Source organism: Salmo trutta, chromosome 6 (assembly GCF_901001165.1).
Source record: "Salmo trutta chromosome 6, fSalTru1.1, whole genome shotgun sequence".
In the NCBI taxonomy this organism is placed as follows: domain Eukaryota; kingdom Metazoa; phylum Chordata; class Actinopteri; order Salmoniformes; family Salmonidae; genus Salmo; species Salmo trutta.
Genome location: NC_042962.1, coordinates 24,032,854 through 24,321,211, shown reverse-complemented (window position 1 = coordinate 24,321,211; position 288,358 = coordinate 24,032,854). Strand labels below are relative to the sequence as shown.

Below are 288,358 nucleotides of genomic sequence, written 5' to 3'. Positions count from 1 at the left end.
TTATGTGTTCCTAATACAATGGATTTGGGTTTATTGGTCTCTATTGGCAAAGAGAATAATGCAGGATTATCTAAAATTGTATGGGAAATGTACCTTCTTTGTTTCACTAAATATCATAATACAATCTCTTTTTTCTATTGGTGAATTGGAAATGTTAAGACAGTTTCAGAATTCTAATAGAAGGATCCACTGCCTTTCAATAGCAAAAGCCAGTGCACTTTCTTTAGCAGAAACAATCCCTCAACCTTTGTGAGGATACTGCAGTACGACATTAGAATGGCACTCAATGTTCCAAGATGGTCAATAACCTGATATGGTAGGCAAACAACGTGAGAGTAGAGTGACTTCTTCAATTAAATGATCCCTTTTAGTCAAGGGACAATTTTCAAAAAGATTTGACAGTGAAAGCAGGAAGCGTAGGGTCTCAGGAACATTGGTTAATTCTTGATTCATCAAAACATTATCCAAAGTTTTTCTACCTTTGATGAGATGCCACCGACAGTGACTGCTTGCCCTAAACCAGAAACTTAACAAAATGTTCCCCTCTCGTGTCCTATATCTAAAGCATTTGAAATTAATATGAAGAGAAACTTCAGAGCGAGAGTACAGCGTGGGTTGGCTACCTCACTGACTGGCTCACACATAAATACTGAATGGCCTAAGAGGAAAGAGTTACTGGGTTGAACTTCTGAAGAGGACATCATGAAAAGTTGATCTGCTGAAATAGAAAAATGTATAATAAAAAGATGGAGAGGAGTAAAGAAGAGAGGAGAGGCAATTTAAGAAAAAAAGGGGATGGTGGGCAGAAACTTCAGAACAAAGATCGAGAAGGCAGGAAAAAAATATGATGGAAGAGAGGGAGGAAGGGAGATGGGGGGGGCTTTGAATCCTGTCTGATCACAAGTTGCTGTCAGATCAGTTGCACCAGCTGATGTCAGCACACTTAAAACAGCAGAACCCTCCATGGCACTGGGTTTCTCACTGGGTCCCTGAGGATCTTTGGAGCGGGGAATAAGAAACAGAAGAGCGACATCTGTGGTCTTAAAGAGAGGAGAACTATGATTTAGGATACTGTAAGTACAGTAGGATCCCTCTTTACCGCATATCAGAGCCTGCTAACACATCGTATTGTCATATGAGCCAATATGTGTAATAATGAATAGCAGGGTCAGGGTCAATTCCAAATTCGAATTCCAAATTAAATTCTGGAATTCAAGCAGGAAGTGGAGAATTTACTTGGAATTGAATTTGAATTGCAGCAATCTTGAACATATTTAATTGTAATTTAGATTTTCTGAATTAGAATTGAAATTGTAAAATAAAATCATCACAGGAATTGAAATTTAGATGGTCTGAATTGGAATTGAATTGGAATTGAAAAAAAACTCATCATTGGAATGGAATTGGAATTGAAATTTAGAATTGTAAAGGATGCCCCGGCTAACTGTAAGTGCTGATATAATTAGAAACGTCTAGGAGCAACAGCCGTGAAGTGGTAGGCCACACAAGCACATAGAACGGGACCGCCGAGTGGTGAAGCGCGTAGCTCATAAAATCGTCTCTCCTAGGTTGCAACACTCACTACCGAGCTCCAAACTCCCTCTGGAAGCAACGTTAGCACAAGAACTGTTCGTCGGGAGCTTCATAAAATTGGTTTCCATGGCCGAGCAGCTGCACACAAGACTAAGATGACCACGCACAATGCCAAGCATTGGAAACACGTTCTCTGGAGTGATGAATCACTCTTCACAATCTGGCAGTCCGATGGACGAATCTGGGTTTGGCGGATGCCGGGAGAACGCTTCCTGACCAGATGCATAGTGCCAACTGTAAATTTTGGTAGAGGATAAATACTTTTCTGGGGCTGTTTTTCATGGTTCCATGAATTGTATTTTTAAATTGACTTAGACTTTGAAATTCATTTCATTTAGTGAATTGATGTGGAAGAATATTGAACTGGGAATTTAGTTTTGAATTGACTTAACATTTGAATTTGAGTTTAATTGACTCTGAATTGATTATCTGCTATGGAATTTTGAATTGAATTGATGGAATTTGAATAGAATTTGTGCAATTGAACCCAGCACTGCTGGAATTGTTTATCATACTTATGGAATTTTCATGAAGAGGGAATTTAATTTGAATTTAACTTGTGGAATTGACCCCAACCCTTATACAGTAACGAACTAATCAATTACTACATGAATGTACCTAAACATGTAAATGGATAAATGCTGTCACTTTTTTTCTACCAATTACAGTAACAGCAGTCTGATTTCATAATAAATGAAAGCATTGAAATATTTTACAAGAGGAATGCAGTGCAAAAAAAAAAAGATAGAGAGGAGGGAAGATCAGAGAATGTGTGGTGTGAAAGATCAGAGAATTAGACGTGTTTTCTTGCATAACTATTCTGCCAGAAGCCAAGCAGTAGTTTCTCAGAGCTTCTTCAACACCCCACTATCCTCCTAGATGCCGCAAATGGGATGCGGGGAGAGGGAGGATGCGGGGGAGGGGAGGGGAGGGGGGGGTTGTGTTTTTATACCATTGCATGTGCAGGCCACACTTCAGAAGGGTATGTTTTAAATTGTTGTTAATGTCAGCATGAAGAATATGGGTGTTGTGATTCATGGGAAAAATGATTTTAATTAGCAACATGTTCATAAGTGAAACATAATTCATATCCATTTAAAAACTTAACAGGCAAGAACAAAGTGAACACATGAAGACAGTGTGCCTTGAAAATAAAGTCAAATACAATTGTGCTCAAGGTCTAAAGCAAATGCAGCAACACTTCAGGAGGCATAACCTGTGCGTATGTAAAATCTTCCTCGGTATGGGCAATCAGTAACTTATTTCCCAAGTCAAACATGTACAGAGAATATAGCTTTTTAAAACAATTTACCAATGATTTAAGGTCAAATACATATATTTGTCCTTTTTCACTGCATGAACAAGTGGGTAACCTGTACGAGTGTGAGCTGTGAAATGGAAATGTATTTTATACATATTCCAAATCCCCATGATAAACCCTCGGAGAATCAGGTCACAGCCAGGTTTTATGTACCATGATGAACACAAGCTTGTATTAGGCTGCAGAAATTCGTACCTGCTCATCACAGATAACATGCAACAACATGTAACACCTTTCCCCCTCAGGAGACTGAAAAGATTTGGCAGGGGTCCCCAGATCCTCAAAAAGTTCTACAGCAGCCCCATGGAGAGCATCCTATGCGGTTGCATCACCGCCTGGTATGGCAACTGCTCGGCATCTGACCGTAAGGCGCTACAGAGGGTAGTGCATACGTCCCAGTACATCACTGGGGCCAAGCTTCCTGCATTACAGAACCTATATAATAGGTGGTGTCAGAGGAAAGCCCAAAACGTTGTCCGAGACTGCAGTCACCCAAGTCATAGACTGTTTTCTCTGCTACCGCACGGCAACGGTACCGGAGCGCCAAGTCTAGGAGCAAAAGGTTATTTTGCAGCTTCTAGCCCCAAGCCATAAGACTGCTGAACAATTAATCAAATGGCCACTGGACTATTAACATTGAAGCAAGGATATGCATTTTCTTACCATTTGAAAGGAAACACTTTGAAGTTTGTGGAAATGTGAAAGGAATTTAGGAGAATATAACACATTAGGTCTGGTGAAAGATAATACTAAGAAAAAAACAACCGTTTTGTTTGTCGATTTTTTTGTACCATCACCTTTGAAACGTAAGAGAAAGCCATAATGTATTATTCCAGTCCAGGTGGAATTTACATTTTGGCCACTAAATGGCAGCAGTGTATGTGCAAAGTCTTAGACTGATCCAATGAACCATTGCATTTCTGTAAAAATTTTTTTTATCAAGACTGCCCAAATATGCTAATTTGTTTATTAATAACTTTTCACGTTAAAAACTGTGCACTCTCCTCAAACAATACCATGGTATTCTTTCACTGTAATAGCTACAGTAAATTGGACAGTGCAGTTAGATTAACAAGAATTTAAGCTTTCTGCCATTATAAGATGTCTATGTCTTGTGAACTTTTCTTGTTACTTACAACCTCATGCTAATTGCATTAGCATGATCCAAGATGTCCAAGATGGTGTAGCAGTCAGACGTCTTTGTCCTTCGTCTGTCGTGTCCCATGTATATATCTTTTTAGATATTTTTCATCGCATATCTTTTTAATATTTTTCGAAACCTCAATTTCAAAATACTCTCCCGCAACCCGCCTCACCCAATGAGGTGGAGATCTGTTTTTTCTAAAGTATTTTTATTTACCTCGGAACCAGAATCCCCCAACAGAAGCTAGCCAACAGAAGCTAACAGAAGCTAACAGAAGCTAGCCAGCTCACTAGCTACTAGTCAACTAACCACTGCTAGCGGTCATCAGCTAACCTTCAGCTCTGAAAGCTCTGGCCAGTTTGTACAATGCGATTCAAACCAGAGCATACTGGACCTATTTTCTCACCATATCCCCAGATTCCTACCGCATGCTCTGAACCTTTTCACCTGGCTCATCGCAGCTAGCTAGCTGTTATCCGAGTGACTACTCCTAGCTAACATCTGTCCCGAAGCAAGCACCAATTAGCCTGGAGCTAGCCCATGCTAGGCCCATTCTCCCGGCTAGCTGAAGAGGCCCATTAGCCACTCCTGGCCTACAATACCCGGACCCCTTCTACTGCCGGTATGGGGCACGGAACCCCGCCGATCCTTCACGGCTGGACTACGACGTAATCTGCTCGAGGGGGTACTCAACTGGCCCCTACATTGCGACGTCCCCTGAATGCCCATCTGCTAGCCTGCTAGCCGCGGCATGCTAGCTGCTAACAGTGGCCCGCTAGCTGTCTAGAGCATATTGGACTGTTAGCTGAATAGATCCATCGGCCAATTTCTTGGGCCACTATACCTATTTTGCCAATTGGACTTGGACCCCTCTGCTACTCAGAAACCTACTAATCCATCACGACTGGTCTATCGACGTCAGGCTAAAACAGACTTTCCTCCGTCAAGACGTCCCTCTAAGGCCCTTCTGATAGCTTGCTATCCCCGGCCTGCTAGCTGTCTGAATCGTCTACAGCCAGCCCAACCACTCACTGGACCCCTCTGATCACCCGGCTACGCATGCCTTTCCCTAATATCAATATGCCTTGTCCATTACTGTCCTGGTTAGTGATTGTTGTCTTATTTCACTGTAGAACCTCTAGCCCTGCTCAATATGCCTTAACCAACCATTTAGTTCCACCTCCCACATATGCAGCGACATCACCTGGTTTAAACATCTCTAGAGACAATATCTTTCTCAGCATTATTCAGTGCCTAGGTTTACCTCCAATGTACTCACATCCTACCATACCCTTGTCTGCAAATTATGCCTTGAATCTAATCTATTCTATCGCACCCAGAAACCTGTTCCTTTTACAATCTGTTCCGAATGTACTAGACGACCAGTTCTGGTAGCCTTTAGCCATACCCTTATCCTACTCCTCCTCTGTTCCTCTGGTGATGTAGAAGTTAATCCAGGCCCTGCAGTGCCTAGCTCCACTCCTACTCACCAGGTGCTCTCATTTGTTGACTTCTGCAACCGTAAAAGCCTTGGTTTCATGCATGTTAACATTAGAAGCCTCCTCCCTAAGTTTGTTTTATTCACTGTTTTAGCACACTCTGCCAACCCGGATGTCCTAGCCATCTGAATCCTGGCTTAGGAAGACCACCAAAAACCCTGAAATATCCGTCCCTAACTATAACATTTTCCGACAAGCTAGAACTGCCAAAGGGGGTGGTGTTGCAATCTACTGCAGAGAAAGCCTGCAGAGTTCTGTCTTACTATCCAGGTCTGTTCCCAAAACAATTCGAGCTTCTACTTTTAAAAATCCACCTTTCCAGAAACAAGTATCTCACCGTTGCCACTTGCTATTGACCACCCTCAGCAGTGCCCTGGACACCATATGTGAATTGATTGCCCCCATCTATCTTCAGAGCTCGTGCTGCTAGGTGACCTAAACTGGGACATGCTTAACTCCCCGGCCATCCTACAATCTAAGCTAGATGCCCTCAATCTCACACAAATTATCAATGAACCCACCAGGTACAACCACAAATCCGTAAACACGGGCACCCTCATAGATATCATCCTAACCAACTTGCCCTCCAAAAACACCTCTGCTGTTTTCAACCAAGATCTCAGCAATCACTGCCTCATTGCCTGCATCCGTAATGGGTCCGCGGTCAAACGACCACCCCTCATCACTGTCAAACGCTCCCTAAAACACTTCAGCGAGCAGGCCTTTCTAATCGACCTGGCCCGGGTATCCTGGAAGGATATTGACCTCATCCCGTCAGTAGAGGATGCCTGGTTATTCTTTAAAAGTGCCTTCCTCACCATCTTAAATAAGCATTCAAAAAATGTTGAACCGGGAACAGACACAGCCCTTGGTTCTCTCCAAACCTGACTGCCCTTGACCAGCACAAAAACATCCTGTGGCGTTCTGCATTAGCATCGAATAGCCACCGTGATATGCAACTTTTCAGGGAAGTTAGGAACCAATATACACAGGTAGTTAGGAAAGCTAAGGCTAGCTTTTTCAAGCAGAAATTTGCATCCTGTAGCACAAACTCAAAAAAGTTCTGGGACACTGTAAAGTCCATGGAGAATAAGATCACCTCCTCCCAGCTGCCCACTGCACTGAGGCTAGGAACCACTGTCACCACCGATAAATCCACTATAATTGAGAATTTCAATAAGCATTTTTCTACGGCTGGCCATGCTTTCCACCTGGCTACCCCTACCCCGATCAACAGCCCTCCACAGCAACTCGCCCAAGCCTCCCCCATTTCTCCTTCACCTAAAAAAAGAAATTGGATGCAGTCTATCACAGTGCCATCCGTTTTGTCACCAAAGCCCCATATACTACCCACCACTGCGACCTGTACGCTCTCGTTGGCTGGCCCTCGCTTCACACTCGTTGCCAAACCCACTGGCTCCAGGTCATCTACAAGTCTCTGCTAGGTAAAGCCACGCCTTATCTCAGCTCACTGGTCACCATAGCAGCACCCACATGTAGCACGCTCTCCAGCAGGTATATCTCACTGGTCACCCCCAAAACCAATTCTTTCTTTGGCCACCTTTCCTTCCAGTTCTCTGCTGCCAATGATTGGAACGAACTGCAAAAATTACTGAAGCTGGAAACTCATATCTCCCTCACTAGCTTAAGCAGCAGCTGCCAGAGCAGCTCACAGATCACTGCACCTGTACATCTGTAAATAGCCCATCCAACTACCTCATCCCCATACTGTATTTATTTATTTATTTATCTATCTATCTTGCTCCTTTGCACCTCAGTATCTCTACTTGCACATTCACCTTCTGCACATCTACCATTCCAGTGTTTAATTGCTATATTGTAATTACTTCACCAGCATGGCCTATTTATTGCCTTACCTTCCTTATCCTACCTCATTTGCACATACTGTATATAGACTTTTTCTACTGTATTATTGACTGTATGTTTGTTTATTCCATGTGTAACTCTGTGTTGTATGTGTCGAACTGCTTTGCTTTATCTTGGCCAGGTCGCAGTTGCAAATGAGAACTTGTTCTCAACTAGCCTACCGGGTTAACATCTCTTGGGTAGGGGGCAGTATTTTGACGTCCGGATGAAAAGCGTGCCCAAAGTAAACTACGTGTTACTCAGGCCCAGATGCTAGGATATGCATATAATGGTAGATTTGGATAGAAAACACTATAAAGTTTCTAAAACTGTTAAAATAATGTCTGTGAGTATAACAGAACTGATATGGCAAGCAAAACCCCGAGGACAAACCATCCCACCCCAAAGAAATTCAGCCTACCACTATTTTCAATGGCCATCACTTTTATTATAAGGCCAAGTTCTCCAAGATTGCAGTTCCTAGGGCTTCCACGAGATGTCAACAGTCTTTAGAAAGAGTTTCAGGCTGGTTTTTGGAAAAAATGAGCCAGAAATTGTAGTTTTTCTAGGTGGCTCCCATTTTGGCTGTAGTGTTTCCAAGCGCGTGGAAGAGAGCGCGTTCTTTGGTATTTTTTCTCCGGTAAAGACAATAACGATTCTCCATCTGAAATTTTATCATTTATTTACGTATTAGGGTACCTAAGATTTGATTATAAACGTTGTTTGACTTGTTTGGAAAAGTTTATTAGTAACGTTTGGGATTCATTTTGTATGAATTTTGATGGAGGGAAACTGGGTGGATTATTGACTGAAGCGCGCCAGCTAATCTGAGTTTTTATGGATATAAAGAGGGACATTATCGAACAAAAGGACCATTTGTGATGTAACAGAGACCTTTTGGAGTGCCAACAGAAAAAGATCAAAGGTAAGGCATATTCTATATCGCTATTTCTGACTTTCGTGTCGCACCTGCCTGTTTGAAATATGTTTTCATGTGTTTGTATGTGGGGTGCTGTCCTCAGATAATCGCATGGTTTGCTTTCACCGTAAAGCCTTTTTGAAATCTGACACAGCGGCTGGTTTAACAAGAAGTTAAGCTTTATTTTGTTGTGTTACAGTTGTGATTTTATGAAAGTTAAATATTTATAATACTGTAGTTTGAATTTTGCGCTCTGCAATTTCACCGGATGTTGGCCAGGTGGGACGCTACTGTCCCACCTGCCCATAAGAAGTTAAATAAAGGTGAAATAAAAATAGCCTTTGTTAGCTCAACCGTCCCGCAGGGGACCCACCGATCTTGAAGTTTTAACTTTAGCTAGCTATGACAATCAATTTGTATTGCTAGTACTCAATGGATTGGGATTATGGTTCATTGTTTAGCTAGCATGTCTAAACAAATGACCCCACTTCGCCAGATGATTACATGACCCGTCAATTTAGCCAGGTGTCTGACGGTGATAACGGCTATCTATTGTATAATAATGCCAAAATATTTATATCTGGAATTTGTCTTTCAGCATCAGTAGAACATGCCTGACTCTCCTCCACCAGTCATACAAGAAGAATGGTCTAATGCCTCCCATCAAAAAGAGCGCTAGCCCAAGCAAGCACAGGTTACATCTGAAGCATGAGGACTTGCAGCGAGTGGTAAACTTCATCAACAACTACGAAGAGGATAATGCAATAGTATTACCAGGACACCACCCAGGACACAAACACTTTGTTGGAAAGCTGCGGCCATCCCATGTGACAAAATCAGCAGTGTGGCATCTCTACAAGGGATCGATGACAACACTTGGTGTATGAAGCATAAACAACACGTTTTGATTATTTAATTGACCTCCAACATGATTGTCACTACTTTTATTGATCTTACATTATTTCTGTATTTTCCAGAGGTACGTGTAGTCAGGCTGTGCATTATCATTTTAACTTCCAGTTTCTAAAATTAAGTTTCTGTATGCAGTGTTGCTGCTTTGCACATTTGTAGGTAAGTGAAACTTACCTGACAATGATGCATTAAAAAATGATATTATGTTTTACGTTACATTTTCCTTTCATTAATTTATCTTAATGTTATTTTGTTGTTTGAAGGTGCACTATCTTTCTGACCATATGCAGCCAGGTCCCATCTAGTTTTTAACTCCTCACAACTCCAGTGGGCAAAACAAGGACAAGTTTGTGCTCTGGTATCGCACCTGGCGGACCATGCACAAGCTCCACCACAGTCTGGACCTTCAGTTCCTGATCACAGGCCACACCAAGTTTGCCCCGACTGGTGCTTCAGAAAGACCAAAGTGAACACTTTGTCTGAGATTGCTGTTGTTGTGAATGACAGCACTGTGACAGGGGTCAACATCCCACAGCTGGTTGGACTGGAGGATTGTACATTGCTGATGGAACGCTATGGCTGGCAACAACACCTGACTCCGTACTTCAGACTGCTGCCACAGTTCATTCAGTACCAGCACTTCAGGTGAATATAATTTTCATTGCATTGTATGAGATTCTTCTTCTTATCTAAACTTGGGAGGTGAATTGATGTTGTGCAAGGTTGTAATGTCTTAAAAAAATATCTGGACACTTTGTTTACCTGGAATTGTTTCTTATTGTAGGCTCCTACTTTTACCACTTTTAGTCTTAATCTTTACTACACTACTCACTGTTTAGCACATGACCTCACATGTGAATCCTTAAAGAGATGGGTGGAGCTGGCTTAAGAGGGTGTAAACAATGCTGAATAGGTGTAGACAAAGTAGTGCTCTCCAGTAGGTACCAAAGCATTCAAATGCCATTTTCTCAAAAGTGAGTTCACAAATGTATCAACTTTCAAAGCAGGATTACTTTCCCTTTGTTCCTAAAAATGCAGTGTATGATATACCATTTTGTAGCTCTGAGTCTCTACTTTTATCCAATGTAAAAAAAAACATGATTTCAAATTTTGCTACATAAGACCAATTTGAGCCGGTCACAAAATATATTTTAGATTCTTCAATGTAGCCACCTTTTGCACACCGTTGGCATTCTCTCAACCAGTTTCATGAGGTAGTCACCTGGAATGCATTTCAATTAACAGGTGTACCTTGTTAAAAGTTTGTGGCATTTCTTTCCTTCTTAATGCGTTTGAGCCAATCAATTGTATTGTGACTAGGTAGGGGTGGTTTACAGAAGATTTCTATTTAGCCAGGCAAGTCAAGTAAGAACACATTCTTATTTACAATGATGGCCTAGGAACAGTGAGTTAACTGCCTTGTTCAGGGGCAAAATGACAGATTTTTACCTTGTCTGCTCGGGGATTCGATCTAGCAACCTTCCGGTTCCTTGCCCAACGCTCTAACCTGCCGCCCCAGAAAGTCCTACAGATAGTCCTATTTGGTAAAATACCAAGTCCATATTATGGCAAGAACAAGCTCAAATAAGCAAAGAGAAACGACAGTCCATCATTACTTTAAGAAATGAAGGTCAGTCAATGCAGAAAATGTCCAGAACTCGCATAAAACATTAAGCGCTATGATGAAACTGCCTCTCATGAGGACCGCCACAGGACAGGAAGACCCAGAGTTACCTCTGCTGCAGAGGATAAGTTCATTAGAGTTTCCAGCCTCAGAAATTGCAGCCCAAATAAATGCTTCAAAGAGTTCAAGAAACAGACACATCTCAACATTAACTGTTCAGAGGAGACTGCGTGAATCAGGCCTTCATGGTCGAATTGATGCAAAGAAACCACTACTAAAGGACACCAATAAGAAGAAGACTTGCTTGGGCCAAGAAACACAAGCAATGGACATTAGACCGTGGAAATCTGTCCTTTGGTCTGATGAGTCCAATTTGAGATTTTTGGTTCCAATTGCTGTGTCTTTGTGAGAGGCAGAGTAGGTGAACGGATGATCTCTGCATGTGTGGTTCCCACCGTGAAGCATGGAGGAGGAGGTGTGATGGTGTGGGGGTGCTTTGCTGGTGACAATGTCGGCAATTTATTTTGTATTCAAGGCACACTTATCCAGCATGGCTACCTCAGCATTCTGCAGCGACACACCATCCCATCTGGTTTGCGCTTAGTGGGACAATAATTAGTTTTTCAACAGGACAATGACCCAACACACCTCCAGGCTGTGTAATGGCTATTTGGCCAAGAAGGAGAGTGATGAGTGCAGCATCAGATGACCTGGCCTCCACAATCACCCGACCTCAACCCAATTGAGATGGTTTGGGATGAGTCGGACTGCAGAGTGAAGGAAAAGCAGCCAACAAGTGCTCAGCATATGTGGGAACTCCTTCAAAACTGTTGGAAAAGCATTCCAGGTGACTACCTTATGAAATTGGTTGAGAGAATGCAAAGCTGTCATCAACGGAAAGGGTGGCTACTTTGAAAAATCTGAAATATAAAATATATTTTGATTTGTTTAACACTTTTTTGGTTACTACATGATTCCAAATGTGTTTTAACATAGTTTTGATGTCTTCACTATGTCAAAAATAGTAAAAAAATAAAGAAAACCCTTGAATGAGTAGGTGTTTCCAAAGTTTTGACTGGTACTGTAAATATATACCTATTTTCCTTGTTTGTTTTCGTGGTGAAAGTGTGTTATGGGGAAGGTTTTCTCTGGTCACCGGGAGTAGGGATGGGAGGTTGGGGGGTCTGGGGGATGACTGACAAGGAACCCCAGTTCCTTGTGGGGGTGGGAAGGGGTGGGATACTTGGTTGGCTGGGTGGGGTTGGGGGGTTGAGAGGTTGGGGGTGGAGGCCTACTTATTTATTATTTATTTTTATACTGAATTTATTATTACTTAAAATGTATTTCTTATTTGTTTTTCTTTTGAATGGCAGCCCAAGTCAACATTTTATATAAACTGAATAGATTAATTGAAAAGGATATTGTACCTTTAATTTGTTTTTTAAACGTTGTACCAGCAGTTACAATGCAATGCCTGAAACTCTTTTTATCCTGTTCATCCTTATTCTTTCTTTTTGAGTCCCAGATTTATACCTACATTCCATTTTAGCCAGAGCTCCGATTTTTAGCTAGCTAGATCCTAAAATCAGGGGTGTAAAGTATTTAAGTAAAAATACTTTAAAGTACTACTGAAATATTTTTGGCACAATCTGCACTTTACTATTCATCTTTGACAACTTTTACTTTTGCTTCACTATATTCCTGTCACGTCCTGACCATAGTAAGCTGCTATTTTCTATGGTAGAGTAGGTCATGGTGTGACAGGGGGGGTTTCTAGTTTAGTTTTTCTATGTTGTTATGTTCTAGTTTTGTATTTCAATGTCGGGTTTTGTTTGGGATGATCTCCAATTAGAGGAAGCTGGTCATCGTTGTCTCTAATTGGAGGTCATATTTAAGTTGGTGTTTGTCCCACCTGGGTTTGTGGGAGATTATTTTTGAGTAGTGTATGTTTCACCTCTGCGTCACGGTTTGTTGGTTTTGTGAGTTCAGTTTATTGTTTAGGTATCGCATAGTTTCACGCTGAAAATAAAATGTGGAACGACACACGCTGCTCTTTGGTCCGCTTCTCCTTACGACAACCGTGACAATTCCTAAAGAAAAGAATGTCGTTTTTACTCTATACATTTTCCCTGACACCCAACATTTTGAATGCTTAGCAGGACAGGAAAATGGTCCAATTCACGCACTTCGCAAGAGAACATCCCTGGTCACCCCTATTGCCTCTGATCTGGCAGACTCACTGAACACAAACGCTTAATTTGTAAATTATGTCCAAGTGTTAGAAAGTGACCCTGGCTTTCAATAAATAAAAAAAACAAGAAAATGGCGCCGTATGGTTTGCTTAATATAAGGAGTTTGATACTTAAGTATATTTTAGTAATTACATTTACTTTTGATACTTAAGTATATTTAAAACCAAATACTTTTAGACTTTTACTCAGGTAGTATTTTACTGGGTGAATATCACTTTTACTTGAGTCATTTTCTATTAAGCTATCTTTACTTTTACTTACACTACCATTCACAAGTTTAGGGTCACTTGGAAATGTCCTTGTTTTTTAAAGAAAAGCAAATTTTTTATCCGTTAAAATAACATCAAATTGATCAGAAATACAGTGTAGACTTTGTTAATGTTGAAAATGACTATTGTAGCTGGAAATGGCAGATTTTTTTATGGAATATCTACGTAGGAGTACAGAGGCCCATTATCAGCAACCATCACCCCTGTGTTCCAATGGCATGTTGTGTTCGCTAATCCAAGTTTATCATTTTAAAAGGCTTATTGATCATTAGAAAACCCTTTTGCAATTATGTTAGCACAGCTGAAAACTTTTGTCCTTCTTTAGACTAGTTGAGTATCAGGAGCATCTGTCACACCCTGATCTGTTTCAACTGCCCATGTTATTGTGCTTGTCTCCACCCCCTCCAGGTGTCACCCATCTTCCCCATTATCCCCTGGGTATTTAAACCTGTGTTTTCTGTCTATCTGTGCCAGTTTGTCTTGTATGTTCCAAGTCAACTAGTGTGTTTTTCCTGTGTGCGGTCCGGTTATGTTCTCTTTTGCTAGTCTTCCCGGTTTTGATCTTTGCCTGTTTTCTGGACTCTGTACCTGCCTGCCTGACCATTCTGCCTGCCGTGACCTCGAGCCTGCCTGCCACACTGTACCTCCTGGACTCTGAACTGGTTTTGACCTTTTGCCTGTCCATGATTATTCTCTTGCCTACCCCTTTCGGATTATTAATAAATATCAAAGACTCAAACCATCTGCCTCCCATGTCTGCATCTGGGTCTCGTCTTGTGCCCTTATAGCATCAGCATTTGTGGGTTCGATTACAGGCTCAAAATGTCCAGAAACAAAACTTTCTTCTGAAACTCGTCAGTCTGTTCTTGTTCTGAGAAATTAAGTCTTCCATGCGAGAAATTGCCAAGAAACTGAAGATCTTGTACAACGCTGTGTACTACCTCCTTCACAGAACAGCACAAACTGACACTAACCAGAATAGAAAGAGGAGTGGGAGGCCCTGGTGCACAACTGAGCAAGAGGACAAGTACATTAGTGTCTAGTTTGAGAAACAGACACCTCACAAGTCCTCAACTGGCAAGTTCATTAAAGAGTACCCTGTAAGTACTTTTTCCACCACTGCCTAAAATGCATTATGTGAATCCATGGCAATGGACAAATGTGCCAGTGATGGAGTTATGTCACGCTGGCCCGGGTTGAACTGGGCAAAGACCAGTCACGACATTGGGCGAAAGCAGGGAGGGAGGAGCACCCTTTAACCCAAACATTAATCTGCGCAGTTCTGTTATTTCATCAACAAGGCAGCATGAATCATCATCCAGAAACAAACATATCTTTTCCATAAAATAAATGTTAGAATTGTTAGAACTAGTTTTCATTAGGAAGGCAGATACAAAACCACAGAATCCTACTAATTACAACACATGCTTAACAACATCCCTTTTGTTTTGAGCCGACTTCACCGTCAGACAGAGCGGGGCACCTGGCTCACGCCAGGAGGCAGCCTGATTCCAAATCAAGATTGATCGAACGCCCTCAATCATATGGGTGGTAATATACATATAAATCAATGCCAAAATACCTATTTTCTAAACTTAATATAGTAATCAACAACAAAAATAATATAATTATTTTCTGCTTATTTTTTCAATGATATGACAAATGTTCCTGTGGGACCCACTCATTGAAGCTCCACCCTTGTGTGTGTATTTGTCCATAAGAGAGAGAGGGAGGTCCTCAGTCCTCTCCTCCACTATCAGTCAGTGTGTAATAGTGCTGGTGGACATGTGTTCACAGGAGATAACAGGGAACTGGCTGAGGAGGAATGTCTGACAGACAACCCTAACAGACTGGCACTGATGTTCCAGTACTGATCAGTCTGTCAGGAGAGAGAGGCCCACCAAGATACGTGGGAGGTGCTGGTCTGGGAAGACATCTCGGAGATGAGCTAGACTTATTTGGACTACTCTGCCATGGTAGTACGATGCATTAAAACAAATTGGGGTCATAGCATTTACATAGAAGTAAACGGATATGTGACATTGCCTCCTGTCCATATGTTCCTACACTACTGCATGCAGGTACATAGCAAATTCTCCAGTGTTAAAAAAATGATACAATTACGTGTTGAGTGTTAAAGGTCCTGAACAGTCATTCTGATTTCAATGTAAAATAGCCTTTTGATTGACTAAATTATCACTCATGAATATTTGTTTTGGATAGAGATGCTAAACATTTTAGAATAAGTTATTTTCTCTCAAATCTAACTACCAGGAAGTTTGAACAGACAGGCTGAGTGGGCGGGGAACTTATATTCATGAGCGCGCCTTGACTGACAGCTCTTTAAAAGCCTATGTCAAGGAACTTGGATGCAATGAGCAGTGAAATCATCTCAAACAAATTTGGTGATACACAAAGCAACTCAAACAACATTGAAACTGCATCAATGACGTCAATTTTTCCATACATCGTCCGTTTGGCATGTCTCTTGTGATGCGGTTCACAGCAGTACTGACAGATGTATTGACATGACAACTGCATCAGAGTTTTGAACCACCCTTCTCCCCCTTTTGTTCCATGCTGGCTTAAGACCTAGCTAACCAGTAAATAGCTAACACCGGATACAGATGAAAATAGCAACATAGAAGTATCTTTACCATAGATGAATAATGTAAACTTTTAATTATATTTGCTGACAACCTACAGTCAAATTTTGGCACCAGTAGTGTAGCTATATAGTTATATAAACACTCGTCAAACACGCCTTCTCCAATGATGGTTACAAGGCAGTACTTATTAAAATTATGTAAGAGAATATCATGTTACAATTGTTATATTAAAATTAGAGTTAGGGTGTGTCTCCCTATCTCCTTAATAATCCCGCCTCCTGAATCCAAGTGTTTGACATTGGGGAGGGGACCAGTAACTTTATGATCAACCTTCATCAATGTAGAAGCAACACTCTTTTTCATACTTTGATCTGATTTCATCCAAATATCATCCAGTTTCATGAAAAATATGTTTTTACTGTTCCTGACATTTAAATACACTATATATACACAAAAGTAGGTAGACACCCCTTCAAATTAGTGGAATCGGCTATTTCAGCCACACCCGTTGCTGACAGGTGTATAAAATAGAGTGCACAGCCATGCAATCTCCATAGACAAACATTGGCAGTAGAATGGCTTTATTGTAGAGCTCAGTTACTTTCAACGTGGCATCATCATTGGATAACACCTTTCCAACAAGTTTCTGCCCTGCTAGAGCTGCCCCGGTCAACTGTAAGTGCTGTTATTGTGAAGTGGAAATGTCTAGAATCGACGGCTTATCCTCAAACTGGTAGGTCACACAAGCTCACAGAATTGGACCGCCAAGTGCTGAAGCGCATAGCTCCTTAAACTCGTCTTTTCTCGGTTGCAACACTCACTACTGAGTTCCAAACTGCCTCTGGAAGCAACATCAGTACAATAACTATTCGTCTGGAGCGTCATTTCCATGGCCGAGCAGCCGCACACAAGCCTAAGATCACCATGCGCAATGCCAAGTGTTGGCTGGAGTGGTGTAAAGCTTGCCGCCATTGGATTCTGGAGCAGTGGAAACGCATTCTTTGGAGTGATGAACCACGATTCTGTGCTTCCAACTTTGTGAAAACATTTTGGGGAAGGCCCTTTCCTGTTTCAGCATGGCAATGCCCCTGTGCACCAAGCGAGGTCCATACAGAGATCGGTGTGGAGGAACTTGACTGGCGTGCACAGAGCCCTGACCTCAAACCCATTGAGCACCTTTTAGATGATTTGGAACACCGACTGCGAGCCAGGCCTAATCGCCCAACATCAGTGCCCGACCTCTCTAATGCTCTTGTGGCTGAATAGAAGCAAGTCCCCGAAGCAATGTTCTAGTGCTAAGCCTTCCCAGAAGAGTGGAGGCTGTTATAGCAGCAAAAGGGGGGTCAACTTCATATTAACACCCATGATTTTGGAATGAGATGTTTGACAAGCAGGTGTCCACACACTTTTGGTCATGCGTGCGTTCACCAAGTGAGGTCCTAAACATATTTGTTTAGGGTGAAGTCCTTAGGACCGAAAATGGATGAATACAGTCATAGTGGTAACTCCACAATTTACTCAAAAGGCACTCTGGGAAATATTTGAATAAGCCTTTACACTAAGCAGTGTGCTAATTTAACACTGTTCAGGTGTCTATATAGGTCCACAGACTCAACAGTGTTGATTTAACACTGTCAGACTGGATAATTTGCTGTGTACCACTAATGTATAAACTATAAATTCAAAAAGGCACACACGTTCTGATCACTCAGTCAAATGATTGTGCTGAAAAGGATTGAGATCTGATTCTGTGCCAGGTGAATCATTGCATTATTCCTCTCAATGCAATGCAGTGGAAATTGGTCAGTTTGTATCGAGAGCTGACTAAACTGGAATAGCAGAGGCTTTGTTTGCTATGAATTATATTTCTATTTGGACGGTTGACTCAATTTTGACACTGTGCCCACAGGCTAATGCATGCTACAATGAATAATAACCATCTAAATGTTAATCCTTGGATGCAAGTGTCAGGATGCGAGAAAGTCATTTAAAACTAATAAAAGAACATGCACGGCTCTTTAAACAGCAGTGTTTTTAAACAAACAAACTTTCTGTTTCATTACATGCTGTTTATTAGTGAAGGGCTGTTGCGTATTGAAGATATTATAAAACGCTACAGGACAATTATTTATTGCCATGGTGTCTAAATTATTTCTAAAGACATTTAAAGCAACTATAGCTCCCAAAGAATATGAAAAACATTAGGCTTACGAGGTTCCAATGTGGTTCCAAAGTGTTGATTGAAAGAAGTTCACCGTATTGGCTTCATTCTGTTTTGACTGACGACACAGATGATTCTTGAACATAAGAATCTCATTTGTCCGCTTGGATGGGTGCTACTACAGTAAATTACGCTTCTTGCGTTTTATAAAGACGGTGTTCATGGATTTGTGCAATGCTAGATCTGCATCATTGGCCATGTTCGCCAGAGGTGAAACTATTTTTGAATGATAAAGCACCTGATCATTGACCGAAGTATATGGATTGTACTCTGTCTATAACTGTATCAATCTGGTGTGTAATGGACCTGGACTTCCAGAGGGTCCCTGTTCCCCCACAGTCATTTGGCGAAGAAGTCGAATGGTGACACTTAAACCTAATAGATCACCTCCTATGAAGATAAATTCTAATTTGTTATGGTATTGCTACATGGATAGCTATTTTCCCCATATGTGTGATTTGGACTGCTTCGTTTCGTCTGTTTTCCTCTCTACCCCTCTTTCTTTTGCTCACTCTTTTTCACACTCTCTTGCATCTCTCGCACTCCTCCATGCCTCCCTGACTCTCTCATTTCTCTCTTTCCCACACCACACACACACACACCCACATAGGCAAATGCATAAGTAAGCACACATACACACACACCTGACTCATAGCAGGATTGATTTCTTGGCCATGAACGTACGCTGTAGTAATGAGATTACTGAGCAAGTTCAGGAAGAGTACAGAAGGCTTAACAGCTCAGATGAGAAGGGGAGAATACACCCCTCTGTGCTCTACTCACACTGATACAATAATATTGTAATATAGACTATATATTCCTTTCAGTGATTGTTGTAACATAATTCAACTTGTACAAGCAAGAAGTACTCTTCTTGTTTGTACAAGAAGTATTGCTAAAATACACTATATATACAAAGGTATGTGGACACCCCTTCGAATTAGCAGAGGCTGTTATAGCAGCAAAGGGGGGACCAACTCCATATTCATGGCCATTTTGGAATGAGATGTTCGACGAGCAGGTGTCCACATACTCTTGGTCATGTAGTGTATTTATACCAAAGGGGGGAAATACAGTATGTTGTACAATAAATGCAAAGAAAGGAACTAGTCCCTGAGCAAGAAAGAAAGAGATGGTTTGGGAAGTTTTGAAATGGACCTGGAGCAATCACAAATTTTTATTATTTGGGCTTCTCAGTTTGTTAACGCCCTACAACCTTGGTAGATAATGCTCAAATGTTTTTCTTTTTCGGTACTTTAGAATGATAGTTAAAAATAATTACAATATCATCTGGAGTCATACATTGCATATGGGTACAGATTAAGAGAGAACAAATTATATTTGAGAACCAAATGGCAACTCCATTACCTAGCACTGGCAGAACAAAAGGTCATGGTGAGAAATGTTTCACATGAAACACTAAGGAGTACAGCCGATACCAAGAGAGAGTACAGGGTTCAGAACCAGGTCACCGTCAGACAGATTAATTAGCAGAGATATGAATAATTAAATCCTTCAGGAAAAGGGGTGATAGGGCATGCTAAAAAGGAGAGGCGTGAGGTGTGTTTGGTAATGAGAGAATGTGTTGCCTTCAATATTCATCTTACTAGAGTCTGTCTATTTTGTCATTCCCTGCTAATCCCTCGGTATGTTTCTTTATCTATGTGCTCTTACTACTACAGACCACAGAGACACTACTACACATCAACATTTCAATGCATATCCTCAGGCCATATTCAAGCATACTCAAAAAAAGAGACATTCTATCAGTGGGGAGTAGTTCAGACCCCTATGTTCATTATCTGTTGATGAATTTCAACAGTACATCAGACTCTCAATCCGGATATGTCAGGGGTTTTATACATCCTATTACAGTGTGCTTGTAGTGAATTGATTTTTTATTTAACTAGGCAAGTCAGTTCAGAAAGAATTCTTATTTACAATGATGACCTACCAGGGAACAGTGGGTTAACTGCCATGTTCAGGGGCATAACAATAGATTTTTACCTTGTCAGCTCGGGGATTCGATTCAGCAACTTTTCGGTTACTGGCCCAACACTCTAACCACTAGGCTACCTGCCTTTTATGCTAACAACCAAGCTATGAATGCCAGTCTGAATAAGTCATTTACATCAGGCCATTGTGCTATTTCCCACATACATTTTTTTTTACAGTTTACTATAGAATACTACAGAAGTTACTATAGTATTCTGAAGTAAACTGTAGAATACTATACTACACTCTGTAGTATCCCTATAACATGTGTAGTACTTACTATAGAATGCTGTAATATGCTGTAAAATACTATATTAAATACTACAGTATTATCCATCCAAAACAACACTAGTAAATACTACAGAAATGTACGCAAAAACACTGCACTTTTTTTAAGCTATAGTAAATACTACAGTATTGAATTTACATATACCCTGCCCATTCCCCTCCCCCATTTTCCAATTTCTGCCACCCATCAGTCAGAAACCTACATTCCAAGTATAGACCATATTTTGTGTTCATTGTAAACTTATAAATGAAAAGTGCTGAACTATCAATTCATACTACCTACCTACCTACAGTATCTGTTAACCTGTCTGTTATGGAAAAAGATAATAAAATAAAAATGCTGTGTTGTAAATCCTAGTGATGGGGAAATTAAGCTTCTTTAAGCATTGACCATTTCCAGACAATTGTGTTGAAAATAGCTTCATTACACAAGGCTTTGCTCAACACAGTGTACAGTAGTGCTACTTGGTTGTCAAAATAATGTTTGACAAAACGTAGCTTCGGACATCGTTCGTTCATGTGCTTCTGATAAAGTGATACAAGCATCAACACACTGCTTTCAAATAAACTGCTTAGCTATTTCGACGCATGCCTCGGAGCTCCGGTATCAAACGTAACACCACTAGTAAATACTACAGTAATGTCCACAAAATCACTACAGTAAATACTACAGTATACCACAGTCTGCAAAAATGTTACAGTAAATACAATGGTATATTACAATTCGTAAAAACACTACATTAATCACTATAGTATATACTAGTTTTCTTTTACTACAGTATTTATACTATATTTAAAGGACATGAAATTGGATGATATTTGAAGGAAAAGTATGAGAAACGACTTGCTTCTACATTGATAAAGTTTGATCATAAAGTTATTGATACCCACCCTCATGTCAAACACCTGGATTCATTATTAAGGGAACAAGGTGACCACCTTAACTCTCATTTTAATACACCAATGGTAACATCGGAGAAGGCGTGTTTGCAGAGGGGCGTGGTTTAGATCGCTAGATAGCTACTCTTCTGGTGCCAACATTTTACTGTAGGGTGCCAGCAAATATAATTCAAAGTTTACCCTATTCATCTATTGCAAAGATACTGTATTTATATGTTTCCCCTTTCATCTGTGTCTGGTGTTTGCTAGTTACTGGTTAGCTAGGTCTTCTGCCAGCATGGAACAAAAGGGTCGGGAAGGGTCATTCAAAACTCTGATGCAGTTGTCAAGTCATCCGTCAGTGCTGCTATGCACTGCATCACAAGAGACATGCAAAATGGGAACATTTTTTTTCTTCCAAAAAATAAAATAAAGGTGTATCCTTGATGCAATTTCAACGTTGCTTTGTGCATCACCAAATTTGTACTGATGGGGAAACAAAGCTTCCTGGAGTATTGAATATTTCTAACCAATTGTGTCAAAAATGGGTTTGTTAATTGAGGCTTTGATCAACACATTTTACACTAGTGGCACCTGCTGGTCAAAAGAATTTAGAACAGCCAAATTACTATAGATGACATCACACACGCCAGAGCACACGCGCAGGGTAGCCATTTTGTCTTATACTGAAAGCAATACCAAATCAATCAGGTGGTTGTTCGACAACACAAAGCTTCGGACGTCATTGATTACGTGATTCTGACAAAGTGATACAAGCATCGGCACACTGCTTCAAAGTAAACTTCTTAGCGAATTTGATGCATGCCTCAGAGCTCCGGTATCAAAAGTAACATCACTACAAATTTGCTTGAGATTATTTAATTGAAACACAGCTCACTGCATCCAAGTTGCTTGACATAGGCGTCTCAAAGAGCTGTCTGTCAAGGCGAGATCATGAATATAAGCTCCACGCTCACTCAGCCTTTCTTTTCAAACTTCCATGCTTCTACACCTGCATTGCTTGCTGTTTGGGGTTTTAGGCTGGATTTCTGTACAGCACTTTGATACATCAGCTGATGTAAGAAGGGCTATATAAATACATTTGATTTGATTTGGTAGTTAGCTATGAGAGAAAAAGTCATTTTCAGAATGACTGTTCAGGACCTTTCACTGTAAATACTACAGTATACTACAGTAAATACTACAATATTCACTGTAGTGCTTTTGCGGACTAAAGTCTGCAGTAAAGCCCTCTAAAACACTACAGTGACTACTAGTACTTATACCATGGTATACTGTTGTATTTTTTTCATGTGGAGAGATTTACCGGGTAGTTCTATGACTTGTGTGGGAGGTGAGGTTGGTGGAGAGATGTACTGCATGTGTCTATCCATCATATATCTGTATCCTCACCCTGATGTATGCCTTCAGCTGCTTGCTGAAAACCCACTGACACAGATAGCTAATCAAGAGAACCATGTAAGGTCAATACAGCTAGAAAATGTATGTAGCAAATTTAGTGAGTGATCGTGAGAAAGAGCTGAACCAGAGATCCTGCACCAGGGACTCTGCACTTATAAGCACAAGATTTTGTGTCCAACAAAATCGTCGAAACTGCCTCCCTCCAGGACCAAGAGATCCACTGCTACAACAGAACCACTGAAGCTGGACTCTTGGGTATAGGCTGAAAGATTATTGCAGCATTGTCTGCAGAGTTGGTGCTGCCTTATTGTGCGTATAACTGAATAGAAGCAAGAGCTAATTCTATAATCCTGATGAGACAAACCTTGTAAGCATAACTTTCAAAATAAATATATATTTAACAAGAAAGGACACCATCGGGGGAGATGCCTTTGTTGGCAGTAAAATAAGAATTCCATCAATTTTTATGAGTAAGATAATAACAAAAAGAGGTTTAAAGGCAAGATTTCTATGTCAGACTTTTTCAAGTCCCCCCTCCCCTACCTGGGTGCACATTTCAGTTTTTTTACCCAAGGACTACACAGCGGATTCAAATAACCAACTCATCATCAAGCTTAGATTATTTGAATCAGCTGTGTAGTGCTAGGACAAAAACCAAAATGTGCACCCAGGGGGGCAGGGGCAGGACCGAGTTTGGGAAGCTCTGCTTTAGAGCCAAAATAATACATTTACACCCAATAAGATGTATCAACTTATATTTAAAAAAATCACAGATCGATTCAGGTTCTCAAAGGGTCAGTATTACATTTTACAAGAGAACTTGGCACAACTTTTAATGCATTTCCCAGCAATACTTTAATGAGAAGATCAAAGGGTGAGGCACAGTTTAAACTGGAATTATATTATCTATTGGCACTGTGTTCCAGCTTTTTCAATATAGCTTTATTTAATTGATTCCAAAATACATTTATGAAACACAATTTTAGAATGAAAAAGGATTTGCTTGAATTTTCAGAGCTGAGAGTTGTAAACAGTTGCATTAATTCAGGCTTAGAACATAATTTTGTCATTCTCCCAAAATAATGGTTTAACATGTAATAAAGTAAGTCCAAAGTCAGTATTAGACTTATCAAGGTCAACTTCAGTTGTAGAAGTATAGTTTAAAATGTTCCTCTCAATCCTGAGGGTACTTGCTATTCACTTGCCCTCCCAGAGTGCAAAGAACGTTAGCTTGGCCCTGGACAACACCCTGTCGATCTCTGCAAACCTCAAAGCAGTGACTCGCTCCTTCAGGTTCTTACACTATAACATCCGTAGACCTCACACATGAAGCGGCGCAGGTCCTAATCCAGGCACTTGTCATCTCCTATCTGGACTGCTGCAACTTGCTGTTGGCTGAGCTTCCTGCTTGTGCCATCAAACCCCTGCAACTTATCCAGAAAGCTGAAGTCTGCCTGGTTTTTAACCTTCCCAACTTCTCCCATGTCACCCAGCTCCTCCGTAAACTCCACTGGCTTCCAGTCAAAGCTAGCATCCACTACAAGACCATAGTGCTTGCCTATGGAGCAGCAAGAGGAAGTGCCCTCCCTACCTTCAGGCTACGCTCAAACCCCTCACCCCAACTCGAGCACTCCGTTCTGCCACCTCTGGTCTCTGAGTCCTCCCACCCCTATTGGAGGGCAGCTTCTGCTCAGCCAAGTCCAAGGTCTTCTCTGTCCTGGAACCCCAGTGGTAGAACCAGCTTCCCCCTGAAGCTACAGTAGGACAGCAGAGTCCCTACCTATCTTCCGAAATAACCTGAAACCCTACCCCTCAAAGAGTATCCTAAATAATCCCTCTCCTCACCTTGACACCGTTCTAGCTCTGACTTTGCTACATTATTGAATAAAAGTGCATTTACTATGCCTCTGATATGTGGTTATCCCACCTAGCTATCTTAAGATGAATGCACTAACTGTAAGTCGCTCTGGATAAGAGTGTCTGCTAAGTGACTAAAATGTAAATGTAAAATATACACTGCTCAAAAAAATAAAGGGAACACTTAAACAACACAATGTAACTCCAAGTCAATCACACTACTGTGAAATAAAACTGTCCACTTAGGAAGCAACACCGATTGACAATAAATTTCACATGCTGTTGTGCAAATGGAATAGACAACAGGTGGAAATTATAGGCAATTAGCAAGACACCCCCAATAAAGGAGTGGTTCTGCAGGTGGGGACCACAGACCACTTCTCAGTTCCTATGCTTCCTGGCTGATGTTTTGGTCACTTTTGAATGCTGGCGGTGCTTTCAATCTAGTGGTAGCATGAGACGGAGTCTACAACCCACACAAGTGGCTCAGGTAGTGCAGCTCATCCAGGATGGCACATCAATGCGAGCTGTGGCAAGAAGGTTTGCTGTGTCTGTCAGCGTAGTGTTCAGAGCATGGAGGCGCTACCAGGAGACAGGCCAGTACATCAGGAGACGTGGAGGAGGCCGTAGGAGGGCAACAACCCAGCAGCAGGACCGCTACCTCCGCCTTTGTGCAAGGAGGAGCAGGAGAAGCACTGCCAGAGCCCTGCAAAATGACCTCCAGCAGGCCACAAATGTGCATGTGTCTGCTCAAACGGTCAGAAACAGACTCCATGAGGGTGGTATGAGGGCCCGACGTCCACAGGTGGGGGTTGTGCTTACAGCCCAACACCGTGCAGGACGTTTGGCATTTGCCATAGAACACCAAGATTGGCAAACTCGCCACTGGCGCCCTGTGCTCTTCACAGATGAAAGCAGGTTCACACTGAGCACGTGACAGACGTGACAGAGTCTGGAGACGCCGTGGAGAACGTTCTGCTGCCTGCAACATCCTCCAGCATGACCGGTTTGGCGGTGGGTCAGTCATGGTGTGGAGTGGCATTTCTTTGGGGGGCCGCACAGCCCTCCATGTGCTCGCCAGAGGTAGCCTGACTGCCATTAGGTACCGAGATGAGATCCTCAGACTCCTTGTGAGGCCATATGCTGGTGCGGTTGGCCCTGGGTTCCTCCTAATGCAAGACAATGCTAGACCTCATGTGGCTGGAGTGTGTCAGCAGTTCCTGCAAGAGGAAGGCATTGATGCTATGGACTGGCCCGCCCGTTCCCCAGACCTGAATCCAATTGAGCACATCTGGGACATCATGTCTCGCTCCATCCACCAACGCCACATTGCACCACAGACTGTCCAGGAGTTGGCGGATGCTTTAGTCCAGGTCTGGGAGGAGATCCCTCAGGAGACCATCCGCCACCTCATCAGGAGCATGCCCAGGCGTTGTTGAGAGGTCATACAGGCACGTGGAGGCCACACACACTACTGAGCCTCATTTTGACTTGTTTTAAGGACATTTCATCAAAGTTGGATCAGCCTGTAGTGTGGTTTTCCACTTTCATTTTGAGTGTGACTCCAAATCCAGACCTCCATGGGTTGATAAATTGGATTTCCATTGATTATTTTTGTGTGATTTTGTTGTCAGCACATTCAACTATGTAAAGAAAAAAGTATTTCATAAGATTATTTCTTTCATTCAGATCTAGGATGTGTTGTTTAAGTGTTCCCTTTATTTTTTTGAGCAGTACATTATACTAAGTAATGCACATGATGAAAGGATTCTATAGCGTGTAGTATAATACAGTCTACTAGACAATTCTATAGTAACTACTCCAGTATTCTATAGTAAACGCTAGTATATTTTACGTGGGAGGGGACCTCTACCTTCATCAAACTGCAGTGAAAATTATTGCAGAATCACAGAATATTGGCCCTTAGTTTTTTCATGTCAGATTACATTCGGAGATAAGGCTTGGGAGGATAAATAATTCATAAATTACCACACTAAATAACATCTCTTATAAATACATGTCACAGAGAATGTGTATAGGCTATACTCAAACACAGTTTTTCCATCTGACACGTCCCTGGGTACAGCACACGGCATATGCAGATGTGCCAAGCAACCCTCTTACAAACCCAGGACCTGCATTTTTATGACAGTCACACAGAGTTAACGACATCTGAAAAGAGCTAAACAGGAAAGGGGATGGATGGGGTGAGAGCTAATAAGGGTCAGAGTAAACTCGGGTCTCTCTAAGCAGCAACTAAAATTAGAAATGTTAAAGAAAATGTTAACACGCACACACACGCTACCAGAAATTCATAGTTGCACAAAGTAGGGGTGCTGAGGGTGCTGCAGCACCCCCTGAAAAATCAGAATACATTTTTGAAATGTATATTATTATTTAACTTTTTTCACAAAAGTAGTGCACTGGGCCTTTACTAGTCCTTCATTAGCGGAACGTTATAGTCATATTTTTCAATTGATTGGGTTATTCAAAATGCTTATTTTTTCTAAGTGGTTTGACAGTGTTACAGCTTAGACATATGTGACTTGCTCTATCATAATCAGTCACATTGACCCCAAAAACACAGTTGGAGTTTTATACAGGCTGGAAAGAGGAGAGTGTTACAATTCTAACTAGACCAACATGATCTCTCTACTCCAAATATCAAGCGAGTTATGTGCCATTACATGCTGAGTGTCACCAAACCGTGTTTTTGAGAAAAACGCAGTCAAAGTTTGCAGTTACTTTTAAGACATTTGGAGATAAGGCTTGGGAGGATAAATAATTCATAAATTACCACACTAAATAACATTTCTTATAAATACATGTCACAGAGAATGTGTATAGTCTATACTCAAACAATTTTTTTCCATGGGTACAGCACACGGCACACGACACTCAAATAATGAATAACGACTATTTACTTAACACAAAACACAATACATGAAATCCATTGACATGAGTGCCCGTGTTCTTTCCATTTCTCTTTCACACGCATACGCACACGCTTTTGCCATGATATGTGCGAGGACTGCATGCGGTGTGCACGTGTTTGTGTGCACCCGTGCACGTCTCATATAGTCCTCGCACATATCATGGTTGTGGCCCTTAGTTTTTCCATGTCAGATTACATTCGGAGATAAGGCTTGGGAGGAGAAATAATTAATAAATTACCATGTTAAATAATCTCTTATAAATACATGTCACAGAGAATGTGTATAGGCTATATTCAAACACATTTTTTTTTCATCTGACACGTCCCTGGGTACAGCACACTGCATATGCAAATGCTCCAAAGCAAACCCAGGACCTGCATTTTTATGACAGTCAAACAGAGTTAACGACATCTGAAAAGAGCTAAACAGGGAAGGGGATGAGAGCTAATAAGGGTCAGATGTTAAACAATACAAAGGAGTGAACAACTTCCAGCTAGCATCAACACCTTTGATTCCGTTCCAGGTAGCAAGTGTGTTTCATTTGGTGATCTCATGAAGTACAGGAAACACACATAACGGTATCTCTTAAAGTGTACATTTCCCAGCTGTCAGGTTTACATCTAAATATTGTGAAAAGTATGTGATTAAACATGAAACTGTTTGTGAAAAGATGTAATGAGATATTAGCCTTCTAAATGAGAGTATGGATTTTCATATAAAGATTAACTTGTCAGTGGCCACACCCCCGTGAGCACAGACATCACATTAGGCGTCATGGACCACACTTTTCTACCCTTACGTATAAAACCCACTACTGATGAAATTCACTTCAGACTAAACAAAACCCAACGTGAGGTTGCAAATGGTTGAATTTCTGAGACCAAAACAAGCCGGGTGACGCTGGTGTGTGAAGTGGTTTAAACTACAACTCTACCGAAGGACAAGACTATTTCACGTGGAGAATTGGCAGCTGGAAATGGTTAAACTCTGAGACTATTGATCCCTACAGAATAAGAGCAAATCTTAGACACAAATTACTAGTCTGCAGCTAGAAATTATGTAAATCAAGGACGAGAATACAGGCAACCCCCGAAACATCTATCCTATGAGAAAGTTTCTGAATGATGCTCTGAAGTATCTATTCTAACCCTGAAATACTTTGTGACTTCCATGACAGTTAACCAGAGAGACTGTCGACTCTCTCCTGCAGACGGACCGGATTCCAACAGAGAAGACAATAACGACACGTGGCCGTAAATATAAATTGCAATTTCTTTTCGAATGAGCTGCCGTTCATGGGCAAAGGATTACCATTTCAATTAATATAATTATAGATGGTGTGTAATGAATCCATGTTGTCTTTCTCAGTCCACACCCCCTTTGTCTACCAAGCTGTCATATCGGCTTAGCCCACTAGGGACTCGATCTCATCATTGTTAGTAACCAATATCTACTGTTTGTTTGTTACGTATTTCTGTGATTATTTAGTTAGTTAGTAATAAATAATTAAGCCAATTTGTATGTTGCTGATTCATAAGTATAGGCTGGGTTCGTGCAGATTACCAAGAATTTTACGACATTTGGAATGAGAACGGATGAGGTAATAATGAATTAGTAGAGACTGTACTCGATAAGATATGAAAATATCTTTAGAGTCGATTCGGGAAATAGACTCTATAAACATTCTTCCGTGGTGCCCCGACTTCCTAGTTAATTAAAGTGTACATGATTAGTTTAATCACATAATAATAATTACATGTAGAGAATTGATTTGATAAAATAACAGTCTTCACATTTAATGACAAGTCAGAGACACAACATTATTATTGGCGGGGGTTTAGAGGTACAATATTCAAACAAGAAAGCAAAAAGGAAGTGGGCCTCCACCCCTAACCTCTAACTCCACCCAGCCAACATGTCTCCATCCAACCGACTTTAACTTTAACCTCAGTAGTCTTTCTCTTCGTGAAATGATAACCATGCATCCCCCAAAAAGAAAGAAGCAGTACTACAATGTGAAGTCATCTATAAATAAGGGTGAATGCCTTTTGTTATCCAAACACTGACAAAAGCTGTGGCCGAAATCGAAATGTATCTGTTTGTCCTGACTGCTGTTAAAAAAAATACATTAAAACTTAAAGAATATTCCAGTGAGTGTAAGTTTTTCCTTTCACCAAAGCAACCAACCATGTGTTGTGGTGTGTGAACATCCCTTTGCCAGCCATGTCACATGGTGTGTGAAATGTGATTAGCTGCCACGTAGGGCAGAGTCGCAGAAAGCAAAAGAAGATTTGCCATTTTAATTGGTAATGAAAAGTGTAGCAAATTGCTGAGCTCGTGTGTATTTAAATCTCTAACTGTATAGTATTATATGTTTAATCAATAAGGCCCGAGGGGGTGTGGTATATGGCCAATATACCACGGCTAGCACTCCGCTTTGCATTGCGCATAAGAACAGCCCTTAGTCGTGGTATATCGGCCATATATCACAAACCCGAGGTGCCTTATTGCTATTATAAACTGGTTACCAACGTATTTAGAGCAGCAAAAATAAATGTTATAATTGCAATTATGAACTGGGTGGTTTGAGCCCACAATGATGATTGTCTGAAAGCTGTGGTATATCAAGACCCTATAACATGGGTTGCCTCGTGCCTAAGAACAGCCCTTAGTCATGGTATATTGGCCATATACCACACCCCCTCGTGCCTTATTGCTTATTTAGATGGCCTATGTTATATACAGAGACAAAAGTGCTAATTAAGTCATATAACAATCAATAGAATAGAATAAGGTTACAGGTTAACCAAGGACAAGATAGTTCTGGACATCACACTCACAGGAGTCACGTCAACATGTCAAAGTGACTAGCTAGCAGATCCTTAAATCTCTTATTCAAATGTATTTATAAAGCCCTTTTTACATCAGCAAATGTCACAAATTGCTTATACAGAAACCCAACCTAAAACCCCAAAGAGCAAGCAATGCAGACGTAGAAGCCTGGTGGTTAGGAAAAAGTCCCTAGAAAGGCAGGAACCTAGGAAGAAACATAGAGAGGAACCAGGCTCTGACAGGTGACCAGTCCTCTTCTGGTTGTGCTGGTGGAGATTATACAGGTACATGTCCATTAAGGCTAGATAGTTCTTCAAGATGTTCAGACGTTCATAGATGACCAGCAGGGTAAAATAATAAACACAGTGGTTATAGAAGGTGCAACAGGTCAACACCTCAGGAGTAAATGTCAGTTGATTGTTTATACCTGAGCATTCAGAGGTCAAGACAGCAGCTGCGGTAGAGAGAGAGAAAGAAAGGGAGGGAGAGGGTTAAAACAGCAGGTCCGGGATAAGGTAGCATGTCCGATGAACAGGTTAAGGTTCCATAGCCGCAGGCAGAACATCAGAAACTGGATCAGCAGCACGACCAAGTGGACTGGGGACGGGGACAGCTGTCTCCCACCCCTTCTAATGCAACTAGCCCTGATGCTCCCCCCTCTTTTTAAATAACAAAAATATATATAAATAAAGGAGTCATCAGGCCAGGTAGTCCTGAAGCATGGTTCTAGGACTCAGGTCCTCCAGGAGGGAGAGAGAGATGGGAGAATTAGAGGGAGCATATTTAAGATCACACAGGACACCAGATAAGACAGAAGAATTACAACAATGGAAGATCAAGTCAGTGACTCAACCCACACAAGTCGAGTATAGCAAAAAAAGCCTGGTAAGACATGATGCACCCTTCCTATGGTGTACAGAAGGACCAAATCGGAGAGATAGGTAGGAGCAAGTCTATGTAATGTTTTGTAGGTTAGCAGTAAAACCTTGAAATCAACTTTAGCCTTATCAGGAAGCCAGTATAGAGAGGCTAGCACTGGAGTAATATGATAGAATCTTGACTGCAACCCCAAAATTGTAACAGCCATATTCAGCACTAGCTGAAGTTTATTTAGTGCTTTATCCGGGTAGCCAGAGAGTAGAGCATTGCACTAGTCTAATCTTGAGGTGGCAAAAGTATGAATTAGCTTTTCAGAATAATTTGTAGAACAAAACATTTTTGAAATATTTTTAATATGTTCCTCAAAAGAGAGATCAGAGTCCAGAGTAACGCTGAGGTCTTTCACAGTTTTATTTGAGACGACTGAACAACCATTGAGATTAATTGTCAGATCTAACAGCAGATCCCTTTGTTTCTTGGGACCTAGAACTAGCATCTCTGTTTTGTCCGAATGTAAAAGTTTAAAAAAATGCTGCCATCCACTTCCTTATGTGTGAAACACAGGCTTCCAGGGTAGGCAATTTTGGGGCTCCACCATTTTTCATCGAAATGTATCATCTGCACAGCAATGAAAGTTGACATTGTGTTTCCAAATCACATCACCAAGAGGTAGACAATCTACTGAAAATAATAGTGGTCCTAAAACGGAACCTTGAGGAACACCAAAACTTACCATTGATTTGTCAGAGGACAAACCATTCACAGAGATGAACTGACATATTTCTGGCAGGTAAGATCTAAACCAGGCAAGAATATGTCAGCATTTTTCCATCTCTCCCCAAAAAATGTATTGATGGTGTCAAAAGTGGTCGAGGAGCACGAGGACAGACGCAGAGCCTTGGTCTGACGACCATTGAAAGGTAATTTACCACCTTCACGAGTGCAGTCTCAGTACTATGATGGGGTCTAAAATCAGACCAGAGCGTTTCGTATACATGACTTGTCTTCAGGAAGACAGTGAGTTGCTGAGCAACAGCTTTTAAAATATTTTTTAGAGGAATGGGAGATTCGATATTGGCCGATAGTTTGTAAAATTTTCAGGAGAGGCTTTATTACTTTTAGTGAGTTTGGTACACATTCGGAGGATAGGGAGCCTTTTATTTATCACACACAAACACACACAAATATCGACAGTGCCATACAAGGAAGTGCAACATTCAAAGAATGAACACACTGTGTTTTGCCATGTTTTAGACAAAGCACTGGGCATGGTTTGAAGATGCTGGATGCTTGTCTTCCCAATTGGCAGGTGCATTGTGGCTATCTCTAGTCCATATGGAAGGATTTAGAACTGGAATGGGAAAGGAATGAAAGAGAAGAAGGGAAGAAAATACCAATTTTGTTGGCGAATGGTTTTGGAGGAGGTTGATAGTGTGTAATTGTTGGAGGGAGAAGGGCTTGGCACTGTAGTGATTTGAACAGGTGTGGTGAAGATAAGGTGAAAACATGCCACTGCTTCTGCTGTGAAAAGGTCACGCTCGTCTGGACGCACAGAACCGTGTTTTAGGGGCTCCTGTTTTGGTGGGGGAGGAAAACAAGGTTACACAGGGTTGGGTTGCAGTCAAATGAAACCACATACCTAAGAGTAAAACAGCTTTAATCACCATTTTCATACAGTTACGTTGCATATTATTTTTATACAGTTACGTTGTCTATGAACATCGCTCCTGCTTCTCCGACTCTGAATGGGTCGATTCATATTTACAGTGTTGGGAAAGAAAGAAAGGTTGTTTTAGTAAGAAAATATACACTGTCCCTACAGGTCATGTTCTAGGACAGTTGTTAATATCAGCCTTGAAGAACTATAAAAATAGCCTTTTAGTTGGTGGACCCAGCTTAAGAAACTACATTTCATATGGCTGATTAATATGCACAAAATATTTACAATATAATTACCTCAAAACGAATTGAATATGTATTGCACTCTAAACAATACTGTCTGGGATATGCAAAGAAAAACTGCTGGATAATGTTATTATGTACTATACATAGCCCTGCTTTATTGAAGTCCTAATGCTTTCTTCTTGTTCCAAGCCTGGAATATATGAACAGAGCACAAAGGAAAATAGCAAGTCTCTACTGTATTATACCACATGTTAAATTACTTCTGTCTTGCAGTATGTTAATGTTTTGCTACCAGTCTTTCTCATTTTGGAGTGATACATACAACTGTAAGGACTTCGAAGGGAACTTGGGGGATTGTACCACTGCTACATCTTATATTTTATTTTCTTAAAAATACAAAATTTCTACTCTAAATATATCAGACAAAATCACTAGGCTATTTCAGTTTCTCAGAATTCTAGTCACCGAACTGGTGGTTTTGCCATTTCAGATCTCTTCAGAACAAACTTTGAATCAATTTGTTCTTTGATTATTATTTCATACTGTATTTGTGAAACCTTTCAAGTCATCCATTAATAAAAATGAACTTTGATACCAACAGGCATCTTCACAGAGACTGTCTGGGATCTCTTCAAGGTGCAGACAGGCTGCTAATCCTTCTGTCTCACATCTCTAAAATCAAGGCTTATTTTTCATCCTGCAGGGGTTGTTGATGTTCATGAGCTTGGCATTTTGTGCCTGCAGTGAGATGAACTGCAGAGGAGGTGATGGGGATTGGCTAGACAGAGTGTTCTAACATGCATTAAATGTAGGTATCCATTGCATACTCCCTTCCTTAGTTGTCTATGGTTGTGGTTTACCGTTTTCAACTTTTCAGCTCTGTGATATTTCCCTTGTCTGTTCTTTTCAAATAAAATAGAATATCTTATTTGTCACATACACATGTTTAGCAGATGTTATTACGAGTGTAGCGAAATGCTTATGCTTCTAGTTCAAACTGTGCAGCAATATCTAATAAGTAATATCTAACAATTTCACAAGAAATACCTAATACACACAAATCTAATGCAGTATATACATATGAGATGAGTAATGCAAGATATGTAAACATTATTAAAGTGACTAGTGTTCCATTTATTAAAGTGGCCAATGATTTCAAGTTTGTGTATGTAGGCACCAGCCTCTCTGTGCTAGTGATGGCTATTTAACAGTCTGATGGACTTGAGATAGAAGCTGTTTTTCAGTCTCTCGGTCCCTGCTTTGTTGTACCTGTACTGACCTTGCCTTTTGGACAATAGCGGGGTGAACAGGCAGTGGCTCGGGTGGTTGTTGTTCTTGTTGATCTTTTTGGCCTTCCTGTGACATCGGGTGGTGTAGGTGTCCTGGAGGGCAGGTAGTTTGCCCCCGGTGAAGCGTTGTGCAGACCACACCACCCTCTGGAGAGCCCTGTGGTTGTTGTCGTTGCAGTTGCCGTACCTGGCGGTGATACACCTCAACAGGATGCTCTCAATTGTGCATCTGTAAAAGGTTTTAGGTGACATGCCAAATTTCTTCAGCCTCCTGAGGTTGAAGAGGCACTGTTGCGCCTTCTTCACCACACTGCCTGTGTGGGTGAACCATTTCAGTTTGTTATTCATATGTACGCAGAGGAAATTAAAACTTTCCACCTTCTCCACTGCTGTCCTGTCGATGTGGATAGGGGGATGCCCCCTCTGCTCTTTCCTGAAGTCCACGATCATCTTTTTTGTTTAGGTGACATTGAGTGAGAGGTTGTTTTCCTGAAACCACACTCCCAGAGCCCTCACCTCCTCCCTGTAGGCTGTCCTGTCATTGTTGGTAATCAAGCCTACTACTTCTGTGTCGTCTGCAAACTTGATGATTGAGTTGGAGGTGTGCATGGCCACGCAGTCATGGGTGAACAGGGAGTACTGACTTTTTCTGACTCTGTGCAGCATGCCGCTGTTTGGTGATGAAAGTCTATGTACAGCAGGGTTATTTGTCCTCATTCTTCCACTCAGGGCAGTGTGTCTGCCTCTGCCACGGTACTGAACACTGGAAACGGCATAAGCTGGGCTGATAGATCGCAGCCAAGCACCGGTGCTCAGCTCAGCTCTCTGCGACACAGTGACACCCTTTAGCCCAGAGGTATGGCTTAGTGTGCTGCTATTGGAGTGCCCCTGAAGATTTAATGAGCTAATTACAGCACAGTGCTGAACAGCTGATAAAGTACAGCATGTACTGTTAGGAATGTTTCATTGTGGTTGGGGGAAAGGACGTGTGCAGGTCTTGTTTAGCAATAGCCCTTTTAACACCCAGTGGCTGGTAAAGAGATCTGCACTTAGCTTTTGCTCTAGTTGGGTAAAACATCCCATTGTATCTTTTTCTTCTGCATCCTGCCAATTGAAACAATGCCAAGCTGTAATTCTCTCCTCTCCTCTAGATCCCCTCACTGACATCAAGTGAAACAAGTCAATCTCTCCTGTCTCCGGAGGCAAGCTGCCAATTGATTCCATGAACATGTCTCTGGAGCCAGGAGGACTGAAATAAAAGTGATGGAACACATGCACCGAATTATCTATTTAAGTGGAGAAGTACTCCTAGAACGTATCACTGTTGGTACACTTACAAATAACACAGCCTAAACAACGTAACAGAAACATAGGGATATAGTATTCCAACAGTTTAGAAAGGTACGGCTGATAGAGCTTGCCCATAAGCACCTGCTTACAATACATCGTTTTTGTTATTTTCATGCAGGTAATATTACCTGGAGGGTGCATAACTGACAGTAAAAGAGACAATAAGTCTTGCTGTACAGATGAAACAGAAACAGACAGAACCAGCCCAGATGTGCTCCACCCTAACTGTTAATTAGCAGTTAATTGAAACAGGCCCAGTGGCCATCATCATCATCATCAGCTGTTCGGGTCTTGGAAACTCCTGGTCTTCACAGAGGTGTCACATTAATGACCTCTGATTGGCTACACAGCCTCTGATCCCCCCAACCCCTCTTCCCCTAGTCACCAAGCTCCAATCTGTCCCTTTCTGTTAATTGCATGTACACTCTCAGTAATCACACTGGACCAACAGCGAGCCAAAGGCGCTGCTGACCTCTCACTCTCCACTACACTAAGTGTAGTCATTATAATGCAGTATGTGTATGAAGACTCAATATGCTTTATGTGGTTGCAATTATTGTGCAATGAGCACCCAGCCTACTACAAATGGACAGTCCTAACAATTACTGTACTGTATACACTGAGTGTACAAAACTTTAGGAACACCTTCCTAATATTGAGTTGCACCCCATTTGCCCTCAGAACAGCCTCAATTCGTCGGGCCAAAGCGTCCACAGGGATGCTGGACAATGGTAATTCCAATGTTTCGATTAGTTGTGTCAAGTTGGCTTTATGTCCTTTGGGAGGTGGACCATTCTTGATACAAACTGTTGAGCATGATTTGTAGTTTTGACACACTCAAACCGGTGCACCTGGCACCTACTACCATACCCTGTTCAAAGACACTTGAACAGGGTATGGCACACTGAATGGCACACATACACAATCCATGTCTCAATTGTCTCAAGGCTTAGAAATCATTCTTTAACCTGTCTCCTCCCCTTCATCTCCACTGATTGAGGTGGATTTAACAGGTGACATCAATAAGGGATTTGTATTTGTATTTATTAGGGATCCCCATTAGTTCCTGCCAAGGCAGCAGCTACTCTTCCTGGGGTCCAAACACATTAAGCCACTTACATCACACATTAAAAAAAAGACAAAACAGTACATCATATAACATTATTACACCACTTTACGTCTACAATACAAAATGTATAAAATCACCATGTATCTGTGCTAGCGTGTGTGTGTGCACATGCATATTTCTGTATGTCTCTTCACAGTCCCCGCTGTTCCATACGCTGTATTTTTATCTGATTTTTAAATCGGATTCTAACGTTTGCATCAGTTACAGTACCTGATGTGGAATAAAGTTCCATGTAGTCATGGCTCTATGTAGTATTGTGCGCCTCCCATAGTCTGTTCTGGACTTGGGGATTGTGAAGAGACCCCTGGTGGCATGTCGTGTGGGGTGTACATGTGTGTCATAGCTTTCACCTGGATTCACCTGGTCAGTCTATGTCATGGAAAGAGTAGGTGTTCCTAATGTTTTGTACACTCAGTGTATATCTTAAAATCCCTATAAAACCTCCTTTGGGTATTTCAGCTCTGCCTTGTATAGAGTGTTAATAATTCAATGCGTTAGACATGTGTAATAAGGCAAACATTTCTAGCTATATCACTACAGTACATCTTACAAAATGAAGAAAAGATGAAGCGCACAATGTCAACAACAAAAAAAATGGTTTTTTTTTAAATTCTGAACATTGCTGGTGGTTTGGTGTAACTATCAAGACTAACATAACCTACTTGAATTAGTGTTTAGCTGTGAGATGTGTTGTTATACACTGTATAAAGCTTGCCTAGGCTATATATTGCTATACATGTGCTCGATGTTACATCCTTGTAAAGAACCACAGTCCTAACGAGGTCTTCAGTTCCTATAGTTTAGCCAAACTCTGTCACTTGATCAACAGTTGACTTATCCATCTGTGATGAAAGACACTTGACATATGGCTGCCTAGTTAGCTCTGATTTATATACAATCCACCATTGGCCAATGCTGACTCACTACCTCAGTGATGAAAGCCAAACAGATTTTTCTGAGACATTGTCCTCTCTTTCAGTCTACTTAGCCCCATAAAATTGTGAGATATTCCTCTCGACTCCTGTTAGTGTGGGCCATAGCCATTTATAAAGCAACGGCACAATTGACAGGGAATGCCTGAGTGCAGAGTTGGATGTTAAAACCATTGGGAGCATTTTTGTACCCTAAAATAAAGCTGTCTTATAGGAATAAATCTGTATGAAATAAAGGAGTTAAAGCTAGTTTATGTTAAATACCTTCAGAAAGTATTCAAACCCTTTGACTTAGTCCACATTTTGTTGTTACAGCCTGAATTCAAAATTGATTCAATTAAGAAAATGTCACACTTATCTACACACAATACCTCATAATGACAAATAGAAAAAATGTTTTTAGAAATGTTAGCAAATATATTGAGAATGAAATACATAAGTATCTCACTTATATAAGTGTTCACACCCCTGAGTCAATACATGTTAGAATCACCTTTGGCAGCAATTACAGCTATGATTTCACATTATTCTTTTAAGAAACTCTTCAAGCTCTGTCAAGTTGGTTGTTGATCATTGCTAGACAGCCATTTTCATGTCTTGCCATAGATTTTCAAGCTGATTTAAGTCAAAACTGTAACTAGGCCACTCAGGAACATTCAATGTTGTCTTGCCTAGCAACTGGCCTTGTATTTTAGGCTATTGTCCTGCTGAAAGGTGAATTTGTCTCCCATTGTTTGTTGGAAAGCAGACTGAACCAGGTTTCGTCTGGCTGTGATAGGACAAAACTGAGGATGGATCAACAACATTGTAGTTACGCCATAATACTAACCTTTTGCTTAGCTCAATTCCGTTTATTTTTATCCCCCACAAAAAACTCCCTAATCTTTGCCGATGACAAGCATACATGATGCAGCCACCACAATGCTTGAAAATATGAAGAGTGGTAGTCAATGATGTGTTGTGTTGGATTTGCCCCAAACATTACGCTTTGTATTCAAGACATAAAGTAAATTTCCTTGCCAGATTTTTTGCAGTTTTACTTTAGTGTCTTATTGCAAACAAGATGCATGTTTTGGAATATTTTTATTCTGTACAGGCTTCCTTCTTTTCACTCTGTCATTTAGGTTAGTATTGTGGCGTAACTACAATGTTGTTGATCCATTCTCAGTTTTCTCCTATCACAGCCATTAAACTCTAACTGTTTTAAAGTCACCATTGGCCTCATTGTGAAATTCCTGAGCGGTTTCCTTCCTCGCCAGCAACTGAGTTAGGAAGGACGCCTGTATCTTTGTAGTGACTGGGTGTATTGATTTAAAATCCAAAGTGTAATTCATAACGTCACTCTGCTCAAAGGTATATTCAATGTCTGCTTTTATTTTATTTTTACCCGTCTAGCAATAGGCGTCCTTCTGTGTGAGTCATTGGAAAACTTCCCTGGTCTTTGTGGTTGAATCTGTGTCTGAAATGCACTGCTCGACTGAGGGAGCTTACAGATAATTGAATTTGTGGGTTACAGAGATGAGGTAGTCATTTAAAAAATCATGTTAAACATTATTATTGCACACAGAGTGAGTCTATGTAACTTATTATGTGACTTGTTAAGCACATTTGTATTCCTGAAGTTATTTAGACTTGCCATAACAAAGGGGTTGGATATTTATTGACTCAAGACATTTTAGCTTTAAATTTGTAATTAATTTGAAAAATATATTTAAATAAAAACATAATTTCACTTTGACATTATGGGGTATTGTCTGTAGGTCAGTGACACAAATTCTCAATTTATTATGTCCTAACCTGGGTATCTTTAACCTAGAGTGACTATGAGTGTGGATAGGGACTTACAATGTGTCAAACCAAGGAACAACATAAAATGCCTTCAGAAAGTATTCACACCCCTTGACTTTTTCCATATTTTGTTGTGTGTGAATACTTTCTGAAGGCATCTTCAACCTATAGGTTGAGTGAAATAGGAAGTGGGTGTGTCAGTAAAGGGAGAAGCCATCTTGACAGAATTCTGTGGTTAGAAATATTTGGTAACTTGGACAATCTTTTTATGTTTAAAAGCCTAGTTTTCTCAACTCCATACATCAAGAGAAGTTTCCATTCTGTGGACTATTAACTTCCAAGAACTACCAACTGGGCGCATACTGGTTGAATCAACGTTGTTTCCATGTCCTTTTAATGAAATTACGTTGTACTAAGGTGGAATAGGCATTGAATTGACGTCAATGCCCAGTGGGTAAAGTGTGGAAGGCTATTTCTAAGTCCAATTTATATATTTTGGGGGTTTCATTTGGATTATTACACAGACTAACAAATGAACTGGAAAGATTTCTCCGTATTTCATTTTCTTGCAGCTGGATTATTTCGATTTTAGAATTTGGGAGGGATTTCTTGATGGATTTTGGGACTGAACTGAATTGAACATTTACTTTAATTGGAAGACAAATACCTTGTTGCTCAACTAAAACAGACTTGATTTTGGATTTTCATTTGAGACCGAGAGACTGAGCCTACACATTTGAGTTGATTTTGGGGGTATTTTGATTTGATTATGTATGCCAATTTATTCAACTGTAACACCTCATTCTTTTCATGACATTTGTGCCTTCCCTTATTTTCCTAATAGCAGTGTTGGGTTTAGTGCTCACTGACCATTATAACGTCATCATTGTCATCATTGTCAGTCGAACAGTTGCTTAATGATGTGCAACTATGTTCAGATTTGGGGGTTCATTTCAAGGGTCCCAGCCCAAGCAGTGGGCGCTCCAGTAAATAATGGTGCATGTAGTAACGATTATTGACCGCACATCAATCATTATTTAATTCCTCTGCTATCACTGAACACCCCTTTGTAATTGTCATTCAGCGAGGTTTCCTTATTTAGTTGGTGAGGGATGGAGAATGACTGGGTCAATGTTAATGTCTGTTGTCTGGTTATCTCCCCAGCCAACATGTTGAGCGTCTTGTCTACTGCAGTGCACACTAATTTAATTTGGGCGAGAACAAAGTAACTAGCCTAACGCACACTGACTTACAGATCGGCACGGGATTGTGCTTACTTTGATTAAAACATTTGGATCAGCACAGTATGTGAATGTCCTGTATTACACTCCATCTCCTCTGATCACATTAACTCTTGAAGCATTCAACCCAAATTGTATCTCGGGACAATAAATATTTTTGAGGTGGAGGTCTGAATGGAACAGAAAAAAATTCTGAATAGCAAGGAACTCACTTTCCAAACTTATAATTCATGTTTGAACTATTGACTGTCGAGCCATGACCATAAACATCTCTATGAATGCTTATTACATCATGGTTGATGGACTTCTTGTCACTTAGGTAATTTATATTATACATTTCTTGTCCTGAGCACTTTTAATGATGAAAACAATTCGTTTTTTAGTTCTCCGCTTCTCCATTGTTGAAAATTCCATCATGTCATAGAGTCTACTATGACACCTAAAGCCACAGAAAAAGAGAGACAGTGAGTGACTCAACAGACAGTGCTTTATTGACAGTCACCACTGATTCTGACATTCCCTCTGAAGCAGACTTCAAAGGGGAGGACAGGTTTGCAATTCTCTCACGATTCTGTGAGAAATTTCCTTTGCTTGGCATGAAGGAACAGTGGGAGCCTATATTCAGTGGGCCTGTTGTGAATTTCATCAACTATGGCTGAAAAACACATTGTGCTTCATTAGGTGAGCGCTTGAAATAGGTTTGGTCAAAACGTAAGCATTATCTGATGATTACCTAAGTTACTTTGGTTACCTGGAGGGTAAAATTCGTACATGTAATATATCTTGAATGTTGGAAATACAATCTGAATAACATTGGACTTGAAACACCCTTATGGAAAAACAACATGAATTTCCCATGTGATCACGTGATTTTGTGTGATCTCTTTGTGTGAAACGACATGTGACAACATTTGAGCACTTGAAAACCAAGGTGTCAAATGTCATTGAAAATATTTTACTTTAAACTGCTTAATTGACAGTACTTCAATTTAAACAGTCATGGCCTCATGCAGGTTTGATTTAGTTACCAGTTTGTTTCAGTGGCATACCAAGACTGTTTTTGGAACATTGTGTCACGGTTCCCTGGATTACTTGGTACTGCACCTCACTTGGGATTTGAAGTCACAGCCTCTTGGTTGCTAAGTACCTGAAGTTCCTGCTTCACCACCTGGTCTTTGGAAATAATGGAGATTGGCTTTTCATACACTGAGTGTACAAAACATAAGGAACACCTGCACTTTCCATGGCATAGACGGACCAGGTGAATCCAGGTGAAAGCTATGATCCCTTATTGATGTCACTTGTTAAATCCACAATGTAAATGAAGGGGGGGAGACAGGTTAAATAATGATTTTTAAGCCTTGAGACAAACTGTAGATTGTGTGTGTGCCATTCAAAGGGTGAATGGGTTAGAAAAAAATATGTAAGTGCCTTTGAACGGGGGATGCTAGTAGGTGCCAGGCGCACCAGTTTGAGTGTGTCACCAACTGCAACCCTGTTGGGTTTTCCACTCTCAACAGTTTCCTGTGTGTATCATGAATGGTCTACCACCCAAGGACATCCAGCCAACTTGATACAACTGTGGGAAGCATTGACATCAACATGGGTGTTCCCTGTAGAACGCTTTCGACTCCATGCCCTAACAGATTGAGCAATTGGGCAATTCAATTTTAGCAAGGTGTTCCTAATGTTTTCTACACGTATATTGCCAATAATACATTTTTGCACTTTGCCTAAAGTTTATACAACAACTTGAAGGTGTTACTTCTATAACATGACAGTATGCTGTTGCATTCTTATGTCAATTAGTGTAAAAAACAACAACCATGGTAATATGACCACACTTGGGACTCAGCCTAACCTGGGATTTGTACTTAAAACCTCTTGGTTGTTAGCAACCTAAAATGTTTAGCTACAGTACATGTCCTGCTACACCATCAGATATGTGAGCATAGAATAGATATGGCTACAGACTTATTGGCAATAATATATTCCTGTACTTTGCTAAAAGCTGCTGAGAATCAAGTAAATAATTGTCCATTGATCACCACCAACGTTGCATCAACGTAAAACTAGCAGTGCTCAACGACACTTGACATAGACTATACACTAATGCTTTGAACTTGCAACCTCCCGGATGAGTGCATCAATGTTTCTGCAGTGGCATCAGGTTGACTCTTATTGCTTGGAACATGTATTAACAAATTCAAAATATAAAGGTATGATTAAGGTACACTTCACAGGTACACATATGAACTCACATGGTACAGTTTGGTACCTTGTATTTTTCTACCCAATATTTTGTATATAAGGTACAATCATCACTGCACTTTGATAGGTGGGGGCAATGTACTGGTGGGGCTCATTAGCATATTTGGCATATTTGGGGATGTGGTCAAATATATGAGTATTTGTGCCAAACATCAGTGGAAGTGTTGTAGCAGTTGTGTTTGATGCCGATGACACTCTTCCACAAACTTTGTAAGAGGGTGGGTCACTAATGAGCTGTACGCTAAAGAGGTTATTGTGCACTTTCTTAATTGGAAACCATTTGTCAGTAAGTCCTTGTAAAGTTCACAGTAACTTGCAGGCAACTGGCTGCCACTAGCAATACATGCCAGTAACCTACTGTACCTTCACTGACAATATGCTACATTACTTGCTAAATGGCAGCATACTGTTGCAGGGGCAGCCTATCAGAATTGCATGCATGGCTTATTGGAGGCGTGACTTTCAACTACTGTAGGTCTTTTTGGTCTCCCATGAGAGGGAATGCAATCTCAGTTAATCATGTCTAAATACTAGGCATTTACACTAAGTCCATGTGATGCCAAAGAGCCAAACAATATTTCATTAATAGCTAGTTACCATCAGATTGTAATACTCACTTCACAGCCCCACCATTAGGTCAATGAGTAACAGAAACTAGAGTAACTTAATGCAAAACATACAATTACTGACTTGCAGCTAGTTGACAGCAAGTTATTGAAAATTAAACATTACATTTCTGTGAACCAGCTGCCGTTAAGCTACTAGAATATGCACAGCAGCCTATAAACAGTGCAGTTCTTGATTGCCACAAGTTCTTACACAGCTAGCATCACAAACATTGTCCAAAGAGGTGCTTAACCTTGTTTCGCATAATGATAAACCACTTAAACTCGTACATTTCCACTGACAGTTGGCACAAATACAACATATTTTACACCATGCCCCCAAATATGTTAATGAGCCCCAGACAAAACAGTAGCAACACATGATTTCATATGGAAAATGACATGATTTCACATGTGAAATCATGTGAAAACGTGTTTTCGGAACACTTCACGTGACATTTCACATGTAAAAACATGTGAAAACATGGTTTTGGAACACCACGTGACATTTCATATGTGAAAATGTGTTTCCTTACATGTGAAAGCATGTGTTTTTGGAACACTTGAAATTCCTATACACATTCATTACCTATTATAAACTGGGTGGTTTGAGCCCTGAATGCTGATTTGCTGAAAGCCGTGGTATATCAGACCGTATACCATGGGTATGACAAAACATTTATTTTTACTGCTCCAATTATGTTGGTAACCCGTTTATAATAGCAATAAGGCACCTCGGGGGTTTGTGATATATGGCCAATATACCACGGCTAAGGGCTGTGTCCTAGCACTCCAGGTTGCATACTGCCTAAGAACAGCCCTTAGCCGTGGTATATTGGCCATATTCCAAAACCCTTTGGGCCTTATTGCTTAATAATACATCTCTGCACTTAGCAAAAGAGTGCCATCTGCACTGCTATTTTAGTTATACATTAATCTGACTATTCTCTCGACATTGATTTAATTGACATATTTCAAAAATTTGAGGGTTTTCTATATAATTGTTTAATGTTGGTGGGGCATATTATTCTGATCCAATTTCATTTCTGAATCTCTATGATAAATATAATCATTTTTCTTGAGTTTAATTTTAACAAAGCTGAGATTCATTTTAAAGTCCAAACTGTAAGAATACAGGTGAAATCAGTTAGTGACACAGTTGTGGTTTTGTAGCAGGAAGATCGGAAGGCCATAAACCAAGAGGTTGTGAGTTCAAATCCCAGGTGAGGACACGTTGAATAATAATGACTGTGTAAATGAACATACACAATGCGTGTGTCAAATATGTACATTGAAAACACTATGTTAAAAGTACTGTGTGTATCATAACGATTCATTTTTGTTTTGACATTTGTTCCAAAACTAAGTTTTCACATGTGAAATGTCACATGAGAAGTGTTCCAAAAACACATTTTCACATATGAAATGTCAAATTTGAAGTGTGCCAAAAATTTCACATGTGAATTATTATTTTTATTTTTTTTGTAAGGGCAGTATTATCATATTTGTACTTTTACCTTCAAGATATATTACATTTTGTTTCCTCACGCATATACTTCATCAAGGCAACATGAGAAAAAATCTGAACCTCTGCAAACCTAATTTGTCATACATTTTACATGTTAATAGTAGTGATGGGGAGATTGGACTGTCTGTCGTGTTGTTGCTGCTAGAATAAAAGTATGATTATATTCTGAGCTTATCTTTCTTTCATTGAATTCCATCACTCTGTGAGTCATGGCAAAGGCTTCCTCATTTAGAATCCTTATCAACTTCTGCTTTTCAACTCTACTAGGCCTTTGTGAAAAATCTCTCACAGATGTTCCTCTCCCTCTCCCTCCATGCCTCTATTCCTCCCTCTCTATCCCTGTGGCATTGAAGACTACACATGATGCCCCAGACACATTACAGATGTCACATTCTCTGAATTGCCTTCTGTCTATTTAGTTAGTTGCCCACTCTTTGTTGACAGTAGCACCCCTGCAGTCTAATGTGCAACCAAAAAATAGCCCTTTGTTCCAAAATAGCAAAGACATTTAGTATGAAGCTAAGCCCAATGTTACAAATCTTAAGCAAGTGTTAGGTCTTGTGAAAGTTCCTTGCTTTACTGTAGTCGACATTAATATACCTCCCTCAGCCACTTGATTAATTATGCCTTAACCGAAAGGCAGAGTTAACTCTGTGGGGTAAACTTTGTCTTCCAGAGGCAAGCAGCTGACCCAAGTTTGGTTTCCAGTCAGTCACATATACGTTCAGAGGCCTACATTAGCAAGCCTTTTTGAGGCCAACAATATCTAATATCTACCATGTCATATGTTGACATCAGTTCCCCAGGCTGATCCGAGGCATTCACTCATTTCCTGACTATAGGATGAGCAGTCCATAATCAATTCCAGAGGTAGCAAACTTTTTTGGTGATTGATAGCGAGTTGTCACTAATGGCAAAATAATAAAAGTGTGGTACGGCTCAATCATGCCACTGGGGTACCTGACAAGCGATGGCATCTACAAAAGATGAATTCATTACACATGTCAATGCTGAAATAGTCAATGGACTGCACTGCTTCAATACATCACAATTTTAAGTAAAAAAAAGATATACAGTCCATTCGGAAACTATTCAGACCTCTTGACCTTTTCCACATTTTGTTACGTTACAGCCTTATTCCAAAATCTTTTACATTGTTTTTTTCCCTCATCAATCTACACAAAATACACCATAATTGACAAAGCAAAAACCACATTTACATAAGTATTCAGACCCATTACGCAGTACTTTGTTGAAGCACCTTTGGCAGGGCAGCGATTACAGCCTTGAGTCTTCTTGGGTATAATGCTACAAGCTTGGTACACCTGTATTTGAGAGTTTCTCCCACTCTTCTCTGCAGATCCTCTCAAGTTCTGTCAGGTTGGATGGGGAGCGTCGCTGCACAGGTATTTTCAGGTCTCTCCAGAGATGTTTGATCGTGTTCAATTGCGGGCTCTGGCTGGACCACTCAAGGACATTCAAAGACTTGTCCCGAAGCCACTCCTGCGTTGTCTTGGCTGTGTGTTTGGGGTCATTGTCCTGTTGGAAGGTGAACCTTCACCCCAGTCTGAGGTCCTGAGTGCTCTGGAGCAGGTTTTCATCAAGAATCTCTCTGTACTTTGCACCGTTTATCTTTCCCTCAATCCTGACTAGTCTCCCAGTCCCTGCTGCTAAAAAAAATCTCCAAAGCATGCTGCTGCCACCACCATGCTTCACTGTAGGGCTGGTGCTAGGTTTCCTCTAGATGTGATGCTTGGCATTCAGGCCAAAGAGTTTAGTCTTGGTTTCATCAGACCAGATAATCTTGTTTCTCATGGTCAGAGTCCTTTAGATGCCTTTTGGCAAACTCCAAGTGGGCTGTCATGTGCCTTTCACTGAGGAGTGGCTATCGTCTGGCCACTCTACCATAAAGGCCTGATTTGTGGAATGCTGTCCTTCTGGTTGTCCTTCTGGAAAGTTCTCCCATCTCCACAGCGGAACTCTTGGTCACCTCCCTGACCAAGCACCTTCTCTCCCAATTGCTCAGTTTGGCCGGGCAGCCAGCTATAGGAAGACCCTTTGTGGTTCCAAACTTCTTCCATTTAAGAATGATGGAGGCCAGTGTGTTCTTGGGGACCTTCAAGGCTGCAAAAAATGTTTTGGTACCCTTCCGCAGATCTGTGCCCCGACACAATCCTGTCTCGTAGCTCTACGGACAATTCCTTCAACCTCATGGCTTGGTTTCTGCTCTGACATGCACTGTCAACTGTGGGACCTTATACAGACAGGTGTGTGCCTCTCCAAATCATGTCCAATCAACTGAATTTACCACAATCAAGTTGTAGACACAGCTCAAGGATGATCAATGAAAACAGGATGCACACTAGCTCAATTTCGATTCTCATAGCAAAGGGTTTGAATACTTATGTAAATGTTTTCAGATTTTCATTTTTTATACATTTGCAGAAAACTCTTAAAACCTGTTTTCACTTTGTCATTTTGGGGTATTGTATGTAGATTGATCATTTTAGAATAAGGCTGTAACATAACAAAATATGGAAAAGTCAAGGGGTCTGAATGCTTTCCCGAATGCACTGTATATTTACACTTTTAGATAACTGAACTAAATGACTATCGCCCCGTAGCACTCACTTCTGTCATCATAAAGTGCTTTGAAGAGACTAGTCAAGGATCATATCACCTCCACCTTACCTGTCACCCTAGACCCACTTCAATTTGCTTACCGCCCCAATAGGTCCACAGACGATGCAATCGCCATCACACTGCACACTGCTCTATCCCATCTGGCCAAGAGGAATACCTACAGTATGTAAAAATGCTGTTCATTGACTATAGCTCAGCATTCAACACTATAGTACCCTCCAAGCTCATCATTAAGCTTGAGGCCCTGGTAGGAAACAACGTCTCCACTTCCCTGATCCTCAACACTGGGACCCCACAAGGATGCGTACTCAGCCCCCTCCTGTACTCCCTGTTCACCCATGACTGCGTGGCCATGCACGCCTGATAAGGGAATTATCTATTAAAGGTAAATGAATCAATAGACCATGATGAATTATTAGTCATACAGAATGGTTAATGAATAATCAATGTAATGATCAATGTATGGATAGATAAGTTTGATTAGTTCTGGAAAGTTCAGGAACCATGTGATAGGGAAAGGAATGTGTATATGCAATTACGAGGGACACCAGGAGACACATGTTCCTGGGAGTGAAAGCTTCAAAGCATTTCTTATCTTGAGGGAAAGAAACAGGCGAGCTCGGGAGAGTGATAAAGAGGGTGAGAAGGTTGTGGGGGAGACAGGTCACCAACAGTGTGTGTAAATGCATGTGCGTAAGAAAACAAGAACTATATAATGACTGTTTTGTTATCCTGACCTCAGAACGTTCTCTGAATAAAAGCTACAGATACCTTTTGCAGAAAGCTGAGTCCTTGCCTAATTATTTTAACCCATTGTCTTACAAACCTTGGGCATTAGTCAAGGCGAATTGATTCTTGATTATTATCATCAAAGATATAAAATTCCTTTAACAACGCCTCCAACACAATCATCAAGTTTGCAGATGACACAACAGTAGTAGGCTTGATTACCAACAATGACGAGACAGCCTACAGGGAGGAGGTGAGGGCACTCAGTGTGGTGTCAGGAAAACAACCTCTCACTCAATGTCAACAAAACAAAGGAGATGATTGTGGACTTTAGGAAACAGCAGAGGGAGCACCCTATCCCCATCGACAGGACAGCAGTTGAGAAGGTTCTCAGGAGGCTGAAGAAATGTGTCTTGTCACCTAAAACCCTCACAAACTTTTACAGATGCCCAATTGAGCGCATCCTATTGGGCTGTATGACCTCTGGGTACGGCAACTGCACCCCCCACAACCGCAGGGCTCTCCAGAGGATGGTGTGGTCTGCAAAACACATCACCGGGGGCAAACTACCTGCCCTCCAGGACACTTACAGCACCCAATGTCACAGGAAAGCCAAAAAGATCAAGCACAACAACCACCCGAGCCACTGCCTGTTCACCCCGTTACCATCCAAAAGGCAAGGTCAGTACAGGTGCATCAAACCTGGGACCGAGAGACTGAAAAACAGCTTCTATCTCAAGGCCATCAGACTGTTAAACAGCCATCACTAACACAGAGAGGCTGCTGCCTACATACAGACATGAAATCATTGGCCACTTTAATAAATGGATCACTAGTCACTTTAATAATACCACTTTAATAATGTTTACATATCTTGCATTACTCAACTCATATGTATATACTGTATTTTATACCATCTATTGCATCTTACCTATGCCACTCTGTCATTGCTCATCCATACATTTATATGTATATATTCTTATTCCATTCCTTTACTTAGATGTGTGTGTGTATTAGGTAGTTGTGGAATTGTTAGATTACTTGGTAGATATTGCTGCACTGTCGGAACTAGAAGCACAAGCATTTCGCTACATCTGCTAACCATGTGTATGTGACCAATAAAATGTTATTTTATTTTAGCACTTTTTTGCCCTTGAAATGAATGACTTGAGGGCTCTGGATATTCAGAGGAGGAATAGTATGTGCAGTTGCTATTTTAGCATGTAAATCATGGTGGGTCAAACTCCCCCCCCCCCCCACAATTTTTTTAGATGCATGCCAGAAAAGCCACTACACAGCACAACACTAAACAATACATTCAACGGTGACAAACGGTGCCCACAACACTGGGCGAAAAGTATCCATATCAGGTGATATCGTAACGTTTTGATGTTCTACAGAATACAGGCCATTTCCAATGCATATTTTGAGTTTTGTGGATAAGCACCATATCCTGACAAATTCAGAATCCAGATGTGTTTTTTAGACATATATGATATTGGGATTACTCTGAAAATCACACATGGACATTTCCTATTGCCTATTCAATATTCTGAGATACTGTATGTGACATCCTATTTTCTTTCTTCGTGTTGACAAATATTGATTGTATACATCATCTGTGTTTTCTCAGTACAGTCAAGATATTAAACTATATTAATTCCAGATATGTTTCTCTTGGCTGAGGTTCATATCCGGATTTTGATATGGTTTTTGATTTGATGAAAATAAGGACGATTTCTGATGCATTTCTGAGCTTTCAGCATATGCTCAATAATTTGTCTAATATGACATCCATATTTTTCTTTCATGCACAAATCCTTTTTGATTCTCTCCAGATATCATACATGTAATGGCCGGTTATTGACTCATTAGATATCCTGAGATCGGCTTATGTGGACATTTTATTTTCTCTATATGATGAAAAATACTGACAGTAGGCCTACATAGTATATTTTCTGAGCACATACAATGCATATGCTAAAAAAAGACAATTCCTGATGCTTGTTCGAGTTTTGTGGACATGTTCAATATCTTACCAAATATTAAATCCAAAAGATTTTTCAGACAGACGCTAAAGTTTTTATATTACACCTGCATAAAGACACAGGTAAACCCCAAGCTAACAGCTCTTGTTTTATTTATTTTATTTATTTCACCTTTATTTAACCAGGTAGGCAAGTTGAGAACAAGTTCTCATTTACAATTGCGACCTGGCCAAGATAAAGCAAAGCAGTTCGACAACATACAACAACACAGAGTTACACATGGAGTAAAACAACATACAATCAATGATGCAGTAGAAAAAAATAAGACTATATACAATGTGAGCAAATGATGTGAGATAAGGGAGGTAAAGGCAAAAAAAATGCCATGGTGGCAAAGTAAATAAAGTATAGCAAGAAAAACACTGGAATGGTAGATTTGTAGTTTGAAGAAAGTTCAAAGTTAAAATATAAATAATATGGTGCAAAGGAGCAAAATAAATAAAATAAATAAATACAGTAGGGGAAGAGGTAGTAGTTTGGGCTAAATTATAGATGGGCTATGTACAGGTGCAGTGATCTGTGAGCTGCTCTGACAGCTGGTGCTTAAAGCTAGTGAGGGAGATAAGTGTTTCCAGTTTCAGAGATTTTTGTAGTTCGTTCCAGTCATTGGCAGCAGAGAACTGGAAGGAGAGACGACCAAAGGAGGAGTTGGCTTTAGGGGTGACCAGAGAGATATACCTGCTGGAGCGCGTGCTACAGGTGGGTGCTGCTATGGTGATCAGTGAGCGGAGATAAGGGGGGACTTTACCTAGCAGGGTCTTGTAGATGACCTGGAGCCAATGTGTTTGGCGACGATTATGAAGCGAAGGCCAGCCAACGAGAGCGTACAGGTCGCAGTGGTGGGTAGTATATGGGGCTTTGGTGACAAAACGGATGGCACTGTGATAGACTGCATCCAGCTTGTTGAGTAGGGTATTGGAGGCTATTTTGTAAATGACATCGCCGAAGTCGAGGATTGGTAGGATGGTCAGTTTGTAACTGGTAGCCTAGCAACAACAATCAAATGTTTTATGATGCTGAATTCTAATTGTCATTTTTGAATTTGGGAGCCATAAATGAGTTTGGAAACAACGTGTGGTCGAACTGACAACTGGAGAAACAAAGAAGTGAAAAGCTGTAAAGAAAATACCTCAAAGAAGTGAATGCTAAAGTGAGTAGGTCATTTGAGATGTTTTATTTATCTTAATAACTAGAATCAAGAACATTAACTAATTTGGCCAGCAGCCAGTAGGGCTAGCTAGCTACTAGGCTTGATATTGGGTGAAAGCTAACTGGTAGCCTAGATCTCTATGGAGGACCTTGATGAAGAAGGAAAGGGCCAGTTATTCTCTTTACAAGTAGAAATGGACTGAATGTATGAAGAGAGAGCAAAAGGGGCATTTGTAAGATCAAGAAGGAGATGGTTGGAGGAAGGTGAAAAAAATTAAGTACTTTTACAATTTAGAAATAAAAATTCTGAATTTGCATCTATTTATAAGGTCAATATAGATGGCAAAGTAAATGAAAACCCCAAAGATATTTCAAAATAGGTTTCAGAATTCTATGGTAACCTTTATACCAGTAATGCCTGTCCTACTAGTGACATATCTGCCTTTCTAGACTCTGTCAAAGACTATGCAAAATTCATAGATGAAGACTTCCAAAAGTCTTGTGATGAAATTATTTCTATCAATGAAATAAAAAAATGTATCAGCAAGTTAAAAGAGAACAAATCTCCAGGGAATGATGGCATTATCAGTGAATTCTATAAATATTTTCAGGAGGATATTATTGAATTTATATTTAATGTTTTTAAGGTGGCAATTGATTTAGGGGTCCTGCCTGTTTCTATGACACAAGGCCTAATTTCTGTAATACCCAAACCAAACAAAGATTCTATGATGTTAGAAAATTGGAGACCAATCACATTAATGAACAATGATGGAAAGCTACTTGCATCCATCTTTGCAGAAAGACTTAAAACCTGTTACGGCTAGAAATATTTAGACAACATCCGGTTGAAATTGCAGAGCGTGAAATTCAAATTAAATTATTAGAAATATTTAACTTTCAAAAAATCACAAGTGCAATACACCAAAATTAAGCTTAACTTCTTGTTAATCCAGCCACCATGTCAGATTTCAAAAAGGCTTTACGGTGAAAGCAAACCATGCGATTATCTGAGGACAGCACCCCACCATACAAACACATGAAAATCATTTTTCAACCAAGCAGGTGCGACATGAAAGTCAGAAATAACGATATAATTCATGCCTTACCTTTGAAGATCTTCTTCTGTTGGCACTCCAATGTGTCCCAGAAACATCAAAAATTGTCATTTTGTTCGATAAACTCCTTTTTTATATCCCCAAAATGGTCATTTGATTCAGAAAAACACCGGTTCCAACTCGCCCAATATGACTACAAATTATTTAATAAGTTACCTGTAAACTTTGTCCAAACATTTCAAACAACTTTCCTAATCCATCCTTAGGTATCCTAAAACGTAAAGAATCGATAAAATTTAAGACGGAATATACTGTGTTCAATAGCGGATAAAATCAAAGTGGAGCAAGCTACAGGTCGCGCACCCCAAACAAAAGAGTCCTCTTGGCTTGACACTCATTCTGAATAGCTGTACGTCTTCATTTCTCAAAGGAAAAACATCAACCAATTTCTAAAGACTGTTGACATCTAGTGGAAGCCATAAGAACTGCAACCAGGTCCCTCATAAATCTAGTTAACCATAGAAATCTAATAGAAAACACTGAACTCAACAACAAAAAAATCCTGGATGGTTTGTCCTCGGGGTTTCGCCTGCCAAATAAGTAAGTCAATTAAGCTATTGAGTGTATAAATGCTTTCTCACATGCATTAGGTTTATCTCTGAATATTAGGAAATGTGAATTATTTGCATTGAAAAGATGTGACTTAAACTCAGTATGTAATATCCCTGTAAAATATGTGATCACATATCTTGGTATTACAGTTAGCAAAGATCGGAAAGAAAGGGCCAACTTAAATTTCTCTCCTATTGTAGAGAAAATTGGAAAGAGATTTAACTCCTGGTTATTAAAACCTCTTACGGATCCCTTAACGCTCCAATCCCTTTAGCGGGATAGATTTGACAACAGCCGGTGAAATTGCAGAGCACCAAATTAAAACTACAGAAATATAAATATTTAACATTCACGAAAATATAAGTGTAATACATCAAAATAAAGCTTAACTTCTTGTTAATCTAGCCGCTGTGTCAGATTTCAAAAAGGCTTTACGGTGAAAGCACACCATGCCATTATCTGAGGCCAGCGCCCTGCATACAAAACCATGAAAATAATTTTTCAACCAGGCAGGTGTGACACAAAAGTCAGAAATAACAATATAATAAATGCCTTATCTTTGAAGATCTTCATCTTTTTGCAATCCCAAATGTCTCAGTGACACAATGAATGATCGTTTTGTTTGAAAAATTCCTTCTTTATATCCCCAAAATGTCAATTTATTTGGCGCGTTTGATTCAGAAATACACCGGTTCCAACTCGCCCAACATGACTACAAAGTATCTAATAAGTTACCCGTAAACTTGGTCCAAACATTTCAAACAACGTTTCTAATCCAACCTCAGGTACCCTAAAATGTTAATAATCGATCAAATTTAAGACGGGATAAACAGTTTCCAATACTGAAGAAAAACAACACGGAGAGTGCTCTTGTTCAAGCGCACCAAAAGACTAGAGACCTTCTGAGTGACACATAGAAAGAATAGGACTACTTCTTAATTTCTCAAAAGAAAAACATTGAACAATTTTTAAAGACTGTTGACATCTAGTGGAAGCCATAGGAACTGCAATCTGGGCCCTAATAAATCAGGTTTCCCATAAAAACCATTGGAAAACACAATGTCCTCAAAAATACATTTGTTCTGTTATACTCACAGACATTATTTTAACAGTTTTAGAAACTTTAGAGTGTTATCTATCCAATACTACCATGCGTATGCATATCTTAGCTTCTGGGCCTGAGTAACAGGCAGTTTACTTTGGGCACGCTTTTCATCTGGACGTGAAAATACTGCCCCCTATTCCGAATAAGTTTTTAAGAGATCTTTTTTTATCTGGACGTTTACTTTTATCAAAATCTGAAGATCTGTCCAGATATGTTCATACCTCCCTTGCCTTGGATGTTCCTCTGTCAGTAACTAAAATGGTTGATACTCAATTTTTTTACTTCATATGGAGGAATAAACCTCATTATTTAAGAAAAACAGTAATATGTAGCACCCAAGGTGAGGGAGGGTTGAATGCTCTGGATTTTAAAACCGCTAATATAATATTTAAGATTAAATGGATACAAAACTATTTAAGAAATAAGGATTGCATTTGGAATATCACGCCTAATTTAATATTCCAACAGATTGGTGGTCTAGAATTCTTACTCAAATGCAACTTTGATATGGGTCAAATCAATTATTAAACAATTATTGAATAATGATGGACAACTATATGATTATCCAGAATTTATTAGAACACACAATGTTACATTCACTCCTGAGGAGTATCAAATTGTTGTTAGAGCTATCCCTGAAGGTGCTATTCTTCTTTTAGGAAAATATACCAATACTCTAAGTGCAACTGTTGAGGATTTTGTAGCCTTAATACAGTTAGAAGGAATTTACATTTTAAACTCTAAATGTAATAACATGTATATAAGGAAACTATGTCAATATGTTACTATTCCCTCTGCTAAAATGTACTGGAATGCAGCCCTAGGACAAGTGAACTGGAACAAAGTTTCGTTGTTATCTGGTAAATATTGTATATCTAATAAGGTGAAAGAAGTATCATACAAACTCATTCATAGAATCTACCCTGTAAAGACCTTTATTATACACAGATTTAAAATAGCTATTGATAACAAATGTGTATTTTGTGGTTGTGACCATTTTAGGACTGTTCTTATGTCAGAAGACGTTGGTGTGAGTTAGAAGATTTTATTTTAAAAGAAACTATAAATGTTCATTTGAAAGACTTTGACATGATGTTTTATTTTGATCCAAATGATATGGACCCTGATTTAACTTTCATTGTTAATTTGTTTATCTTTCATGGAAGATTCTTTGTCCATAAAATGAAGTGGGCAGAGAACAAACCCCTCTTCACATTGTTTAAGATAGAATTGAAATATTATTTTTAAATGATCAGTAAATGTAAAAACAAAAAAGCAATACGCACCATAAAAGTATTTAACAAATTGAAAATTAATCTTGATATGTAGTAGTCTGTAAGGTTTATGTACTCTGTTTTTTTGTATTTGTTGTGTTCATAATTTTAAATTATAATAAAATAATAATAATAATAATAACACTAACTGGTAGCCTAGCTAGCTAGCTTGCTAACAAATACAAACATTTCCTTCACTTAGGGAGTTTTTTTTTGGAACCCCTATCAAGCCTCAAGGTGACAGCTAACATTTTAAAACATTTGGGTATATTTTGTATTACCGGTTAATATAGCTAACGTTAACTAACTCATTTAGCTAGCAACTTGGCTAGCTAGCTTGTTCCAGTTAGCGTTCTCGTCATGAATGAAGCAGGAAGAGTAGCTACCTTGGGTATGGTTATGTGAAATGATAATATTTTCTTGCTATATCGACACAATTTTGATGAATGATTTATGCATTGACAGTTGGGAGTGGATCACAGACCAACACTACCACCACGTGCGTCTGGACTGCGAGTGACCACAGCCGACGTCGCTAATGACTCAATCGCATCCATCGTTGGTAACAAACAGGGCAGGCAGGGGTATTGAGAGTGTGCAACTTTTATTTTAAATAAATAAAATACATTTTTAGCAAAGATTGACCTATGTTTACATTCTTACGGAAAAACGTGTTGTGATTGTAGCTCTGGATTTGCTATGCTGCATTTTTCAAACAGAAATAGCCAAGATGTCCTTTGCATTAAATATGCCGATGTTTGCTTTTCCGTGCCTTGACGCCTCCTACTGAATATAGTTCAAATTTATGCTCTATTATGTCACCTTCATGTGAAGAAGCACAATGATTTTAGGCGCCTGAACAGGCAAAATAGTTTGGGCACCGAACATTAGCCCATTTTTGATCAGACATATGGTACCAATCAAAAGTTTGGACACACCTACTCATTCAAGGATTTTTCTTTATTTTTACTATTTTCTACATTGTAGAATAAAAGTGAAGACATAAAAACGATTAAATTACACATATGGAATCATGTAGTAACCAAAAAAAGTGTTAAAAATCTAAATATATTTCATATTCTTCAAAGTAGCCACACTTTGCCTTGATGACAGCTTTGCACACTCTTGGCATTCTCTCAACCAGAATGTGTTTCAATTAACAGGTGTGCCTTGTTAAAAGTTAATTTGTGGATATTATTGTTGAGCCAATCAGTTGTGTTGTGACAAGGTAAGGGTGGTATACAGAAGATAGCCCTATTTGATAAAAGACCAAGTCCATAATATGGCAAGAACAGCTCAAATAAGCAGAGAAACAACAGGCCATCATTACGTTAAGACATGAAGGTCAGTCAATGCGGAACATTTCAAGAACTTTGAACGTTTCTTCAAGTGCCGTCGCAAAAACCATCAAGCACTATGATGAAACTGGCTCTAATGAGGGCCTCCCACAGGAAAGGAAGGCCCAGAGTTACCTATGTTGCAGAGGATAAGTTAGAGTTTCCAGCCTTAGAAATTGCTGCCCAAATAAATTATTCACTGAGTTCATGTAACAGACACATCTCAACATGAACTGTTCAGAGGAAACTGCGTGAATCAGGCCTTCATGGTCAAATTGCTGCAAAGAAACCACTGCTAAAGGACTCCAATAAGAAGAAGACACTTGCTTGGGCCAAGAAACATGAGCAATGGACATTAGACCGGTGGAAATCTGTCCTTTGGTCTGATGAATCCAAAGTTGAGATTTTTGGTTCAAACTGCCTTGTCTTTGTGAGAGGCAGAGTAGGTGAATGGATGATCTCCGCATGTGTGGTTCCCACCGTGAAGCATGGAGGAGGAGGTGTGATGGTGTGGGGGTGCTTGCTGGTGACAATGTCAGTGATTTATTTACAATTCAAGACACCAGCATGGCTACCACCAAATTCTGCAGCGATATCCCATCACATCTGGTTTGTGCTTAGTGGGACTATCATTTGTTTTTCAACAGGACAATGACCCAACACACCTCCAGGTTGTGTAAGGGCTATTTGACCAAGAAGGATAGTGATGGAGTGCTGCATCAGATGACCTGGCCTCCACAATCCCCCAACCTCAACCCAATTGAGATGGTTTGGGATGAGTTGGACCGCAGAGTGAAGGAAAAGCAGCCAACAAGGGCTCAGCATATGTGGGGACTCCTTCAAGACTGTTGGAAAAGCATTCCAGGCAAAGCTGCTTGAGAGAATGCCAAGAGTGTACAAAGCTGTCATCAAGGCAAAAGGTGGGTACTTAGAAGAATATATAATATATTTTGATTTGTTTAAAACTTTCTTGGTTACTGCATGATTCCATATGTGTATTTCATAGTGTTGATGCCTTCACTATTATTCTACAATGTAGAAAATAGTAAAAAGAAAGAAAAACCTTTGAATGAGAAGGTGTGTCCATACCTTTGACTGGTACTGTATATATCCCCTGATATTAACCCTTTTCACCCAGTACAAACTGTTTCGGACTGCGGAGCTTTCCTTTGCGCACCATGGAGTGAATCCTTACTACCGCTACACATGGCCTCATCTGGCATCGGAACAGTTAATTCAGACTCATTTACTGCCTTTTTGAAAAACATAGCTGACATGGCCGACTTTTCTCAATAACAACCTGGTCTCAGAGCATTTTGTATTATTCTTTATGTAATTCTGAGCTAGTCCATTTAGTATGATACGTTACATTTGGCATAATTAGCAGACGGTTACTTAAGGCAAAAACGAAAGGAAGGTGGTTAGTCGAGGTGTATGGGTGCGTGTTTAACATGAATTCTAATCTCATCACGAATAACTTTAGTAACTTTTCAACTACTTACAACTTTTTAGATACTTTGCAACTACTTAGCATGTTAGCTAACCCTTCCCCTAACACTAACCTTAACACTTTTAGCTAACCCTTCATCTAACCTTAACTATTTTAGCTAACCCTAACATTAACCCTTTAACCTAACTCTTAACCCTAACCCCTAGCCTAGCTAATGTTGGCAAGCTAGCTAGAATTCGTAACATATCATATTGTCACGTCCTGACCAGTAAAGGGGTCATTTGTAATTGTAGTATGGTCAGGGCGTGACAGGGGGTGTTTGTTTTGTGTGTTTTGGGGTTGTTTGGTTCTAGGGGATTTTGGTTCTAGTTTTCTATTTCTATGTTTCTTTTTCTATGTATGGCCAGGTATGGCTTCCAATCAGAGACAGATGTCTTTCGTTGTCTCTGATTGGAAGCCATACTTAGGCAGCCTGTTTTTCCTGTGTTTTTGTGGGTGGTTGTTTTCGGTATAGCCTATGTGCCTTACGGAACTGTTTATTGTCGGTTTGTTATTTTTGTTTAACTGTTCACTTTATTTAAATAATAAAATAAGATGAGCACTTTACCTGCTGCATTTTGGTCCCCCTTCATTGACACTTGTGACACATATGTTTTGCAAATTCGTAACATTTAATTTTTGCAAATTCATAACATATTGAACGTTTTGCAAATTTGTAACATACACTGCTCAAAAAAATAAAGGGAACATTTAAACAACACAATGTAACTCCAAGACAATCACACTTCTTTGAAATCAAACTGTCCACTTAGGAAGCAACACTGATTGACAATAAATTTCACATGCTGTTGTGCAAATGGAATAGACAACAGGTGGAAATTATAGGCAATAAGCAAGACACCCCCAATAAAGGAGTGGTTCAGCAGGTGGTGACCACAGACCACTTCTCAGTTCCTATGCTTCCTGGCTGATGTTTTGGTCACTTTTGAATGCTGGCGGTGCTTTCACTCTAGTGGTAGCATGAGACGGAGTCTACAACCCACACAAGTGGCTCAGGTAGTGCAGCTCATCCAGGATGGCAGATCAATGCGAGCTGTGGCAAGAAGGTTTGCTGTGTCTGTCAGCGTAGTGTCCAGAGCATGGAGGCGCTACCAGGAGACAGGCCAGTACATCAGAAGACGTGGAGGAGGCCGTAGGAGGGCAACAACCCAGCAGCAGGACCGCTACCTCTGCCTTTGTGCAAGGAGGAGCAGGAGGAGCACTGCCAGAGCCCTGCAAAATGACCTCCAGCAGGCCATAAATGTGCATGTGTCTGCTCAAAGGTCAGAAACAGACTCCATGAGGGTGGTATGAGGGCCCGACGTCCACAGGTGGGGGTTGTGCTTACAGCCCAACACCGTGCAGGACGTTTGGCATTTGCCAGAGAACACCAAGATTGGCAAATTCGCCACTGGCGCCCTGTGCTCTTCACAGATGAAAGCAGGTTCACACTGAGCACGTGACAGATGTGACAGAGTGCTCGCCAGAGGTAGCCTGACTGCCATTAGGTACCGAGATGAGATCCTTAGACCCCTTGTGAGACCATATGCTGGTGCGGTTGGCCCTGGGTTCCTCCTAATGCAAGACATTGCTAGACCTCATGTGGCTGGAGTGTGTCAGCAGTTCCTGCAAGAGGAAGGCATTGATGCTATGGACTGGCCCGCCCGTTCCCCAGACCTGAATCCAATTGAGCACATCTGGGACATCATGTCTCGCTCCATCTACCAACGCCACGTTGCACCACAGACTGTCCAGGAGTTGGCGGATGCTTTAGTCCAGGTCTGGGAGGAGATCCCTCAGGAGACCATCCGCCACCTCATCAGGAGCATGCCCAGGCGTTGTAGGGAGGTCATACAGGCACGTGGAGGCCACACACACTCCTGAGCCTCATTTTGATTTGTTTTAAGGACATTACATCAAAGTTGGATCAGCCTGTAGTGTGGTTTTCCACTTTCATTTTGAGTGTGACTCCAAATCCAGACCTCCATGGGTTGATAAATTGGATTTCCATTGATTATTTTTGTGTGATTTTGTTGTCAGCACATTCAACTATGTAAAGAAAAAAGTATTTAATAAGATTTCTTTCATTCAGATCTAGGATGTGTTGTTTAAGTGTTCCCTTTATTTTTTTGAGCAGTGTATATTACGAATTGTATTTCGCAACATATCACACAAAATGGTCATCCACAAATTAATACATACCATACGAAACGTATACATACTGCATCATACTAAATATAGTGTCTCGGAGTTACAGAATGATAAGCAATGCTCTGAGACCAGGTTTTAAATGAATATGGTTTGTACTGACTCCTTGTGGATTTCTGTAACTCAATAAGAACAGCATTCTCCGTCAATGTTAACAAATGCCAACATGAGTTTTGACTTTTGAACCATACACTAACATTATATTTATGTTCAGTAAATTCATAATGTTTGTTATTATATCATTAAAGCTTCGCTCTAAGTATAAGCAAGTGCAAACAAGCTGCAACAAGTTAAGCCGATTCGTTCAGCTCTTTCGAAATGGACAGTTACAGAAATTCAGATAGACGTTTGATCAGATAAATTCAGCAAGATGTTGAGACCTTAACTTTACTCTTCTTTAAGTCACCACAGACAGACAGACAGACAGACAGACAGACAGACAGACAGACAGACAGACAGACAGACAGACAGACAGACAGACAGACAGACAGACAGACAGACAGACAGACAGACAGACAGACAGACAGACAGACAGACAGACAGACACTCAGCAATTAGCCTACCATTTGAAGTATTTTATTATGTGTTCTAAAAAGGGAGGAAAATACAATCACAAGGATCCATTTTTATAGACTATATACCGACGCACACACAGCGCATTGCGCAAACAAAACAACCCTCACAATATGAATTGGAATTACATGGGTCAATTACTGAACTTTTTTTGAACAAAGATATTTAAATTGAAAGATACTGTCTCTGGCAAACATGGTTATAGACCCAACAACATTATATATTATCCCTCTTACTGGCCGAAAGTTCTACCAGAGAAAGTTCATCACTTGTAACTCTACCAATGTGTGTATATGCTTACGTGCCCGTGTGGTAATGCCTACGTGGACCAAACAAATAATAATATCTGAACATAGAACTGCAATCCACACTGGCAATATTGAATATACTATGGCAAAACACTACTTAGAAGCCAAACATGGCCCATCATCCTCTTTGCGCTTTGTGGGCCTGGAACAGATCACATCCTATAGACGTGGTAACCTCCCTAAAATGCTCTCACAACGAGAGATGTTTTGGATTGATAGATTAAATACCATGCATCTTCGAAGTATAATGATGATTTCTAATTCAGACCTTTTTTTGTAGATTATAGGGCTGCACTGTGTTTTGAATGCTTATGTCACAAGCGTAAGGGACAGACCAAGGCACAGCGGGTATAGTACATATCTTCTTTTATTAATGAGTAAAGTGAACACTTAAACAAAAACTAACAAATGACAAAACGACAGTTACATAAGGTACTAAGACTATACGAAAAAACAACCACCCACAAACACAAAGGAAAAAAGGTCTGCCTAAGTATGGCTTCCAATCAGAGACAACGAAAGACACCTGCCTCTGATTGGAAACCATACTCGGCCACACAGAAAATAAACATAGAAAATGAAAACTAGAACCAATCCCCTCTAAACAAACCAACCCCAAAACACACAAAAACAACACCACCTGCCACGCCCTGACCATACTACAATGACAAATGACCCCTTTACTGGTCAGGACATGACAGCTTATGTATATCTACATTTTTGTACATTGAATTACAATCTTTGTCAGATGTAAAAAGAAAAAAAATCCCAAAGCATCTATTTTTGTAGGCTTTACTGTGCAATAGGAAGTAAATAAATGCGCCCAAATTTCTGACATTTCCTACATGTCATCATGATACCTAAATGGTATTTTTCAAGTTTATTCTGCTAATCTATGTATTTCTATATGTATTTGTAAGTATATTGTAACAATTGTTGGTTCACTAATGTTTTTATTACCACTATGTACTGCCCTCACACAGGTGTGGGCAATTGTAATTATCACCTAGGCACATTTATACCACAGTATGAGTCATAATACTCACAAAACATAACGGTCAAACAGGGAAATGGTTCCAATAGTTTTTCCACCATCAATTTTTCCCATAGGGGATTTTAGAAACACTTAAACTAAGGTCTGTGTTTTGTGAAGGCTTACCCTGGCATGACTTTTTGATAACCGTGTAAATATCTCTCAGACAAGGTGACTTTTATCAATATATTCGGCTCTATTTACTCTCAGATTCGAAAAGGCTAATTAGTATCAAAGTAGACATCATGCTTAAATCACCAAAGCTTTATTCAAATATCAGCTTTGAGAGGAGAAAAACAGTGAGCTGGCATTCCCTTTTTATCTATGTATTGTAGGCAGGCCTACATTATTTTATCCATGATTTGGTCATGCGTAAAACCCCCTCCTTGATGGAGACTACATCTGTCCATGCCCATCATGAAACAAGAGATGAGAACCTCGGTGAATACCGGTGAATCTATTTAGAAGGTATTTTCCTGTAACAATTGTTTGTTTTCCATTTCATATTTGTAAAACCCAAGCCCTCTGTAGGCTACCCTTACTTACCCTAAGGCTACTATAACGAAGGCTGGTTCAACAGCAATATGTTGTGTCGTTTTTTATCCTGCCGATTTTATGATATCATTACATTTTACATGTATTTTTTGATAATTATTCACTGACCTGGTTTCATGGTGAGAACGTTCGTGGTGCGCATGCCATGCAACTTCTGGAGAAGTGTGAATGTGATCTGTAAGATGGTTCCAATATGTGTATAAAACATTATATTTGGGAGCAGCGTAAGGGTGAGTGGACATTCCCCCTTTCTCTTTACATTGGATCTTAGTCCAGCTACTGTGAAGAGTTTAGTGTGCGTAAAACCCTCCATTCATATTATATGCCCACGGGAAGCAATTATAGTCCCTGTTAGTGTATTTAGCCTATTTAAAACAAGTTGTTTTCGTTTTGTAAAAAACATTAGAATTTTTCACTCTCTTTTAGTGAATTTAATCTTGCTTATTGACAACACTTGTCATGTTCATGCTCAGCCATAATGCAATTTACAGTAGGCCTAGCCCCTATATCAGTGTGAATGCTATGTATATATTTAAACATTGAAGCTATGCAATTACTTAAAACAGTGGTTCCCAAACTTTTTATAGTACCCCTTCAAACATTCAACCTCCAGCTGCGTACCCCCTCTAGCAAAAGGGTCAGTGCACTCTCAAATGTTGTTTTTTGACATCATTGTAAGCCTGCCACACACACACACTATACGATACATTTATTAAACATGAGAATGAGTGTGAGTTTTTGTCACAACTCGGCTCATGGGAAGAGACAGCTCTTATGAGACCAGAGCACAAATAATAACATAATCATAATCAATAATTTTGCTCTTTATTTAGCCATATTACATATAAAATCAAAAATTGTGAATAACTCACCACAAGTTAATTTGAAGGGTGTGCTTGAAAGGATGCACATAACTCTGCAATGTTGGGTTTTGTTGGAAAAAAAGTCTGTCTTAAATCATTTTCCACACACAGTCTGTGCCTGTATTTAGTTTTCATGCTAGTGAGGGCTGAGAATCCACTCTCACATAGGTATGTGGTTGCAAAGGGCATCAGTGTCTTAACAGCGCGCTTTGCCAAGGCAGGATACTCTGAGCGCAGCCCAATCCAGAAATCTGGCAGTGGCTTCTGATTAAATTCAATTTTCACAGAACCGCTTGTTGCAATTTCGATGAGGCTCTCTTGTTCAGATATCGATAAGTGGACTGGAGGCAGGGCATGAAAGGGATAATGAATCCAGTTGTTTGTGTCATCCGTTTCGGGAAAGTACCTCCGTAATTGCACATCCAACTCACTCAGGTGCTTCGCTTTATCACATTTGACATTGTCCGTAAGCTTGAGTTAATTTGCACACAAAAAATCATACAATGATGGAAAGACCTGTGTGTTGTCATTGTTAATGCAGACAGAGAAGAGCTCCAACTTTTCAATCATAACCTCAATTTTATCCCACACGTTGAATATAGTTGCGGAGAGTCCCTGTAATCCTAGATTCAAATCATTTTAGGTGAGAAAAAATATCACCCAGATAGGCCAGGCGTGTGAGAAACTCGTCATCATGCAAGTAGTCAGACAAGTGAAAATGATGGTCATTAAAGAAAACTTTAAACTCGTCAATTAAAAAAAAAGTGTAAATACTTTGGCCCCTGATAACCAGCGCACTTCCGTATGTTGTAAAAGTGTTACATGGTCGCTGCCCATATCACTGCATAGTGCAGAAAATACACGAGAGTTCAGGGGCCTTGCTTTAACAAAGTTAACCATTTTCACTGTAGTGTCCAGAACGTCTTTCAAGCTGTCAGGCATTCCCTTGGCAGCAAGAGCCTCTCGGTGGATGCTGCAGTGTACCCAAGTGGCATCAGGAGCAACTGCTTGTCTACCTGTCATGGCTTTTGCGCCATCAGTACAGATACCAACACATCTTGACCATTTGATGTCACAAAGCTGTCCAGTACTTTTAAAATATCCTCTCCTGTTGTCCTGGTTTCCAGTGGTTTGCAGAAGAGGATGTCTTCCTTAATTGACCCCGCAAAAACGTAACGAACATATACCAGGAGCTGTGCCAGGTCCGCCACTCATCCAGCTGTAACGCATAGAATTCACTGGCTTGTATGCAAAGCAGTAATTGTTTCAAAACATCTCCTGCCATGTCACTGATGCGTCGTGAAACAGTGTTGTTTGATAAAGGCCTTGTCTGTATAGTTTTTTTGGCCTTTTCCCCTAGCATTGTCCCAGCCATATCCACGGCAGCAGGAAGAATTACGTTCTCCACAATAGTATGGGGCTTGCCTGTCCTAGCCACTCGGTAGCTCACCATATAAGACACTTCTAGCCCCTTCTTATTAATGGTATCTGTTGCTTTTATCCATGTCTTGCTACTCAAAAGTTGTCTAAATTCTCGCTCAAAAAACTCCTGTGGCTTATTTTTCAAATTGGCTCATGGTTTAATTTTATTTTTGGCAGTGAAAAGAGGCTACTCAGGCGAGAAAAAAACCACACCCAAATGTATAGCCCCGTTGGAAAATATAAATAGACTGTTTGAATATGTGAAGACACTTTTTTTTTAATGTGAATCACATTTTTATTTGGCGTACCCTTGACGGCATTGCCAGTTTGGGAATACCTGACTTAGAACAATGTGGACCGCAAACAGGTTTAAGTTATCAAATTTAACAAAGATGGGTCTACATTTTGTTATTTTGTTTCTGTAAGCTTTTTAACAAACTATACTGGACTAACATTGGAATTTGAGTTGATTCCAAGGCAATACATAAAAGTCCGTAAATACTCAACTTCAAGCAACCATATATTTTGCCATGGAGCACGTTCTAATTGGCCACCCACAACTTGTTAATTCATCAAAACCCCACCCTTTCGCGCCAACGCCAGCAACTGTGGCGATAATTGTTCTTGTGAAAATAGCTCAAATATTTATGACACACCCCCGAACCTATAGCGCTCGAACATATCGCCCGGTGCTTAGATTGATCATTGCATTAGGTTTGTTCAAATAGAGCCATTTATATCGGAGTTCTCTCGAGAATGCAATGCATATTCATGGCATGAGGCTAGTAGCATAGCATTTCTGCATTGAATACAGTCCTTTGACGTCAAAATGTAAATCTGTGGCAGCACCCAAGGAGGGCTTGAACTGCCTAGCTCTCCAGTAGATTCTGCGGTGACGTAGTGTCCCCATGAGTGACAGAACCCTGAGCCAATCATGGCGCAACCAGAGAATATTAACAACGCCTATGCTCTGTGCTTTCACTTGCTGGCCCTCCACCTCAGAAAGCACTGAGCTAGGCTGAAACAGCTGCATTTTTGAGATGCCTTATTCAAAGAAAGAGTAAGTTTGTATGCTGCTCTATTAACTCAATATTATTTCTTTACATTGTTGTTTGCTGAACTGATATGTGACACAAATTAATGCCAGAATTACATGCCAAACAGACCAATTACTATAGATTTTTTTCAAAGCAGCTTCTGCCCTACCTGCCCTAAATGACAGGTCGCCACTGCAAAGGTGAAATGAAAGGCATAAAAAAATAACTACTAATGAATGAAATATGCAAATACATTCATTTTCTTTTTTAGTATGAGTGTGAATCATATCATATATTTATCTTAGATCTATATTTCATCTTGTTCTCAAGATCAATGCACACCGTGGCATCATACTGGTCTGGTCGCAAGACTTCTATTCTTCACTTGGCTTCATTGAGCATACAGTACTGCTCCAAGATTCAATTACAAGGGTGATCCAATGAATGCCTAGTGCTGCCCCTACTTCCTGGTCAATGTCACTGTGGTTATGTGTGGGCAAATAAAGAGATGCCAATCACGACCTTGTTAGCCAAGCCTCAAAGGTGATGATGACTTATTTCCCTTTGTCCCCATGAACCTGTCCTCGTGAAGGTTTTTCCACAATCCTATGAAATAATGCTAAATGAATCTCAATGACACAGAGAAGTTTCTTCTGAGAACAGCATGTGCCTTTCATCATGGCATGAGCAACAAGTCGGGCACAGTGTGGAGTCACCTAAACACTAAGTGTGCACATAAGGAAGAAGGACAACAATATCTCAAAGAAAGTGATGGCAATATAAAGGAATATGGTATGTGCATGCACACAAAATGTGCCTTTAAAGTGCATTCTGTAACTTTTTTGTCCCCAGATTCAAGTTCTAAGTAGGGGATGTGTAAGGTAATATATTTACAAAATAACTAAGACATGTAACAAAACAAAATAACAAAACTCCTGTTTTTAACATGACCAGCTTCAGTTTGTGCACGAAGTGCGCCAGACATACAGTTGTGATGCATGGTTCATCATCGGTGCAGTTCTCCCTCCCCAAGATGAGCCGTCTTACAAATCTCTCTGCTGTTTAATCCCACTATCACACTTTAGCAGTAACATGAAAAATACATTTACCCTCTAAGCTCTAACACTGAAGTTCTTTTTTTGACACATGCCTAAGGTTCTTTAGGAACACTTAATCAAGCCTACAAGGTCATTGTATTTCTAGGGAGCACTCAGAATGGTACAAGCAGATAAAACTTAAATGTTCAATTTAGCTTCCTTGCCAAACCCCTTAGTTCAATACGCAGGGCCTTATTCAATGTCATAGTTCTCTCTCATGGTGGGTGTGTCCAAGGCATGGCCTTTCGGTGTGATTCAGGGCAGACTATAGTGTCTCGCAAACTAAACTCAGTTTTGGCTGAATGTTTTATCCAGTTGTGCAATGACATAATTTAAGGATTTCTGAAATTATTTTAATCCCTTTCTGTACTCCCTTTGGTAGCAATTAATATGAGTAGAAAAAGTAGTGGCTAAGCTCCCTGTTTTTCAGTATCCCTTGCTAGGCAGTGAAGATAGTGCCATAGTCTGTCTGAGATAACTCTTTTGTCTAATTACCTTATCTTTACCTGTGGTTTCCTTTGAAGATAGCTGCCTCACAGTGTGTCCATGGGCATAATCAATTTTACATCCAGTACATGTTCTGAGGAGAACTGCCAAGCCTTTCAACTGCAATGTGTCTTTTTTTTCCTCATTTAATTTATTTCTGAGTAAAAGATACATAGTTTTTTTTTATATATATATATATATTTAAATAGATTGATTTGGAATTCAGAAACTTAAGAAAATGGTTCAGTCTATTTACACATGTATTCTGTTTTCGTCAACAGATTCCCAAGACAAGGCTAGACAAGGCTAACAAGGCTAATCTTATCTTTTAGGACAGAATTACAATTGCAAACAAGGCTGAGCCACTCAGGGGCATTTTGTGTTTTGAAGATTTGGGTGTGCCAAATAGACACAAAAGTACCTGAAGACAAACACGTCTTTGCATATTTATAAATCAGTAAGCAAAAGTCTTACACTTTTGGACTATTGTTAATTTCATGACAAGCACAATCCTCTCTCTTCTAACGATGGATCTATTGAACGTTTGCTAAACGAGGTGTTTTGGGAACCCCTTGTCAAAATGCACTGGTGTGATGTGATCCTTCATAAGTTCTATGGTACATTGTAAAGATCACTTGATATGGGATGGATCAGCTAATACTGAATCACTTGCTGTTTATTTACCTGTCCCTCAGTATATTATCATAAATTGCAATTCATTGGAGCAGTGTGCATACTAAAAAAATAAGCTTATTAGGTTTAATTAAATAGTTGTTCTCAGGCTCCCCGGTGATTGGGGGAGAGTCATTGATCTGTAGAAAACAAACCTTATTAGTACAGATTTGACTGTGATTTGGTTCACAACTAATATGTTGCAGTGCTAGGAAAAAAATCAAGTGAGAATTTTTGGATAGTAGTAGTTATATCAACTGATACTTTCATCATCAATTGGTCCACAATCATGCACTGGACCACTGTAATTAAACTTACAGAATTGTGACCACCCAAACAAAAATAATGTCCTATTCTTAGTTAAGGTTTTCTTATCATTACCTTAGTCTCAAAAGGGCTCATTCAGGCTCAGGAAATGTATGCCTTTCCTATGCACGCCTTTCCTACGCACTTCTCAGTCATTGGTATTCATGCTAACCTTATGCAGGCGCATAATGAGTTTTGCAGGCGTGGTTCCCTTGCACAGGCTGAATACATTTTATTCAACAGCTGAAAACTCTCCCACTTGCTGGCCAACACATTTTCTCATGAAGCTTTAATTCAATAGTTTTCAGTACAACTGGTTTAAAAATCTTGTAGATTATTTTGGCAAATTTTAGGATTAGGGAAGTATGTAGGACTCATAAAAAAGGTTTGGAGAGCCTTTATGTACAAATTATATTGGTGAATCAAAAATACAGTGGCTTGATTCATCCTGAAAGTTGCCATATTCAAGTTCAATCCATGAACTATTGGAAGGTGAAAAAAAGTGTACAATAGGGGTTGAACAATAGGCTAGTCCTATAAATGTACCCTGATCCTCAATCATCATGGAAGGGTAATGGCAATGGTCCAGTCATCGTGATTTGTGCGTCAGGCTCCATGTTTAATAAAAGTTTAAAGATTGGAGGGGGGGGGTACTAAGCTAACATATGGAACTGTTTTAATATGGTCATACCATGGATCGTTTAGCTATTTGATTTAGATTTTTAGGACCCCTTTAGGTATCCCCAAATAATATATAAATAATATTTGATACAATATTGAATTTGGCCTTTACTACTATAGCTCATAGAACGCATTGAATAACACGTTCATAAATGGTCAAAATTACATTCTTTATGATATTTTTTTTTACTAAGGTTTTGAAGTGTCTGTCCTATATCTAGGAGATATAAGAAATATCTGTGTTTTTTTTGTACACATATTTAACCCCTTATTTTTTGGGCGCAAAACTACCTCCATACTTCCATTCGTTTGTATGGGTTACCTTCAGATGAGTCCCGTCACACTTGTGGGGGTCGTAGAGCAAAACGGAGAACATCATCGTGAGAGTCTCCCCTTTCCTTAGTTTGTAGGCCAAACCGTTCGGACACTGCAGACGTTTTCATCAGAAGACCGATTTCCGTGATGTCTCATTGTTTGATGAACACCGCTGTTGTCACATGTGCTCCCTCTCTGGCCTCTAGGTCACCAGGCTGCTCATTATGGCGCACACCTGTCAACGTCGTTACGTGCATCAGCGCATAATGGCACTCACCTGGACTCTATCACCTCCTTGATTACCTGCCCTATATATGTCATTCCCTTTGACTCCTTCCGCAGGTGTCATTGTTTCTGTTTCAGTTTCCTGTCTGTGCGTCGTTCGTGTTTCTTGTTTTGTTTATTAAATTATGCACTCCCTGAACTTGCTTCACGACTCCGAGTGCACAGCTGTAGCTTGGTCATCTTCCAGTGCAGATGCGGAAGGCTATCATAGGCAAATGTGGTGGATTGAGATGCGGCCATTGCAAAAAAATGATATTTCCAGCATGACTGATGGATTTTGATTGGGATGTTTTAAATGTTTTTATTATTATTTAGATTGACGCATGGATTTTCAACTGTTATGTGTGTTCTGAATTCCATAATGATTCAAATAGTCTACATGTCTCAAATTATTAAACATCTTGTAATACGTTAACCTAATATGATCCACTATTGCTAGTGATCCTCAGGAACAACCACATGAACATCACAGAGGAAAGAAAGGTAACCTAACGATGTAATAGAATGAAGCAAAATGTAAGGAAACTAACATTAAAGTCAGTGGCAGTGATACATATATGTGGGTATAACTGAGGGAAAAGTCTGGGCATATAATTAAAATATTCTAGAAATCATAAATCAACTCAGGTTTGGCACTAAACTTTAATTTGCGCATGGCTACAGAAGCCTATAGCTTGGATCTCCAAATTTTACTCCAAGTTATAAGGCCAGCATTTCATAAACTTCACTGTGGAAAGGGTGATATGTTGATATGCTTCAGTTTGCTGCAATATGACTGGTTCCACATTTGTCTCCAGTGATCATGAGGTAAAATAGATCTAAAACAAGTGTAATTTATATTTACAATCACCTTATCCAAACGGCTTACTAATTTACCTAGCTCTTATCAATATCTCTTATCAATTTGTAAATTACAGTGCATGGAGAATGGTGTTAATTCTATCAGAAAAGATAAAGTAGGTGTTGTTCCACTTGGAACCGACCGGTTGCTAAACCTTATTCATTGCCCGTATGAGGGAATTAAGGCAGAGTCAGAATTCAGTCAGAATTAGGTCAGAGTTCTGCGTTTCTGTAGATACTCTTCCACCACACTTTAATTTCTTTGATCTTCACCCACAACGAATAGTGGGTGAACAGCACGCTATTCTCATGCTTAAGTTCAAGGTCAGAATACGCTAGAGAGAAAAGTGCCTAAAAAGGGAATTACATTCCATATATGCGCTTAACTCAGGTTGTAATCAGCCCCCAAAGGAACACTGAAATACTCAAATATATTTCTCAGAGGTCCAAATTAATAAAACATTTACTCTTGCATTTGACGTAGCAACTATTCATGTGACTGCTCTTGAAAATGCAGCTGAAATCAATAATTAGATGAAAACCAAGTCTCTTGTGAATGGTTAGTGTTGTGAAAACGTAATTAGTTTTTATATGTTTAATAAGCTCCAATTCTCTGCAGAGTTGAGCAGTATTTCTGAGATAACCTGCTAATGCTGAAAGACGAGCAATGTGTTGTCAGCATCTGCCTTTTGCAATAAAGCATACACTGACTTTTTTTCACTTAGAGCATATCTTCATTAATGATTACAGTCTAAACTTGTCATGGTCATCTCTTGGGATGATATCCTAATTCATTATACTGTGCTAATCAACCATGGTCCCTAACTGTCACAGGGACCAAGATGAACAAATCAGTATCGGCAATTCATGCGGGACATATTTTCAAAATGACCCTTTTCCCGATGGCCGATGCTGTGGACACGTAGGTAACTGCCCCCTTCCGCCCCACTGGAACCCTCTTCCCCAGAGCTAAAGATCCGTTTCAAATTCTGCTTGTGTTTCTTTACCTCTATTTTATTTTATGCACACATTTTTGTGGTCACCCTCTCTTCACATTTCTCACTGTCAATCATGAATGACAATGCTTCAAGTTTTACCGGTGAAATGTCCATGCAGCATCTGCATGCCAACCATTTGATCTTAATCAGTTTTATGGAAATATACATTTAGATCTACTTAGCTATGTACAGTGTTGTTTAGAAGTGGCCGACAGTGTTGTTTTGAATTCTGTACAGTGAGTGAATTGTGTTAACAAACCATAGTATACCTGTGTTTTGTTTCAATCAAAGCACATATTTTGCTGCACTGTTGAGTTGTGGCCTTATGAGAGAAATTCGCACAATCATCCTAAAATCTCATAATAAATTAGGTGGTGTTTTTTGTCTTACAGTAACATTCTACTACGCTTTTTTTATTTTTTATTTTATTGAACATACAATCTACATGCAGTGAAGCCGCTCAACATTTACATTACATTCAGTCATGTAACAGACTACCATCCAGAGCGACCCACAGAAGCAACTAGGGTCAACGCCCTGCCCAAAGGCACATCGACAGGTCTCCCACCAAGTCAAAACGGGGACCCGGCCCAAGCTCCCAACCGCCAGGCCTTCAACCCTACAAGATCCCCCCACACTTCCTTGAGAGCTGCCCTTCAACCATCTAATACCCCACCCACCTCAATTTTTTTAAATAAATAATAATAATAAAATACTTCTCCCTCCATTCCAACCCCCCCCCCCCCCCAGCCACTGTCCCCAATGCACCAACAACCAACAAAATGAACAAAAGACAAAAAAGACAAAAACAGAAAACAACAATGGAAAAGCAAAAGACATCAAGGACAACAAAAATCTAAACAGAAAGGCCAACTGTATACATTTCAGTGCATGTGTGGCACTATTTACATGTGTGTGTGTGTCCATGTGTATGCACATGTGTGCGTTTGAATGCGAGCATGTGTATATGCACGTGTACATGCGTACAAGCACCTGCACAGCATTATTCTCAGGCAAACATGCATTGGATGTAACAGCGTTGCCCCTCTGTGTCATTCAAACCAACTTTTTCGTTGAGATTATTTTGACTTATCTTTGACCGTCATTCTATCCCCCGTCCAGCAACTCCACTCCCACTTGTCTCCATTTCCACATCCCAACCCTCAGCTTCCCTCAGCTCATCCCATCTATCTCTGCTGGGCACCCTCTTCGGATGTCTACGCACCGTATATCTTTCAACTATGCTGTGATGTTTAACATACAATTTGAATCTACCTAATCGAATAGAATCCACAGATTGCGTGTTGAAGATGAATACTTTTACTAAGAGTATTAGTATATTAATAATTGACTGACCAGGTCTCTCCAGATCTCCTAACAATGCTATTTCTATGGTAAATTTTAGATTAATGTTATGGTTTTTCAGCCATTCCTGAAACAGAGACCAGAAACAGGCTGCCTGAGGGCAATACCAGAAAAAATGGTCTATTGATTTTGTATCCTTACAACAAAATCTGCAGAGCTGCGATGATTGTATGCCCCAAATATTCAACATTTTCTTGCTGGCAAGAATTCTATACAATAATTTTAGCTGAAAAGTACCAAGTCTTGAATCTTGCGTTGTTTTATATTGTCACGCCCTGATCTGTTTCACCTGTCCCTGTGATTGTCTCCACCCCTCCAGGTGTCACTTATTTTCCCCAGTGTATTTATCCCTGTGTTTCCTGTCTCTCTGTGACAGTTTGTCTTGTATGTTTAGTCAAGTCAACCAGTGTGTTTTTCCCCGTACTCCTTTTCCATTCTCTTTTGCTAGTTTTCCCGGTTTTGACCACTGCCTGACTCTGGACTACTTTCCCGCCTGCCTGATCATCCTGCCTGCCCTGACCTTCAATCTGCCTGCCCTTCGGTACCTATTGGACTCTGAACTGGTTTTGACCTTTTGCCTGTACACGACTATTCTCTTGCCTACCCCTTTTTGGATTAATAAACATTGTAAGACTCCAACCATCTGCCTCCTGTGTCTGCATCTGGGTCTCACTGTGTGCCTTGATAGTACGAACTGGCCATGACAGACCCAGCAGACTTGGACCAGCTCCGCCACGATTTTTCCCTGCAGGGAGCCACCATTGGGAGACATGAGGAGTTGTTACAGGGCCTTTCGGAAGGGCTCAGTTCCTTGATGGAACGCCACGACCATGGGTTAAAGGTTATTGTGGAGCAAATCAGGGAGTTAGCTCAGAGGCTGCCTGCCATCTCTGAAAAACCCCAATCACCCAGTAATTTTTTCCCCTATCTGTGGTGACTTTGTACAGCCTTTCTTGGCTCCCCGAGAACCCCGCTTACCTCCTCCGGAGTGATATTTGGGGGATCCTGGTACCTGCCGGGGTTTTCTTTCTCAGTGCTCGCTTATTTTTGAGCCACAGCCATCTTTGTTTCCTTCAGACCGATCAAAGTTAGCGTATATTATTACTGGGCTATGGCAGTTTGGGAGAAACAATCTGCCATTTGTGGTCATCTGGAGGAATTTATGGCAGAGGTGAGAAAGGTATTTGAGTCTCCGGTATCCGGGAGAAAGGTAGCCAGTAAACTGCTTGACTTACGTCAAAACTCCCGTAGTGTTACAGACTACGCGGTTGATTTTCGCACGTTTGCCACCGAGAGTGCCTGGAATCCGGAGTCTCTTTTCGATACTTTTCTGCACGGATTATCTGAGGAGGTAAAGGATGAGCTAGCTGCTCAGGAATTGCCAGTGAACCTCGACTCCCTTATTGCCATAACCATTAAAATCGATGGATGCCTAAGGGAATACAGGAGTGAGAGGAGGTCTGGTCTCGGGCACACTCGTGAATCCGGAAGTTTCCGAAGGCAGCTTTTCTGAGAGGATTCGAAGCCACCCAAGCCCTTTCGTGAATCTACGACAGGTGAGTTGGATACTCCTGAGCCTATGCAGTTGGGAAGAGCTAGGTTATCAGTTGGGGAACGCTCACGGAGGATGAATGGTAACTGTGGTGGGGAAGGACATTTTGGACTCTGAACTGGTTTTGACCTTTTGCCTGTACATGACCCTTCTCTTGCTGACCCCTTTTTGGATTAATAAACATTGTAAGACTCCAACCAGTCGTGAAGAGGGCACGACAAAGCCTATTCCCCCTCAGTAAACTAAATGGATTTGGCATGGGTCCTGAGATCAAGGTTCTACAGCTGCAACATCGAGAGCATCCTGACTGGTTGCATCACTGCCTGGTACGGCAATTGCTCAGCCTCTGACCGCAAGGCACAACAGAGGGTAGTGCGTACGCCCAGTACATCACTGGGGCTAAGCTGCCTGCCATCCAGGACCTCTACACCAGGCGGTGTCAGAGAAAGGCCCTAAAAACTGTCAAAGACCCCAGCCACCCCATTCATAGACTGTTCTCTCTACTACCGCATGGCAAGTGGTACCGGAGTGCCAAGTCTAGGACAAAAAGGCTTCTCAACAGTTTTTACCCCCAAGCCATAAGACTCCTGAACAAGTAATCAAATGTCTACCCAGACTATTTGCATTGTGTGCCCCCCCCCCCAGCCCCTCTTTTTATGATGCTTCTACTCTCTGTTTATCATATATGCATAGTCACTTTAACTATACATTCATGTACATACTACCTCAATTAGGCCGACCAACCAGTGCTCCCGCACATTGGATAACCGGGCTATCTGCATTGTGCCCCACCCACCACCCGCAAACCCCTCTTTTACGCTACTGCTACTCTCTGTTCATCATATATGCATAGTCACTTTAACCATATCTACATGTACCTACTACTTCAATCAGCCTGACTAACCTGTGCCTGTATGTAGCCTCGCTACTTTTATAGCCTCGCTACTGTATATAGCCTGTCTTTTTACTGTTGTTTTATTTCTTTACCTACCTATTGTTCACCTAATACCTTTTTTGCACTATTAATTAGAGCCTGTAAGTAAGCATTTCACTGTAAGGTCTACACCTGTTGTATTTGGCGCACGAGACAAATTAACATTGATTAGATCTGCCTCCTGTGTCTGCCTCTGGGTATATATATATACTGCTCAAAAAAATAAAGGGAACACTTAAACAACACATCCTAGATCTGAATGAAAGAAATAATCTTATGAAATACTTTTTTCTTTACATAGTTGAATGTGCTGACAACAAAATCACACAAAAATAATCAATGGAAATCCAATTTATCAACCCATGGAGGTCTGGATTTGGAGTCACACTCAAAATTAAAGTGGAAAACCACACTACAGGCTGATCCAACTTTGATGTAATGTCCTTAAAACAAGTCAAAATGAGGCTCAGTAGTGTGTGTGGCCTCCACGTGCCTGTATGACCTCCCTACAACGCCTGGGCATGTTCCTGATGAGGTGGCGGATGGTCTCCTGAGGGATCTCCTCCCAGACCTGGACTAAAGCATCCGCCAACTCCTGGACAGTCTGTGGTGCAACGTGGCGTTGGTGGATGGAGCGAGACATGATGTCCCAGATGTGCTCAATTGGATTCAGGTCTGGGGAACGGGCGGGCCAGTCCATAGCATCAATGCCTTCCTCTTGCAGGAACTGCTGACACACTCCAGCCACATGAGGTCTAGCATTGTCTCGCATTAGGAGGAACCCAGGGCCAACCGCACCAGCATATGGTCTCACAAGGGGTCTGAGGATCTCATCTCGGTACCTAATGGCAGTCAGGCTACCTCTGGCGAGCACATGGGCTGTGCGGCCCCCCAAAGAAATGCCACCCCACACCATGACTGACCCACCGCCAAACCGGTCATGCTGGAGGATGTTGCAGGCAGCAGAACATTCTCCACGGCTTCTCCAGACTCTGTCACGTCTGTCACGTGCTCAGTGTGAACCTGCTTTCATCTGTGAAGAGCACAGGGCGCCAGTGGCGAATTTGCCAATCTTGGTGTTCTCTGGCAAATGCCAAACGTCCTGCACGGTGTTGGGCTGTAAGCACAACCCCCACCTGTGGACGTCGGGCCCTCATACCACCCTCATGGAGTCTGTTTCTGACCGTTTGAGCAGACACATGCACATTTGTGGCCTGCTGGAGGTCCTTTTGCAGGGCTCTGGCAGTGCTTCTCCTGCTCCTCCTTGCACAAAGGCGGAGGTAGCGGTCCTGCTGCTGGGTTGTTGCCCTCCTACGGCCTCCTCCACGTCTCCTGATGTACTGGCCTGTCTCCTGGTAGCGCCTCCATGCTCTGGACACTACGCTGACAGACACAGCAAACCTTCTTGCCACAGCTCGCATTGATGTGCCATCCTGGATGAGCTGCACTTCCTGAGCCACTTGTGTGGGTTGTAGACTCCGTCTCATGCTACCACTAGAGTGAACGCACCGCCAGCATTCAAAAGTGACCAAAACATCAGCCAGGAAGCATAGGAACTAAGAAGTGGTCTGTGGTCCCCACCTGCAGAACCACTCCTTTATTGGGGGTGTCTTGCTAACTGCCTATAATTTCCACCTGTTGTCTATTCCATTTGCACAACAGCATGTGAAATTTATTGTCAATCAGTGTTGCTTCCTAAGTGGACAGTTTGATTTCACAGAAGTGTGATTGACTTGGAGTTACATTGTGTTGTTTAAGTGATCCCTTTATTTTTTTGAGCAGTGTATATCAACTCATAAACCCTGTGCCATGGAATCGGTACATCAAAAATCTCTCTTGAGTTCAACCATAATATTTGGTCTATCTTTTCAAGGGGATGAAATTGGAATTGTAACCAGGTCTGCAATGCTTGTTTGAAAGATACTTTGAAAAAGGTTTCATTTTCAATTAATCGAAAATGAGACATGGCAATCTGCACAAAGGCAAAAGTCAATTTTTAAACAATGGGTAAGCTTTTCTTAGTAATCTACTTGAGAACCATTTTGGATTCAAGTAAAACTTTTGTATAAGTGAAGCTTTTAGAGAGGTTTAGTGTGTTCATATTTAATCATCTCAACCCACCCAGTTCATATTCATTTTATAGTTAAGATAAAGAGTGCCTGTCTGGTTTAGCATCCCAGATAAATGTAAATATTTTTTGCTCATATGATATGAAAAACGAATAATCAGGAGTAGGCAGTGCCATAAGTGAGTAAACTGAGATATAACTAAGAAGTTAATCGGTATAATTGTTTCATAAATAGACAGGTATTTACCTCTCCATGGTTGCAGGATTGTGTCTATTGTTACAACTTTTCTATTGACATTCATTGTGGAGAGCTCATTTATATCTTTTGTGATATGAATACTAAGTATGTCTACTTCACCGTCAGCTCTTTTTATAGATAAACTACAGGGTAATGTAAAAGTTGTATTTATAAAGATCCAATAAGTACACTTATCATAATTAGGTTTTAGTCCAGAGAGTCCAGAAAAGTTATCTTCAATGAGAAATTGCAGGGATCTAGCTTGCTGACTTAATATAAAACTTGAGCCTTGGATTTCTAATCCTCTAATGTTATTTGATCTGATTTTAATAGCTAGCATTTCGATGGCCATAACGAATAGATATGGTGACAGCGGACACCCTTGTTTAACTCCTTTTGACAATACAAAACTTTCTGAGAACAAGCCACTATTTACTATTTTACACCTGGGGTTGCTATACATTACTTTTACCCATTGAATAAGAGAATCACAGAAATTTTAAAAAATCCAGGCATTTATATATAAAATCCAGTCTTACTTCATCAAAGGCCTTTTCAAAATCCGCTACAGTGGGGGGAAAAAGTATTTGATCCCCTGCTGATTTTGTACGTTTGCCAACTTACAAAGAAATGATCAGGCTATAATTTTAATGGTAGGTTTATTTGAACAGAGAGACAGAAAAACAACAAAAATATCCAGAAAAATGCATGTCAAAAATGTTATAAATTGATTTGCATTTTAATGAGGGAAATAAGTATTTGACCCCTCTGCAAAACATGACTTAGTACATGGCGGCAAAACCCTTGTTGGCAATCACAGAGGTCAAATGTTTCTTGTAGTTGGCCACCAGGTTTGCACACATCTCAGGAGGGATTTTGTCCCACTCCTCTTTGCAGATCTTCTCCAAGTCATTATGGTTTCGATGCTGACGTTTGGCAACTCAAACCTTCAGCTCCCTCCACAGATTTTCTATGGGATTAAGGTCTGGAGACTGGCTAGGCCACTCCAGGACCTTAATGTGCTTCTTCTTGAGCCACTCCTTTGTTGCCTTGGCCGTGTGTTGTGGGTCATTGTCATGCTGGAATGCCCATCCACGACCCATTTTTAATGCCCTGGCTGAGGGAAGGAGGTTCTCACCCAAGATTTGACGGTACATGGCCCCGTTCATCGTCCATTTGATGCGGTGAAGTTGTCCTGTCCCCTTAGCAGAAAAACACCTACAAAGCATAATGTTTCCGCCTCCATGTTTGACGGTGGAGATGGTGTTCTTGGGGTCATAGGCAGCATTCCTTCTCCTTCAAACAAGGCGAGTTAAGTTGATGCCAAAGAGCTCCAACTTGGTCTCATCTGACCACAACACTTTCACCAGTTGTCCTCTGAGTCATTCAGATGTTCATTGGCAAACTTCAGACGGGCATGTATATGTATTCTTGAGCAGGGGAACCTTGCGGGCGCTGCAGGATTTCAGTCCTTCACGGCGTAGTGTGTTACCAATTGTTTTCTTGGTGACTATGGTCCCAGCTGCCTTGATCATTGACAAGATCCTCCCGTGTAGTTCTGGGCTGATTCCTCACCGTTCTCATGATCATTGCAACTCCACGAGGTGAGATCTTGCATGGAGCCCCAGGCCGAGGGATATTGACAGTTCTTTTGTGTTTCTTCCATCTGCGAATAATCGCACCAAATGTTGTCAACTTCTCACCAAGCTGCTTGGCGATGGTCTTGTAGCCCATTCCAGCCTTGTGTAGGTCTACAATCTTGTCCCTGACATCCTTGGAGAGCTCTTTGGTCTTGGCCATTATGGAGAGTTTGGAATCTGATTGATTGATTGCTTCTGTGGACAGGTGTCTTTTTTACAGGTAACAAGCTGCGGTTAGCAGCACTCCTTTTAAGAGTGAGCTCCTAATCTCAGCTCGTTACCTGTATAAAAGACACCTGGGAGCCAGAAATCTTTCTGATTGAGAGGGGGTCAAATACTTATTTCCCTCATTAAAAATCAAATCAATTTATAACATTTTTGACATGCGTTTTTCGGGATTTTTTTGTTGTTATTCTGTCTCTCACTGTTCAAATAAACCTACCATTAAAATTATAGACTGATAATTTCTTTGTCAGTGGGCAAATGTACAAAATCAGCAGGGGATCAAATACTTTTTTCCCCCACTGTATATACTGTATATCTGGCGTGGCTTAGATGTTTCATGTTGTTCTATTAGTTCTAGTAGTATGTGTAATATCGCCAATGTATCGTTCATGTAAAAAAAAGCCGGTCTGATCAGGAGGAACAATACCTGGTAAAACATTTTTAATTCTGAGTGCCATGCATTTTGCATCACAACATTGAAATGTAAGAGGCCTCCAGTTTTTTTAGATGAACTGGATTTTTATATTTGTCACCTGGGTCTTGTTTACATAGTGGAATCAGACCTTCCTGCTGATTACCTGACAGACTACCATTTCTTTAGGTGTTGTTAAAACATGCTAATGAAATAGAATTTTATTTGTCACATACACATGGTTAGCAGATGTTAATGCAAGTGTAGAGAAATTCTTGTGCTTCTAGTTCCGACCTTGCAGTAATATCTAACAAGTAATATAACAATTTCACAACAACTACCTTATACACACAAGTGTAAAGGAATGAATAACAATATGTATATAAAAATATATGGATGAGCGATGGCCGAACAGCATAGGCAAGATGCAGTAGATGGTATAGAGTACAGTATATACATATGAGATGAGTAATGTAGGGTATGTAAACATTATATAAAGTGCCATTGTTTAAAGTGGCAAGTGATACATTTATTACATCCAATTTTTTATTATTAAAGTGGCTAGAGATTTGAGTCAGTATGTTGGCAGCAGCCACTCAATGTTAGTGATGGCTGTTTAACAGTCTGATGGCCTTGAGATAGAAGCTGTTTTTCAGTCTCTCGGTCCCAGCTTTGATGCACCTGTACATACCTCGCCTTCTGGATGATAGCGGGGTGAACAGGCAGTGGCTCAGGTGGTTGTTGTCCTTGATGATCTTTTTGGCCTTCCTGTGACATCGGGTGGTGTAGGTGTCCTGGAGGGCAGGTAGTTTGCCCCCGGTGATGCGTTGTGCAGACCTCACTACCCTCTGGAGAGCCTTACGATTGTGGGTGGAGCAGTTGCCGTACCAGGCGGTGAAACAGCCCGATAGGATGCTCTCGATTGTGCATCTGTAACGGTTTGTGAGTGTTTTTGGTGACAAGCCGAATTTCTTCAGCCTCCTGAGGTTGAAGAGGCGCTGCTACGCCTTCTTCACCACGCTGTCTGCGTGGGTGGACCATTTCATTTTGTCCGTGATGTGTACGCCGAGGAACTTAAAACTTTCCACCTTCTCCACTACTGTCTCATTGATGTGGATAGGGGGCTGCTCCCTCTGCTGTTTCCTGAAGTCCACAATCATCTCTGTTGTTTTGTTGACATTGAGTGTGAGGTTATTTTCCTGACACCACACTCCGAGGGCCCTCACCTCCTCCCTGTAGGACATCTCGTCGTTGTTGGTAATCAAGCCTACCCCTGTAGTGTCGTCTGAAAACTTGATGATTGAGTTGGAGGCGTGCATGTCCACGCAGTCATGGGTGAACAGGGAGTACAGGAGAGGGCTGAGAACGCACCCTTGTAGGGCCCCAATGTTGAGGATCAGTGGGGTGGAGATGTTGTTTCCTACCCTCACCACCTGGGGGCGACCGGTCAGGAAGTCCAGGACCCAGTTGCACAGGGCGGGGTTGAGACCCAGGGTCTCGAGCTTAATGATGAGCTTGGAGGGTACTATAGTGTTGAATGCTGAGCTATAGTCAATGAACAGCATTCTTACATAGGTATTCCTCTTGTCCAGATCGGTTAGGGCAGTGTGCAGTGTGATTGCGATTGCGTCGTCTGTGGACCTATTGGGGCGGTAAGAAAATTCGATTGGGTCTTGGGTGTCAGGTCGGGTGGAGGTGCTATGATCATTGACTAAAGCACTTCATGATGACGGAAGTGAGTGCTACGGAGCGATAGTCATTTAGCTCAGTTACCTTAGCTTTCTTGGGAACAGGAACAATGTTGGCCCTCTTGAAGCATGTGGGAACAGCAGACTGGGATAAGAATTGATTGAGTATGTCCGTAAACACACCAGCCAGCTGGTCTGCACATGCTCTGAGGACGCGGCTCGGGATGCCATCTGGGCTGGCAGCCTTGCGAGGGTTAACACGTTTAAATGTTTTACTCACGTTTGCTGCAGTGAAGGAGAGCCCGTAGGTTTTGGTAGCGGGCCGTGTCGGTGGAGCATTGAGTATAACAAAAAAGCCTTGATATACCTCAACCGGTATGCCATCAAGCCCTGGGGGTTTTCCAGACTGAAAGGATTTAATAGCATCAAAAAGTTATTCCTCTGTAATTTGGCCTTCCCACTGATCTCTCTGCACATTTGTTAAAAAAAATTGTATTACTATTTGGAAAGAATTCCTTAGAGTAATCGTCATTCAGAGGGTGAGGATGAGACAGAATAGAAAACACCTGCTTAAAATATTTAGTTTCCTATTTTAAAACATCATTCGGAGAATCATAGATGACTTAGTCTTTAGTGACAAGTTTCTGCAAATAATTTTTGGTAGGGTTCCTGTGTTGTAGATTCAGGAAGAATTTGGTGCATTTTTCTCCATATTCCATCCAGTTTGCTTTATTTTTGTAATAGATTACATTAGATCATTCTTGAATAAGTTCCTCCGGTTATTTTTGTTTTTCCTCTAACTTGTTTTGTATCTCTGTAGTACCGTTTTTATTGCTATCTACCTGTACTATTAGTTTGTGAATTTCACTTATTAGTCTTGTCTCTTTAGACAGAAACTGCTTTTCTTCTACTGATTTAATATTGAATTGAATGACCTCTGAAGGTACATTTTAAAGGTATCCCAAACAATAAGGCGATGTGCTGAACCTATATTGTGCTGGAAAAATTCAGTTCTACATTATTTTGTCTTAGTTCATTAAGAATAAATTGTCGAACAGTATACTTTGATTAAATTTCCAATGTCCACGTCCACATCGAAATTTTGTAAGAGCTTTGTGAAGGCCAATTAGATGATGGTCCGATTGCATTCTGTCTCCTACCAATACCTTTTTAACATTTTGATGCAAGAGAGAAAGGGATCAAGACCACTAGCATGATTAAGTCTCCTCCATGTATATCTCACTAGGTCAGGGTATTTTTATTCTCCAAATATACACTATTTCTAATGTGTCCATAATATTTGTGATCTCCTTAAGAGGGACAGACGTTCCGCTAGCGGAACGCCTCACCAATATCCAATGGTATAGCGTGGCACGAAATTCAAATACCTCAAAAATGCTATAACTTCAATTTCTCAAACATATGACTATTTTACACAATTTTAAAGACAAGACTCTCCTTTATCTAACCACACTGTCCGATTTCAAAAAGGCTTTACAGCGAAAGCAAAACATTCGATTATGTCAGGAGAGTACCCTCCCAAAAATAATCACCCAGCCATTTTCAAAGCAAGCGTATATGTAAAAAAAAAAAAAACACAGCTAAATGCAGCACTAACCTTTGATGATCTTCATCAGATGACACTCCTAGGACATTATGTTATACAATACATGCATGTTTTGTTCAATCAAGTTCATATTTATATCAAAAACCAGCTTTTTACATTAGCATGTGATGTTCAGAACTAGCATACCCACCGCAAACTTCCGGTGAATTTACTAAATTACTCACGATAAACGTTGACAAAAAACATAACAATTATTTTAAGAATTATAGATACAGAATTCCTTTATGCAATCGCGGTGTCAGATTTTAAAATAGCTTTTCGGTGAAAGCACATTTTGCAATATTCTGAGTACATAGCCCGGCCATCATGGCTAGCTAATTTGACACCCACCAAGTTTGGCCCTCACCAAACTCAGATTTACTATAAGAAAAATTGGATTACCTTTGCTGTTCTTCGTCAGAATGCACTCCCAGGCCTTCTACTTCAACAACAAATGTTGTTTTGGTTCGAAATAATCCATAGTTATATCCAAATAGCTCCGTTTTGTTCGTGTGTTGAGGTCACTATCCGAAGGGTGACGCGCAGGCGCATTTCGTGACAAAGAAATTCAAAATATTCCATTACCGTACTTCGAAGCATGTCAAACGCTGTTTAAAATACATTTTTATGCAATTTTTCGCGTAAAATAGCGATAATATTACAACCGGGCGATGTTGTATTCATTCAAACACTGAAAGAAAAACATGGAGTCGTCTCGTGTACACGCGTAGTGTCATTGTTCTCAGCAGGACCACTCACAAACACTCCTGCTGTTTTTCGCCCAGAGATTGGAGAGTTCTCATTCCACTTTCTGGCGCCTTCCTAGAGCCAATGGAAGCCTTAGAAAATTTCACGTTACAGCAGAGATGCTGTATTTTTGATAGAGATGCCCTAGAAGGAGAACAAATTGTCAGACAGGGCACTTCCTGTATAGAATCTTCTCAGGTTTTGGCCTGCCATATGAGTTCTGTTATACTCACAAACAGCATTCAAACTGTTTTAGAAACTTTAGAGTGCGTTCTATCCAAATCTACTAATTATATGCATATTCTAGTTTCTGGGCAGGAGTAGTAACCAGATTAAATCCGGTACGTTTTTTATCCGGCCGTGAAAATACTGCCCCCTATCCCAAACAGGTTAAGGGCACGGTGATGATAGTTTGTAAAGTGATTTCCTTTTCATTCTACTATACAATTATGTTTGGTTCTGTTAAGTAGGCCTACAATACTATCATCATGTGATCTTGCAGATATTGATTTATCTTTGATATTTATTTTATTTCACAATTATTTAACCAGGTAGGCAAGTTGAGAACAAGTTCTCATTTACAATTGCGACCTGGCCAAGATAAAGCAAAGCAGTTCGACACATACAACAACACAGAGTTACACATGGAGTAAAACAAACATACGGTCAATAATACAGTAGAAAAATAGGTCTATATACAATGTGAGCAAATGAGGTGAGATAAGGGTGGTAAAGGCAAAAAAGGCCATGGTGGCAAAGTAAATACCATATAGCAAGTAAAACACTGGAATGGTAGATTTGTAGTGGAAGAAAGTGCAAAGTAGAAATAGAAATAATGGGGTGCAAAGGAGCTAAATAAATAAATACAGTAGGGGAAGAGGGTAGTTGTATGGGCTAAATTATAGATGGGCTATGTACATGTGCAGTGATCTGTGAGCTGCTCTGACAGCTGGTGCTTAAAGCTAGTGAGGGAGATAAGTGTTTCCAGTTTCAGAGATTTTTGTAGTTCGTTCCAGTCATTGGCAGCAGAGAACTGGAAGGAGAGACGGCCAAAGGAGGAATTGGCTTGGGGGGTGACCAGAGAGATATACCTGCTGGAGCGTGAGCTACAGGTGGGTGCTGCTATGGTGACCAGTGAGCGGAGTTAAGGGGGGACTTTACCTAGCAGGGTCTTGTAGATGACCTGGAGCCAGTGGGTTTGGCGACGAGTATGAAGCGAGTGCCAGCCAACGAGAGCGTACAGGTCGCAGTGGTGGGTAGTATATGGGGCTTTGGTGACAAAACGGATGGCACTGTGATAGACTGCATCCAGTTTATTGAGTAGGGTATTGGAGGCTATTTTGTAAATGACATCGCCGAAGTCGAGGATCGGTAGGATAGTCAGTTTCACGAGGGTATATTTGGCAGCATGAGTGAAGGATGCTGTGTTGCGAATTAGGAAGCCAACTCTAGATTTAACTTTGGATTGGAGATGTTTGATGTGAGTCTGGAAGGAGAGCTTACAGTCTAACCAGACACCTAGGTATTTGTAGTTGTCCACATATTCTAAGTCAGAACCGTCCAGAGTAGTGATGCTGGACGGGCGGGCAGGTGCAGGCAGCGATCGGTTGAAGAGCATGCATTTAGTTTTACTTGTATTTAAGAGCAGTTGGAGGCCACGGAAGGAGAGTTGAATGGCATTGAAGCTTGTCTGGAGGGTTGTTAACAGTGTCCAAAGAAGGGCAGAATGGTGTCGTCTGCGTAGAGGTGGATCAGAGATTCACCAGCAGCAAGAGCGACATCATTGATGTATACAGAGAAAAGAGTTGGCCCAAGAATTGAACCCTGTGGCCCCCCCATAGAGACTACCAAAGGCCCGGACAACAGGTTATCCGATTTGACACATTGAACTCTATCAGAGAAGTAGTTGGTGAACCAGGCGAGGCAATCATTTGAGATACCAAGGCTATTGAGTCTGCCGATGAGGATGTGGTGATTGACAGAGTCGAAAGCCTTGGCCAGGTCAATGAATACGGCAGCACAGTATTGTTTCTTATCGATGGCGGTTACAATATTGTTTAGGGCCTTGAGCGTGGCTGAGGTGCACCCATGACCAGCTCTGAAACCAGATTGCATAGCGGAGAAGGTGCGGTGGGATTCGAAATGGTCGGTAATCTGATGGTTGACTTGGCTTTCGAAGACCTTAGAAAGGTAGGGTAGGATAGATATAGGTCTGTAGCAGTTTGGGTCAAGAGTGTCCCCTCCTTTGAAGAGGGGGATGACAGCAGCTGCTTTCCAATCTTTTGGAATCTCAGATGACACGAAAGAGGGGTTGAATAGGCTAGTAATAGGGGTTGCAACAATTTCAGCAGATAATTTTAGAAAGAAAGGGTCCAGATTGTCTAGCCAGGCTGATTTGTAGGGGTCCAGATTTTGCAGCTCTTTCAGAACATCAGCTGACTGGATTTGGGATAAGGAGAAATGGGGAATGCTTGGGCGTGTAGCTGTGGGGGGTGCAGTGCTGTTGACCAGGGTTAGGGGTAGCCAGGTGGAAAGCATGTTCAGCCGTAGAAAAATGCTTATTGAAATTCTCAATTATAGTGGATTTATCGGAGGTGACAGAGTTTCCTATCCTCAATGCAGTGGGCAGCTGGGAGGAGGTGTTCTTATTCTCCATGGACTTTATAGTGTCCCAGAACTTTTTTGAGTTTGTGTTGCAGGAAGCCAATTTCTGCTTGAAAAAGCTAGCCTTAGCTTTTCTATCTGCCTGTGTATATTTGTTCCTAACTTCCCTGAAAAGTTGCATATCACGGGGGCTGTTCGATGCTAATGCAGAACGTCACAGGATATTTTTGTGTTGGTTAAGGGCAGTCAGGTCTGGAGAGAACCAAGGGTTCTAAATTTCTTGAAAGGGGCATGCTTATTTAAGATGGTGAGGAAGGCATTTAAAAAAAATAACCAGGCATCCTCTACTGACAGGATGAGGTCAATATCCTTCCAGAATACCCGGGCCAGGTCGATTAGAAAGGCTTGCTCACTGAAATGTTTCAGGGAGCGTTTGACAGTGATGAGTGGAGGTCGTTTGACCGCTGACCCATTACGGATGCAGGCAATGAGGCAGTGATTGCTGAGATCTTGGTTGAAAACAGCAGAGGTGTATTTAGAGGGCAAGTTGGTTAGGATGATATCTATGAGGGTGCCCGTGTTTACGGCTTTGGGGTGATACCTGGTAGGCTCATTGATAATTTGTGTGAGATTGAGGGTATCAAGCTCAGATTGTAGGATGGCTGGGGTGTTAAGCATGTCCCAGTTTAGGTCACCTAGCAGCACAAGCTCTGAAGATAGATGGGGGGCAATCAGTTGATTGGTGAGAGACTTGTTTTTAGAGAGATGGATTTTTAAAAGTAGAAGTTCAAATTGTTTGGGTACAGACCTGGATAGTAGGACAGAACTCTGCAGGCTATCTCTGCAGTAGATTGCAACACCGCCCCCTTTGGCCGTTCTATCTTGTAGTTAGGGATGAAGATTTCAGAGTTTTTGGTGGACTTCCTAAGCCAGGATTCAGACACGGCTATGACATCCGGGTTGGCAGAGTGTGCTAAAGCAGTGAATAAAACAAACTCAGGGAGGAGGCTTCTAATGTTAACATGAATGAAACCAAGGCTATTACGGTTACAGAAGTCATCAAAAGAGAGCGCCTGGGGAATAGGAGTGGAGCTAGGCACTGCAGGGCCTGGATTCACCTCTACATCACCAGAGGAACAGAGGAGGAGTAGGATAAGGATACGGCTAAAAGCTATGAGAATTGGTTGTCTATGACGTCTGGAATAGAGAGTAAAAGGAGCAGGTTTCTGGGGGTGATAAAATAGCTTCAGGGTATAATGTACAGACAAAGGTATGGTAGGATGTGAATACAGTGGAGGTAAACCTAGGCATTGAGTGATGATGAGAGAGATATTGTCTCTAGAAACGTCATTGAAACCAGAAGATGTTATAGCATGTGTGGGTGGTGGAACTGAAAGGTTGGATAAGGTATAATGAGCAGGGCTAGAGGCTCTACAGTGAAATAAGCCAATAAACACTAACCAAAACAGCAATGGACAAGGCATATTGACATTAAGGAGAGGCATGCTTAGCCGAGTGATCATAAGGGTCCAGTGAGATTCAGACAGCTAGCCGGGCCATAGGTAGCAAGCTGGCAGAAGATGGAGGGAGGTCTGTTTTTAGCCACCTCGTCCGTTTCCGTCTGTAGATTAGTGGGGTTCCGTGTGGTAAGGGGGACCAGTCCAATTGGCAAAATAGTTATACCTATAGTGGCCCAAGTAAATTGTCCAATAGACCTATTCAGATAGCAGCCGATAAGACAACTAACGATTAGCGGGCCGCAGATGGGCATTCAGGTTACGTCGCGACGGAGGGGCCAGTTGGATAACTCCCTCGGGCAGATAACGTCGGTAGTCCAGTCGTGAAGGCCCGATGGGGCTTCGCATCGGCAGTTAAACGGGTCCAGATAGGTGATTGTAGCCCAGGAGTGGCTGATGGAACTCTTCAGCTGGCTAACTCTGGAATAATTGATGTTAGCTCCGGGACCGACGTTAGCCAATAGTCACTCGGGTAGCAGCTAGCTAGCTGCAAGATCCAGGTGTAAATGTCCAGAGCCTGCGGTAGAAATCCGGGGATATGGAGAGAAAATAGGTCCGGGATGCTCTGGTCTGAGTTGCGCTGTACAAAACTGCTGATAGCTTTTCGAGCTAAGGGATAGCTGATGACCGCCAACCGTGGCTAGCTGAACTCCAACGTTAGCCAGTGAACTGGCTAACCTCTGGCTAGCTTCTGTTGTGAATTTCAGATTTGAGGTAAATAATACTTCTTTTTTTAAATTGGTGAGGCGGGTTGCAGGAGAGTGTTTTGAGGTTGAGTTTTTTGAAAAAAATATATTAGAAGATATGCGAAGAAAAGATGTAAATATATATATATATATATATATATATATATATATATATACACGGGACACGACAAGAGGAGGACAAAGGACGTCTGACTGCTATGCCATCTTGGAAATATGATCTAACTTCCTTAAATGAGCACCAGCAGCCTGTTCTCTGGGCAACCAAACGAGTAGAGCAGAGACTGTGCGTAAAGTAGAAAATCTTGCACATGTGCAGAAACTCCAGACCTTTAGCTATTGGAAAGAGGATTCTAGAGAATCTGGACCCACAGCCACTCTGTTTCCCGATTCCCTGTGCACTAGTGTATGTGCACTAGTGTTGTGTTACGATAGACGCCACATATATATATATATATATATATATATATATATATATATATATATATATATATATATATATAAGAAAGCATCCTGAGTAATTTATGCTCAGAACATAGCATTCATGGGACAGTAGACTTCACAACACAAACTTCCCATCAGTTCAATGTTGACAACTTTACTTCAATCTATCACAACGTGACAGAAAAAACAACTATAGTATAGACTCAAGTGTATTAACCCATGCAAGGGTGACATTTAAAGAACAGTGGTGTTTCAAAATCTGTTCAAATATTCTTCAGAAAACATACACACAAAAAAACAAGGTGACCTTCAAAGAAAGTGTTGTCTTCAGTAAGGTCATCAAGCTTTAATAATTGTTGTTATTCAAACTGTTTTTATCGCAAAGTGTTTTTATTTAGTTCATTTTGTTTATATTCACACAATTCCTTTCTCACAGAGCAGCTTAAGGTAACAATAAGTTAATAACTACATGATTTATGGTTAATTAATTTAATGAATAATTCATTGATGTGTTTTTAATGGAAGTTTCCACTAATTGGCTTTCTTTATGCTTGACATCTGAACTTTGTATTTCACCTGGAATGAGCTTAAGTCTTTACCTGAATATTGACACATTAAAATGATAAGGCAGCAAATTAATCAGGAACACAGGCTGTGTCTACACAGGCAGCACAATTCTGATATTTTCCCACTAATTGTTATTTTGACCAATCACATCAGATCTTTTCACATCAGATATTTTTCAGAGCTGGTCTGACTGGTCAAAAGACCAATTAGTGAAAAGAATATCAGAATTGGGCTGCCTGTCTAAACGTAGCCATGGCCTACTGTATCATATACAGTGGTTAGTAAAATTATTGCATCAGGAGCATTGCAGAGCCCAAATGGCATTGTTGTGAACAGCCACAGTAGTGAAAAGCGTGTGCCTTTGATGTAAATATACTTTGTATGTCAATATACTCTTCTTCAACCCACTTATCACACTATAGCCTACATCTTTAGTGATATTTTTCCAAATCGAAATGGGAAGCACAGTGACAGTTCATGGGATATCTAATAATTTCCTGAAATAATTGCCTCTATGAATCCACTTGACTTTAGACATTGTAAGTCATTTTGTCTGGGGATAATTCCCCTACACTCAGCTTTTATCTTATGGAATTTGTTCATTGAAAGAATTGGCCAACTTCGTCACTTCAAGATCCATCATCACTCTGACATTTGCATTTTCTCTCCCAGGCATGCCACGATGGCTTTACATATATATATTTTTTATCCAATGTAGACCTATATTACTGATGAAGGCAGAGACTATTCTCAAAATTTCTCAATACTTTTATGCATTAAGTTTTTCTTTTTACTCTGGGCATGTTCTGAGCTTACACCGAATATGAAATGGTGATGGATTGTTTACGTCATTGGAATGATCAAATTTCCAGACAGATTAAGTCATTTAGTTTCCAAGTTGATGAAAACAAGAGGGATTGTGCAGCTCACCTACCGTTATACACTCGAACCTACCCAGGTGGGCCTTTTGGTGTTCAGAAAAGTGTTTCCCTGAAGGTGTCATGATGTTGCCAATGTGAAATGGCTAGCTAGTTAGCGGTGCATGCTAGTAGGGTTCACTCAGTGACTTCACCTGCTCGGAGAGCTAGAAGTATTTGTTTTGTGGCATGACTAGTTAACTTCATGGAGAAACATGTCGATGTGTTGATCAGAAGGTCTCTGGTTTGAGGCCAGGTAGGTGCAAGGAGAGGGGTGTAAGCAACGATGTTACACTGGGCCATTAGCAAATTAATAATGGATTTCTTTGTCTATCCAGCTCATGTAATTACCAGAAACATATCTAACAATGTTTTGAGTAGACTACTTTTATTCACCATAACAGGAATATACAATGTCATTATATACAGAAATATTTACAAGTAGGCTATGCAAGCTGCTAACTTAATGTTTTGAAGGTAATGAAATTAAAGCAGTGGAAGGTTTGAATTTAGAACATGCAGCTGTCAGGTTACCATGACAATGTTTGCAACAACAGGGTCAAAGTTGAATGTCTCTTGCTCCTATTTAAAAGGTGAATTCAGACAAGAAAGAGGTAAGAAATGGTGCTGTTTGAAAGAAACATTGCCCAATTGTTTTTATTGGCAACATACCGTGTATCCAATGTGAAAGCAGTATAAGTCATCTCCAGATTTGAGATCGCCCCCAGATGAACTTTTCTGCTTCAGTGATACTTACAGTTGACTTTAGTGTGTGAAGTTGATGGAAGAAGGCTGAGCATTGCATCCAGACAGGTTGGTTGCTACATACTGCATTTGCTACATGCTTCATTACATGCATATAGGGTAACGTGGGGTAACCTAGCCCCCCTAAGAACAATGTCCAATTGCTGACACAAAAAAGCAACGTTTGGTAAATATGTGGTACGTGGGTGATGGTCATAAAGGCAAACTATGAAGGGAAATAAGTGGCTACAGTTTACACATTTTAGTTATTTAATGAAATGTTGTTTTTAGAAAACGGGCATCTTCCCCAAGTACCGGGGTAACTGCTCCCTCACTTACCTTCATTACCTTGAGGTGACAGAGAGAGTGAAAGCTACTTTATCAACAACCACTGCAAATTAAACCATTTTTATCTTAACCTCAGGCTGATATGGGATCGTTTAATGTATTTCTATCTTCCTTACCTCTACAAAGCTAATGCCTTGTCACATCTCAGAGATATCAAATCATTGCATTTGTCTTCACCTTCACTCTTGTAATGTTGTCACCCAGACTCTGGAGGATGTTAATGGGAGGAAAAGCGGGAGAGATTTGTTTATCATATTGAATAGCAGGGCCCTTGTGATGTTACTGTAGTCATAACAAAGATAGACAGGACTGTAACGATCTAGAAGGGAGCATAACTGAGGGGCAAAAAGACACCTGTAAATGTATCAAGAGTCATAACAATGACATATGAGGGATTAAATGTGTTAAATAAAAGGTGATGGTCATGGGTGTAAAGACACAAACAGAACCTCCCACCTTAGGCACAATAATGCCATGTCTGTATCATATGAGTATAGAAGGCAAATTGAAACACACAGGGGCTAAAGCGATTTTTAAGTAACTTATTAAAAGCCAACGGACCGATATTGTTTTAGCCACGCCTAATTAATTCACTACTAAGTCTCAGTTTAGCCAATTTCATGCTCCTATGATCTGACAAAGTGCTTAAATGGTTTAGCATCTGCGAAAAACTCCAATAAGGCGTCCGTCATTAGTAAGGGTGCATTCATAAGAGTGGCTTGATCTCTCTAAGCATTCTCCTGATCTACCCAGAGCACCATATGGTCCAGTGTGCAACATAGTCAAGAACAATGCTAGAATACAAGAACATAGTCGAGGAGAAAGTAAGATGGCATTCACACATATTTAGTGTCACACACACACACACACCCACACATATCTATTAACCATAAGGATGGTATAAATATAACATTAATACAATCTGTTCATCTCTCAAGGCTGAAACCTCACCTCCTGCTGACACTGGCTATGTGTATGATATAAAGATCCACATTACAGTGTTCCTTTGTGGCCTTGTGTAAAGGTCACTACTCCATAGTTTTAGTGGGTGGGCATAACTGAGACATTTGAGTGAGTATGTTATCTGTGAGTTATGGTAATTAGGTAGATTACAGTTGTGTAACAAGGGAAATACGACGACAGATGTGGATGTGCTTGTTTGGCAGAACCTCTCCTTGTTTTGAAGCACAGTTGCCATGGAAATGTTGTAACTATTTTCCGTGTGTTTATGTCTTGTCTTCTGAGCCAATTATTTTGCTCATCAGAATGTAACATTGTGAGTGACTTATTTTCAGAGCTCCTTGTGTCACTGACTGAATGCAATTAATCCGATATGCAAAGGCCACATTTTTTTTGCAAGTCTTAATTTTAAATTAACCAGAAGCAGAACAGCTTTATAATACAGCATAGCATCAATAAATTGGCATAGTGAAGCATACCTGATGGTAAAGTGTGTGTGTGTGTGTGTGCATGAGCAAGTGATCACATGTGAGCAAGGAACACTGATTCATTCTTTTGTATAAAACCTCTCGACAACACATCAAACCCTGCGTTGGTAGGACAGGAAGCGAAGCATATGTTCACTGCAGAGTGACAGAATATGAAACACCTATAATTGGGTCTCCTCTACAAACAGGCTGTGTGAGAGAGAACCTTAGTCTGAGTAAAGGAGAAGTGGGAAGTTGACTGTTGCAGTGAAAGAATTGGAAATATGCCTGTATTCAACCAATGTTGAAATCACATTGCAAAACTAACATTTGCAAAAGAAAGTAGTTTACCAAGGATATGTCACCAACTTTAGTGCATGCAGATCTGAATATCAGCAATGTAAATACTATCTAATTCAAACACATTTCTGGAAGCTCCAACCTGTAACAGTAGGGACAGTGTAACAATGAGGGACTCAGTTGGGTTTGTGGCTTTTTCCATGTCAGTGTTGCCAACTTCACTTACTTAATTGCTTGATCTTTTCAGACCCCAACAGCATAAGCTACAAGACACAAAGTTCAATAATTATATGGATTTTGAGATTCATTTTGTGAATGCAAGACTAATAAGAAGGGTTTTGTCCATTTTCTCTTCTTTGCTGTCATTCTTTTCAATAAGTACTGTATTTTCTCTCTCATGTTTCCTGTAGCTTTCAGACTCTTCATTGTTTAGGGCCATTATGCTCAGAAGCAGAGAGCTATCTGTGCATACTCAAAATAAAGTGCTGTGCTGTATTTAGTGTATCAGACAGCCAAAGTCTACCGACAGCTCCGGAAATCTTTTTCAATTGAGAATCATCACCATGATGCTACATATACAAAATGGCCTGCTATCAAATATAAGCTAATCATAGACAACACCAAATCGCACACAACATGGAATGCGATGAGGAGCAATAATCACCTAGTAACACTTTGCATCCAAAATACATTCAATTCAATAACATATGGAATGAAATTCTCATCTAAGTCCTTTCCTAAAGTATGTTCAAACATCAGAATACGGAATGTAGATAACAGAACGAAGATGTAGACCATGTAGCCATGATCCTTTCCCCATGTCAGGTAAATAGTGCAAACCCCCTTTAGCGTGACATCAGTGGTGATAAGACCACATCAAGCTAATGAGTACAAATCCTTCCTGCTTCCAGCCTGGTTATGGCATTGAGGAACTGAAGCAGAATTAATTTACCTTGATAAACACAGAAAGGTGAGGTTCTGCACTGGGATGGGTCATGTTTGGCATGTGCTGAGTATAAATCATCATTAAACTGTGAAGACATATTGGATTACTTTTATATGTTGGTAAAATAAGAGGCAGAGCTTAGCCGACTTATCAAAGCAGACTTCATTTTTTGTTGGGTTCTAAACCTAGCTCTTCATTAAAACATACATTAAAATACCCAACATTGTTAATCAAAGTTAATTACCCTGATTTTCATGCATGCTATTGTTCCTTACCAACTCTGCCATATGTTATTTATTTCCTCTGTCTTCTCAGACTTAGTGGCTGCGTTTCTACATGCCCACCCCTAGCAGGTGTTGAGTATCTGATATGAAAGGAGCATAATTTGTACCTGTGACAAATACATTTTTTGGGAACCTATGCGATTCACTCTTAGCATTGAAAATAGGAAATCCAAGTGGGAGTTTATACATCATTGGAAAATAAAGACATTCAAACTGTAGGTGTCTTTTATTGTACTTATTTTGATTGGATTAACATTGTAAGAATGTTTACAACGTAACCCCTGGTTACATTCCCCAGCCTTAAGGTAAAGTCACCCCCATGTTACAGTATTAAAGACAAACAGGTTAATTGACTTAACCAAAGGTCAAATTTAGCTAATTTCCCAGAAAGCCCAGTTGGCGCACTTATAATTCACCCACAGAATTGACTTTGCTCAAGCTGATTCTAGTTAGGGAGAGGAATCCACTAGCCCATAAGCCCTACCTGAATCTTTATGGCATAATATGAATATTTCATTCCTAAACCCATTTTGCCAGACATGGACACACTGTACCCAACACGCCTCCATCCCTCCATGTTTGGCTGCATTGGAGATTCAGTAAGACGTGTGTTTAAAAGGAAATACTTTCAAGAGACGTCTCAGGTAGGACACATGGTGTAACCGTGACCAAGAGAAGTTATAGGATACAGGATATTTTAATTCTCTGTGTCAGTTGCCTAAAAGGTTTTTTTGGCTGTCCCCATAGGAGAACCATTTGAAAAAAAACGTTTGGTTCCAAGTAGAACCCTCTTTGTTCTATGTTGAACCCTATTGGGTTCCATGTAGAATCTAAAACCAGCAACCAAAAACGGTTATACCTGGAACCAAAAAGGGTTCTCCTATGGGGACAGCCGAAGAACCCATTTGGAAACCTTTTTTCTAAGAGTGTAAGGGTGATTTCTGAGACTTTAGAAGGTGCTATTGTTTGCCTTTCCTTGTGGGGCAAGGGCCATTATGGCCACCACAATGGACGCAAACAGCAAGTTGAGGCAAGTAAAGACCAAACTGTCCTTATTATTGCTGCCAGAAGAAACATTTAGGATAAGCATCATTGTGCGGATGAGCAGAAGATCAGCCAACTCCTGCTTGGAGAGAGTGCAGCTGCTGGCAAGCCTTTGCTTATTTAGTCAAATCATGCTTTAAAACTAATGGGAGTTGGGGAGGAAGCCAAGGGAATGTGGCGTATATAGGTTAATGGAAAACGAATTACAAAAAAAATATGAATAGCTGCATAGTCTGTGTGCATCAAGTGAGAAAATGTGTTTATGACTGAAAAGAAAGAGAAACAACTCTGTGTATATATTACCAATGTGTATTTGCTACTACCTCAAAGAAAATCACATAAACGAATGCAAGAAAATGACAGTTATCGCATGATCGTGCTTTAAGATGTGCATGAGCACATATGATTATTGATTAACACATGCTGTGTTGCTTGAACAGGTAAATAAATAGTTTGCACATTGGCGCCGCGCTGACACCACAAAGGTCCTTTTTCCATTGTGATATCAATTAACAGAATCCGTTCATCTCAGACTGTAAATTGTGTGAATATGGCACGGGAAGAACCCAATCCCCAATAATGACTTGTTAATCCGAGCACCGTTGTGTCTGTGCAGTCCATTTGTTTCTGAATTGAGTGCAATATCCATTGGCAACAATTACACATTTCCTAGGAGTCCATAACAAAACTATCATTTAGAAAATGCTAAATCCATAATTGTGACAGTGGAAATTAATTCAGTCCATATTGTGTATTAATCAACGCAGCGGGAGCTTGGACTCTGTTGGCAAAGCCGTGACTGGGCTGTGACCATGTAAGGAATCAGTTTCCCTTGTCTAAGTCTGAGAAATTCAATCTCATTCCCAGCAATAAAACTCAAAATGCCATAAATAGTCAAACCTTAATCAATGGTCTCTTTTGGGTCTTGTGCCATGTGCTTTGGCTATTAATTCATTTTAGAATATGGATTAAACCTTCACTTCAAAATTCCCAAAATGATTCCCATGGTGTGCATTTGTTTCTTCAGCTCTTGCGTGTATTTGATTACAACATTGTATGAAGCTGAGACATGAGTTATTACCATAGCAATCAAGCTCATATAATTTCCAAAACATGTACACCTGCATAGGAGAGGCCATACAAATAAAAATGTCCAGGTTTTGCTCAAAGCGAAAAGGCAATTATTAAGTGGAAAGTTGTATTTTCAGGCATCTCAAACCGCATATGTTTTAAATGCCTCAGGTGATATCCAGACATTCATTTTTTCATCTCTCTCGGGAGACATCACAGAGAAATCTCAATCAAGCTTAAAAGACAGTCAAACAGGTAGCATTTATGTCCTTAACAATGATGACAGACAATCATAAAACATCAAACGAAAGTCAAATTAAGCAGGCCTTTATGAGATCAATTATGAGATCATTTTGACATTTAGTATGGGAATATGAAGGTAGAATTCCATAATACAGTACCTCTTTTTAGAAGATAAGACTAATCTCCCTGCATTTTACTATTTTATTTTTTTATTGCAGTTCAGTATGAAGCTCCATATAGTACAACAATTTCAAAAAAGGTTAAAGCATTCGGTTAAACAGAATATTTGATATTGATTAGATACGCACATAGACTGAGAACAATGAATCGGTCCATAATTAATGCACACACATTTATTGATTCATGTTTCCCTTGGAGGATGAGGATGTTGAGTGTTCAGAGGCCCAAAGGTTGATTGAACTTTGACCCTGGCTGTCTCTGTGGCTTCTTTATGCTTTATGATCTTGGGGGAAAATGGTTTCAAAGGATGTGACATATTTACTGTATTTCTGACTATATTTACTGTATTCTCTTAACTCAAATGAATCTGTTCTTGGATCAAATTGTTAAATGTTTCCTTGTTTTTGATCATTGACATTATCGAGCTAAACTAAGCCAGTTGTTATTCATAACTCCAAGGGGTCCAGGTTTAGATAACGGGGCTGGCTAATATTGGAATGTACAGTACAGCGGATAGGGAAAGCTTACCATATCGCTGTGACACAATGATAAAAGCCGTTATTGATATATCTTATTTCAGATATTCATAAAGGGCATTCCTTTAACCTTGGGGCTCTTTGTATGATGCATCAGCAAGTGATAAAGAATGTTCGCCGCCACCTCTGAATAAAAATGGTCTGTCATTGGAAACATTATGCCTTATATTCTGTTTATTGTGATGTACATAAAATCATGTCAAAGTTGATGTAAAATCACATGTAAATAACAATCGTAATATCACACTGCTTTGTTTATTTTGTATTTTATTTAACCAGGTAGGTTGACTGAGAACACATTCTCATTTACAGCAATGACCTGGGGAACAGTTACAGGGGTGAGGAGGGGGATGAATGTAAACTGGGGATGATTAGGTGACCGTATGAAGGCCAGATTGGGAATTTAGCCAGGACACCAGGGTTAACACCCCTACTCTTACAATAAGTCCCATGGGATCTTTTAGTGACCACAGAGAGTCAGGACACCCGATTAACATTCCATCTGAAAGATGACACCCTACACAGGGCAATGTCCCCAATCACTGCCCTGGGGCATTGGGATATTGTTTTAGACCAGAGGAAAGGGGGCCTTCCTACTGGCCCTCCAACACCTCTTCCAGCAGCATCTGGTCTCCCATCCAGGGACCAACCCTGCTTAGCTTTAGAAGCAAGCCAGCAGTGGGAGGCAGGGTGGTATGCTTTTTGTAATAAGAAAAAAGATTGGCTGCAAAGGGGGAAAAAAATGCAACCATGCGTAAGTCATAACCTATTGTATTATCTTAACAGGCAAAAATGAAAAAGATATAGTTTCCATTTTGTTATCGTCCTTGTTGGTTACTGGACTCAGGGAAATGTAGAAAATATCAGGGTTCGTATGTATCAAACATCTCAGCGAAGTAGTGCTGATTTAGGATCAGTTTTGCCTTTTAGATCACAATGATTAAGAATACATGGGCAGGGGGACTAGTCCTAGATCAGCACGCCTACTGGCCTCTGATATCATGATGATCTGATGGGATCACTATGTGCCGTTGAGGGGCAAACCACAACCATGTCCACATATGGCTTTGAGGCAAACTACCTGTTGCCACCCATATTCCATTAATGAGTCATACTGTAGAGGTCTGGGACCCAAGGCTTCCAATGGTACTTCCTATAAGGTCATCAAGACCACTAGGCACAGATAGGCATTAATAATCTGATGAGTACAATATATTTTAATGAAAAAAGTCAGATACACTCTGGCGCAGGAACAACATAAACTATGACAGGTGTCTCTATGATGTAATCTTAGCAGTTAGCACATTGGGAATGTCATATTGAATGACATTAAATGTCCCAGTAGTGTATTTAGGTAAATGCGCTGGTTCTGAATCTGATGGACTGTTGCAGGTACACAATGCTGTCGAATTCCACCCTGGGGATAGCAGTGTGTTGTTAGATGTTAGATCACGAATAACAAAATAACATGCTTTACACTGTAGCCTTTAGAGAGGTATGTGACACCATAGTCATGCACACTATTGGCATTCAACCTGCATGGTCGAACAGCTTTCATTTGCCACACTGATTTAGAGTGCACAGCTAAAGTGCAGCGCAATGCTGAGCAAGCATGCACTGAAAGGAGTAATGTTAACTGTAGCCTTCAGTGCAAGGACAGCGCATCTTGTATTTTCAGTTACCGAAGAGTTAAGTCTACTGTTCACATTCAGTGCATGCTTAGTCTGATTAACGTTGCTGTATGCTACTTTACCTGTGCAAACTCTACAAGCCACTCCTGGTACACTTGTAACAAGAGTGGCTTATACCAAACGAAAATAGCCAATATCATACAGCAGACCTACTTGGCATTACAAATCGCTGGGATACAGCAACAATCACGTCCAAATGACTGCTAGGTAGTGATCCTTCAAGCAACCAGAAGTTGAAAGAACAGCCTTGATGTTACGTAGGCTCTGACATCGAGTGAGCGCTGCATCTTTAAAAAGAAAAAAAAAATCTAGAAGAAAAAACACAACCAGCTCAGTCATAACTGTAGAATGATAAGGACTACCTCTTTTACTTTTGGAGAGCGGCGAGCCGTTCGGAGAGTATTCGGCTTCAGCTGTTCTACGCTAGTCGCTCATTGCTGGATGTCGGGCTGATTCTGAGTCACATGACAGAACCGGAGGCTGAGATCTAGAGAAAAGCACATCATTTCGGGCTTGCACCGCCATACTGTATTTTGTGCCATATCACATTTTTATTGCAACATTTTACTCCCGCTCGGTGAGTACATTTCCAATGGCTTTTTCTAAGCATTTTTTGTCTTTTTAATTACTCTTTTTATTTTTCCTCCTTTTGCTGGTGTTTAAGATGATATTTGAAGTGGTGGTTTTTAGCGTTTTTCCATCCAGGCTTCAAGTTTTTAGCATGCAGTGATTCTGAATCTTGTGTACCGAGATGGGTAACGGTTTGCATCGGTCACTGGAGATTCGTGCTTGCAGTCTTGTGAAATCATGAAACTGGTTTTTCAACCAAGCGGGTTGTCAGTCTAATATTTTTCTAATGTGGTTTTACTGGTGGTTTTCAAACATTTTTATTTTTTGTTTCTGTCGACTTTTGCTGTTGCTATGCTTTGCTTTGTATTTTGCAGTGTTGTTTATACGAGTTTTGTGATTTTGGTGTCTCGGTGCTCACTGACCAAGCCTTTGCTTTTATTTTGGTCCTCTTTTCTTTAAAGGAGTCATTTTTAAACCTGATGACGTTTTAACTTGAAACTTTTCTTGCAGCTCACTGATCACAGGTTTGTTTCTTTTTGTGTTTCTTTCATTTTTTCGATTTATTATACTTTTGCAGATATCAGTGTCAAGTATTTTTGGAAGTATCATTTTTCATAGATGGTGCTGAGTGGACGAGGAGTGTTTTGATTCTTGGGTCAATGCGTTTTTGTTTTCTGTTTCAACGAGGATGAACAGACATTCTCCCTTTGCAGGTATATAATGAGTGGATTAGTTGTCACACCTTTAGTGCCTGTGTATTTGCAATAAAAAGCAAGGTGGTACAGAAATATGCACCTGTGGCTGATGCATTATTTTGTGAGGGAATATTGCGTTTATTACTGTATAGGCCTGATGCATTTGAAGGTTGTCTGAAGGTTTTGCACAATAATACTTGGTAATAGGCCAACTCAATGAAAACGAATAAAAAACACATGCAGGTTGGTACAGTATAATGAGTTTCCTTCTGATCAACAATCACCAAGTCGCCGCATGAAGATGGTAAAGGATAACACTTCTGATGTAAGAATGTAAGTACGGTTCTCTGAAATTCTACCATGGTCCCGATAATAAGTACAGCAGATCCAAAGTCTATTGCTCACTTTATTAAATATGCACCATATGACATGCCGTAGCCTATAGGCTATCCAGGCTGTTGCACCGATACAGTTTAGCTCCGCGGAAAATAAACCGGCGCTCGAGCCAATTACATCCACATTTCCTTCAGAGTGCATCATTGTGGATTAGATGAAGAAATGAGTGAGAAAATAATTGGCAATACAATGCACGCGCATAGGCTACCCTGTGGACTAATGGTACATAAACAACGCGTCCGTGCATGGTCTTTCCGTTGAAGGCAATCCATTTCGATACAGCTTTTAAAGGCTATTAGGGATGGTCCTTATTCCCTTTACCCCCTCCCCTCGCCAGTCATGGTCTGTTTGTGTGGTTCACACTTGTAGTCAATCTCTTTGTTATGATTGCAGTAGTGTAGGTACACTGTAGAGAGGTGTTGCTATGTGGTTATTGTGATTTGGTCTAAATTAGATTATGATTTGGCATATTTGTAGTAATAGTAGCTGTAGGTTACTGTTTACATAATAACAGCCAACTCCAAAATGCTGTATAGGTATCATAATCTATCAATAAGATGTATGTACCCTCTGTAGGTGTTGAAAGGTATTTCTGCCATATTGATAAAAAATACCTCGAACACGTCTCCTGCTGGGCGTTATGATGAGGCTGCATTACTTCCTGCAGTTGTTGTGTCTGCCCTCTAGGCAGCTCCCCTGTTATCTGGGCCCAGCCAGCCTCGCACAGCCCTCGCTATAAATGAAAACTGAAAAATATGATAGCTCATATGTGGAGATACCTTGGCTCTCATCATGAATAATACCTCTGACAGGAAAGTCCTGTTGACATAGAGTTGAAGTCGGAAGTTTACATACAGCTTAGCCAAATACATTTCAACTCAGTTTTTCACAATTCCTGACATTTAAACCTAGTAAAGATTCCTTGTCTTAGGTCAGTTAGGATCACCACTTTATTTTAAGAATGTGAAATGTCAGAATAATAGTAGAGAGAATGATTTATTTCAGTTTTTATTTCTTTCATCACATTCCCAGTGGGTCAGAAGTTTACATACACTCAATTAGAATTTGGTACCATTGCCTTTAAATTGTTTAACTTGGGTCAAACGTTTCGGGTAGCCTTCCACAAGCTTCCCACAGTAAGTTGGGTGAATTCTGTCCTATTCCTCCTGACAGCTGGTGTAACTGAGTCAGGTTTGTAGGCCTCCTTGCTCGCACACGCTTTTTCAGTTCTGCCCACAAATGTTCTAAAGGATTGAGGTCAGGGCTTTGTGAAGGCCACTCCAATACCTTGACTTTGTTGTCCTTAAGCCATTTTGCAACAACTTTGGAAGTATGCTTGGGGTCATTATCCATTTGGAAGACCCATTTGCGAAAAAGCTTTAACTTCCTGACTGATGTCTTGAGATGTTGCTTCAATATATCCACATAATTTTTCGTCCTCATGATGCCATCTATTTTGTAAAGTGCACCAGTCCCTCCTGCAGCAAAGCACCCCCACAACATGATGCTGCCACCCCTGTGCTTCACGGTTGGATGGTGTTCTTTGGTTTGCAAGCATCCCCCTTTTTCCTCCAAACAAAATGATGGTCATTATGGCCAAACAGTTCTATTTTTGTTTCACCAGACCAGAGGACATTTCTCCAAAAAGCCTGATCTTTGTCCCCATGTGCAGTTGCAAACCATAGTCTGGCTTTTTTATGGTCGTTTTGGATCAGTGGCTTCTTCCTTGCTGAGTGGCCTTTCAGGTTATGTCGATATTGTGATACAGTGAATTATAAGTGAAATAATCTGTCTGTGAACAATTGTTGGAAAAATTACTTGTGTCATGCACAAGGTAGATGTCCTAACTGACTTGCCAAAACTATAGTTTGTTAACAAGAAATTTGTGGAGTGGTTGAAAAACGAGTTTTAATGACTCCAACCTAAGTGTATGTAAACTTCCGACTTCAACTGTACTTGCGTGCCTTGTCCATGATTGTGTGTGTGTGTGTGTGTGTGTGTGTGTGTGTGTGTGTGTGTGTGTGTGTGTGTGTGTGTGTGTGTGTGTGTGTGTGTGTGTGTGTGTGTGTGTGTTCTGTTCAGGGACACTGCACACAACCCAACTGGCTGGGTCAAAATAGTCCAGTGTATGTTGTGTCCAATATTTATCCAGCGCTGGGTTACCAAATAACCCAAATTGATTTGTTTTTAACCCAGCCAGTTGGGTTTTTGAGGGTGTATTCAGGATATTGTTGTAGTTTTATCCCATGTAGCCATTGAAAAGGTTAAGGCTTCTAACTCTGTCAGTATATTCTGTATCCATGAAAATGCGCCTTCCTCAGATCCCCATGTCATCAAAGCTGCAGGGTGTGTGGGACAGGAATCAAAGAGTCTTTCAACAGAACTGTCTGATCTCTTAGAGGATTGGCCACAAGTAACCAATATCTGAGTCCATGAAAAGGAACTCAGGGCTTCAAGGTTGGTGGCATGCATATGGGATAGGAAGCTATTTTCACTTCTGTTACCTGAGTTCCCAGTTACACATCATGGTGAAAAGAATCAAATTAAATAAGTCATGAAATCACATTCTAAGGTTTGGTGGGAAAGCAGGGCCTGTGAGTTTAGCCTCTGGTATATGAAGGCCTTCATTGCAATGTAGTTATCAATTATTCAGTAGTTCTTCATTTTGATTGTTGAATATTCTTTGCTTCATCTCCTTGGGCTTTAGAGCTTGATATTAGTGAGTGGGTGCATCCTAAATGGGACCCTATTCCTTATCAAGTGTGCACCACTTTTGACCAAGGCACATAGGGCCCTATATAGTGCACTATATACTATATAGGAGATAGGGTGTCATTTGGGACACACAGATTGTTCTGTCATTCCTGTTGTCAAAGACACCAGCCACCCAAGTCATAGACTGTTCTCTCTGCTTCCGCACGGCAAGCGGTGCCAGAGCGCCAAGTCTGGGATTAAAAGGCTCATGAACAGCTTCTATCCCCAAGCCATAAGACTGCTAAACAGTTAATCAAATGGCTACCCTGACTTTTTGCATTGACCCCCTTTTTCCTTGCAGTGACATTCTTGCACCGGCTCTATGCACACTCTCTGGACTCCACCCACACACTCACACATACTGCACTGACACACAAACACACACACACTCACACAATATATACGCTCACACACACACACACACACACCCACATGCATATATACGCCACACTCACACATAGACACACTTTCACACTCTTCATATATGCTGTTGCTAGTCTGTTTATTATCTATCCTGATTGCCTAGTCACTGTTACCCCTACCTACATGTACATATTACCTCAACTACCTCGTACCACTGCACATTGACTCGGTACTGATATACTCTTTGTATATATAGTCTCGTTATTGTTATTTTATTGTGTTACTTTTTCCTTTCTTTTTTTGCTAATCTTTTGTTACTTTTTAACTCTGAATTGTTGGGAAAGGGCTCATAAGTAAGCATTTCACAGTAAAGTTGTATTCAGTGCATGTGACAAATTTTTTATTTATTTTCATTTTTTATTGCTCATTCGCAGCCACTCTTTTTTTTTTTACCTTGTATGGGCTCTGGCTCCATTGTCTATGTATGGCAATCTCCCATAAATAAATGATTCCTTATTATGAAAACAAACTCCCATATTTTGCACTCCACTCATATCTTAATGAGTGGTTGGATTATAAATGAGTAAAAAAAATATTTTCTCTCAATGAGGCGTTCCTCTTCTTAGCTCCATTCTCCTTTTGAAGAGATAAACAGCTTACCCATTCCGCTTTTTTTAACCGTTATGTACCTCGAGGTCCCCTTTTCTTAGCTGTTCATTTGATAAGTGAAATAATATCTCACTTAGTAATCATATTCTATACAATTAAACCCGTATCTGAAGAATTGGACCGGACTGAACGACTTTTCAGTGCCAATTATGTGGAACCATTTGAGTTATAATTCTCCACTTAAATGAGCCGTTCATGACACATTGGGACTCAATTGTGTGTGAGGATTGCTGATGAAATAGTGGTTTTAGAACAAATGACATTTCATTAGTTCGTTAATATCATGATTGATTATGGAAACTCATTTAGAAAGACAATCTTATCCAGAGCTTCCCATGTTAGTTTTATATTTTGTTTTTAATGATTGTGTATGCTGAAGGTGGTAACTTAATAGCTTAATGCTTACTTCTGGGCAAGCTTATCCACATACTATTGCAAAAGAGCTTCTGAATAGACACTACTGAAAAAGGCAAGTTGTCACTCAGTCTTGATATTGCTGTTGTCGACTGTGGACAACAGCCGTCAATTTTGTGCTGCATTACGGGGAGTGACTGAATCATCCCCCCATGATTTCACCTCTCTGTTTAGGACAGTATGTCTCATCTGTCTGTCTTCATGGCTCTTTATAAGGTTGACCCCCCACTTACCCCCATCTATCTGGAGCTAAAGCACACTGCATCTTTCTCTTCTCTATTGAATGCGATCAGAGTAGAGCCCCACAATATTGATGATAGGCCTAGTCTATATCTACCCGACAGCAATATCAACTCTCTCTCTCTCTCTTTATTTTTTTATTTCGCTCTTGCCCCTGCTGAGTAAGTGTGTGTGTGTGTGTGTGTGTGTATATGAGTGTGAAAGAAAAGAATAACTGAAAGCACCATGTCACGCTCCATTCATTTTAGGTCTGGCAAATTAGGCATTGCACATAATCTCTTTCTTTCCTTCTTTCTCGCTATTCTGTATCCCCAAATCCACTCTTGGGATGATTCCTAAATGAGTTTTGGAGAAAGAGAAATCATATTTGCAGCGAGTTTTAGTCTTCTTCATCCTTCAGACCTAATTTACTCTCTTCTCTATTATCATTGGGTTGTGACTGGTGTCATTTTTCAAATAGTTATATTTCTCCCATATCCACCAGCATGGGACCAGGGATGTATACACACCAAATACCCAACAAATCACAGGGAACAGTACACTTAGTGAATTGCCTTTACGTGTGCCAATACATTTACAGTATATCACACATTATCTGTCCTTGCTTGGAAAATATTTATAATTCAAAGTTATTTCCCCTTGCTCACAGATTCCCTGAATCTTAAACAGAAACCCAACTGGCAAGAGACCATCCAACGGGTTTTGTCATTTAATTTTTTTTATCGTAAAACATTTTCTTGGTGTTAGATACAGTCTGTGAACAAACTTAAAATGTATGACTTAATGCTTCGGATTACGAGATGGCAAGGCCATATTTTACCATAGTCTCTTCCAGTTAAAGTGCTGTTCAGATTCAATTAGATCTGTGGACCATACTTATTTAATGGCTAGCTCAGAATATGAGCTTTCCAAAAGTTATTTATATATTATAGAGATCAGTCCTTTCAGGAGCCCAGATCATTTATAAACCCCATCATTGGATGGTGCGGTAGTTGAATTTCCCAAAGGACAGCATAGCTGACATAAGTTGTAAATATAGAAAAAAATGAGTTGCCTGGTATTGCGTATGTATCTTTAAAATCTTGGAATTTTCAGAAACCATAATTGTTCAGGATATCGGTAAGCGTACGGGTTCCACATTTGGATCATTGGGGGGATGAAAAGGGGTACCCTCCAGATCACAAGGTATTATTGTGAAATATTGGAGTATGAGCATGCCATTTTGATTCCAAGTTACTTTGTTTTTCAATTTTGCACCAAATAGAAATTGTTTGAGCAATAATAGGACCAAAGCATAGTTTACATTGTTTAAAGGATATATCAATGAAGACCACCTTTGCATTTTATTAGGAAATCTGCAGTTTTGCATACATGGATGTATATAATTATGGTATGTGGGCATGTAGGGTAATTTGCACCACCAAATTAAATAAAACACTGAATTATATGATGTCTATGGATTGCACACCAAGTGCTAACTTTGGCTTGTTCATAACCATAGAGACAGTGATTAAGCAATGAAGCAAATTTCAGGACCATGGACTGGTTTTGTGATAAGGTACTTTCAATCATGGACAGTTCAGGACAATCGACACTGATTTTGTGAAAAACTATTTCAGGACCATGGACAGTGATTTGGTGATAAAGCCCATTTCAGGGACCTTGGACAGCGCTTTTGTGACATTCTTTTCAAGCCCAAGGACAGTTCAACGTTAGGGCATTGCATGATAACCCTTTATCAGAACCACGGACAACTCCAATTTCTGCAGGAGTACATTTCTGCACCAAGGACCATCCAGACATAATAACTGTACACTTATCTCTAATTAGAACAAATATACCAGACTACTATATACCAGACTACTGTAATACAAAGATAACATTTTCTGGTGAGAGTGAGTGTGTTTGCTTCTATTGCTCTCTCATTGTGTATCGATGTGCACATTATTTTATCCTTGCAGCTGATTATATCGGGATTCACTTCATGGAATCAATTTCACAGCCTATTTCAGTAGCATCCCTTCCAAGATCAGACTGAATGTCATTTTAGAGAATGATTTGTCTCGCTTCAGGTGCACAAGCTTTTCCAATGTATATACTTTTCTCAATGTATCATATTTGCTTGCAGGAAAGAAAACCGTAATTAGTGTCAAAGACTTACCCTCGGGCTTGAGTACAACTAGACAGTGACTGCTCAACAGTCTTAACATATACATCTTTTCACACTCTGGATTGTATTATGTTCGTAAAATGCTAGAGAAATGATTGGGCAAAACAAACAAGTTAACACACGCCTGTACGCACGAATGCAAACACACACGCACGCACACACACAGAGTACACACACACCGTTGCTAGTGATATTTTGGGAATATGTGGAGTGAGTAATGACAACATTCGTGACACAGTAACGCGCTAACTGGTTTTGACAGTCACACACAACACAACTCACCATTTACGTTGCTGTAACAAGCTTTGATGATGACAATGTGTCTTCATGACATGTCTGTGCGCTCTGTCTGGTTTGGGTGCTGACAGTGACTTCCCTGTCTGTGTGTGTGTTCTGTCTGTATTTGAAGTTGACAGTCCACGTGTCTCACTCCTGTGTCCTAATGGAGACAAAGATGGTTTCTGACTCTTGAGTACACAAAGCTAAAATAATGGTGACATCTCAGTGTCTTTGACTTCAACACACTCACATTCATCTCTATTTCAGATGTGCTGTCTTCATTCTATTTGGATATATTTATTCCTGCCTTTCTCTACCTCTATCTCCATCCTTTTTTGAGCCTGTCTCAATCCCTCTGAGCCTAGCCATTGGAATGAACCAATAACTTCATCTCTTACCTAAAATAGTTGGCTTTATTGAACGATTTAGTAAATAGTTTAAATCTCAATATTTCTTTATTGTGATGTTGTTATATGAGAGAGTTCATATAGAGCTCATTCCAATATGTCCCTTTTAGAAACATTTATTTAAAGTGACGTTTCGGGGAATCTGCTGAATTTTGGATGCTGAGAGCTGGGTCTTCACAACCAAATTGTACTTTTGATATTTGGTTGTAAGAGAGTACTCAGTGAAGCATTTTCTACTTTAAAGAGCTCAGTATTTTACAAAGGGTTCCACCTAAATACAATGATTCTAGGCATAGTAAAAGCAAAGGACTTGATCCATGTTCCTCAAGCACATATCGGACATGGCTATGTGACTGTGTGATATTTAGAGAGTCTGGGAAAGAACAACAAACAAACCAACAAGGAAGCAGATGAGAGGTCTGTGGCCCTCCAGAGCAGGTGGTGAAGGCCGACAGATGCTGCAGAGAAGCACTGAAGCAGATAATGCCCTGCCTGGCTCCCCAGATGACCTCTGGGACCTGATTTAAGGAGGATTTTTCCCCATCTAGGTCAGCTCCATGCTGGCTCTACCACTGGACTCATCTGTTCTGACTAGTTCTGTTGGACTCAGCTGTTCTGACTGGTTTTGTTGGACTCAGCTGTTCTGACTGGTTCTGTTGGAATCATATGTTCTGACTGGTTCTGTTAGACGCAGCTGTTCTGATTGGTTCTGTTGGCTGGTTCTGTTGGACTCAGCTGTTCTGACTGGTTCTGTTGGACTCAGCTGTTTTGACTGGTTCTGTTGGCTGGTTCTGTTGCATTCAGCTGTTCTGACTGGTTCTGTTAGACATAGCTGTTCTGGCTGGTTCTGTTGGCTGGTTCTGTTGGACTCAGCTTTTCTGACTCGTTCTGTTGGACTCAGCTGTTCTGACTGGTTCTGTTTGGAGTATGGTAGTAGGTGCCATGTGCACCGGTTTGAGTGTGTCAAGAGCTGCAACGCTACTGTGTTTTTCACGCTCAAAGGTTTCTTGTGTGTATCAAGAACGGTCCACCACCCAAAGGACATCCAGCCAACTTGACACAACTGTGGGAAGCATTTAAGTCAACATGGGCCAGCATCCCTGTGGAACGCTTTCAACACCTTGTAGAGTCCATGCCCCGACAAATTGAGGCTATTCTGGAGGCAATATTAGGAAGTGTTCTTAATGTTTTGTACACTCAGTGCACTACTTTTGACCAGGACCCAGGTCAAATTCAGTGCACAAACTAGGGAATAGAGTGCCATTTGAGACAAAGACTAAGTTTGTTGTTAGTCAGACCCACTACTATTCAAGGGTTTTCCACTAGACAGGGTTTATCATGGTTTCATAACATCTCCTCGCTCTTTCATTTCACACTTTCCACTACATCTAGTGTGTTTCACTGCCTGTCTGTATTGGTTTGAGAGGGAGTGGCGGGAGTGTGAGAGATAGAGACAGTGTGTTATAGTGTTAGGGTTCTTCCTTTCTAGTTAATCTGCCTGTTCTCCATTGAGGTGTCACACCGTGTCATCTCTGTACACCTCACTGTGTCACAGAATCACACCATGTCTTCAAGGTTGGTCACACAGCTATGCCCATAGACGTTCACCCTCTGTCACCATGTCCCACTATATCTCTATTCTGTAGCGTTCGCCATGCACAATGCAATCAAGAGCTAAGATACTCCAAAACTAAGAGATTTGCACTTTGCCTTCTGGGGGCAAATGTATCAAGTGTCTCAGAGTAAGAGTGCTATTTTAGGATCAGTTTTGCCTTTTAGATCATAATGAAAAAGGTTACATTGGCAGGGAAGACCTGATCCTAGATCAGCTCTCCTATTCTGAAATATTTGATACATACGGCACTTGCAGTATTTCTGAAATAGAGGTGCTCCCTGAGTAAGATATCTCTGCACACTTATGAGGATCATGACCTCAATTTCCAGAGTCTATCACCAGGAAAACAGAGGTTCATTCAATGGGAGAGAAGGAGAGAAGGGAGATGTGTTTGTCTTTAAGCACGTCCAGGAAGCAAACCTTCTCGGGCCCTCTCCCAATGGTTCACTCTAGCCCATCGAAAGTAAATTTTTTGGTAGTGATCTTTGATTTTGCTCCACAGGATGTTGTTTTGAACTGTGTTCCTGATGATGATTAGCCTCAGGGGAGTGCAGGAAGTAGACTCACTTGAATCTAGTGTTTGGACTGATGTAGTATGCTATGACTGCTGTAGTGATTGGAATTAGTAGCTGTCCATGAGGTTGATTCAGTGTGTGAACCCTCGACAATGCTCTTAAAGGGCCCCAGAAAGCCAGAGCTAACAGGGAATGAGGATGTGTTCCAAATAGCACCCTATTCCAAATATAACTTTTGACCAGAGCCCCGTGTCCATGGGGGAAGAGTGGAGAAGTGTCATGGGGGTAAGGATATGGAGGCAGCTAGGGAAGTCAGACATGGATGTGCTGTACACATTCAGTGGTAATGAGAACCAGCTGGGGGCTGTGAATGGTAGAGCTATGACTATGATAATGTGTGAGTGCGTGCGCGCGTGGGAGCGTGTGTGTGTGCGCGCATGTGTGGGGTGGGTGAGGGTTTAAGCATAGCAGTTGCCTCACTCATTTCATTCCGTCTGCATAGTAGGTTCCCTTTAAAACCTATGAAAAAGCCCAACCATCTGGCTGTTCAAAACATCACCATTCTAAAGTGGAACAAAATTGTCCTCTGATTTAATTTCCCTTCGCTTAGCACAGCAATTTTCTCTGGGATATCAATAGCTTGTTGACATCTTGCAGTATGCCACAGTCCATCAGGTGACGTGTGTAAACAAGACTCCATTCTCCCTATTGATTTTCTCTCTGTTTTTGACATCAGATGAAACCAAGGTGCTTAGTGGTTATTGTTCTATTAGATGCCAGGAGCCATATTGCTCCTTAATTGTTAATTTCCCCTGTTCAAATGAGTATTTAAAGCAATTCGCCATTTTTGCTCCACAAACACATTGACTCGGGTTGATGAATATGGCTATGATCCACTGGTATTACGGGAAATGGATGCAAGTGTTCACATTGATTGCAATAGATATATAACAAACCATTAGCATATTGCATCCAGAAATAATTTAGAACATCATCAAATGATCCTCCTCCACGCATCTCCAATGACTTATGTGCTCTCTGTCTCACACACACACATACACATACACACACACACACACACACACACACACACACACGCTCACAATTTTATCAGCATTTGATCTCAGGTAATGTGGTCCACTAAGCCGCTCTCCTGTATATCAATACCGGCATCTGAAGTTATTAAGTGTGTAGGAGGATCTAAGAAAATTGCATTAAATCGTGTTAGTGCGTGTGTGTGTGTGTGTGTCTGTGTGTGTGTGTGTATGTGTGTGTGTGTGTGTGTGTGTGTGTGTGTGTGTGTGTGTGTGTGTGTGTGTGTGTGTGTGTGTGTGTGTGTGTGTGTGATCCACATTCCTATCCTTCAGTGCAATTTCAGGTCCTTTGTTGTTTTGATTCAGCATCCCTCTCACTCTGAGATTGAAAAATCCTATCCAATATGTCCATGGATTAAACCTTGCACAAGGAAAGGTAGTAGAAAGCCATTATTTGTATGTAATGAATTGCTTTGTCTGTTAAGCAAACAGTAGCGCAGGGTGTATTTGTCTCTATCGTTATTATTTTGCTGTACTGTCAAAGACACATGACAATAGCATCGTTAGAGATTACCAACATAATTAAGTAATCAAGCAGACCCATTATGCAAATGGCGCTAATTAGAGACATGGGTTTAAAATAGTCCTCTGAATTAGTCACAACACTTAGATAGTGATCTCTCAAACAAATGTAATCATGGTGCTAATTAGGTCAGTCAATGAAAGTTGAAACAATTTGAAAAGCAATTCCAGTTTCCAATTACTTGTTCAGTGATACTGCCCTATAACTGGGTAGAATGCAAATATAGTACTGTCGGAGGATGCAGAGAGCTCTTTGAGCTTTGAATATGATCTCATGAATATAAGACTATGTTGCTATCATGGACTCAGTCATCCTTCATTAAGTGAGGTTGAATGTATTGTGGATATATGTATATTTGTCATGGTTTGATATTCAGAGCACAATGATGTAAATGTTGTCCTGTCCATGATGTGAAATTCCTGTCCACCCTATTCCCTATATAGCGGGGCAAAACTTTTAGAAGTGGGGGGGACATCACATTTTAGAATTTTTTATTTTGTTATTATTTTTTCCTGTCAGATAAACCCTCCAAACAGCCTACCCGACCGCTCAGAGTCGTCCGCATGGTCCTAAAGCACCGTTGCCCCGTTTTTGGATCACATTCCAATAATAAAACTGGGGTGAACAAAAAGGCAATTTCTTTCACTGGGGACATGTCCCCCCTCATCCCCAGTGAAAGTTGCACCCCTGCTATATAGTGCCCTAGTTTTGTCCAGACCCATATGGATACAGAACAAATGCATGCCTAGCAGTCCAATCTAGCTCCACCCATTATCAGGAGGACCTGCTAGAACCTGAGTGAATAGTCCATCCTCATTTGTCACATACTAGCGTAGCCTAGTGGTTAGAGCGTTGGACTTGTAACTGCAAGGTTGCAAGTTTGAATCCCTGAGCTGACAAGGTACAAATCTGTCGTTCTGCCCCTGAACAACCCACTGTTCTTAGGCCGTCATTGAAAATAAGAATTTGTTCTTAACTGACTTGCCTCGTTAAATAAAGGTAAAATAAATAAAAATTTTACCTGTAGAATCATCCCAGTAGGTTAGTCTCCTCTCTATAGCTTATCGTTGAGGGGTGTCTGCGCCCTAAGCGCTAGCCTGCTGAATACCATCAGAATAATTCAATCATTATCAGAGATCTCATTATGGGGCCTGCGCCGGGGCTTTAGCAGTCAAATTCCCATACAGTACAGTGGGTCAAGTGATTGACAGACTGAAGGTTCTTTCAGGGTGAGTTCATCATTAAATTGCGTTTCACTTCCCAGACTGTCTGAGTTGGCATTCACCCATCCAGCCTCACACGTTACTTGGATATTTTTAATCCTCTCTGTGTGTGTGCATTTCTTATGGTAATCTGTTTTATAATCTACAAGGCATGAAGCAGTAAGGCAACTATTTCTGTGTATGTATTTCCAGAAGAAGACCATTGACTATTCACATGCAGAAATAAAGATAGAGTCAGAAATTGAATATAATTAGTTTTTTTGAACATCGGTCTTTATTCTCTGTCTCCATCACTTACCAAAGCTCCTGACTAATACTGCCTGAATTTGATATCATTCAATTCCTTGTTCACTTTTCACTTCTTTCTTTTCCAACTGCGTTTACACAATAACATTTTTTTGGAGACTTCTTCATCAATAGATATTCTTTCTCTGATGATAGAGCTCCTGCGGTGCACACAATAGGCTTTTTAAAAAAAAAAAAATCTCAGAGCCCAACATGTACTGTATATTGTCACATAAAAGCACTTCACTCTTGAAATGAAACCACAAGCTAGCTTCAAGGCCTTCCTCTGAAGTTTTGATAGTGGTCCCATTGCGTTAAGTAAGTAAGTAGATAGGTAGGTAGGTAGGAGCATAGTGTACTGAAGTTTTCCAAAGAATACACACAAGGGCTCTCCTCATGCAACTGCAATCAGAGAGTTGGTTCTGGATCGTCTCATGAGAGTGCACTCGTGGATCATGGTGTGCATCTTTCTTCATCTCTGCACACTTAAAAATAAAGCAGCAAGTTGGAACCCAATAAGGTTCTTAAGAGCGACGCCATATGGGAACCATTATAGAGTCTCTGAAGAACCATAAATGGGATGGTTCTTTGAAGAACAAAAATCCCAAACCAGAAATGTTTTGACCCTCCAGGACCTTATTTGCATATTTCCTTTCAGGTGAATTTTAGAGCTACAGTACTAGTACCACACTTGACTGTGTTTGCTAGTGACAGAGACATGGTTGTTGCATTCATTCATTTTCAGTCCTGTGGTGTTCACCAAGTGAGATTCTAAGTGAATATATTGTCATTAAAATGAAATTTGTTTAAAGGTCCAGAACAGTCATTTGGATTCCCATTTAAAATAACCTTTTGAGTGACTAAAATGTCACCGTAATATTTTTTTTGCAGATAGAAATGCTTGAAATTGGTGAAAAATAACATCTTCTCTCATTTCGAGCTACCAAGAAGTTTGAAAAGACAGGCTTAGTGGGCGGGGAGCTTATATTCATGAGTTTGCCTTGACTGACAGCTCTTTGAAATGCCTATGTCAACAAACTTGGATGCAGTGAGCAGCATTGCAGTGAAAAACTCTCAAGCTAATTTGGTGATATATAAAGCAATTCGAACATTGAAATTGCATTAATGATATATATATTTTTTTATACAGCTCCTGTTTGACATGTCTCTTGTGATGCAATTCACAGCAGCACTGACGGATGTGTTGACATGACAACTATGTCAGAGTTTTGAACGACTCTTTTCTTCCATGCTGTTCCCATTTGTTCCATGCTGGCTGAAGACCTAGCTAGCCAGGAACTAGCTAACACCAGACACAGATGATAGGGGAAACATAAGTATCTTTGCTACAGATAAATAGTGTACATTTTTTATTATATTTGCTGACACCCTACAGTCAAACGTTGGCACCAGTAGAGTAGCTATCTAGCTATATAAACCACTCTCCTCTGCAAACCCACCTTCTCCGATGTTTGTTAAAAGGCGGAACTTATTTAAATTAGTTAAGAAAATATCATGTTACCATAGGTGTATTAAAAATGTTGTTATATAATCCCTGAATCCAAGTGTTTGACATGGGGGAGGGGACCAGTAACTTTATGATCAAATGTATCAGTGTAGAAGCAACAGTCATTGTTCATACTTTGGTCATCATACTTCGATCTGGTTTCATCCAAATATTATTCAATTTTATAAAAAACATGATTTTGACTGTTCATGACCTTACAATACAATACATATTTAATAAGGCCTTATTTTGAGGGCCTAGTTTTATCCTAATACAGTGGCCTGAAACTCATAGTTTACAAGTCACATTAAGCTGGCTTGCAAAGTGATGTGTAATTCCTATTAGAATGCAGCCAGAGTGGGGATATCCAACATTTTAAATTTGTATTCACCCGCAAACTGCATTCAGAAGATGACTGCCAGGATTCAGAAGACTAAAATATGAGAATACCTTAAGCATCTTAACTGGAACAACCATTCCAGTAACGGGTGCAATATAAGTCCAAGTAACATATTGGAATGGTTTAGAAAAATGTATGTTATTTATATTTGAGTAGCATGATTAATGAATCAATCAATGTACATACAAAAACATAGATATTGAAACAAACAGTTCTAAAAATCAACCTGCAATAGAGCATAGTGGAAAATATGATAATGATGGGCATGGTTTTGGTTCAATTCTGGTTATTAACACCAAAACTGGGGTTATTTTACACCACTGGGTGTTGTCTTTACAGTGTTAATTTAACTCTTGAGTCAACACTAGAAATGTTACACTGAAAAATCAACACTAGTTAACACTGGCCAATTTGCTGTGTGGTATGAAAGGGGCACCGCTGCAGGCTTAAATACATTTGTAAAAAACTTTTAGAAATCTGAAGAACCGTAGATGCCACAAAAATAACCCCACACTTAACTCAAAGGTTATTTATTCAGGCAAAAGTTATCCAATGAAACTGAGCAAGAGCTGAGGAAGAACGATTTAAGAACCTATATTTTTTTTCAGTGTGGCCCCCAATGGAATACACTATTTCACACATTATTCCCCTCTCATAAACTCCCCCCGTCTTTTACATACTTCTCCATGCTCTCATAAACTCCCCTCTCCTACTCTATTACTCACAACCTTTCTCCCACACGTGACTCCGGGCCCCCTGAAAAGTTACCTGTGGCCTGTGAAGCTTTGGTCATTTAGTGTAGCAGTTTTGGTCATTCAGAAGTTTTGGTCATTTAGCAGCTTTGTCATTTAACAGCTTTGGCCATTTAGCAGCTTTAGTCATTTAGTAGCTTTGGTCATTTAGCTGCCTCACTCCTGTCTGTTTGAAAGCCAGCCCGCCCACGTGACTCCAATTCAGACACCCTGGACTGGCCAGCAGTGGATTCCAGCAGTGGATAAGACACACTGTAAAATGGCGCCAACATGGGAGCTCTGCTTCTAGCTCCTAAGCAACTTTGCAGTATTTTGTTTCTTTGTGTGTTATTTTTTACTTTACTAGCCCAGAATGTTTTTTGTGTTATTACATACAGCCTGAAATAACTTTTGGATATCAGAGTGGCGGTAACTCACCAGCATTACGACCAGAAATACGACTTTCCCGAATTGGATCCTTTGTTCAAACACCCACCAGGGCAATTTATCTTATCCCAAGGGCTACTCCAAGACATCGCAGGGGGAGAAGTATTCGGAGTGGACTTCTAGTCCGACTCAGGAGGCGTGCACACCATCCACTGCTTCCGAGTATTTTACTCGCTAATGTTCAGTCCCTGGACAATAAAGTAGACGAGCTCATGGCTAGGATCTCTTTCCAGAGACACATCAAGGACTGTAACATACTCTGTTTCCCGGAGTCATGGCTCTCTCCGGATATATTGTCCCCGTCCATACAGCCAGCTGGGTTCTCAGTACATTGCAGAGACAGGAATAAAGAACTCTCCGGGAAGAAGAAAGGCAGTGATGTATGTTTCATGATTAACTACTCATGGTGTGAATGTGGTAACATACAGGAACTCAAGTCCTTTTTGTGCCTGTAGTACTCGCACTACAAAAACTCTCGACCATTGTTACTCCCTAGCCGCGTCCTCAGAGCATGCACACACCAGCTGGCTGGAGTGTTTATGGACATATTCAATCTCCCTATCCCAGTCTGCTGTCCCCACTTGCTTTAAGATATACACCATTGTTCCTGTACCCAAGAAAGCAAAGGTAACTGAAATAAATCACTATTGTCCCGTAGCACTCACTTCTGTCATCATGAAGTGCTCTGACAGGCTAGTTAACAATCATATCACCTCCACCTTACCTGACACCCTAGACCCACTTCAATTTGCATACCTCCCCAATAGATCCACAGATGATGCAATCGCCATTGCACTGCACACTGCCCTATCCCATCTGGAGAAGAGAAATACCTGTGTAAGAATGCTGTTCATTGACTATAACTATACCTTCAACACCATAGTACCCTCCATGCTCATCATTAAGCTCAGGGCCCTGGATCTGAACCCTGCCCAGTGCATCTGGGTCCTGGAGACAACTCCACAACTATGCTGATTCTCAACACAGGAGACCCACAAGGGTGCGTACTCAGCCCCCTTCTGTACTCCCTGTTCACCCATGACTGCATCGCCATGCACGCCTCCAACTTGATCATCAAGTTTGCAGACAACACAACAGTAGTAGGCCTGATTACCAACAGTAATGAGACAGCCTACAGGGAGGAGGTGAGGGCCCTGGCAGAGTGGTGCCAGGTCAATAACTTCTCCCTCAACGTCAACAAAACGAAGGAGCTGATCGTGGACTTCAGGAGACAACAGAGAGAGCACGCCCCTATTCACATCGACAGGACCACAGTGGAGTAGGTGAAAAGCTTCAACTTCTATGGCATACACATCCCTTATAATCTGAAATGGTCCACCCACACAGAAGAAATTTGGCTTGGCCCCTAAAACTGATGTACAATTGAGAGCAACCTGTTGGGCTGTATCACCGCCTGGTACGCCAACTGCACCGCCCACAACCGCAGGGCTCTCCAGAGGGTGGTGCGGTCTGCTCAACACATTACCGAGGGCAAACTGCCTGCCCTCCAGGACAGCTACAACACCTGAAGGCCAAAAAGATCATCAAGGACATCAACCACTCGAGCCACGGCCTGTTAACCCTGCTATCATCCAGAAGGTGAGGTCAGTACAGGTGCATCAAAGCTGGGACTGAGAGACTGAAAAACAGCTTCTATCTCAAGGCCATCAGACTGTTAAATTGCCATCACTTGCCGGCTACAACCCTGTACCTTATATGCTGCTGCCCTACAGTGAGGGAAAAAAGTATTTGATCCCCTGCTGATTTTGTACGTTTGCCCACTGACAAAGAAATGATCAGTCTATAATTATAATGGTAGGTTTATTTGAACAGTGAGAAACAGAATAACAACCAAAAAAATCCAGAAAAAACGCATGTCAAAATTGATTTGCATTTTAATGAGGGAAATAAGTTAAAGGGAGTGCTCCTAATCTCAGCTTGTTACCTGTATAAAAAAACACCTGTCCACAGAAGCAATCAATCAATCTCCAACATGGCCAAGACCAAAGAGCTCTCCAAGGATGTCAGGGACAAGATTGTAGACCTACACAAGGCTGGAATGGGCTACAAGACCATCGCCAAGAAGCTTGGTGAGAAGGTGACTACAGTTGGAGTGATTATTCGCAAATGGAAGAAACACAAAAGAACTGTCAATCTCCCTTGGCCTGGGGCTCCATGCAAGGTCTCACCTCGTGGAGTTGCAATGATCATGAGAACGGTGAGAAATCAGCCCAGAACTACACGGGAGGATCTTGTCAATGATCTCAAGGCAGCTGGGACCATAGTCACCAAGAAAACAATTGGTAACACACTACGCCATGAAGGACTGAAATCCTGCAGCACCCGCAAGGTCCCCCTGCTCAAGAAAGCACATATACATGCCCGTATGAAGTTTGCCAATGAACATCTGAATGATTCAAAGGACAACTGGGTAAAAGTGTTGTGGTCAGATGAGACCAAAATGGAGCTCTTTGGCATCAACTCAACTCGCCGTGTTTGGAGGAGGAGGAATGCTGCCTATGACCCCAAGAACACCATCCCCACCGTCAAACATAGAGGTGGAAACATTGTGGTTTGGGGGTGTTTTTCTGCTAAGGGGACAGGACAACTTCACCGCATCAAAGGGACGATGGACGGGGCCATGTATCGTCAAATCTTGGGTGAGAACCTCCTTCCCTCAGCCAGGGCATTGAAAATGGGTCGTGGATGGGTATTCCAGCATGACAATGACCCAAAACACACGGCCAAGGTAACAAAGGAGTGGCTCAAGAAGAAGCACATTAAGGTCCTGGAGTGGCCTAGCCAGTCTCCAGACCTTAATCCCATAAAAAATCTGTGGAGGGAGCTGAAGGTTGGAGTTGCCAAACGTCAGCCTCGAAACCTTAATGACTTGGAGAAGATCTGCAAAGAGGAGTGGGACAAAATCCCTCCTGAGATGTGTGCAAACCTGGTGGCCAACTACAAGAAACGTTTGACCTCTGTGATTGCCAACAAGGGTTTTGCCACCAAGTACTAAGTCATGTTTTGCAGAGGGGTCAAATACTTATTTCCCTCATTAAAATGCAAATCAATTTATAACATTTTTAACATGTGTTTTTCTGCATTTTTTTGTTGTTATTCTGTCTCTCACTGTTCAAATAAACCTACCATTAAAATTATAGACTGATCATTTCTTTGTCAGTGGGCAAACGTACAAAATCACTTTTTTCCCTCACTGTATGTACAGTTGAAGTCGGAAGTTTACATACACTTACGTTGGAGTCATTAAAACTCATTGTTCAACCACTCCACAAATTTCTTGTTAACAAACTATAGTTTTGGCAAGTCGGTTATGACATCTACTTTGTGCATGACACAAGTAATTTTTCCAACAATTGTTTACACTTATAATTCACTGTATCACAATTCCAGTGGATCGGAAGATTACTTACACTAAGTTGACTGTGTCTTTAAACAGCTTGGAAAATTCCAGAAAGGGATGTCATGGCTTTAGAAGCTTCTGATAGGCTAATTGACATAATTTTAGTCAATTGTAGGTGTACCTGTGGATGTATTTCAAGGCCTACCTTCAAACTCAGTGCCTCTTTGCTTGACATCATGGTAAAATCAAAAGAAATCAGCCAAGACCTCAGAAAAAAATTGAAGACCTCCGCAAGTCTGGTTCATCCTTGGGAGCAATTTCCAAATGCCTGACGGTACCACGTTCATCTGTACAAACAATAGTACGCAAGTATAAACACCATGGGACCACGCTGCCTTCATACCGCTCAGGAAGGAGACACATTCTGTCTCCTAGAGATGAACGTACTTTGGTGCGAAAAGTGCAAATCAATCCCAGAACAACCGCAAAGGACCTTGTGAAGATGCTGGAGGAAACAGGTACAAAAGTATCTATATCCACAGTAAAACGAGTCCTATATCGACATAACCTGAAATGCCGCTCAGCAAGGAAGAAGCCACTGCTCCAAAACCGCCCTAAAAAAGGCAGACTACGATTTGCAACTGCACATGGAGACAAAGATCGTACATTTTGGAGAAATGTCCTCTGATGACCATCATTATGTTTGGAGGAAAAGGGGGGATGCTCGAAAGTCGAAGAACACCATCCCAACCGTGAAGCACGGGGGTGGCAGCATCATGTTGTGGGAGTGCTTTGCTGCAGGAGGGACTGGTGCACTTCACAAAATAGATGGCATCATGAGGATGGGAAATTATGTGGATATATTGAAGCAACATCTCAAGACATCAGTCAGGAAGTTAAAGCTTGGTCACAAATGGGTCTTCCAAATGGACAATGACCCCTAGCATCCTTCCAAAGTTGTGGCAAAATGGCTTAAGGACGACAAAGTCAAGGTATTGGAGTGGCCTTCACAAAGCCCTGACCTCAATCCTATAGAAAATTTGTGGGAAGAACTGAAAAAGCATGTGCGAGCAAGGAGGTCTACAAACCTGACTCAGTTACACCAGCTCTGTCAGGAGGAATGGGGCAACATTCACCCAACTTATTGTGGGAAGCTTGTGGAAGGCTACCTGAAACATTTGACCCAAGTTAAACAATTTAAAGGCAATGCTACCAAACACTAATTGAATGTATGTAAACTTCTGACCCACTGGGAATGTGATGAAAGAAATAAAAGCTGAAACAAATCGTTCTCTACTATTATTCTGACATTTTACATTCTTAAAATAAAGTGGTGATCCTAACTGACCTAAAACAGGGAATTTGTACTAGTATTAAATGTCAGGAATTGTGAATTTAAATGTACTTGGCTAAGGTGTATGTAAACTTCCGACTTCAACTGTCCATAGACATGGAATCACGGGTCACTTTAAATGGAACGCTAGTCACATTAATAATGTTTACATACTGTTTTACTCATTTCATATGTACAGTCCCTTCGGAAAGTATTTGGACCCCTTGACTTTTTCCACATTTTGTTACGTTACAGCCTTATTCTAAAATTGATTAAATAAAAAAAATCCTCAGCAATCTACACAGAATACACCATAATAACAAAGCGAAATGAGGTTTACAATTTTTTACAAATGTATTTAAAATAAAAAAAACACATACCTTGTTTACATAAGTATTCAGACCCTTTGCTATGAGACTCGAAATTGAGCTCAAGTGCATCCTGTTTCCATTGATCATCCTTGAGATTTACAACTTGATTGCAGTACACCTGTGGTAAATTCAATTGATTGGACATGCACACACATGTCTACATAAGGTCCCATATTTGACAATGCATGTCAGAGCAAAAACCATGCCCCCACCAAGACTTTTCCTAGAGCTGGCCACCCGGCCAAACTGAGCAATCTGGGGAGAAGGGCCTTGGTCAGGGAGGTGACCAAGAAAGCGATGGTCACTCTGACAGAGCTCTAGAGTTCCTCTGTGGAGATGGGAGAACCTTCTAGAAGGACTTTATGGTAGAGTGGCCAGGCGGAAGCCAATCCTCAGTAAAAGGCACTAGACAGCCCGTTTGGAGTTTGCCAAAAGGTACCTAAAGACTCTCAGACCCTGAGAAACAAGATTCTCTGGTCTGATGAATCCAAGATTGAACGCTTTGGCCTAAATGCCAAGCGTCACGTCTGGAGGAAACCTGGCACTATCAATACAGTGAAGCATGTCGGTGGCAGCATCATGCTGTTGGGATGTTTTTCAATGGCAGGGACTGGGAGACTAGTCAGGATTGAAGCAAAGATGAACGGAGCAATGTACGGTGAGATTTTTGATGAAAACCTGCTCCAGAGCGCTCAAGACCTCAGACTGGGGTGAAGGTTCACCTTCCAAACAGGACACCGACCCTAAGCACACAGCCAAGACAACGCAGCAGTGGCTTCAGGACAAGTCTCTGAATTTCCTTGAGTGGCCAGCCAGAGCCCGGACTTGAACCCGATCGAACATCTCTGGAAAATCGCTGTGCAGCAACGCTCCCCATCCAACCAGACAGAGCTTGAGAAGATCTGCAGAGAAGAATGTGAGAATGTCCCCAAATACAGGTGTGGCAAGCTTGTAGTGTCATACCCAAGAATACTCAATTTTGTAATCGCTGCCAACGGTGCTTCAACAGCGTACTGAGTAAAGGGTCTAAATACTTATGTAAATTTGATATATACATTTTTTTATACATTTGCAGAAATTTCTAAAAACCTGTTTTGCTTTGTCATTATGGGTTATTGTGTGTAAATTGATGAGGGGAAAAATTATTTAATCTATTTTAGAAGAAGGCTGTAATGTAACCAAATGTGGAAAAAGTCAAGGGGTCTGAATGCTTTCTGAAGGAATTGTATATACTGTATTTTAGTCAACGCCACTCAGACATTGCTCATCCTAATATTTATATATATCTTAATTCCATTCTTTTACTTTTAGATGTGTGTATTGTTGTGAATTGTTAAATTCTACTGCACTTTGAGCTAGCAACACAAGCGTTTCGCTACACCCGCAATAACATCTGCTAAATGTGTGTATGTAACCAATCAAATTTGATTTGATTTGACTCTCACATTGACAGAATCCTGAGTGAATGTGTTGAGAAACATTCTGTCAGAGAGGACTCCATGTGCAGGGAGTGAGGGACAGGTTCTGAAAGGGTTAACTATGTTGGTAATCTCTAATGATGCTATTTGACCTCGTTAGAGATTAGCAATTTGATCAGGTGTGGATTAGCATGTTAGCTAGCAGTAGGACAGAGTAGGGGTGTGAGAGAAAGAAGCAGCCTTCTCATCCTTGGTTTGTCCTTATGTGAATCACAGAACACTCTGAATCACAGACATCTTTTGCCTCTGCTTAACTCTCCACTGAAGAATGTTTACATGGTCAGGAAGTTTTGCAGTGTTCTCATGGGAACATTTGAATGTATGTATTGAATAACAAAGACATTAACAATACTGAAGAAACAAACAAACACAATGCAAATATTACAGTACACATTAAAGCAATAGGGAATAAATTATTAAGGAAACATAAAGCAGTAGATCTGTTCTTTTTGCACTATTTATATGCTTCCCATGCGTACATTTTGTTTTTGCGTCTTTTACTTTCGGTTTTGTACAACAGCTTCAAAAATCTACAAATACAATATTTTGGATTATGGAAAATATATTTTACAGCTGTTTAGATGGTACAATGATTTGCTACACTATACTTGCTTGTTTTGTCACATAAACTGAAAATAGGTGAACTAGTCGGATTTTAGCAACCAGGAAATGGTGGAGACATTTCTGCATAGTGCATCTTTAATACATTGTGGTAAATGGGTTATTAAAGCTTTAACATTGTCACAGTGTTTTAGAATAGCTACATTCATTCTCCCATTTATTTTCTCAAAAAAGGAAGATGGCCTTGTCAGAAAATCACAGGAACAAATGCCTCTGGGCTTTTCTCTAACATCAATCTTCATTTTTTTTCTAAATTTCCTTTTCTCCTTTTCTCTGTGAGCCTCACCAGCTGTTGTTGCAGATGGGCGAAGCAGGAACAGACCCCACTCTAATAACACTATCTATTCCCACATAAGCAGACAAACAAATGGAAGCAGCTTGGCTAACCATGTGAGAATAGCAGCAACCTTTTATAATTACGCAGACAGAGAGGTATAGTGATTGTGATGACGTATGAAATGTTAGACACCTCCAATACAGCGTAAATAACCTGAGAGAAATAGGGTCGCACAAGCCACATTTTTCCTCTTGTTATCACTAGCTGTTTCCCTCTGTCTAGCTCTATGCTCACGATCTCACCATATTTCACTCTCTACCTCTCTTGCTTTATTCAGTACCTTTTCTCAGAATGCTCTTCTTTTCCTTTAATCTCTGTCACGCTGCTGTTTATTTCTGTTCATTTCTATCAATGCTTCTCTCACTCATTCCCTCATCTCCTTTCCAATATCATCCGATACCTCTGCTTTGGATTGGGACCTTCGATAAGGAGGAGAGAAATGAGTGAACCTTTTTCTCTCCTCCTTGTCGAGGGTCCAATCTTGCCAGCGTGTGACGCTGACATGTAAGCTTTTAGCTCCGTAAGCACAGAGATTTAAGGCAAAGGTGGCTTCTATTGAAAGGCCTTTGTGAGCATCCGCCTTCTACGTGGTGATAGCATCAAGTGTCACAGAGCAGAGTAGAGGTTTGTTGTGTGTGTGTGTGTGTGTTAGGAGATTCAGACTGAAAACGTTGACTTTAGATCAGATTTAATTCAAGACCAACCTAAATACAAACTGAGGATAAATGGTGTGGGGCTATTTTATGAGAAAGTCACTGTTATACAGTTCTAAAATGTGGAAAATCAGTTGTTGTGAATTGTAATATTCATTAATTATCTACCTAGTAACTAATCTACTGTATTCAGGCTGGTCAGATATTGTTAATTGCTTTAGGAAGAACAGGAAGTAGTGGAGTTAATGCATGGGTCTAACTGTGGTCAGTTCATCATTAAATCTGCAAAAGAGTAATCAGTCTCCATCCAGTGTTTGTTTACATAGCCATTCATCCTCCACCATCTAAAGAACCCTCCAACTACAATGTATCTTCTGTTTTGCAGGTACTGTCTGCAGCTGCTTGGAAGTACTGTATTGTCGCTGTCTGATCAAAATCTCGTAACTACATTTTTGCCAATGTAATATTTTTTGACATTTATTGAAAACGGTAACTCATCTCAATGTGCTCTGAACATTTCATGACTCTAGGACCAAAAACATTTATTCAAAATAGCTTCTAAAGTTTAATAATTGTATGTTCATTAAATATGCAATATGTAACTTTTTGAGCGACCCCACCAAATTCACATAGACATTTTAGTCTATAGATCTGTCATTCTCATTGAAAGCAAGTCTAAGAAGCGCTAGATCTGTTCTATGTGCGATATTTCTTTTACTTTTGGTTTTGTACACCAGCTTCAAACTGCTGAAAATACAATATTTTGCGTTGTGGAAAATATATTTCACAGCGTTCGATGGTACAGTAATTCTCTACACAAAGACTGCTTGTTTTGTCTCAAACTGAAATTAGGCAAACTATTTGAATTCTAGCAACCAGAAAATGGCGGCAGCGATTTCTGCATGTTGCACCTTTAAAAGTTTCTGCTTTGGAGATTAGGTTTTCATCAGACAACGACGGTATAGGTCAAGGTTTTATATCTAGACTAAAACTGTATTAGGCACAACATACTGTATGTACTAGAGCTGTTTGTATTGTTAAGGTGGGTGTTTTAGATCATACTTACTATTGTGTGTAGCCTTTGTTATTTTTAGATACAAAACTAGACAGCACTTCAAGTAGTTGACAATTATCAACCTTAATATAATCAGTAAACTGAAAGTCTTTTTTTTTTTGCTCAACTGTCAGACGTCACAAGAATGATGATAATGAGTGACACTGTTAACCCAATGGCAAATGAAGCAACATGAGTAAATAGGCACAACCTTAAAGCCAAGATGCATCAAAAATAGAAAGCTAATTATAGGTACACCATGTATATTTTGGCTGTCCATCTTCATATTTAAATGCCTTTTCCTCTGTCTTTGACTTCCTGCCCTTGTCAGTCTTAATGAGGAGTGGTCGAGTGGATCACATGTCTTTGTGGAGCCACACAGGGTAATGTACTGTGATGCTCTGAACAGAGGGAGACAGACTCCATGTTGAATTGGAGTGACTGAGTGGTTTGAACCTTATTGATCTCTCAGATCAGAAGTGTCGACTGGCGGACCTTAGTGAAGGTGGACCTGACAATCAAGAGCCCGTAACGTTGAAATATCATATTGATTGAAAGTAATGGGCCCATTTTAAAACCAAAATGTAGGCAGTTGTGTATGTGCGTGCGTGTGTACTGAATGTGTGTGTAATGAATTTGTGTGCATTTGGGCTCTCTGGCCAATGGGATGACCTGCCTCATGCATTGAGGGCCCCTCAAGCTTTAACCCCCTATTCCACGTAGAGCTGTAGCTTAGCTGTGACTGCAGCCTTGACTAGCTCCGTAGCTGACTTGACTCTGTGCCAAGTTTTTTTTTCTCCATTTGGCCATCAAGGAGATTCACAGCCCCCTTTGAGAGGATGGGTTTATAATAAACAAACAGGATGAAGCCAAGAATGATGTTTGAAGGCCCAGATAAGTAGAACGGGTCATACCACATCAGCTCAATGGGGTCGCACAGAGTAGTGACCTGGCACCATGAATTCCATTGATAATATTTTAAAAGCTTGTGTGGACAAAAAAAGACGGGGGGAAAGAAAAGAAAGGGTGACAAAGGGATGGACTAGTTTTGGGGTGAAACACGAGTCAGAGGAATCCATATTTATGATTTATAATTTTTATTCCAATCTCTATTAGCTGCTGAAGAAGCAGCAGCTACTCTTCCTGGGGTCCACACAAAACACTAAATATTCACTGCTGTGTTTGAATGATCAAGGTAGAGGAATCGAGGTGTGGAGAGAAAGCTTTGATAGTAAAATGACCGTCTTTTTTCATTAAAAACAATGTCGTGGGAATCTATTTACCTCAGACGTGTCAATATAAAATGAGGTGGAATGGTTCTTAATGATGAAAGGATGTTTTGAAAGCAGAGAAGATTGTGTGGAAGAGATACAGCTGGATTCGGGGTTCATAGCATCTCCTGAGTGGCATGTTGATACTGACAGACAGCCCAGACTTTTTTATTTATCCAGTAAAGCGCTGAATAGAATAAGAGGGTGTACAGTGCATTCAGAAAGTATTCAGATCCCTTCACTTTTTCCACATTTTGTTACATTACAGCCTTGTTCTAAAATGTAATAAATATTTTTTTCCCTCATCAATCTACACACAATAACTCATAATGACAAAGCACAGAGAGTTTTTTAGAAATGTTTGAACATTTTACATAACTATTCAGACCTTTTACTCATTACTTTGTTGAAGCACCTTTGGCAGCGATTACAGCCTCGAGTCTTCTTGGGTATGACGCTACAAGCTTGGCACACCTGAATTTGGGGAGTTTCTCCCATTCTTCTCTGCAGATCCTCTCAAGCTCTGTCAGATTGGATGGGGAGTGTCGCTGCACAGCTATTTTCATGTCTCTTCAGAGATATTCAATCGGGTTCAAGTCCGGGCTCTGGTTGGGCCACTCAAGGACATTCAGAGACTTGACCCGAAGCCACTCCTGCGTTGTCTTGGCTGTGTGCTTAGGGTTTTTGTCCTGTTGGAAGGTGAACCTTTGCCCCAGTCTGAGGTCCTGAGTGCGCTAGAGCAGGTTTTCATCAAGGATCTTTCTGCACTTTGCTCCGTTCATCTTTCCCGCAAACCTGACTAGTCTCCCAGTCCCTGCCACTGAAAAACATCCCCACTGCATGATGCTGCCACCACCATGCTTCACAGTAGGGATGGTGCCAGGTTTCTTCTACACGTGACGCTTGGCATTCAGGCCAAAGAGGTCAATCTAGGTTTCATCAGATCAGAGAATCTTGTTTCTCATGGTCTGAGAGTCCTTTCGTCTGGTTGAGTGCAGCAGAGATGGTTGTCCTTCTAGAAAGTTCTCCCATCTCCTCAGAGGAACTGTGGAGCTCTGTCAGAGTTACCATCGGGTTCTTGGTCACCTCCCTGACAAAGGCCCTTCTGCCCCGATTACTCAGTTTGGCCAGGCGGCCAGCTCGAGGAAGAATCTTGGTGGTTCCAAATGTCTTCAGTTTAAGAATGATGGAGGCCACTGTGTGGGACCTTCAATGCTGCAGAAATATTTTGGTACCCTTCCCCAGGTCTGTGCCTAGACACAATCCTGTCTCGGAGCTCTACGGACAATTCCATTGACCTCATGGCTTGGTTTTTGCTCTGACATGCATCGTCAACTGTAAGACCTCAATTTCGAAGTCTCATAGCAAAGGGTCTGAATACTTATGTAAATAAGGTATTTCTGTTTTTTATTTTTAATAAATGTGCAAAACAATTTACCAACCTTTTTTCGCTTTGTCATTATGGTGTATTGCATGTAGATTGATGAGGAAAATAAAGAATTGAATACATTTTAGAATAAGGCTGTAACTTAACAAAATGTGGGAAAAGTGTAGGGGTCTGAATACTTTCTGAATGCACTGTAGTGTATATCAGCTTCTAAATGTAAATTAATCATCATTTAATGTTGCACAAGCATTTGAAATGGTTTCTGCATCATCATGATATTGATTTCACACTACGTTGAGGTAGAAATCGGAGTATAATGCTTGTATGGATGTCAACCACAACACATTAACCTTTCTGGGCCAGTGGGACGCTTGCGTCCCACCCTAATCAACAGCCAGTGGAATCGCGTCGCACTAAATGCAAAACCTCATAAATGCTATAACTTCAATTTCTCAAACATATGACTATTTTACACCGTTTTATAGATACACCTCGAATCGAACCACGTTGTCCGATTTCAAAAAGGCTTTACAGCAAAAGCAAAACATTAGATTATGTCAGCAGAGTACCCAGCCAGAAATAATCACACAGCCATTTTCAAAGCAACTAGCATGCATCACAAATACCCAAAACACAGCTAAATGCAGCACTAACCTTTGACAACCTTCATCAGATGACACTCCTAGGACATCATGTTACACAATACATGCATTTTCGTTCGATAAAGTTCATATTTATATATAAAAACACCATTTTACATCAGCGCATGACGTTCAGAAAATCTTTTCCCTCAAATGCTTCCGGTGAATTAGCGCTACAATTTACAAAATTACTATTCGAAAACATTGTTAAAATGTAATATTGTCATTCAAAGACTTATAGATTAACATGTCTTGAATGCCATCGCTTTGCCAGATTTAAAAATAACTTTACTGGGAAATCACACTTTGCAATAAACGACGTGGTATGCCCAGAAAAAAAGTCTAGGCTATACATGTTGGAGCCAACTTGGAACGATCAACCATCAAAAATACTATTGTAAATAATACCTTACCTTTGATTATCTTTATCAGAAGGCACTTCTAGGAATCCCAGGTCCATAACAAATGTAGTTTTGTTCAAAAAAGTGAATAATTTATGTCCCAATAGTGTTAGCGCGCTCCGAAGCCTAGTGAAAATGTACCATGTGCGTCTGACTTGTCGTCAGGAATGAGCAAAAAATATATATTTAAGTTCGTTCAAACATGTCAAACGTTGTATAACATAAATCTTTAGGGGCTTTTTCAACCAGGGCTTCAATAATATTCCATTGGGACAGTTGCATTGTTTTTCAAAACGTTTCTTAAAGGGAGTGTAGTCATGGGCGCCGACGTCACAATGGTAATGGCCCATCCCCTGTGACCAAGTGCCACAGCCTCTCTTTGGGTCAGTTACTACCATAGGAGACTCAAACCACTTTGTAAAGACTGGGGACATCTAGTGGAAGCCATAGGAAGTGCTAAATGATTCACAGGCCCCTGTGTGTTTCAATGGCAAATGTTTGAAGTGATATCCACACATCAGATTTCAGTTTCCTGTCAGGATTTGTCTCAGGGTTTTGACTCCCATATGAGTTCTGTTATACTCACAGACACCATTCAAACAGTTTTAGAAACTTTAGGGTGTTTTCTATCCAAATCAAACAATTATATGCATATTCTACTTACTGGGCAGGAGTAGTAACCAGATTAAATCGGGTACGTTTTTTATCCGGCCGTGCAAATACTGCCCCCTATCCCCAACAGGTTTTAATGTCATCGTCACTAATCAACTGCATTACAGTTAAAAACAACTTTGACTACCACCACTGAGTTCTGTATGCTAGCAATGATAACCAGCTTGTACAAACAGGAGTTAGCATTTAGCAGTCACTTCTTCTAAACCTGGAAAGGGACAACTTCTAAATCTTATGCAGCGAAAACAGCCAAATATATCCAAATTGGACTTAAGTACCCACATTGTGGGCCCGTTACAATACATAAATCATGACGTATTTGACGAATATACACTTTGTTAGATCAGATTTGTTGAGTCTGTGCCAATCTGGTCATGGCAATGGTCTGCGTTCCGTTGACCCCTTTACCGCATCTATGTCATAAACCCTCAAAGTTCCAGAATGGGTGAAAATGGCAGCCGTATTAGTCAGGGAGAAATCCAAACCAGTCTAATTGGAATGAATGGCAGTGGAGGCATAATCCAGATTTTTCTTATGCAGGAAAATAAAAGTAAGGCATGTGATTTATCAGAAATTGTGTAATATAATTATTTTCAACCTAAAATACAATTATAAATAAAGTTTGAATGGGTTTAATAAAATATTTTCTGTATAAATAGCCTCTAAAATATATGTGAACAGACCATAAATGTCTAAATGTTTTGTTTTCTTCCAAAGCTATAAGTGCTATTATATGATACAATATCAGTACCTGTTGCATTTACAATTTGTCTTTCATTAACTGATTTTAGCCAGTGTATGCATTGTTTGGAATGTTGGCATATTGGCAGTTAATTTGAAATATGTATGGAATCCTTCCTCTAAAACTGGTTGGCTGGCTAACTAACAAACATGCAGTGCAGATAGCCTAGCGATTAAACGCATTAGGCCATCAACCAGAAGGTTGCTGGTTTGAATTGCTATTTTTAGACAGCACTTAAAGTAGGTAATAATTATCAACCAAAAAATCTGCAAACTGAAAGTCTTTCTTTTTGCTCAACTGTTAAATCTCACAAGCATGATGATAATGAGTGACACTTAGTCCAATGGCAAATTAAGCACCATGAGTAAATAGGCACAACCTTAAAGCCAACATGCATTAAAATAGAAAGCTAATTTTAGGTACACCATGTATATTTTAGCTGTCCGTCTTCGTATTTAAATGCCTCTTCCACTGTCTTTGACTTCCTGCTCTTGTCAGTCTTAATGAGGAGTGGTCGAGTGGATCACAAGTCTTTGTGGAGCCACTCAGGGTAATGTGCTGTGATGCACTGAAGGCAGGCTCCATGTTGAATTGGAGTGACTGAGTGGTTTGAACCCTGTTGATCTCTCAGATCAGAAGTGTCGACTGGCGGACCTTAGTGAAGGTGGACCTGTCAATCAAGAGCCCATAACGTTGAAATATCATATTGATTGAAAGTAATGGGCTCATTTAAAAACCATATAGGGAATAAAATGTAGGCAGCGGTTTACGTGCGTGCGTGTGTACTGAATGAGTGTGTACCGAATGTGTGTGTACTTGGGCTCTCTGGCCCATGGGATGACCTGCCTCATGCATTGGGTGCCCCTCAAGCTTTAACCCCCTATTCCAGATAGAGCTGTAGCTTAGCTGTGACTGCAGCCTTGACTAGCTCCGTAGCTGACTTGACTTTGTGCCAATTTCTTTCTCCATTTGTCCATCAAGGAGATTCCCTGGCTGGCTAGCTAGCTAACAAACATAAAGGGAAGATAGCCTAGCGGTTAAGCACATTAGGCCAGTAACTGAAAGGTTGCTGGTTTGAATCACTTAGATAACTAGATGAAAAATCTGTCGATGTGCACTTGAGCAAAGCACTTAACCCTAATTGCTCCTGTAAGTCGCTCTGGATAAGAGTTTCTATTAAAATTCATTATTTTACACAATATCTTATCACAGCACTGGCAAACCATGGTTGACCAACTCCCTGACCAAAATGGCTGACCTTTAGAAGGTTCATGTAAATTATAGTATTCTAATTCCTAACTCCATGGTCAGACCAGAGTATCATGGTGTGTATCTCTAGTCAGTACAATCCTGTTGACAGAAATCTGCTTCAGCAGCCTCTGTACTGGATGTGAGGCAAAACTCACAACATGTTTATTTTTAGACTCCAGAGTGCTGATTGAGTTGAGAGTGATTTAATAAGCAGGGGGAGATTGACGTTGCTGGGTTTTAGACATCACACTGGAAGGTTAGCCACATAAAGCAGACCTTTAGGAGTAGGAGGGAAGAGGAAGGGAGGCTTCGCTGTTCACTGCACTGACTGACGCACGTAAGTGGTCACCTGGGGGCCTTACTTAGAAACCGTGCCTAAGTACCAAATATACCCCAAAATGTGTGTGTGTTAGAAAACTTGTGCTTTGCTATATTATACTGAACAAAAATAAACAGCAAAAAAAGAAACATCCCTTTTTCAGGACCCTCCTCAAAGATAATTTGTAAAAATCCAAATAACTTCACAGATCTTCATTGTAAAGGGTTTAAACACGGTTTCCCATGCTTGTTCAATGAACCATAAACAGTTAATGAACATGCACCTGTGAAACGGTCGTTAAGACCCTAACAGCTTATGGACGGTAGGCAATTAAGGTCACAGTTATGAACACTTAGGACACTAAAGAGGCCTTTCTACTGACTCTGAAAAACACCAAAAGAAAGATGCCCAGGGTCCCTGCTCATCTGCGTGAACGTGCCTTAGGCATGCTGTAAGGAGGCATGAGGACTGCAGATGTGGCCAGGGCAATAAATTGCAATGTCCGTGAGACTAAGACAGCGCTACAGGGAGACAGGGCGGACAGCTGATCGTCCTCGCAGTGGCAGACCACGTGTAACAACACCTGCACAGGATCGGTACATCCGAACATCACACCTGCGGGACAGGTACAGGATGTCAACAACAACTGTCAGAGTTACACCAGGAACACACAATCCCTCCATCAGTGCTCAGACTGTCTGCAATAGGCTGAGGGAGGCTGGACTGAGGGCTTGTAAGCCTGTTGTAAGGCAGGTCCTCACCAGACATCACCGGCAACAACGTCGCCTATGGGCACAAACCCACCGTCGCTGGACCAGACAGGACTGGCAAAAAGTGCACTTCTTTTATGAGTCGCGCTTTTGTCTCACCAGGGGTGATGGTTTATCATTGAAGGAATGAGCGTTACACCAAGGCCTGTACTCTGGAGCGGGATCGATTTGGAGGTGGATGGTACATCATGGTCTGGGGCGGTGTGTCACAGCATCATCGGACTGAGCTTGTTGTCATTGCAGGCAATCTCAACACTGTGCGTTACAGGGAAGACATCCTCCTCCCTCATGTGGTACCCTTCCTGCAGGCTCATCCTGACAGGATGACAATGCCACCAGCCATACTGCTCGTTCTGTGCATGATTTCCTGCAAGACAGGAATGTCAGTGTTCTGCCATGGCCCGTGAAGAGCCCGGATCTCAATCCCATTGAGCATGACTGGGACCTGTTGGATCGGAGGGTGAAGGCTAGGGCCATTCCCCCCAAAAATGTCCGGGAACTTGCAGGTGCCTTTATGGAAGAGTGGGGTAACATCTCACAGCAAGAACTGGCAAATCTGGTGCAGTCCATGAGGAGGAGATGCACTGCAGTACTTAATGCAGCTGGTGGCCACACCAGATACTGACTGTTACTTTTGATTTTGACCCCCCCCCCCTTTGTTCAGGGACATGTTATTCAATTTCTGTTAGTCACATGTCTGTGGAACTTGTTCAGTTTTTGTCTCAGTTGTTGAATCTTGTTATGTTCATACAAATATTTACACATGTTAAGTTTGCTGAAAATTAACGCAGTTGACAGTGAGAGGACGTTTCTTTTTTTGCTGAGTTTATAAATGCAACATGCAACAATTTCAACGACTTTACTGAGTTACGGTTCATATAAGGGAATCATTCAATTGAAATAATTCATTAGGCCCTAATCTATGGATTTCACATGACTGGGCAGGGAGACCAGCCATGGGTGGGCCTGGGAGAGGCCCACCCACTGGGGAGCTTTTTTTCTCCACAAAAGGGCTTCATTACAGGCAGAAATTCTCCTCAGTTTCATCAGCTGTCCAGGTGGCTGGTCTCAGATGATATTGCAGGTGAAGAAGCCAGATGTGGAGGTCCTGGGCTGGCGTAGTTACACATGGTCTGTAATTGTGAGGCCGGTTGGGCATACTGCCAAATTCTCTAAATCGACATTGGAAGTGGCTTATGAACATTAAATTCTCTGGCAACAATTCTGATGGACATTCATGCAGTCAGCATGCCAATTGAACGCTCCCTCAAAACATGAGACATCTGTGGTATTTTGTTGTGTGACAAAACTGCACATTTTAGAGTGGTCTTTTATTGTTCCCAGCACAAGGTGTACCTGTGAAATCATCATGCTGTTTAATCAGCTTCTTGATATGCCACACCTGTCTTGTAGATGGATTATCTTGACAAAGGTGATATGCACACTAACAGCGATGTAAACAAATTTGTTCACAACATTTTAGAGGAATAAGCTTTTTGTACGTATGGAACATATCTGGCATAAAAAAAATGGCTCATGAAAAATGGGACCAACACTTTACATGTTGCGTTTAAATTTTTGTTCAGTATATATATATATATATATATATTTCATATCTTAAAGTCTGGCAGCCTGCAGCAAAGATACGCTCTGGGACTGACCTAGTGACATTCAAACAGAAGGCGTGTGGCATAGAGCAAGGCACCCTGGGACTAGGGCATTGGCCCTCCAGACATGCCAGATGGAGTCTCAGGAAGGGTGATATAAAGCGTGCTAACAGCCCCTGAACACTTCCTCAGATACAGGCAAGCACTGTGGCTAGCAATATGAGAGATGAACCTCTCGATATGTATATTGAGCACACTGCTGCATCACATGCGTAAAACAGCACAGATGTAGGCATAGAGATCTACATTACACAGACATACACTGTACATGATGATGATAATACAACTTTACTCCTATTATCCAAGCAGTCCGCAACCCCACTATCCTTCAGAAAGTTGGTGATCTAGTTAGTAGTGTTACAGGATATTGGCAGATATGTGTGGTAGGTCAAAACCTATTTATGCTAACATCGATACACCTTTCCATGTACTGTATTGATCGAACAGAGTGCCACAGCACTAGCCTACAGATAAATATATAAATAAACAGTGTATTGACCGAAACTGTACAGTAGGTAAAAAGCCAGCAACACTACCAATTACACACCCATACCCATATCGATCACATAGACTTCAACTGTAGCACTGTCCTTCTGAGATTGAAGCATCCAGACTTGTATCCCCTCTACACCGCAGGGATCGATATATATTGACTAATGAGACTGCTTTATGAGATTCACCCTCCGAGAATAATTATTGCCTCCGACTAAGCAGCGGCTGTATCCAGGGACATTGGTGTTCTAAGACAACAGAGCTCATCTTTTAAAAAAAAAAAAACACAGTAGAATCAAGAGGATATTTTTTGTGGTGAAATTTTGTCATCGATCAGAGACAAACATTATTTGATGATGCAGGGAGAGGTATGTTACAATTAGTGATGCTCCAATATTACATTTTTGGCCGATATCCGATATTTTCCTTGCCTAAAAGCCCTATACCGATAACCGATATAAAAAATGTAGCGGCCTTTTAAGCATTCTAGTACAGTTAAATAGTTAACACACACACATTGATGCAGCGGTCTAAGGCACGGCATCTCATTGCAAGAGGTGTCACTACAGTCCCTGTTTCGAATCCAGGCTGTGTCACATCCGGCTGTGATTGGGAGTTCCATAGGGCGGCGCACAATTGGCCCAGCGTCATCCGGGTTTGGCCAGGGTAGGCCATCATTGTAAATAAGAATTTGTTCTTAACTGACTTAACTGCCTAGTTTAAATAAAGCTTACACACAGACACCACACTGACCAAAAAGTTATTTTGTTGGCATTTACGTATGTCCCCATTACCAGTAAAACATTATCAAAACATATTTCTTTCACTTACTTGCTGTGCTGTTTCGTTGTTTATTTGTTCAGTCGTATCATTCTCAACCAGGATTTCTATGGAACGCCGTTTTGGTCTTTGCGTGTCAAAAAATATACTATTTAACACTATTTGACGTGTCAAATAACACTATTTGACATGTCAAATAAGTTTGTTGACCAATCAGGACCTGAATATGACTGAACGTCAAAATAATTTAACGCGTACATACATTTTCTATGTAGTTATTACACATTGATGACACTATCACTCGTATTTCATGTCACAACGATTCATCGATACGTATGCTATGATGCTGATAAAGTTGTCTCGCGCACCTACAGTACTGGTCATTAAAAAAAGCATGGATGCAAACAATGTTCTTCCCCAAAAACATAGCGAAACAACATAATCTGTTTCAGTAGCTATAGTTAGCTAGCTAACTATATATCTAGGTGTCATCTAAAATAACCCTCATTTATAAGACAGTTCTTATTTGATTAATGGTGGTTGGACCCATCTATGTGAAGCTAACCACAATAGTGGACTTTGCGGTTAGCCTTCAAAATAAAAGTATGGCATAATTCTACTATTTGTATTCATTTGCATCACTGTCAATTACATAGTTTTATTTTTATTTTGAAGGCAAACCGCAAGTTGCACTATTGTGGCTGGCTTCACAACACATAACCCGGTCCGGTCGACCCTCACTAGCCAGATGAAGCTTGCTGGCTGCTTATAATGTTAGCTTTTGGACAACAGGGTTAAGTAGCTGGCTAGCAATTTATTGTCATGAACTGAAGTTCAATTTCAATAGGTGAACAACAAGTGGCAACCTAGCTAATACTTACTTACAAGGATTCCTAAATCATTGCTAAGAATAATGAAAATGACTGCAGTTTCTACTGGTCATTGTTTTCAGGCTGGTTTTATTGGTGCTAGCTAGATACCAAGCTAGCTACCCCAGAAGTTGCGGTCGAACAAATTATGCTTTATATGCGGTATTGTAAATACATTGTTCGTGTCCGGTGTTTGCTTGTTTGTAGACTTTTTTGTACATCTTTGACAGTGCTAGTGTATATTTTTTTACACGCAAAACCCAAACGGCGTTCCATAGTATGTATGTCTTGAAGCTAATAGCAGTGACACTATTACTGTGTAACTCCAGAAGGGCAACATCTGAAAAATAGCGCACTTGGTAGTGTGTACCGGTGCTCGACCAGTCGGCGAAAGCCAACATCACCCACGACCGAGAACGGTTGATTGGCAAGGGCAATGAATTCCATTATCTTGGCTTTAATGGATTTCGCCTTTTGAGTTGTCTTGCTGAAATGTTCTTACTCTTTCGAATGACTGCTCGACTTGTTGACTGCTCAATCCACAGAGCAGACATTGTGGGCTAGGTTATGAATGCTTTGTTGCACGTGTAGTGGAACATTTTACATTGCGTCATTACGGCATGTACCTAGGTTATATAGGTATGCATGTCAGCTTTGACATTGGTTTTGCACATCAACGCTAAACTAGACATCGGCCAATAACGATGTTGACATTTTTAGCTAATATCGGCCGATTCCGATATGTTCACCGATATATCGTGCATCCCTAGTTACAATAATATTCAAATATTGGCGTTGTTTGGTATAAGACACATACGAGGTGTAAAGGTACAATATGTTCCATGAATATATCATGCAGACCACAGTGAAGGGCAATCTTCGGTTATTGAGCAGACAACAGCCTTCTTGTTAAACTAAGCCTACTGATTGGGTGGTACAAAAGACCATCTTGTGCTTGTCACACATCAATGTTTTTGTTAAGTGTTATAATACCACTATCAATACCATATCAGTACGCTACTCACTTATCAGTACTTATAGAGAACAAAAATATAAATGCAACATGTAAAGTGTTGGTCCCATGTTTCATGATCTGAAATAAAAGAGCATTTGTCCTTTGCCAAGATAATCCATCCACCTGACAGTTGTGGGATATCAAGGAGCTGATTAAACAGCATGATCATTACAAAGGTGCACCTTGTGCTGGGGACAATAAAAGCCCACTCTAAAGTGTGCAGTTTTGTCACACAATACAATGCCACAGATGTCTCAAGTTTTGAGGGAGAGTGCAATTGGCACCCTGACTGCAGGAATGTCCACCAGAGCTGTTTCCAGATAATTGAATGTTAATTTCTCTACCATAAGCCGCCTCCGAGGTCGTTTTAGAGAATTTGGCAGTACGTCCAACCGCCTCACAAAAGCGGAACATGTGTAACCACGCTAGCCCAGGACCTCCACATCCGGCTTCTTCACCTACGGGATCGTCTGAGACCAGCCACCCAGACAGCTGATGAAACTGAGGAGTATTTCTGTCTGTAATAAAGCAATTTTTGTGGGGGAAAACGTATTCTGATTGGCTGGGGCTGGCTCCACAGTGGGTGGGTGTATGCCCTCCCAGGCCCACCCATGGCGGTGCCCATGCCCAGTCATCTGAAGTCTATAGATTAGGGCCTAATGAATATATTTCAATTGACTGATTTCCTTATGTGAACTGTAACTCAGTAAAGTTGTTGAAATTGTTGCATGTTGCATTTATATTTTTGTTCAGTATGTATCAGTATCGTATTAGTACTCCAAATCGCAAGCTTTAAATGCCCAAAATATGTTTTCATAAGTGCACTGCTTACACATTCACTTGTATTTAACTTTGTGGTACAATAGTGCTCTTTTGAATTATCTGACATCAGCACACTCAGAGAGAGATCTAGGGACATATTTCACATTCTTGCCTCGTCTCAAACCTTTCTCTGATACAACTGTCACTTTTCATTGTGGCCCTTTTCATATATATTCATGAAGTCTAATAAGAAGAACATTTGTTTTGTTTTTATCCTGTTTATCATGTTCTGAAGGGCTATTTCATTTCACACCAAACTTGAACTTCATCCCTCTCTTTCTCATATTCATCTCCTCTGTCTGTTACAGACAATCTCCTTTCATAAATAAGCTCCAGAGAGAGTCATTAATTACAGGAGAAAGTCATTACATGTCTTCCGCATACTGAATGATGAAGCTCAGCGGAGACTCGTGTGTTAGTCGTTAATACATTCATTACCGGGCTTCAATCTGGCCTTCATCAGGAACAAGGATACAGCTGCATAATCAGCCTTCTCTTGATGCTGCCCAGTGACAAGACTTCCTTCATGAACGTGTTGGCTCTGTCACATCACAACCTACACAAACATTCCTAATTGGCCTGGTGCTCTTTAGGACACTTTGTTACTCCTGGGGAGAAACACACATTGGAATCATAGACCCTCTTGCAAAGTGAAGATTGAAGTGAAGGCTGAACAGATTCAGTATGTTAGACTTTATAGGAACTAACTATCTATGGCAGAAAGTAATTTGTACCCAGTGTTCATGTTTGAAGCTCGTAGAAGGACTATAACATATTTACTCCACCCTCTCAAACCCATGTATTTACAAGTCAATTAAACAATTCAATTATTTCATTCTCTCTACATAATGATAAGTCCTGTATAATATGCATTCAGAGGCTATTGATAGTGCATATAACCCTATAACCATATTGATGAAACATACAGTAGATGGTACACACATACCCTCAACTGCAAGGGCGGATAGCCAAAAAGCAGCAAACAGTACAATGCTATAAATTAAATGTAACAAAATGATTTGCAGCAGGTATTCAAGAGCACATTAAGTATCTCATAAAAAGTCAATGGTTTTGTGCAAGCTCAATTTGAGAGAGCCAGAACCCCTTTTGACAGCCTGCAAATGGAGCGTGGCTTATAAGGTATTTTCTACAGTGTGGTAGCATGCCAGTTTCTGAATAGCTTAGTGCTGGCTAACGGATTAAACTGTCTATAGGCATTGAACACAATGGGATCGTATTACGTGGGGAAATTATGTTTTTATGCTTCTGACGTTATTGCCTCATTGTGAAGGAACAGAACATTGGATGGGGAGGCTGAAGAAAAGGCTGCAGCAAGTCTAGATGCACACCACTGGTGTTTGTTTGTGTGTGTGTGCGAGATAGACAGAAAGTAAACATGTTGTGTGTGTGTGTGTGTGTGTGTGTGTGTGTGTGTGTGTGTGTGTGTGTGTGTGTGTGTGTGTGTGTGTGTGAGAGAGAGAGAGAGCGAAAGAGAGAGAGAGAGAGAGAGATCATCCAGGACCAGAGTTCCCCACATTCCTCAGAGAGATGGGGAACAGTAAACACTAAGCTGCCTGCAGCCCTGTCATAAATATTATTGGCTTTGATATGATGAGAGCCTCCAAATAATCCTCTTGCACTCTGTTAGGCGATTTGGAGAATGAATGTACACTGAATAAACATATGATGGCATATTGTGTGTGTGTGTGTGTGTGTGTGTGTGTGTGTGTGTGTGTGTGTGTGTGTGTGTGCGTGTGCGTGTGCGTGTGCGTGTGCGTGTGTGTGTGTGTGCGTGTGTGTGTGTGTGTGTAAGAAAATAATAACTGAAAGCACCATGCCACACTATGTGTGTCATATTGAGAATCAACAACTTCTGCCTTTGGTCAGTGTGGTCAATATACTTTAAATAAAATAATAGTTTATTTATGAATGTTTTCCGATAGCTAATGTAGCTATAGAGTAAATACCCTGCCATCCACTCTCCCATAATCCTTACTCTGCATTAGAAGGCCTATCAGCACTTCTCATTTCTCACTCTGTGTTGCATTATTCACTAGGTACTTCATCCAATGGTAATAGATTGAGCTGACAGATTTTGTGTCTTGCCCAGCTTTGGATGCAACTGGTAAAAAGCATTAAATGAGTGAGAACATTTCCTATGTTAGTAGCCATCACATCATACTGTAGTAGGAATATTTTTTTATTCTCTGCGATTATGAAATACTTTGCTAAACTAATAATTAACACAGGATATGCCATATATGAAAATAAACAGTATGGGCACTTGAAGAGTCTCCTTCCAAAGCGCTATATAAACACATTTTTCACATTTGTGTTTTTTCATCAGAAATTATTGTTTATGGGTACCCCCATTTGTGTGTAAAATATTACTGTTCTCAGATTTTGTATTCATACATTTTAGATGTGTATTAAAATGGGTTTTGTTGCAAAACGCTATATATCCATTGTTTAGATAGAATGGAATGTGTAAAACATAGCAGTACTACTTATTCCTCTGAGAGTTTGCAACGAAACATGATTGTTTGTCCCACTGAAATGAAACCATCAAGTGATAGATAAAAAAAAAATACTTGTCTGTCATTGAACAACCCCATGCCATGATAAATTCTGTAGTAATCAATAAAAGCTAATTTACTAACATTTCTGAAAATTTAGCGTTTTGTTACGAAACTCTTCACTTTTAAACCCACAACAACTACTATTCTTTTACTTGCAATGTTCAACGTGTGTATAACTGGGTTTTGCCCCGTGCAGTGGTCAGGTTAATAAAGTTAATTAAAGTGCTAACATGTTCTATTGCTTTAACTCATTCATCTTGATGACTTTAATTCAATCTCCTAACACAGCAGATAAGGCAAAACGTGTTGACAAGTTCCTAGAGCAATACCAAGAAGCACTAAATATGTCACTTACTTCATTTGTTTTCTTTATTCTTGGTGTTTACCTTATCTTGGTAACTGTCTGCCTCTCAGACTTATCACTGGAGTCTTGTTAGACACTGTATTACAGCAGCAATTCACAGGGTCACATTTGATGATATGAACTTCTGATAAATTATAAACATGGTGGATGGCAAAATGAAGAGGCGAGAGGGGGCCTCCATTTCAAGCGTTAAAGACTGTCCCCTAAATGGTCTATTTGTTTGGAACATATACGGTGGCAATGTACTCTTGTCAAGCATTAGGCGCATTAGGCACATTAACACTGTTTTTATGTGTCATTCATATTACGGATCCTACTGACATGAAATAACGTTTCTGTCGATCATGTTTCAGTTTCTATGCAGTACAAATGGTGAGGTGTAAGTGTGGCAGGGTGTTATGATTTTTGTGTTGAAGGGTGAATGCAGAAGTGGGAACATTCCTGCTCAAGTTTAGCGTTATCGCCTGGCTTTAGCTCACCCCTCCAAGACGCTCCTGTCACTAAAGCAACAGGACTAGGAAATGGTTTGAAAACTATGCTGCTTTATCAAATCTGACCTCCAAAACAGCCAGGCTGACATTTGGACTGAGATTGCTGGTGGACTTGGTTGAATTCCGCTCATAGACTGTAGTGAGGCTACTTTTATTAGGATTGGATTTTGAATGGTTTCTTGATGACCAGATAATGGGGGATTATTTTAGGAGGTCAATTTGACATTAAGTTTACATATGTGTAGTTTCTCCCTAATGTAATTCATTGTCATAAAAAAGTTTCCTGTGCTGTGATTCAAAGGAGAAGACATACCGTAGTAGAATTTGGTTTAAATATAAATGTGCTTTTATGCCTGAGGAGTTGCACAGCAATTTATGTTCAATTAAATTAGTCATGTTGAAAATTATAATTAGTCTTGTTAAGTGAAAAGATTGCCCAATTCCATATAGTGATAAAGCATGTCACGATTATAGCTGCTAGACTTGTTTTATTTTATTAATAGGGAACGAATCAAGACATCTAAAAGTATGAAGCAATGTACTTCTGAAATCAGTATAACATGGCATGTGAAGCATAGTTATGCTCTCTGAAAGTAGTGGGGTCCCTGCTGTTAGTAATTCCAACTTCAGAATGCACACAAGCAATTTTTTGTATGTCAACTTCATCACAAACACCTTTGTGAGACACAATCACAAAATAAAATCAAATTGAACCAATGATGAGACACTTTCTTTGACATCTGATTTGTGCATTCCTTCAGAGGCATTGTTTTTTTTCAGAAGTGGGGAATGAAATTGACTCGTCTACAAAGATTTGATGTTTTTCAAAGCACCCAAAGTTAAAATGTTCCTTATCTTTAACTACACTGTAAAGGGGTTACCATGAATTTGACAGTAATTTACAGGCAGCTCGATTGCTAGTCAAATTCTGTATTTAATAGATTGGCTAGCTCCTTTGAACAGAACAGTGTCCTGACGAGAGGGCACATGTTCTACGCCAGGCAAAATCGCACATCATTAGCTCATTGTCATGGACGTATCCAAATAAATGGCACTAGAAAACAGCTTAAACAAACGCAAATGCAGCTACTTTGCTGTTATTCTGTCTGCACTGTTTGACATGAACGTGTTAGCCATAGTTGGCTAGCTAGCAAGTAAGGGATAAGAGTGTTGCCAGCCAGCATGGCAACGGAACATTTGGAACAAACATCTGGGTCGTGTATCTGGCAACCTAACCGATAGAATGAACGACCAGACGGCTTGGCTAGCAACCATAGACTAGGCCTATATTTTCACAGTGGGGTGACATAGTAGCCTATGAATACATTTATCAAAATAATGTTTTTTATTATATGGTAACCCGTTGTAGAAGAGCAATTTTACACTTTAGATTGTGCCAAACTGTTTTTTTAGCACGGCTGTGCTGATCTATGGTACTTGGCGGACTGCAGCACAGCCGTGCTAAAAAAGTAGTTTAGTACACGCACTTGTGTACAATTGCTTTAGTATTCTGTGGAGTGGAATTACAGTACCAATCGAAATCTAGCAATTTTAGGGCGGCAGGTAACCTAGTGGTTAGAGAGTTGCGCTAGTAACCAACAAGGTGAAAAATCTGCCGATGTACCCTTGAGCAAGGCACTTAACCCTAATTTGCTCCAGGGGTGCCGTACTACTATGGCTGACCCTGTAAAGCAACACATTTCACTGTCATTTACAGTATACTGCTGTAAAACGTTTCAGATACCTTTTTGTTTTACTATTGATAATACCTCAAATTACCCTATGAATAGCAGTTTTTCGTTACAGTGTAGTAGTTCTACTACAACTGTAAGTATCAAACAGCAAACATTGATCATTAATAAAGAACTCCTCAACTTTTGGCTTTATGACTTGTGTCTTTTGCATATGATCTATTCAGGTAATTAACTTCAGGGAGATACATAAAGGGCTGCTGCAATGCCAATGTGTTTTTTTTTATCTCTCTGTGGAGAGGAAGACCGGAAGATACATGTTTCAACAATCCTCAAAGTACACACAAGGAAGAGAGATTGCACTGTCAAACTGGCCACATTTTTAAAGTTATACTTTGAAGACTGTGCGTGCATGAACACATGCGTGTGTGCATGAACACATGCATGGGTGTGTGTGCATTTCTTATGATAATCTGTTTGAGTCTACAAGGCATGAAGCACTAAGGCAACTATTGCTGTGTATGTATTTCCAGAAGCAGACCATTGACTATTCACATGCAAGAATAAGGATAGAGTGATGAATTGATTATAATTGGTGTCTTTGTTCTCTCTGTCGCCATCACTTACCAAAGCCTACACACAGCTCCCAACTACTGTGTGTGTGTGTGTGTGTGCATGGGTGCATGCCTGCGTGCATGGGTGTGTAAGTAGTGAGAGTGCACCTACTTTCTATACCAGTGGTGGTCGGTGCCATTTAAGATTAGGGATGACTTATTTCTAATGCAACATATTCGATGACTGTCATTCATATTCCATTCACCCAACTCATTGTAACATCGATTGTCAAGCTGGTATAAATGATTCGGGAGACAGGCGCAGGAATGCGTAATATTTGTTTTTATTATGCTCCAAATTTCAGAGTGCCGTGTAAAGCCACGGGGACGAAGACCAAACAAACACGTAACAAAAGCACAGGGTTGAAACCCAAACAAAAGAGAGAGGAGTACCTTGAATAAATAACACTAGCGCACAATGATTATCACACGGGACGAGACCCGTAATCATCTGCGCAATCCACAACGGTACGAAAGCCCAAAACACACAGCACAGGTACTCACATGCACCAAAGGACATTGTAACAATAATCGACAGGACCATGGTGAAGAAAGGGCACATATATACAAATACAATCAGTGGGAATAGGGGCCAGGTGTGCGCAATGAAAGTTCCAGAGGGATCCGTGACAGTACCCCCCCGTGACGCGCTGCACCAGCAGCACAACAACACCAGTCTCGAGGACGATCACAGGAATGCAGTGCGGGTCGATCAGGACCCGATGCAGCTGCCGAAGTTGCGTCATCATCGTCGGACTGGCCAGTTGCCGCTGCCGAAGTGAAAGTTCAAGAGGGATCGGTGACATTGATAGGTTTAGGCTATTCCATGATACTCGAATTTGAACTATAGCCATCATGAGGTTGCTATAACCCAGCCTACAAATGAAAGCTTATAACGTAGGTGCACAGGTCGAGAGGACAAATTGGAGTAATCAAGACGACTGATGGTGACACGCTCTTGCTTCCATCTAGCTGATCTTGGTTGTAATCATTAGTCCAAACAGTTGCTAAATGTTGCATTTTGCAACTAAAATGAGAGTTTCTTTTAGAAAAAGTTACTGTAGGTCCATCCCCGTTTTGTTCTGTTTGCTTCCGGTTAAGAAAAGTTTTTCAACAGAATCGGCGGAATAAATGCACACCTGATCACCCGCACACACAGTTCACTTTCATAGCAGCCACATAAAGCGTCATCACTTTTCTAGTTGTATAATTGCTTCTCGCATCGGCGCGCTCTCCTCCTCACCTTTTCCCTTCCCTTGTGGAATTCAGTGCACAACATAACAGCTGTGTGACCAGGCACAAATCTCTTCAAGCCAAACCTTCATACCATAACCACTAACCACTACACAGCCTAGAGTACATCGTTGTCACCATATTAGCTAACATTATAGTCAACAAACTAGAACCAACGCGTTAGAAAACCCACATTCCAATCCATGTGTACAATCACGCAGTACAGTGTACAGCAAGCAGTTTAGCAGTTACACCGGTGGGCCCCGGTGGCAATAAATTAATAAAACCGAAAGCTTACCTTGACTTGGAAGAGTTGCGGTGTTGGATAGCCTTAGCCTATGTGCTAACATAAATAGCATTCCTCTCAGTTTGAATCAGGTTGTTGAGTAGGCTAAATTAGCTGCGTTAACCAAGTAAGTGAAAGATAAACTGAGAAGAAGAAAAAAATAAAACGAAATATAGATTTCTCTCTCTGCTGCTTCTCCTTAATTTTGGAAGAAATGTATTTGTTCAAAACTGTTCAACTATTATCTTTTTTTCTCTTTGAGTCAACTACTGTACCAGACGTTCTGCACTTCAATACTAGCTAGCTGTAGCTTATGCTTTCAGCTGATAGGTTGGTGGACATCCTCTGGAAGTCATCATGATGACTGTGTAAGTCTATGGAAGGGGGTGAGAACTATTGGTCAATGTACCCTGAGGAGGAGGGAAAATCAAATCAAATCACATTTTATTGGTCACATACACATGGTTAGCAGAATGCTTGTGCTTCTAGTTCCGACCGTGCAGTAATATCTAACAAGTAATCTAACAATTTCACAACAACTACCTTAAACACAAATGTGTAAAGGAATGAATAAGAATATGTACATAAAAATATATGGATGGGCGATGGCCGTGCGACATAGGCAAGATGCAGTAGATGGTATAGAGTACAGTATATACATATGAGATGAGTAATGTAGGGTATGTAAACATTATATAAAGTGGCATTGTTTAAGTGACTAGTGCTACATTTATTACATCCAATTTTTATTATTAAAGTGGCTAGAGATTTGAGTCAGTATGTTGGCAGCAGCCACTCAATGTTAGTGATGGCTGTTTAACAGTCTGATGGCCTTGAGATAGAAGCTGTTTTTCAGTCTCTCGGTCCCAACTTTGATGCACCTGTACTGACCTTGCCTTCTGGATGATAGCGGGGTGAACAGGCAGTGGCTCAGGTGGTTGTTGTCCTTGATGATCTTTTTGGCCTTCCTGTGACATCGGGTGGTGTAGGTGTCCTGGAGTGCAGGTAGTTTGCCCCCGGTGATGCGTTGTGCAGACCTCACTACCCTCTGGAGAGCCTTACGATTGTGGGCGGAGCAGTTGCCGTACCAGGCGGTGATACAGCCTGACAGGATGCTCTCGATTGTGCATCTGTAAAAGTTTGTGTTTTCGGTGACAAGCCAAATTTCTTCAGCCTCCTGAGGTTAAAGAGGCACTGTTGCCCCTTCTTCACCACGCTGTCTGTGTGGGTGGACCATTTCGGTTTGTCCATGATGTGTACACCGAGGATCTTAAAACTTTCCACCTTCTCCACTGCTGTCCCGTCGATGTGGAAAGGGGGGTGCTCCCTCTGCTGTTTCCTGAAGTCCACGATCATTTCCTTTGTTTTGTTGACGTTGAGTGTGAGGTTATTTTCCTGACACCGCACTCCGAGGGCCCTCACCTCCTCCCTGTAGGCTGTCTCATCGTTGTTGGTAATCAAGTCTACCACTGTAGTGTCGTCTGCAAACTTGATGATTGAGTTGGAGGCGTGCATGGCCATGCTGTCATGAGTGAACAGGGAGTACATGAGAGGGCTGAGAACACCCTTGTGTGGCCCCAGTGTTGAGGATCAGCGGGGTGGAGATGTTGTTTCCTACCCTCACCACCTGGGGGTGGCCTGTCAGAAAGTCCAGGACCCAGTTGCACAGGGCGGGGTTGAGACCCAGGGTCTCGAGCTTAATTACGAGTTTGGAGGGTACTCTGTTGTTAAATGCTGAGCTGTAATCGATGAACAGCATTCTAAAATAGGTATTCTTCTTGTCCAGATGGGTTAGGGCAGTGTGCAGTGTGATTGCGTCGTCTGTGGACCTATTGGGGCAGTAAGCAAATTGGAGTGGGTCTAGGGTGTCAGGTAGGGTGGAGGTGATATGATCATTGACTAGTCTCTCAAAGCACTTCATGATGATGGAAGTGAGTGCTATGGGGCGATATGTTGTTTAGCTCAGTTACCTTAGCTTTCAAGGTAACAGGAACAATGTTGGCCCTCTTGAAGGATGTGGGAACATCAGACTGGGATAGGGATTGACTGAATATGTCTGTAAACACACAAGCCAGCTGGTCTGCGCATGCTCTGAGGACGCGGCTAAGGATGCCGTCTGGGCCGGCAGCCTTGCGAGGGTCAACACGTTTAAATGTTTTACTCACGTTGGCTGCGGTGAAGGAGAGCCCGCAGGTTTTGGTAGAAGGCCGTGTCAGTGGCACTGTATTGTCCTCAAAGCGAGCAAAGAAGTTGTTAAGTTTGTCTGGGAGCAAGAAGTTGGTGTCCGCGACGGGGCTGGTTTTCTTTTGTAATCCATGATTGACTGTAGATCCTACCACATACGTCTCGTGTCTGACCCATTGAATTGCGACTCTACTTTGTCTCTATACTGACGCTTAGCTTGTTTGATTGCCTTGCGGAGGGAATAGCTACACTGTTTGTGTTCGGTCATGTTTATGATCGCCTTGCCATGATTAAAAGCAGTGGTTCCCGCTTTCAGTTTTGCGCGAATGCTGCCTTCAGTCCACGGTTTCTGGTTGGGGAAGGTTTTAATAGTCACTGTGGGTACAACATCACCAATACACTTGCTAAGAAACTCGCTCACCAAATCAGCATATACATCAATGTTGTTGTCTGAGGCTATCCGGAAAATATCCCAGTCCACGTGATCGAAGGAATCTTGAAGCGTGGAATCAGATTGGTCGGACCAGTGTTGAACAGACCTGAGCACGGGCGTTTCCTGTTTTAGTTTATGTCTGTAGTCTGGGAGCAACAAAATGGAGTCGTGGTCAGATTTGCCCAAAACCTCAGGATATGTGGTTTCCAGTTTACATAGAGTCCAATGAAGTTATATCAGGGCCGTCGAGGTGTCTGCTTGGGGGGATATACACAGCTGTGATTATAATCAAAGAAAATTATCTTGGTAGACAATGCAGTTGGCGTTTGATTGTAAGGCATTCTAGGTCAGGTGAACAAAAGGACTTGAGTCCCTGTATGTTGTTATGATCACACCACAACTTGTTAACCATAAGGCATACACCCCCACCCTTCTTTTTACCAGAGATATGTTTGTTTCTGTTGGCGCAATGCGCGAAGAAACCAGTTGGCTGTACCGACTCTGATAACGTATCCCGAGTGAGCCATGTTAGTCTGAAACAGAGAATGTTACAATCTCTGATGTCTCTCTGGAAGGCAACCCTTGCTCGAATTTCATCTACCTTGTTGTCAAGAGACTGGACATTGGCGAGTAGTATACTCGGGAGCGATGAGCGATGTGCCCGTCTACGGAGCCTGACCAGAAGACCGCTCCGTCTGCCCCTTCTGCGGCGCCGTTGTTTTGGGTCGCCTACTGGGATCCGATCCATTGTCCTGGGTGGTGGTACGCTACGGGAAAGTTGTATTCCTGGTAGTAATGTTGGTAAGTTGACGTTGCTCTTACAGTTGAAGTCGGAAATGTACATACATCGTAGCCAAATACATTTAAACTCCGTTTTTCAAAACTCCTGACATTTAATCCTTGTAAAAATTCTCTGTCTTAGCTCAGTTAGGATCACCACTTAATTTTAAGAATGGGAAATGTCAGAATAATAGTAGAGAGAATGATTTATTTCAGCTTTTATTTATTTGAACACATTCCCAGTGGGTCAGAAGTTTACAAACACTCAATTAGTGTTTGGTACCATTGCCTGTACATTGTTTAACTTGGGTCAAACGTTGTGGGTAGCCTTCCACAAGCTCCCCACAATAAGTTGGGTGAATTTTGTCCCATTCCTCCTGACAGAGCTGGTGTAACTGAGTCAGGTTTGTAGGCCTCCTTGCTTGGACTTGCTTTTTCAGTTCTGCCCACAAATGGGATTTCTATGGGATTGAGGTCAGGGCTTTGTGATGGCCACTCCAATACTTTGACTTTGTTGTCCTTAAGCCATTTTGCCACAACTTTGGAAGTATGCTTGGGGTCATTGTCCATTTGGAAGACCCATTTGGGACCAAGCTTTAACTTCCTGATTGATGTCTTGAGATGTTGCTTCAATATATCCACATAATTTTCCATCCTCATGATGCCATCTATTTTGTGAAGTGCACCAGTCCCTCCTGCAGCAAAGCACCCCCACAACATGATGCTGCCACCCCTGTGCTTCACGGTTACGATGGTGTTCTTCATCTTGCAAACCTCCTCCTTTTCCTCCAAAAAAAACGATGGTCATTATGGCCAAACAGTTCTATTTTTGTTTCATCAGACCAGAGGACATTTCTCCATGTGCAGTTGCAAACCGTAGTCTGGCTTTTTTTATGGCGGTTTTGGAGCAGTGGCTTCTTCCTTGCTGAGCAGCCTTTCAGGTTATGTTATAGGACTCGTTTTACTGTGGATATAGATACTTTTGTATCTGTTTCCTCCAGCAACTTCACAAGGTCCTTTGCTGTGTTCCAGGATTGATTCGCACCAAAGTACGTCCATCTCTAGGAGACAGAACGCATCTCCTTCCTGAGCGGTATGACGGCTGTGTGGTCCCATGGTGTTTATACTTTCGTACTATTGTTTGTACAGATCAACGTGGTACCTTCAGGTGTTTGGAAATTACTCCCAAGGATGAACCAGATTTGTGGAGGTCTTCAATTTGTTTTCTGAGGCTGATTTCTTTTGATTTTCCCATGATGTCAAGCAAAGAGGCACTGAGTTTGAAGGTAGGCCTTGAAATACATCCACAGGTACACCTCCAATTGACTCAAATGATGTCAATTAGCCTATCAGAATCTTCTAAAGCCATGACATCATTTTCTGGAATTTTCCAAGCTGTTTAAAGGCACAGTCAGCTTAGTGTAAGTAAACTTCTGACCCACTGGAATTGTGATACAGTGAATTTTAAGTTAAATAATCTGTCTGTAAACAATTGTTGGAAAAATGACTGAAATTTGTGGAGTGGTTGAAAAATGAGTTTTAATCACTTCAACCTAAGTGTATGTAAACTTCAGACTTCAACTGTATATCCAATAGTTCTTCCAGACTGTATGTATTAAGACTTAAGATTTCCTGGGGTAACAGTGTAAGAAATAATACATAAAAAAACAAAATACTGCATAGTTTCCTAAGAACACGACGCGAGTCAACCATCTCTATTGGCATCATGTTAAGCAAATAGCTGTCCTCCCGCTACACCATGATGCTACCCTAGAGGCTACTGTTTAGGCTACTTCATTGCAAAACAGTGTGTTTTAATCAGTTATTTGGTCTCATGAAGGAGCCTCCACTGTTCTATACTTATTCAGCTTGTGTCCACACACAGTGAGTTTGTTACATCTGTCGTAAAGATTGGACCAAGCTGCAGCGTGGTAGGCGAACATTTTACTTTTATTTAAAATGAACACCGACAAAACAACAAAATACAAAACGAACGTAAAGTCCTGTAGGCTACACAGCAACTATACAAAAACAAGATCCCACAAACTAAGGTGGGGAAAAGGCTGCCTAAGTATGATCCCCAAAAAGAGACAACGATAGACAGCTGCCTCTGATTGGGAACCATACCTGGCAAACAAAGAAATAGAAAAACTAGAATGCCCACCCAAATCACACCCTGACCTAACCAAATAGAGAAATAAAAAGGCTCTCTTAGGTCAGGGCCTGACAGTACCCCCCCCCCAAAGGTGCGGACTCCGGCCGCAAAACCTGACTCTATATGGGAGGGTCCGGGTGGGCATCTAGCCTCGGTGGCGGCTCCGGTGCGGGACGTAGACCCCGCTCCGCTCGCGGATCCGCGATCTTCGGTGGCGACTCTGGTGCGGGGATCGTCGCCGGAAGCTCCGGACCGTGGATCGTCGCCGGAGAAACTGGACCGTGGATCGTCGCCGGAAACTCCGGACCGTGGGTCGTCACCGGAGACTCCGGACCGTAGGTCGTCGCCGGGGACTCCGGACCGTAGGTCGTCCCCGGGGACTCCGGACCGTAGGTCGTCGCCGGGGACTCCAGACCGTAGATTGCCGCAGAAGGTTCCAGACTGGGAACCCCCCCTGGAGGCTCCGGACTGGGAACCGTCACTGGAGGCTCCGGACCACCGACCGTCGCTGGAGGCTCTGGACTGCCGACTGTTGCTGGAGGCTCCGGACCACCGACCGACGCTGGAGGCTCCGAACCGCAGACCGTTGCTGTAGGCTCTGGACTGCAGATCGTCGCTGGAGGCTCCGGGCCATGGATCAAAACAAGAGGCTCCGGTCCATGGATCATCACAGGAGGCTCCAGTCCATGGATCATCACAGGAGGCTCCGGGCCATGGATCATCACTGGAGGCTCTGGGCCATGGATCATCACTGGAGGCTCCAGGCCATGGATCATCACTGGAGGCTCCGGGCCATGGATCATCACTGGAGGCTTTGGGCCATGGATCATCACTGGAGGCTTCGGGCCATGGATCATCACTGGAGGCTTTGTACTGCGGAGGCGCACTGGAGGCCTGGTACGTGGAGCCAGCACAGGGCGTACCAGGCTGGGGAGACGCACTGGAGACCGGGTGCGTGGAGCAGGCACAGGTCAATCCCGGGCTGGGGAGACGCACTGGAGGCTGGGTTCGGGGAGCTGGCACAGGATATACTGGGCCGTGGAGGCGCACTGGAGGTCTGGAGCGTAGAGCTGGCACAATCCGTCCTGGCTGGATGCTCACTTTAGCCTGGCAAGTGCGGGGCGCTGGCACAGGACGCACTGGGCTGTGAAGGCGCACTGGCGACACAGTGCGTAGAGCCGGCGCAGGATATCCTGGACCGAGGAAGCGTACTGGAGGTCTGGAGCGTAGAGCTGGCACAACGCGCCCTGGACAGATGACCACCTTCGCACGGCAAGTGCGGGGGGCTGGCACAGGATGCACTGGGCTGTGGAGGCGCACTGGAGACACGGTGCGTAGAACCGGCACACATTGTACCGGAACGGTGACACACACCTCAGGATGAGTGTGTGGAGGAGACACAGAACATACCGGACTGGGGAGGCGCACTGGAGGCCAGATGCGTGAAACTGGTGCATATGATACCGACTGGTGTCACGCTCCTCAGCACGCCCGCTCTGCAGCGCTCTCAACGCCAACACCTCTCTCCGGTATCTTTCATCGAGTTCCTCACTCGACTCCCTGACTGGCTCTGGTTCACCCCTCGGCTCTGCCGACCACTCCGTGTGCCCCCCCAAAACAAAATTTGGGCTGTCTTTTAGGGCTTGCATCCTGGTTGCGAACCCCGGAGTCGTCGTTGATCCTCCTTCGCTGCCTCCACCTGCTTCCATGGCAGGGTCTTGTCCCCTGCCATAACCTCCTCCCATGTCCATGATGTCCTCCACTCCCTTTTCTCCCGGGCCCAGGATCCCTGCTCCTTCTGGCCACGCTCCTTGGTCCTTTGGTGGTGGGATCTTCTGTTACGTTCGTCGTGGTACGCGAACATTTAACTTTTATTTAAAATGAACACAGACAAAACAACAAAATACAAAACGAACTTAAAGTTCTGCAGGCTACACAGCAACTATACAAAAACAAGATCCCAAAAACTAAGGTGGGAAAAAGGCTGCCTAAGTATGATCCCCAATCAGAGACAACGATAGACAGCTGCCTCTGATTGGGATCCATACCTGGCAAACAAAGAAATAGAAAAACTAGAATGCCCACCCAAATCACACCCTGACCTAACCAAATAGAGAAATAAAAAGGCTCTCTAAGGACAGGGCGTGACAAAGTTTGTGTATTCAGACAGACAGTTAATCTCAGCCTGTGATATATTCCACTGATATATGTGGCCTTGCAGTGTGCAGTGATAGACTCACTCTTCAGTAAAAGATGAACAAATCCGGAGTAATAAAACAAGCCACCTATCTCAATGAAACAGCAATGACCATCTAGCAGCTCTGGGGACCCATGGAGGTGTCCCCTGGGCGGCTCTGCATGGCTACATCCAGAACCTTCTCTCTGTTCTGTATGTCTACCCACTAATCACAGCTCTGAGTCATTGGTCTGTCCACTAAATTAGTAGGTAATTAGACCAGTCATTCAGGGCTACAGACCCTCTACTGCACACATTTAGGTTTTTAATTGAAAAAAAATATGCCATCCTATTTTTTGGAAGGCTTTCTGATAATGCATCAGTAATTTAAAAAATAACTTTTACCCTTCACAAACAGATTATTTTTGGTTGCCTCAGGTCAACGCGGTGCCATAAGGGTCCTAAAACACAAAGGAAAATCCAATATTTTCAGAACATTTATTAAGTGAAACATAGTACAAACAAGCACTCTTTTTGTAAGAAAATGCAAGTTGGGCATAAACTAGTATTTCATTGCCTCTCAAACCTGATTCTGGGGTCCATTCTTCCTTGCTGTCACTGTCCTCAAGCTCACTGTCCTCACTATCAGAGGGTATGATCCCTACTGCTCGATTAGGCTGAAAACATTGACCAAGGCCATCATTTTACATCAAATGATATGTCTTTCATTGAGCATGATATTACCCTGAAAAGTAGCCTAACTGGACATGGTTGCCCCAAGGCAACCAAAAAAGTAGCCTAACAGCAAAACAATGCCCCAAGGCAAAACATAAAAATAAATAAAAAATATCTAAAAACAATCTATCAAAAATGCTTATTTAGTGGTTCCTAGACAAGTGTTTTATTGTGAAGTTATCTATTTAAAAATGCAAAAGAATGAAATGTATCTTACCCTTCTCTCACACCATGCGCTCAGGTCACTCTGCTTCCTGAAATAATGTCCCTCCCCCAATTTATACATCATACCAACTTCTGCACCTCATTGGATTGTTTACAGACATGTCATCACATATTGTCATGTGTAGGATTTTTGTTTATTATTTATATGGGCGGATGTCAGGGGCAAAAAGGTTTTCTCTTGCCTGAAGGCAATGATGTGCAGTAGAAGGTTAAGAAAACAGTGGGGCATAAAGGGCAATTTTTCCAGAATACCACCAGAAAGGAGATGAAGAAAAAAGATAGGAAGAAGAAAGAGAGAAAGACTGTGGCTAATATGGAGAGACATACTTAGCGTGACAGTCTCTCTCATTAACCCTATCTGATTTTGCCTCTTCGTCATTCCTCTTATGGAGTGCTTCCCCAGACTTGAATAATTCAATGGGCTGCAGACATCAAGTGCACCTCTGCTGAAAGATTCATACACAGTGGATGGAGGAGCCATCAAATATGGAGGACCCTTTATTTGGGCTTTCTCCATTACAAACACTGTGCAATTAAAGGAAAGTGCTATGAATGGGAGTAATGAGGATTCTGCCAGGAGAGGGTGAGGGCGTGAACCATGCTTAATATAGACACCATGCACTGGCACCCAATTAAATAATGCAGTTGAACATATAATTTACCTCTCGGAGACAATTTACTTCTCAGCCTGAAGCATGTTTTAAGTTGAACCATTCAGCCAGCAATGGGGATATGTATCTACCTACAGGGATAGGTGTCTACAATGTTCCCTTTCTTAGAATTGACTGCGTTTTGACAGAGCACTCTCCTTGGAGTCAAAATATGGCATCTTGGTTCATAGAGAGTTAATGTGTTTGTTCCGGTTCAGACTGGTAAATGATTGGGTGGAATCGATTTCTTTGTCTGACATCCCCACCTGGAGGACTTGCATGTCTCGCATGAATTATTTGACAACAAGGCTCTGGTTGGACAACTCCTTCTAGCCCAGAGGAGAATACATGTTACACCTTCCTCCCAAACCTAAAACTGGTATATGGGTGGTTATCCCTTTATCTGCATTTCATTTGAATTGCCCAATGTTCTAACATTCAGTAGTTAGCCTACACATTAAGCTTATAGGGGATCAAGTGATTGAACTCAAATAAACAGTGAAAATTAGAGTCGGCAGTGATATGGTTTTCGGACATGCTGTTAGTCAAATTGTTGATTGTTGATGTGTTTTCTCAGACTTCTAATAGATCACATAATCTCAGGGAAAGGACCTAAGCCTGTCTGACAGACAGATCCGTCAACATGCAGTTGTCAGTTAAGCTTCTTGTTCATCTCTGTAACCTCACTGCAGGGCTCCAAAAGACAAAAACATCAGTCCTCCCCAAATAGAACAAAGCAAGCTAGGAAAGAAAAATAACCAGTCTTTTTACAGCGGAAAGGGGGAAGGATATTGATTCACCAGGTACAGTGTAAGAAACTGTGGACTTTTTGCAAGAAATCAGTCTCAAAGAAAAAGATGGAAAAAGCTGCAGGTACATAGTTACAGTAAAGATGAGATTAAGATTGTCCTAGACAATTCATGGGGTCATCCTCGTGTCTGGACAACATGATGTAGCCAAAGTGTTCAATTATGACTATGAATATAAGATATTGCAGGGGCGTTAATGACAGCTAGATATCCTAGAATCTCCCTTAATGGCAGCACTTAACCTGTGATTGCACAATCGTTCGACTGATTGGTGTGTTCTGGCAGCTGTAATTACCAAAGTGTCTTCAGCCAACGGAAGGGCAAAGAATGCAGGCTAGGGGCAGTCTCTGTCTCAATTAGTCTTCTCTGTTTTATCAGCCTCACTCCAAACACACTTCAATGGCACCGAGAAGGACGTCTGTCCCAGCAAAACACAGCTGGTGGGTATGTCCTGTCGTCCTTAAAACAGAACTGGAGAAATTTCAGTGAGTCCCAGAGAAGATTAAAGCTGTCATTGAATTCTGGGAGATTCTTTGAAGTTGATATTGGGTATCTGGAATTGATGTTACACAAAGGATTATACAAGCCCTTTTATGCATAATACAGAGTAACATGATACTGTAACTAATGTACTTTTTGACAAACTGCACACTTTCTTATCAGGGTATTCGGGGTATTCCTAAATTGGGGGGGGGGGGGGGGGGGGGGGGGGACGACTATGGTCCATAATAAGCTATGCATGATGGAAGCCTCTAAATTTCTCCAGGTAGAACCTTTTTGGATTCCATGTAAAACCCTCCGTGGAAAAGGTTCTACATGGAACCCCAAAAGGTTCTACCTGGAACCACAGGGGTTCTACCTGGAACCAAAAAGGCTTCTTCAAAGGGTTTCCCTATGTGACAGCCAAAATAACCCTTTTAGGTTCTAGATAGAAAAAAAGGTGCTAAGAGTGCACCTTGCATCAACCTTAAACAGAGTACAATATGTTAATGATGAAATTACAAGCCAATAAAAAAGATGCACAAATTGACAAGCTCTTCTGTCTGTGCTATGGATATACGTTGATCATGAGAAAAGCATGGCGAGGCAGAAAAATGGCAGGGGAACGCAGTAGTATGCAGATGAGCTCGAGGGCCAGAGAGGTTCAGTAATTCAACAAGAATCTAACCTTGAGTTTGTGGCAGAGGTACGCATCAAATCAAACTGAATTGTGTGGCTAGTCTTAGTAGATAGTTCTCTACTGTATATGCACATACTGTGGGAAGCAAATAGTTTGAGGCATCGTTATGACATACACACACATGCGTGCACAACATGCACGCACACTTGCGCACACACACACACACATAGACAGACACACACAACACACACACGCACACATACCTCAGGGCTACTTCACAGCTGTGTTTTTCTGAGTGAGAACAGGGGAGGGAAAATCAGAAGCAGGTCTGTGTGCGCTCCCTGTCTACCTCATCGTGCATTACTTCTGCATGAGAAATATGCACTGTCGAAAAAAAGAGGTTGAGACGCAGAACTAGCAACATGGCATCACTGTGGTGTCAGAGATGAGAGGAGTACCGCAGTGAAGGAAAGTGGGTGGTGGTCTGGTGGATGAGGAGATTCCTTACTCATGGGTCAAGTCAAGACTACTGATGTTTCACATGCTGTCAACATAGCACCATTGGAGAACAGAGAGAGAGAATCTAATACAGAGTAGAGATAATGTACAGTAGTTGGATATTTTTATAATGGTACACTGCAGAAACACATAAACCTTAAAGGGTCAGTATTTGAAAATGCGGCACAATTCCCAGTTCTGGGAGATGGTCACTTCCGGTCACTAACTCAGTTGGGAATGTTGCCTTTTGTGTTTGTCTGAGTATTTTGTCCATTTGCAAATGATTTCCATTTCTTCCTCCTTCTAATCAGACTCAGGCTGTCTCAGGCAAGCCTTGAGAGACACATAATGGACTGTCATCATGCTGATAAAGACAGGCATTTCAGCACTTATAGCACTTTCAGAGCACTTTCAGACTCTTTGTAGTCAAATGTTTTGATTTCCACCAAGCAAATATGTCTCAGACAACCGCCAATACTTTTGAGTGAATATCTTTCAAAAAGTGTTATTGATGAAACAAGAATGTGTTCCCTCAAATGCTAATTGTCCTTAAACCCCACTCATCGGTGCCAAAGAATGTTTCACCATCACATGATATCAGTTCTGATAGAAGCATACCTTTGATAACCAAAATGTACTCTGTATATTATATATTCAAAACTTTGCTTGTTGAAGGAGCCACTAATAATATTTGGACCGGCGATTATCTGTACTAATGAAGAGTTGAGACACTGTTTTACTTACCCTGCAGAGTGCAACATAAGCAAAAGCTAATTTCTTCCCATTAAAAGCACTTTCAGTTGCACCTGGTACTAAGAGTTCCAATCATGACATAGATTCTAACGAGGGAAGAAGAGCATCCCTTGAAATCAAGTACACCCAAAACAGCTAAGACTCAGTCACTGCATTACCAACCTTAAGCATGTGTGTATGATTGCCTGCTTTGACCCGACAAACTGATAGATGTTTGGTGGTACCTTTGAATCAAATTGATACATCTCTGCTGTACCTCAGATCGCATATCTGCAGATCGATTCAAATAGATACTGAACTCGGTGACATTCACACTGCCGTTACAGGCTGACAATGTTGATACCATCTGTCTCACACTGGTATATTCCAAGAGAGGTAGTAGCTAGACATATGTCCAATGTCCAAGGGTAAGCTGGGGGCAAGCGTTTTGCAGACCAAGGCATGTTTGCAGTAGATAATGGATTGGCCTGGAGCCCACGGATTTGACCAATCACCTGAGGCAATACACAGGGGTCAAATAAGTGGGGGTGGACAGAGAGGTGAGATCTTCAGGTTAAGTCATCAGAAGGGGAACCTGTTGACTTCACACATGAGCAAACCCTGAGCTGACTACAAGCATTATCATCACTCATCCCAACGTCTGTCTCCAATGCAGAGGGTTTTTCTTCCATTTTCCCTTCTATCGAGGAGATTTGCATGTCCTATATGGGAGAGCCATCTTTTACGAAGAAGTTGGTTTCAAATTGTGATAAATGACACCTATGCTGGGTTTAAAACAACGCAATTTGGGTAAATATTGGACAGAACACACGTTGGGTTATTTTGACTCAGCCAGTTGGGTCACAAACAACCCATTTTTTTCTTTAAGTTGGGTTGTTGTTGCTGGTTTATTAAGCTATGATCCAACAGGGCAGATCAGAAGACCGGAGGCGTGACTTAGTAGGTGTGTGGCTTTCAGATAGTTATTTTTGGCCACCTCTGAGAGTAAATGTAAATCCAGTTCTGTTGTATTGTCAGCACATGTCAAGGTTCAGCACTAACACGTTTGTAGCTTTAATAAGGCTTACGCAAGACTATGAGTTTCTTAAGTGCCTATGCATGTCCTAATGTTGGGATAGTTACCACTATGTTATAATAGTACATTAATTTTTTCAAAGATAATTAATGTGCAAAAACAGAAGGAAAATTTTTATTTTCAGCGTACCAACTTATCATGATGAACATGAATGACCGAAAAGAACTTTCTGAAAGCCACGCCCCCAATAGGCCAATTCTTTGGATTAAGAAACATGGGTTAATTTAACCATCAGTTGGGTTTTTAGTCACTTTCATGCTACAGTAGATTGACCCAGCAGATCAGTCTTTAGAAGTGGTGATGACCTAATGGGGGTGTGTCTTTCAGATAGGTATTTTTGGCCAACCGTGACAGTAAATGTAATTCCTATTCATCATATTATGTTAGTACACTGCAAATTAAAATGCCCCTACAATATTTTACACACTATGTATTTTAATACGCAATCATTTACATTATTGTTTAAATATTCTAAAACCAATAACTATCCCAACTTTGGGATATACGTAATCACTTGAGAAACTCAACTTCTGCAAGTGTCATTAAGCTACAAAAGTGTCAGTGTTCAACCGTAACATGGACAATACAACAGAACAGATGAACCGGAATAACATTTACTCTCACGGGTGTCCCAACTGGCTGGGTCAAAAATAACCCACTGTTTACCCAGCACTGGGTTGTTTTTAACCCAGCATTTTTTAGAGTGAACGTGCCAGCCTTACCAATCAAGTGGAACTGCGAACAGACAGGGATTGATCTTTTTTTTATTAGCACTTCTTTGTGTTCAGAGAGATTGGTGTAAATAATGTGTAGCTCGACCGTACGTTGGAAAGCAATTAAATCCAGTCACTGCAAAAGTGTTTCCCTGTCCATCATGGACAAGTGATTCCGTTCAGGCAATTTCGAGTTCCACAGTTATCCATTTGGTATTTGCAATGCTCCCAAACACACACAACTGTAGCTCCCTTTCCTCCCCTTGTCCCACACCACACCTTTGTTCAAGGTGAGGAGAATACTCCTGCAGGGAAGGGTTTTAGTTCCGTGTTGGAAGAAGAATGGTGTTCTCAGTCTTAGTAATGTCATGTTACAGAATTCATACACTGAACATTAGCTACAACATGGACATCGCAGCCGACAATAGTGACATGTTGTCCCACATTCCACAGAAGGCAATGAATAAACCGAACCTAAAGCAATTGCATATCTTTGAGTGAGGGTTATAGAGAGAAAGACCTTTTGCATATTGCATGTCATGGTCCTTGAGTTATTTTAGGCCCATTGCTGTAGAATGAGGAAGGCAAGAGACAATGTATTATCGGCAGTCTATACTCATTACACTAATAGAGTGAAGTAATTTACTGTATTGAGGGATCTTGATGCGGTGTTGTGCACAGTGTCCAGTCACAGTGGGAAAAACAGGTGAGTGTTTGACTGAGCTTTTTCAGGCTGATTGTCACTATGACAGGCTGCCTTGGCAACAGTCAGAGTAGGGCGACTGTGGCAGAGGGGAAAATGAGCAGTGGCAGAGTTGTAAATTACACAGAAGTAAATTCTGGAGAATAGCTTAATGAACCCACAGGCAGACCTCTTCAAAACTCAAACGGTTCCCTTTTAAGAACCTTCTCTACCTTGGTACAATCCATTACACTGCCAGTCCTAGCACTTGCCCTGCTAAGTCTGTCATCCAACTCTCTCATCCTGTGAGGCTTTTACTTTGCATCAGTCTGTTATGCTGGTGAAGGTTATGAATTTCAGTCAACTCTTGGAGAACCAATATCATTATGGCCTTATTTCAGAGGCAGAGAAATTAGTTGGAGAGTATCTCTGTTAGGCTTATGACCAGGGGATATTGGGAACAGGGAACTAGGACATTGCATAGTGGGCTAGTCACTGAAATGGCTTAGGTCATTGTTAGAACTTTTGCTGTACCTATTCCCACAGCATTTAGTATTTCCCATACATAATCAGTTTGCGCCATGTTTGACGTCCAAGTTGTTATCTAATGTTCTCTTCATTGCAATGTCACTCAAGTGGTTGGACAGTTTAATGCAGGTTGTAAATAAAGTAAACAGCAACAGGAACAGTGGAGATGAAATCTATTAAGAGGCCCGTGCTGAAAAAAAGACCGGAACTCTAACAGTGATGAGGAGGCCGTGGTGAGGAAGAGGGCACATATGATTACCCACGTGTGATTTATCGGAGATTGAGAGGCAATCTAACGGTTCAACGCTTATTTGTGGACTTTGTTAATTCCCTGTCCACAACGTCCATTTGGGTGTCAGAGTTGCCGGCCTAAATTACTGTTCGATGCTCATCATAACAGTAAAGTCATAAAAAATGAGTGTGCGTGTGTGTGTGTACCTGCACCAGCATTATTTTATTGCTTGCCAATAAATATCAAGGCTATAAGAGAAGGTAACTCACAGCAGTGTAATCAAGCTCAGAAACAAGTCAAACACATACTTTAACCTAGAGTCGATGTCCGCTCCCCCGCGGAAATGTACTTAGCATAATAAAGAAATCCCCATAAAATCTGACTATTTAAACTAGAGATATCTGGGTTTTTTGCATGGGATGCATCTCAGTCCACCACATACGCTAATGGTGGCCTTCCGCATCTGGGGTGGAAGGCACCGAGCTACAGCGATGTTTGTCAGACCATGAGACATTCCGAAAATTGGTCTTCTCACGAAAATGTCTGAGCGGTTTGGCCTACAAAACTAATACGGCCACTCTATGGAAAGATGAGACAATCACGATGGTGTTCTCCATTTTGTTTTACGACCCCCCGTCACGGGACACTTCTGAAGTAGGTACCCGACGATCTGCAAACTTCTGTCTGTAGAGTCCAAACAGTTTGGGCTACAAACTAATATGACCCCGCTATGGAAAGGTGAGACTCTCAAAAACACAAACATGTTTTGCTCTCCACAAGCCTCACAAGACTCGTCTGAAGATAGTCCGGTACTAGTTAAAAAAAATAATGGAAGTATATTTGTAAGCAGTGCCAAAGACAGGGGTTAAATATGGGTAAATGATGCCCCCGCATAAACTCTTAAGGATTACAGGGGTTGCTGTGAATTTGACAGTAATTTACAGGCAGCATGGTGGCAAGTAAAATATGCCAACTGCATTATAAATACTTTATCAATGCAAGTACTGTGTAATGACACACAGTACAATACAGTAAAATTTACTGAATTATACATTTAAAAACGTAAATGCTACCGTAATTGGAATGAATGGATGAATGAATGAAATTCATTAAGGGAGGGAGTTTGTATTTCACAGTATTTTATTGTAATTACAAGGGATTGTTGCAAGCATTTTTATGTTTTATGTCACTTGCACTTTTAGAGGCCTTAACAAAGGAATCCAAACTGGGCAAAACAGATCAAAAGGACATGGCAAAATGCTCAACCATTTGAGGTTTAAGCCTTGCTGTCCCTCCAATCTGTCCCCTACACATTTTAAATTTGCGGAACAGTCATTCTGAATTCCATGTAAAATAGCCTTCCAAGAGACTAAAATATCTCCCATAATATTTGTTTTGGATAGAAATGCAAAAAATGTGACAAAAGCAAACAAGCTTATATTCATGAGCTTGCCTTGACTGACAGCACTGTCAAAGGTGTTATCTTGTCAATGGAGAAATGCTCACTAACAGGGATATAAACACATTTGAGAGAAATAAGCTTTTTGTGCATATGGAACATTTCTGGGATCTTTTATTTCAGCTCATGAAACATGGGACCAACACTTTACATGTTGTGTTTGTATTTTTGTTCAGGATATATTTGCAATGTAGAGTATCTATGGAGATATATAAACCACACCCCTCTGCAAACACGCCTTCTCCGATGTTGGTTACAAGGCGGTACTTATTTAAATTAGGTAAGTGAATATGATGTTACAATTGGAGTATTAAAATGAGAGTTAGGATGAAGGAGATGTCAACCTACCCTCTTAATAATCCTGAATCCAAGTGTTAGACATGGGGGAGGGGACCAGTAACTAAATGATCAAACTTTATCAACGTAGAAGCAACAGTCATTTTTTATACTTTGGTCATCATACTTTGATCTAGTTTCATACAAATATCATACATTTTCATGAAAAACATAATTTGACTGTTTATGACCATTCAATTGTTGGGGCATTATAACCACATATGAGTCAAATTGATACAACATTCTTACTCACGGGTGCAACAAATAGAGCCTCTTCCAAGACACGCCTAAAAACGGGTTAATGAGCCAGAAACAACAATACCATGCACCCACTAATTAATGGTCAAAAGGTTTTTGGTGCTCCAAAGATATGGTACGGTACTGTATTCTGTGGGGTATAATTACAATACCATTTGAAATACAGCATTTTTCATACAATGCACTATAATTTACAGTATACTAAAGTTAAATGTTTCAGAGATTTTTACTGTTGATAATACCTACAATTACCGTATATATTACATATATTATAGTACACACACACAAACACACACACATTGCAGAAAGGTTTTCCTCTTGGATTAACCATATTTCCTTTGATTGTCTCCATTCTATGATACTTTAGATTTAACACTCACAGGACAGTAGATGATTTTGAAGTGTAGATGGAGTGTGTAATGGCTTACGCATATACTGTACTATCACAAGTCAGAGAAAGCCATGAAGGAGTGGTGTTTATGTTCCTGAGTGGGCTGCTGAACAGCCACACTAGAGTGATCTCAGTCTCAGGTGTAATGGACGACTGACAGAGAATCTCTCCCCTGTAAATCACATGGCTGCTCTCTATTTAGCGGCTGACTGAACAGCTTCCTCCCTCGGCCAGGTACAAAACAAGCTAGTTTTGGAGAGAAACTTCACTCAATGGTCAGGGACAGTTTTATTGGTAGTATTTCACTTGGGCACATTGCATCTTATTGAAGGTTAGAAATAGTCACGCGTGTCAAATGGTGGGAAATATGCATGTTTAGCCATGAGATTCAGGTTGGAAATAATGCCATTTTACCTGTTTATAAACAGATCATGAAACCTTACAAAGGGTGAAGTATTAGTCAATTAGTGTACTGAAATGTTAAGTTATAATTAAGGAAATACATAAACTGAGAGGAGAGTGAAATGTGTAGCGTTGTGCAAATTCTAGGAGATAGAGATGTTTTATCAGACCACAGACCACACATTGTGTTTGTCTGAGCTTTGAGGAAAATGGGAAAATTTCAGCTGGTAAGTCACCTTGGTGGAAAACGAATGAAAACCTACATTTCTGGGACCTCACAACAATGCAACAGTGCGTGTGTGCGTGCGTCAGTCAGTATCTGTGTTACCATGGTAACTAATCCTATTTACTGAGAATTGGACCCATTATTCAGGTATTTGGTCTCCTGTCTCAGGGACACTGAAGCAAGAGACCAGGACGATCATTGATTGTTTTCTCTGTTACTGAATATTGCACTTAATTCTGTTATTGTATTCCAAGGTCAATTCAATTATACAGCATGGTACTCTTTTAGACATTAACAACGGTGGCTGCAGTTTGCTTGTTTGACACGGGGTAAATGCTTATGTGGTCCCCTATATCACAACAGGTGTGATTTTACTCACATTCTTGGTTGTGCAAACCTTTACAACAACTGCTCCCCGGGCGCCGATGACGTGGATGTCGATTAAATACGGAAGACACATTTCGGTTGAATGCAGCCAGTTCTGCAACTGACTAGGTATCCCCTTTTTTCCCTAGTAAAATGTCTCAATCAGTGCGATGAATGCTAGTCTGAGAGATTCCATTGAGATGCTGAAGATTAGTGAACTTGGTATAACAGTGACAAGCATGGTGTTTTGCGCTCTAGGTGCAGGGCTGTCACATCGAGAAGCATTGAATGAAGTGCCGTACAGCCCAAATCTGTGTATTGCAAGCCTATTCCTTTTGACACAAGGACTCTGTGCAACCCGATGATATCTTTATAACTGACAATGCTACAATGTTATGTAAGGGCCATGACAAGTTCACTTAAAATGGTTGTGAGGGCGGCATTCAGAACTCATACTTCATTTCAGGAGACATTTTGACGTCACAAAAAAAAAGAGACGCTGTTTTAAAAATAGACGTATCACTTCAAATAGTTGTGCAAAATGTATTCAAAACAAATTCGTGACTGATCACTAGTATGCTCAATATGTGATATAAACTTTTTGCGGTCGTTTCACATGGTTTAGTTGTCTGCGGTGTTCATTATTGCTACTCCCACTTGGCCATTGCACTAGCATAAAATAAACCAAAGTTGAACATGCTGTCTTCTCTCCATTCACATTAGATCAACTCTCAGCAAAGGGGTTGGGGTTGACTAGTGACTCTAAAGCCCTCTACTCCTTGTATCTGTCTGTGTCCCAGGAGGGCAACCGGAGGAGGATGACCGGTAAGATTCAGACCAGCAACGTGACCAACAAGAATGACCCGCGCTCCCTCAACTCCAGAGTCTTCATCGGCAACCTCAACACCGCCATCGTCAAGAAGACCGACATCGAGGTCATCTTCGCCAAGTATGGCAGGATCGTAGGCTGCTCTGTTCACAAGGGCTTCGCCTTCGTCCAGTACATCAGCGAGAGGAATGCTCGCGCCGCCGTGGCTGGAGAAAACGCACGTATCATCGCTGGACAGTCGCTCGGTGAGTTGCCATTTTGATTTTCCCTGGTTTTCCATGTGAGCATCAGATTTTCTTTCAGTGTTGAGTGAATTGATTTTACAGCTTTTAGTCATCATATAGCCAGGAAATGGTTTGGTAAACTAGGACATTTGGTTTCAAGTGCATTATGTAATGCCTGCATCTGTACTCATTGCCATTGAACACAGCAATAGTTTTATTATAGACTGTGCTATTTTATAGTAATGGACTATATGTCCCTCATGGGGACCCATCATGCCTGAGACGTCTTTTAGGCTTGTTTAGATGCTCTCATGGTTCTCGAGGTTGAAGAGTATGTATGTCGTGCTGTTCTCAGGAAAGGGGACCTGCTGAATCCATTAGTTTAAGTAGTAGCGTATGTCAAAACATTTAGAATGTGGCTCACTAAAGTATGTCAAGTTCCTTTAAGAGTTCCTGTGGCTAAAACCACTAAAGGAAAAGCACAGACCTGTTTTCTTTTTGGAAAAATTCCGGCAGTAGCTACTTCTTTGTTCACTCTGTTTCAAAATGTTTTCTTTCTACTGAATATGACCTTGGTTGACACACTGCAATGCTAGTTTCAGGGTTGTTTTGCTGTGCCACGGTTTGCATTTAAAACCCTTTCTGTCACTCTAGAGCTATGGATTTTGTGTAGTTGAGGCTGTAAACGGCAGCCATTTTGGTTCTCACTTTTTAAAATTTCTTCAGTGTGTTCCCTCAGGAGACATAAAGATAAATTACAGATGCGCTGCAGCAGTACACCGTCTAACTGAAATCCCTGACCTCTCTTGGGACCACTACTTTTAACAAGGAGGTGCTACAGATAACTTACCCTTTAAGTGCAGTCTCATTATCCAATTGACCTGCTTTCAGAAAAGTTGTTTTGTTTTTGCAATGCAAATCTGTGGCACAAAAAATCAGCTCTCTATACATGATGCAGAGTATAGCCAAGAGACCACTATTAAAACTAGCCCATTTGGTTAGATGTAATTGCATGCAAGGGCAGTGAGAGTGTGTCAAAGAGAGAGAAAAAGTAGAGGATAAAAAGGAGAGAAATGATGGTGTTGTGGAGAGAGGAAGCAAGAGAGGGAGTGAAAGAGAGAGAAAGCGAGAGAGAAAGCGAGAGAGAGACAGAGAGAGAGAGTGAGAGTGTGAGAGAGATCCTCCCATGCCCCTTATATAATCTTCCACCAACACACAGGTCTGTTGGTTATTACATGAGTGATAGCTGGCTAGATGACTGATGATGGCTAATGCACTGAAAATGTCTTTCAGTATTTTAGGCCTCTCACTTGCAGTTTCCGTGTTAGCGTGAACTTGTGCATTCAGAATGTAAACAGAACAGACAGAACCATTGGCTAATGGAATCCAGTCAGGGAGATAGATACCATCGCCAAGCCTCTATTACGCCAAGCTCCCTCTTTCTCTCTCTGCAGTCATGGCAAGTGTCCTGGAGAGCCCTGCCGGATGTTACATATTTATACTGTCCGACATTGCTTTACGATAAGCAACTTGAATATAAATATTTATTTTCATAAAGCCACTCGCTTTGCGGTTTCCTGAAGACGCACACAACCTCAGGCTGTTTTCTATTTACAAACCCCATATCAGAATACAAATGTTGAAGCTATTCAGCGTTCAATACTCTTGTCACTAGCTCTACTTTGGTGATTCTGTCACTGAAGACCCATTAGTAGAGAAGGAGACAGAGATTAATCTCAGGCATACTGATGTGGGTTTATGGAACTACCTGGAATGCTGTGGTGTCCACCAAGGCAGTGTGTGGTTGTTTTTTGGGTGTTACATAAAGACCGACATTACTACATATTTCTGTTAACTTTCCCAAATTTCACAGGTTTTCCAGAAATCCCGGTTGGAAGATTCCCAGATTTCTTTCTTATTCCCTCCAGATTCTGGGAATCTTCTATCCGGGATTCCTAGTAAACCTGCACATTTTGTGTAAATTACAGGACATTTGGAACCCTAATGATGACCCGTTTTGTCACAAGGTTATCATGATACATTGCCTTCCAAATAATCTAAAAACTCCTTGAATACTTTTAAAGTGACAGGTAATTTTCCATTAGATTTTTTGCAGATGACACTGCATTTCTTGTGTTCTACTGCTCTCTGCTCTTTCTACCTACCTTATGAGTGGTAGTGCACGGTATTTTCATCACTTCCCAAAGGTCATCGACATGATCACTCAACCTACAAATCATGTGGCAGAGTAATGTTTGAAAACACATCCCCGATTGACAATTATGGATACTCATTCTCATTCTCCTGGACTGATATGTTTTATTAACATTGTGTAGAGTTGTGAATGTGCAGTACAATTATATATCGAGGACCGGCTCTCCCAAATGGACTACTGCTGAACCTGTTCTCCCTCTCCATAAATTCTCATTAAAGGAAATGGTGCTGTTAAGCCTGTCAGTTGCTTGTGGCCTAAACACCATGGTGAAAATAGTCATATAAGTGTGATGTGCCATTGTAAATCTTGCAAAAAGGAAAGAGTTGCAACCCACTACTAGCGTTACGGCATTGGAAGGTCAATTGTCATTGTCTAGCATTAGGGGTTATGACATTTGTCATGTCTTGCAGGCTATTTGATGCCTATTTTAAGAGCCACTCTACCCTTCTCCTTCTCATTCAGTTCATGTTGTTAGAGTATTCCTCCCCTTTGGCTGATGGCTGTGTGGAAGTTTCCCGTTGGCACCATAACGACAGCTAATATTCATGCCACCATAACGCATTATCTGAGATGACAGTTCCCTTACCTCACCCTTCATTGGGCTGCCGTGGTTACGTCACTACAGAGACCGACTCGCAGCCCTGAGCCATCCCAGCATGCAGTGTACCTTTCCATGTGTCAGCACAGCGCAGTGTCCAAATCCACATATGCTCAACGAGAGGAACTCCAGGAGGTCCTGAGGACGACACAACACGCTTCAACCTACATTTCTGCCTGCAGCACTGCAACCTCAGAATAGAGAACGACCAGAGAAAATAAAAGCTTTTGTCTTGGAGAGATGTTTACTGGACTCTTGCTGCAAGTAGACCTGAAAAGAAATTGAATTAGCATTCCATCTATAATTCATCAAAACATACGTCCTCATTTTATATTTATATCGATTTGTCGTACGTTTGAGATGGCAGATCTTGTGCTTCATGTCTTCCTTACTGAATCCATAAATTGACCAGTAGCATTCTCAGCTTAGTTTTCCACTGTTTCTAGTGTTGTTTGTTATAAGACTTACTGCATTGTGGAAGTTCTTGAGAGCTTAATTGAGATTGTATGGTATAACCTTGACAGGTTCAGTGCAAAGGTATGTGAATATGGATGAATTTTGTATGATGCTGCCCAGCTTGCTGACCGGGTTGGAGTTGGTTTAGTTTTCCCTCTTGACTACTACAGCATCTTCCCTTACTGTAGGGTTTGGTCAATGGGCAGGAGGTTTTATAACGACTGTGAGTTCCATACACTGTAAAAACAAGTGTTTAGGATCTGAACACATAACTAAACACTTTTCTGTAACACTTTTTAAACGTGTCAAGGCATTTAGAATTTCAATAAAAATAGTGTGTGTTTAGAACTGTTTATTTGCATTTCGGTTTAAAAAATGAAACACTGGGGGTGTTGTTTTAACACTGTAGCGTTTACAGCTGTATTTGCATATTTCCCAGCATGCATTTCGAGTGAATGTGTGTGGTACCCACCCATGATTGTGTTAGTCAGTGACAGACACATGGTTGTTGCATTCAATCATTTTTAATTTCAGGGCTTTCACTAAGTGGTTGTCTAAGTGTATGCGGTTCAATTAAAAGTTTATGATTTATGACTTTATATTACACATGTCATAAGGCTTTTAGATATGGCCTACTTATCCACAACATTGTGGTCTGAAAATCCTGGCTCATGGGTCTCATCAGACCTCAATGTCACAATATGATGGTTTGTGAAATTATTATTAACTCCTATCAAAATACAGCCAGAAAGACATCCAAGAATTTGAATATTTTATCACCCACAACCTGAAATCAAAATGACTGGTATAGTGAAGGACTTAACAGATAAGACTACCGAAACCTAAACTGGAACAACCATCTCAGTAATGGGTTCAATTAGTTTAGAAAATGTAAATTATTTATCTTTGTGTAGTATAAGATCAATTAATCATTCAATGTGTATACTCTAGATATTATAACAAACTTTTCAAAAACAAATACAATAGTGCGTGACTGCATCCCGCAATTTGGGGCATTCAGATGAAGGAACGCCCCCATTCGAGTATCCCATTGGTTCCTGCATGTACAAGACAAAGGAGCTGATCGTGGACTACAGGAAAAGGCGGGCCGATCAGGCCCCCATTAACATTGACGGGCTGTAGTGGAGCGGGTCGAGAGTTTCAAGTTCCTTGGTGTCCACATCACCAACGAACTATCATGATCCAAACATACCAAGACAATTGTGAAGAGGGCACAACAAAACCTTTTCCCCCTCAGGAGACTGAAAAGATTTGGCATGGGTCCCCAGATCCTCAAAAGGTTCTACAGCTGCACCATCGAGAGCTTCCTGACCGGTTGCATCACCGCCTGGTATGGCAACTGCACTGCATCTGACCGTAAGGCACTACAGAGGGTAGTGCGTACGGCCCAGTACATCACTGGTGCCAAGCTTCCTGCCATCCAGGACCTATATAATAGGCGGTGTCAGAGGAAAGCCCATAAAATTGTCAGAGACTCCAGTCACCCAAGTCATAGACTGTTTTCTCTGCTACCGCACGGCAAGCGGTACCGGAGCGCCAAGTCTAGGACCAAAAGGCTCCTTAACAGCTTCTACCCCCAAGCCATAAGACTGCTGAAAAATTAATCACCAGACTATTTATATTGACCCCACCTCCATTTGTTTTGTGCACTGCTGCTACTCAATGTTTATTATCTATGCATAGTAACTTCACTCCTACCTACATATAGTTTATTTGGTAAATATTTTCTTAACTCTTCTTGAACTGCAATGTTGGTTAAGGGCTTGTAAGTAAGCATTTCACGGTAAGGTCTACACTTGTATTCGGCGCATGTGACAAATAAAGTTTGATTTGATTCTGATGAACGCACCCCCTCGAGCACCGCATTGGTTTCTGCATTAACGCAAATAACTACACAGTAGAGTAACAACAACACCACGCAATTGCAAAGATTTATTGAATCAAATGTCCTATTCAGTTGTGTTGAAATGTAGGTGACATACGTTCCTAGCACTGAAATAAAAGGCATGGAAGTCACATCATTTTCTAATGACTAAATACACTAAATAGAACGATGGGAAAGTAAACATTAGTGTTTAAAGTCATTAGTGTTCAAACATTAGTGTTCTCCTGGTTGGAAACGGCTTGGAACAAGTTGACTTTCATTTTTAATTCTTGTGATGACACTTATTTTCAAATCTAAATGCCTGATATTTAAATTTTAAACACTGACGTTTAGGTTATAAACATGTCACGTGTTTCATGATTTTACAGTATGCCCAGATGTTCTGGAGAAAAAAAATCGAATCATTGATTGACTCATTTCTATCTTGATGGAGGTAAAGAGAATATTACGAACATAAATATTGTTTTGTACCTCTCCTGTGTCTTGTAGTGTTTGTTGTAACTGTGTTTAAGTGTTTGTGAGCCTGGTGGCAGCAGGATTGTGTGGCTGGCAAGGAGAGATGGAGACACTGGTAGAGGAGACTGATAGGATAACACAACATGCTGTTAGAGTGGCCGGGTATAAAGAGTCCTGAGACTCCAGCTTCAAATAGAGCGAGAAGGAGAGGAAGAGAAAGGGAGAAAAATAGAGAGAGCGTACAAGCATTTCCAGAGAGACTCATCATTAATGTTTTTCTGTTTCCCCCTTTTAATTCTATGGAGAGAAATGAACAACCGAGTCCAACAGAAATGTATTCACACATCACAAACAATAAATGTTGATATGATGTTGTGTAACCTCCAATCATCTAATAGTGTAACTCTATATCACCTGCTGCCATCCAAAGCTCTAACCCAAGGTGCAATGGCCAATGTATGGCCCATATTGTATGCACACCTTGTGTGCACTTCACCTGAACAGTAGAGGGGCTTCTGCTATTATATTACAGCGGTAATGAGCACAGTGAAGGGTAATGAATGATGGATCACCTATCGCTGTGTCTCCAAATGGAATTGGCAAGAGTTAGGCACATACATAACAAAGTGATTTAGATGCAAAATCCATCCTAAGCGGATTACAGTGGCAGCGACTCCGCAATCAATCGTCATTTTGGGCCAACATGATGCATGGCAAGTAGAAACACACATAGAAAATAACCAGTGGAGTGGAGGGAGGAAGGAAGGGAATGAGGGAGTTAGGGATGGACGGAGGGAGGGAGGAGCAGGATGAAATGACAGTAGGGCCTCTTCCAAACTCTACATAGTATCTGTGTCTGCCTCTGTAATCTCTCTTTCTCTCTTGCTCTCTTTCTTCATCCCACTCTTCCACCTGTCTGTGCCACATTGCTTTTGGAACAGGAAGGAAAGGTCACACCATCTCTTCACAAAATGGCAGCTTATCCATCTCCTCCATTCAAATAAATCATTCAGTCCCACAATCTTACACACTACCATAGTCAGCAGATTTAGTCAAATGTTGAACCTGAAAAGGTCCACATGTCCCTATGGATGCTGAACAAAAGAACAGCATGGAGCTTTGAAATGATTTAAGAATAAGCTTCAGAGGCTAGTATGTAACCAGTGATGGCAGATACTGTATTAGGCGATCACTCGAGATACACAGGTGTACGATAGTTTCCATGAATCAAAAGATACACGGGATTGTATTATTTGGGGGCCTATTCAATCCGTATTGCAGAAGTTCAGTGTTACAGCGTAATTGAAATTTCAAGGCAATGTTCCCGCGTTAGCGGAGACCGCATTGACGGTAAACGCTGCATATGTCGGCTCAATTGGAAATGACCTTTACATTTCCATTGCGCAATCTATAATGCTTCAGTGATGTAGATTGAATAGAGCCCTTGATCTTCAAGGTTACGCCAAGGAAACACGAGGACGTCTCAGTCAGGGGTGTGCAATGCCGTTTCACTATGGCCCTCACCTATGGCCCTCACCTATGGCCCTCACAAAGTTGTGAGGACCATAGTTAAGCAGCATTGCACAACCCTGACTGAGTGGAGTTCCGTGGGGATTGTTGTATGGAACTAGAAAGGCCAATCCTTCCTGATCCACTGGACTGAGCTTTGCCAGGACTAACCCCATAAGACCCACTCTCTGTCTTTTATGTCCCTGTGTTTGGTTCTGAGGCTTCGACTCTGTGTAGTGTGTGTGTGTGCGTGCGTGTGTGTGCGGGAGGGAGGGAGGACATGAAGGAGGTTTCTACTCTTTGCTCTCCTCCACAGGCAAAAAATAAGGAATTTAAGACACCTCACTGGAATGATAATTTCAAAACAACTCTCTCTCTCTCTCTCTCTCTCTCTCTCTCTCTCTCTCTCTCTCTCTCTCTCTCTCTCTCTCTCTCTCTCACACACACACAAACTTGTCTGTATAGTAGAGAGTCCTTGTGGGTGATTAAAATGCACCCTGACTGTCTGTCTGCTCTCTCATTAATCACACACTGACACACTGAGGTGGACTCACAGTGTGATCAGTGTGTGAATATACGCTGTGTTCTCATCACACCACTCCACACAGCTATTATGATGAATATTCACCTGAAAGAGCTCCACGTAGAACCATAACACTTAATATACAGCATGTAAGAACACTGTGACCATAATGCTGAAAGCAGTGAGTCTTCAGCGGGATACTGCATACACAAGGCTGAATATACAGCCGAAAAAGGGAACTGCACAGGGATCCTATTCTGTATATAATAGGATAATAATTCGGAAGATACAGCACACAGTGTGCTTTGAGAGAGAGAGAAATAAAGAGAGAGAGAGAGAGAAAGAGAGAGGGAGGGAGAGAGAGAAAGAGAGGAGGGGGGGGTGCTTGGCAGGTCTATTAAAGCTCTGTGTGCTGTGACTCTGATTCACTGCTCAGCTTTTCCAGCCTCCTGAACCCAGATTTCTAATCACAGAATTAGCAGTGTTTGTCCTGCCAACATGCAGCCTATAATCCATCTCACTTTGCCCAGGCTGTGCTTCTGTATAGCCCCATGGAGAGGTGTGTGTGTGTGTGTGTGTGTGTGTGTGTGTGTGTGTGTGTGTGTGTGTGTGTGTGTGTGTGTGTGTGTGTGTGTGTGTGTGTGTGTGTGTGTGTGTGTGTGTGTGTGTGTGTGTGTGTGTGTGTGTGCGTGCTTCTGAGTCTTTGTTGGCCAGCAATGACCACAGCAGGGCTGAATCCACTCAGCTAAACATCTCTCTCTCTCTCTCTCTCTCTCTCTCTCTCTTTCTCTTTTTCTCGCTCTCCCTCATACACTGTAAACCCCAAGGCATTTTGAACTCAAAGTCAATGAAAAGTCATTATTACTTAAAATGTTCATGTGATACTGACTCAAAACTAAATGAGAAGTCACATCAACTCTAATTTTCTTTCCCTTTATGCTCTACTGCAGGTAGATCTTTTTAGAATAGTTTTTAATATCTGTGTTTTTGCATGTCCGTTGAGAAATTGATTGATTGATCTACACAATAATAACATACATTTTTCTGCTGAAATGATTGTTCCAGTTTAAATGGCTTAGGTAGTCTCCTCACACTTTTCCTAACCCTGGCAGTCATTATGAATGCAGGTAGCGGGTGAATACAAATGTCAACTGCTGGATATCCTAACTCTGGCTCGATTCCAATATGAATTACACTTCACTTTGCAAGCAAGCATAATGTGACTTTTCGGTAGGGTTGCAAAATTCTGATACATTTCCCAGGTTTTTGAGAAATCCCTGTTGGAATATTCCTGGATATCCTTCAACCAGAATTTTTTGGAAAATATGGGAAATTTGGGAAAGTTACTGGAATTTTGCAATCCTACTTGCAGGCCTGAAGTGGCCTGTAAATCATTAGTTTCAGGCCGACCTTCCCAAATTCCTGGAGATGGTCTAGCCTCTTTGGTGAGGCGCCATGCAGCCTAGAAGTCCTACCGGAGAGAAACGAAGACGCTGGCAGAGAGGTAGATGTGCGGGGATCTTAGCGAGACGCAGATCGACCCGTCCTCCATTAGCAAGCATACTACTCACAAATGTTCAATCATTAGTGAATAAACTTGATGAACTCAGAGCGAGGATCTCCTTCTGGAGGGACATCAGATTCTTCCACATACTCTGTTTTCTTAGACTTGGCTTTCCCCCGACATCCAAATGGATTATATGTAACCAGCGAGTTTTACAGTTCATCGAGCGGACAGGAAGAGGGCTCTCTCTGACAAGAACAAAGGCAGGGGTGTCTGCTTTAGGACCAATAACAAGTGATGCGATGGGGGAAATGTACAGGAACTCCCAACTTGGAATACTTGGTTATCAAATGTTGCTCTTTTTACCTTCCGAGAGAGTTCCCAGGGATTATTGCCACGGCTGTGTACATCCCGCCCCAAGCCGACACAAAAGAATGCTCTCTAGGATCTTCATTGGACAATGAACAAAATGGGGATTGCGTACCTGGAGCCAGCGTTCATTGTTGTGGGGGACTTTAACAAAAGTAATTTAAGGCCCTCTCCTGTCCTCCTTTCGGCATATGTGTGACTCTATTTTGCTTCTCCCCGCCTACAAACAAAGACTCAAGAGGGACGTTCCGGAGGTCAAGTCTGCGCAACACTGGTCTGACCAATCAGAATCCATGCTCCAAGACTGTTTTGATCACATGGACTGGAATATGTTCCAGGTCATTTCTGGCGATAACATCAATGAATACGTCAACTCAGTCACTGGATTCATAAAAAAATGCATAGATGATGTGATACCGATGGTGACTTTCAATACTTACCCGAATGAAAAGCTGTGGATTGACGGCAGACCTTTCAGAAAATTGAAGGAGAGAGATGCTGCTTATAAACACTGAAAAGTGACCGGGGACAAGCCTATGGTTAAACAGTACAAATACGATCTACGCAGATTGATCAAGGTGGCGAAACAAAAGTATAGGGACAAAGTGGTGGAGCAATTCAGCGAGTCATACACAAGGCGTATGTGGCAGGGGCCTCTAACAATCACAGATTACAAAAAGAAAGCCAGTCACATCGCGGACAACAACGCCGCCCTACCAGACAAGCTAAACACCTTTTTCTCATGCTTCGAGCATAATGAATCTGAGCCTCTGAGGATAGCCCCTGAGGACGACACGGTCTCCATGAAGGACGTATGTAAGTCATTCAAACATGTTAACCCTCGCAAGGCCGCCGGCCCAGACGACATCCCTAGCCGCATCCTCAAGCATGTGCAGACCAGCTAGCTGATGTGTTTTCTGACATTTTCAATCTCTCTCTTGCTCAGGCCGTTATCCCCACCTGCTTCAAGATGTCCACTATCATCCCCATTTACAAAAAAGGGAAACTAACTGAACTGAATGACTACTGACCTGTAGCACTCCCTTCTGTCATCATGAAGTGCTTCGAGATGCTAGTCAAAGACCACATGACCTTCTCATGCCCCGGTACTCTCGACCCTCTCCAATTTGTCTACCGCCCAACAGATCCACGGACGACACAATCGCGATTGCGCTGCATACTGCCTTGACCCACTTAGACAAAAGGAATACCATACTCCTCCCTATGCATCTAGTCCTGAACTTCCTGATGAGCCATCCCCAGGTGGTGAAGGTAGGCAACATCACCTCCTCCACACTGATCCTCAACATTTCCCCACAAGGCTGCGTCCTCAGTCCCCTCCTGTACTCCCTGTATACCCACGACTGTGTGGCCTCACACAGTTCCAATTCCATCATCAAGTTCTCTGATGACATGAATGTAGTAGGCCTGATTACCAACAATGATGAGATGGCCTACAGAGAGGAGATAGGCACTCTTGAATTTCAGCAAAGCAAAGGACCTGATTGTGGACTTCAGGAGGAACCAGGCTGGGCACGCCCCCATTCCTCATCAATGGGGCCAACGTGGACATGATCAAAAATGTCAAGTTCCTTGGCATACATATCTCAGAGGAGCTGAAATATCTTCAACCTCAGGAGACTGGAGAAATTTGGCCTATCCCCAAGTGACAGTGTTCTCAGTGATTTAAAAGAGCACCATCAAGACATAACTGCCGGGTTGCATCACAGCCTGGTACAGCAACTCCACTACCGGTGACCACAAGGCTCTACAGAGGGTGGTACGCTCAGCCAAACACACCATCGGGTGCATACTAGTTTCCCTCTATTGACAAGTATCCTTGTTTACACACTTCAGCACTTTTAACTGCAGCAACTGATAGATTTTAAACTAGTTGTATATACAGTACCAGTCAAAAGTTTGGGCACACCTACTCATTCAAGGGCTTTTTTTGACTATTTTCTACATTGTAGAATAATAGTGAAGACATCAAAACTATGAAATAACACATATGGAATCATGTAGTAACCAAAAAAGTGTTAATCAAATCAACATTTTATATTTGAGATTCTTCAAAGTAGCCACCCTTTGCCTTGATGACAGCTTTACACACTCTTGGCATTCTCTCAACCAGCTTCACCTGGAGTGCTTTTCCAAGGAGTTCCCGCATATGCTGAGCACTGCTTTTCCTTCACTCTGCGGTCCAACTCATCCCAAACCATTTCAGTTGGGTTGAGAAAGGTGATAATGGAGGCCAGGTCATCTGATGCAGCACTCCATCACTCTCCTTCTTGGTCAAATAGCCCTTACACAGCCTGGAGGTGTGTTGGGTCATTGTCCTGTTCAAAAACAAATGATAGTCCCACTAAGCGCAATCCAGATGGTTAAGTGTGCCTTGAATTCTAAATAAATCACAGACATTGTCACCAGCAAAGCACCATCACACCTCCTCCTCCATGCTTCATGGTGGGAACCACACATGCGGAGATCTATTCACCTACTCTGCGTCTCATAAATACACGGCGTTTGGAACCAAAAATCTCAAATTTGGACTCATCAGACCAAAGGACATTGCGCGTGTTTGTTGGCCCAAGCAAGTCTCTTCTTATTATTGGTGTCCTTTAGTAGTGGTTTCTTTGCAGCAATTTGACCACGAAGGCCCCATTTCACGCAGTCTCCTCTGAACAGTTGATATTGAGATGTGTCTGTTACTTGAACTCTGTGAAGCATTTATTTGAGCTACAATTTCTGAGGCTGGTAACTCTAATGAACTTATCTTCTACAGCAGAGGTAACTCTGGGTCTTCCTTTCCTGTGGCGGTCCTCATGAGGGCCAGTTTCATCATAGCGCTTGATGGTTTTTGTGACTGCACTTGAATAAACTCAAAATTGTTGACATTTTCTGGATTGACTTAAAGTAATGATGGACTGTCATTTCTCTGTGCTTATTTGAGCTGTTCTTGTCATTATATGGACTTGGTCTTTTACCAAATAGGGCTATCTTCAGTATACCAACCGTACCTTGTCACAACACGACTGATTGGCTCAAACACATTAAGAAGGAAAGAAACTCCACAAATTAACTTTTAACAAGGCATTCCTGTTAATTGAAATGCATTCCAGGTGACAACCTCATGAAGCTGGTTGAGAGAATGCCAAGCGTGTGCAAAGCTGTCATCAAGGCAAAGGGTGGCTACTTTGAAGAATCTCAAGTATAAAATATACTTTGATTTGTTTAGCACTTTTTTGGTTACTATATGATTTCATATGTGTTATTTCATAGTACAATGTAGAAAATAGTAAAAATAAATAAAAACCCTGGAATGAGTAGATGTGTCCGAACTTGACTGGTACTGTATATATACAGTGCCTTCGGAAAGTATTCAGACCCTTTTACTTTTACCACATTTTCTTACGTTACAGCCTTAATTCTAAAATTGATTACATTTTTGTTTTCTACACACAGTACCCCATCATGACAAATCAAAAACAGATTTTAATATATAAATGTGATATTTCAGTTTTATATATATATATATATATATATATATATATATATATATAAACTGAAATATCACATTTACATAAGTATTCAGACCCTTTACGCAGTACTTTGTTGAAACACCTTTGGCAGCGATTACAGCCTTGAGTCTTCCTGGGTATGACGCTACAAGCTTGGCACACCTGTTTTTGGGGAGTTTCTTCCATTCTTCTCTGCAGATGCTCTCAAGCTCTGTCAGGTTGGATGGGGAGTGTTGCTGCACAGCTATTTTCAGGTCCCTCCGGAGAAGTTTGATCAGATTCAAGTCTGGGCTCTGGCTGGGCCACAAGGACATTCAGCGACTTGTTCTGAAGCCACTCCTGCGTTGTCTTGGCTGTGCGCTAAGGGTCGTTGTCCTGTTGGAAGGTGAACCTTTGCCCCAGTCTGAGGTCTTGAGCACTCTGGAGCAGGTTTTCATCAAGGATCTCGCTGTACTTTGCTCCGTTCATCTTTGCCTCAACCCTGACAAGTCTCCCAGTCCCTGCCACTGAAAAATATCCCCACAGCATGATGCTGCCACCACTGTGCTTCACCGTAGCGATGGTGCCAGTTTTCCTCCAGACGTGACTCTTGGCATTCAGGCTAAAGAGTTCAATCTTGGTTTCATCAGACCAGAGAATCTTGTTTCACATGGTCTGAGAGTCTTTAGATGCCTTTTGGCAAACTCCAAGCGGGCGGTCAAGTGCCTTTTACCGAAGAGTGGCTTCTTTCTGGCCACTCTACCGTAAAGGCCTGATTGGTGGAGTGCTCAGAGATGGTTGTCCTTCTGGAAGGTTCTTCCATCTCCACAGAAGAACTCTAGAGCTCTGTCAGAGTGATCATCAGGTTCTTGGTCACCTCCCTAACCAATGCCCTTCTCCCCCAATTGCTCAGTTTGGCCAGGCAGCCAGCTCTAGGAAGAGTCTTTGTGGTTCCAAACTTCATCCATTTAAGAATGATGGAGGTAACTGTGTTCTTGGGGACCTTCAACGCTGCAGACATTTTTTGGTACCCTTCTCCAGATCTCGACACAATGCTGTCTCGGTGCTCTACAGACAATTTCTTTGACCGCTTGGTTTTTGCTCTGACATGCACTGTCAACTGTGGGACCTTATATAGACAGGTGTGTGCCTTTCCAAATCATGTCCAATCAATTCAATTTAATACAGGTGGACTCCAATCAAGTTGTAGAAATATCTCAAGGATGATCAATGGAAACATTATGCACCTGAGCTCAATTTCAAGTTTCATAGCAAAGGGGCTTAATACATATGTAAATAAAGTATTCGTGTTTTTTATTTTTAATACATTTGCATAATTTCTTAAAACCTGTTTTTGCTTTCTCGTTATGGGGTATTGTGTGTAGATTGTTGAGGGAAAAAGTTTATTTAATCAATTTTGGAATAAGACTGTAACGTAACAAAATGTGGAAAAAGTCAAGGTGTCTGAATACTTTCTGAAGTACTATATATGCCGTCTTGCGATCTTTTTCATATTCTATTATTTTACTTAGTATTATTACTATTATTATTATTATTGTTTCACTCACTTCTCTTTAACCTGCATTGTTGGAGCTCGCTGCGTAAGAATTGCACTACCCTGCAATTTCATATGCAACCCTGTACATGTGACTAATAAACTCTGATTTGATTTGGGTAATGCTCGGCCTCAAAATAAGTCCTCATGAGATATGTAAATGTATTGTCATAAAGACTTTAATTATAATGATACTATTGAACTAGGAACTCACTTTGTGAAGGCCACTGGACTGAAAATTAGTGATGCACCGATATTACATTTTTGGACGATACCGAAAACCGATATTTTCCTTGCCAAAAAGAAAACCGATAACCGATATTTACAGTTTTAGTGGCCTTTTAAGCATTCTAGTACAGTTAAATAGTTAACACACACACATGGACGCAGCGGTCTAAGGCACTGCATCTTAGTGCAAGAGGCGTCAGTACAGTCTCTGGTTCGAATCCAGGCTGTATCACATCCGGCCGTGATTGGGAGTCCCATAGGGCGGCACACAATTGGCCCAGCATTGACAGAGAACGGTTGATTGTCAAGGGCAATGAATTCCATTATCTTGGCTTTAATGGATTTCACCTTTGAGTTATCTCGCAGAGATGTTGTTACTCTTTCATATGACTGCTTGACTTGTTGACTGCTCGATCCACACAGCAGACATTGTTGGCTAGTTTATGAATGCTGTGTTGCACATATAGCGCAAAATTTTACATGGCGTCATGTACCTTCGTTATATAGATATGCACGTCAGCTTTGATATCGTTTTTGCACATTGGCCGATACCGATGTTGGCATTTTTAGCTAATATCGTCCGATTCCAATATGTTCACCGATATATCATGCATCCCTACTGAAAATGATCAAATTCAACAACCATGTCTCTGTCACTAACAAATACTGTCATGGGTGGTAACTCTACAATTCACTCGAAAAGGCACACCGGGAAATTATATTGGAGGCGTGGCTTAGTGGGTTCGTACTCAAAATGTTCAATCTGATACAACTAAAATCTAGACCCGCCACACTACAGGGTCACAGTGACTCTATCGGTTTGAGTAATGACTACAGAATCACTGTATCCATTTCCTGCAGTCAAATGACCTACAGTAGTGACTCCATGAGTGGAATGTTATTCATATTTTTCATACTTTCATAATTAATAAACAATATTTTTTAAATCCTGCCAGAAATCCGGTGTTTCTATGTGAAACAGTTTTGTTATATTTCAGTCTTGATGTATAATGTAATATTGGGATGCAAACTCAAAATTGAATAGATTTCAACTCTATATCTGACATGGTACAGGTGCAATGTTCTCTCTAAGCTGCGCAGGTGTGCCAGCTCCCAGGGACTGCTGCGCAGAAGCAATATCAGCCTGCAGCAGAGAAGCACGAGATTGATTTTCACTCAAATTTCTAGTTTTTCTCTTTAGTTAACATTATCAATGCTTCCCTCTACTGTGGGAATTGCCAATATTATCCACTTTCAATGCAACATACCGAAATAAAATGAATTATGCAAGACTTAGTATGCAAAACTAACTATGAAAGAGATTTTCTTGTAGGCAGAACCCACCGGAGTAGTATTCTATGGCATTGACAGGCAGGACTCAGCCCATACTCTACAGACCAGTGCGGCATAACCAGTCACAACTGCAGTATCCTTATATGCAAATAGTACATTGCCATATATGGATCTGTGCCGTTCACTTTGAACTGAACTGTGTTTACAGCACGAGTGGTCGTGAGTAGATGCGCTTGTTTTGAGATCAAAGCGAGAGCTTCATGTAGCCATGTGTGCACATTTGTTCATATTCTTTGATAGTAAGTGTGTTACTAGCCCAGTTATAGTTAATTTCTAGTCAGCAATGGGGGAGTGGTTGCTTCTTACAAGAGCACACAACGTGTGTGCATTTCTAGCTATGTTTGAAAAGCAAGTCAGGTAAAGAGAATTTGTTATGTCTTAAAGGGGTAGTGTTGTATTTTGAGACAGGCTTGAATATGCTAGCAAATAAGTAGCAAATATGCAGAGGGTAGCATAAATTGTCTGATTCTCTGTAATAATGGTATGGGAATAATAATTCACTTTATTTTGTAAAGTAGTTTCTTGCATCAAATAGCACATTTTCAGTCACCTCCTTGTCTGAAGGACAAGTGGATAAACAGGTTAATGTCAAGTGCTGCATATTTTTTCCAAAAGTGTCACGGAATGTAGGCCTACGGGCTACAGTAGGCTGAATGATAGAACAGCTGTTTCCATGTTCAAATGTTATGGGATGCATTTTCTCCATTGTTTTTGATGGTAGGCCACTCTGATAGGCCTAGATTATGATCAAATAGCCACAGTAGCCTACTTGGCCACTGTTATAACTGTAACTTAAAGCGGGTACAGCCTCAGTGTTCACTGTAAATCCGAGCCAGAAGTTGCACCGAATTTTCACAACGTTCAAGTTTGCACTCAGCAGACCTGACATTTGCTCAGTGCCTAATTTTTTTTTTGAGGGAACATTGTACAGGTGTCTTCTTTTTTTTAAGCCCATAACCATCTGTGTGAGGTGTATACTTTTGTTTCAAAGCAGATTTGTTTAAGACTACCAAGAAACACTCTGTGTGACCCTGATTTAGCCCACTGCAGTAAAAGGTTAAGTAACTGTACTCAGATATATTAAGTACAACGGGTTTCTTCAAAAGGTTTGAGTAATGACAAGTTTACAGTGTACACAGATTTAGACTAGACCAGGGACATCATTGAGAAGATTACTGGTAAAGTGGAAAAAATACAGATGTGTGCTATAATTACACAACAACTTTAGTCTTCATGCATCCTTCCTCCATTTCATTTTGCATTTGATTCTCGCAGCAATTCTACATTCATAGATATAACATTTGAGTTTGAGTTCAGTAATCAACTTGAATGGCCCTGAAGATGTTTGTTTTCTTAGGGCAAAAAAATAGTTTGAGTGTGTTAAATGAATAATACATAATATGAAGAAAATAAATGATGTTATTTTGGGTCATGTTGACAACTAATCCTTCTATTTTCATTTTCAACTGAGACCACAGATTGGCTCTGACAGATTGATAATCATCCACGATTATGAGCACCTTGAGGCATTGAAGAATTAACAAACCATTCAATGGAGATTGTGTCATGTATTGTCATTGTAGTGTGTTCTAACTGTGTAGCATGTCTGCTTGTTTTTTTAAACATTTTTGTTTCTCTTTTTCACTCCAGTTCTCTCTTGGTGTATCTTCCATCTGACTGGTCTCTACAAGCTGCAGGACGACTGAGGTTACAGTTATTCCCCTTAGCGTTACACTGTGCAGTAAACAGCACACAGAATGTCTGTCCACTTTGAGACCGCATGGGGGAGTGTGGCATGAAGGACCAGCTCATAGCCCAACAAGAAACACTGTCTTCCAGGGACACTTATTACAAAACACACACATGCGCACACACAGAGGCAGGCACGCATGCACAAACACACACACACACATACACACACAGGCAAGCAGGCACACACACATGTGCACACACATGCACACGCACACGCACGCACACACACACACATACACAGCTCGGCTCTCTTATACAAACACAGAAGAGTCCAAGCTGTGAGGAGACTGCAGAAGTGCTGAGTTTGAGTTTTATCAGGCCATGGAAGGCTGGCATTGCAGTATTTCCCCTGGATAACTTTATCAAAGATATATGCTTGCTTACAGATGAGGTCTGGAGTTCACATAGAGGTCAATTACACCTGTGGGAGAGGGGTGGGGGGAGGGGCAGAACAGACCCCTCCGTGTATCTTTGTGGATTTGCTATTGGTCACTTGAGGGGGATAATGAACCAGTCGCAAATTTTGTCATGAAAATACAGAACTCTTTTAAGAGTTTGAAGTACATAGGCTACATGGACATTTTGCTATAAAAAAAATAGGTAGGGGAACAATTTTAGTGGTTTGGAATTGGTCCATTGAATCGTGGATTTCCAGGAAATAAAACTCCATCTCCTAGTATACACAATAATGTTTTCTAATGGACTGGAATAGAAACTCTCTTCTGCAAGAGCATGGTTGATAATGGCTTGGAACAGATCCCTGGACTACAAGGGCATGGTTTGAACTGAGTTTTAACGGGAATCCTGAGGGTATGTACTGTAATGGATTGGAACGGCTCTTTGTCTTTAGGATTAGGACTAATGGAGATGTCACAGAGTCAGCCAGCGCGACAATGTGTGTGAGGTAGAGGCGAAGACTGTGTGTGTGTGTGTGTGTGTGTGTGTGTGTGTGTGTGTGTGTGTGTGTGTGTGTGTGTGTGTGTGTGTGTGTGTGTGTGTGTGTGTGTGTGTGTGTGTGTTACGACAGGACAGCAGGTGACCTTTAAACGGAGCGAGCCTTTACAGCAGAACAGATCTTTATGGGCCTCATATGGACCCCTGGAATAGAAAAGCTGCCCTTTTTGCTCTCCATCAGGATTGATCTGCTCGCCATGCTTGGCTCGTTATTAACACCATAATCATCGACTGGTTGTGTCTGAGAGCCTATTCAACTGAGATTATATGACAGAATTAACACTAGGAGCGCGATAAGAGCAAATACAAATTGTAAAGATTACGTATACTGTAGTCTACATCGTGGTTCATGGTTTCTAATAATTCATGCTAGGATAATTACTTAGACCCTTGAGGTTTTTCTGTGACTGTGGAATTGCTCTTCTGACTCCCACAGATTAAGAATGGCTTTGACACATTTTCTGGTGTACGTAGCCCAGGACCGGAACAAGATGGACATTGTAAACAAAATAAAACACTCACACATACACACACACACACACACACACACAGTATCACACAGTACTGTATAGAGCCATAACTAAATGCAATTCTCTTCCACCTCAGGTAAATCAAGCTAGCAGTAAAATCAGATAAAAAATACATTTTTAAAAAGATAAAACAACACCTCACGGACTGTGAAGAGACACACTCACACACACCCACACATTATTCTTAGTAATGTAATGTAGTATTGTAATATTGTAATGTAATAATGGAGCAATGTCCATTTGTATAATGCACAATCATTTGTTTGATGTAACGTTTTATCTCTGTTTGAACCCCAGGAAGAGTAGCTGCTGCCTTGGCAACAGCTAAGGGGGATTCTAATAAAATACTAAATACTAAACTAACACACTCACACACAAACATAATTAGCGGCTAAGCTACGGGGCAGTGCATGAGTCACTGCAGTCACTGGTCTTCGGTGTTGTCTAATTTGCGAAGGAGCAGGAAAGCCTTGGGCCGGTCTGCCTACCAAAAGGTCACATCAAGCATATTTCAATAGACACACATTACCCCCTAGTTTATGTTGAATCACCTCCAGTTTGTTTCTATAGATACCACACATTAATTCATTATTTTACAGCATTTCTAACAATGCTACCAGCTAGCGTTAGATTTTATAGCATTGTAGACACCATCTTCTTGACCTTTGACTTCAACCAAGTGATTTTGTGTCTGTATGCCAGAGGAGACGCTCGAGTCTATTTGGCCAAATTACTGATGGAGCAGAAACTGTGCATAACACTGCATTTAGAGCACCCTGAACAGCTCTGTTAGGTCGTGTGAGTTCCTTAAAGTGTGCCATTGCTCTAGCCCTGTGGGACCACTGAGCGTGCAGTACAGTATGTGTGTGTTCTCTAAAGTGTGCCATCTCTCCCAGGCCTGCCTGTGTGACAGCATTATTAGTAGACACTGTCCATAATTATTCAACTTGTAGTCCTGGTAGAAGAGGAGCTGAGCTGACTTATTTGAGAAGTGGGACTGCTGGTGTCAAATGAAATTTGGGTCTGGGCTAAGATGATAGGCTCTTGTTATAACTAAAGTGGAACTTGATAAAATATTAATTACTTTTGAAATGATGCTGAAGAAATTCTCAATCAAGTCTTGTGCTTGTGCTTGTTGAATGAATGAATGGTCTTTATGAAAATGCTAGACATGCCTTCCAGCTCTGTCGAGATTAGATGTTCTGCTGCTTTACCTTTGTGGTCCTTAAGCGCCCCTCTGTGGGGGAAATTGGTACTGTTACAACACCTAGAGAAATGAATGCGTTATGCATATTTGATATATTCTCCTTAGATTTATTTGATAATCTACATTTAATCATATTATACTGAACAAAAATATAAACACAACATGTGAAGCTTATTTCTGTCAAATGTTGTGCACACATTTGTTTACATCCCTGTAAGTGAGCATTTCTCCTTTACCAAGATAATCCATCCACCTGACAGGTGGGGCATATCAAGAACCTGATTAAACATCGTGATCATTACACAGGTCCGCATTGTTCTGGGGACAATAACAGGCCTAAAATGTGCAGTTGTATCGCACAACACAATGCCACAGATGTCTCAAGTTTTGAGGGAGCGTGCAATTTGCATGCTGACTGCAGGAATGTCCAACTGTACCGGGCAGATGGCAGACAGTGTGTATGGCATCGTGTGGGCAAGCTGTTTGCTGATGTCAACGTTTTGAACAGAGTGCCCCATGGTGGTGGTGGGGTTATGGTATGGGAAGGCCCATTGTTGTGCCATTCATCTGCCGCAATCGCCTCATGTTTCAGCATGATAATGCACAGCCCCATGTCTCAAGGATCTGTGCACAATTCCTGGAATGTCCCAGTTCTTCCATGGCCCGCATACTCACCAGACATGTCACCTATTGAGCATGTTTGGGATGTTCTGGATCGACGTGTACGACAGCATGTTCCAGTTCCCACCAACATCCAGCAACTTCGCCAGCCATTGAAGAGGAGTGGGACAACATTCCAAAGGCCACAATCAACACCCTGGTCAACTCTATGCGAATGAGTTGTGTCGCGCTGCATGATGCAAAAGATGTTCACACCAGATACTTACTGGTTTTCTGCATTATGCACCTACCTTGATTTAAAGTATCTGTGAGACATAGACAGATTGAGAGAACTTGCCTCAGTTCCTCTTACTGACGCACCATAACTCTTTTGACTTACAAATGTAATTTACCAGTACATCACAGAATTACACTGAGTATAATTTCAATGTATTCTTTGATAGGTTGTTTGTTGGTAGCCTTTGAGAGGGAGTAGGGCTAAGGTTAAAATGTTGGCCATGTGTGACCCAATCATAGTTTTTTTCTGGATTATGACAATATTTCCTTAACCTTTTACTGTAGTGGGCTAAATCAGGGTCAGTGTTTCTTGGTAGTGTTAAATAAATCTAGTACTTTGTAACAAAAGTTATACACCTCACACACATGGTTATGGGCTTAAAAAAGAAGACACATGTACCATGTCAAATATAGAGTTGAAATGTATTTAATTTTGAGTTTGCATCCCAATATTACACTTTATATACATCATAGAAAACTGAAATATAACAAAACCGTTTGACGTAGAAACACACGATTTTCTGCGTTTTTTTTAATAATGTTTATTCATTATGAAATGATGATGATTTATAACATTCCACCCATGAGGCCACTAGGTCATTTGACTGCAGGAAAGGGCTACTAGGATTCAACACACACAATAATTAGTGTGTATGTAAGCTATTTTCTCTCATGTTCTTCCCGAAGCTGTGGCTATTGCTGTGCTGTACAGTGCACTCAGAAAGTATTCAATCTACTCATCAATCTACACACAATACCCCGTAATGACGAAGTGAAAACAGGTTTTTAGAAATATGTTAAAAATAAAAAACAAAATACCATATTTATATAAGTATTCAGACCCTTTGCTATGAGACTCGAAATTGTGCTCAGGTGCATCCTGTTTCCATTGCTCATCCTTGAGATGTTTCTACAACTTGATTGGAGTCCACCTGTGGTGAATTCAATTGATTGGACATGATTTGGAAAGGCACACACCTGTCTATATAAGGTCCCACAGTTGACAGTGAATGTCAGAGCAAAAACCAAGCCATGAGACAGGATTGTGCCGAGGCACAGATTTGGGGAAAGGTACCAAAACATTTCTGCAGCATTGAAGGTCCCCAAGAACACAGTGGCCTCCATCATTCTGAAATGGAAGAAGTTTGGAATCACCAAGACTCTTCCTAGAGCTGGCAATCGGGGGAGAAAGGCCTTGGCCAGGGAGGTGAACCTGATGGTCACTCTGACAGAGCTCCAGACTTCCTCTGTGGAGATGAGAGAACCTTCCAGAAGGACAACCATCTCTGCAGCACTCCACCAATCAGGCCTTTATGGTAGAGTGGCCAGACGAAAGCCACTCCTCAGTAAAAGGCACGACATCCCGCTTGGAGTTTGCCAAAAGGCACCTAAAGGACTCTGACCATGAGAAGCAAGATTCTCTGGTCTGATGAAACCAAGATTAAACTCTTTGGCCTTTATATATTCATAATTCCATTCCATTCCTTTATTTTGGATTTGTTTGTATTGTGTGTATTTTTGTGAAATTGTTAGATATTACTGCACTGTTAGAGCTAGAAACACAAGCATTTCGCTACACCGCAATAACATCTGATAAACATGTGTATGTGACCAATATAATTGGATTTGATTTGATTTGAATGCCAAGCGTCACGCCTGGAGAAAACCTGGCACCATCCCAACGGTGAAGCATGGTGGTGGCAGCATCATGCTGTGGGGATGTTTTTCAGCGGCAGGGACTGGGAGACTAGTCAGGATCAAGGGAAAGACGAACATAACAAAGCACAAAGAGATCCTTGATGAAAACCTGCTCCAGAACACTCAGGACCTCAGACTGGGGCAAAAGTACACCTTCCAACAGGACAACAACCCTAAGCACACAGCCAAGACAACGCAGGAGTGGCTTCGGGACGTCTCTAAATGTCCTTAAGTGGGCCAGCCAGAGCCCGAACTTGATCCCAATCTAACATTTCTGGAGAGACCTGAAAATAGCTGTGCAGAGACGCTCCGCATCCAACCTGACAGGTTGTGATGTTTTTTATTTGTAATACATTTGCAAACATTTCCCCAAAACATTTTTTGCTTTGTCATTATGGGTTATTGTGTGTAGACTGATGAGGGAACAATTTGTTTTTAATACATTTTAGAATAAGGCTCTAACGTAACAAAATGTGGAAAAAGCCAAGGGGTCTGAATACTCTCCGAATGCACTGCACGTGTCCACTTTTAGGATATCTTTATAACCCCTACTAATGCAGTTAATAACTAATAACTCATCTTTAGCAGAGGGGCCAGCTCATCATGGTGATAAAGCCCAGCTCATGTGTGTCATCATTAAGAGAAAAAGAAAGCGATTTTTTTACTTGTGAAATGTGGTTTTGGAACACTTCACATGTCATGATATTTTACATAAAGTTTCACTTGGATATTTTTCACATGAGATTTCACAGGTGATGCCATGCAAACGAAAATGTGTGGTTAGGAATTTCCGGGAATGTCAAGCAGTCGCATAGTTTTCAACTTACATATTTGACATAGAATACCAGTCAGAATTTTGGACACACCTACTCATTCAAGGGTTTTTCTTTATTTTTACTATTTTCTACATTGTAGAATAATAGTGAAGACATCAAAACTATGAAATAACACATATGGAATCATGTAGTAACAAAAAAAGCGATAAACAAATCAAAATATATTTTATATTTGAGATTCTTCAAAGTAGCCACCCCTTGCCTTGATGACAGCTTTGCACACTTTTGGCATTCTCTCAACCAGCTTCATGAGGCAGTCACCTTTTTTTAAATTATATATATAATTGAGAGAAAAAACACCCTTCCAACTGACCCTACACTCATTAAAAACACATTACCTCATTCCACTACTTTGACCCTATCTGCTCCTGCACCATGCCAACAGCCTGGAAGGACACCACAACTCAACACACCCTGTAACTCTTCTGAAGTCAAATCTCGTATACCCAAATACTTCTCTGCAGCTGCCACCACAACATCTATTTTATGTGATTTATGTTCCATTTCTGCGGTACAGTTGATAACCATTGAAATGAACGCTAAAAAGCTAACCTTACTGAAGCTTACAGTATATCACTCGTTGGCCTATCCCTCTAATCTGGCACAGATCTACTACTCACAGGGATCTTCTCAGTATCCTTCACCCTTGACCCATCCTCCTCTACTTTCTTCAATGCCTCAGCATATGACACCTTCTGCACTACTCTGACTCTGGCCACCTCAACCTAGAATCTCTCTCCTATGACACACTGACCGGAAACGTTGCATTTGAAACACTGCAGTGGATTCGGCACAAAAGCTCTAACAAGATAACTGATATATTCTAACATTACTTTATCTGGTAAATACTCAGATACTCTGACTCAAAACTCAAAAGGACTGACAGTGACTCCTCTGTTTCACCTCGCTCACCAACGGGGTCTGCGTAGCACCAAACAGCGGGCATCACAAAAAACAGGAATCTTCAACTTCAATTGCTCCACATCCACAATTCGCTCTACCCCATACCATCACTCCTTTCAATCGTGCCCTATTCCTAAGCACAAAGCAAGAAACAGATCTTGACCCAAGTTGCGTGACATGGAGCGCCCGATCCCTCAGGGCAGAATAAACACAAACAAATATCACAAGTCCACCAGCGGCAGTCAGTGCCGTTTAAGATGAGGGAGGATTATTATTTATTTTTTATTAGGACCATAGCCTTATTTCTATTACAGCATATTGGATGACTGTCATTCAAATTCCATTCACTCAGCTTAATGTAACATCAGTAGGTTTAGGCTACTACATGATACTGAAATTATCCCTGTACCCATCATTTGGTTGTTACAACCTAGCCTATGAATGAAAGTTTACGACGTAGGTGGACAGGTCAAGAGAATTTTGAGTAATCAAGATGACAGACAGTGACACATTTATTATCACCTTGCACACTCTTGCCTGCATCTAGCTGATCTAGGGTGTAATCATTAGTCCAACAGTTGCAAATGAGGGTTTCTATTGGACCAATTCAGGTATGTTTATCCCCGTTTCGTTCTGTTTGCTTCCGTTTAAGAAACATTTTTCAACAGAATCCGCGGATTGAATACATCCCTGATCACACACAAACAGTTCACTTTCATAGCAGCCACATAAAAACAGCATGATCACTTTGCTCATTGTATATATAATTCCTTCTTGCAACTATTTACGCATTGTCCTCCTCTCACCTTTTCCCTTCAGCTGTCTGTTACCAGGTGAAAGAATCTTTCCAAGCCAAACCTTCATATCCACTACAAACAGCCTACATCATTGTCACGCCATAGTCAACTAGAACTAATACAACTAACACGTTAGTAAACCCACTACGACATGCAGTAAAGTGTACATTCAGAAAGCAATTTCGCAGTTACACCGGTGGGCCCCGGTGGCAATAAATTAATAAAATCAAAAGCTTACCTTGATTTGGAAGAGTTCCAGTGTTGGATAACCATAGCCAGGTAGCTAACAAAGCATCCCTCTCTGTTTGAGCTGGGTATTTGAATAGGCTAACTAACTCTCTCTCTCTCTCTCTCTCTCTCTCTCTCTCTCTCTCTCTCTCTCTCTCTCTCTCTCTCTCTCTCTCTCTCTCTCTCTCTCTCTCTCTCTCTCTCTCTCGCTCTCTCTCTTGCTTCTACTTAATTTTTTAAGAAATGAATTTGTTCAAAACTGTTAAACTATTGTCTTTCTCTCTCTTCGAGTTTGATGCACTGCAGGACTCGCTAGCGGTAGCTTATGCTTTCAGATTGGGTGGACATGTCAGTTCATGCAGCAAGAGCTTTTATAAGTCTATGGAAGGGGTTGAGAACCATAAGCCACCTAGGTTTTGTATTGAAGTCAGTGTACCTAGAAGAGGATGGATCTAGTTGTCCTCCGGCCATGGTGCTACCCTACAGACTGCTGCTGAGGCTACCGTAGACCTTCATCGCAAAATTTGGTGACGTGAATATATTTAGTATAGTTTTATCTACAAAGGATAACTTTTTTTTAATGTTTCACTATTTAGATTTTTGTGACATTCACTGAGGAGGATGGGCCTCCCCTTCCTCCTCTGGGGTCCACAACAGGTTACCTTCACTGATTCAACACCCAACTCCTTTCCTACCCACCTTGAAACCACAAATGGATCCACCCAAAGGCGAGGATCCACTTTTTCCAAAAATGTCACTCCTACTGGACCAGATTCTTCTTTATCAGGTCCATCGATGCCAGGCTCGGGCTCTGAACTCTTCACAACACCTTCCACCTCACTTATCTCACCCTCATTCACTTCCATTTCACCTCCAGAACTCAGTCTGGCGTACGGTTCACTATGTTTTCACTTGACACCTATCTTCTTCGACACACCTCTTTCCTCCATCTTCAAAAGATTCAGACTCCCTCATTCTCTTCAACCTCTTCTTCCTCTCTTTTTCCCTCCATGGTACATTCCTCTCTTGCTAGTTGCGCAATTATACAGGAAACATTTGACTGTGTTTCTTCTCATGTGATTTAATCCTTGACATGGACTCAACATCCATTTTCATTGTTTCTCTATGAATAATTGTAATATTGATAGTACAAAACAGAAACAAATCCCAAACCAGGCAAAATTAAACAGAGAAAACAGAATTCAGGAAAATAGAATTAGAGTTGTTTATTAGCCATTATTTTACCAGGTATATAGACAGAAAACATATCTCTTGTACACCAAGGACGCGGGGAAGAGAAGAATGTGCCTGTTTGAATGCTATAAAAATATATACACTGCTCAAAAAAATAAAGGGAACACTTAAACAACACAATGTAACTCCAAGTCAATCACACTTATGTGAAATCAAACTGTCCACTTAGGAAGCAACACTGATTGACAATACATTTCACATGCTGTTATGCAAATTGAATAGACAACAGGTGGAAATTATAGGCAATTAGCAAGACACCCCCAATAAAGGAGTGGTTCTGCAGGTGGGGAGCACAGACCCCTTCTCAGTTCCTATGCTTCCTGGCCGATGTTTTGGTCACTTTTGAGTGCTTTCACTCTAGTGGTAGCATGAGACGGAGTCTACAACCCACACAAGTGGCTCATGTAGTGCAGCTCATCCAGGATGGCACATCAATGCGAGCTGTGGCAAGAAGGTTTGCTGTGTCTGTCAGCGTAGTGTCCAGAGCATGGAGGCGCTACCAGGAGACAGGCCAGTACATCAGGAGACGTGGAGGAGGCCGTAGGAGGGCAACAACCCAGCAGCAGGACCGCTACCTTCGCCTTGTGCCATCCTGGATGAGCTGCACTACCTGAGCCACTTGTGTGGGTTGTAGACTCCGTCTCATGCTACCACTAGAGTGAAAGCACCGCCAGCATTCAAAAATGACCAAAACATCAGCCAGGAAGCATAGGAACTGAGAAGTGGTCTGTGCTCCCCACCTGCAGAACCACTCCTTTATTGGGGGTGTCTTGCTAATTGCCTATAATTTCCACCTGTTGTCTATTCCATTTGCACAACAGCATGTGAAATGTATTGTCAATCAGTGTTGCTTCCTAAGTGGACAGTTTGATTTCACATAAGTGTGATTGACTTGGAGTTACATTGTGTTGTTTAAGTGTTCCCTTTATTTTTTTGAGCAGTGTATTATTAAAGTAACTAGTGTTCCATTATTAATTAAAGTGTCCAGTGATTTCAAGTCTATGTATATAGGACAGCAGCCTCTAACGTGCTAGTGATGACTATTTAACAGTCTGATGACCTTGAGATAGAAGCTGTTTTTCAGTCTCTCGGTCCAAGGTGTGATGCACCTGTACTGACCTCTCTTTCTGGATGATAGCAGGGTGAACAGGCAGTGGCTCGGGTGGTTGTTGTCCTTGATGATCTTTTTGGCCTTCCTGTGGCATCGGGTGCTGTTGGTGTCCTGGAGGGCAGGTAGTTTACTCCCGGTGATGCGTTGGCAGACCGCAACAACCTCTGGAGAGCTCTGCGGTTGTGGGCGGTGCAGTTGCCATAACAGGCGTGATACAGCCCGACAGGATGCTCACAATTATGCATCTGTAAAAGTTTGTGAGGGTTTAAGGTGCCAAACCAAATTTTCCTCCAGAGGTTGAAGAGGCGATCTTGCGCCTTCTTCACCACAATGTCTGTGTGGGTGGACCATTTCAGTTTGTCAGTGATGTGTACGCCGAGAAACTTGAATCTTTCCACCTTCTCCACTGCGGTCCGGTCGATGTGGATAGGGGGGTGCTCGATCAGCTCCTTTGTTTTGTTGACGTTGAGTGAGAGGTTATTTTCCTGGCAAAACACTCCCGGGGCCCTCACCTCCTCCCTGTAGGCTGTCTCATCATTGTTGGTAATCAGGTCTACTACTGTTGTGTCGTCTGCAAACTAAAAACTACATGAATCTACCTCTGTGCCACATTTGGTGTGTTTAGGCCCATCTAAAAAAAAAGGCCCTCAGAACTGTAATACTGTATTACCAACAGTGACCACTGTGTAAAATGCCATGACTCCCAGGGGCTAAATATGTGGTAGCTCCATATCTAAGTCTTGTCAGGGTCCATGAAACTATTGACAATTGAGTCAAACAAGTCCATGTCACAAAGATGATAATGGGATTCAAACTCACAACCAACCAATACTTCTGCTTCTTTCACCCCTTCATACCTGGTTGTGCCCCTTATTTGAAACCCATTCCACTCACTCCAATCTCTCATTAGGAAATATTAAGCTGCCAATCTGAGAGAAGCTCTATCCAACAACATCCATCATCCATGCTGTATTAATCTCAAACTGGCTGCCATTACGCTGAGAAGCAGCTCTCCACAATGGAACATCAGGAGATGATAGCCTTTTCATCATTAACCATATTACATGATGAATGCAAAGCTTAGTGGGGTGGATGGAATGAGGGAGGATGGGAAGCGTGAAGACAATTAAAAGAGAGGAAGGAAAGAGAGGAAGAAAAAATGTAATGTGCCCACAATTTTCTTTTTTTCCTAAATTTTTCTCTTTATTTCTCTCTCTCGCACTCTCTCGCTGTCTCTCCAAATATCATTCGATGGGCGCTGCGTCTGCCATTAGAAGCTCCATTATTTTGAGGAGACATTATGTTGCGTGGGGCAGGTTTCTCTAACCCCGCTGCCATGTGTGGTTTGTATTATCTCTGCTGGCTCGATGAGTGACTGCGAGAGTGATAGAGTCTGAGGCATATTAGATTAGTCAGTTTCTAATGCCTGTCTGAATAGCAATCGGCAACATTTGAATATTTCTTAATGTGACGCTTTGCACTCTGCTGCCCCTGACAGATGGAGAGAGAGAAATGGATGGAGAGGAGTGAGAGAGAAGAAAATAGAAGGAAATGTTTGCTTACAGATCTTCGTGACAAGAATAGGAAATTATTTGTCTCTTTTTCAAGACAATTTCTATAGAGTTCAATGTTTGATGTGTTTTGCTGTAGAAAACTATACATACATTATAAAACTATAAATAGACAATACGAATATTACTATATTTCTGGATGCATGGTTGATTAAGAACTTGAGTTGAAGGTTGTGGTAGGGTGACATGGTACTGTGTAGGCTGTCATCAAAACATTGAAATAATTTGAGATATATTTACTGGGGAGACAAGAAAATGGAGGATGTGATTAAATCCAGCCATGTACTGTACACTGAGTGTTCAAAACATTAGGAAAACCTGCTCTTTCCATGACATAGACTGACCAGGTGAATCCAAGTGAAAGCCAACATCCCTTATTGATGGCAATCTACTTCAATCAGCGTAGATGAAGGGAAGGAAACAGGTTAAATAAGGATTTTAAGCCTTGAGACAATTGAGACGTGGATTGTGTATGTGTGCCATTCAGTGGATGAATGGGCAAGACAAAATATTTAAGTGCCTTTAAACGGGGTATGGTAGTAGGTGCCAGGTGCACAGGTTTGAGTGTGTCAAGAACTGCAACGCTGCTGGGTTTGTCACGCTCAACACTTTCCCATGTGTATCAAGAATGGTCCACCACCCAAAGCACATACATACAAGCCAACTTGACACAACTGTGGGAAGCATCGGAGTCAACATGGGCCAGCATCCCTGTGGAACGCTTTCAACACCTTGTAGTGTCCATGTGCTGACAAATTGACACTGTTCTGATGGCAAAAAGGAGTGCAACTCAATATTAATACAATATACACTGCTCAAAAAAATAAAGGGAACACTTAAACAACACATCCTAGATCTGAATGAAAGAAATAATCTTATTAAATGCTTTTTTCTTTACATAGTTGAATGTGCTGACAACAAAATCACACAAAAATAATCAATGGAAATCCAATTTATCAACCCATGGAGGTCTGGATTTGGAGTCACACTCAAAATTTAAAGTGGAAAACCACACTACAGGCTGATCCAACTTTGATGTAATGTCCTTAAAACAAGTCAAAATGAGGCTCAGTAGTGTGTGTGGTCTCCACGTGCCTGTATGACCTCCCTACCACGCCTGGGCATGCTCCTGATGAGGTGGCGGATGGTCTCCTGAGGGATCTCCTCCCAGACCTGGACTAAAGCATCCGCCAACTCCTGGACAGTCTGTGGTGCAACGTGGGGTTGGTGGTTGGAGCGAGACATGATGTCCCAGATGTGCTCAATTGGATTCAGGTCTGGGGAATGGGCGGGCCAGTCCATAGCATCAACGCCTTCCTCTTGCAGGAACTGCTGACACACTCCAGCCACATGAGGTCTAGCACTGTCTTGCATTAGGAGGAACCCAGGGCCAACCGCACCAGCATATGGTCTCATAAGGGGTCTGAAGATCTCATCTCAGTACCTAATGGCAGTCAGGCTACCTCTGGCGAGCACATGGAGGGCTGTGCGGCCCCCCAAAGAAATGCCACCCCACACCATGACTGACCCACCGCCAAACCGGTCATGCTGGAGGATGTTGCAGGCAGCAGAACGTTCTCCACGGCGTCTCCAGACTCTGTCACGTCTGTCACATGCTCAGTGTGAACCTGTTTTCATCTGTGAAGAGCACAGGGCGCCAGTGGTGAATTTGCCAATCTTGGTGTTCTCTGGCAAATGCCAAACGTCCTGCACAGTGTTGGGCTGTAAGCACAACCCCCACCTGTGGACGTCGGGCCCTCATACCACCCTCATGGAGTCTTTCTGACCGTTTGAGCAGACACATGCATATTTGTGGCCTGCTGGAGGTCATTTTGCAGGGCTCTGGCAGTGCTCCTCCTGCTCCTCCTTGCACAAAGGCGGAGGTAGCGGTCTAGCTGCTGGGTTGTTGCCCTCCTATGGCCTCCTCCACGTCTCCTGATGTACTGGCCTGTCTCCTGGTAGCGCCTCCATGCTCTGGACACTACGCTGACAGACACAGCAAACCTTCTTGCCACAGCTCGCATTGATGTGCCATCCTGGATGAGCTGCACTACCTGAGCCTCTTGTGTGGGTTGTAGACTCCGTCTCATGCTACCACTAGAGTGAAAGCACCGCCAGCATTCAAAAGTGACCAAAACATCAGCCAGGAAGCATAGGAACTGAGAAGTGGTCTGTGGTTTCCACCTGCAGAACCACTCCTTTATTGGGGGTGTCTTGCTTATTGCCTAAAATTTCCACCTGTTGTCTATTCCATTTGCACAACAGCATGTGAAATGTATTGTCAATCAGTGTTGCTTCCTAAGTGGACAGTTTGATTTCACAGAAGTGTGATTGACTTGGAGTTACATTGTGTTGTTTAAGTGTTCCCTTTATTTGTTTGAGCAGTATATTTGTACACTAAGAGTATGTGAGCTGCAGCCACTGCTACTGTTGCTCAGCTCGCCACTAGGGGATGCTCATTCCCATCTCAGGCTCTAGAAGCACTATGACTCTTCATGTAAAATTAAAATAGACCAAGGATAGGAGGTGTTGCGTTAAAAGGAATAGGCCTAACAGTATCCCATAGAAAAAGTAATGGTTTATACTATTCTCGATAATTTGCAGGATTCTGTCCCCAAATTGCCCATGTTTTTGTTCAGACCTGGTTTTCATGACTGAGTTGAGTTCTCTCAATTTGTATTTTTCATAGCATTAAATGTAACAGATGCTTAGCCTAGACGAGAGCACCTGTTCTAGTGCAAACTGTAGCAGTGTGGTGCTTCTAATGCAAATTTGATTGACGATCAAAACTTTCCTCTAAACGAGGTTGCAATGCAGGAAATTAGTTTGTACTTGTCATCAAAGTTGAGTTACAAAGACGAGTGCGTGCATGTGTGTGTGTTTGTGTCTGAAACTATTGCGCAACACCTCGTGCAGTACAGTACGTTCCTCTAATGAGCGATTCGAAGTTATGTGCCAAAGGTTAATGAGATTGGATGGTTTTACCAGCTGGAAAAACCACCATGTAGACATTCTATCCTGTGGACAAATTGCTGTATCTCTGTTCCAGTGAGTGTCATTTGACAACAGCAAGCCTTGTCTGTAACATCAGTGAATCATAGTGGAGAATAGCAGACTTCACATGGTGCACATGAACTCTGAATGGTATACATTTTCACCAAATTTGGCAAAATACAAAAGATGGCACAGTTGGTAATCTAAAAATGACTTTTCATCCAGATCAAGTTTGTGGCCTGAGATAGTGAAGATCAAAGGTAAGCCCCACATCAACAATTGAGCCCCTTGATTAAAGTCGAGCAAAGTTTAAATGCCACAGGATAGCTAAACATCATTGCCAATCAGGTGAATCCCTTCATGGCAGCAGTGTATCCATCTGCGAATAGATTTTCCCAGCAGGATAATGCCCCATGCCACAAGGCTAGGATCGTCCCAGAATGGTTCCATGAACATGACAGTGAATTCAGCTTACTGCAGTGGCCTGCTCAGTCCCCAGATCTCAATCCAAGTGAGCATCTGTGAGATGAGATGGAACGAGCTATTCGGAGTAGAGATCCACTACCAGACAAATTGACACCACTGTGGAAAGCATTGGAGTTAACATGGGCCAGTATTCCTGTGGAACACTTTCGACCCTTTGTAGAGTCCATGCCCTGATAAATTGAGGCTGTTCTGAGGGCGAAAGGGGGTGCAACTCAATTTTAGGGAGGTGGATTTAACATGTGACATCAATAAGGGATCATAGCTTTCACCTGGATTTACCTGGTCAGTCTATGCCATGGAAAGAGTAGGTGTTCCTAATGTTTTGTACAAGTACTCAGTGTAGATGAAGGGGAGGAGCCCGTTTAAAAAAGGGATTTTTAAGCCTTGAGACTATTGAGACGTGGATTGTGTATGCGTGCCATTCAGAGGGTGAATAGGCAAGACAAAATATTTAAGTGCCTTTAAACGGGGTATGGTGCCAGGTGCACAGGTTTGAGTGTGTCAAGAACTGTAACGCTACTGGGGTTTTGACGCTCAACACTTACTTATGTGTATCAAGAATGGTCCACCAGCCAAATGACATACAGCCAACTTGACACAACTGTGGGAAGCATCGGAGTCAAAATGGGCCAGCATCCCTGTGGAACGCTTTCGACACCTTGTAGTGTCCATGTGCTGACAAATTGACGCTATTCTGAGGGCAAAAGGGGGTGCAACTCAAAATTAGGACAATATATTTGTACACTCAGAGTATGTGAGCTGCAGCCACTGCTGCTGTTGCTCAACTCGCCACTAGGGGATGCTCACTCCCATCTCAGGCTCTGGAAGCACTGTGACTCTTCACGTAAAATTAAAATAGGATAGGAGGTGTTGCGTTAATAGGAATAGGCCTATCAGTATCCCATAGAAAAAGTAATGGTTTGTACTGTTCTCGATAATTTGCTGCATTCTGTCCCCAAATTGCCCGTGTTTTTGTTCAGTCCTGGTTTTCATGCATGAGTTGAGTTCTCTCAATTTGTATTTTTCATAGCATTAAATGTAACAGATGCTTAGCCTAGACGAGAGCACCTGTTCTAATGCAAACTGTAGCAGTGTGGTGCTTCTAATGCAAATTTGATTGACGATCAAAACGTTCCTCTAAATGAGGTTTCAATGCAGGAAATTAGTTTGTGCTTGTCATCAAAGCTGAGTTATAAAGCAGAGTGCGTGTGTGTGTGTGTATCTGAAACTATTGCGCAACACATCGTGCAGTACAGTAAGTTCCTCTAATGAGCTATTAGAAGTTATGCGCCAAAGGTTAATGAGATTGGATGGTTTTACCAGCTGGAAAAACCACCATGTAGATATTCTATCCTGTGGACAAATTGCTGTATCTCTGTTCCAGTGAGTGTCATTTGACAATAGCAAGCCTTGTCTGTAACATCAGTGAATCATAGTGGAGAATAGCAGACATCACATGGTGCACATGAACTCAGAATGGTATACATTTTTAACAAATTTTGCAAATGGCAAAAGATGGCACAGTTGGTAATTCAAAAATAACTTTCCCTCCAGATCAAATTTGTGGCTTGAGATGGTGAAATTCTAGATCAAAGGTAGGTCTACATCAAGAAGATTCCTGAATATATTAATCTCAGAACTATAATCAAAAGCGTATATATTCTATTCCTTTTCATTTTCAGTTGAGGAAAGATCTTGGTGGGTACATTGAAAGACTAGCGTTTGTATTCTGACACACACATTTTACTCCAAGAGACTATTTTCGTCTACAAAAATATTTAGTTTGAACGGGAAAATATAAGATATAAACTATACGTTGCATGGATTATCATGATGCTCTCAATAATATGATACCCTGCAACAATCCCTTAAGACCAGTAGAGGGCCCCACAGGAAAGGAATGAATGATGGCTTGCCAGTGGAACGTTTCATTATGTTTTTAACCCTTACCTCAAGGAAGGCACACTGATTATAGCGTTCATCAGTTTGTTGATTGTTTTTTGTACAGAGGGGAACACTGATTGACTGTGTAGATTTGTAGGCTGTAGGTAGGCTAAATGCATAGTGCTGTGTGAAAAAATGGCAAATAAAAAATCTGAGTGTCCATTATGTGCAGAATTTACATTGAATCCATTTCGTGGGAATTCATCCTCCTTCCATTTGAGGAGAAAAAATAAACAGGTGTGATTTATCATTTTAGAGGAGAGCTGTAGACACAGAGCTGTGGAATATTGATGGGCTTCTAGCTATTTCCATACAATGCAATTGGATTTTATATTGTTCATCTTCACTGCATAATTCTTTACAGGCCCCCTCAAAATTGTAATTCCACCCGCATAGAGACAGTGCACAATAGCTGAATAAATAGCACAAGATCAACATACTGATCCCCTTCTGCTTTGTCTCCTTAGCAACCCAATCCCCTTTATAGCCTGATAAAAATGTCCTCGAGTATATGCCTACCCAGAGATGGTGCATGATTGAATATTGTAGCGACCCTGTCTATAGGCTAGGTTTCCATCCAATTGGCGACAGATTTCCATGCGAGTAGTCTAAAATCCGCATAAAAACAAAAGCATTTTCCCACAAAACATGTTTCAATGAAATTGATTTATTACAGATAAAAGGATGTGCGTGATGAGGTAATGCACATGTACCGAATAAATAACACAAGTTAAATGGGTTTTCATTGTATTTTCAACTCTACTGATGGTTTTCTCATCAAAAATGTTGCGTTATATATAGCAGGTGTGCAAACTAGCATTGGCACGTGCGCTCGAGCGCACATATAGCCTACATGATGAGATTATTACGGACAAAAGAGCGAGATTATTTTTATTTGTCAAACGGCAGCCAAGCATCGATGATCAGGTCACCAAAATATTTATTGGAAACGAGCATAAAGCTCATCACCTATCACCACCCTGTGATTTTCATAAGAACGTATTTCATCTGTAGCCTATTCAACTGCATGCTTTCCCGACGAGTCGTTGTGGGAGGACAACACAACGTGTCATCGCGTGTCTCCGCGTTTACTTCGACCTGATGATTATTAAATCAATATTACTGCCACAAAACGAACACATCTTGTCTAGTGTTTTTTGTTTTGTCAACATTTGGAAAGTACAGACAGGGCCATCATATTGGAGCTGACATTAAATAATGAATATGAGCTGAAAGTGCAGACTTTCAGCTTTAATTTTAGGGTGTTTACATCCAAATCTGGTGAACGGTGTAGGAATTACAGCACTTTTTATATTTGGTCCCCCGCTTTTTATTTAAGAGACCAAAAGTAATTGGACAATTGGCTGCTCAGCTGTTCCATGGCCAGGTGTATGTTATTCCCTCATCAGTTAATTTACAAGTAGGCAGATAAAAGGTCTAGATTTGATTTCAAGTGTGGCATTTGCACTTGGATTCTGTTGCTGTTAACCCTCAATATAAAGTCCAAAGAGCTGTCACTGCCAGTGAAGCAAGCCATCATTAGGCTGAAAAATCTAAACAAACCTATCAGAGAGATAGCAAAAACATTAAGTGTGGCTAAATCAACTATTTGGTACATTCTTAAAAAGAAATAACGCACCGGTGAGCTCAGGAACACCAAAAGGACCGGAAGACCACGGAAAACAACTGTGGTGGATGACAGAAGTCAACAATCAAGAGAAGACTTCACCAGACTTCATCCGAAGCATACCACCTCATCTGTGAAGCATGGTGGAGGTAGTGTTATGGCGTGGGCATGCATGGCTGCTAATGGAACTGATTCCCTTGTATTCATTGATGATGTGACTGCTGACAAAAGCAGCAGGATTCATTCGGAAGTGTTTAGGGATATATTATCAGCTGCAGTAAAGGCCTGGCAGAGCATCACCACGGAAGAAACCCAGCATCTGGTGATGACTGTGGGTTCCAGACTTCAGGCAGTCATTGACTGCAAAGGATTTGCAACCAAGTATTAAAACTCTTAATTTAATGTATGATTATGTTAGTTTGCCCAATTACTTTTGAGCCCCTAAAATTGGGGGGTTATGTATAAAAATGGTTGTAATTCCTACACGGTTCATACAATAACTTTGACAAAACCCTTAAATTAAAGATGAAAGTCTACAATTAAAGCACATCTTGTTTGTTTCCTTTCAAATCCATTGTGGTGGCGTACAGAGCCAAAATTATGCAAATTGTGTCACTGTCCAGATATTTATGGACCTGACTGTATACCGAAACATATTCTGTTTCCATCAGGCCTGTAGTGACATTTATTTATCCGACATGTACTTTACTCGCATAAAAAGGTTGGCTGGAAACCTTGTTATTGGTCAATAAAATACAGTTTTTGTTGAGTGAGTTAATTGTATTGGCACAATAACACATTGTGGATGCCCCTCAAGCGCATTCTTCTGAGTTGATGTACCTCATCCTTAGGAATTTACTACGCTTGTGTCAGAAGTGGGATTGGGCTGCAGTTGGGCAATTGGTTATGCATCTGGGTGGTAGTCTGAAAGGGCGTGAAAGAAACACAATCAGCCTACTGCAGTGGGTTATAGCAAAGGAGCACGCCTTGTAGACAGATGCTTTTGGTCTCCAATGGGAGAATAAAGTAGTAGACTGGATGAATTACTATTTATCATTAATAATAGCGACAGTAATGGTTCATAATATGTCCAAATTTAATTACAGTGCTTTCAGAAAGAATTCACATTCCTTTATTGTTTTACATTTTCTTGTGTTACAGCCTGAATTTAAAATGAGTTAAATGTAGATTTTTTTGGTCACTGGCCTACAAACAATACCGCATAATGTCAAAGTGGATTTATGATTTATGAAATGTTTACAGGTTAATTAAAAATGTAAACCTGACATGTCTTGAGTCAATAAGTATTCAACCCCTTTGTTATGGCAAGCCTAAATATATTCAGGAGTAGAAATGTGCTTAACAAGTCACATAAGTTGCATGGACTCTGTGTGCAATAATAGTGTTTATCATGATTTTTGAATCACTACCTCATCTCTGTACCCCACACATACAATTATCTGTAGGGTCCCTCAGTGAATTTCAAACACAGATTCAACCAAAATAACCAGGAAGGTTATGTAACCTTTATTCAACTAGGCAAGTCAGTTAAGAACAAATTCTTATTTACAATGACAGCCTACACCAGCCAAACTCGGGACGATGCTGGGCCAATTGGGTACTGCCCTATGGGACTCCCAATCACGGCCAGTTGTGATACAGCCTGGATTCAAACCAGGGTGTATGTAGTGACACCTCTAGCACTGAGATGCAGTGCCTTAGACCACTGCGCCACTCGGGAGCCCAATGCCTTGCAAAGAAGGGCGCCTATTGGTAGATGGGCACAAATAAAAAGCAGATATTGAATATCCCTATGAGTATAGTGATCAATACACCCAGTCACTACAAAAATACAGGCGTCCTTCTTTACTCAGTTGCTGGAGAGGAAGGAAACCGCTTAGGGATTTCACCATGAGGCCAATGGTGATTTTAAATCAGTTACAGAGTAATATTCCAAAACATGCATCCTGATTGCAATAAGGCACTAAAGTAAAACTGCAAGAAATGTGGTAAAGAAATGAACTTCATGTCCTGAATACAAAGTGTTATGTTTGGGGCAAACACAACCCATCACTGAGTACCACGCTTCATATTTTCAAGCATGGTGGTGGCTGCATCATGTTCAGTCTGCTTTCCAACAGACACTGAGAGACAAATTCATCTTTCAGCAGGGTAATAACCTAAAACACGAGGACAAATATACACTGGAGTTGCTAATAGCAATAAGACATTGAATGTTCCTGAGTGGCCTAGATACAGTTTTGACTTAATCAGCTTAAAAATCTAAAATATGGCAAGAGTTGAAAATGGCTGTTTAGCAATGATCAACAAGCAACTTGATAGAACTTGAAGAATTTTGATAACAATAATGTCCAAATATTGTACAATCCAGGTGTATGAAGCTCTTAGAGACTTACCCAGAAAGACTCAGCTGTAATCGCTACCAAAGGTGATTCTAACATGTATTGACTCAGGGGTGTGAATAGTTATGTAAATGAGATATTTCTGTATTTCATTTCCAATAAATGTGCAAACATTTCTAAAAACATGTTTTTGCTTTGTCATTGTGGGGTATTGTATGTAGATATGTGAGAGGGGAAAAAAGCAATTTAATCCATTTTGAATTCAGGCTATAACACAACAAAATGTGGAATAAGTCAAGGGGTATGAATACTTTCTTTAGGCACTGTACATCTATGCAGTATTATATGAGGACTTATTTCAGTATTGAAAATCCACGAATCAAGTAACTACTGATGCAGAAGAATGAAGGGGATTTGAATTATTAACCCCAAGGCTTATCGTGGCTTGAGTAAATCGTCGTGTGTACTGCCTGCTTGGCTACTGGATATCCATCCCCAAATAATTCATTCGAGAGAGCGTCCCAAAATTGATGATGGGCCAGCCATGGGCTACTGGCATGATCCTAAAACGAAGAAACCCCCCTCTCTGAATGCTGCGATTGGTATGGCCCTTACTCAAGAAGTGGTTTCAATTCTCCTCTGAAAAGGCAGATTTATTTCAAGGCATATACCAGGTTGGATGAGGCTGACATTCTTGTGCATCGACGTTGTTTCAAAGGGGTTTTCATCTCGCAAAACTGGACCCGTACAGAATGACTATGTATAAAGGAAAGCGTCGTAATCAACGATGTAAGTCGCCCTCCATCCGTACCAGTCTACTTGATTAGAAAAAAAAACATCTGTTTTTGTGTAGCGCGTGCCTTTATAGATTTTCTGAAGTTAACGATATGAACTCCGTTGTATTTGCTGTTTTTTTTTTACAGTTTTATTTATTTTGATAATTCCAGAAAACTATAGATTTAGGGGATGGACCAACCAAATTCGTCTGGGATTGGTGCGATTCGATAAGAACTATACATTTTATAAATTCACGTTTCAGTGTGGGTTAACGCTGAGCAATTGAATAATTTCACATTAACACGCAGATAATGTTTTCAGAGGTGTTAACAACTTGATTGTGAAATTAAAATTATTTAAAAAAAGTTATATTATAGCCTGTAGCTTTAGGTTATGAAACCTGTACTAGGCTATTATGAAATACAGGTATAGGTAGGGTACCTGATATTAGTGTCACTTTAAGTGTGAAATAATTAATTTCGTTTGTAAAAAGAGTTATTTTAATTTTAGTAAAGCAATTTATCTAAGACAAATATTAAAGTCTATGATAATAATCCTGTATTCTTGGGTAATGGGTATTGTAGTCAAATGTCAGTGAAAGGTGTCATTATAGTGCAATTGTGTGTGCATAATGAGATTGCATATTTGGGGTTAGGAACACAGACCGGATAGCATTGGTCTGTGCCTCTGAAAAAAATGCTTTCTGCATCTTTTCCATGTCTCAGTTATAGCTGGGATTTTGAGTTCTTAAATCGTAAATATCTAAGACTTTGCATTTAAGGAATCTTCTGAGATCAGCACATGCATGTGTTTGTGGCCATACCCACACCCTTGCAACTCAGTAGAAACAATTTACAACGTTCACAACTGGCTCTAACGTTCTAGCATTTGAGAGAAATGTATTTTTGAATGTTTGCTGCAATAGGTTCTGTTCAAAGTGTGATAGCTACCCTTTTTAGACATCCTCTGTGCGTCACGAGTTTTGACCCTCCAGACGTCTGCAGCTGTCTTTTGTTTCAAGTAGGCATTTTCACCCAAGAGTCCTAGTTGCAGTCTGCAGTGCAGGGCAAATTAATGGAAGCCCGCCGTCTCCTGCTAAACCTCTGCAGATGTTATCTGTGTTCTGTCTGTCTTGCCCTGACAGAGAGGAAGCGGGATGGAATGATAGAAACATGGCAAAGTGGCAGCACTAAGATCCTTAATAGCACCCTGTGTCAAGCCAAAGGCCCAAATTAGTTTGGTGTAATATCGCCTAAACAATCCTTATAGCATACAACAGCAGCATATTACTGTATCTTCGTTTACATCTGCCACCATAGCAGATCCTTCCTTGCATTGATGGTTAAAGGGATAGTTCACACAAATTACAAAATTACATATTGGTTTTCTTAGCCTGGAAAGAAATTTATTGGGGGAAGTGTATTTTTTTTATGTTTGCTGCAATAGATTCTGTTCAAAGTGTGATAGCTAGATATGACAACAATCCATGCTTTGGTTTAGTTTCCCTGGCACGGTTTCCAAAATGCATTTGTGGCACAAATCCCGTTCAAGTCATGGGAAATCCTTCAAATCCAATTCATAGAATTTTTTGCACATCATATTCACATCATCTATAAGTGACTTTGATTAGCTTTTTTTATTTTATTTAGTATTTTAGATACTTTCGGATGATTTGGACATAAAAATTGTAATATCAGTCCCATGACTTAAATGAGATTTGTTCCACAAATGCGAAAAAGAGCCAGGGAAATAAAACCAAAGCATGGATTACTGTCATACCTTGTCCATAGACTGCTTTCAAGGTAAGGAAACCAATGTGCTATTTTGTAATTTGGGTGAACTATCCCTTTAAGGCAGGCCTATAACTTCCAAGTGCTCCCAGTCTTAGTGCTTAGACCTTGGTATTTTGGTATTTTATTAGGATCCCCATTAGCTGTTGCAAAAGCAGCAGCTACTCTTCCTGGGGTCCACACAAAACATGAAACATTACATAATACAGAACATCAATAGACAAGAACAGGTCAAGGACAGACTACATCATTTTTGTTTTAAAGGCACACGTAGACTACATGTCAATGCATACACAAACTATCTAGGTCAAATAGGGGAGAGGCATTGTACCGTGAGGTGTTGCTTTATCTGTTTTTTGAAACCAGGTTTGCTATTTATTTGAGCAATATGAGATGGAAGGAAGTTCCATGCAATAAGGGCTCTCTAAAATACTGTACGCTTTCTTGAATTTGTTCTGGATTTGGGGACTATGACATCTCCCTAGAGACACTCAACTCAAGGATGTAAGCCTGAAAAGTGTCACTAGTGAAACAGAGATTGTGCTTGTCCTGGACATGTTAGGTGTCTGTCAGCATGGGTCTAATGAGGTCCCCTGTCTGATGAAGTTGGCTGACATATTAAACTACTTTTCTCCCCCAGCACCTCTACAGTCTCCATATACACACTGACTACTGCCTCTCCACCTGTCTCATCACCAGCAGTGTGTGTGTGTGGGTGGACAGTCGCCAGGGCAAACACCAATAATTAGTCTCACACACACACACACACACACACACACACACACACACACACACACACACACACACACACACACACACACACACACACACACACACACACATATCGTGTGCAAGAATGACTGGCAAAACACACATTCTGGTGCAAGAATGACTGCTAGCTTCTAGTTCACATATTTTAAACTTTATAATGAGGTCTGATTTGTGTGAAACCCCATAGGAAATCCACCAGCTATATAGAGCAACAGGCTTATGTGAATGACATTTTCTTGTATTAGGTCTAATGTGAGAAGTTAATGGGTATGTAAACGACTCAGGGTTGCCACAACAATATGTTCAACACTGAAGTAAATGGCTCATACTGTGTAATATATGTCAGATGTTGTACTTACTTGGTAGCAAGAGCACTTTCAGATTTTTTAGGGCAACAAGGAATAACTTGATATTGACAACAAACAGACAAACCAGCAACCCTTTTGACTTGAGGTTCTCCCATAGCTTGTCAGTACTTAGATGTTATGTTCCTACCGTACTTTTATTAACTGACACTGTATATCTGTGTTATTATCAGATATGCTCTTTATCCCCGTCTTGAAATGAAATATACATGTTGTACAGAGAAGTGCAAGGTGTTGTGATGTCAGCCCTGTTCAAGGAGATCTTTGTCATACGTTTGACACCAGAGAGTTAGCTAGTGACGGCCTATTTTTAGAGTTCATACTAGGCAGTCAGAGAGTTGCGGTAGAGAGATATACATTTGTGGTGGTAACCTGGTTATCATGGCCTATCGTGATTACATGTATTTCAAACCACAGAATATCAAAGAGAAAACACGTTCTAAAATGTGTTCATATTTGTTTTCTCCTACACGCCCCATTGCTCACAATCAAATTATCACAAGCCTTTAAGCTAATTAGGTTCCTATCCCTCTAGGGCCTTGCACACTGCAATATTTATCAGTCTCTGATGGGGAATATGGTTCAAGCCTGATTTCTCTGCTTTTTAACGAAGTGCATCATTGTTTACGGAATGGAAGTTAGCCAGCTCGCTTGATTTCACAGTTCATATCAAAGTGCTATCTCACCGGGATACCTTTTCCCTTATCTATTATTCCGGTCCCTGAGGGGCATGGATTTGGAGTTGATCCATTTAGACTATGTGGTACTCATAGTGTAGAGCTTCAGAGACTAACTGGGACAGGGGAATGAGACTAAGTCCTCTGTGTTCTGTTCACTGTAATGGAAAAAGGTGTCATAAAGTCCATGCATTTTCCACTGAATGGACAAGTCGAATATGCAGAAGAGATAAGAAACTCTGCCAAGCATTTAACATCTGTTCCATGTTAAAACTATTTATGGTTTATAGCCAAGAAAACCAGGTTACAATACAAAACAAAAATATAAACACAACATGTAAAGCAGGGCTGGCCAACCCTCTTCCCGGAGATCTACTGTTCTGTAGGTTTTCAGTCCAACCCTGATTTAGCAGTTCTGATTCAGCTAGTTAAGGTCTTGTTGAGCAGCTAATTAGTAGAAGAAGGTGTGTTAAATTAGGATTGGACTGAAAACCCACAGGATGGTAGATCTCCAGGAAGAGGGTTGGGCAGCCCTAATGTAAAGTGTTGTCCCATGTTTCATGAGCTGAAAATAAACATCCCAGAAATGTTCCATACACACAAAAAGCTTATTTCTCTCTCAGATGTTGTGCACAAATTTGTGTACATCCCTGTTAGTGAGCATTTCTCCTTCTCCAAGATAATTCATACACTTGACAGGTGTGGCATATCAAGAAGCTGATTTGGCAGCATGATCATTACACAGGTGCACCTTGTGCTGGGGACAATAAAAGGCCACTCTAAAATTTGCAGTTTTGTCACACAACACAATGCCTCAGATATCTCAAGTTTTGAGGGAGCGTGCAATTGGCATGCTGACTGCAGGAATGTTGCCAGAGAATATAATGCTCTACCATAAGAAATGTCGTTTTAGAGAATTTGGCAGCATGTCCAACTGGCCTCACAACCACAGACCACGTGTAACCACACCACCCCAGGACCTTCACATCTGGCTTCTTCACCTGCAGGATTGTCTGAGACCAGCCACTCAGACAGCTGAGGAAACTGTGGGTTTGCACAACCAAATAATTTTTGCACAAACGTTCAGAAACTGTCTCAGGTAAGCTCATCTGTGTGCTCGTCGTCCTCACCAGGGTCTTGACCTGACTGCAGTTCGGCGTCGTAACTGACTTCAGAGTGGAAATGCTCACCTTCGATGGCCACTGGCACGCTGGAGAAGTGTGCTCTTCAGAGATGAATTCCGGCTTCAACTGTACCGGCAGATGGCAGACCGCGTGTATGGTGTTGTGTGGGTGAGCGGTTTGCTGATGTCAACGTTCTGAACAGAGTGCCCCATGGTGGTGGTGGGGTTATGGTATGGGCAGACATAAGCTGCGGACACAATTGCATTTTATCGATGGCAATTTGAATACACAGAGATTCTGTGACGAGATCCTGAGGCCCATTGTTATGCCATTCATCCACCGCCATCACCTCATGTTTCAGCATTATAATGCACGGCCCCATGTTGCAATGGTCTGTACACAATTCGTGGAAGCTGAAAATGTCCCAGTTCTTCCATATATATTCACCAGACATGTCACCCATTGAGCATGTTTGGGATGCTCTGGATTGACGTGTACAACAGCGTGTTCCAGTTCCCGCCAATATCCAGAAACTTCGCACAGCCAATGAAAAAGAGTGGGACAACATTCCACAGCCCACAATCAACAGCCTGATCAACTCTATGCGAAGGAGATGCATGAGGCAAATGGGGATCACTGGTTTTCTGATCTACTCTCCTATCTTTTTTTTAAAGGTATCTGTGACCAACATATGCATACAGTTGAAGTCGGAAGTTTACATACACTTAGGTTGGAGTCTTTAAAACTAATTTTTCAACCACTCCACAAATTTCTTGTTGGCGGTTAGGACATCTACTTTGTGCATGACACAAGTCATTTTTCCAACAATTGTTTACAGACAGATTATTTAACTTCAAATTCACTGTATCACATTTCCAGTGGGTCGGAAGTTTACATACACCAAGTTGACTGTGCCTTTAAACAGCTTGGAAAATTCCAGAAAATGATGCCATGGCTTTAGAAGCTTCTAATAGGCTAATTGACATCGTTTGAGTCAATTGGAGGTGTACCTGTGGATGTATTTCAAGGCCTACCTTCAAACTCAGTGTCTCTTTGCTTGACATCATGGGAAAATCAAAAGAAATCAGCCAAGACCTCAGAAAAAAATTGTAGGCCTCCACAAGTCTAGTTCATCCTTGGGAGCAATTTCCATACGCCTGAAGGTACAATGTTCATCTGTACAAACAATAGTACGCAAGTATAAACACCATGGGACCACGCAGCCGTCATACCGCTCAGGTAGGAGACTCGTTCTGTCTCCTAGAGATGAACGTACTTTGGTGCGAAAAGTGCAAATCAATCCCAGAACAACAGCAAAGGACCTTCTGAAGATGCTGGAGGAAATAGGTACAAAAGTATCTATATCCACAGTAAAACGAGTCCTGTATCGACATAACCTGAAAGGCCGCTCAGCAAGGAAGAGGCCACTGCTCCAAAACCGCCATAAAAAAGCCAGACTACGGTTTGCAACTGCACATGGGGACAAAGATTGTAGTTTTTGGAGAAATGTCCACTGGTCTGAAGAAACAAAAATAGAACTGTTTGGCCATAATGACCATCGTTATGTTTGGAGAAAAAAGGGGGATGCTTGCAAGCTGAAGAACACCATCCCTACCGTGAAGCATGGGGGTGGCAGCATCATGTTGTGGGGGTGCTTTGCTGTAGGAGGGACTGGTGCACTTCACAAAATAGATGGCATCCTGAGGCAGGAAAATTATGTGGATATATTGAAGCAACATCTCAAGACATCAGCCAGGAAGTTAAAGCTTGGTCGCAAACGGGTCTTCCAAATGGACAATGACCCCAAGCATACTTCTAAAGTTGTGGCAAAATGGCTTAAGGACAACAAAGCCAAGGTATTGGAGTGACCTTCACAAAGTCCTGACTTCATCCTATAGAAGATTTGTGGGCAGAACTGAAAAAGCGTGTGCGAGCAGCAAGGAGGCCTACACACCTGACTCAGTTACAACAGCTCTGTCAGGAGGAATTGGCCAAAATTCACCCAACTTATTGTGGGAAGCTTGTGGAAGGCTACCCAAAATGTTTGACCCAAGTTAAACAATTTAAAGGCTATGCTACTAAAGGCTGATTGGGTGTATGTAAACTTCTGACCCACTGGGAATGTGATGAAAGAAATTAAAGCTGAAATAAATCATTCTCTATACTATTTTTCTGACATTTCACATTCTTAAAATAAAGTGGTGATCCTAACTGACCTAAAACAGGGAATTTTTACTTGGAATAAATGTCAGGAATTGTGAGAAACTAAGTTTAAATGTATTTGGTTAAGGTGTATGTAAACTTCCAACTTCAACTGTATCTGCATTCCCAGTCAGGTGAAATCCATAGGTTAGGGCCTAATGAATTTATTTAAATGTACTGATTTCCTTCTATGAACTGTAGCTCAGTAAAATCTTTGAAATTGTTGCATGTTGCGTTTATATTTTTGTTCTGTGTAATTTTGATTGAATATGGCTAGGGATACACTCAATGCACTGATAATGAAATTCTAGGCCAATACCGTTTAGCAATATTTTCTCGAATATGACGGCAGATACTGATAATAATTATAGCAAACAAACTGACATGTTTTCTCATCGTGCGATAAGGCCAACTCATGCAAAGAACAGCGTTGTAGAAGTTACACAGAAAATAAACTATGGATGAGCAACCGGCATACCATAATGCACACAGGACCATACAAACATACTGTGCACACTATTAATTATCCAGAGACATACTGTTTACATAACCCTGCTTAGTTAAAAGAGGGACAGACGGACAGACTCACTGTTTTACTTTAATATGGTTTTTAATGAATTGCCTTGTTCTGTTTGATTTGCGGAGGTCTACAGGAAAACACCTTGATATGCAGAGTGCTCAAGCCTCAATGGCAGCCAAGTGTTTTACTGTGTAATGAAATCACAGTGTAACCTCGGGCTGCATGTAGCCTTTCCCCACTGTTACCCTCTTTAGTAGCCAGCCCTGATTAGTAAACAGGTAGGCTCTCTGTTGAAAGGTCTGGCATTGAGCCAGCAAAGAGGAGAAAAGAGACGGAAGTGTTCAAGTGACAAAGGACAGTGTAAATGGTTTTGGCAAGATGGGCGACGCTTTCTATATGTGACCTCGGTTGAAGGCCGCACTGCTCGAGGAAAGGGAAGGGATAATAATAGTGTCTCCGACTGGAGGGAAGGAAAAGTGATGTCTGTATTGCAACCAAACCAGGGTACATGAAGTCTTTATTTGTCTGAAGGACAGGCGGTGATGTTAAAGGCAGGCATTTTATTTTATTTTATTAGGATCTCTTTTTGTCCTAATTTGGACTAATCTTCCAAGACTCCTTAAACATTAAAATACAATTTATAATACGATCACATTTTCACATAAAACACACTGTTACAAACAGACATAATACACTGACATATTGACCAGATAAATACTCTTAACAGTTTGAAAAGATAGATTGATTCCTTCATCTACCATAGTCCTGCACAACCTTCCGATTTATTATATTTAAATGGTTATAAAGTATTGTTTGAATTTATATGTTGAAAAGCTTCTGGTTTACTGAGAAAAATGATACAATTTCTTTATTGCTCTGAATCGAAATGTTATTTTCCCTATTTCTCTTTTCTGTCTGGAAAGCACATAGATGGTGGACAATCTATTCTTAGTATTTATTGAATGTCTGTCTCTTACCAACTGAATATTGTTCTGAATGGAGTTGGGCTGTTATAAATGGTATACATTGTGAAATAAAATAAGCATGTTTTTTTCAATTATCTTGCTGATTGATTACCAACCAAGCTCATTTTGCATGACTACAACAAAGAACCAAATATCCACCTTAAAACAATCCTTGCTGCTTTGTTCAGTGCAATCGGCAGCCTCCTAATTTCACTTGCTGATGCATTTCCCCAGACCACAGAACAGTAGTTCACCTGACTCCCAATTAGTGCTTGGGTTATTTGCTTAAGAATCTTTCCCGGTAAATATTTAGCTATCCTTCTGATCATGCGTGCAGTTTAAATATATATTTTATTACATAGATTATTTATTTGAGATGACCATGATAAGCAGTTGTCTAGCTGCACCCCTAGTAGTTTGGTTTTTGCCACTTCCTCAGTTAGTACTCCCCTGTGACGACCCTCCCACTCTGTCTGCCGTATTCTCTCTTGTTCTTGTTTCTTTATTAGGAGGCCGGTGGGCGGAGTTGGAAGGGTCGTCAGATGAAGGGGAAACACCTGGGCTCAGGTGTTTCCCAGGATAAATGGACCTCTTCCCCATTCATTGAGGAGACTCTCTCCACACAGACACCTTGTTGATTTTGGTTGTGTAGTTTTGTGGTTTTCTTGGTTATTTGCTTTAGCACCTTTCAACACTCTGCATTATTACATTCAAGTATGCAACACACTCACTTACACTACTGATTACTGATTACACATGCCATTGTTACCTTCTTAGTTGTTTTATTTAATAAATATATATTTTTGTTACCCTTTGTCTCCACGTTGTCTCCCTTTTGTTGCGAACCCTGAGCCGGTTCGTAACAAGTGGGAGCTCATCCGGGATCTTGAACTTGTGTTTGGGAGAAAACGTGGAGGTATGTTAACTTGAGGTGTTTTGTTTGTTAGTTTGAGTTTGGTGCTCAGTACTGGTTGTCTTTGGTTGTTTTGTTTGTGTGCTGCGTTGGAGAGAGTACATTGGTTAGTTTTCAGGCCTCTGCCCAGCCTGGAAACACTTGTTGTACTCGCTGTTGGAACATTGGTCTGAGGTGAGTAGAATCAGCTGTGTACCTCGGTGGGAGATTTGGTTAGGGTAGTGAAACTTACTACCTGGAGCTATAGTCTTTTTCCCCTGATAGGCTTAGCGACGTGTTTCATTTTGGAATATGTTGGGCATTGTTAATGTTTGTTATTTTTGTGTGGTGTCTGTGGACTGAGCAGTTGTCTCGGGAGCACATCCGTGGCTTGGTGGAATCTACCAGCGTGCTGGGGGGTTACTTCCTCGCCAGCGGGCTACAGTGCATAATTACCCACCGCAAATCTGCATGAAGACTAGGGTTGAGTTATTGTAGGTTTTGGGGAAGCTCCATATCTCATCTCTTTTCTGTGGTATCAGTGTGATTGGTTTTTCTCTTGTTGTGGTCTGGTGTGCTCAGAGGGGTTGAGTGAGATTTTTTTTTCTCCCGTTCCTCTCTCTCTCTGACTATGGCGTCTAATGTAGACGAGTTCATTCGCTTTCCATCAGAGGAACTGTTAGACTTATGTACTAAAGAACAGCTGTTGAAGGTTGCTGAACACTACAAAATTGAAATTAGTGATAAACGTCTAAAAAATTCCATTAGGTTAATAGTGAAGGCCAATCTGATGGAGAGTGGTATTCTTGACGTTACCACTGGGTAACGGATGAGCCCCCATCCCGGATGAGCCCCCACTTGTTACGAACCGGCTCAGGGTTCGCAACAAAAGGGAGACAACGTGGAGACAAGGTGTATCAAAAATATATATTTATTAAATAAAGCAACTAAGAAGTTAACAATGGCATGTGTAATCAGTAATCAGTAATGTAAGTGAGTGTGTTGCATACTTGAATGTAATATTGCAGAGTGTTGAAAGGTGCCAAAGCAAATAACCAAAAGAACCACAAAACTCCCCAACCAATATCAACAAGGTGTCTGTGTGGAGAGAGTCTCCTCAATGAATGGGGAAGAGGTCCATTTATCCTGGGAAACACCTGAGCCCAGGTGTTTCCCCTTCATCTGACGACCCTTCCAACTCCGCCCACCGGCCTCCTAATAAAGAAACAAGAACAAGAGAGAATACGGCAGACAGAGTGGGAGGGTCGTCACACCCCCCATACTTAATTGTTCCTGGTGAAACAGACCAACATAACCTTGGTTTTCTTGGTGTTCAAAACACGTTTGTTCCGGCATACCCAATTCCTGATATTTCCCAGATCTACTTGTAGAATTTGCTGTACCTATTGTACTGATTGTCTTGCTGTATAAATTGTAGTGTCATCTGCAAATATAGTAGCTTGAGTTTCAGATAAGGCATAAGGAAGGTCGTTGGTATATATTAAGTAAAGAAGTGGCCCAAGACAGCTGCCCTGCGGTATTCCACAGTTTAAAGCATGAGGGGAAGAAAATGACCCATTGATATAGGTGGACTGTTTCCTGTCAGTTAGATATGACTTTACCTGATTCAATGCTGCCTCCTTAAACCATAATGTAATAATTTTGTCAAAATTATTTCATGATCCACTGAATCAATTTCTGCACTAAAATAAAAGAAATAGTACACCAAAAAATCTGCCATTATCTATAGCATTGAGCCACTGGTCAGTCATGTCAACCAATGCATTGCTAGTGGAATGGTTTGTCTACTCACAATACCCTCCGATATCTTACTGAGTGATGGGAGTAGACTAATTGGTTGACTATTGGCAGGCGTAATGGGTTCTTTGCTGTCTTTCAGGATTGGACACAGTTTAGCATGCTTCCATACATTTGGAAATGTCCCCTTTTCCAGTGACCAATTAAATATGTATTTCAGTGGAGCTGCAATCTGTGGAGCAGTATAGCGAAGTAAAGAATTGTCCATAAGATCCTAACCTGTAGATTTACCACTGTCACGCTCTGACCTAAGAGAGCTGTTTTTTCTCTGTTTAGTTAGGTCAGGGTGTGATGGGGGTGGGCATTCTATGTGTTTGTTTTCTATGTTTTGACCAGGTATGGTTTCCAATCAGAGGCAGCTGTCTATCGTCTCTGATTGGAAGCCATACTTAGGCAGCCTTTTTCCCTTGGTTTGTGTGGGTAGTTGTTTTCTGTTTTGTTAGATTAACCTGTCAGAACTGTCGGCTGTCATTTTTGTTAATTTGTATTCAGTGTTCTATTTTCATTCAAATTAACGATGAGCACTCAACACGCTGCGCCTTGGTCCCCTTCATATGACGCCCGTTACAACCATTGGGTAATGACTACAATAGGTTTAACACCTCCTTTACTGACACCATTTGTAGACTAAAAGAGCCAGGGTTTTTTGCTCATAATATGATCATCAATCAATTGGACAATAGCTTGTTTGGAAGAATGGGTGTCAGCAAAATGATTGCCATTATCAGCTTGTTTTGTTATTGTTCTCCCGTCAATCTCCACTCTAGATGGGCATGATGAGATAGCCCTTTACTGTATTCCATACCTTTTTAGAATCATTTTTACAATTAAATAAAAGCATTTTTGTAAAATAACGTTTTTTTCTTACAATTTAATTTAACTGCATAATTACGTAGTGTTCTACAATTCTGTTAATCAATTTCTAGTTTAGATTTGGCTGCAAAGACTTTTGCCATATTTCTTTGTGAAAATGCCTCACCCAGTTCATCATCAATCCATGGAGATAGACGAGCCCCAACTGTACTCTTTCTTACTGGGGCATGATGGTCCATTACCTCAGTGAGCAAATCAATAAAACATTCTGTAGCGTGATCTAAATCATCCTCTAGATAAATCAGCTCCCAGGGTACAGCAGCCAAATCCTTTTGAAGTAGCTCATGATTAAATGTTTTAACATTTCTCTTGACCACAATCCTCAGGGGTTTCTTTGGAACCTTGGTGTTTATGGTTACGGTCACAATATTATGGTCTGTCCAGCCCACTGGCATTGATCTGGCTTTTAAGCATTACAAAGGTATATTACAGAAGATCAGATCAATGCACGTGTCTGAACGGTGACCTAACTTAGTTGATGATCTACTATTTGTTTCAAACCACCGCTCTCTGCATGCCTCATTCATTTAGTTATATATGGAATTATTATGATCCTTTCAATTTATATTAAAATCACCCAAGATAAGTACATCTCTGTTACTATCTTTGGCCTGGTCAAAACCAGTGTATAAGTCATCCAGATAGGACACCTTAGACTAGAGCTTGGAGATCAATACACACATCCTACCAATATGGGTACCTGGTAAGGCAGATGTACTTGAGCCCATAGTGCCCCTATTTGACATACATTAAGGTCATCCCTCCTCTTAAAAGGTATATGATTCTGAATGTACAGTGCTACACCCCCACTATTCCTGTCCCTTCTAAGTAGATTATATCCATGAATGTTCATTTGCCCATCATTTACAGATGTATCCAAATGCGTTTCGGTCAAAGCCAAAATATGAATATTATTTATGTTGACCAAGTTAAAAGCCCCATGTATTTTGTTAGGAAGGCTACATACATTAACCTGAGCTATATGCAGCCCTTTTCTTGTCAAGTGAAGATTTGTTATAGTTGAAGTTGTCATGATACACTACAACACACAAACTCAGATTTGAACATTGGATTACAATATCCAGGGAGTTACCCTGGTGTCCCAATACAATTGGCCGTTGATGTAAAGTGTATCCATCACCAAGGAGACTCGTTGGTTCAGGCAACGCTTTTCTTTCATGCTGGGCTTTTTTTCTCCTTTCATTGATCTCCGTGGGGAAAAAATAATTAATTCCAAAATCAGTGTTCCTGAGTTCACTGCCCCTGCTCTTTGCCATTACCTTTTGCTTTAAATGTTCAAAACATGCAATAATAGCCCGTGGCCTATTCCCAGAGGCCTTACCCATTCTATGGACTCTGGAGAATGTGGCATTACACACGACATCTGTGAGCAGTTTCAGTTGAGTTAACAGTGTCGGACAGTGTCCTCACAGCTTCTGCTGTTGTCATTCTCCGGTATCCCTGAAAATATGAGATTGTCTCGCATTGATCGACACTGTACATCCAGCAAGGTTTCTTTAAGCTGTTTGTTCTCCCTTTGGACCACCTCCACCTTGCCATGAATATAGTCTATAGTACCTTTCAGCTCCGTGTTCTCATCAATCTGACATTGGCTGATTTCTAGCCTGGCACATAATGCATTCATGTCCTCTCGTAGTATATCCAAGATATCAAGTTTGGCAAGCCTTTCATTGATGGATTTTTAAAAAGTCAACATCCATATCAATAAACCTCTCTTCACTCTCCACGCTTGGGGATGGTTTGATGCCATCATTGATACCGCTTGGCCAACTTGGCTTTGGTTTGTTTTGTTGATTGGGTTTGTTGTCCTTAACAGTGCTTGAATCCTCCAAAACCTGCGACATGTTTCTTTGAGCTCGTAAGTATCTCTCGTCAATCATACACTGGATGATTCAATGGATTCTGAATAATCCAGCGTGTTTGCAGGCAGAGTAAAACAATAATTAACAAAACGACGGATATATCTTTCCGGACAAATACATTCCAAAACAAAAAATAAAATCAAACGATTGTGTACTCACTCCTGCCTGTTATATTGAAATATTTGCCGCAAACAATTAACCGAATCTGCCACCAATTTCACCTTCGTGTGTCAGCTTGATTTGGCCAGAGGGAATCAGAATGATATTAGCCAACTAGACAGCTGTTTCAGGAAATCTCTTTGTGGTAGCTATTCTGTCGGATCTTGAGCATAATACGTGTTCTCAGGCCTTTGCTCTAAGGGCTAGGTGGACCATACATCTTCTTTCTCTGCATCAACAATTCACATTCTTTGTACCTCACCCACGTATGACATAATAAAACCAAGTACATTACGTAATTCCTGTGTTCAACATTGTTTACATAAGAGGCTAGAGATTTATTTTCTATAGATGGAAAAGAGATTTCATTTTTCTTTTTAAAGGCAGCAAAAAATGTCAACGTGAACACCAGCGAGAATCAAAGGCGGTTTGAGTCAGACAATGTTCTCCCCACAGTTATTTATTCTGAAGACAATGTGCCGTCTTTTCACTGAGCATTACACTGAACAACTTCACCATATCCTCCCTCCTCCTCATCTTTCACCTTACCTACTCTCACGTCTAAGCAGCAGCAGTCTCGGTTAGAAAGCTATTTCAAACCATCTTAAAAACAAACTTCTGATGAGCTGTGTGGGTTGGCCACTGGGTGGTCTGACAACAATCTATTCTACTAAACGCTGCCAGCTCTCCCGCCTCGCCTCACGTCCATCACGAGCACGTCTCCTCCTCTCCTCCTCTGCTCCTCTGTTCTTTTTTCCTTCCCTCCCGCCGCTTCTCGCTTTCCATAATTAGTTACTTCGTTCAATTAATTAAGACGGAAGCAAGATTGGCGGCAGCAGACAATTCTCTTTCTCCCTCGCTCCCTTTTAAGGTTTATATTGTCAAAGAGACAGCAGGGTTAGGATGGGGGAGGAGGGAGGGTGCATGGTCAATTTGACAAAGATGTATTAGGAAACGCCAGTATTCGGGGATACAGAGTCTGCGTCTGTTTGAGGGAGATGTAAGGGATGTGTTTTTCAATGAGAGAGAGAGAGAGAGAAAGACAGAGAGAGAGTCAAAACAGCAGGTCCGGGACAAAGTAGCACGACCGGTTAATCAGGTCAGGGATCCACAGCTGCAGGCAGAGAGAGAGAGAGAGAGATCAGCAGTCACGCCGAATCAAGAAGCGCCTGGGATGCTTTCAGACCAGGCAGAAGCATCGACACTGTGGTTAATCAAGAGATGCTGTTGTAAGAGTCTGATGCACTGTAGGTCTGATTTTATCTATGTGTTTACCGTGGAGCTGTAAAACAGATGGTAGCCTAGGATGACTCAGTCTAATGTCTGGCCGGGACAACTGTCGGAGATGAGATGTGACTGTAATATATAGCGAGACCGCATTCAATGGAGCTCATTCCATTGAGTCACTGCCCAATGTCAAGCCAAGACTAAAGCATTTTTCTTAAAGGTGATGCTGTTCAAGGATGGAGTACTTGGTTTATCTGGTGATTGTACATGGGTGGCACAGTATAAGACAACTAGAAATACAGTTATGAAAATAAAAGAGTAGACCTATGGAAAAGAGACCATATTTTGCTAATATTTTAATCTTCATATGACCAGCAAATTGATTAAATAGTAAAACGCTCCCACTTTTCGCTTCCAGGCTCCATGTCTCTCACTTCTACACTTTTGCTCCTGAGTGGCGCAGCGATCTAAGGCACTGCATCTCAATGCAAGAGGCGTCACTACAGTCCCTGGTTTGATTCCAGGCTGTATCACATCCAGCCGTGATTGGGAGTCCCATAGGGCGGCGCACAATTGGCCCAGCATTGTTCGGGTTTGGCCGGGTTAGGCTGTCATTGTAAATAACAATTTGTTCTTAACTGACTTGCCTAGTTAAATCACTCCTTTTCTCCCTCCACTCACCCACTTTCTTTTCCATTAACCCTCCCTCTCTGAAGTAATTCTGTATCTCCCACTCCCACTCTGTAAGTGGGTGTGGGGTTTCTGCCCCCTCTCCCTCTGACCTTGAGGTGATCTGCCAGCTCCTTTCTCAAGCCCCAGGCTCTGTATGTATGTGTGTGTACTGTCTTACAGAGTGGGTATGAGAGTGCCTGTGTGAAGAGAAGGTCTGACCTCTCAGAGCACTGGAGAAGTGCCCTTTATAGCTGTCTGACTGTGTGTGCGTGTGTTGGGGGGGTAGTTAGGAGAGAAAAATGTCTGACCTTATTGCCTGGACTGGGTTTGTTCTCGATCTGCTTCAGTACCTTAGGTGGAATCCCTCCCAGCAATATGAGTACGTTTTTTTTCTTTTCTCTCTCTCTCTTTTCCTCTGTGCTGCACCTCCATCCTTATCTAAATTGTGGTCGTAGCCCTAATTTTATTTAGAAAATGTGCTACTGCTGCTATGGGCATTGCGTCAGCTCATTTGATCCCTCACTTTGTAGTAGTACTTACTCTAATATGCCTAAGTGCTATTACCACAGTTTTATATATCTGTACAAAGGCTATGTTGGTGAGATGGTATAACTAAATGTTGCAGTCATGGCTTATAGTCAAGGCCTCCACATATTGATACAATATTATTCATTCCTCGCTTCTGGGGATAATAAGAAAAGGGAGAGAGTGAGGCATGACATGCAAGTCTCTTTGGCAGCAGAGGTCAGATATGAAGGGCACGCGGGTAAGGCTCAGCATTAAGTGAAGCTCTCGCTCCTATGGGGAGATGTAAGGGGCACAAATAAGTCCAATAAAAAAAGCAGGCCTCCGTACCCCAGGGAGTCACGGTTGCATGTTCACTTGTCAGAAAAACACAGCTGAAGCTGAAATGATTGCTCCCTCGCGCTCTTTCCCTGCCTCTGTGTCTCTCGAATAGATTTCACCTGTACCCACTTCTTTTATTTATTCATCCTTTCAGAGAAGATACAGTATGGCTTTCACTTATTCATCCTTTCAGAGAAGATACAGTATGGCTTTCACTTATTCATCCTTTCAGAGAAGATACAGTATGGCTTTCACTTATTCATCCTTTCAGAGAAGATACAGTATGGCTTTCACTTATTCATCCTTTCAGAGAAGATACAGTATGGCTTTCACTTATTCATCCTTTCAGAGAAGATACAGTATGGCTTTCACTTATTCATCCTTTCAGAGAAGATACAGTATGGCTTTCACTTATTCATCCTTTCAGAGAAGATACAGTATGGCTTTCACTTATTCATCCACGTGGATCATTTATGTTGTAGGGCCTGCATATGATTACGGAAGTGAATGTATTGCAAGTGCAATGACAAATATAGTTTTTTTTTGTGTGTGTGTGTGTGTGTGTGTGTGTGTGTGTGTGTGTGTGTGTGTGTGTGTGTGTGTGTGTGTGTGTGTGTGTGTGTGTGTGTGTGTGTGTGTGTGTGTGTGTGTGTGTGTTATACAGAATACATACACACACTACCGTTCAAAAGTTTGTGGTCACTTTGAAATGTCCTTGTATTTGAAAGAAAAGCTATTTTTTTGTCCATTAAAATAACATCAAAATGATCAGAAATACAGTTTAGACATTGTTAATGTTGTAAATGACTATTGTAGCTGGAAATTGTCGATTTTTTATGGAATATCTACATAGGCGTACAGAGGCCCATTATCAGCAACCATCGCTCCTGTGTTCCAATGGCACATTGTGTTAGATAATCCAAGTTTATAATTTTAAAAGGCTGATTGATCATTAGAAAACCCAGAGTTGCAAAGAAAAAGCCATATCTTAGACTGGCCAATAAAAATAAAAGATTAAGATGGTCAAAGAACACAGACACTGGACAGAGGAACTCTGCCTAGAAGGCCAGCATCCCGGAGTCGCCTCTTCACTGTTGGCGTTGAGACTGGTGTTTTGCGGGTATTATTTAATGAAGCTGCCAGTTGAGGACTTGTGAGGCGTCTGTTTCTCAAAGTAGACACTCTAATGTACTTGTCCTCTTGCTTGGTTGTGCACCGGGGCCTCCCACCCCTCTTTCTATTCTGGTTAGAGCCAATTTGCGCTGTTCTGTGAAGGGAGTAGTACACAGCGTTGTACGAGATATTCCGTTTCTTGGCAATTTCTCACATGGAATAACCTTCATTTCTCAGAACAAGAATAGACTGACGAGTTTCAGAAGAAAGTTCTTTGTTTCTGGCCATTTTGAGCCTGTAATTGAACCCACAAATGCTGATGCTTCAGATACTCAACTAGTCTAAAGAAGGCCAGTTGTATTGCTTCTTTTATCAGAACAACAGTTTTCAGCTGTGCTAACATAATTGCAAAAGGGTTTTCTAATGATTAATTAGCCTTTTAAAATGATAAACTTGGATTAGCTAACACAACGTGCCATTGGAACACAGGAGTGATGGTTGCTGATAATGGGCCTCTGTTCGCCTATGTTGATATTCCATAAAAAATAAGCCGTTTCCAGCTACAATAGTCATTTACAATATTAACAATGTCTACATTGATCAATTTTATGTTATTTTAATGGACAAAAAAATTGCTTTTCTTTAAAAAACAAGGACATTTCTAAGTGATGCCAAACTTTTGAACAGTTGTGTGTGTGTGTGTGTGTGTGTGTGTGTGTGTGTGTGTGTGTGTGTGTGTGTGTGTGTGTGTGTGTGTGTGTGTTCCGGTATAAGGTGTGTAATATTACTGTGGTCAGCAAGTTCAGTGATTACAGAGTATTGAATATAGCCATTGAGATGAAGAATTAGTTCTCGTTGCGGATGCTGCGAATGATTCGGTGTGAAAGCCGGTCTGAATGGGAAGCTTTCATTTCTCCTGCAGCCAAAAGTCACCAAGTTTTCTCCCCCTCCTCCTCTCCACGGAGCTCTGATTTAGCACCATGGACAGCGCCCTTCCTCTCTACGTGTCAAGACTTAACTTGACACCAGCGAGCAGAAATTGAACATTTGTATAGTCATGCCTTGAACTCAATGGGGAAATCAAATTAAATGTGCATGCGTGTATGTCAAGTTAGGATTTGGCTGAGTGGAGTGGATGTCTGCTTTAAGTCCATGGACAGTACTCCATATTCTCCGTAGTAGTGGTGCTTGATATCAGTAGTACGGACAGCCACACTCATCATAGTGCTTGATATCAGCACCACGGACAGCGACAATATTCTCTGTATTGCACTTTATCAGCACCATGGACAACCCCTCTTTTTGACCCTGGGAATCTGATTCATTGCAAGTCATTGTCTCTGTCTCGTACTGTGCTGATGCTCCAGCGAGAGAGCCCTAAGGGCTGGTCTAGGATCAGCCTTCGCTTTCCTTGTCGCTTCTCAAATGGTGTTGCTGTAGCATTGATGGATCTCCTTCCTCCAGTGGAGTTAGCACCTGAGTCAGGTTTATCCTGACAGCCCAGTCAAACTGTTCTAAACCCTCTGGCAAGTGCCAAGTGGAGCCAATGCCGATAGACAGTCTGTCAGGTTGCTGGATGAAGTGCTGTATGGCACAGTGTCAAGTTGTGTGTGCGGGCTTTAACCCATGCAGAGATTGCTCTGTGTTATCCTAAAGTACTACAGTACCTGATCTTTATACCTGTTATCACCTGGGGCATACATGACTTCAAATGGATATTAAAGGCCCATTGCAGTCAAAAACGTGATTTTTCTTTGTTTTATACAATGAGTGTACAAAACATTAAGAACATCTTCTTAATATTGAGTTGCACCCCCTTTTGCCCTCAGAACAGCCTCAATTCATCGGGCATGGTGTCGAAAATATTCCACTGGGATGCTGGCCCATGTTGACTCCAATGCTTCCCACAGTTGTGTCAAGTTGGCTGGATGTCCTTTGGGTGGTGGACCATTCTTGATACACACGGGAAACATTTGAGCTTGAAAAACAGCAGCGTTGCAGTTCTTGACACACTCAAACCTGTGCGCCTGGCACCTACTACCATACCCCGTTCAAAGGCACTTTGTCTTGCTCGTTCACCCTCTGAATGGCAGACGTACACAATCCATGTCTCAGTTGTCTCAAGGCTTAAAAATCCTTCTTTAACCTGTCTCCTCGCCTTCATCTACAATGATTAAGGTGGATTTAACAGGTGACATCCATAAGGGATCATAGCTTTCAGTCTATGTCATGGAAGGAGCATGTGTTCCTAAAGTTTTTATATATATATATTTCCACACTATGAGGTTGGAATAATACTGTGAAATTGTGAAAATGATGATAACGCCCTTCTAGTGTAAGAGCTGTTTGAAAAGGCCACCTGAAATTTCAGCCTGTTTTGGTGGGATGGAGTTTTGGCCTTCCATGGTGACATCACCATGCGGTAAATTAGTTAAAAGACCATTTAAGAAAGAGGGTTCCAAACCTCTCTGCCTGTAACAGCAAATGTTAAGTTTTCCTCTCCCCACTCAGACCACTCCCAGACAGTACTAGCTAAATTCTTGTTTGAGAAATTTCTCTTGGCCAAGAAGCTATTTTTATTTCATTTTGACCATTTTTAATTGAAAACAATCACAGTAATGTACTTAACTGTTACCCCAAAATGTTTGATATCTTTTTGTGTCATTACTGTGGAAGAAATCAACCAAGATAAAAATGATTATTTTAGTCACACACACACCTAGGTAATAGGATTATATTAAAGTCATCCTCACTGATAATCCCCACCATACACACACAAACACACACAAACACACACACACACACACACACACACACACACACACACACACACACACACACACACACACACACACACACACACACACACACACACACACACACACATATACACACACACACACACACTATCTCTCCCACATTCTAAATGAACAAGGCAGTGTTTTAGGATGTCTGACAGGGTAATGTACAAACAGCCGTGGGCATAATCACATTTCTGTGGAGAGCGGAGGGGCGGGAAGCTAGGCTGCAAAATCCTCCCGCCGTTTATTCTGCCTCTCCCTGCTATGATCTCACTAGTGAGGTTCAGCTTCTCCCGAGTGAACCCAGCCGGGTCCACATGCATAATTTAGACTAACATCTGCTTAGATAGGACTGACTAGAAGTGCATCTTAAACAGTGAGATGTGCATACACATGGTATTTTGTTGGGCACAAAAGGCTTTGGTGAACATCCTGTACTGTCGCTCTCATCGAGGGTCTTGTTTTGTGAGGAGTGATGTATTTTCCTGTTCCTGTCTCTCTTGTGTACTGGGTTCCTGTCTCTCTTGTGTTGCCATTTCAGAACGACCTTGCAGCTCAAACAGGTCTTGAGCATCTTTGGCATGCAATAAAAAGGGATGAATTGTACAGAAGGCAGAAGTTGTGAAGGAGACCTTGTAAAAGCCTTGCTGATATAGAGATAGCGATTTGAATAGCCTATACACTCGGTGTTTGTGATCACAGGACATCTGATAAAGCGAGTCGGATAAGTTGAAACCTTCAAGGGTGACGGTCTCATACGCACATGAGAAAGTACATAGACAATAGGACACCAAAGGGAGGGAAATAGTTGATGTCATATAATACTTGTGGATAATGAGAAATAGAAAAAAACTGATGTCCTTTCCTTCAACTATCTATTTTCTACCCGAGCAATGGATGGTTGTAAATGAAAGAGCATTCGCTCTACAGCATCCTTACCTTGTTGGGTTCTCTCCTCTCCCAAGGAAGCCCATTCTGTAAATGAGTAATGAAGGACACTCTGTATTCTCTCCCTCCCCCTTACACCTGGGCTCGTACTGGTACCAAGGTTGTTATGGCTATCTTCAGAGCACTTTAGAAAAGAGCTTCAAGCAGGAAAGTTTCAAGGAGGATGTTGGACATTTTCGCATATAGACTACTATATTATTTGAAATGGTAAGTTACCTGGAATTGTTCAATTAAAGGTATTTGAATCTCCCCAGGACCGAAGATGACAAACCTTGCTCTGTATTGCATCAAATCAGTTCTCATTGTACACCATATGTTAAACATTTCATTTACGCACTAAATAATGATGTCTGACGCTATTTTTGCATCCCCTTACTGAAAAGGGTTCTTCAAAAACCTGACTTTTTCTTGTAATTTACACTGAACTGAAGTGTTAAATTGGATTAGATGCCGGAACGGTTTTTCAGCGACAGGATTGGTACTGACATGAGTTGCCGGTACTTTAGGTGTTTGACTGTTTTAGGGAGGGGAGGAAAGAGTGGATAAAAAAAAGAAAAGCTGAGTAAAGAACTGCTTTTTATTTGTATTTTTTTTACAGACATAAACATGGCAGGGGAGCCCAAACCGTACCGGCCCAAGCCAGGCTCCAAACGGCCGCTGTCGGCTGTTTACAGGTAAACCCGTAAAGATCTCTCTCACTCTGTCTGTCCCTCACTCATTTCTCCCTCTCAGCTATGGAGAGATGAGGAACCTGTCTAAAGTGTGTGTCTGAGGCTTTCTCCTGCTGTAACAACTTGTAAAGGAGTTGGATTAGTGTGTGGTGTCAGGTGAAGGCTAAGGAGTGATGCAAATTCTGATTATGTCTAGGAGTTGGCGAATCAGCAAGAAACTATAGAAAACTGGGGTTAGCAGCTACATTAGGCTAAAGATACTCTGGCTTTGCATAGGAACTCTGGAATCATTATTTTGTTAAAGGTCAGTGTTCTGTGTTGGTTTAACTCTAGGATTGTGAGGAAAAAAATCTATGAAATCGATATGGTTTTAAATCATTAACAATATGGGATTTAGTTTGGTCATGTTTCTCAAGAGCACAAAAAATAAGGAACCATGAAAACTTCTGGTAAAAATGTAAATTCTAATTTCCCAATTTACTTTACTTCCCAGGTACTAATTATTCGACTCTTGACATGAAACAGATCCAACATAAGAGGCATTTCATGCAGAAAATGTTGAATATGAAGGCTTTATTACACATGGCCTAATTTTTCTCACATACACGTCTCATGATCATCAAAGCTATATTTTTTTGTCAATGTATAATACACTCAGTGGTCAGTTTGTTAGTTACACCTCCACATTCACGAAAATGGTTCGCTCCTACAGACAGTGAGTCACGTGGCCGTGGCTTGCTACATAAATCATGCAGACAGCATTGAGGCATTCAGTTACGGTTCGATTGAACATTAGAATTGGCAAAAGAAGTGACCTAAGCAACTTTGAGTGTGGTATGATCGTTGGTCCCAGGCGCGCCGGTCCCAGTATCTCAGAAACATCCCGTCTCCTGGGCTTTTCACCCACGACAGTGTCTAGGGTTTACCGAGAATGGAGCGAAAAACAAAAAAACATCCAGTCAGCGGCAGTCCTGTGGGTGAAAATAGCCCATTGATGAGAGGTCGAAGGAGAATGGCAAGAATCGTGCCATGTTAACAGGCGGGTCACAAACAGGCAAATAATGGCGCAGTACAACATTGGTGTGCAGGACACCATCTCGGAGCACACAACTTGTCGATCCTTGTCACAGATTTGCTATTGCAGCAGACGACCACACTGGGTTCCACTCCTATCAGCTAAAAACAAGAAGAGGCTCCAGCGGTCACTAACACTGGGCAATTGAGGAGTGGAAAAACATTGCCTGGTGCGACGAATCCCAGTTCCTGTTGCGTCATGCTGATGGCGGAGTCAGGATTTAACTTAACTTTATGTAAGCAGCATGAGTCCATAGCCCCATCCTGCTTGGTGTCAACAGTTCAGGCTGGTGGTGGTGATGTAAAGGTGTGGAGAATGTTTTCCTGGCACACGTTAGGTCCCTTGATATCAATTGAGCAATGTTTCCACGCCCGAAGAATTCAGGATGTTCTGGAGGCAAAGAGAGTTCTGGCCCGGTACTAGATGGTTGTACCTAATAAACTGCCCACTGAGTGTATAACCGATGTGCAGCCATATTGGTCTATTTACTTTGACTAATGGTTAACAGACTGTTGTATAGTGGTCCCTTGACACCCTGTCAACCCAGAGTTGTCCCATTCATTGGCTTGTTCCATTAGGCCTCTTTGTTTTCTTATTTATGAATTTGCACATTGTTTTTTATGTTACAAATTCATTAAACATTAATTTGCATTTTAATACCACAGCTCAAAACAGCCGTGATGTAACATGGTAATTAGAGAGCCAAAACCAACACTAGGCTGCTCTAAATGGAAATGACATTTGCATGAATCTTAATTAAAAATTATCCCTGTGAAAAAGAAATGTGAACTTCTCTCCTGTTCTGAATAGGTGTACATTTTTTCCCTTCTCTGAAATGTAGCTTATGTGTTCTATTTTTTGTTAGTACTAATATTTTCATGATTACTCTGAGCTCACAATTGACGTGAGATTGACAAATGTGTTGTTGATGGAGGTACCTTAGTTCTTGTGACCTTCCTAGGTTTATCCACAGGTTGCGGCCTTGAATGTAGAACCACTCTGAAACCACTCTTATTCCTGTCAGTCAGTCTTTGGCCTCCGCATGTCAGATTAGCTAAGGTTTTCTCCATCTGCGGTGGCCTTAAGACTTGACCTACATGTCTGTTTGGATCAAACGGTTTCTGTTTTGATATGTTAGCATTTGACAGAGCTTATAGTAGACATTAAATGCTAAACACACTCTCTCTTTTCTCTCTCTCTCTCTCTCATCCCCAGTGGTTATGAATTTGACTATGACTACTACAGGGATGATTTCTACAGTCGGTACGTATTGAATAATTCACTTACTTTTATGACGTTTGAAAAAACTGTAAATTACGTTATGCCAAATACAAAACCGGTCAAATGAAAAATTCCCAGAAATATGGAAATGTTCTCAGCAAAGTACCTTCTGCTTCAAGTAGTTTTTGCTAAGCAACCTTCTCTCCAAATATGAATAAGATAACTTTTCAGTCGTTTCATCCATTTGAAAAGATTGAGTAGAGCACGTCCTTAAACTTTATCAACCCGTGTTTTCTTCCTCTAATTTGTTTTGGTGTTCAGTGCTTTAATCTGCTGAGACATTTACTAAATGTCAACTCGGACAGAGCTGTGACAAAAATCAACTGGCGCTGTGAAATGAGTCAAGGAAGACACATCACTTTGACATTTACATCTTATTTTATTTATCCCCCTTCCTTTAAAGATGGCTGGGAAGATAATTGATAGTACATTAGAGTATAATAGTAATTTGATCAGTGTGAAAAATAATGAAAAGTCAGGCTTGTGAGAGGTTTGACATTTATTTGCATCCAAAAGGACACACTTGAATTGGAATGTTTCAAAATGGTAGAGTACAGATTTGTACGTCATTGATAAGGAACTATTTAAGAAGTCATAGAATGAGATACAGTATACTGTATAGAAAAAGAATGTGAGACAGAGGCATAGGCTATGAATAATAGGTTGTACAAATGGATTGCCTGCATTTGAAAATACGACAATTTGATAAGCAAATCCATGTCAGATAGACCTACAGTAGATAACCATTACACAGCTACCATCAATGTTATATGTAATAGATAGATTGTTGGGGGATATACTTCATAAGTCATTGATGACAAAATACATACTGTGAGGTGTAATCATTATGGTCACGCCGGTTGGTGCGAATACACAGTAGTAGGGATTGATTGAAGCTCAATGTTAAATTCATATCTAAGCCAATATGACACCAATGTCGATGAAAATTTGCAAATCAATTTGATTGGAGGTACACGACTCACTCCCCGCCTCGCGTCGTGATCCGTCCGGCCATTACAGAGAACCTTTATACCGTATTTTCAACAGGGTCGTTATCATTAGGGTCGTCCAGATTCTTGGGACCCAAGATTAAAACGAGGCTGCGGCGTCCACAAGGTGACAATTACACTTGGATATATTTGGACTCAATACGTTTGTAGGTGCAGCAGTTTTTATTAAATTTATTATTTATCGCTCTCACATGCACATTTCAGTCCTTTAAGAACCAACGAAGTGCTACCTTTTTGTAACATTTTTGACAAAATTAAATCAAATTTTATTAGTCACATGCACAGAATAAAACCGGTGTAGACCTTACAGTGAAATGCTTACTTACGAGCCCCTAACCAACAATGCAGTTTAAAATGCAAATAGTCTGGGTAGCCATTTGATTAGGTGTTCAGGAGTCTTATGGCTTGACTTAGAAGCTGTTTAGAAGCCTCTTGGACCTAGACTTGGTGCTCCGGTACCGCTTGCTGTGCGGTAGCAGAGAGAACAGTCTATGACTAGGGTGGCTGGAGTCTTTGACAATCTTTAGTGCCTTCCTCTGACACCGCCTGGTATAGAGGTCCTGGATGGCAGGAAGCTTGGCACCAGTGATGTACTGGGCCGTTCGCAATACTCTCTGTAGTGCTTTGCGGTCAGAGGCCGAGCAGTTACCATACCAGGCAGTGATGCAACCAGTCAGTATGCTCTCGATGGTGCAGCTGTTGAAACCTTTGAGGATCTGAGGGCCCATGCCAAATCTTTTCAGTCTCCTGATGGGGAAAAGGTTTTGTCGTGCCCTCTTCATGACTGTCTTGGTGTGCTTGGACCATGTTAGTTTGTTGGTGATGTGGACACCAAGGAACTTAAAGCGCTCAACCTGCTCCACTGCAACCCCGTCGATGAGAATGGGGGTGTGCTCTGTCCTCTTTTTCCTGTAGTCCACAATCATCTCCTTTGTCTTGATCACATTGAGGGAGAGGTTGTTGTCCTGGCACCACACGGCCAGGTCTTTGACCTCCTCCCTATAGGCTGTCTCGTCATTGTTGGTGATCAGGCCTACCACTGTTGTGTCATCGGCAAACTTAATGATGGTGTTGGAGTCGTGCCTGGCTGTGCAGTCATGAGTGAACAGGGAGTACACTAGGGGACAGAGCACGCACCCCTGAGGGGACCCTGTGTTGAGGATCAGTGTGACGGATGTGTTGTTACCTACCCTTACCACCTGGGGGCGGCCCGTCAGGAAGTCCAGGATCCAGTTGCAGAGGGAGGTGTTTTGTCCCAGGGTCCTTAGCTTATTGATGAGCTTTGAGGGAACTATGGTGTTGAACTCTGAGCTGTAGTCAATCAATAGCATTCTCACAATGGTGATCCTTTTGTCCAGGTGTGAAAGGGCAGTGTGGAGTGCAATAGAGATTGCATCATCTGTGGATGTGTTGAGGTGGTATGCAAATTGGAGTGGATCTAGGGTTTCTGGGATAATGGTGTTGATGTGAGCCATGATCAGCCAATCAAAGCACTTCATGGCTACAGACATGAGTGCTACTGGTCGGTAGTCATTTAGGCAGGTTGCCTTCGTGTTCTTGGTCACAGGCACTATGGTGGTCTGCTTAAAATATGTTGGTATTACAGACTGGGACAGAGAAAGGTTAAAAATGTCAGTGAAGACACTTGCCAATTGGTCAGCACATGCTCGCAGTACACATCCTGGTAATCCATCTGGCCCTGCGGCCTTGTGAATGTTGACCTGTTTAAAGGTCTTACTCACATCGGCTGCGGAGAGCGTGATCACACAGTCATCTGAAACAGCTGGTGCTCTCATGCATGTTTCAGTGTTACTTGCCTTGAAGCGAGCATAAAAGTAGTTTAGCTCGTCTGGTAGGCTCGTGTCACTTGGCACCTCTCGGCTGTGCTTCACTTTGCAGTCTGTAATGGTTTGCAAGCCCTGCCACATCCGACGAGCGTCAGAGCCCGGTGTAGTACGATTCGATCTTCGTCCTGTATTGACGCTTTGCCTGTCTGATGGTTCGTCGGAGGGCATAGTGGGATTTCTTATAAGCTTCCGGGTTAGAGTCCCGCTCCTTGAAAGCGGCAGCTCTAGCCTTTAGCTCAGTGCAGATGTTGCCTGTAATCCATGGCTTCTGGTTGGGGTATTTACGTACGGTCACTGTGGGGATGAAGCCAATGACTGATGTGGTGTACTCCTCAATGTCATCGGAGGAATTCCTGAACATATTCCAGTCTGTGCTCGAAAAACAGTCCTGTAGCTTAGCATCTGCTTCATCTGACCACTTTTTTTATTGATCTTGTCACTGGTGCTTCCTGCTTTAATTTATGCTTGTAAGCAGGATCAGGAGGATATTATGGTCAGATTTGCCAAAAGGAGGGCGAGGGAGAGCTTTGTATGCGTCTCTGTGTGTGGAGTAAAGGCGGTCCAGAGTTTTTTTTCCTAAAACAGATGCCCTGTTTTATCCTGCCGGTACAGCGTATAACCAGCCAGCTGTATGCTGATAGTGTTGTTGTTCAGCCACGACTCCGTGAAGCATAGATATTACAGTTTTGAATGTCTCATTGGTAGTTTAATCTTGCACGTAGGTCATCAATTCTATTCTCCAAAGATTGTACGTTTGCTAGCAGAATGGAAGGAAGTGGGGGTTTATTTGATCGCCGACGAATTCTCAGAAGGTAGCCCACCCTTTGGCCCCTTTTTCTCCGTCTCCTCTTCACGCAAATCACGGGGATTTGGGCCTGTTCCTGAGAAAGCAGTATATCGTTCGCGTTGGGCTCATCAGACTCATTAAAGGAAAAAAAGATTCTGCCAGTCTATGGTGAGTAATCGCAGTCCTGATGTCCAGAAGTTGTTTTCGGTCATAAGAGATGGTAGCGGCAACATTATGTACAAAATAAGTTTAAAAAAAAGTTACAAACACGAATAAACAAACAAAAAAAACACAATCGGTTGGGGACACGTAAAATGTCTGCCTCCTTCTCCAGTGCCATTCAGCCAAATCTGAGTTCTGAAACCTGGACCAACAACTCCGTTTTTGAGTAACAGCAGCAGCTAGCTAGTAGCAGGCTAGCAGCAGCTAGCTAGTTAATACCAGTATATGAGAAGCAAGCTACAAGCAAAGGAAGCTAGCTAGCTAGGTATATTTTGCTATGGAAGGTTTTCCATATGGCTGAAGTCATCAGTGTAAACTAAATCAGAGCACAAATAAATAAGCTAGCGAACGTCCTTGGCTGCTATTATAGCACATTGCTCATCTAGCTACTCCGGAATGATACAGCCGAACTGGCTAGATAGCTACGTGTGCAGCCAGATGTTAGTTTCAACACAAACACTGCTAACATTTCCTCAACCAAGACCAGCCTCTCACAACTCAAACTGTAGCTGATAAAACAAATTGTCTTGCTAAGAAACAGTTGAATCTAAACCCAGCCAATGCACATTGGGCTCCCGAGTGGCACAGCGGTCCAAGGCACTGCATCTCAGTGCAAGAGGCATCACTGCAGTCCCTGGTTTGAATCCAGACTGCATCACGTCTGGCCATGATTGGGAGTCCCATATGGCGGCAATTGGCCCAGCGTTGGCCGGGGTAGGCTGTCATTGTAAATAAGAATTTGTTCTTAACTGACTTGCCTAGTTAAATAAAAAAAACATGCAAGTAGTGCATCGGCTGTGCATTGCAGTGAGTGTGCACATGCTAATTAGCTATATCAGCACACGAGACAGAAGACACGTCTTTGTTCAAGCATCCAGAACAAGTTCCAGCACTTACCTTATGATGCATTAATTCAGTACACCTTCCTCGGTCAATGCAATTTTCTTCATGTGATTTTAATCCGAATTTGCACTGACTGACCAACAGTGCCAAGTTACTTCTCAGTGTGTTCCCGTTTTAAAATATGTATTTTCCAGACGTTTTTTTCAGACATTGCAAATTCGTATTTTCCAGACATTGAAAATACCTATTTTCCGGACATTGAAAGGTTTTTCTTCGGTTGTTGAATGTTGAAAACACTTTCTCTACTTTTTTTACTGTAATGTACTGCACTTTTCTGTGCTCTACTGCAGTGGTTCTCAAACCTCTCCTCGGTGGCCCCCAGATGTGTCACAATTTTGCTGTAGCTCTGAACTAGCTATTGAGATTCAGGTGTGCTAGCTCTGGAATAGATAAATTAAATGGAACAGCCTAGGGTCCCCATGGAGAGATTTAAGAACCACTACTGTACTGTACTGTGCTGTCCAAACTTGTGAAACATAGATGTCTATGATTGGTTCAGATTTGGCCCGTTTTCCCATCTATGTATGGGCCAAATCAAGGCCAGTCCAGATCGGACCAAATCTCAACCAAACATTAGACGTCTATGATTGATTTAGATTTGGTCCAGACCAGAATCAAAATCTACGTCTGTGGACGAGATTCCCTAAAAACAAGCCACTTCGATACAGCTACAACGTTTTTGTAATGCTCTCCTAATTAACGTAGCAGGTTAGGAGAATTCGATTAAGTTTAGGAAAAGGGTTAGCAAAAATGCAGCAAAAATGCTTTCCTAACCTGCTTTGAAAAGTCACTTGAATCATAGCGAGTCCTGTCCGTGGACATTGAAATCAAGGCCGGTCCGGACTGCACCAAACAAACGAAAAAAGACGTCCAAAAGACGTCAGCGTAGGTCCCCTTTGTGGGAAGTAGCCATCAACTAGTAGAAACCTGGAGGGGGGTCTGGGAGTACTTCCCCTGATATATATGAAGAAAAAAATTCTCCAAATGCTCACTAAGCCAACTTATTCAGTACTTTGAGAGTCACTTACAGGAACTGGTATTTGCTTAATGTAAAGCAGCTGTTGATATTCACCCCTCTCCCCTCTTTAAAGGAAGAATCCATATGTTTTGCATAAATACAAATAGACATGTCTATGAAGTAATAGCCAGGGCCCGTTTACAAGTGTTTTAATGATGCATTGTTTGTATAACGGCCGAAGAACTAACATGCGTATCCCAAAATGCCACGTAGGGAACTTATTGAATGTATGAAGAACTTTCAATAAGTGCGTCGTCAGAGCATGTGTCGATACTGATAGGATCGAAAGAAAGGCAGTACTGCTCTCGGATCAGCGTTCTCCATTCAAACCCTAACATTAGATACTGACGATGGATCAGCTCCTAGAAAGAAAGGATCACCTATGGCAGCAAATATTGAGGCAGTTAATTCTAATGCTTAGGCTATGCACTAAATGGAATATTTGGAACATCATTGCGCACATGTTGTTAGGCCTACACATCATGAAATCGAGACAAGAATTACAGACAGTAGCCTACAATTAGAAAAATAAAACTCAATCGATTGAACTTGAAATTGATTCAATATGATTGAAATACAGTGCCTTCAAAAATACTTTTTCCACATTTTGTTGTGTTAGTGTCACGCTCTGAACTAGGAGAGCTGTGTTTTCTCTGTTTAGCTAGGTCAGGGTGTGATAGGTGGGTGGGCATTCTATGTTTTTGTTTTCTATGTTTTGGCCAGGTATGGTTTCCAATCAGAGGCAGCTGTCTATCGTTGTCTCTGATTGGAAGCCATACTTAGACAGCCTGTTTTTCCTGTGTTGGTAGTTGTTTTCCATTTTGTTAGTATACCTGACGGAACTGTTGGCTGTCGTTTTGTTGTTTTTGTTTAAGTGTTTTCATTAAAGTGAAGTATGAGCACTCTACACGCTGCGCCTTGGTCCCCTTTATACGAACCTCGTTACAGTTAGAGCTTAAAAATGATTCAATGGAGATGTTTTGGTCACTGGCCTACACACAATACCCCATAATGCCAAAGTGGAATTATGTTTTTCAAATATTTACAAATTAAATAAAAATGAAAATTCAACCCCTTTGTTATTACAAACCTAAGTTCAAGAGCAAAAATGTGCTTAACAAGTCACATAATAAGTTGCATGGACTCACTCTGTGTGCATTAATATTGTTTAACATGATTTTTGAATGACTACCTCATCTCTGTACTCCACACATATTATCTGTAAGGTCCCTCAGTCGAGCAGTGAATTTCAACCACAGATTCAACCACAAAGACCCGAGAGGATTTCCAATGCCTCGCAAAGAAGGGCACCTATTGGTAGATGGGTAAAAATAAGCAGACATTGAATATCCTAATGAGCATAGTGAAATTATTAATTACACTTTCAATACACCCAGTCACTACAAGGATACAGGCGTCCTTCCTTACTCAGTTGCCGGAGAAGAAGGAAACCGATCATGGATTTCACCATGAGGCCAATGGTGACTTTAAAACAGTTACACAGTTTAATGGCTATGATAGGAGAAAGCTGAGGACAGATCAACAACGTTGTAGTTACTCCACAATACTAACCTAATTGACAGAATGAAAAGGACGCCTGTACAGAATACTAATATTCCAAAACATGCATCTTGTTTGCACCAAGACACTAAATACTTCAAAAAATGTGGAAAAGCAATTCACTTTTGGTCCCGAATACAAATTGTTATGTTTGGGGCAAATCCAATTATTGAGTACCACTCTTCATATTTTCAAGCATAGTGGTGGCTGCATCATCATATGGATATGCTGGGGAGGTTTTCAGGGGGGGGGGAATGAAACAGAATGGAGCAAAGTACAGGCAATATCCTAGAGAAAAACCTGCTTTCCACTCGACACTGAGAGATTCATTCACCTTTCAGTAGGACAATAACCTAAAACACAACGCCAAATCTACACTGGAGTTGCATTCCAAGAAGACCGTGAATGTTCCTGAGTGGCCAAGTTACAGTTTTGACTTAAATCGGCTTGAAAATGATGGCAAGACATGAACATTGTTGTCTAGTAATGATCAACAACCAACTTGACAGAGCTTGAAGGATTGTCCAAATAAAAATGTGAAAATATTGTACAATCAAGGTGTGCAAACATCTTAGACTTACCCAGAAAGACTCACAGCTGTAATCGCTGCCAAAGGGATTCTAACATGTATTGACACAACGAAATGTAACACAACAAAATGTGGAATAAGTCAAAGGGTATGAATACTTTCTGAAGGAACTGTAAATGCAATCAATTTTATCCCACTTTGTAACACAACTACATACAGTAGGCATAGGTCTACTGTATGTAGCTTACTGTATTTATATTTGAATGCAGTCATCTCAGTTTTCATTTGAGGCATCTTTTTTACCCTTTGCTTGTTTATAATAATTGCAAAGACATTGGCAATTTTATATTTTAGTAAACTTCGTTGTGAAGTTATCGACGGTCACAGAGGGACAGATAAACATCTTTATTCTAGGTTTAGCAGAGATCTTCTATGTATGAAGTGGGCAAAAAAGCATCTAATGACCCAGTTATCTGTTCTACGGGTGGTCTGAGGCAGTCGATAAATAACGAGTGTTTTCAACTTTAGTAACGATGGTTTTGGGAAACAGCTCTGAGATGTAACCATGTGCCTACAAAGGTTTTAACGATGAACTTAGCCTTAAGATGCTTTTAGGAAACCGGGCCTTGGACAATAAATCGTGTGAGACAAAACACATAATTTGAAGCGCAAATTACATTTTTGAAAGTCACTTTTTGCATGTGGAAATATTTTTGAGAATTCTGTATAATCACCTTCCAGTGTAAAAACTATTGAAATTAAAAACAAAAAACAATGTTTTCAGTGAGAAGTAGGCAGGGGTCTGAAGCCGAAAAAGCAAGGAAATTCACGAGCACCACAATACCTACACCACCCATGCTCTACTAAACAAGTGTTTCTGAGCTTACTGTATGTCAATGTTACACAGGTAAGCTAACGGTTACAGAAATCAGGAATGGCGACATGCTCTATAGACCTCTATATGAGTGACTGTGTCCAGCACACCACCCTGTTGTTATGTTGGGCACCTACTGACCAAACAAGTATGTTGGGAAATATATATTTGTCCTCAATGACATGTATTGCTAAAATAAATGTTTAAGAACATACAGGCAGGCACCACATTACTACATTACAAAACAGCTTGCTCAGTCAAGTATGATGGCCCTTTAAGTATAAAAGCAGAGCTTGCTTTCATACAATAAAAAAGCTTGAAAAGGTAGTGGAATGGGATTAGTGGATTCCAATACTTTAACTTGTATGCGATGCAAATCACATTATTGTGGGAGCACCTCTTCTAATAGTATGAATTAGGCTGTTTGATCTCTATGGGTGTAATTCCCTCCTGTCCTCAGGCTGTTTGATCTCTATGGGTGTAATTCCCTCCTGTCCTCAGGCTGTTTGACTACCACGGCCGGGTGGCCCCACCCCCCAGGGCGGTGATCCCCTTGAAACGTTCCCGGGTCCTGGCTCCATCCACACGACGTGGGAAGACATCCTTCCCCATCAAGACCACCTCCTCTTCCTCCTCTTCCTCCAGACCACCCACCTCCTCCTCCTCCTCAACCTCTTCCGGACTCAAGTGTAGGTTCACCAACTGTTGTACTGTATATGTGGCTGATTCCAATGTAGCAATACTAGGATTGGAAAATGATTAACACATATGGCTAACATTCAGCTAAACATAATAGATATTGTATCGTCGAATGTGAGGGGGATAAATAATCCAATGAAGCAGGAAAATATGTACAGACAGATTAAGTTGCTTAATATACAACAAGTATTTCACATTGGTAAACCATCTGAAATAAAAGAAGACTTACCAAGTGATTTTACTCTCCCTTAACAAAAGGAGCTGTCATGTCCCAACCTACCTCAGCACAACTTGCACTTTCTCTGTCGCTATAATAAGCAATGCCGTTTCCAGAGACAACAGGAACGAGCAACAGCAATGTAGAGCGCAAACAGAACGCCGTATCCTTCCAGTCACAAACGATTCGTCCATATCTGCCTCTGACCCACATTGAATCGTTTGATTAGCAAATGAACAATAAGACCACGTTTTACATTTAACGTGCTGATCAGAGTTCTGTGTTCCTGAACAGCAGTCTATAAGGAACGGGCTGTATAATTGGACTCAGTGTGTGGTCTGTACGGTTTCTGCTTCTCCCTTATTCAGTGCAGTGTTATCAGTACCCACAGCTTGCTAACGTCAGTCAAGGGGCTCTGATGCAGTGGACTTATGGAGGGAGCGGAAAAACATGTTTTCCTCCTTTTTTGGATAGACTATATTGATTTTTCTCCAAGCCGGGCATCACGGTTCTATATCTGGTAGCCACAGTCGCTAAAGTCAGAACCGTGAGAAATTGCTGTTTCTATTGACGTAGATGGATTGGGAGCAGGCTATGGTTAGATAGTCCAAAGATTTGGGTAGGTGGATCTATATAGTTTGTAGGGGCTGTGGTGCATAACAGCCATTCAGATCCTATGTAAGCCATAGCTGTCAAAGACAAGGCCTAGCAGACAAATGGACTAATATTCTCAGTATTGACCTCTTTGTCCTCTACAATTCAACAGAGATAAGCTCTGCATACGACAACAAAAGTAATGTCAGTGGCAAAACAGACCATATTGCTCAGAGCATGCTGGAGATTTCCCTAGCGCTCTATTTGACTTAAAGCTATCCAGGGTTTGAAATGACTTCGGTAAAAACAATCTGAACTCTCCTTGTCTAGTGCAATCTTCATCTTGCAGTGATTCAAAGAGACCGTCGCTATCTCCAAGAACACATTCCTCTCTATGGGTCATCGTTAAGTCCCAGAATAAGATCCATCCATCCACCCCATAGAAATAGAAGAGACTATGTTGTATTTCTCTGTAATGCTGAGCTATCAGAGGGTGCTGTTGATGAAATTATGTTGGATTAGGCTGGGTATGTCTGGAGTCTCTCTATCTGTGGCTCGTGTGGCTTATAGCACAAAGGAACAGGGCCTGAAGTCACTGATAAATTAGAAATGGCTCCACACTTTCTTATCATCAAAGGACAACTATAGTAAGTTGCCCAAAGCATACGCAGTTGTTGTTGACTGTTGAAATAACAAATTGCTGTGTGTGTGTGTGCATGCTTGCGTGTGCGTCTGTGCCTGTGCGCGCGCCTACCAAAAGCATTGAGGGGACAGCAATGAAGGAGGGAGACTTCATTGTATCCTATCACACCTCCTTGGCACCATTCTCCATCTCCACTATATGCTCTATACTTTCTATTTTCTCTGTCTGTGGTATGGTTGATCCAGAGCTCTCAACGCTCAAACAACAGAGTCCATGGCCTCTTTAGGGAACAACAGGTGGCTGGCTTGTGATTCCAATACACACGTTGACTCTGCATTGCATCTGAAGTAGGATTGCATACCAGACAAACACAATGCTGCTTTGAATGGAGCGAATGCATTTACAAACACCACAGAATGCAAACACACGTTCTGTCCACACGTATGTCCTTACCGACCAATACTTTCAAGTACCTTCCACTTTAATTAATTAAGATCAACAAGGGGTCATGTCACCTCTAGGGTCAGGTGCTTGTGGTTTGATGTTGGACTGGGCAAGAGAGACAAAGACCTCTATGGCTTCAACTGTGTCCAGGTCGTCATTGTAAATAAAGTTAAATAAGTTAAACTGACCAGCTAGGAAAGGGGCAATAGAAATAAGTTCCACCAGCCCTATCTGCTTTCCCTAGAGATAAGGCTCTTTCTCCTGATCTAAAAGCAACACTGTATACGCTTAGAAAAAAGGGTTCCAAAAACGGTTCTTCTACTGTCCCCGTAGTAGAACCCTTTTTGGTTCCAGGTTGAACTCTTTTGGGTTTCATGTAGAACTCTCTGTGGAAAGGGTTCTACATGGAACCCAATAGGATTCTCCCTGGAACCAAAAGTGTTCTACCTGGAACCAAAAAGGGTACTTTAAAGTGTTCTCCTATGTGGACAGACAAAGAACCTTTTTAAGGTTCTAGATAGCACCTTTTTTTCGAAGAGTGTAGGACATGTCCTTGGTGAAAAAGTAGAGGAGAGAACAACAGCAGGGAGCTTAATGATGTGCTTTTGTGTAATAAATCAATGTTTTAACAATAAATAGTGGCTACAAAGCACCATGAGATTGCACATAATGAACATTTCTACAACATTTATCAGAGGCTTCTGATTCGGGAACTAAAGCCCCAGAATTAAGTAATGGGAACGCTTCACACAGCCACTCATGCGTCCTCGTTCTGACACTGACCAGCTTTGATCGGTGTCAAAGTCCATTTTCTTGTATCAGACTTGTGCTGTCTGTTTTTCCCTATTTTGACAGTTGTCAAATTTTCAACCATAAAAAAATTGACAACTGTACCATAAATATTGTAGAATGTTATATATATATATATATATATATTCTTTCAACCAATAGAATGGTATAAATTCTTTCAACCAATAATGTTTTATATATATATATATATATATATATATATATATATATATATATATATATATATATACATACATACACATATATATATACATACACATATATATATATATAGTATGCATATATATAGTATGCCCCATACTGTATATGGGGCATACAACCATCCCAGCTCTGCAGATTTTGCTGCGAAGAGACAGAATCATTAGATCATTTGTTTTGGTACTGTCTATGTACAGTAGCTTGTTTTTGGTCTCTGGTCCAGGTATGGCTGAAGAATTGCAACATTTACCTGGAGCTAACTCTGCAAATAGCACTGCTGGGTGATTTGAAAAGTTATAGTCAATCGATCAATAATATAATAATACTTTTAGCAAAAATGTTATCTTTAATTTACAATCTTTAGAAACTATGAGAATAGAAAGGTTCAGAGCTTTTGTTGAACTTCACATATGCCTGATAGAAATCAAAACTGAATGGTCTTCAGAGAGAGATGGAAGAGGTTGAGTGGAGCTGAAGGGTGGGACTAAAAATAACAAGATAACTAATGTAAATTATAAACTGGGTGGTTCAAGCCCTGAATGCTGATTGGCTGACTGCCGAGGTATATCAGACCGTATACCATGGGTATGACAAAAACATATTTTTATATGTTACGTTGGTAACCAGTTTATAATAGCAATAAGGCACCTCGGGGGTTTGTGATATATTGCCAATATACCACGGCTAAGGGCTGTGTCCAGGCACTCCGCTTTGCATTGCGCCTAAGAACAGCCCTTAGCCGTAGTATATTGGCCATATACCACATCTCCTCAGGCCATATTGCTTAAATATACAGTGTCCGTAAAATGAATATAGGTTCAAAACTTTTGTGAAACAGCACAGTTGGAAAATATGTGAAAAATAGAAATCAAAACTGCATGGTCTTCAGGGATAGATGGGAGGGGTTGAGGGTAGGTGAAGGATGGGACTAAAAATAAACAAAATATAACAATTGTAAAATATACTGTGTCTGTAAAATGTATATAGTATGTATTAGCTGGAAGTAGAAGCCTAAGTGTTGTTGTCCCTTAGTTAACACCAATTAGGGGAGGGGTGGTAGGGTTAGTTGAAAATAATAAAGGAAGATATATTTAAAAAATATATATACAATAGCAGTCAAAAGTTTGGACACGCCTAGTTATTCCAGGGTTTTTCTTTATTTTTACTATTTTCTACATTGTAGAATAATAGTGAAAAAAATCAAAATTATGAAATAACACATAGAATCATGTAGTAACCAAAAAAGTGTTAAACAAATCAAATCAAATTTATTTATATAGCCCTTCTTACATCAGCTGAAATCTCAAAGTGCTGTACAGAAACCCAGCCTAAAACCCCAAACAGCAAGCAATGCAGGTGTAGAAGCACGGTGGCTAGGAAAAACTCCCTAGAAAGGCCAAAACCTAGGAAGAACCTAGAGAGGAACCAGGCTATGAGGGGTGGCCAGTCCTCTTCTGGCTGTGCCGGGTGGAGATTATAACAGCACATGGCCTAGATGTTCAAATGTTCATAAATGACCAGCATTGTCAAATAATAATAATCATAGTAGTTGTCGAGGGTGCAACAAGTCAGTAACACAAGAGTAAGTGTCAGTTGGGTTTTTCATAGCCGATCTTTGAGAGTATCTCTACCGCTCCTGCTGTCTCTAGAGAGTTGAAAACAGCAGGTCTGGGACAGGTAGCACGTCCGGTGAATAGGTCAGGGTTCCAGCAAGTCTGGAACAACAGGTCTGGGACAGGTAGCACGTCTGGTGAACAGGTCAGGGTTCCATAGCTGCAGGCAGAACAGTTGGAACTGGAGCAGCAGCACGGCCAGGTGAACTGGGGACAGCAAGGAGTCATCAAGCCAGGTAGTCCTGAGGCATGGTCCTAGGGCTCAGGTCCTCTGAGAGAGAGAAAGAGAAATCAAAATATATTTGAGATGCTTCAAAGTAACCACCCTTTGCCTTGATGACAGCTTTGCATATGCTTGGCATTCTCTCAACCAGTCACCTGGAATGCATTTTAATTAACAGGTGTGCCTTGATAAAAATTAATTTGTGTAATTTCATTCCTTCTTAATGCGTTTGAGACAATCAGTTGTGTTGTGACAAGGTAGGGGTGGTATACAGAAGATAGCCATATTTGGTAAAAGACCAAGTCCATATTATGGCAAGAACAGCTCAAATAAGCAAAGAGAAATGATAAACCATCATTACTTTAAGACATGAGAGCAGTCAATCCGGAAAATTTCAAGAACTTTGAAAGTTTCTTCAAGTACAATCGAAAAAACGCATCAAGCGCTATGATGAAACTGGCTCTCATGAGGTCCGCCACAGGAAAGGAAGACCCAGAGTTACCTCTGCTGCAGAGGATAAGTACATTAGAGTTACCAGCCTCAGAAATTGCAGCCCAAATGAATGCTTCACAGAGTTCAAGTAAGAGGCACATCTCAACATCAACTGTTCAGAGGAGACTGCGTGAAATGGGGCCTTCGTGGTCAAATTGCTGCAAAGAAATCACTACTAAAGGACAGTAATAAGAAGAAGAGACTTGCTTGGGCCAAGAAACACGAGGAATTTACATTAGACCGGAGAAAATCTGTCCTTTGGTCTGATGAGTCCAAATGTGAGATTTTTGGTTCCAACTGCCGTGTCTTTGTGAGACGCAGAGTAGGTGAACTGATGATCTCTGTATGTATGGTTCCCACCGTGAATGAGTAGGTGTGTATACATAATATATATATATATATATATATATATATATATATATATATATTACACAGTACCAGTCAAAAGTTTGGACACACCTACACACCTTCTTTATTTTTACTACACTTTTTTTGGTTACTACTGTGTTATTTTATAATGTTGATGTCTTGTGTCCAAACTATTGACTGGTACTGTGTGTGTGTGTGTGTGTGTGTGTGTGTGTGTGTGTGTGTGTGTGTGTGTGTGTGTGTGTGTGTGTGTGTGTGTGTGTGTGTGTGTGTGTGTGTGTGTGTGTGTGTGTGTGTGTGTGTGTGGGAATGGGGCATTGGAAATGATGCAGAAAATTACATTGATGAAATCCACAATCTATCAGCAATATTAAAGCTGATCTACCCCCTTAAAAAATATATAGATAATTTTCAACCATCAAGATAGTGAAGCAGGATATCATTTTTTTAAACCCGGAATTCCTAGTACTTCCAGCGACTTAAGTATACAGCCTAATGTGTACTGTACATCAGAGAGATGGGCCTGCGCAGAATTAATCTGACGTCCGTCAGATATGGTGTATTTGGTAGGCCTATTTTTTAAGTGGGTGTGATCTGCATTTCAAAGTCAAATCCCATACTGTGGTTGAATCCCAAATGGCACCCTATTCACTACCTGGTGCACTGCTTTTGACTTGAGGCTGTGGTCAAAAGAAATGAAATATATTGGAAATAATGTGTCATTTGGAATGCAGGCATTTTAGGTTGGCCAATTCTTACTTCAGCGTCTTTGGTTATGTATAGTGTAAGAATGCAGCCAAATAACATTTGACCACACCTCCACAAGTTCACAAACATCATGATGCTTATCAGTTTAGTTCTATTTTTATATATCTGTTTGAAATACATTACTTATTCACATAAGACAGAATTTATTCTATATTTATCAGCTTATTGTTATTATTAGCTTATCATATTTGAACCATGCAATGCATTAATTTATTTACTGTTCATTGTTTGTTACAAAGACCTGGGTTAAAATACTATTTAGGGTATTTCAATTATTAAAAAATATATTTGGAAGTAAGTATCTGGATATTTTTTATTTGACAAGACAAGTTGAGTATTGAAATGTATTTAGAAATATACTTGGAAAGTATTGGCATGTATTTGAAAATACTCAACACTGACTCAGATACACTCCCATGCATTTAACCCAGGTATTTGAAAATAGTATTTGAAATAAGTATTTGAAAACACTTTCAAATATTAGTATATTTAAATGAAATTATTTGGAAATACTTCCAATAGAAGTAGTTGATTCTGCCACATTATTTTAAAATACTCAAATACACAGAAAATGTATTATTTAAATAACAAATAATGAAATAGACATGTATTTGAATCCAGGTCTGTTGTTACATAATGTCAAAATGGCATCATCCCCTTTATGTTGTCTTATTATGTTCCCAAAAAGTAATCAGAAATGATAAGGAGAGAAGTTGGCTACAGCCGTTAACGCAGGTAATGAGCAGGAATCAGACATCATGGTGGATGTAAGCCATGAACTAATCTCCTAATTGAAAGCAGTGGTTTCATATTTGGAATAGGAGAACTGTAACACGGTCGGATAAATTGATATGTTCACCCCTGGAGAAAATGTAATTTGGCTTGATGATAGAATGATAGGGGGGTCCTGGGGTACGATCAGATGATAACATAGTTCTGCGATACTCGGGTTTATGAAAATGAATCGTGGAGTGGTGTTTAAAATAAAAATTATCTTGTAAAATAAACCCACACTATGGTATAATAAATCGATTTATTGTCTGTTTGTGTTTTTGATTATGTCTCAGCAGTGAAGACGGACCAGCTCCAGACCATTAAACGAGAGCTAACTCAGATCAAGATAAAGATCGACTCCCTGCTCGGTCGCCTGGAGAAGATCGAGAAACAGCAGAGAGCCGAGTCCGGTGAGGGGGGAGGGGGAAGGGGGGGACAAAGAGGATAAGGGTGTCAGAGAGAAAGAGAGGGCAACGGGGGAGAGAGATAGAGACGGAAAGAGAGAAAACATGTCAGAGAGAGAGAGGACAGTCTCACAGCAGGGGAGGTGAAGTAGAAGAACATTTAAAGCTTGTTCAGATGTTAAACACATTTTCACCAAGACTGATTAGTATGATGGCATGAATCTCAATTGCAAGTCTCTCCTTATCCCCTCAGATTAGCTAGTCAGCATCTTGTTACTTTTTGTCACCAGTTGTTACTTTGGTCTCATTTCTTTGTCCTCCTCTCACTCTTTCTTTCACGCTTTCTCTTCTTTTCACGTTTTCTCCAGAGGCTCAAAGAAAGTACGAGGACAACTGTGACTCTCTCCATGAGGAGTCTGTGTCGGAGACAGCTGAGAACTCCGGGGAGGAGGCTGGCAACAGGGCACTGGATGTCGAGGCCGGAGAGATGACCGACGGGGGCGAGGATGACTACGACGAAGAGGGCAGCCATCATCTGGTAAGGGAAATGGGTGATGAAAGGGAGCCTGGAAGAGGGTCAGGGGAGATAGTGGTTTTAGGATAGGAGATTTAAATTGGGCACACCAGTATTGCCCTTAAGAAAGTTAATTCTGCCGAATTATTCAAGGCTCAAGATCTGAAAAGCAGTGTGAGGTTGCTCATGAGTAAATGATGAGTGTGCCACCACTGACAGTTTCTCCCTGACAGCCAAACTCAAGTGAAGGCGGTGGCAGGTCCCTGTTCATACACACACAAACGCACGCACGCACGCGCGTGCACACACACACCCCACACCACACACACTGTCCTGGGTTGTAATTAAAACAGGGCGCTGCAGACATACCAGGGGGACTTGGAGGCCTGTCTTAACCGGTCCAAATATGAAAATGAAGATGGAGTTGCTACTGAGGGAACTGAAAGTGTTCTTCAAAGTCACCATTTTATACTCTACAAAGAACTAGACTGAGGGAAAAACGAAAGTATTTTTGACAACTTCTGGAACAGCTGAGATGACAGCTACAATTATTGATCCCTTCAGTCAACAACTCTCCTTATTGATATTTCTCACAGTTATTATCACAAATAGAATGCTATTTGAGCATGTCATTTTCCTAAAGAAGTATATCATCCCTGTTGTGTCACTAGAGTCTTGCTCCTCATAGAGTAAACATTATTTCAAGTTCAAGCAGGAAGATCAAAGGAATTATCTATGTGGTTCATCTGTGGTTCAATGCCACCATGCTTTCCCTATTATGCGATATTTATGACCCATTATAAAATGGAGCGGGTGCATGCCGTCCAAGAGCTAAGCCTTGTCTTCTCGCTAATAGAAGAGATTATTTTTCCCAGCGAGTGTGTGGGATATTTATTTGTTTCTTCATTCAAGGTCATATTGATCAGATATAGTGGTAATGTGAAATGACCCAGGACATTTTTTTTTTCAAGTTGACAGTACTCTCCAACAACTTGGAAAAACCCTGAATTAAGCTCTGATTTGAGCAGGGTTTGTTTTATAGCTGATTACATTAGAACTGCCCAAATTGTATTTTAAATACTGATGCATTTTGTCCTTTTCTTTTCAGATAGAGAACCATGTTTCTGACATTGACAACTGAGAACAGGTAAGAATTTGGAACCAATAAACTTTTGAAAATTATATAATCTAAGCTTGTTTAGTCAGCCATTTTAGGTTCTCTAACGTTTTCCTTTAGTTTCATGAACCTTAGTAAATCACAAATGTCACAATTATTGGCGTTTTTCTTTAGGCCTAGATTCAATCAGATCAAGCATTAACCCGCGGTAGCGGACACACACATAGCTGGTATTTTGGCGATGTCGGAAGTGTAACAGCGTTAGAGCTGTCAAATCGGTGAGCGGCTGCGTTTGCTGTCATTGTCACAAAGCCACACCCATCCCACTCGCATTAGAAGTTCAGAATGAGAAAGTGTAGGCTACTGAGAAATAATGACACTCAAATTGAAAAACATTCAACGAAATTACCAGGATCTCTATCAGTCTAACCGAGGTGCAGATTACATCTCACATTCCCCTGTTCAAACTTGTAAACAAGGCTGCATGAGATTTCTCTAAATGCGACTCCGTGCAGCCAATGGCAATGTCTGCTTTAGGTTTAATGCCAGGAGTCGCTTGTGGATTTGACAGCTCTAACGCAGTCCCACCTCCGACACCGCCAAAACAACCGCTATGCGGAGGTCGGCTAGCACGGATCTGATAGAATCTAGCCCTTAATCTTAACCATCACCAAGCATCGACTCATCAGTCATGTCCTAAAGTAAAAGCACTGTGACAGACGTAGGGCCAGTTAGCTCCAGTGAAGGGCAGCTAATGCAGACACTGACAGAGAGCGTAGTAATGGAGTTGCAATGGGCCAGAACTGGCCACAAACAACATTCATCTCATTTAATAGTGTGGAAGTGGAGAGACTGAATGAATGGCAGGGCCCGAGGAAAATTGTTTCTTCTCGCCTGTCGTCCTCTCAGGCTCAGGGTAATGACCAAGGAAGCCACATCATCACTAGGCCTAGCATGCAGAGTTATCCTAGCAGGGCTATTTAGTAGTATTTATGACTTCTGTCCAAATGATGCTACATTAATCCAAAGTTCTCTTAGAGACTGACTGATAGATGAGACCACTAGCCTTGATGTAGACTAGAGAAAATGTTATATTCATGGTTGTTACAGTATTCATAATTTTTTATTATCATTGCATGTGTTGTCTTTCTTTGGTTTAAGGTTGATGGAGGAAATGTTACATGGGAGATCATATGTAAAGTACTATGTTGGCCACATATGGTGTTAAAAGTCATAGCATATGGCTGTAATGGACAATGCCAAGTTATCTTTCTCTTTATCTCTCTCCCTCTCTGCCTCTCTCTGCCTATCCGTTCATCTGGAGAGCCAATTCCCTTGCTCATCCACATATAAAACAGCCATATGTCACACTGCCATTTCCCATTTCCTTTTGATATGTTTGCCACTTTCAAATTCAATCGGTGGCCCCATCCATATGCAGCGCAACCTCAGAGCGCAGGCTTTAAAAATACCTAAAACACTTAAAACACAAACTGTTCTGCTAAGACAAAAGACTGTTCTCTAAAACACTTAAGACCAATTACAATGGAGGGAATAGCAGCCGTTTTACTGACTCCTGACCAATTATGCTATTTTGTGTATTTTTTGGCACTGATCTTATCTTTTTTTGTGCATAAAGTTTCCACCATAATTTCCTATGACCAAAAAGAGCTTCTGCATATCAGAACAGCTATCACTAAAGTCGATTTGGATGAAAACTTACACTTCAATGAATCGGAGGCAAAGGACATATTGATTATCCCGGACCAGGCCCAAATCCCCAACACTTGGAGGAGGCGGCGCTATAGAGGTGGGATACCTGTGCAATCACTGGAGAATAAACTGGACGAGCTCTGTTCGAGACTATCCTATCAATGGGATCTGAAGAACTGTAATAGTATATGTTTTACCGAGTCCTGGATGAATAAGGACATTGAAAATATAAATCAAGCTGTTTTTTCTATACATCGGCAAGACAGAACGGCAGCTTCGGGTAAGCTCAGTTTCTTTGTTAACCACAGCTGGTGCACAATCTTTAATATCAAGGAAGTCTCGGGGTCCTGCTCGCCTGAGTTAGAATACCTCACTATTTTCCAAGTGAGTTTTCATCTATATTTTTCCTAGCTGTCTATTTACCAGCACAAACCGATGTTGTAACTAAGACTGCACTCAACAAGCTGCATAGGGCAATAAGCAAACAAGAAAATGCTCACCAGAGGCGGCGCTCCTTGTGGCCGGTGATTTTAATGCAGGAAAACTGAAATCCATTTTACAAAATGTGTATCAGCATGTCACCTGTGCAACTCTAGATCACCTTTACTCCACACACAGAGATGTATGCGAAGCTCTCCCTCGCCCTCCATTTGGCAAATCTGACCATAACACTATCCTCCTGTTTCCTGATTACAAGCAAAAACTCAAACAGGTAGTGGTCCATTGAAGTGGATGCTAAGCGACAGGACCATTTCACTAGCACACTGTTCTGGGATTCATCCGATGGCATTGAGGAGTTTACCACATCAGTCACCGGCTTTAATAATAAGTGCATCTACGACGTCATCCCCACAGTGACCGTACATATCCCAACGAGAAGCTATGTATTACAGTCAACATCTGCATTGAGCTAAAGGCTGGAGCTGCCGCGTTCAAGGAGCGGGACACTAATCTGGACGCTTATAAGAAACCCTGCTATGCCCTCCAATGAACCATCAAACAGGCAAAGCGTCAATACAGGACCGAATCCTACTACACCGGCTCTGACGCTCGTTGGATGTGGCAGGGCTTGCAAACTATCACGGATCACAAAGGGAAATCCAGCAACGAGCTGTCCAGTGACTGGAGCTTACCAGATGAGCTAAATACCTTCTATGCTCGCTTCTAGGCAAGCAACACTGAACCACGCATGAGAGCACCATCTGTTCCGGACGAACGTTTGATCATGCTCCCCGTAGCCGATATGAGTAAGACCTTTAAACAGGTTAACATTACAATGCCTCAGGGCCAGACAGATTACCATGCGCTGACAAGTGTCTTCACTGACATTTTCAACGTCTCCCTGACCCAGTCTGTAATACTCTCCCTTTGCCCAAGAATGCCAAGGTAACATGTCTAAATTACTAACTACAGCTCAGCGTTCAACACCATAGTGCCCTCCAAGCTCATCACTAAGCTAAGGACCCTGGGATTAAACACCTCCCTCTGCAACAGAGATCAGAGATCTGGAAGTGTGGTGCCAGGACAACAACCTCTCCCTCAACATGAATAAGACAAATGAAACGGAGGGCCAAGCACGCCCCCATTTACATCAACAGGGCTGTAGTGGAGCGGGTTGAGAGCTTCAACTTCCTCGGTGTTCACATCACTAAGGACCTATCATGGTCCAAATACGCCAACACAGTCATGAAGAGGGCACAACAATGACTCTTGCCCCTCAGGAGGCTGAAAAGATTTGGCATGGGCCCTCAGATTCTCAAAACGTTCTACAGCTGCACCATTGAGAGAATCTTGACTGGCTGCATCACTGCTTGGTATGGCAACTGCTTGGCTTCCGACCACAAGGCTCTACAAAGGCTAGTGCGTACTGCCCAGTATATCACTGGGGCCGAGCTTCCTGCCACCCAGGACCTCTATACCAGGCGGTGTCAGAGGCGGTGTCAGAGGAGAAGGCACTAAAACTTCTCAGACTCCAGCCACCCAAGTCATAGACTGTTCTCTCTGCTACCACACGGCAAGTGGTACCGGTACCAAGTCTGGGACCAAAAAGCTCCTAAACAGCTTCTACCACCAAGCCATAAAACTGCTGAAAAGTTAATCAAATGGCTACCCGGACTGTTTGCATTGACCCCATTGTTTTTGCAGTGACATTCTTGCACTGGCCCCATGTACATTCACTGGACTCGGCCCACACACTGACACTCCAACATATACATAGTCACACACACAAAAACACACTTTCACACTCTTCACATTCACTGCTGCTACTCTGTTTATTATCTATCCTGATTGCCTAGTACATACAGTATTACCTCAATTACCTCGTACCCCTGCACGTTGACTCGGTACCAGTATGCCTTGTATATAGCCTCGTTATTGTTATTTTACTGTTTTTATTTGCTAATTTTCTTACTTTTTAACTCTGCATTGTTGGGATATGGCTCATAAGTAAGCAGATCACTGTAAAGTGTTGTATTCGGGGCATTTGACAAATAGCAAGGATTGGATTGAACATCACAGTGAAGAGCGCTAGATAGAATGTCTGGAAGGATTATGGAAGTTCTAGTCCCTACTCCCAAAAGGATCAACAAACTTCCCCAAATTCTAACTATGCGAGCATTAAGCACCGTGTAATCGTCCATTTTGCAGTATTATAAATAGTCACATTAATACAAAGGAAAGCCTGCGGCTATTTCCTGTTTTCTCATCTGCATTTTTGTCATTGTCATTTGTTTATATCTTCAGGATGAGGGAGCGGACATCTCTCCGTCTTCTCTACACCATCAAGAGACATCCTCATCACCTCCTAGAGAAAGCAAAGGATCTCTGGGGAAGGAACCATTGTGTGGTGTAAAAACAAGATGGCAGTCTCCTTCTTTTCCATCTCTCTCTCTCTGTGTAGCGGAGACGTTGAACAACATTCAGATGCCCCTCTGTGCAGCAGTAACTATATGAATATGGCCTGCTGCTGTCAGAAAAAATATATTATTTTACTGCATCTGCCCTAATTCACTCCAAGATATTCAATTTGCAATTGTTTTCAAGAGACTGATTCAATCATATTGATGCTAGAGAGAGAAGAAAATACTCATTAAAATTGTAGGGGAGTGGGATATTTGTTGATGATAACTGTCATTCCCTTGAGTTATGTTCATATCTGTTTGTGTATGGCTTTTATTTTCAGTGCTGAACACAGTCAAAGAGGACCAGTGTTTACATTTTCGTCCTGTCGATTTGATCTGTTTTTTTTCCCCCATTTGGCCCGAAAGTAATAAATGATGATAGATCATGCACTATTGAGATCACAAATGTTTTGCTTTTTTAAGGATTTGGACAGGTACAGAGGAGCATCAGTCTTACCCATGCATAAGCGATCGCTTTAGCGTAACTTTTGCAGATTTTTCCAGATTATCCATTTATCACATGCATGCCCTGGGGGGGATGATCCATTCTTTATTCTGAACTCCTACCAAATTTCAAAGGGGAGAACGGGCTTCCTGTGATAGCCAGCCAACGTCTGCTTTGGCTTCCTACCAGGGAACAGTGTCTCGCTGTAGTCGGCCCCGCACAGTTTGTACTACCCAGCATGTATCCCTCTGTAGGAAGCTGTGCCCTCTCTCTCCACACGGATCTGACCTGTACTCGGGAGAGGAGACAAGGAGAGAAACGTGTGTTCTTTTGCCTTATTTGAGCTCACTGCACCACCACCGCAGCACCACATGCGCAGAGGCTTCAAAACCTATCCGAGCAAAAATGAAAAGAGGGAGAATTATAGTGCTGTACTGTCACTTATCTCATCCAATTTAGAAAATCAGCCAAATTGAATAATGAATAGAATTGGTCCCAATGAACTAATTAGACTATTTTTAAGTCATTATTGGGATTGGATGTTGAAATATTTTTTCTGTTACTGAAATTATAATTTTTATGTTGTTGATTTTGCTGATTTTTCATTGTTATTGAGTCACCTAATAGGTGAAACAGATTCAAGGTTTCAGATAACCTAAATAGAAAGAGCAGAGGATTATATTGATACACATTCTTGTACACTTTGTAGGTTGAGATTTCTCTGCTGAAAGAGGTGTTTGTATTTGGAGTAGAATTAAAAAGGTTCAGAATCTGCCTCTGCAAAATAGTTGATTTTCGTACAATCCACACAAATTTGACTTCTGCTTATTAATATTATCACTACTTTTGTATTGTGGAATGTCTTTAAGAAAATGGTCATACCACTACCTGTTTTGACTTCACAATGATATATCCCATTCATTACTCTCAAAAACATAGTTTGAAATTCAATCAGGTCGTCACTGCAGGACATCCACACTGCTGAAACACATTGTCACTATACCACTCAAAGCATATTTTAAGTAGATAAAGTAATACATTAGATAATTATGTAGGCCTACTAGGTGGATCAAGAGAAATGCTCATTTTGATTCTATTGAAATGGTTTTTAGCCTCGATGGTTCAGCAGTGTGGATTCATTGAAATGTAGGCTTTGATTGAATCCTTAGCAGACACCATTGAGTGGAGAAAAAGAGTCTCGATAGACCAATTATTTGGGTTTGTTTGTTTGTTTATTGACGGGTAATGCAATTAGTTATATGTCATGTTTTGCATACAAGGTCATCTTTAACTCAAATCTAACTCCATAATTTTGTCTGTGGTTTATGCTACTCTGCACCTTGCAAATCAAAGCAAACCTTGCTATCAAAAGCAACAAGTGTAATTTGGTGCCAGTGGAGAGGATTAACCAAAAACCATGGAAACATCACAGAGTTGGATATGATCTTAAAGCCCGGAAAATTAGATGATCGTGACCTTGTTGCAATTGACCCCCTGTGTTTAAAATAATACTGTACTTGGGTTGGGAGTGGAAAAGGGTATTTTAGAGATGTGCAATTAAAAAATATTGTTGCATAGAAATGTACATTTTTGTAAAGATATTTTTATGAATGGCATGTTTAATCTGTGTTTTTCATTTGAATGTATATGGTTGCAACTGTTGTATGGCTATAGGGTCCATTGCATAGAACATAATACGATGACGTGTCATTGAAAATAAAAGTGTTTTATTTGTTTTCTCTTGTCGATAAAATGTTTCTGATTTATGTCATGTAATTTGAATGACACACATTTTATTTTACTTTGAAAATAAATATAAACTGAAAGACAACTGAAATGATAATATATTGTCAATAATAATGCAGTTATTGATAGCTATTTACAATACATTATCTTTGTGTTAAATTTCATCACACATTTTAGATGTTCTAAATTCTCTTGGTAATGTTAAGGCAAACCTAGAAAACTATTATTAAATGGGCAGACCATGAAGTGTGTGCTTAGTGCCGTCCTTTCATTCTTTCTCCTCAGAAAGTGTTATCTAGATTCTAGACAGAGGTCACTGTGTGAATTCACATTCCATACCCAAATAAGGTAATTCCTAGAACAACTCCAAATAGATGGGTTAGCTGACAACATCACGAAAATGATGCTCACCCTCAATGGGGCAGAAATTAGTGTGTTGTTGTGATTCTGGATGGCTAGATACTGTAGCTAGCAACAATGGCAAGAAGCTGCCATGTAGCTTGTTTCAGCTAGTTTTATCTAGTTCGTGATACCATGTCTTGTTTTGAGGTGTTTTGACTGATGTCATGTCTATGCTATTTGATTTTGAATTTTAGAACCCCTGTATGTATAAAAACATTTAAATAAATTACTACTATAGCCCATAGAAACGCATTGAATAACTCATTCATAAATAGCAAAAAAGACAGTAATATATATATAGATATTTCTAAAGGTCTGTCCTATATCAAGGAGATATAAGAAAGCTCAGGAAATAGTTTGGGTTTTGGACACATTTAACAACTTTTTTGCCACAAAACTACCTCCATACTTCCATTCATTTCTATGGGTTACCTTCACACGAGTCCCGTGATACTTGTAGGGGTCGTACATCAACACGGAGAACACCATCGAGTCTCATCTTATATGAGTTAGTAGGCCAAACCGTTCGGACGTTAAAGACGTTTTCGTGAGAAGACTGATTTTCGGGTTGTCTCCTGGTCTGACAAACATCGCTGTAGCTCTGCCATTTTGCACCGCAAATGCGGAGGGCCGACAGGCGGATGTGGGGGATTTAGACGCAGCCCATGTAAAAAAAACAGATATCTCTAGCGTAAACTGTTGGATTTTTTATGATGTTAATTAAATTGATACACGGGTGCGTCTATGGACTCTTAAATCAAATCAAATAAAATGTATTTATAAAGCCCTTACATCAGCTGATATCTCAAAGTGCTGTACAGAAACCCAGCCTAAAACCCCAAACAGCAAGCAATGAAGGTGTAGAAGCACGGTGGCTAGGAAAAACTCACTAGAAAAGCCAGAACCTAGGAAGAAACCTAGAGAGGAACCACGCTATGAGGCGTGGCCAGTCCTCTTCTGGCTGTGCCGGTGGGAGATTATAACAGAACATGGCCAAGATGTTCAAATGTTCATAGATGACCAGCAGGGTCAAATAATAATAATCACAGTGGTTGTTGAGGGTGCAACAGGTCAGCACCTCAGGAGTAAATGTCAGTTGGCTTTTCATAGCCGATCATTCAGAGTATCTCTACCGCTCCTGCTGTCTCTAGAGAGTTGAAAACAGCAGGTCTGGGACAGGTAGCACGTCTGGTAAACAGGTCAGGGTTCCATAGCCGCAGGCAGAACAGTTGAAACTGGAGCAGCAGCATGGCCAGGTGGACTGGGGCCAGCAAGGAGTCATCAGGCCAGGTAGTCCTGAGGCATGGTCCTAGGGCTCAGGTCCTCTGATAGAGAAAAAAAGAAAGAATTAGAGAGAGCATACTTAAATTCACACAGGACACCGGATAAGACAGGAGAAATACTCCAGATATAACAGACTGACCCTAGCCCCCCGACACACAAACTACTGCAGCATAAATACTGGAGGCTGAGACAGGAGGGGTCGGGAGACACAGGGCAAAACAGGCAGGACATAACCCCACCCACTTTGCCAAAGCACAGCTCCCACACCACTAGAGGGATATCTTCAACCTCCAACTTACCATCCTGAGACTAGGCTGAGTATAGCCTCAGCTATACGCCACAGCACACCCCAAGGGGGGGCGCCAACCCAGACAGGAAGATCACGTCAGTGACTCAACCCACTCAAGTGACGCACCCCTCCTAGGGACGGCATGGAAGAGCACCAGTAAGCCAGTGACTCAGCCCCTGTAATAGGGTTTAGGGGCAGAGAATCCCAGTGGAGAGAGGGGAACCAGCCAGGCAGAGACAGAAAGGGCGGTTCCTTGCTTAAGGATTTTAATGAAAGAGCTCTTTCACATAATGCTGACTTGTTAAGGTATGACAATGTCCTTGAAAGGTACATCCTATGCCTTCAACAGGGTACCTTTTAAAGGTAGCAACGCAGCAACAGATGGCTAATTTATACCAGTCAATTAATCAACAGTAAAAGGTAATGTCCCACCGTTAACGAGGGCCAACTGTGATGTCACAGGTAATTAGCCCACTGTATTAAATGGTTCCACAATACCTGGTCTGATGGCTCACAGCTGTTTCATTTAACCCATATTTATGAAACCATTCACCCCAAATAATGTGTTGGTAATGTGCTCAGCTCCTTTGGGTGATTGAATTACAGACTTTAGGATGGAAGCCAAATGGAGATTTAAAAAAAATAATAATCCTGTGAAATATGAAAGTAATAAGGGATATAAAAGGTATAAAATAGTTACAGACATAATTTCATTGAATTAAGTTCTGATATAGTGTAGGTTTAGACTTTCTATAGGTATTAATTTGTTGAGCTGTAGCCTACTCTGTGTTCTCATTCATACAATTCGACCTAAATGCATAATAATCAGGTGGCTTTTTTAATCCTTCAATATTGATTTGTTTGTCTACGTTTGGAAACCAAATAGACATACCGTTGTCTTATAAGCTTATCAGCTCAGTCACAAAATCCTCTCTTAACATTAATGCGCCTGTTTGCTGACAGATTTGCCAATCTGCAAATGTTCATCATATTCCAATTATGCTTATTACAAATGTGAATTATTGAGGGGGGGGAATAAACTTCATTTGGAGGAATGCCAAAGTAAATGAACATTTTGGCATCGAAATGGAGCAGGCATTATGCTGATAACAACTTTTCTTTTTTCATCTATTCCCTACCTACCATTTATTTACATTCCTGGACATTCCAAATGTGGAAGAAAAAACCTAATACAGTATCCAATTTCATATCCAAAAAGTTATAGAGGATTTGCCATATTGCAAATGTTCATCTCCCCAGCTCACTGCACAAATCGTCATTAACATTTATATTATATTAGCTCAGGGGTGGATGATGTGCATATTTGCAAGGTCTGATTTGAAAAATATTTAAATGAGTGTGTAGTGTTGTGTGTGCGTGCGTGCATGTGTGTGTGTGTGTGTGTGTGTGTGTGTGTGTGTGTGTGTGTATGTTGCCAATAATCTTAGTTTCAGGCTCTAGAGTAAATCAGAATAAAGTGACCTGATTTCTCGTATCTCTCAACGGATTCATGAAATATGACAAAATTAGAATGACAAACACCACTGACAAAGACTGAAGGTGAAATTGAGAGAACCGGTCAATTACATCCAACTGGCCATTCATTTTGGAATGTTTTTTCCTGCCACATCACAGAGCATAGAATGAGTCGGTCAAGTCATTGAACGAGTCATTTACTGCAAGTATATTTTTTAACAGCACTTGAGATGTAATACCACTTAAACTTTGAAAAACAGCACTATTAAGAGAATCATTTCCTGGCTATTGATGGATAACATAAAGGATTTAAAGCTGAGGTGGAACAATTCTTTTTCCTGAAAGAGTCATTGTGAAAGTCATTCAGATTGGCCCCTTATGTATCCATCAATGGATAATTTAACATGGAAAATATGCCACTGTGATGAATGACAGGAGGATAATGGGAGAGAGATGGTATGCAAAGGTCAATTTTGACTAGCTAATGGGCAGACATATGGGTATCTGGGTGAGGCTTCTCACTTTGAGATACAACATGTATATTTAAAGTATTTTGGGAAACAAGTGTTATAGCGGTAGTAAAACAGTATTTTAGGCTACAGAGTGCATGACACTCATGTGATGATTGTAGATGGTAAATATTCTGAAAAATCTCAAACTGTATACTGACATTAGTATACCAACACTGACTACTTAACTCTGACATTGACAGTTAATGAGAATTGATGACCATTAGTCAATACTGGGGATGATTCATCGATCAACTACATTCAACACTGATGACATTAGACAGACGGTACAATGATACAATCCCTAACGTGCAATGCATCTATGTAGTCTCTTCTCTGTGCTAAATGTGCTGAAGTAATATGACTATATAATCCAGTCTAATAAAAGTTTTTTGTACAGCTTGACCTTGGGGCCGTCTTTGCTTCTTGACAGTGACACTGACAGATCTATTCTACCGGGGAGAGAAATTAACAACCAGAGAGAAAGCGAGAAGAAAGGGGAAGAGAGCGAGAGAGGAAGAGAGCGAGCGAGAGAGTAGTAGGTTACAATGGAACAAGAATTTGCCTAAGAAAGTTATCTCTCTTTAAAAAAAGCCCAGCTCCCTACATACCTTTAGGTGGGTGTGTGTAATTGAATCCCTCCACCTTGGCTTCACGGTCAGGGGGCCCTGGGGGCCGAGGTGACAGGCTCCCATAGATAACACACTATCACCAGCCTGATGACTGCCTGTGGACAGACTCATTATGCCACCAGACTATTGTGCATCTGAATGGAGAAATGATAGCGTTTGGGAGACAGAATTGTCATATTATAATTATGAACACTGGGTGGAAAGGAAAAAAAAACCTAAGAGTTGTGGCGATACACCCACAGCGACACCAATTACATTTTCAACAGGACAGAGTCCATTCACACACAACTGCAAATGAGATTTCCAATTTAATAGCACTACCTGTCTTTATTATCGTTCACGGCATGACAGAACTTTCAGCTGAAAATCAACAGGCTGGAATGGCAATATCCCATTTGAAATAGTAAGAAAACAACCACATCAAAACACCAATATTCAGTGAGTGTACAAAACATCCATGACATAGACTGACCAGTTGAGTCCAGGTGAAAGCTATGATCCCTTATTGATGTCACTTGTTAAATTGACTTCTATCAGTGTAGATGAAGGGGAGGGGACAGGTTAAAGAAAGATTTTTAAGCCTTGAGACAGTTGAGACATGGATTATGTATGTGTGCCAATCAATCGGGTGAATGGGCAAGACAAACAATTGAAGTGCCTTTGAACCAGTGGAGGCTGGTGGGAAGAGCTATAGGAGGACGAGCTCATTGTAATGGCTGGAATGGAATAAATGGAACAGTATCAAACATATGGAAGTCACATCTTTGACTCAGTTTAATTTGTTCCATTCCAGCTATTTCAATGATCCGATCCTCCTATAGCTCCTCCCACAAGCCTCCACTGCTTTGAACGAGGTATGGTAGTAGGTGCCATGTGCACCGGTTTGTGTCAAGAACTGGAGCGCTGATGGGTTTTTCACGCTCAGCAATTTCCCATGTGTATCAAGAATGGTCTACCACCCAAAGGACATCCAGCCAACTTGACACAACTGTGGGAAGCATTGGAGTCAATATGGGCCAGCATCCCTATGAAACTCTTTCAACACCTTGTAGAGTGACCCGACAAATTTAGGCTGTTCTGAGGGCAAAACATTAAGAAGGTGTTCTTAATGTTTTGTACACTCAGTGTATTAGCCAAAATGTGATTTAAAAAAGGTTATGATGACAGAAATTATGGGAAAATTCTAACTATTATCCAAGAATATAGCCGACAAAAGAAGCACCGCTGTGTGCATGCATTTATGTTTTCCTCTCAGAACATGTCTGCAAAGATATTTTAGCTCCAAAGGAATTCAAGCCATTGTGGTAGAATTAAAAGTAGCCCTATCAGTCTGGATCTGTCTAGCCCATATACTGTAAGATGGCAGAGCCACTGAACGAACAGCGTGAATGATGCACTTCTTTACAGATATAACCGACATCTGTGTACTATGTTAGCATATAGCGCTGCCTCCCTGAACTTGCTTCCGACTTGGCTTGAACCACGGTCCTGTCGCCAACACACATGAGCGCCCACTTGCCAACGTACGAACCGATTGAGCTGTACAAAAGGATCCAATTTGATAGCTCCATCCGCAACATTTTAAGCTGTGGAGTGAACTTAGAGTACGTTCTTACTTTGTTACACACATATGGTCATACATATTCATCATACTTTCTTCTAGCTCTCCGAGTTATTTGGAAGACAGAGGAAGAGAATAAAACAAATTCCCCTCTGATCCAGTTCAGCTTTTGAGGACGAAAATTGCATATCGACCATCACCGCGGTGATAGCGGCTTATATCTCACTGTTGATTGATTTCCTGCAAGTCGTGACTGGCTCGGCCAAACCACCAGTGATGTGAGATGGGTTTCAGGGGTTGCAGAGCCGCGAGGTCGATACACATAATCAGATACAGCAAATTCACTGTCCAACTAGTCTGATAGACTTTCATGAAGTTTCTTATGCTTGATAGTATTGGAGATTATGAGCTCTGTTTTTCTGGGTTTTTACCCCCTTTCTTCTATTTTTGTGGCTATATCTGAAGATAGAAAGGGGATACTGAAATGAAGGTCATTCCGTTCAACTCTGTGAAGGGGCTTTGTGTAATCAGTGCTGTCAGAGTGAAAGTGACTGAGGGTTGTGGACGAGGCTGGGGCAAAGAGTTCTCTGGTATTGTGTAGGAGAATGGCAGGACTGCGACTCAGTAGGGGGGCATTCTTTCTGATGACACTTTTCTATGCATTCTCAGATTCTCGATGGAGCCTTGTGGCTTTCGTAGGATTAGTAATTCACTGACCATTGATTTTCATACAAAAATTCATTGCCTTTTGGCATGGCTGTCAAAAAAGAAATTGACCAATCATATGCCACACATTTTGATCAGTTTCCAAATTTGATTGTAGAAACTGAGGGTCTAGACTGGTGAGCAATTTGACTCCCATTTGGCCTCAGATATGCCGTAATTAAAATGGCAACACAATCCATAATCTACAGAAGGCACCACAGACTGCCATAATTAACCCTTTACACTTGTACCCTTCTACGGGTTGAAAATGTCAGATTTGGGCACTGATAAGCACCTAAATTGGAACGCAGTGGCTGTACGGTAGCATGCTATAAACGACATCAGAGCTCAGGCTCTGCGCTTCACAGCAATGTATGGGTTTTGATTGACAGCTGTTCTGAACTGAGCACCGCATGCAACAAGAGGTTGCCCTTGTCCCTCCCACTAATTGGGAAACTTTTGCAAATGTTTTGTTGTCTGAGTGAGGGAAATTAGGGAAATGCTGTAAATTAAGAGGACTCAATGTATTTTGAAAGATGAAAGGATTATAATAAATACCACTTTTATGTCATACAAGCAAGCCAAACACCCATATCATAAAACTCATGTCATCTATAGTGTAAAAGTTTATGATCACTATGTTTGATGTAAAGTTACAAGATGGCATGGCGTCATACACTGGGTTGTTCTGAACAGAATGAGTCTATGTTTGTTTAATGTGAAGAAAATTCATAGCGAAACACGTACCTGAGTGCACCAGAATTAAGATCTGTTTTTCTGAATTGCCTTGTGAAAGCATAATACTGTAAGATTGTATTTTATAACTTAGCTAGTCATGTTTGCAATAGAACAAGCTTTCAAATTATGCTCACCTGACCCAGATTACGATTTATAATGGGCCGTTTTTGGATTGCATAAACAACAACAGTAATTGTGTGATGGCGGGGATACAGGGTTGTGTTACAAACAAACAACTACAAGTCTGCTTGCTCTAGTTCAGGGGTAGGCAACTAGATTCAGCGGGCAATTTTTGTCGGAGCGGATGGTCAGGGTGCCAGACCATAATTATAGTAATTTGTACAGTGCAAATTGACCACAACTAACCCCCAAAACAGAGATTGTATATCATTTCATACCCTGATTATATTGAGACGCGATCTCTCTTTATTTTGTGGGAATGCTTGGTGAACAGATTTTCTAAATGAAACACATTTCTAGCTGAATTCATGAATTTTCACCAATAAATAAAATGAGGGCCCCAAAAAAATTACTCGGGACAGTTTCGGCCTGCAGACTGCCTGTTACCGACCCCTGCTCTAGTTCCTCAACGACAGGAGAGCTAAAAAAAACAACGCATTTACAGTAGTTGAAGACTATTCTTTAGGTCATAAAAGTGCATTGAAATATCTTAGGAATTGTACACACTTTAGAGAGGTTAGTTGAAGACTCTTCTTTGAGTTATAAAAGGGCATTGGAGAGGTGATCCTGTGGAATGGTGAGTAATGGGCACCGGAGGGGATGACTGCCGTTTTACAGGCTCCTATCCAATTGTGCTGTTCTGTGTGTTTTTTTGCTTTGTTAGTAACTTTTTTTGTACATAATGTTTCTGCCACCGTGTCTTTTGACCGGAAAGAGCTTCTGGACATCAGAACAGCGATTACTCACCTCGGACTGGACAAAGTTTTCTTTAACGAATCAGAGGTGAAAGATTTAAGGCTCCTTCCAGACCAGGCCCAAATCCCAGTCATTCACATGAAGAGGAGATGCCGATACAAGGGGCGCATATCCAGGTGCTTGGTGAGAATTCGTCAACAAGTGGATAATCCGCCATCCATCCTACTGGCGAATGTGCACTTACTGGAGAATAAACTGGATGAACTCCGTTTGAGACTATCCTACCAACAGGACATTAAAAATGGTAATATCTTATGGTTCACCGAGTCATGGCTGGATTTTCCATGCATCGGCAAGACAGAACATCAACCTCCGGTAAGATGAGGGATGGTGGTCTGTGTAATGGCCGTCGTATGAAGTAGACCAAGGCGCAGCGGGTTGAGTGCTCATTTTTAACGTTTTATTTTAATAAACTTGAACACTTAACAAAACGAACGACAGCTAAACAGTTTTGCAGGCTAACCCTAGCAGTGCAAAAACAACTTCCCACAAAAGACAGGTGAAAAAAGGGCTACCTAAGTATGACTCCCAATCAGCAACAACGATGTACAGCTGTTCCTGATTGAGAGCCATACCAGGCCAACAAAGGAATACACAACATAGAACAATACCCAAAAACCCAGAACACATAAAACAAACACCCCTCTTACATAAATACATATCCCAACAAACCCCAAACCACATAAAACAAACACCCCCTGCCACGTCCTAACCAAACTACAATAATAAATAACCCCTTTACTGGTCAGGACGTGACAGTCTGTGTCTATTTGTCAACATAAGCTGGTGCGCGATCTCTAATATTAAATCTTAAGGTTTTGCTCGCTTGAGGTAGAGTACCTCATGATAAGCTGAGGATCACACTATTTATCAAGAGAGTTTTCATCTATATTTTTTGTAGCTGTCTATTTACCACCACAAATCGATTGTCTCAATGTTTTACTAGTTAATGTGACGACTGCTGCTCATCGAATGATTAACGGTTTATAATTGTGTGATTAAATTAATCAGGCAATTATTAACTCATTAACCTGGGGCACCATAGGAAAATTAGTTTTATTGAGTTTCTATTTCCCAAATGAACTCAAAGAATATCAGAATATCGATTTTACAACAGTCGCTAATTAATCAATTTCCTCTACAGTCTCATTCTGAACGTCACATAATCCGGGAATCTGCACAAACCCGAGTCCCACCAATTTTTATTTTTTATTTTTTTATTTCACCTTTATTTAACCAGGTAGGCTAGTTGAGAACAAGTTCTCATTTGCAACTGCGACCTGGCCAAGATAAAGCGTAGCAATTCGATACATACAACAACACAGAGTTACACATGGAATAAACAAAACAAACAGTCAATAATACAGTAGAACAAAAGAAAACAAAAAGTCTACATACAGTGAGTGCAAATGAGGTAAGTTAAGGCAATAAATAGGCCATGGTGGCGAAGTAATTACAATATAGCAATTAAACACTGGAATGGTAGATGGGCAGAAGATGAATGTGCAAGTAGAGATACTGGGGTGCAAAGGAGCAAGATAAATAAATAAATACAGTATGGGGATGAGGTAGGTAGATAGACGGGCTGTTTACAGACGGGCTATATACAGGTGCAGTGATCTGTGAGCTGCTCTGATAGCTGGTGCTCAAACCCAGTGAGGGAGATATGAGTCTCCAGCTTCAGAGATTTTTGCAGTTCGTTCCAGTTATTGGCAGCAGAGAACTGGAAGGAAAGGCGGCCAAAGGAGGAATTGGCTTTGGGGGTGACCAGTGAGATATACCTGCTGGAGTGCATGCTACGAGTGGGTGCTGCTATGGTGACCAGTGGGCTGAGATAAGGCGAGGCTTTACCTAGCAGAGATTTGTAGATAACCTGTAGCCAGTGGGTTTGGCGACGAGTATGAAGCGAGGGCCAACCAACGAGAGCGTACAGGTCGCAATGGTGGGTAGTGTATGGGGCTTTGGTGACAAAACGGATGGCACTGTGATAGACTGCATCCAGTTTGCTGAGTAGAGTGTTGGAGGCTATTTTATAGATGACATCACCGAAGTCGAGGATCGGCATGAGTGAAGGATGCTTTGTTGCGATATAGGAAGCCAATTCTAGATTTCATTTTGGATTGGAGATGCTTAATGTGAGTCTGGAAGGAGAGTTTACAGTCTAACCAGACACCCAGGTATTTGTAGTTGTCCACGTATTCTAAGTCAGAAGCGTCCAGAGTAGTGATGCTGGAGGGGCGAGCAGGTGCGGGCAGTGATCGATTGAATAGCATGCATTTAGTTTTACCTGCGTTTAAGAGCAGTTGGAGGCCATGGAAGGAGAGTTGTATGGCATTGAAGCTTGTCTGGAGGTTAGTTAACACAGTGTCCAAAGAAGGGCCAGCAGTATACAGAATGGTGTTGTTTGTGTAGAGGTGGATCAGAGAATCACCAGCAGCAAGAGCAACATGATTGATGTATACGGAGAAGAGAGTCGGCCCGAGAATTGAACCCTGTGGCACACCCATAGAGACTGCCAGAGGTCCGGACAACAGGCCCTCCGATTTGACACACTGAACTCTATCAGAGAAGTAGTTGGTAAACCATCATTTGAGAAACCAAGGCTGTCGAGTCTGCCAATAAGAATGTGGTGATTGACAGAGTCGAAAGCCTTGGCCAGGTCAATGAATACGGCTGCACAGTAATGTCTCTTATCGATGGCGGTTATGATGTCGTTTAGGGCCTTCAGCGTGGCTGAGGTGCACCCATGACCAGCTCTGAAACCAGATTGCATTGCGGAGAAGGTACAGTGGGATTCGAAATGGTCGGTAATCTGTTTGTTAACTTGGCTTTCGAAGACCTTAGAAAGACAGGGTAGGATAGATATAGGTCTGTAGCAGTTTGGGTCTAGAGTGTCACCCCCTTTGAAGAGGGGGATGACCGCGGCTGCTTTCCAGTCTTTGGGAATCTCAGACGATACAAAAGAGAGGTTGAACAGGCTAGTAATAGGGGTTGCAACAATTTCGGCAGATCATTTTAGAAAGAGAGGGTCCAGATTGTCTAGACTGGCTGATTTGTATGGGTCCTGATTTTGCAGCTCTTTCAGAACATCAGCTATCTGGATTTGGGTGAAGGAGAAATGGTGGGGGCTTTGGCGGGTTGCTGTGGAGGGTGCCGGGCAGTTGACCGGGGTAGGGGTAGCCAGGTGGAAAGCATGGCCAGCCGTAGAGAAATGCTTAATTAAATTCTCAATTATAGTGGATTTATCGGTGGTAACAGTGTTTCCTAGTCTCAGAGCAGTGGGCAGCTGGGATGAGGTGCTCTTATTTTCCATGGACTTTACAGTGTTACAGAACTTTTTTGAGTTAGTGCTACAGGATGCAAATTTCTGTTTGAAAAAGCTAGCCTTAGCTTTTCTAACTGCCTGCGTATATTTGTTCCTAACTTCCCTGAAAAGTTGCATATTGCGGGGGCTATTCGATGCTAATGCAGAACGCCACAAGATGTTTTTGTGCTGGTAAAGGGCAGACAGGTCTGGAGTGAACCAAGGACTATATCTATTCCTATTTCAACATTTTTTGAGTGGGGCATGCTTATTTAATATGGTGAGGAAGGCACTTTTAAAGAATAACCAGGCATCATCTACTGACGGGATGAGGTCAATGTCATTCCAGGATACCCCGGCCAGGTCGATTAGAAAGGCCTGCTCGCAGAAGTGTTTTAGGGAGCATTTGACAGTGATGAGGGGTGGTCGTTTGGTCGCAGACCCATTACGGATGCAGGCAATGAGGCAGTGATCGCTGAGATCTTGATTGAAAACAGCAGAGGTGTATTTGGAGGGCGAGTTACTTAGGATGACATCTATGAGGGTGCCCGTGTTTACGGATTTGGGGTTGTACCTGGTAGGTTCATTGATAATATGTGTGAGATTGAGGGCATCGAGCTTAGATTGTAGGATGGCCGGGGTGTTAAGCATGTCCCAGTTTAGGTCACCTAGTAGCACGAGCTCTGAAGATAGATGGGGGGCAATCAATTCACATATGGTATCGAGGGCACAGCTGGGGGCAGAGGGAGGTCTACAGCAAGCGGCAACAGTGAGAGACTTGTTTCTGGAAAGGTGAATTTTTAGAAGTAGAAGCTCGAATTGTTTGGGTACAGACTTGGATAGTAATACAGAACTCTGCAGGCTATCTTTGCAGTAGATTGCAACACCGCCCCCTTTGGCAGTTCTATCTTGGCGGAAAATGTTATAGTTAGCGATGGAGATTTCAGGGTTTTTGGCGGTTTTCCTAAGCCAGGATTCAGACATGGCTAAGACATCCGGGTTGGCAGAGTGTGTTAAAGCAGTGAGTAAAACAAACTTAGGAAGTAGGCTTCTAATGTTAACATGCATGAAACCAAGGCTTTTACGGTTACAGAAGTCAACAAATGAGAGCACCTGGGAAGTGGGAGTGGAGCTAGGCACTGCAGGACCTGGATTAACCTCCACATCACCAGAGGAACAGAGGAGAAGTAGGATAAGGGTACGGCTAAAGGCTATACGAACTGGCCGTCTAGCACGTTTGGGACAGAGAGTAAAAGGAGCAGGTTTCTGGGCACGATAGCATAGATTCAAGGCATAGCGTACAGACAAAGGTAAGGTAGGATGTGAGCACATTGGAGGTAAACCTAGGCATTGAGTTATGATGAGAGAGATATAGTCTCTAGAGACGTTTAAACCAGGTGATGTCATCGCATATGTAGGAGGTGGAAGAACATGGTTGGTTAAGGGAAATTGAGCAGTGCTAGAGGCTCTACAGTGAAATAAGACAGTAATCACTAACCAGGACAGTAATGGACGAGGCATATTGATATTAGAGAGAGGCATGCATAGCCAAGTGGACATATGGGTCCAGTGATTGGTTGGGCTGACTGGGGACCCGGCGATTCAGACAGTTAGCAGGCCGATGCTAACAAGCTAACAGTTAGTAGGCCGGGGCTAAACAAGCTAGCAATTAGCAGACCGGGGCTGGCAAGCTAGCAGTTAGCAGACCGGGTTAGCAAGCAAGCAGTTGGCAGACCAGGGCTAGCAGTTAGCAGACCAGGGCAGGCAAGCTAGCAGTTAGCAGATTGGGGCTAGCAAGTTAGCCTTTGGGGGACGTCGCGATGGGGGTAAGTCTGTTTTTGCCTCTTCGTGCGGTGACGTCGATAGACCAATCGTGGAATTAGTAGGGTTCCAAGTAGCTCTAGATAGCTAGCAGGCCGGTTAGCAGAATGGGCCTTCAGCGGAAGTCGCGCCTGAGGGGCCTCTTGGAATCCTTGGGCAGATTATGTTGGTATTCCAGTCGTAGAGGATCGGCGGGGTTCCGTGCCCCTTACCGGCAGTAGAAGGGGTCCGGATATTGTCAGCTATGCTTATTTTAACCCTAACCTTGCCCTGAACTGCCGCTCTTATGGGTCAGAATATAATGATGTAATTACGTGTTGAAGGTCTCCGCTGTGGGTCTCTGCGTGGACCGTTTCGTCTTCTCGGATGGCGCACTTCTCTGGTTGTCTTCACGATGTCAGTGTCCTTTTTGCTTAGTGGTCTGATTCCTCGCCCTTGTTCTGAAAGGGGTCTTCTGAGGACAGCCAGCCCTGTAGCTCAGGGCTCACAGCGTGGGAATGAAAACAGTGTAGGTACACGCTTCGATGGGGAGTGGAGACCGGGTGATCTGTTCTAAATTCACCCTCTTAGACGCAGCTACTCCTCCGTAGCATGGATAGAATAAGGTTCCTTTGTCTTCAACCTCGTGTTGCGTTTTGAGTTCGTTGACTACTCAGACCTTTGCTGCAGCTTGGGTCACTTAGCCTGATATGTTAATTCTTAACTCACATGTCTTATACCCTTGGGTCAGAAGTGGGCGAAACCACCTGTAGGGCAATTCTCTGGGCGTACCAAGTTATGAGGTAAAGTCTAGATTTTACTCAGATCCAATTTAGACAACTAACTTCACATTTCATCTTTACAAAAACATTCTCTTTGATTTGGACATTTTCCACACAACGTACAATGTATAAACATCAAGCACATATTAGGAAAACTCTTAAAGTTACAATGTTTTCTTTATAACGTTGTCCTTTGACTTTTAATAACATAACAAAAATGACATACATTTTCATATTCCATCTATCGTCATTACCACCATTGTGGCTGATGAAACCATTGTTCCAAAGTCCATTTACTGCATGTTTAATGTTCTGAGGCAGGTTCTCCATAGTGAGAGGACAAAGGAATTTTGTCTGTTGCCTAAGATTTACAATGGGCGTGCGGGGTCATAAAACCCCCACATCTTCATACCCCTAGATCTCTCCTCCTCTGTTGGGGTGAGAGATAATCTGTAGGGTTGTGGTCTCCTGTAACCTGACCTGATCAGGACAGTCATGACACGATGCAGGCACTAAGACCACACTCAACAAGCTGCATAAGGCCATAAGCAAACAAGAGAATGCTCACCCAGGAGCTGAACTCCTAGTGGCCGGGGACTTTAATGCAGGAAAACTTAATCCATTTTACCTCATTTCTACCAGCATGTTACATGTGCAACCAGAAGGAACAAAACTCTAGACCACCTTTACTCCACACACAGAAATGTGTACAAAGCCCTCCCTCACCCTTTGGCAAATCTGACCATTATTCTATCCTGCTTACAAGCAAAAACTCATCAGGAAGAACCAGTGACTCACTCAATACAGAAGGGGTTTGATGATACGGATGCCAAGCTACAGGACTGTTTTGCTAGCACAAACTGGAATATGTTCCGGGATTCATCTAATGGCATTGAGGAGTATACCACATCAGTCACCAGCTTTATAAATAAGTACATCGACATCCTCACAGTGACCGTACGTACATATCCCAACCAGAAGCCATGGATTACAGGCAACATCCGCACTGAGCTAAAGGCTAGAGCTGCCACTTTCAAGGAGCGGGACCCTAATTCGGACGCTTATAAGAAATTCCGCTATGCCCTCTGATGAACCATCAAACAGGCAAAGCATCAATACAGTACTAAAATTAATCCTACGACACCGGCTCTGACGCTCGTCGGATTTGGCAGGGCTTGCAAACTATTACGGATTACAAAGGGAAACCCAGGCATGAGCTGCCCAGTGATGCGAGCCTACCAGTTGAGCTAAATGCCTTCTATGCTCACTTCGAGGCAAGCAGCACTGAACCATGCATGAGAGCAACAGCTGTTCCAACTGTGTGATCATGCTTTCCTTAACCGATGTGAGTATGACCTCTAAACCGGTCAACATTCTCAAGGCCGCAAGGCCAGACGGATTACAAGGACGCGTACTCAGAGCACGCGCTGACCATTTGGCAAGTGTCTTCACCGACATTTTCAATCTCTTCCTGAACGAGTCTGTAATACCTACATGTTTCAAGCAGACCACCGTAGTCCTTGTATCCAAGAATGCCAAGGTAATTGGCCTAAATGACTACTGCCACGTAGCACTTACATCTGTAGCCATGAAGTGCTTTGAAAGGCTCACATCAACACCATCATCCCAGAAACCCTAGAACTACTACAATTTGCATACCGCCCCAACAAATCCAAAGATGACACAATCTCTATGGCATTTCACACTTCCTTTCCCACTTGGACAAAAGGAACACCAACGTGAGAATGCTGTTTGTTGACTACAGCTCAGCGTTCAACACCATAGTGCCCTCAAAGCTCATCACTAAGCTAAGGACCCTGGAACTAAAGACCTCCCTCTGCAACTGGATCCTGGACTTCCTGATGGGCTGCCCCAGGTTGTAAGGGTAGGGAGCAACACATCTGCCACGCTGATCCTCAACACGGGGTCCCCTCAGTGGAGCATGCTTATTCCCCTCCTGTACTCCCTGTTCACCCACAACTGCGTGGCCAGGCACGACTCCAACACCATCATTAAGTTTGCTGACGTCACGACGGTGGTAGGACTGATTACCGACAACAATGAGACAGCCTACAGGGATGAGGTCAGTGACCTTGCAGTGTGGTGCCAGGACAACAACCTCTCCCTCAACGTGAGCAATACAAAAGAGCTGATCGTGGACTACAGGAAAAGGGGAGCTGAGCACGCCCCCATTCACATCGACGGGGCTGTAGTGGAGCGGGTCGAGAGCTTCAAGTTCCTTGACACCCATATTGCTAACAAACCATCACGGTCCAAACACACCAACACAGTCATGAAGAGGGCACAACAATATCTATTCCCCCTCAGGAGACTGAAAATATTTGGCATGGGTCCTCAGATCTTCAAAAAGTTCTACAGGTGCACCATCGAAAGCATCCTGCCTGGTTGCATCACCGCTTGGTATGGTAACTGCTCGGCATCCTACCGCAAGGTGCTACAAAGGGAAATGTGTATGGCCCAGTACATCACTGGGACCAAGCTTCCTGCCATCCAGGACCTCTATATCAGGCGTTCAAAGGAAGGCACTAAAGATTGTCAAGACTCCAGCCACCCTGGTCATAGACTGTTCTCTCTGCTACCTCATGGGAAGCGGTACCAGAGCGCCAAGTCTAGGTCTAAAAGGTTTCTTAACAGCTTCTACCCCCAAGCTATAAGACTGCTAAACAGTTGATCAAATGGCTATCCGGACTATTTGCATTGACCAGCTGTTTACGCTGCTGCTACTCGCTGATTATTATCTATGCATTGTCACTTTACCCCTATCTACATGTGCATATTACCTCAATTACCTCGAATAACCTGTACCCCCACACATTTTGTCAGTACCGGTACCCCCTGTATATAGCCTCGTTAATGTCATTTTATTGTGTTACTTTTATTCTAACATTTATTTTTGTATTAGTATTTTTTTTAGCAAATATTTTGTTACTTACTTCTTTTTTTTTACAATTCTGCATTGGTATTCTGCATTGTTGGTATTAAGCATTTCACAGTAAGTTGTTGTATTCTGTTGTATTCGGCACATGTGACAAATACAATTTGATAGAATTTTGATTTTGTTGAAATTTCACCAGCAAAACAAGTTTACCTTGATGACTTTTTGCAAATCCAATGTATTTCCATGTAGTTTCCACATCACAATACTTTGACAAATTACATTGAAACAATGTTGATTCAACCAGTTAGTACCCAGTGGGGTTAGATGCCGAGTCTCACAATTCTCATGATTCTACTGTCCTGTGCCTTCAGAAAGTATTCACACGATCACACCACTTGACTTTTTCCACATTTTGTTGTGTTACAGTGAGATATTTGGTCACTGGCCTAAACAAAATACCCCATAAAGTCAAAGTGGAATTAAGTTATCTTTTACAAATTAACAACAATTTTAAAGCTGGATTGTCTTGAGTCAAAAAGAATTTAACCCATTTACTATGACAGGCCTAAATAAGTTCAGGAGTAAAAATTTGCTTAACAATTCACATGATAAGTTGCATGGACTAATAGTGTTTAACTCCTTTATGTCTGTACTCCACACATACAATTATATGTAAGGTAGCTCAGTCGAGCAGTGAATTTTGTAATATATGTTGGAATGTATTTAAAATGTTCTGTATATTACACAAAAACGAATACATCATTTTTTATGTTTCACATGTACAGTATCCTAAAAATAGTTATCAAAATATATATATAATCTAAAAATAATATAATCTAAAAATAATATATAGAAATTAACAAAATATCAATGCAATCGCAAAAGAAAAAAGCCATAACTGGCCATCAATGCAGCAACAATGATATGGCATGGCTGGTCCTTTTAACCCATATGGGTTTTCATATGGGTTAAAAGGACCAGCCATGCCATATCATTGTTGCTGCATTGATGGCCAGTTATGGCTTTTTTCTTTGGAGATTGCATTGATATTTTGTTAATTTCTCAGTTGTGCTGAGAGCAATAAAGGAAATAGCATTCAATGTACAGTATTCTCTCAATATCCACATATTGCCTCGTTAGATTATCGAGCCCAGTAGCTTTAGATTGTACAAAACAACTCAATTGGAGGCAGTGAAATTCCCATTTCATTACACACTCAGTGTCTATGGTGTAATCTATAAGACTCAACAATACTGTCTATAGGCATGAGGATGTGTCATGTATACCGAACTGTACAGACATGCATGAAGAGGGAAATAGTATTGGAGAATCAATGTACAGCAGACCAGATTCAGTTAGAAGATAGTGCCATGCACAACTGCTAAAAAAACATTAGTTTAAACTTCCTCTCCCGTGAATATTATGTTGCCGACGAAATAATGTTCCTCAGCTCTTGCAATTAGGATTGTGAACTCCCTAATCACTCGAGTTTAGAGCTGAAGGCTCATTTGACATGAGAAACTCACATAGCCTTCAGATGAAATTATGCATGTAATACTGTTAACACTTGATTAACTATGTCAAAGACCAGCTTGGAGCACGCTTAAAGGCAATTTAAATGAAAAATGAAAGTAGTCCTCACACTGGCATGTTCTATTTAAGCAATAAGGCACAAGGAGGTGTGGTATATGGCCAATATACAGTTAAGGGCTGTTCTTATTCACGACGCAACGCGGAGTGCCTGGATACAGCCCTTAGCCGTGGTATATTGGCCATATACCACAAACCCCCGAGGTGCCTTGTTGCTATTATGAACTGGTTACCAACGTAATTAGAGCAGTAAAAATAAAAATGTTGTCATACCCGTGGTATACGGTCTGATATACCACAGCTGACAGCCAATCAGCATTCAGAGCTCGAACCACCCAGTTTATAATATAGAATATTCTAGGTGGGATAACATAGACAAGTGCCTCTCTGACTATACCTCGAAGAGGGTAATGCATCCAATGGATGCATTACAAGAAATCATGGCACATTTATTTCTCGCCTTCTAGGTCTCGGGAGCTTGTTGAAGAAATATATGAGTTATGCCACACATTGATGACGTGCCTGCAGAAGCAAACGGTCCATTTCTAAAATGTCAAATGAAAGGCTGTAACCTTTCAAAAGGTTAGGTATAATAGGAAATGCCCCCACTGCAAAAACTACCAAGCATGTCTGTGTATGTATCCATGATTAGTCTCCCAGCCAACTGTCATCAAGATGATGAAGATAACCCAAGATGTAATGGCATCGATCTCAAATTGAGTTATAAGAATCCTAATGGTGATATGAATGGCTCCTGCAGTGCGGTCATTTATAAATTATGCGAGGGGGCTGCTGAATTTGAATTTCCTGCTTCGCGTGCATTAATTGATTTACTAAACAGCTGCGAGCGCATGCAGGGCAGTGTGGTGGGCTTCATTAGAAGGTGAGGGAGCAATTGGTGAGGAAAACAAGGAATGTATGTGCGGGGGTGCTTAGGTACAGCTCGATGTGAATGTCAGCATTTGTGGTCTCTCTGAATTTAATTTTTAATTAAGGGAGGTGGCACAATCGATTCGGGGCCGGCCCATCTACCTCTGGAATGACTGCAGTTGATTTGGTGAGAAAAGTGCATGTTGTGAAATGGGATAGGGTTAAGCAGTGTCTTGGCTGTAATTGCAGGTGCTGAAGGTGAAACGCTTGGCTGCATTCCAATGTCTTGCTAGAGAAAATATGAACGTAGTAACTGTAATGTTATGGAGGGTCTTCTAGTTTTCCTCATTTGGAAAAAAAAACAGTGCAGATTTGTAGATTGAAGTGTGATTCTCATCTGATAAATGTAGGTTACATAGTATACTGTTTACAGTGTATACCGATGTGGAGTCTCCATTTTTCTGTTATTCCACTTGGAATATTTAAACAAAATGCTTTTGACTGTCAAAACAGACCACTGATGTCACTTTTTGGAGTCCCATGGCACACACTTTGCCTTGACATGCACTAAATCGATTTTTCAGACACCTGTCACTGGGGTTTACTTTGAGTTGTCTGCCAGGGACTGTCTCAAGTTGACTGTTTGAACAAGGCACACCAAGATCGTTACTTGTCATTCAGTGGCCCGCCTGACAGAATAGAACTAATGGAAGTTTCCAAAGAGTACAAAGACCGACAGGAAAGGTGAAAAGTCTGGAAGAAATAGGACACATTTTGTTACCATGGTGACTACCAAAGAACTGTGAGAGAATTGAATGTAGCTTCCTCTGGAAAGAGTGTCTAAAAGGTGAATTATCAGAACAATTTGTCTCTCACTCTCAAAGGAAACTCAATACATTTCATAAAGGTGTTGAATCTTACTCAACACATTTCTGAGATGGGTGGTATCCTTACAGAGCTATATGCTTAATTTATTAATACCACCCTGAATACATGCAAGGTGCCACCTAGTACAGCTACCCAGAAACACTCATAGAAAACTGAGAACAATGTTGCTGAGTGTGTGTTTGATTTAGGTATGTGTCTTTCTGCTTTCAAAATCCTTAGCCCCTATGACACAATTGTAAATACATATATATACACATTTGCAACCGTTGCCTCCAATACACTAACACAGGGCTCTCCAACCCTGTTCCTGGACAGCTAGTGTCCTGTAGGTTTTCCCTCCAACCCTAATCAAGCGCACCTGATTCTAATACGTAATTAGCTGGTTGAGAAGGTGAATCAGGTTGGAGCAACTGAGGTTGGAGCAAAAACCTACATGAGGGTAGCTCTCCAGGAACAGGGTTGGAGAGCCCTGCACTATAATGTCATTTTTTGGTATAAATATTACATAAGCATAAACCCATCTGTCACCTCACAGGAAGCTCACACGGTGTCATGCAGAGTATTGGAGCTCTCCCACGGATGATGTTCTTATTGAGTTGTCCTGAGTCTCCAGTGTGCTATCGAGCTCTGATAACGGCCCTGGCTTAATGTCCATGGGTGTTCACACCTGTTGGGTTTGAGAACATCCCTTTTTTTCTTTCTACCGGTCCGGTCACAAGGAAATTTGTGTTCAAAATGATGTGTGATCCATGAGGTCTGATGGGTGGAGGAAATCTATAGGGTTGATTTTGGTACCTGGACTCGGTTGTAACTTTGAATGTGTAGCGCAGAGCATCGTAATAGAGAAACCAAGGTATTGAATGTTGCTCAGTTGCATTGGATGGAATTGTATTTACTCCCCCTTTCAATGGTAGCTTCTCAGGAAGATCGCTCTAGTTTAAAGTCAAAGTTAGACATCCATCCAGGTCCCAAGAACGTCTAGATCTGCCTTCAAAACCGGCAATTATGGGCAACGGTGAGCGCTTTTACCTTGACGTAAAAGCCGTGCTCCAGCGCCAAGGATTGCCTTTAACAAACTTTAACCCTTAACCACTCAGAATGAATTCCTAAACTTAACCCTATTTTAACCCTATCCCAAACCGTAACCCTTAACTTACCGAGATGTAAAATACCCAGCCCGAGGCTAATGTTTTTGGTTTCACTTTTGCGGAGTTAGGTAACAGTGAATCAACTTAAACATCCTACCTTGACTTCACCCATAGACATTTGGAAAAACATGGACAAAGTCAAATTTCGAATTCAAACTGTGACACCTTGTTGAGCTTTTAAGTAAGCAGACTGAGTTTGATAATTGCACTTTAATCCTGACCACCTTATTTTTTGGTATTCTTTTCTTTTCACATTTTTAAGTTGGGCTCTGCCTGTCATCATCTCCTGCCCTTTCGCCCTGGGGTTACAAAGGTGCCCACTTTGTATGCAGGGCCCAGGACGGTCCAGCCCACAGAGGCTCACTGAAAAGGGCTTTGTCAAGACTTGCTGCAGGGCCAGCCTTCATCCAACAGAGCCTCAACACTCATGAAGAGTTTTCACAGAAAGTCTGACTTCTCAAAAAGTCTCACCATGGACAGAATGCTAATCAACTGATCTACATATAAAGGTGTTGAAAACACAGTTATGCATACTAAATGGTAATATACAAATATTCTGAACATTAGGGCTGAGAATTGCCACGGATCTCACAATACAATATCCTACTTCCCACTGGGAACACCATGTTATTTCACCACGGCACTTTGGTAAAAATTTGGTTGAGATGTTGATCAATAGGATTTCAACCTTTATTCATCCACTCAAAAAGACAGCCAGAAATTTGGGAATTCAACAATGTGTTATCACTATGCTTTCAACCATTTAAAAGCATGACCAAGTTCAAATGGGAATGCAATGTCAGATATTTAGCATTTATACAAAATGTACTGTACTTCATCTAATAGCACAACCAAATGACCTGGATTGCAACAGAGATTACATTAAAAGTACACAGTACAAGTGATCAATGCTGTTTATTATAGCAATTGTGAAGATCCCCACAGACCTGCAACCTTTGCATGCAATCTTGAACATGTACGCTTTCTATGATTACATAATAAGAAAAACATTTTATAGTTACAGTAAACTAGAAATGTGGCCATGTATGTGTTACTCATTTCATGGTTATCAAAAATAAAATAAAAATGAAATATCACATTTACATACAGTACCAGTCAAAGGTTTGGATACACCTACTCATTCAAGGGTTTTTCTTTATTTTTACAATGTGTGTGTGCAAAGCTGTCATCAAGGCAAATGGTGACTACTTTGAAGAATCTCAAATATAAAATATATTTTGACTTGTTTAACACTTTATGGGTTACTACATGATTCCATATGTGTTATTTCAAAGTTTTGATGTCTTCACTATTATTCTACAATGTAGAAAATAGTAAAAGTGAAGAAAACCCCTGGCATGAGTAGTGTACACATTTTTGACTGGTACTGTAAGTATTCAGACCCTTTACTCAGTACTTTCTTGAAGCACCTTTGGCAGCGATTACAGTCTCAAGTCTTTTTGGGTATGACGCTACAAGCTTGGCATACCTGTATTTGGGGAGTTTTCTCCCATTCATCTCTGCAGATCCTCTCAAGCTCTGTCAGGTTGGATGGGAAGCGTCGCTGCACAGCTATTTTCAGGTCTCTCCAGAGATGTTCAATGAGGTTCTGGCTGGGCCTCTCAAGGACATTCAGAGACTTGTCTCGAAGCCACTCCTGCGTTGTCTTGGCTGTGTGCTTAGGGTTGTCGATCTGTTGGAAGGTGAACCTTTGCCTCAGTCGGAGGTCCTGAGTGCTCTAGAGCAAGATTTCATCGAGGATATCTTTGTACTTTGTTCCGTTCATCTTTCCCTCGATCCTGACTAGTCTCTCAGTCCCTGCCGCTAAAAAAACATCCCACAGCATGATGCTGCCATCACCATGCTTCACCGTAGGGATGGTGCCAGGTTTCCTCCAGATGTGACGCTTGGCATTCAGGCCAAAGAGTTCAATCGTGGTTTCATCAAACCACAGAATCATGTTTCTCATGGTCTAAGAGTCTTCAGATGCCCTTTGGCAAACTACAAGAGGGCTGTCATGTGCCTTTTACTAAAGAATTGGCTTCCGTCTGGCCACTCTACCATAAAGACCTGATTTGTTGGAGTGCCGCAGAGATGGTTGTCCTTCTGGAAGGTTCTCCCATCTCCACAGAGGAACTCTGGAGATCTGACAGAGTGACCATCGGGTTCTTGGTCACCTCCCAGACCAAGGCCCTTCTCCCCCAATTGCTCAGTTTGGCCAGGCGGCCAGCTCTAGGAAGAGTCTTGGTGGTTCCAAACTTCTTCCATTTAAGAATGATGGCGGTCACTTTGTTCTTGGGGACTTTCAATGCTGCAGACATTTTTTGGTACCCTTCCCCAGAGCTGTGCCTCGACACAATCTTGTCTCGTAGCTTTGCAGACCATTCCTTCGACTTCATGGCATGGTTTTCATTCTGAAATGCACTGTCAACTGTGGGACCTTATATAGGTGGGTGCCTTTCCAAATCATGTCCAATCAATTGAATTTACCACAGGTGGACTCCAATCAAGTTGTAGAAACATCTCAAGGATAATCAATGGAAACAGGATGCAGCTGAGCTCAATTTCGAGTCTCATAAGTTCTGAATACTTATGTAAATAAGCTATTTCTGTTGTCTAAAATGTCTAAAAACCTGTTTCACTTTGTCATTATGGGGTACTGTGTGTAGATTGAGGAAAAAAGTAATTTAATCCATTTTAGAATAAGGCTGTCAAGTAACAAAATGTGGAAAAAGTAGAGGGATATGAATAGTTTCCGAATGCACTGTATGACAAAGTATGGTTACATTTCATTTGCTCTGTTAAACCTACCCTTCAGACTGACTTCGATAGCAACAGTGAATCTATTTAATTATTGAGAGATCTCTTAATAATCATTCTCACAACAGCACATTGGTAGCAGTCAGTGAAAAATATCAAAGCTGGGCTTGGTTAAAACCCTTGATGGGAGACCAAATGGATAGCTGTAGATAAATTCTCCAGTAGGAGATGCTGCCCAGCCTATGGTTTTTTACTGATAGTGGATATAACGTTGAAGATCTGACATTGTTTCAAAGGTACAAAGTCAACATATTTATACAAGGTTTGTCTAGTTTGAAAAATGCTTACCATGACATACACAACACTTTACATTGATAACTTTTTGCAAATCCAATGTATTTTCCACGTCACAATATTTTGACAAATTACGTTCAACCAGTTCGTACCCAGTGGGTTGTGCACTTCATTGCGATTTAATGATCCAAACATATATCTCACGATATGTATCCTGCAGAAAGACAAGAGAGAGCATGAGAAAATTAGCTTTGATCAGCCATGGAAATAAAATGTCTGAAAACATGTTGGCTCACTATTTAAAAAGAAGACGGAGAACAATCCGACTAGCACTATCTAATGACACCTACCTTTTTCTTTCACAAATCGATACTTGGAGTCAAATATCGATGTAATATCATCCAAAAATGATATCCAGATATGAAACTGTATCGGTTTCCCCCCCATTACTACTGTACATAAGTAAGCATTGTGTCTTCACAAAAACAAACTGTAGGATGCATTAACTCATATACAACCACACACACACCATCACGGTAGGACAAAAACAATCCTTATTCCTTGCACTAGAGGAAAATAAATTGATGGGTTTAACAAAGGAGAGGCCTGCACTTTCTCAGTGGGAGTAGAAAGTGCTGTGAGTTTTGATATTGAGACATCAATGCCAAACTGCATTGCACGAGAGCTGGGCAGAGCCACTGGTGTATAGAAGCAGTCCACTGCACACGTTTTGAAGGGAAGCAGGCAGGTAAGTACGAGGGAGGGAGGAACGAATTGTTGAGCCAGTGAACACCAGACAGCTTGTGTGACATTGAGTTGTCTCTGTGTGTGTGTGTGTGTGTGTGTGTGTGTGTGTGTGTGTGTGTGTGTGTGTGTGTGTGTGTGTGTGTGTGTGTGTGTGTGTGTGTGTGTGTGTGTGAGAGAGCAGACCCGGGTTCAAATACTAATTTAGGGTATTTCAAGTTAATAATTGGAATGTATTTGGAAATACATTTGGAAAGTATTGGCATACATTTGAAAATACTCAAATACACAGACAAGTGTATTTTCAATTACAATTATTTAAAATACGCTCATGCATTTGAACCCAGGCCTGTTTGGTATTTGAAATGTTGTACTTGAAAATAAGTATTTGAAAATAGTTTCAAGTGGTAGGCTATTTATAGGAAATTATTAGAAAATGCTTCCAATAGAAGTAGGTGACTCGGCCCACATTATTTGAAAATACACAAAAAATAAGTATTTAAATAACAAATAATAAAATACACATGTATTTGAAGCCAGGTCTGATGTGTGTGCCCGCGCAAATGCGTGCATGTGTTTAGGATACTTCTTGCTCGAGGACTGACATCTAAGTAGAGAAGATGAGGAGAACAGATGCACTTGGTACACACATCTGACAGGTGTACCAAACAAGCACTATCCTTTCTGCTTCACTGAATTGCATACACACCTCTCCAAACTCTCCTCGAGCCATAGACCTCTCTCTCCCCCCTCCCTTCTCGCACCAAACAATCAGCGTCGGGTGGGAGTCCCGAGAGCATGCGCACAGTTTCTGTTGATTCTATTTAGAAAAGCCACGGTTGTGTTCTCTGTGTCCTCTCAAGTGTAAAACCGATTTCTTTCCCAATGAGCTAAACAGCTTGCAGTGGCCCGATGCTCTGATGGGTTTGTGGAGAGCTGCACAGCGTACTGTCGGTTTGATTGTTTGGTTGTTTGGTGAGGATCCAGTTCTGCAGCACGGGGTTGAAGGTTGTAATGGTAGGGCTCCAAAATAAGTCTCCAATCTAGGCCTTTGCTGGTCTTGTGTAGCAATACAGTACCTCGGTGATGTAATGCAACCTGTTTAATCACACAATCTCTAAAGACTCATCTTTGAGGGGGAAAAAACATGAATTTGTTCTTCATTGTTGAGCGTGTCATTCTTTTACTTCACTACTTTTTCAAGCAATCAACCCTTTCCCATTCCTGGATATGTCAAAAACATAGAAAACGACTGGGTATTACCCAGAAGTCATTGTGACAGCCGCATGCAGGGGAAGAATGACCACTGGTCAGAGATTAAATACCTTGTCCCAGCAACAGTGACCGGAGATTGACTTAAAAGCAGAGCAAATCTCTCTCTCTCTCTCACACACACACACACACACACACACACACACACACACACACACACACACACACACACACACACACACACACACACACACACACACACACACACACACACACACACACACACACACACACACACACACACACACACACACACACACGCACACGTTCTCATTTCTGTCAGAGTGGTGGAGAGCAGTTGCTGTGACCTCTTGGTGTTAGACTGTCAAAGTGAAAAACCCAGCTGTGCAATAACAGTGACGCACCGCAAATGTGCCTTCAGCTCCTCATTGACATTCAGTGTGCCTCACACACGTCCCACACACAGCCGTAGTCTCTGCCTAAAATGCCCACACACACGTACGTACGCACACACACACACAAACAGAACCGTTCTTTTAAAAGCATGGGAACAGGTTAATAACGTTATTTTATGTTCTAGGTATTTTTTTCCAGTCCCACAAAAAATGCAACAAAGCGCCTATGCAAAGCCCTCACTCTGTCCCTCAGAAACATATTCCAGTGTCTGCCTGCTTGCAAGCTGAAAATTAAAGAAGAATGGATTCACTTTTTCAATGCTAGTTAAAGGATACTATAGTTATGACGTTTCACATTGGATTTATTGACTACAAAAAGGTAATTCTGGTGCCGCTCTACACACACAAGCTTATTAGCTAGCTCTGGTCCAAGTTCAAAGACATTCAACGCTCCTTCATAGAAGCCGCTCCTCCGTAGGTATAATTATGTGGGCCTGTCAGTTCATAACAACAAGATGTCCAACGGTTCAAGCCAAGCCTCCTCCTCTACCCTCACTCTACACTGTCCAATGTATGTAAATAGCTTTCCCGCTCCATAGCAAGCTGCTCTACCAGCACTGATTGGTGAAGGAATTTCTCGAGCTAGATGTAAAAAAAAATGTATAATTCAAAAGTTTAAGAAGGAACAGAAAGGAATAATAGAAACAGTTACTTTTTTGGTGTTTGAACCGGTTGAAAATGTATTTTGCTAGTCGGAACAGTGGAACGGAGCAAAAAAAATTATAGTTCTGTTCAGAATGAAACGATCGGAAAAAAATGATGTTGGTTCCAAGTTCCAACCCGGTTCCAATAAATTCCACTCAGTCATAACTTTAATTGAATCTGAGAGGTCACAGTTCCAGATGCCAAAGAATACACTGCTTAAAAAAATAAAGGGAACACTTAAACAACACAATGTAACTCCAAGTCAATCACACTTCTGTGAAATCAAACTGTCCACTTAGGAAGCAACACTGATTGACAATAAATGTCACATGCTGCTGTCCAAATGGAATAGACAACAGGTGGAAATTATAGGCAATTAGCAAGACACCCCCAATACAGGAGTGGTTCTGCAGGTGGTAACAACAGACCACTTCTCAGTTCCTATGCTTCCTGGCTGATGTTTTGGTCACTTTTGAATGCTGGCGGTGCTTTCACTCTAGTGGTAGCATGAGACGGAGTCTACAACCCACACAAGTGGCTCAGGTAGTGCAGCTCATCCAGGATGGCACATCAATGCGAGCTGTGGCAAGAAGGTTTGCTGTGTCTGTCAGCATAGTGTCCAGAGCATGGAGGCGCCACCAGGAGACAGGCCAGTACATCAGGATATGTGGAGGAGGCCGTAGGAGGGCAACAACCCAGCAGCAGGACCGCTACCTCCACCTTTGTGCAAGAAGGAGCAGGAGGAGCACTGCCAGAGCCCTGCAAAATGACCTCCAGCAGGCCACAAATGTGCATGTGTCTGCTCAAACGGTCAGAAACAGACTCCATGAGGGTGGTATGAGGGCCCAACGTCCACAGGTGGGGGTTGTGCTTACAGCCCAACACCGTGCAGGACGTTTGGCATTTGCCAGAGAACACCAAGATTGGCAAATTTGCCACTGGCGCCCTGTGCTCTTCACAGATGAAAGCAGGTTCACACTGAGCACATGTGACAGACGTGACAGTCTGGAGACGCCGTGGAGAACGTTCTGCTGCCTGCAACATCCTCCAGCATGACCGGTTTGGCGGTGGGTCAGTCATGGTGTGGGGTGACATTTCTTTGGGGGGGCCGCACAGCCCTCCATGTGCTCACCAGAGGTAGCCTGACTGCCATTAGGTACCGAGATGAGATCCTCAGACCCCTTGTGAGACCATATGCTGGTGCGGTTGGCCCTGGGTTCCTCCTAATGCAAGACAATGCTAGACCTCATGTGGCTGGAGTGTGTCAGCAGTTCCTGCAAGAGGAAGGTATTGATGCTATGGACTGGCCCGCCCGTTCCCCAGACCTAAATCCAATTGAGCACATCTGGGACATCATGTCTCGCTCCATCCACCAACGCCACGTTGCACCACAGACTGTCCAGGAGTTGGCGGATGCTTTAGTCCAGGTCTGGGAGGAGATCCCTCAGGAGACCATCCGCCACCTCATCAGGAGCATGCCCAGGCATTGTAGGGAGGTCATACAGGCACGTGGAGGCCACACACACTACTGAGCCTCATTTTGACTTGTTTTAAGGACATTACATCAAAGTTGGATCAGCCTGTAGTGTGGTTTTCCACTTTAATTTTGAGCGTGACTCCAAATCCAGACCTCCATGGGTTGATAAATTGGATTTCCATTGATTATTTTTGTGTGATTTTGTTGTCAGCACATTCAACTATGTAAAGAAAAAAGTATTTAATAAGATTATTTCATTCATTCAGATCTAGGATGTGTTATTTTAGTGTTCCCTTTATTTTTTTGAGCAGTGTATATCTAATATACAGTGCATTCGAAAAGTATTCAAACCCCTTAACATTTTCATTTTACATCATTTAGCAGACGCTTTTATGGCTTGGCTGTGTGCTTGGGGTTGTTGTCCTGTTGGAAGGTGAACCTTCGCCCCAGTCTGATGTCCTGAGCACTCTGGATCAGGTTTTCATCAAGGATCTCTCTGTACTTTGCTCCGTTCATCTTTCCCTCGATCCGGACTTGTCTCCCAGTCCCTGAAAAACATTCCCACAGCATGATGCTGCCACTACCATGCTTCACCGTAAGGATGGTGCCAGGTTTCCTCCAGCCGTCACGCTTGGCATTCAGGCCAAAGAGTTCAATCGTGCTTTAATCAGATCAGAGAATTTCATTTCTCATGGTCTAGGAGTCCTTTAGGTGCCTTTTGGCAAACTGTAAGCGGGCTGTCATGTGCCTTTTACTGAGGTGTGGCTTCAGTCTCGCCACTCTACCATAAAGGCCTGATTGGTGGAGAGCTGCAGAGATGGTTGTTCTTCTGGAAGGTCCACCCATCTCCACAGAGGAACTCTGAAGCTCTGTCAGAGTGACCATCGGGTTCTTGGTCACCTCCCAGACCAAGCCCCTCCTCCCCCGATTGCTCAGTTTGGCCGGGTGGCAAGCGCTAAGAGTCTTGGTGGTTCCAAAATTCTTCCATTTAAGAACGATGGAGGCCACTGTGGAGCCAGGCTCAGCCAATCAAAATTAGTTTTTACCCAGAAAAGGGCTTTAGACAGAAATACTCCTCAGTTTCATCAGCTGTCCGGGTGTCTGAT

The 288,358-nt window shown here is 41.4% G+C and overlaps 1 protein-coding gene across 3 annotated transcripts; it reads left to right on the top strand.

Moving 5' to 3' along the window:
• The first annotated feature begins 100,920 nt into the window (after positions 1-100,920).
• On the top strand, positions 100,921-257,822 carry ralyl (RALY RNA binding protein like). 3 transcript variants are annotated; one of them, XM_029755863.1, is made up of 9 exons: positions 100,921-101,097; positions 167,369-167,642; positions 229,967-230,042; positions 232,330-232,377; positions 241,647-241,834; positions 249,283-249,399; positions 249,762-249,931; positions 251,016-251,054; positions 255,483-257,822. In XM_029755863.1, exons 2-8 carry the CDS (start codon positions 167,387-167,389, stop codon positions 251,046-251,048), a joined length of 888 nt encoding a protein of 295 aa, XP_029611723.1. In that variant the 5' UTR covers positions 100,921-101,097; positions 167,369-167,386; the 3' UTR covers positions 251,049-251,054; positions 255,483-257,822. The 3 variants fall into 3 exon arrangements, with proteins under 3 accessions (XP_029611723.1, XP_029611724.1, XP_029611722.1); XM_029755864.1 differs by having other exon boundaries at positions 100,921-101,803; positions 249,286-249,399; XM_029755862.1 differs by having other exon boundaries at positions 100,921-101,803.
• Positions 257,823-288,358: the final 30,536 nt, after the last annotated feature.

What these genes read in the sequence shown, in the direction of transcription:
- ralyl (XM_029755863.1), top strand. Translation starts at nt 167,387, where the DNA reads ATGACCGGTAAGATTCAGACCAGCAACGTGACCAACAAGAATGACCCG. An exon ending in AACCTCTTCCGGACTCAAGT is followed by an intron (nt 241,835 to 249,282) that starts GTAGGTTCACCA and finishes ATTATGTCTCAG; the next exon opens with CAGTGAAGACGGACCAGCTC. An exon ending in AAGAGGGCAGCCATCATCTG is followed by an intron (nt 249,932 to 251,015) that starts GTAAGGGAAATG and finishes TTTTCTTTTCAG; the next exon opens with ATAGAGAACCATGTTTCTGA.